This window comes from Aulonocara sp. 'chitande type north' Nkhata Bay, linkage group LG7, assembly GCF_057382095.1.
Source record: "Aulonocara sp. 'chitande type north' Nkhata Bay isolate Kocher_YH1m ecotype deep benthic linkage group LG7, A_spYH_male_GT1.1, whole genome shotgun sequence".
NCBI lineage: Eukaryota > Metazoa > Chordata > Actinopteri > Cichliformes > Cichlidae > Aulonocara > Aulonocara sp. 'chitande type north' Nkhata Bay.
The window spans coordinates 66444503-66731726 of NC_141350.1; the positions used below are offsets into that span (position 1 = coordinate 66444503).

A 287224-nucleotide genomic window follows, 5' to 3' on the forward strand; every position below is an offset into this window, starting at 1 on the left:
CATTTCAAGAATAAAGTTGAAATTTTGAGATTAAAGTCAAAAATTTATTTTGAGAAAAAAAGTTGAAATGCGTAACTGCCACGACTGCTGTGCCCTCTACAAAATACCTGGTGTGTGTGTGTGTGTGTGTGTGTGTGTGTGTGTGTGTGTGTGTGTGTGTGTGTGTGTGTGTGTGTGTGTGTGTGTCTCCAGTACTCTTAGGGGCCCTGGATGGCCTGGTTCTCCTGGAGACATCTCTTCTGCCTCTGGCTCCTGGGGGGGGGGCGGGCGCACACACACACACACATACACACACACACACACACACACACATACACACACACACACACACACACATACACACACACACGACAAGAACTTATGTGCCTGTGCATTTTCTAATTTTTGTATTCTAGGTGCTGTATGTTTGTTTTTCTTGTAGGTGCGGCAGTTGCCAAAATATTGTGCATTTCTGTTCGTACTCTATGCTTTTAATATCATCTCCTATCCCCCCCACCCCTCCCTGCCTGACCTTTCTTAGACATTTTCATACTTTATACCACAAATAATGTAATACCTAAAATAACAAATAGAATTGAATACATGAGGAGCCTATAGAGGATTTATGATCTTGGAAAAGCAAAATGTGTTTGGCACAGCAGTGAATTCAGATCATAATTCTGATTGTAAAAGCAGCCACACAGGATTAAAAAGAAAAAAAAACTTTTGTGCCACAAAGTTTGTGTGTAAACTACATGTGCCTACTCTCTTTCATTTCAACATGTATCCATGATCCTTAAAGGAGAATCACTACGAGCGATGAGATGAATGTGGATGGCAAGAAAGAATGTGGGTGCATGAGACCCTCAGTTGCAGACAGCTATACAGCCGATTGTTCCAAGTGTACTTTCAACTCCGCCTTTTTAATTAAAAAGCCCTTTATTCAGAAAAAGGTTTTCTCAAACTACTGTTCATTGCTGACAGGATACAGAGGTTTCATGAACCTTAACATATACTGTCAATACTTTATTTTAATTTTAAATCATTGCATCTACTGCGCTCATTTAAATATTGGTTTAATGCTACAGAAGAAACAGTGCCACAAGATTGTGTAATTAACAGTGCGAAAGACATGATTAGAGAAAATACAGAAAGAATCATTTTTCCCTTGAATGGAAAAAAACTGTTCCAATTGTGGAAATAATGATGGCATTGTAACCTTCGTCTGGACTGTGATGTCCACTCCGGCTGAACTCGTAGCCGTGTGCCCTTCAGACTCAGACAAACAAACTCTACGTTTTGGTCTTCGCCCACTTCTTCAAAACCCTCACACATTTACAACACACCGCTGTTGCTACAGTTACCAGCTCAAGCAGATCTTACTCAGTGGCACGTCAAACAAAAGGGCATTCTGGGAAGGGAATTCATGGTGTGGCGGCCCCCTTTCATGCTCAAGCTCATAAAACTGAGCAGAGAAGTGACTGACCTGAACAACCTTGACACTCGCACACTGTAAAACAAAACAACTCCCCCAAAAAACAGATCAGTTTTTTGCCAACTTACATCTACTGAGACTTGAAACCCAAAGCCTTGAAAAAAATTTAAAGAAGAAAAAAGGCCAGTTTTTTTTTCTTTGAGAAACGGTGTGTACATCCTCTGGTCTCCAGAAGAAATGCATGAGAAGACAGTGCTTCATTAACCTTGATTAATGTTCTCAGTAAACTGGCTCCAAATACTAAATCCTCCAAGTGCTAAAAACTGCACTTATAACTGCCACCTGAAGCTGCCTCAAAGAGTCTTTCTCTGTACACTGTGCCATTTTAAAATGCCCAGTACAAATTTTTTGAGCCTATAGTTTTCCACTTTATAACAGCTCTATGATTAATGTGCTTTAATTAGTTTTAATTCTGTTTTTCAAAGAGTCTAATTCAGTACAGGAAGCCCTGGTTTTGTAGGCTATGAGAAAAAAAAAAGCAAGATTACATCTCAATTTTTTATTTTCTTATTTTAACGATTCATCTATTTGGATTTTGTTTGTGCTTCAAGTTAAGGTGATGACTCAATTTTTTAAACTGACACTCGTGCCAACACAGGGAGTTGTGGGGTGCGTCTTTTACATCCAGTATAGTTTAAGGTCTCATTGGGTAGTTTCAAGGTTTACTGAAACCAACCTCATTGGTCCATTGTAGCCAATAAAGTTGTTACTGTAGGAGGGAAACAGGCTTCATTCATTACATTCAGTCTCTAAACAGATGAAGGTAAAATCTCAAAAGTTCATAACAGACTTCAAACAATCTGTGGCATTAGAGTGGTTACATTCATCTTTTATATATTATGTTTATTAGAACTCTGAGCGTATAATTTACATCCACAGAATGTTTTAGTCCAACTGTTGCTGTGGAACGGATTCAACACAAGAGCTTACTGGAAGAAGTGGAGCCATTAATAAACTGTGGTGAAGTGTTCGAGTGTTTCCCCATCAGTTTCAGTCAGAATTCTCTCTACAAGCATGTGAGTGTTGGACTCTGGAGTGATGTTCTGTGGTAAGAGCTGTAGATTAATTCTCCCTGCGGTGGAGCAGCATGTTGGTAGATTTCTAATCTTTCCCATTTCATTGCTGGAGAAAGAGAAAAAAAGACTTGCATGAGGCCCGAAGTGTTTCGTTTCACAGCAGGATGCCAGGGCTGAACTTTTGTGGTTTCTGTAGAACTAAATGAAGCTCATGTGGATGATTTACACAAGTGGGGACATCCAGCTGTGAGTCAGACATTTGTTCTCCACAGTAAAATAGACTTTCTCCAACAAACATTATGAGAATAGCATTCATGTGACAGTTGATTGTCACATTTATCACATCTCTCTTTGCTATTTCAATTATCCAACATTTTAAGAAGTGCTTTAAGACTGATATGCCGACTTCTGGGTGGGTCTCGATGGCAGAGGAGAATGGCCAGACTGCGTCAAGCCAATAGTAAGGGAACAGTAGCGCGAACACTCATAACAATGAAGAAGATGCAGAAGAACATCTCTGAACACACATGTTGCATGCTACAGCAGCAGAAGACAGGACCAGACCAGGTCCAGGCTACAGCGGCACAAGACCAGACAAGGTTCCACACATGTCAGGTAAGAACAGGAATCTAAGGCTAGAGTTAGAAGCTCACCAAAACTGGCTAATAGAAGACTGGAGAAAAACTCAGTGGGTTGATGACATTTCGATTTCTGCAGCAACATTCAGATGGTAGAGTCAGAATTTGGTGTAAACAACATGAAAGCATGGATGCACCCTGCCTTGTATCAACAGTTCAGACCACCGGGGGTGTGGTTTCAACCTAATAGAGCGCCTTTGGTATGTGATGGAATGGGAGATTAACATCATGGATGTGCATCAAAGTGCTATGCTATCATATCAAAATAGACCAAAATCTCTGAGGAACATTTCCAGCACCTTGCTGAATCTGTGCCACAAAGAATTAAGGCAGTTCTGAAGGAACAAGGGGTTCCGGACTAGTACTATCAAAAGGTGTGTCTAATGAACAGGCCATGGAGTGTATTTCAAGTCTGAGAACATCATCTTTGTCGTCTACACAGGGAGACCACAAAAGAAGCAAAGCAGCTCACATTTTTTTCTTTTAAACATATTTTGGAAGCTTGTATTGCAGCTTTTTAAAGGTGGATCACCTCAGGAGAGGTTGTCCATTCCTACAGTATATCTCCTATTTGATTGTTTTTCAGACACAATAAGTCCTGCAAAAATATAAATTTCAATAAAAACCGAAATCTATTTTATGATTAATATGGACTAGATTGCACATGCAAATTGGTGATATTACTTCTTGTGCATTTTTTAAAATCAGACTGATATTTACATTATTAAATTAAAATTTACCATCAGCATACCACGCTGGAAGTGTACAGCTGAATATCTTATAGATAATATTGTACAAAGCCGCTCACAGACACAGGAAGCTGTGTTTTATCGCCTCCACCTTCCTCGCTGGAGAACAAACACTTCCATCCATCAGCAGAGACACAGCCCTCTCTCTGTGTTGGTTCACTTTCAGCTCAAAGCAAACAAATCTGAGCTGTGCTGTTTTGTATTTCTGAAGGTTATCTGGTTCTGCCAGGTATCGACCTGCCATTGGTCCATTTAGATTTACACTCTAGAGGTAAAATATCTTTCAGATGTCACACCTGGATTCAGTATCAGAAGCAGTTCTCACAGCATGATTTGCAAAGGTAAACTCATGGCTTGCTGGCTTACTCTTAAGATTTTCATTATGAAAGTACTTTTACAGAAATATTTAAGGGAAAAGGACAGAAGTCATTTTTGTTGTGTTGTTCCCAAAAGGAACAAGTTTGAACATTTGAACGTCCACATTTAATGGCAACAGTGTGTCTACCCATTCTGAATTTCCACAATAAAACCTGCAATTTCTCCTGAAAATCTCCTGTAATGTGTGTACCTCTCATGTCTTGTCTAATGTTACTCGGCTTTTCTAGACGGCATATTTGTCAAAGCGAACTAGCAGCAGGCAACCAAGATACAAGCAGAGCTGTATACCCTTATCGACGTCTCTTAATTGAACATGATTGACTGAAAGCAGGGTAAATGTTTAACATTTCAAAAGCAGATGAGCAAAATAGTCATTTCTAACATAAATAATATAATACAGCTCGCTCTGCCAAAACAATTAGTTATTTTTTCAAAAAGTACTACAAATCCTGCAGATTTTTTGGGCTGTGAGATTAAAAAAAAAAAAAAATCTGCTTATTTTTACAGAAGCAGGATTAAATCCGACTGCCAACTCTCCGCTTTCTGAGAGAACTGGAGAGATGTGTTGACCCAATAGTTGCAGGGGTCGTGCCAGCTCAGGGAGTGTTAACCTGCAACCCAGAATGTGTTCCTACCTCTCTGCTATCCAGTGCCAGGGCTGCTCTCATCACCTCCCACTCAGGGCTAGGCAGCGAATCTGAGATCTCCTCACCTGACACCAAAAAAACCTATCAACCCCAGGCTCTCCTTGACAGATGAGTTTAACACGGGAATTCAATCATAAGAAATTCGAGAACAGCAATCGGGAAGCACTGGATTTCAAATAAGTGAGATGTCATATTTTTCAGGTTGTAAATTCAACATGTGAGGCCTTTTTGACTTCAGTGGGTTCAATTTTTCTTTTATTTTCCAGTTGGAGTCGAAAATTTTACAAACAAAACAATCAGCGCCGACTAAAAAAAATGTGCTGGGAGGTTTGGGTGCATAGATTTCTGGATGTTGTAGCCATCCACCCACAAACGTGGACAAGTCGCCAGTCTATCACAAGACTAACAGAGAGACAGAATCATTCACACCTACAGCAAATTTGGATCAACGATGAATCTAACAAGCATGTCTTGTTGGACTGGGAGCAGCAATGAGTTCCCTGAGAGAACCCGGAATTGATTGTTCCAGAATTAGTCTACTGATGTGACTCGACTACTGGACTCTCGTGAATAGCTACATTTCCTATGCACAAAATTTACATCGCATTGACCCACATGAATCCTTGCACAAGCTGCAGAAATAACTTGTAAATCCCCACACCCACAGCAACTCATTGTACAGCTGTGAATATCTGTCGAGGCATTGGGTTTCAGATTCTTCAGATGATTAAACCGTGGAAACAAACTGACAAGGGGAAAGATGATCCGAAAAAAAGAAAAAAAGATCTAAGGCTGAAGATGACAGAGTGAACATCTGCTTCTGGATGATACCGCCTCAGTTCTCTGAAGGGTTTGTGTGAAGGTATCACACATAAACCTGATATTAGGCCCATTTTTAAGCCCTTGAGGTGTTTTTACTCAAGAACATGATCACTTTGTTTTCTGCCTGTGGTGGTAAATAAAGACAAGTTTCCATGCCAGCAGAGATCTGCTGACACCCAGCTCATAATGAAACCTTTTTAGTCAGGATAAACTGCAGAGACTGTAGTTTTTCATTCAGCTGGGTGGCAAAGCGCCAAGGGGCATAGAAGAGATAGATCCTGAACTCTCAGCTTCGGACACTGTGGGGTTCCCTTGGCTGACATTCCTTTTCAGTTTTGCATGGTGGTCAGGGACATTGGCATGAGATTAGAACATTAGGGTAGTGAACCCAAACTTTAAAAAGAGGAACAGAGTGTTTTACAAACAGTTAAACAGTTAAGTTAGTCCATCGTAGTCATGAAGAAGCAGACCAGCTTTTTACCCTTGTTGGAATTGTGATGGGAATTTTATTCAGTCTGTGTTTTGCAGACTGGGAGAATGAATATGACAATGTTTCTTAATATTTTTTCAGAGATGTCGCAGGAGCATGTGGCGCAGGACATAACATCACTCTCTAATAATCAAAGCAAGCATGGTACATCTATACTCATCACCATGGATTATCCAATATACAGTGCCCGGGTCATTACTCATAGAAAGTAATGCACTGTTTGTTTGTTTTTAAAGGTACAGTAAGTTTTTTTTGTTTTTGTTTTTTTAGATTAAGCAGAAAAAAATAACATTGTACTATACATTGCTTAGTGTGTAATTATGTCTTCCAACAAACTGATACACACTCGCACACTTAGAAATTATATATTAAAACAAACAGAGGGCACTGAGGAGTGCTACCAACTACTCACCTGAGCTCCTATACAAGATGGTGCAGTCTACACTCTGGGCCCAGTAGCTTTACCCGCATACTGTAAGTGTGGGAGGCCTCAGCGACGAGGGCTAACTTCCTGACAGATAGAGATAAAACTAACTCCAAACAAAAACAAAGAGTAGGTTTAATAATAAAATAAAAATAAAACAGGTGAATCTTTGAAGGCATTAACCAGGATCCAGCACAATCCAAACAAAAATGGGTGTCAACACACAGGTTCACAGATCTCAACCACTCTGGGATTCCACATATAGTACAATTTGTTTGACTAACATAAAGATCAAAGCTAAAACAAAAGGCAGTGAAATAAACATGAATGTGTATAAGGTTGTTTTGGGTATGTTAAATTATGTATTTCAGCTACATACCATAAACACCAGAGAGAGAAGCCACAGGTGCCTCGCATCAGGCCCTAGTTTGAGATTTGTTTGGGAAGGAGTTAGAACTCAGGGTGCGTTCATGAAAGCGTGTTCGTGGTAATGCATTCTCCACCACAAACATCACAAACAACAAGTACTGAAAACAAGCCAGTGGGTGTGTCTGTATGGGTTTTTCTTTTCTTGGTTTTCCAAGTTGGGATATAGTCTTTTTTGAAGTCCTCATCTTAGGAATAGTTACTGGTAAATATTAGTAAGTCCAACAGAGGGGGGATGTTACTGCTTTCCATGCAGCTCAGATTCCACTTAACTCAAACTCTGGACCAATGATCATGTTCATAAATCAGTTCTGTCTGAAGAGGTAAAGTTGTGTACAAAATACTCATATAGGCTCTGATCAACTGGAAAAAAGGCTAATGGCATCATAATAGTTTTTATTCTGTTTAAAGAATGAAATCTGAAGTAACTTATTTCGAGAAATTAACCTGGGTTATTTGTCTCTTGTGTTTCAAACAGCACAAGAACTGACTGCTTTGCTGTATTAAAGAACCGTACCGACTCAGTGACATGTGGAGGTGGTAAATTTAAACCGTTTGCATTGTTTTCTGTTTTTGTTCAGTTGTGCAAGCTGCAGGCCTTTATGGGCTTTAGTCAGGATGGCTTTTACTGCACTCAGACCCCACTGAGAGCTTAACAGCATGTATGAGAGTAGTGATAGCGCATTCAGGTAGAGGAAAGCAGCCTCATTAGAGCAGCAGTAAGTAGAAACAATGCATTCCTGCAGAGTGAGGTAAAGATAAACCAAGCAAGCAATATCAAGCTTGAGAAAAAAATTAAAATACCCTCAAAGAATCGAGAAAATATATAAATGTTCTATAAAATATGAAATCAGAAATATCAGTTCAGTGAACATCTCATAAAACTAGAACATTTTGTAGCTCAGCCACTAAAAACAACATTCATGATATTTCTATGACAGAACCAAACCAAGAAGAGGACTAGAAATATCCTAAGAATGCATATACAAGCCATTCTTACCCCCAGGTGCAATAATGATGCTTTTTGCGTCAGTTATTTGATTCACCACCAGCTGTGGCGATATTTGCTCCCTGGAGAATATGGTCTTGCCTTAGAGATCTAAGAAGTCCGTGTTTGGAGGTCGGAAGGATGGTAAGTTGCTGGTTTACCTCCCAAAAGGCCATTGTTTGTGGCACGTTAGGACCAAGGTGTTTTGCAGAATTCTTTGCTTTTTTACTGCATATTATTTTTCTTTCCACCCACTTGCTTTTAGTCGCTGGTTAGGTTTACAAATGAAAACCACTTGGTTAAATATTGCATTTTTTGGTAAAAAGGCCACAGTTAAGTCATGGCAGCTGCCCAAGCATTAGCTAGATACGAAGCAACTGAGAACTAGCACGAATACTCAAGAGATATCTCATGGACTAACGTGATTAGTCAAAAAAGATGTGCATTATGGGAAATTATGAGATATTTTCAGTCAAATTTAATGGAAATAATGGGCACACAACAAACTGAAAAAATGTTCTCCAGATTCATTTATTGCTTAAGCTGTTAGTTGTGGCAGCACAGACACATGTGATCAATGTAATGACGGACCCAAGGTGTTACAGCGTGCTTCCTTACAGTTGTGTGTTCCATGCATGGCAGCACATCACCCAGCTGCATCACAAATTCCTTATATAAAAAAGAACATCTAAACTCGTCTTTATTAGCTTCAATAAGCCAGACCACAAATATCACACTGCTTGCTGTGGTCTGGACTCTCAGCAGGTATTTAGTTGGATTAGGGGTGTAATTAGTGGTGAATACCAAACTTATTTTGCAGGTAACTGGATCAGCCTTTAACAACCGAAGGATTTGTGGCATCTTGCTGATGGTGCACATTTTGTTCCAGATGTAAATCCAGAGGCAGAACATTATCTGTTATTATAATACATTTAGAAGATTGTATATTAACTGTCAGACTGTGTTCTCATGGAAAATTACATTTGTCTGAAAGGAGTCACTAGTGACGTGCGATGCCACTGATTTCCTGTCTGATCTGATACCAAGTAAAATTCCGTCTTGTATCGGCGATACTGATCCGATACAGATACTTTGTACAAAAACTCGATGTGCTTGGAAAATCTATTTTTAAAATTAGTGTATTTCAAACTCTGTCTTTATAATGAATACAAAACATTAGATTTCATCTTATTAAATATTTTGAGTTGTATTTTTATTTTTAGAGTGTACGCTGTATATTTTAAAGATACCTAGTCAATATAATGGCTTCAAATACTCTACAATTTAAACAAATACGAGTCTATATTTTTTTTAAAGCTGCGGTGAATTCCCATCATGTAAACATAGACACAAAACTCTAAGCCTGGACTAAGTCACTTTCCAAAATTCAGCAGTGTTACACTTCGCCAACAGCTCCACATTTTCTCCCTCCGTACCTGGATAGTGCCCGCCTGCAGCACCGAAGGACTCCACAAGCAACGTTTGATTCCCCCTTGCAGCACCTGTCGCTCTCCTCTTCAGTTCGCCTCATCATGAACTCATCATCATCATCATCATCATCTGTGTTATAATTTACTTTTGTTTGTGTTTGACAAGGTTTGTGTCACAAACTGCATCTTGGCTGTTTGTGGAGCTAAAGTAGGGCTACACATGACTCTGCTTACGATCGTACCAAACGTAGTGAGGAAGTAAAACTATTAACAAGATAATCGACCTCTGTTGGAGTAGTAACGGAAGAATCCATATTTTTGCAAAAAGCAAAAAAAGCCTTGTTAATGTCACAAACCATTGACAACACCCATTGACAATCTCACCGTCAAGAGATTGTTTAATGTTAGAAATCTCCTTGTCCATCCATCCAGTATTTTCAAACAGACTGATTTAGATTTTGGATGATGCCAAGATGAGTCATTACGCTGATGCTTTAAATGTTATGTCTCACCATGCTAAAAGCACAATCACTCAACAAAGTTCTACTTTGATGCCAAATCTGTACTACCCCGTTCATAATTAAATAATCACTAGATAGCAGTACCATCCACGTAAGGTGTGTTAAGGCTTAGAGTTAAGAATGTGGCTGGTTTAGGTGACGGGTAGATTTGTGCAAAAGTCCCTGTAGCTAGTCAGCATCACATGTGCCTAGAGACAAGCCAACAATCATCTGGGAATCACTGATCACCGTGGAAAATGCGTATTCCCCAACCAGCTGGCGAGTTTCACAGCGACTGCCATCATCTTCAACAACCACTAGCAGCGGGCTTGCAACCTGTGGATACCAGGAAGCCGCCAACAGGTCTCCAGATGTGTGTGATTCAGGAACTGAGCTGAACATTTTCACTGTGTTTCTTAACAGGAAGTTTATAGTCTTTAGCTTATTACAACTTTCAGCACCACTTATTAAAAGATTTATGTGTAGCCTATGCACATATTTGAGCTTGTATGTATACTTTTGAGCCAAACTTGTGAAGCCAATTTTTTCTTTTTTCTTTTTTTCATGGTTGCAGGTGGGATTACTCAGAAAGTTATGAACAGATTTGCACAAACAAAATTACCAGAGGTTCTCAGGCTGGTGGCCTGTCCTAACACGGCACTTAACCATCCAAGTCCAAGTGCATTTTTACACATTCTCTAACAAATCTAGATTTAGAAAAATCTAGTTTTTATGCATTTTGTGGCTTAGCTATGAAAGTGGTGACACACTCTCCTCTCACATATTTATCAAGAACAAAACAATTTTTACTGCAGCAGCTCTCATTGAGGAAGCATCGTAGATCCGTGCTGGGGAACACATGTGGACCGTGCCGAGTCCAGCTGAACTGCACCCGTGCCCATCTTTTCAAATAGTTCCGGGCATTGTTTGATTATCCTCGAGCAGACACAGCATGCAAAAATCACACGAGTATAACAAACTGGAGGCTCAGATGGACTGCAGAGCACCCAGTCACCCCAAAAGTTTATGTGCATCTGGAAATTTTTGAAAGGACAATAACTTAACGAAGGCATATAAAACTCAAATAGATAAAACTGGGAGGACTAATCTGGAACCAAGTCTGGTTTCATGTATGTTGAAGGAATGCTAGGCTCTTGGTAAATAGATGTGTTTAATAAAATCAGCAACCAGCAAACTTTGGGCTCAGATAGCACCAATAATAAGAAGAAGTGTACTTAGTGGAGGGGTATTAATCAGCTCAAGCATTACAGTTTTGTCCACGTGCTTCCTTACAACCTAATTTAGCTTTATTTCCTCAGTTTAAATATCCATAGTATCTACAGCCGGCATCTCTCAAAGGCAGCAGTACAGTCTGAAATCAGATAAACCTTGTTCTGTCTGCTCTGACTGACTGATTTACACCAGTTCAACAGTCTGTCACATTCACAATATTAAAAATACAAAAACATCCTTCTCCTTGCAGAAGAAAGTGGACTGCAAAACTGCTCAGTTCAGAAAAGAAATCCATCACCTTCCATCCAGTTATGACAACTAGCGTGCAGAGAGGCTGTGGGCAGCTGTGGGAGGAAAAGGAGAACTGCTGCTCTCCATCTGAAGTGAAGCCATATGGGATCCAGGACAAATGGGAGAAAGTTAATGGGGTTTTGAGCAGGCACTAAATGTAACAGTGCTCCTTGAACTTTTACGACGACCTCCGGCAGGCTGGACATAATAAACCCAAATGACTTTACAGCCTGGGTCAGTTATTAGGACCTGCTTGGGTTACAGTCATGAGGCCTGTGGCGAGACGACCTGCTGCTGAGCGATATTTCTGATTCAGCAGAGTGAGGAGATGGAAAATCACCTCAGTAGCTTTTTTTAATATGCAAGAGTGAGTGATGGCTGCAGGAAATAACGTGAACTAAATTTACTTTAAAAAGAAAAGAAAAGAAAGGTGGCAGTAACAGACACGGTGCAACAGGAAAGGAAGCAGGAATTCACACCTTCAGCAGTGTTTTCATGCAAGTGCAGTTTCATTTCAAAAATGTTCAAAGAAATCATTTAAAAAAACCTTGAAAAAAAGACTGTTACAGAGAAAGACGATTATTATGATGTTTTTATCACGTGTTCCTGGATGTTTGGGTCCCAGCATAATAAACTCATTTATGTTAATCGATTTTTATAATGTGGGAAGGTTACAAAGAGAAACATTTCAGCCTTATGTCTTGATACTGGATTAATGCTGACACCCACTTGCATTAAAATTGTATATGTCAGCACACTGCATGACCAGGTTTTCCACTCCTAGCCACGTTCTCTCATCATGCTGCCATCATCTTTTAAATAAAAATTCATGACAATAAATGTCCTTTTTCCATGTGACAGGGAGGTTTTACAAGTATGAATCCCTGTGGATTAAAAAATCAGGCCCGAAAGAATAAAACTGTTCTTTCTGCAGACTTAAGAAAAACACACCAATGTGACCTTATATTGGCGTGTTGCAATTTCCAGTGACATCGATCACATTCCCAAATCATTTAAGTTCACCCTTCAGCATCATTTTTAAACATACAAGTTAACTGTTGCATATTTTAACCCAGCAGTTTTCAAAGGTTTTGGCCCAAAGGACACAAAATATCAATATCAAAATATGAGTACACTTGTATTCATATCCATCTAAAATAGACACCACATTATCTAACATGGCTTCAGTCTGAAGGCTGTACTTCTGACAGCTAGTTTGTGGCATGATGTCTGCACTGTGAACACTACTGTACGCTGACAATTGTCTCCCTTTCTGAAATAATTGTTTCTAGAGGGGATTTTTGGTGCCTCTTTAGCTTGCTTTGCAGATTGGTGGCATTAGCTGATGATGACAGATGGATGCTGTCCAGGTAATGCCACAGGACAGGCAGCGAGCGCATGTGCAGTTTTTCCTCCTCTTTTCTTTAAGCGGTGGATTTTCTGGTGGTGAACCTCTTTTTCCTTCTGAACCTCCACATCTCCAAATTGGTACTCACAAAGTACTGATAATGAACCTTATCAAAGTTTTTTTCTGAAACCTATCTGAATCACTTCATACTTAAGTAAAACCAAAGAAGACAAATCAGAGTCTCCTGAAAAACAGGTCTGTATTCTGCTGTCCTGCCTCATTGTGCACTCAGTATTTCTACACCTAGTGTGTCACAGCACCAACAGTGAGGCGCATCCTTTGTATATATCTCAGACATCAACAGCATCTGACAAAACACCCGTATTTGATGTGACAGACTGGGAGCAGGTTGGTCATGCTGGGTGGCTACACCTTACTCAGCTCTCTTCATAGATCCACACACTCATTAAAAAGCTATTTCGAGCAGCTCAGTCTGAGACTTCTTAACCTTTTCAATCAGTCGTCACTTTTCTGATTTCCCACCCAGATTTTTTATGGCACATACTTTTTTGGGGAGTTTATGTGGACTGGCTCGCTTTTGGAGTCTGCCTCAAGTGGACATTAGAAAAACTGCAGTTTCTGGCACTTATGAACCAGCAATCTAATTTCTCTAACCTTTGGGTCCCTTTGAGTCTGTAAAGTAACTACAAAGTATCTGATGAATAAAATGGGGTTAAATGAACATCTATTCTTTCTGAAGTGCTGTAAAAATAAAACAAACCGGGAACACTCAACTAAGTTATTTCCCCCCCATGAACAAAAGCAAATAGCAGAACAGAACAAAGAAAGACATACGCACATAATGCAGGCACAGTTTTTCTCTCACATGAAAAAAGGCCGTTTGCATTGAGTCAACATTTAAAGTCTGTCTGATCTAAACGGCTGCAGAGCCCTCGCACTGTTGAGCTTCCACTCAAAGTAAAAAGCGGTGCAAACACGCCCTCTTTTGACCACGAACCTCCATCTACAGCAGCACCTCAGATTTGAGCTTTTTTTCAGCTGTGGGCAGGAACAGCATGGATTTGCTGCTCCTCAGAGACTTCAGACTTTTGGGGGGTTTCTGATTGTTGCAAGGGGGGGGGGGGGGGGGGGGGCTGTTCCATCCTCTGGATGTGTACCATTTATTGCATTGCAAAAGTCTGGGTCCTCTATATCTGAGATGTCAGTCAATGCCTCCGATGGACTCTTCATCCCATCCGTCCTGGATCATTTGTAGGGCAAGGTCCACAGGGATCCTAGCTGGCCTCATGGCAGCCATATTACTTTAGATATTAAAAATAAACATCAGAAAGGACAGTGTTTGAAATGCACAGAAAACTATAAATCATGTATGTTACTGTGTAAAAACGAATTCCTGATCCATCAGAAGTGTAAGTGGGACAGTCAGAGTTGCTAAGAATTAAAGTTTCATAGAAGATCCCATAGGAACTGCTTGGGGTCATTTCTGACCCACTTGTGGAAGAGTGGGGTAGTGATACAAAAACTGCATTTTTTTTAATTAACGAAAAAATAAATAAAAATGCAAATGGCCTCATGTTACAAACATATTTTATGAGGAATACCTGGAATATGAATATATTACAACTTTTCATTTTAAAGATGTTGAAGAAGAACAACCTGTGGGGTCATTTGACCCCACATGTCTACGGGTTAAAGAAAAGAAAGATGAACTGAAACTTCCGTTTTCATCGTCGCTAATCTTGAAGCCATGAGATAACATGTCGCCTCACTGTCCCTGTAGCCCACAAGACACAGGATGGTGTAGTTAGAGGACACCTGGTGGACAGATGGAGAACGGAAGTAAATCCAAGTAACTGCAGGGCTTCAGAGAAACGAGGGTGCTGGAAAGCTGAAATGTGGGTGAAAACAGGACGAGGCAGGAGCAACACCTCACCGAGCGCCACTGTTGTACTTTGTTTTACAGCTTCAAACGGTGTCATGAGGAGCTGCATTTATGTTTATAGTTTTTTTTTTTAAATTCCCTATCCATGTGCGTTCCACAATACAGTCACAGATACATAGCGGCAGACAGATGTCATCGGGAAAAGCAGCTGCTTGAAAGCACTCAAACTAAATTTAAAAGCAGGTGTCAGTCGCAGCCCTACAGGCTGGTGATGGAGGGAAGACGCTGCAATTTTCTTTTCTTTTTTTTTTCTTTAAGGAGTCTTATTGAAGTCAGATGATTCAAATATAACTCGTAGGCATCTCCTTCACATTCCCCATGAGTCTCAGGGGATAAAGTTAGCCCCTGAAGAAACCAAAGCCTCGAGGGCCCCGGCAGGCTGGAGGCAGAGCTCAGAGCACCATACAAGGAGTGTGAGGGCATCTGAGGGAGGGTGGGGCGTGTTTGCAACCAGTGAGATAAATCATTAAAGTCTCAATGGAGTGTTTAACTGATTGATGGCTGTGCATGACTCTTATTTTTAATCAAATTTACCCTTATTTAAATTTACTTCACTCATTTTTTATGAATTTTTTTTTAATGCAACAACAGTCATGTCAAGGCACTTTAAAATATCCTATAAAGTTAGAGAGGAAACCTGAATGATCAGACAATTTGAGATGAGGAAGGACTTTGTGTTTAATAAGAAGAGTTCTCTTAATATTTTTTAAATACACTCAAAACAGTACTGATCATTATCAAACTTTACCGTCACATAAAAACATGACAAACAAGGTATTTTGTGCTGGTACACCTAAAAACACCCATCAAATTGCTCTTACTTAATTGCAGCAAATGCTGGATGAAAATTTGAGTGGCCAAAAACTGCAATTCTTCTAATGTCCACTTGAGGCAGACTCCAAAAGCGAGCCAGTGCATTTAAACTCCCAGGTTATAACTTTACAGCAGAAATAAAAACATTGACCGTTTTATAATAAATAAATAAGTAAAATGAAATAAAGAACCTCTCCCTGAGTAATGTCAGCAAGACTTTAAATTAGAGTTTTGGCTGCTTTGATTGACAGTGTAAATGTTTATGCAAAACACTTTTTTAAATGTGTTACAGTTAAATTTCAGCATTATTAAGGATTGTTCCAAGTAGCTAGTGGGTGCTGTTGTCTGTTCAGCTGCATTAAAAGACTCTACAGAGAATGGCTCAGTTTCTCCAGGATGTACATTTCACTTCTCAGTAGTTACACATTTAATATCAAATAATGTCATATTATAAAAAGCTATCTACACAACATGCCTTCTTGTCTCAATATTGTCTGATCATTGTGGCGGCTACATCCCTTCTACATCCCTGCAACCCATAAAGCAGTTTATGTTTCCAGGTCATAAAAACATTAGAAATACTGAAAAAAACAGATACAATGTCAATAAATTAACTCACTGGTTTAATTTATTGGTTGCTTCAGAGATGGACTGCTGGGCCTTTGTGTGATGAAACAAAGATGGACTGTTGCTAGAGGAACAGTTGTTGCCATAATTTGCAGGTTGGTGGATGGGGGTCTTCCTTGGGACAACAGCTGCTCTCTAATAACACTGAGGAAGAAAGGAACTCCACCACTTACATACTGACAAGGCTCAGCTGTTAAATGGAAATAATTCCAGACTCATGCAGTTGGTTGAGATAGTGCTGCTAGTGTTTAATGCTGTCAAGAAGGTATGCTCTAGAAATCCATATTTCACACTTTTGTCTTATAAGCCTTGGTGCTGAATGCAGAAATCTAGATCTTTGATGCTGTTTTTCTTTCACTGTTTGACCCTTATGGTTATTTAAATGTAACATTTCTCCTCAATTTAGCTTCACAAAAGATTTGAATCACATCAGAAAATGAGGTGATTCAAAACGATCCAACAAATGTCTGAAGAAGTTCAAAACGTTCAAGGACAAAGACAGAAAACAAATTGCTGGTACTGATGGACCTGATGCTGGAAATCTAAACACTCAACAAATAAACTGCAGCTAATATAAACCAAAACCTCTTCCCATTATTATTTTTTTAAATAAAAAACTGTGCTCATACAATTACAGTGCACCATGAAAATATGATAGATGCATTAATGGTTCATAAATTACACAACAGAGAGCAACGGTTGCATTTAGCAGCACTGGTGAGAAATCTAAAAACCAAACTTAGGTGTCCTATTCTGACTGTACGGAATCTGATTTATTCCACAACTTATTTCATAAAAACAATAAAATACAACCTCATAGCAATTAAAACTTCATAGATTTATGAAGAAAACGCTCAAATCTTTGGTAAAAATCAGATTGTGCAGATTAGTTACCATTTGAACCAAGATTTATTTGATCATGTATAGAGTAGGCTTGTTTTAAGAATTCATTTTAATTTGAGGACATTTAGGTTGGATAACAAAGATAAGACATAAAGGTGGGAATCAGAGTTTCTTCCTGGCATCATGGTAAAAGCTTTAAAACAGATTCAGACAAAGATTTAAACTTCAGCCTCTACAGTGATCCTGTAAATATGATGATGATGAAAGTTGGGCAAAAAAAAGACAAAAACAGCATGATTGTCTCTGACACATGATTTTATTGTGTATAATGAACATTGTGTGCGATTGTTTCCCCGACTGTGTGGAGTTGAAGACTTGGTGTTGGTGTGTGAACCTTCCCCTCCCTCCAGACTACGACAAAGTGCAAAATAACAACCCTCAGGTAAATTCAACTCCCCGCCTCTCAGATTTGCTAACCTGCTCTTCAGACCTGTGTGACATAAAGCAAACGCGCTCTTCCACCAGCACAAATAGGACACATGGAGTTCATGTAAACAGAAAAACAAAGCAGAGCAGCGAAACATTTAGGAGGCCTCGAACATCTTCTTCCTGTCAGCTTTGTCCTCAATGTTCTTACGCCAGTCACCCACCGCTTCTGTAGGCTGCAGAGGACAGGAAGCAGAGAGTTAGTCCAAACAAATCGGGAATTTAGACATCTTAGTTTTATTAAAAAGAGAGGTGATTGAACTTAATCAGCTGATTTCTGCACTTTGACAGCTGACACATGGAAAACCAGCCCTTACATGCCTTACATGTGACTTTAGGTTTCTAGAAGTAGAAAAATTCTGTAATACTGTAAAGACTGACTGATGAAATAATTGACAGGAATTAAGTTTTTTTGAAAAAGCAGTCTTTATTATGCTACTCCTAATAATTAAAAAAAAAAAATATTAATTTCCTGAATGAGTTTTACTTTGCATCACAAACTGTGAGATTTATTCAAGTTTTTCAGGAAAAAAAACACACAAAAGATGCAGAAGTCTCCAAAACGTCCTCCAAAAACTTGTGGACCAAATATGATTCAGTTGTTAATTACAGATTTAAGAGAAATTAAGAAAAAAATGCTTTTTAATTTCATCTGTGAGCAAATGTGTGGGATACAAGGCTCCAGTGCTAGTTTCTGATCAGAAGTCCAAAAATGTTCTCTTCCAGATTGCCACCAAGTTTCCCTGGGTGTGCATATTATTTTTGGCTGTGTAAAAATTGATTTATGTTTGAAATCTGCAATATAATCTCAGCCTGGAATTCAAAGGCCACGGTGTATCGTCTAACCGCGTGACGCTTTAACGTCCAAGTCACCAACTATTTTTTTGTGCACGTCAGAATTATTTTGTCATGAATGCCAAAACTTTGGAGAACATTATATATAATATTCTGATAGTGTAAGGTCATCACATTGATGATAAGCTGCTTCATAGATATTAAAACAGGTTTACTGGCACCACATCAGTAAACTCAGTAATGTAAAGAAAGAATAAAAATCCATCACTGCTGGAACTAAAAGTGCAAACATGTCGATTTATCCTGACAAAACCACTCTCTGTCTGTGAACTCACCTCCTCCTTGACCTCTTTCTTGACCTGCTTCAGGTTGGCCCTCAGGTCCATGGTCACCTTGTGTTTGGAGCCCAGCAGAGCCTGCAGCATGGTGTCAGCAGACATACGCACTTTCTTCAGGGCAGGCTTCTTCACTCCTATCAGGTCCACAACTTTGATCTTCAGGTCTTCAATCTATGCACAGAAAGAAAGTGTTATATTTACCCTTCTTTACTTTTTAGAGGCCACTCTAATCCTGTTATGCTCCCAGAGGAAGATTACCTCTTTGTCAGCCTTTTGCACCTTGGCTTCGGCATCGTACCGCTCTTCATCGATCTTGTCGATGACGGCGTGAAGCTTCTTGCAGAGTTCCTGTTGATGCATAAAGAAACCCCAGAAGATGATCTTCCCACAGCTTTAGAGTTATACGGCCTTCCCTTTTTATATCAAAAGTGCTGTTAAAGTAACAAAACCAGTGAGTAAATCATTTGTTTCAAGCTCATATAAAGTTTTAAACTACTTTTGCTTCTAAAAGTACACAAGACGGGAAGAGACATGCAAGTTACCGCGTTGCTAGCCATGCCGATCAAAGCAGCTAGGTGCTAAAGGATGTACATTCCTCTGGCAGAGGAGTGCTAATATTAGCAGGTCACTCGGTGCTTCACTTAACACTTTCAGGTAATTTATGTTTATGATGAATTACAGCAGCAAAGTTCAGGCTAGCTTCTCATTTCATTAGCATCCTTTAAGTGTCCAGTTTCCATGCTGCATTATGGTGGCACTTAAATGCCAAAATAATAATAACAGTCATGTTTCTACTCAAAACAACAACATAATGAAATAAATACAGTAATAAACAGCATAAATTAATTAATTAAATGAATAGGCTATTATAGTAGCTGATTGTTTCCTGAACTACTAAAAGAAACATTTTATTCTTTTTTATTCTTTCTTTTTTCTCGGATAAACCCTGATGTCTCTCTCACCATCAGGGCGGCCTGGTCTCCGCTCATGTCTGGAGGAGAACAGTGCTCGGCCATGTAGGCCTGTTTGGCCGTCTCGGTGTCCTTTTTCTCCTGCTCGATCCAGTTCATAGCAATCTGCAGGATCAAGCTCTGCAGGACAGAAATCATCATCAACCAGTCTCGTGTTTAATGGTCTGCACTCAAACATACTCAGCAGCAGAAGAACTCAATTTTTTTTCATAATCCTTATTTACCTTGAGATGATGCCTGCGGCTGGAAGTCATCTTTTTCCTGTTTGAGAGGAAGTTGTGATCATTAATAGTTGTAAAGGTTACATTTTTCTAATTCACATCTTTTTTGGATCCAGATATTAAACATTTAAAGGGAGCATCTTTAAAAGGAGGCAGATTTCGGTGCATATATAAATGAGGTATAGTGTGCATCAATCAGACAGGATGTTCTTCGCACTTACTCAGACATCTTGGCGGTTTTTCGGGTTCACAACCTGCAGTAAGACAAACATAAAACTGAGTGACTGGAGGAAACGTTGAGGTCTTTCTGAGCCCTGCTGAACACCAGAGATGGTCAGATAATCAGTGTGAGGTTCTCTGAGATCAGCATATTCTGCTGCTGTGATGGAGATGGATAGACGGGAATATTTGTGCCGTAACGCGATCTGAGGCCACAGCTGAAGAGCAGCGACGTCAACTGAACTAAACTGGGCTGGCCGGGATCGTGTGTCACGTCTCTGCGGTTTACACGTGATCGAGTGAAGGATTAATTTGAAAAAATCTCCAGTGGAATATCATTAGCTAACATGACATCATGAACTAGCTGACAGTAGCTAACCTTTAGTAACTATCCATAGTGTCTCTGAGGCACTCTGATAGCATGTCTTCATGACCAATTAATGTCACTTTTTGATTAGAAGATTAGGTTAGACATCTTTTTTTGTTTGTTTGTTTAGGCAGGGTATATATACATATATAAGATTAATTAATGATTCAAGTGTTGTTCAGTTTTTAACTTTATACATAAACATTTTCAGGGAACCAGAAAATATTTACCAAACCAGAATCAGATTTTTGTAATTCCAGGCCTTCTGATCAGCTCATATTTCTGTTGTACGCACATCCAAAAAGTCAATGAACAATTTGAGGCAAAACAGCTGAAATCAGGTCTTTGACAAGACTGAGGCAGAGCAGCTGAACACGTCATATAAATTTAGGTTTGACAGAAAAAGGTCAAATGTCACCAACAAATGTAAAGAAGCCACTTGGATTGAGTGAGGAACAGTCAGAGCTGTAATCCTGCTTTAAATCATGTCTTTTCAAAACACAGTCGTTTTGAGACGTGGCTGCATGCAGCATCTTTTTATTCTATCTGATAAAATAGAAGATGCTGCTCTCAGAGAAGCTCAAAGATGCTGGAGATATTAGAAAAAGAAAAAAGATAAAGTAAGGAAGATTTCTCACCTATTGAGAGGAGGAAGAAGAGGACAGGACACACTTGGTGGAAGAAAAGGAGACACTGCCAAAGCCACAGACAGTGAAAAATGAAATAGGTATATATGGTGGTTTGCGATGCCTCAGCAAATTGCCCAGATCCTCTTTATGGAAATGGATTCCCAGGCAGACCAATAGGCCTGCGAGCTCCTGAAATACACCCGGCCCAGCCCTGCTCTGCAAAACGCCCTCCCTGTGAGAACCCTTCATGCCTCCATGCTGTGTTTGTGTATATGGAATAAACTTAAAGGAGAATGAACAGAACACGTTTTATGTCTTCAGAAGGCTTCGGACAGATTTAATATATGTTTTGATCTTTAACTCAAAAGGAGCATTTTAAGCCCTGCAGCATCACAACAAATGGAAATCTTCAGCTTTCCTGTAAAACCCAACGTTAAATTATTATGTGTTTCCTTCTTTACTGTTTTATGTCTTTTGTTTAATTATTTAATTTGAATTTTTCTATGAAAAGTGGCCAAAATTTCAAATAACGAGGACAGTGTATGTGTTTTAAAGTTTAGGCTGCAGATTCCTCTAAACACCCGGGTTTACAAAACAAGTGTCTATTATTGGCTCCGAATGATGTCATTAAGCTTGGCTAGCCCTAACAGGGTCATCACAAAGTTCTCCCTTTGACCAAATAAGCACCGCCCACCTGCTGATCAAAGCTTTTGTTTGAGATTCACAGCCACTCAGAAGAAAGTTCCTAAAATGAGGGGCTACACCAAGCCCAGCTTAATTTAAAGAAGGATTATTTTGAGCCACAAATTACACAAAGCTACGCTAACATAGTTTAAAAATAAAAACATGGAAATGCTTCCAACATGTGAACATTTCTGCAACATGATTTTTTACTTGCAACAGGGTAAGATGAACTTACTTTAATAATCTCAATAGTCTAAAGTTTAAACTGTTTGGAATCAGATGTTTTTTCTTTACATGTAGAAACTGTTTGAAAACTAGAAAGACGAGAAGGTTGAATCGTTGCTTCTTTGTGTGGAAAATATCTAAAAAGGATTTTTTTTTTGCTTGCTCTCTGAAAACATGATGTTTTGGGTTCAACAGCAAAAACTGCTTGAACTTTTGTAAATGTTATTGTGCATTTAGAAATGTAATTACTTTTTTAAAAGAAGTATCATTTATATAAGTTTCATTGTTTGCTCTCTTAACTATCAGTTTTATAGTTTTTATGCTGCAGACTGGAAAAGTCATGTCGGAGAATCTCTTCTCTCAGCTGAAAATGAGTTTTCCTCTTTCAGAACGAGCTCAGGTCCTCTAAATGTTTTTTTTTCTAATAAATTTGTCAAAAATCGAATTTCTTTAAGGTGTCAGTGTGAAAATGTTAAGGAATCAATTTGAAGGGCATTAAACTGTTACTAAGTGGATACAAGTAGCAACAAATTAATCCTTATTTCAAAACTTTTATTGCTAACGATTCCATGAAAAGCTGTACATTTTGAACTGACGTTTCTCTGCCAGATGTTTCAACTGCAGACGAAGTTAAATTCACTTTGTTTTGGTTCAGTCTCTCTGACGCGCAGGGGTGACAGCGTGACAAAAAACAGCCAAAAAATCATCAAGAAACTGTCTGAACTTTTGTCCCTGAGGGTCCAGACGAGACCCAGAGACACCTTCAGTCACTCAGACCTCAGTCTTAAACGCCCCCGCCGACCTCCACCATCTCCGCCGATCCAGGCGGCTTTTAGGAGCTCTCGAACATCTTCTTCCTGTCGGCCTTGTCCTCGATGTTTTTACGCCAGTCGCCAACGTCTGCAGGCTGGAAAGAATGAGGAGAACTCGTCAACACCTCAAACTGAGACCAAACATTTTATATTTTTTATATTTTATGCTTGAACCTATAACGTTTAACCTCCTTGGTTGAAGTAACTGAAAAAAAGCAAAATATGTTCAAACAATAAAAACTAAACTGATCTGGAAACTAAATGAAACTAAACTGACTTCAAAATAAAATTAAAAAACAAACAAAATAAATAAATAAAACTAATTAGAAAATCCAAAACTATAATAACAGAGCCATAACCATTTACACTTGTGCCTGAGGCTTGCCTGACTCAATGCAGTCTTCTCCCAAATGATAGCTGTGCATAGATGAAAACATGTGCAACAAATAAAAATGAAAATAAATAAATGTAGTTTAAGAGAAACACTAACTTGTACAATATTTGAATGTTTAGGCCTCTATGTTTTAATTTTCCTCTCTATAACGGTTCGCATGTCATGCCTAACTTCACTGCTGATGATCATTTTTTATGTGCATTGTAAAACTGTCGTTTTATTTATTTATTTCATTTTGTGTAGCAGAAATCTGATTTACAGTTTTAGAGAAGAGAGAGAAATCATTTAAATTTAGAGAATAATTAAATTATTTTATTCAAATAATGAGATCACTCGAGATCCACTGTATCGAGCTGCTGGGCCAAACGTGACGCGTGATAATGACGGAGAGAAGCTCTGCAAACCTGCTGAATCAGCGTTCACCTCAGATTAGTTCCTAACACGTGGCTACGCTCTGTTTCTTTCGATGAATTCGGTCCAGTGAGTTAAACTGAATCCTGAAGTTGTTGCAGTAGGACACAGTGATGATGAAACAAGCCGATTTCCTTGCTGTGAAAGCCTCGTGTCTCACCTCCTCTTTCACCTCCTTCTTGACCTGCTTCAGGTTGGCCCTCAGGTCCATGGTCACCTTGTGTTTGGAGCCCAGCAGAGCCTGCAGCATGGCGTCTGCAGACATGCGCACTTTCTTCAGGGCAGGCTTCTTCACACCGGCCAGCTCAATCACCTTCAGCTTCAGATCCTCAATCTGGAGGTCGAGAATCGTTCGTTAAAAGCTGGAAAAGCAGCCAGTCAGATCCGCAGGTACTCCGGCTTCCTCCCACACTCCAAAGACATCCAGGTTTCTAAGCTGCTGTGAACCGTTCACGTGAGTGTGAATGGTTGTGTGTCTCTCTGTGATGGCCTGCCAACCTGTCCTGGTTGTAACTATCACCTATGAAAACTGGGACAGACGTCTGCCCCCTACAGTCCTGAACTGATTTAGCAGCTAGGAATATAAAAACCATTTTAAACACATGAAACATGTTCCAGCAGCACACAGTTAACTGAGTTTCAGACTTTTATGAAAATCAAAAATGCCCTCATATCAAACCTACGCCTCCTTTTTCCTTCCAGCTCTTTCATACTTATCCAGCTGCCTCTCAACATGCATTATAATAGTTCCAATTCATACTTTTTGATTAAAAAAGACCTGCTGACTGTCGACACAGTCGTCACTCAGTAGTGTTAGAGCCTCTGATTCTGATATTTAGCACTGAAATCTACACCTACCCAGTCGAGAACGATCAAAGGAACTAGATCTGGAAATAAAGCATGCACACACGATGACATTAAGATTAAAAACATCTAAAAGTAAAGTGAGTTTTCCATAATCTCGCTCAAACTCTCACCTCTTTGTCGGCTTTCTGCACTTTGATCTCGGTGTCGTATCTCGACTCGTCGATCTTGTCAATGGCGGCGTGGAGCTTCTTGCAGGCGTCCTTTTAAAGTGCAGAACGAACGCTTTTCATTAGCAGTCAGCATGGATGTTCACTTTGGAGGTATTTATCTGAATTCCTCTATTTTATATATATTTCATGTTTATTTCTCTTTTACCTCATAGATGTGGTTTCTAGCTAAAACATGAATTTGTAAGAAATAAATGGTTGGCATCAGTACATTGCATTAAAATACTTTTATTTTGAAAATTATGAATTTCAGCTAAATGTAAAATAAGGTCACATAACTGCTTAGAAAATATTCATAGCTTTTTAATCACGGACATGTAATGGAATGTAAGATTTAACCAGCTCATAACACAAATGTTTCACCTTCCTCTGATGTCCTAAACTCAACTTTTTGCAACCTGCTCCACTACAATGAGGAAAACGCCCCGATGTTTTCTTGTGGTCATAAGAAAGTGTAAGCATATGACACAGTTTCGTTCTAACCGTAAGGGCAGCCAGGTCTCCGCTGAGGTCAGAAGGTGGGCAGTTCTCAGCCAAGTAGGCCTCCTTCGCTGCTGCGATGTCTGTCTTCTCCTGCTCGAGCCAGTTGGCGGCGATGTGCAGCATCAAACTCTGCAGGAAGACGAAAACATGCAAAGTGAAGAGAGAGCCTCCAAAAATTCAAAGGTTTTAGAAAACAAAAGGTTTAAGCCTCACCTTCAGATGATGCCTGCGGCTGGACGTCATTTTCTTTCCCCTGTGAGACAGAGATTAGAAAATTACCTTCAGAGCTGAAATGACCGACTGTAATTTTTCTGCATTTTGGTAATTCAGTTCCTTATTTTACGCAACACCTTTCTATGTCTACAAAATCTGCTTCTGCGCGAAGCTATAGATGTCATGGATCGCTGACCCAGGGTTGGGGGTTTGTTTTGAGTTTTCTTTAGCTTTTAATTGTGATCATCTTTGTCACATTATTCGGTGCTGGTTTCAGTTCCAAGTGCGAGCAGCTGACCTAGAGTTTGTCTTAGAGCTGTTTGTGTTCTGGTTTCACATGTTCTGGTGGTACTGCAGCATTTCTTGGTTTCAGACTGGTTTATTTGTCCCTCGTTTTTTCCGCTTCGCTTGTGTTTCTGTGTCAAGCTCATATGTCTTTGTCCAGGTCTCACTGTTAGGTAGTTCCTGTTTTATTTTGATAGTCCCTTGTCCTGTGTGTGTCATGTTCAGTTGGCTTGTTCCCTCGTTATCCTCTGTGTGTATTTATTGTCTCAGTCGTCCCTTCCCTTTTGTCATGTTCTCCCTTAAGCTGTGTGCCTCGTGTGTTTCGTGGCTAATTTCTGAGGTTCTGCAATAAAGCTGCTTTTGGAGTTTACATTTTGTCTGTGGAGTTCTGTGTTTTGGTCCTAAACCCGTCTGCCACACAGCAAACCTGACAATACAAATCCACCTGTCAGCACCTCTCACTCCCACTGATAAGTGCTTCATGTGCAATCATCTTAAAGAAGGTGAACCAGAAGCAGGAGTAAGAAAAGAAGAAGAAGATGGGGGAGAGACAAAAGGAGGTAAAGAAGAAGAGGAAGGAGGAGGAGGAAAAACACAGAAGAAGGCTTGGAAAAAAGGTGGAAGGCAAGCAAATAAGGAGAAAATGAAAAAAGTAAAATTGTACTCACTCAGTCATTTTGGCTGTTTGTGATCTTCACACCCTGCAGAGACAGAAAACACTCGTTAGTCAAATGCGAGGAGTGAAAAGTAACAGAACCTTGACTCTGCCTGACTCACAGCTCAGCTGGACACACCTGTTATTGATTGGGTGCCCTTTGACCTCCAGCGAGAAACACGATGTGCTTTACTATCATGGAAAATCACACTGCCACAAACCAGCTAATTTTGGACAGGAGGGGTCAGGCACCCAGGAGCGCTCGACAGTTGTCCCCTCTGAAGACATTTCTGCCTGGAATTTAAGTTGTTGGAGCGAGCCAACGATCTGAGCACTAAATGTCACCGGCAGATGAACCGAGTGTGGCAGCGAGTGCACGGTGAGAGCAGCTAACAGATTTCAACATCCTGCAGCCATGCCAGGCACCAAAGTGTGTGCCCAGGTCACCATCTGGAGAATGAGGCTTTTTTAAAAATAAAGTCTGCATCCATCATCAAAATACAAATCCTCACTTTCACAGCCCAACCTAAAAGACACAAACTGAGTCCTGTGAGCTAAGAGTCACTAATTTAGCTCAAAGATGCATAGAAAGACTCAAATCATTTAGGACTGATTATAGAAAAACACACATTCCTTAAACTTGGTCAGCAGAACGTGCAGGAAACGACTCTTCTTCACCTCTAAATAAAACCATTTTCTCAATTTTTTTCATGATGGTATGATCTATATGATTTATCTGGATTTGATGTGATCTCTAAATGATTTGAGGAATGGCAGGTCTATAATATCCAAAAACTCCAACCAACTCTGTGTGCAGATTTAAGCTAAAGTGGTAAAACAAACGCATCTTCGAACATTGCTTCAAGCCTCAAATCTTGACAGTTTCGTCAACAGCGTGCAAGCTGCAAAGCAAACATCAATAAAAGCTCTGCAACACCAAAATCCACATTTAACCCGTCTGCATGTCCAGTATCGTCCGCTGTCTGAATAGCCATCGTAAGTGTCAGCTCCAGCTAACTGCTCCTTCTCTCTCTCTCTAAACACAACATCAGAGGTCAGAGGTCACAGCTGCAGCAACATCTTTAAAAACAAAAAAATTTGTCCTTCGTGCTTAAAAAGCCTCTCCAGAATGCCCGGACCCCCCACCTCTTGAGCAGCCCTCCCTGTATTGTTCCCTGACAGTGAGTGAAGCTATAGGAGAAATTCTCACCTACTAAGCAAGACGAGGAAGAAGAACAGGGAGGGAGACACAGCTAAGTCTCAAACAGTAAAGATTAAACAGAGTATATAGGCTATAAAGTGCTGGCTCAGCAGGAAAGCCAGCCCTTTTTATGGTAGCAGAGCTACTTCAGACCAGTGGGTCATCAGGCTCCAGAAATACCACGAGGAACCTCATAAATTTCTACTGGAGGAAGTCGCCTCCCTGGATGAGAGGCTGGACGGGAGGCTGGACAGACGCTATCAGGTTCCCACCCGCAGAGGCCAGCGGAGGGACGAAGCAATTGTCACACAACAGTCAAACGGAGTGGCTGACGTAATTCAATCTCACTGATTCCCACTGAGCTCTGAGAACAGCATTTGAAGCTGTTAGACACAATCAAGTTCAGCTGTCGTTAAAATGAGGCTTCAGCACCAAGTTACTCTTCACGCACATGACATCACTGATGTCCTGTCCAGGGTTAAGGTTAAGGGTTAAGTGTAGGGGTGAGGGGGAGAGGGAGGGTGAATTAAATTCACCCCTTTTTAAAATGTTAATGCCGAAATGAAAGTACAACTGTATGTCAAAGGTAACATCCTGTAATTTCAGCAAATGTCCCTATAAACTGTGGGATTGTTGCAACAAAAAGAACCATCACCCTCGATGGGCCACCAGTGACGTGGTGAACGTTAAGAGGCTAAACACAAAATCAAACCATAAAAACTGACAGCCAGTACAACTTAAAATCAGCTCTTTGAGCAAAGGGGGCCGTGGATTTTGTTCCACACCCTTGGTAGAGTCAGTGTGCCAAATACAGAGCAATCAAAAACAGAAAAACTACAACAAAACTAAATCTGACAAAATGGCATCAAACAAAGTCTGACTTAAGAAGACAGTTTAATACTGATGAGTTTTATGTGCTTGAAGCCATAATGCTGATGGTCATTTTGAAATTTGGACATATATTTTGTAAAATTTTTAAAAAGTCATAAATAAAAATCTAATATTTAAATGAAACAAATTAACGTGTAAATGTAAGTTAAAATGTATAAATGAAGCAAAACAACTAATTTGGCATCATTTTGGCTTTTTCCTCTTTGCTTACAGACGGAAATCGAAAGAAAATTTCCTTCCTTCAGTTTTTGGTGGATTACATTACAAATAAAAAAAAGAATTATATAAGCCATATTATTATCCTAACAGTGAAATAATGTTTGATGGTTTGATATTTATGTTTACCACATATAGATGCAACACCAGTATAATACTGATGTACTACACTGTGCTACTACCTATAATAAGCACATTAATAAGCACTAATATTTCAATACGAATGTACTAAATGTTCGATTTTGTTTTGACTATCCAAATATTAGTATTTGAGGGTTTTTTTAAAATGCACATTAAGTTTGAAATTCATCACACCAGGTCGCTGCCTATGAGAGGGAATCAGGAAAGTGAAAGTAAGACAGGGAATGTAACTTGACCAATCATCGTTTTGTTTCTGCTCTTTATGTTCTGTTTCTATCACTGAATGCATTAACGATGACTTATTGTTATTATTGTTGATTTATTGTTAATAGAAGCTGAAAACAGTCTGATTGACTGCATTCTTCCTTAGAACTTTAAATCAAAAGAGAAACACTTGAAAGTTTAGAAAAAATCAATTTCTGATGTTTAACACAACCGTTGTTAGCTGTTCCCCTCTCAGCCATGACATTCACAAATGGAAAGATATCTAAACATCTAAACATACCCGATAAACTATGTTGAGAAATCCCTACTTAATTTATACGAGTTATTTAACATAAAAACTGTGAATATTGTAAGGAATGAAGACAAATTGAATGCAGTGATTAAACAAAGAGTGATGAAGGTCAAAAGAGTAACAGCACTCACCATTTGTAGAACTCTGTGTGGCTGCAGCTTTATTGGTGATCAAATATGATTTGATTACAAACAATTGATCAATAACTTCCAGGTATGACGAAAAAAAAGTTGAGTCTTGAGTCAGATAGCTGAGTCTTCTAGGACTCAAACTAAAAAGAGAAGATGTAAAAGAAGAAAACGGAGCCAGCAAATAAAGGACGAAAGGGCTCTCTACTGACATCTGGTGGTTCAACATCAGCACAACACATCTCAGTTTCTAACTGCCTATTTGGAAATGTAAGTTATGTTAAAGTCATCTTACACCTGGAAAGAAGCTTCTCCTGCTTTAGATTTCTGATTGAACCTGATTGAACTCAGGAGTAAGTGAATATACAACAGCCCGTATAAATTAGCCCAACTTAAATTAGCCGTTAAAATAAAAAAAGACCGCCTTGAAAAAAGTGCAGCTTCACAGCATTGCCTTATTCCAAAAAGAACATTTAATTGCACATCAGAGGCAACAGTGAAGAAGAGCTGTAACATCCCAGAATGAGCAAAACAAAAGTTGGATGAGAAAGTCTTTAAGAGGTCTCAAACATCTTCTTCCTGTCAGCCTTGTCCTCAATGTTCTTGCGCCAGTCGCCCACCACCTCAGCAGACTGCAGGACACAAACACAGCCCACCATCAGCAACAGTTAACTGTTTTTAGCTCTCTTAAACAATCAGCCTGCAAACACTCACCTCCTCCTTCACCTCCTTCTTGACCTGCTTCAGGTTGGCCCTGAGGTCCATGTTTACCGTGTGTTTGGAGCCCAGAAGAGCTTTAAGCATGGCGTCGGCACTCATACGCACTTTCTTCAAGGCTGGTTTCTTCACTCCGGCCAGCTCGATGACCTTCATCTTCAGTTCAGTGATCTGAAGTCAAAAGGAGAAGCTCAAAGGCTGAACAGAGCAGATAAACACAGACCCACGCAGTATACTGCAGCACACAATCTGCTAAAAGGAGGACAGATGCACACAATCCTCCACCTCTTTGTCGGCCTTTTCCACTTTGACCTGGGTGTCGTATCTCTCCTCATCAATCTTATCAATGGCCTGATGCAGCTTTTTGCAGAAGTCCTGTCGAGAATTAAAAGAAAAAAAACAGATGCAGTTGTTGTCATATAAACAGCCCATCATGTAAGAGTGAGGTTGACGTTCTTACCATCAGAGCTGCCTGGTCTCTGCTCAGGTCGAGGGCGGCACAGTTCTCTGCAAGGTAAGCTTCTTTGGTGACGATGATTTCAGCAGCTTCCTGCTCGAGCAAGTTGGCAGCGATTTGCAGCATTAAACTCTGAAAGAGGACGACAAAGAGATTCCACATTATTACTGCTGTGTGTTGTACTGTTGTTCTTGATGCTGCTTCATTTACTTTTGGGGCCACGTAGATGCAGCGCTGATAATCTTAACAGAGTCTCACCTTGAGATGATGCCTGCGGCTTGACGTCATCTTCTTTCCCCTTTAATTCATAAAGACGCGACATATTTAAAACAACATTCGAGTATTCTGATGTAAACTCTTCACAAAATGATGAATGTGATATCCTGATTGGCTCTTTCAAAGTGTTTTACACAGAATAAACATACTCACTCAGACATTGTGGCTTCCTTCAGGTTTCTGACTCTGGTAATAATCCGAAAAAATGAAGAAGAAAATGAAAGCAAAGATTTGAGACAATGTAAGTAACAAAAGATTACATTCAGTAAATTCAATTAATTTATTACCTCCACCAAAGAGGTCATGTGTTAACCATGGGCAACTGAAACGTGTGGTGTGTACCATAATATATAAAAATCTTAAATGTCACACCACATATGACCTCTAAACTCTTCTTCAAGGTCAATATACTGATCTGAAGATCAACGTGATAATAATCCAATATAGAGCTGTTTAAAACTACGTTTCCTGCTGCCTTTGTTTGTACTGACAGCATTAGGAATATAAGGAAATATGGGAATTCGAAATCTATTCCAATTATAGTTTGAATCCAAATATCACGTCACCTCTGACCTCATCTTTGCACACACATCTCGTCTTTATTTTTACTGCACTACAAACTCCATAAAGTAGATTTAAAAAGAATAAAGAGAACAAAATGAATGTGAACGAAAAACAACACTATTCCCAAAAAAGTAAACTGCCCAGAGAGTGAGCTGAGGTTTGGGTGCCTGTCAGTTACCAAAGATGGTTTTACAGGCTGAATCGTGGGATGTTTTTTCACAGGACTCTGTTATCTGGATAATGACATACAAGCCACGCTTTTATAAATTTAGATTTGCTATTAAAATGCAACTTGGTGTAGAAATATGTGTTAAAATCAATAAGTACATCACAAATACTCTTAAAGTTCAGTTTTGTTCTGCTCTTTTTTTGATGTCTCCCTCTGGAAACTTCCCCCGACAGCCTCCACAGGAGGTTTGTGCATTTTTGGTCATTTAAGAATAGAAACTTCAGGGTGAATCTTGTGCCAGCTGGGCCACTGCTAATCCTGGCTCAGTGTCAAAGGTCAACCATCACATGTCGGAGAGTAATGCAATCCAAGGGGACGACATTGAGATGTGAAAATTATCAAACTGTTAAAAAAATGATTTAATTTATATTTTCTGTCATTTGATCCCAGCTGATTAACTTTAGGACAACACCTGAATCAGACTGCTGCAGGCTTTTACACGTGTAGTTCATTCACTTTCACATTTTACTAATTATTTTACTGGCAGAGACAATCGCTCATTATCTCGGTGCAGCGACATTTTCTCTTTCCTTTTGCCTTTCAGGAGAGCTCAGGTGGATGTGCTGGAACCATCTGATTTTTCAGTTCTTTGACCCTGCAGGCTGATAACTGTTTGAGTCGATTTATTTACAGATTCTAATGCAGTTGAATAAAACTATATGTGCATTAATCACGAGTTTTAATACCATGTTAATAATTTAAAAAAATAAGAAGGAGCTTAATTGTGATGTTCAGTGTGAAAACGAGATAGAAATGTCATTTAACCAGTTTGGAAAACTCATTTTTGAAACAATAAATCAGTTTCTTGTTTATTTATAAATATGGAAATCTAGTTTGTTTTTTTAATCTTACAGTAGTTTTATGTAGATTTTATAGTTTTATGCACATAATGTAAGGGAGCAAGATGGTAAAACCATAATATATAAACAGGAAACATCCAAAAAATATGAAAACTTTACTCAGTTATGATTGAAAAATTCAGTAATTCTGTACATAATAATTTTCTTATTGAATACATTCATTCAAGATTTATATATTGAAGGTTTTTTTAACCTGTTGAGATTAATCTGCACCAGACTCACTAAATTGTATTTCCTGTGAGGATCAGCTTCACTTTAAGCATTAAGTAAAAGAGTTTCTCACCTACAAAGTGATGATGAGGAGGCCGGCAGAGACTGGCTGAAGGGCTGGGACGCAGTGAGGGAGTCACTGATTAAAAAGCTAACTCTGTGGGGTATATATGGGCTTGGACGGGGGTTTGGTTTCAACTTTTATGGCCATGAGAAGCCCTGAGACCGACCAGGCCAATCAGCTCCTGAAATGCCTTCATCCTTTGACCAGTCACCTCATAAATAGTCAATCCAAGGCGGTCAGCAGTCCTCCTTGGGACAGGTCAGGCTGACAGCTGGACATGAGGCACTATGCACAGGGAGATAAGGAAATGATGAGACTTAAATCATACTTAATATGACTTAAAGTTTGGGATAATTTCTAGTTTAGGGCATTCATAAATCAGCAAAACCAGCTGTGACAACGTCAAGAAATCAAAACCGAGGGGATGCAAAGAGAAAAAAAACATTTATTTTGGGCATCAGATTAAAGCATTAAATATTTGAAATAGAGTCTGTCTTCAACCTTCACTGTGTTTAAGCAGTTTCTTGTGATGTAAATGTTGGATAGATCAGAGATTCTGGAGGTTTTTTGCAATTATCTACAAAACGAAAGAATGCACTTAAACTGCACATACACCCTTTGTTATTAGGAGTGCGTTGCCTTAATAATTCAGAGATTTGTGCAGAAACATGCTTTAAAATACAATCAGAACTTCCGTGATCCACAGTATCTGCTGCTGTGGTATGAACTTCTGGATGCAGACATTGTTAAAATACTCACGTTACATTGGCAGCAACTGAAAAGAAAAAAGAGATAGAAATTTTAAAAACGGCAATAAATAGAAACAGTGAACATTTTCACATATAAGGCAAAGAAAGACAAATATGATAAAAACTGTGACTCACCTGAAAATGTCCATTTGAATGTGGTTTTGTAATCAACACAAAAATCCAAAATTTTTATTAAAAACAAAAACAAAAACAAAAAACGTCTTAAAAAACAGCAGGACGTTACCCATCCTGTTCAGTCAGTTAGCATCATCGTCAAAAATCAAAGCCAAACTCAAGAGTTTCAGAAGTCATGGATCAGTCCTCCCAGATCTGCTTTGATAGACTGAAAATCCTAATTTTACTTTTGAAACATTTTGACTGGATACATTTTCATGAGTTGATGGCGTTTGCAGAGGACTGCAGATAGAAAACTTTAAAGAAGTCCAGTGCAGGAAATCCTCTGCTGACCCCGTGTGGTCAGAGGTGTGTATTATCTGTTCTTCATCATGTTACTAGAGATCTGAGAAAAATCTCAATATCTATATATATATCTATATATAGATATATATATAGTAATAATTAAGAATAAACACTCTACATGAACAAGTATTTTTAAAAAGTGTAGAGATCTTTCACATGACCACATACAACTACATTCTGCTATATATATACAAAAGGGAAGCTGTATTGTAAATGCAGTATGTATATGCAGTATGTATGCAGTTCTATAGTGTAATGTTCAGATGTATAACAAAAATTATGAATTTTAATTTTTCAATTCCAGAACTCATTTCTTGTTCATTCTTGTTATGTTGTCATTTTGTCAGTTTTTGTAGACTGTAACTAAGAATGGTCACGCAGAGGTTTTATCTAATAAATGATAAGTGTAGAGCAAGTTTCCAACATAGCCAGACTGTCGTGGTTAGACCACAGTTCTACACAGTGTGAGATAGTGGTGATAGTGTATTAGGCCCAACATTGTAATTCTGAGAAGAAAGGATCTGATTTAAGGAAAAATGTCTCTGTTAAAAGAAAAAAAAACTTTACAAAAATAAAAGTTTTCTTATCAAATAACCAAACTTTGCAAAGATGCATCAGTCTTACTAGACCACAGATAGCACTGCCTGTCATTTCTTATGGCAATAAAGATGTACTTTCTTGCCATAAAAATATAAAATCATTATATTGTCACAAGCCTTCTTCAGTTTAAAGTTTGGTTAACTGGAAGTATATCACATTTACCTACTGAAGGCTGTCTGGCTTAATGGGAATCTACCCAACATCAGGAGACAACTGTCAGGTCAGTTTATCTGATTCATTGAGAAACTGCTTCTCAATCCTGGAGTTGTCTTGCTTCTGGTAAATGTTAGCTTTCCTGCTAACACAGACATTTTTGCTTTTGTACATCAGAAACTGTAGCATTCTGTTTTTAACAATGCAACTGTGGTCTGATAAAATCAATTCAGTATTGCAAAGTGTGGGATTCTAGGTTACTCCTTTGAACATAGAAGGGCCCTAATCCACCCAGCGTAGATTCACTGTCCAGCTTTATATACAGTCTATAAGGGGGAGGGGCCTGTATTTTCTAAATACTGTGAAGTGTGAATTAAAAAGGAAAAGATTACATTCACTTTTCACAGCTCCCTGAACACACTATAACCCCTTCTATATAGTGATAAATGGCTTTTCCAATTGCAAGTCGACATCACTGCTACACTAATGATGCCGTAGGAAAAACATGGATATTGTGTCTTGTCCCTCACTGACATGCACAGCACTACAAAGAGCACCTTCAAACAGAACTCGTTAACAATCAGCTGCAAGTTTTTGTTTTCAATTTTTACGCTTTTTTATGTACAACTTCACTTCAGCATGTCGTCATTGCAGAAAAAAATGTACTGTGGTTTCTGTTCCAAATCAACATTTGCTTTAATCATGGACAAAAACATAGAAAGACGAGCTCAGCACTGTAAAGTTTGAAAACAGTGCGCTGTGCACTCAGTTTGCAGTGTTGTGCATCACTGAGTCAAAGACAAAACATCCAACGACAGCAGGGGTAGGAAATTAAATACATTTATTACAAAAAGTCTAGGAGCAGGAAGGTGCTAAAAGTGAACATCAGTACAGATGGAAACAGGAAGTTACACTAATGAAAAAAGTTTAAGCAGCTTTTACCCTTTGAAATTTATAAAGTTATACAAATGTACAATAACAAAGCAGGCTGAAACTTACAAATTTAATGAGAAAAGGGGTTTTTCAATTCAATGAGCAATGCCAGAAATTCCATAAAAAGTGCTAACATCCCAGAACAGCTACAAGAGCAGCGAGCAGTTCTTTAGGAGGCCTCGAACATCTTCTTCCTGTCAGCCTTGTCCTCAATGTTCTTACGCCAGTCGCCCACCGCCTCTGCAGGCTGCAGGAAAAACAGTGACAGTCAGAGACAGTCAAGACTTTCTAGCCTCCTAAATGAATCTTAAATTAAAATATTAAATGCAAACACTCACCTCCTCTTTCACCTCCTTCTTGACCTGCTTCAGGTTGGCCCTGAGGTCCATGTTAACTGTGTGTTTGGAGCCCAGCAGAGCTTTCAGCATGGCATCGGCGGTCATGCGCACTCTCTTCAGAGCGGGCTTCTTCACTCCAGCCAGGTCGACCACTTTGATTTTCAGGTCCTCGATCTACGAGCGACCAAGCAGTTTAAAGGTGAAACCAAGTCGAAAGCAGAGCAGTGCGGACGCATTTAGAACCAGCGGCGAAACGCTGAAAACGCTTTACATTTTGCATGCACCCTACATCGGTGTTTTATCTGTAATGTGAGTTTATCACATTAGGAGTGCAGGAGGGGCTCTGCTTATGAAAACTAAACTGCTACTGCTACTCAGACAATGATATTTCTAGAATGTCTGATTTATTTATTGATTTATTTTAATTTGCTGATTACACAAATATCTCCGGCTCTGTGAAGAATTTGCAACAACTTTTGAACCTGATCAACTTGATCAGGACTCAGAAATTAAAAAAAGCTTAACATAAATTAATTATCACTAAATTTGAAAAACAGACAATTCAAAGTATTATGTATAAAATAAATAAAATTTAGATACTTAAATAAAATGTTAAGATAGAGTGAAATTAAATTCCTTGGTGTGACAATAAATGACAAAATTTGCTGGAAATTAAATATACAATATATTTTGTTGTTACTTTATTATCCATATTTAAATGTTAAAAATAAAACAGTCTAATCAATAATCATTATTAATGAGAAAAAAATTATCTCTCATGCATCTAAATTGTAGGAAATATCAAGAATAAAGAATAAAGCAGACATCATGCACAAAGAGAAAGGATTTGTGCTCATCCAGATAACTTCAGGATTTAACCTTGGTGCTCAGTATTACTTTCACTTCTTCCTGGGGAACATCACCATGGTAACTTACACTGCAGATCTAACCCGCTCTGTAGGAGGTAATGTTCTAGATTTGAGACTAATAGGTATGAAATAACCACAGATCAGTCAATTCTAAGGAAAATAACATGATTTCTGAAAGACCCTTGAAATATGGAAAGAAATGTGGATTCTCATGTGCAACAATTTATGATACTAATATGGGACATCTATTTATATTTGTTGAAATTATATCAAATTTGTATGTAGATCAAGCACAGAGTTCAATTTGTTCTTTATATGTCGTCTCTATTGACTCCCAGAACATTAAACAGCTGCAGCTGAACAGATAAAAACTAAAATTGTCTTGACTCAGCTTCAAATAGGCTTTTAATACAGTAGCCCTACTCCAATCTTACCAACCTGATTATTACAGTGAACCTTTGTACTTGATGCTTTAACTCTTGTGCAAATCTTGTGTAAGAAAGAAGGTGAAAGAACAACCTGCCTTCCTGTTTTGTTTACAACTATATCACACTGAGTGATTTCAAGGTTAACACGTTCTGTGGATGTGAAAAGCTGCCAGTCTGTTCTGCAGAGCAGGTGGAAGTGTACCTCTTTATCAGCCTTGCCCACTTTGATCTCCAGGTCGTACCTCTCTTCATCAAGTTTGTCGATGAGGGCGTGCAACTTTTTGCAGGTTTCCTGAGCGAACAGACACATCCAATGTTTTGTTACTTAGGACTCATCTTTAGTGAGGATATTATAGTTACAAATATCCTCACTAAATGAATATTATAAATAAGAGCTGACAAGAATTCGGAAATCCTCAAATAAAAGAACCATTGTCTGCATGAAATAATGATAAAGGGAATATTCAGAATGATTTCCATTCAGCAGCTTTCAGTTGAGCTTTGACTCTCACCATGAGAGTTGCCTGGTCTCCACTCAGCGCAGGAGGGGGGCAATTCTCTGCCATGTAGGTCTGCTTAGAGGCTGCAATTTCCTGTTTCTCCTTTTCAATCCAGTTCGCCGCGATCTGCAGCATCAAACTCTGCAGGACAAAAGAAAAGTCAAGAAGTCAGTAGTAATGAACCGTTGAGTGCGAAAGTGAAACCTGAATACTTTAAAATGTTCAGCAGAAACACCTTTGGCTGTATAGAGGTCTATGGGAAACTAGTCTTTGAGTCAGTTGACCTGTGACCTCAGAAAACACTTTGCTGTTGAGTTTATGGCTTATCTGTTACTTTTAACACTTGGAGTTCATTTTGTCAATTTTGTCATTTTGTCAATCGTCATTAGTATGTGGAAAGATAATAAAGTAGGGTTGGGTTCCTGATATATTGGCCTATATTTGCCAGTATGTGAGTATAATGACAGATAAATGAAAATTAAAAAATAAAATAACAAAGAGACAGGACACAAAAAACTATGCAAACAATGTTGCATAGTCTGTCCACCAGAGGGCGCTGTGTAATTAAATGTTGACAACAGGTGCTTGGAAGACCAGAAACTCCACCAGCTGATCTGAGCTGAGTTGGGGAGCGCACAAAGGACTGATCTACAGTTTGCTGTGACAATAAAGAAAGATTACTACAGCTGCATTGTCATATTATCTTACTAGCTCATAAATAACTACACATAAGCATTAGGTAACCCCATTTGCTTAATGTGGTTGACGTTACAGTATCAACATCCATCTTTTATTTACAGTCGATACAGAGAACATGCCAACTTTCTTTTTAAAGTAATAAAACCGTTCAAAGCTCAGAAAGACTGCCGACGACATACCTTCAGATGATGCCTGCGGCTTGAAGTCATCTTTTTTCTGTGAGGAGTGAACACAACAGTCTCTGTCACAACTGTAACAGCAGTAATTCAAACAGCTGTACAAACACAGCTAGAAAGAAAATGACATGAAGTTTTTAAAGTTTTCCCTCCTAATTTTCTTCTTTGCACTTTCATTTCTGATCATTTTCTTTCTTTAGTCTGTTTGACCTTTCCTCATACTTTTTCCCTGTTTTAGTAATTCCTCTAATTTTCTCCTTTATTTATTTCCTTCTTTCTGTTCTTTCCTGTATTTTCATTTTCATTTTCTCCTCATTTTGTTCTCTTTTCTGCTTTTGTTATTTCTTCTTTTTAAATTCCTCCCTTTTTCTAAATCCTCTTCTTTTTCTGTTTTTCCTTCTTTTTTGTCAATTTTTGTCTTCCTTTCCATTTTTTCCATCCTCCTTTTTCTTCTTTTGCCCTCTCCTTCCTTCTTTTCCTCTATTAACGTTTACTTCCTACGTAAGATCCATAGTAATCTTATGTTCTTAACTTTAAGTCTTAACTCAGCATTTTCATTTGATCCAGTGAAGTCCAGTAAAATACTTGCTCCACTAAAATCACTGATATATGATGAAGAGACAGCACTTACTCAGACATGTTTACGGTTTCTGTTCTTCACAATCTGTTTGGAGAAAGAAACAGAAGAAAAACTCATCAGGTTGGAAACATATGAGACACCTTATTTGTATGAAATGTGATCTATTCAGCCAGTTGATGAGCAGCTGAGTGATGACAGAGCTAACTTTGGGGTTGGGGTCAAATGTGGCCACTGACGCCTGCGATAAGCTCCTTTACAGGGGTTCATAACTAAATATCCTGGGGAGTTAACACTTCAATTCCTTTCCCAGAGAAGAATCTTTCCAACAGAATGTGCTGCGGCAGCAGCTTTGCGGCCAACACCAGCGGGTAAACACACCCCAAAAACAAGGCAGCTGGTCCCAGAGTCAAGTTTCAGAAGATATATTTAATGAGAATAACGCACAGGTTTAGTTTTCCAGCTGAAATATGACACAAAGAAGCTAATTTAAGGCAAGAAGGTTTATAGTTTTAGGCTATAAAACTTCTAAAACTGTAAAACAAAAAGAACTTTTATATTTGTGCAGTCCACAAATCAAACCATAAAACACTCAGAATCAGCTCCATGCTTTACCAATCAATATACTTAAAAAAAAAAAAAAGTAACAAACAATTACATTTTGTGATGCTTATAGCAGAGTGACTTCACAGCTTGAGAAATGTTTAACAGTGGAGCACAAATTCCCTAAACAGTCAAAAAGGAAACTAATATCCATCATAACACCTCATTTTTTTCCATGTTTTTTCCTTCCGTCCTTCAGGACATGTAAAGATCCTGATCTTTAAAACTCAGTCAACAACAAAATACAATAAAATGTACTTTGATTTTACTTTTAATGCTTCATAAATAGTTTTTACAGAGAAACATACAGAAAAAGAACAGATATTCCCAAACATAAATCTGTAAGACGCATCGCAGTAACAACTGTTCTGATTATTTTAGGAAAGAAAAGTAAACTTGTTCCATAAAATGCTTTCCAGTAATTTCAGCAACAGAAAACTCTTAAACTAACCTTGAAATCAGTAGAAATATCCCAGCTTTGTTTTTGCTTTTTTCTAAAAGAAATTAAACATCTAAAAAAATAAACCTAATGAAATAACTAAATAAAGAATGACTTCTGCAGATTGCGTTCATACATCTAAATTTTATCAAAACTTTGCAAAACTGCCAAATGTTCCCAAAATGTAGAAATCAAATGAGAGCATCGTTCAGTCTCTGCAGCGCTGCTCAAACACACAACGCTCAGATCGCCCTGGTTCATGTTTCCCTTCAGTTATTAACAAACCCCAGAGGTCAGGACTTTCATCACCTTAGCGCTTTCCCCCAAAAGATTCCACATAGCAGTGGTTTCATATCCGTTTACCAGCTCTGTACAGACATGCAGAGAGAGGAGGAGGAGGAGGAGGAAGATAGGGAAACTGGTCTCACCTACGACGAGACGGAAAGTCCAGGAGGAGGGCAGCAGTGGCCAGTGGCAGTGGGAAGAAATCATCCCAGGGGTGTATATATACGAGGTATCAGATATGGATATGGTGCTCCTGTTTATGGAAATGCAGAATCCTCAGACCAATCGGTCAGCAAGATCCTGAAATATCATCAACCCCTTCCAACTTCACCCCATAAATCAGCGTTTATTGAGGAGGAGCCTGATTTCATTTTAGGACTTTGCTGGGTGCCACCGGGATGCTATAAAAGGGAGGAAGAGAAGGATGATGATGATTCACATTTGATATGAAACTATCAGAGTGCAAATATTTCACTGGGTGATCATGGGACTGCTGGAAATAGAGGGACAGTAAAAACATTTTTGGCTTGTTATTGAACTCAAGATGCTCAAATCCAAAAAGTTGGTAAGAAGTTGTGACAAAACAAACTTTTCAGGCTGGTTTTCACTTTTGAGTCATTGATTAAAGGATGATTTTTCTCTTTTTAAAGATTTACAGGTCCAACATGATTGCTTAAATGTGTCAAACCTCTCAGGATTCAAGGAGAAAGGTCTGAAAATGCATTGAATTCATTCTTGTGAGTAATTTACATCAAAATGTAACTGTATCTATATCTATGTGATAGTCAAGAAGTCACTTTGTCTTCTGGAGTCCTAAAGTGTCAGACCTGGGTGTGCCAACATTGGAAACATGAGCATTTTATCACTAATTAGAAGGAACATTTCTCACAAAGCACACAACCTTTGAAGCTGGCATGAACTTAAATCCCAGCATCTCCATGTTGTCACCTTCATCTCCACAGCTGCCTGACTCGTCTGAACGCAGGACGGGGCTAAAGCCTGGTTTTCCCGGTAATGACAAAAAATAAACAATTCAATTTAATCCTCAATGGACCAAAATAAAGATGCAAACATTGCTAATGTGGGATGATATCTCTTGTTTGAGCTTACCTTCATGTAACTTCCGAAGATGGATCACGTGAAACCACTTCCTAAAAGCCAGAAGGGATGTGTTTTCGTCTAAAAACTAAGTTTCTAATGGATAATTTAACTTTTAAGTTGTGAAAAGCTGATCTGGGATTGTACCGGCGATCAAACTGAACGCTGCGATGAATGAAGAGCGCTGGACCAAGCGGAGGTGGCTTCCACAGCTTCAAATAATCAAACAAACAGGAAAACTTTGATATAACTTTTAAACATTGCTCCAAACAAAGTGCTTAACAAGCTCACATTTCTGCAGACTATAAATACCACATTAATGACTTGCTGGCCTGCTTACTGTTTCATATTGGACCTCTTATCTGAGCTATGGCTCTGCCTTCAGAAAGGCTTCCAGATCTTTCTCTGGCTGCAGAAGGGCCATGTTGATCAAGTTACGTGTCTTAGATTGAGATGGAGGTTGTTTTTTTCTTGGATGACATAAAATCGCATCAAAGCATTTTACCTTCGCTATTTTTGACCATTTATAAACGATGGACACAGCTGCCAGGAGGGGAAGCTTCAAGCTGAGCATTTTCACCATCACTGGAGACATTATAAAAGATGCTGGTGGGACATAGCAAACACATCATTCTTCAGTCTCAGTGCTTTGGTGCATTCTTAGAAGCTCTCTTTTTTGACCTAGAAACTTTAAGGGCACATAGCGCTCCATGCTGAGATTTGCCCATTTTTACTTGCTTCCACAGCCAGCATGCACCTCTCTTGTTTAGCCTGGTTAAATCTTAGTACTTAATCACTACTTTGTTTTGGTTTAGGAGCAGTTGGAATCATGCAGTGGTAAATGAAACTTGTACTTTACATCACATGTGCAGACACATATGTAAAGAAAAAAACAATACAGCATTCTCTGATTGTAGTTTTAGAGTTTTAATAAATATTGTAAATTAACAATATATTTAGTAACTAATGCTCAAAAATGTAGTGGAGCTGTGAGACTGACCAAATTCTACAAAGAGCCTTTTAGGAAATCAAATAAAAGCATAAAAAAAACTGGATTGCTTTGTTTGTTAAATTTTCACTGGCGATCACCTCAGGCCCACGAACGAATGTAAAAGAGTCTGCAGAGCCAAAAGCGTTCAGCAGATCAGACTATAGTCTTATAAGCTGACAGCTGAGGAGGAAGGTGCTGACGGGTCTGAGTGATGCACAGATGATGAAGAGTCATGCTGGGAATGCAGCATTAAGGGGCAACGTATGGGCTCAGGTTTACGGTCCCGTCACAGAGTCCAGTAGGTGTTTTCTATGAAAACACACGACCTACAACTCGAGCTTCAGGAACGCTCCATACCTCCGGTGTGACTTTAGAAACTCAAGTGAAGCGTGCTGCCTTTCCTCACTATGTGAAAGTATTAATAACTATATGTTTATGTTTACACGCAGTTTGATACATGCTCCTGATGCTTGTAGTAGTTTGCTCGGAGTCATCCACCATCTGTGTTCATGTGGCCTCCTGCAGGGATGGTTTGCAGTTAGATTTACTGCCTGTCATTAAGGCTTTCCCAGTGTTAAAATACCATGCATCTATCTAAAGGCATCTCGCAACCAGAGAAAACTGCTGACAGCGATAACATTTGGAAAGTGTGAACAGTTTATTGCTCTTTGTTTCTACTTCAATTTTACAAGTTAGATTTACTAAATCACTGATTGGGCAAAACAGATGTAACAATTTTTCATGCGATATATACAAAAAAAATTTTTTATTAATACACATAAGCCAACGCCAGATGCCAGGTCATCCTCTTCAGCATATAACTGCAGTGTGTTAGCTGCACACTAAAAAGCCTTGTCCCAATGGGAAGAAAAACCAAACCAAAAAATAAAAAATAAATCACTACGTTGGTGATAAAAATGCTTTTTTAAATCAGTTTCTTTCTTTAGAATAACTTTAGACTTTCAGGCTCAGGCAGGTGATGCTTGGTTTATACTTCTTGTGGCAGTGATGAGAGAGCTGGACGGGAGCGATTAATGATGCCAGCATTCTGCTCACACCCCTAGAAGGAGACAAGCCCAATGCTTAGGCTGGACCGGAAAACTCACTCAGCAGGTGTGTTTGGTCTGGTGTCATTTTCCTTCAACTCACTCACCTCCAGCCTGACCTCCTTTTAAACCCCCTTTCTGTCCCTTCAGATTGGACATGTCGGTCCGTGCTGGCTGCCGACAAGATAAAGGACCGGACACAAAGTACAGTACAAGTGCTGCCAAAAACTCGCCAACACTGGGAGGTAAAAACAACTCCACCTCACTGATAAAACCACACAATCCTAAAGGTAAATGAGCTTTCTGGGTATGCGGTCATGGGCATGTGGTCATCCAACAGTGTGCAAGATGCTCTGGTTACAACGCACCGAGGTGCATTTCTCACTTTTGACTGTAATTTAAAATTGCCACCTGATAAGTGCAACGTAACACTTTAGCACCACAGCTTGTCACAGTAATTTTTGGAGGAGCTGAAGTATGTGACATTGAGAGCAGCTGATTTCACTAATTAACACGTTTGATTCAGAGAGGAAGAGCTAATCGGTGCGATCGGCTGCTGCTGCGTTGGACTGGAACTCAAACCTGCAGGTTGGACTGCATTACGCTCCACAGATGTACCACGAGCAATGCAGATGCGTGATTAGTGCATGCAGTGTTTCAACTCAGTTTTTATTCGCCATCTAGTGGACATAGTTTATAATCTTCCCAATGCACACAGAGTGGGCCAGTCCAAAACAAGGATGACATATAGTATTTCACATTAATGACAATATCGACGCTCATTCTAAACCTGTGGAGAAACTGGCACAGGTAAAAAATAAAGGAGGGCCTTTGTTTTACTTGATTCTTATTCTCATACTTAAAAAGACACATGAAATGCCAATAAGTGCTTAAATTATATGGAAATTTGCAGAAACAGATGAATGTTGTCTTTTGCAACACTAGTGCCTCAAGAGAGGCATTTTAAAGATGGACAAAACTTACAATTCCTGCGTTTTAATCATGGATGGAACCACGGCAGGTTTCAGTCATCTTTGGGGTAGAGTTGGACTTCATGTTGGCTACATCCATCTTTTACATACAGAGTGATCACAGACTGCAGCCTCCCATAAATTAGCATTGGACACTACTGAACCTTGGTTTTTAATGACACTACAATTAATAGCTGTTATTCCCCTCTTGTTACAATATATACATGCATACAATCCATATCATCTTTGTCAGAATCCATTGGATTCTACCAACGCTGAACATGGATGACAATCTTTCATCAAGACAGTATCTGTTATGTTAAAACAAGCCCTCAGATTCTCATCCATCTCTTACCTCTAAGTCCTGAAGACACTTATTCATGTTCAGGCCTCTGAGTATGACAGAGATTATGGTTCCCTTCCTGAAGGTGAGAAGAAGGATGTACTGTGAGCAGCACTTTTCTATGGGTTACTGCAGGTCAGCATGGAGGAGACTGTAAATGCTCCTCTCCTTGTCTGTTCTCTCGTTTCTAATTCTGGCTGGTGTGAATCTAAGTGGAGAGGCAGCTGTTATCTGAGGATATGATGCAGCCGTCAGCAGAGGTCAAATATAACCTGCGGTAACACTGAGCAGTGAGATGCCAAATGCACAAGACATTGTTGTCAAGTGGAGGAGAAAAGTGGATTAATAAAATCCAATCTCCAAGTGTAACCGTGAAACAAAACGACAGGAGAAACCTACACAGTGGTGTGAAAGAGAAATTTTCCACAGGATTCTTTTTAGTCCTGTGAAAAACTAAATCCACCCTTACTCCTTCATTAGGAAATAAGAGAGTACTTATCAGCCAGGTGCTGTTAGTTAAATGCACTTGATTAACTGATCATCACCAACTATCTGCACCTCTGCAAAAGCAGAAGTTTGGCAGTTTGCAGGTGTGGAGCTTTCAGGTGTGTGTTAACACAATAACACAATCATGTCAGGAGTGGACATGCCAGCAAATTCACCCCAAGGTCAGAAACTGTGAAAAAAAAAACCCTAGAGGTCCAGCTCAGTCTCTGCAGGCCTCAGTTAACATGTTAAATGTCAAAGTTTATGGCTTGTTTGGAAAGGTTGCTGGGAGGAAGCCTCTTCTCTCGAAAAAGACTCAAGACTTCTGGAGCAAAACAGGACCAAAGTGGAGATGCTTGGTCATAAAGCACAGCAGCACATTTGGAGAAAACCAAACACAGCATATCAACTATTCACACAGAGGGGGATTTATGTTTGTCTACCTTTTTACCCTGTAAAGACCAGTGGGCCAAACTTTCCACACAATAATGTGAAAGACTGGGAATATGGCTAAAATAACAAGGAGTCCAATGCATTATTAGTTATGTCTAAATAAAAGCTTTCTGGAGGGAGTGAATCAAGCATTTTTCATTGAACTAGTGACTCTGAAGCTTTCTTTCTTTCTGTCTTTTTCCTAATTGCTCCATCGAAGGAGTAAAATTATTGCAGTTTTCATACACGGGGTCTTCTGCTCTGTGATCATACTCTAAGTATCACAGTGTTTTGCTTCCTGCTGCCAGGAGTGACAGACATGAGAGGATGGATTTAAGCTGTGAAATCTGGTAACGATTTAACAACATGCCACACATGTCTGTACAGGACTGGGACCACCTGCACCTCCAGGTTTCAGCTGAAAGTTGAAACCAGTACTCCCAGTGGCATCTGCATGACTAACCTTTTATTTGTTTATTTTACTACCATCAAACTACATGAAGACTTTAAATTTATGGATATTTTTGACTTCAGCGTACCTTTGTGGAAAAGCATGCTGTGTCACATCTAAGTGATCGAATCTGCAAAGAAAGGAAAGAAAATCAAGTGATTTGGGGGGAAAAAAGCTTAAAATCTAAAAATAGTAAAATGCGATTTAAACGCTCACCTTTTCTGCTCTGTGGAAAATAAGCCAGACTTCTTCATTTATGACAAAAACATTTAGGATTCAGGTTTTGGAAGTCAGCTAATTAAATATATGCAGTTATTACTCACCTTCTAAATATTACTATTTCAGCTTTTTCCACAAGCAAGCCAACGGCTTTAAGCATCATAATTCAATGTTGTTTCTTCCATAAATTCAAATTAGGCAACTTTTTATAAAACATCACATTACTATCATTTTTAAAGTGTACAGGTAAAAAATAGCTCAGTTAGTATCTTAGTGCAATAAAATAGTTAAATAAAATTAACCTCCAGTGTTTTACAAACTCAGGAAAACTGGGAACAAGATGAGCATGAAGCTTTTCTAGTTAATGTGACAGCAAAAAGACGGTAAAAGTACATCACATCTTGTTTTAGAAACATGAAGTGATTTAGTACTGTTACAGTTCTCCAACGTAGGAAGCACAATTATTCCTCTACACTGGCCTTGTGCCTTATTTGATCCATTATAGGCTGTCAGGCAAATGCAAGCCTTCTCAAATTAGTTATTTCCCACAGGCTCTATAAGAACTATGGATAAAGACATCGCAATGTTACAAACCAGCTCCCAAAGTCCAGTTTTTGATGGCTCGCCCTCCTATCTTTTTAAAACCAGACGTCACAACTGAGGGATGCGATTAAGAAACCATTTTTATACTGCTGTCCACTGACGGGGTCCATAACTTTCATAAAGAGCATAATGTTACTTTAAACATGAGCAACTGAGCCCCCAGTCTCATTAGCAAAGGTCTGGAGGGGGTTCGCAACCTGTTTAAGGCGCTTCACATGGAAGCTACATGTGGGGGGGGTCTTCAAATATTTGCACTTGCAGACAACAATCAACTGTTACATTCACAAAGCAACTAGGCAAAATAATAAATGGATGAAATTAATTAATAAATGAAAGTGTATTACAGGAAACATGTTGGCAGACAGAATAAGAGATGTAACTTGTGGGTCTGACAAGTTTCCAGACTAGTTTTAGGTTATAATGAATGAAACTTTAGGTCCATTTTATAAATTATCTCATTATAAGAGACAGAAAAGATAATTGTCCAGAATATGCTCATTGGCCACATCAGTGTCAGCTATCAGACTGACAACCAGCTTCCCAACAGGACTTTACAAACCACTAAGTGATGTAATGGTGTCTGTCCATCTTTTGATATTTACAGTTTATGATAACAGGTCATGTCAGAGATCTAATGGTTCTTGGACAGCTAAGTGGCACGAAACACTTGACTAGACGTTCTACAATCTACATCAAACAAGGGAGAAGTGAAGGATTGACCAAATGAATGTGTGTAAAGAGCATGTTGTAGTGTTTCATTTATTCATGCTGGGCCAGTTAGAATATGGGTCATGATTTATTTGCAAAATATGCGTCCATTGCATTTGGATTTTAACCTCAGACACTAACTAGAGTTTCAGGAAACATACATCGTAGGCACATTAGTAAAAGCAAAAGGAGAAAAAAGTAGAATTGATTTATCTGACACATACTAACTGTAACACAGTACAAATATATCACAGTACAGTTTCAATACAGGCTAAAGCATGAAGGAAGCTTAGTGACGAGTATAATTCAAAGTGAGATATCCAAAAACTACAACCATGCTTCACTGGCATCAGTGCATATCACAGATTCCCTACATTTCACTGCACCTTAACACAAGCCTTGAATTAAAGTAAAGGCCATTTATCACATACTGTACCAAAACAGAAGCTTAGTAAGCACCATAATATTCCACCAAACATATGCCTTTAGATTATGTTTACTAAGATCAGGATCTACAGATCAAGTAAAATGAATTAGAAATGCATCACTTTGGATTAAAACCCTTCAGTTAACAAAGACAGTAAACCCAATTTCTGTCCTGAAAGTCACCCTCGTATTTAGCTATCAAACATCTTCTTCCTATCAGACTTGTCTTCAATGTTCTTACGCCAGTCTCCCACATCACGCAGCTGCTTGTCCTGCAAACACAGACGATACTCTGTTAGTCCAGACTGAAATCAGATGCAAAAAGGCTGCTAATCAAGAAAAAAACTATTTGTTTTGATGGTTTTTCTGCCCTCTAGTGGCCAGAAAATGGATTGTTACAGTTTCTGAGGATTAAGTCCTCCTCAATGTTGAGAAGAAACTCTACCTCCTAAACCAGGGGTCTCAAATCTGCAGCTCCAGAGCCACATGTGGAGCTACTGTAGATGCCTCCCTGTGGACACCTTAGTATTGTAGGTCTTAGTATTGTTAATTAAGACCTGCTGTGCTGTAGAGCCCAGTGAGGAACTCTGTGATCCTGTTTCGCTGAGTGTAATTCTAATTTGACTGTGCTGGCACTCAATCCTTTAGCCTAAATGTGGGCTAATAGTCACAACAGCACGAAGGCAGCAAAAATACTAATGCTCTAGCTTCAACCAGTGGGTAAAGTAGGCACACTCCTCTTTTTTCTGTCTGTGGAGTTACTTCTCATCGCTGATAAGGACTTAGACCTCACAGGTATCTGTGATTTTATTGAGTGAGGACCAAATGAACCAGGTAGCTGCTCACCTCCTCTTTCACCTCCTTCTTGACCTGCTTCAGATTGGCCCTCAGGTCCATGTTGACAGTGTGTTTGGAGCCCAACAGAGCTTTGAGCATGGCGTCAGCAGACATGCGCACTTTCTTCAGCCGGGGTCTCTTGAACTTTCCTCTCAAATCCACAATCTTGATATTGAGGTCCCTGACCTGAAGGAGGATTCTGAGGATTACTGACCTGACAGATTAAATAATCAATCATGAAGCAAACAGCAGTGACATGCAGGGTGTTTGGTGCTGAATTCATCACCAAGTACCACTAGCTTTAAAACAGTGTTGTTGGGTAATTAAAATGCTGACAGAAAAGCTACAGGAAGGAATAAGGATGTGAAATATTTCCAGTTAATGTTGCTATACAATTCACGGCAACTGCAGACCTCACAAGAAGGTTTGTTGTGTCTTCCATCAAAGTCTCAAGAGTGTGAAGGAGAAGTCAGAAAATGGTCAGTTACTCAATGAAAGCCTGACAAGCATCAGCCTAGCAGCAAGATCAGTATCTGCTCCTTTGAGGAGTAGCGGGCAGAGGACACAGGGAGGAGCCCTAAAAGGTGACGACTGCATGTGCATGTTTCTGGCCTGTGTACACAGAGCAGTGCCACCCAGATGGACTGCAGAGCCAGCATGCATGTACAAGCAAATGTGACTGCATAATATTATATTTGAAGTAAGCAGTTTTGTAATGTACTTATTCCTTAGTGTCAGACCAAAATCCAAAAGATAGGGAAGCTTCTAACATGAAAATAACCAAACAGCAACTGAAAATGACTGAAAAGGTTAAAAAAAACTTCAGGTATGTGATACTTGTTCCAAATACTTTTTTGGTCTTTTTTTGTTTTAAGGTGATCAGGAGAAAATACAAGAATTCATTTGGTTGATATTAAAATATAGCTTCCTATGTTTGTTGCAGTTTATACAGATATACATATACAGATACAGTATCTCTACTCGGTGCAAATAAAGACAAAAGGCCAACCTGGTGCAATGAAAAGTGTCTCACCTCATTCAGCACCATGTTCAGTTTGAACTCTATGCCGTATCGCTCATCTTCACTGATGATGATCTGCTCATGAAGCTTCTGGCACAGTTCCTAAAGTCAACATAGTGATAAAAGTTTTTTCTTTTTTAGATGCTTCCAATTTCAAAAACCCACAAAAGAAATAAAATGCAATATGAAACGTGTCAAAAGCATAATTGTTTGAAACAGTGCAGTTTCTTCTCACCAACAGCTCGTCCCTGGAGTACGGCAGCTCAACAGGAGGACATTTATCTGCCAAAAACGTCTCTCTCTCTTTGGCCTTCACATTCGCTTCAGCGTCCAACAAATTACCTGCCACCACGAGCATGCAACCCTGAGGAGATTACATCATCACCCCATGTCAGGTAAGAGGAAGCACAGGCAAGCAGATGGGCATGTGTGAGGTATTTTGCTCTGTTAAGCTTATCAGTTAAAGTTAATCTTACCTTCAGGGTGTGCTTACGCCTCGCAGACAGCCTTTTCCTGCAGACGGAAACACAAATTATAATTGATGGAAGTAATGTATATTTGTGATGATCAATTTTATTGCAACCATAAAGATCGGTTTAATCCATTCCCAAAGGAAATAGTAATATATGTGGGTCACTGATGTGACATCAATATTTCATTGTCAAAGCAAAATGTCTGTTAAAATTAATTTCCTAAACGACATGTAGGTATTTTGATTTCTTTAAAAAAATCTTTAAGGTTTTATACATTTTCAGTGCATTGAAATAAGTGAGCAGCTTTATTGTGACTGTTGCAAGGTTACAAAATGCAAAGCAACAAAGTCAGTAAACAAACTCCAAAAGAGCCGGGCAATCACGAGGGAGAAGACACACGGGACTGACAGGAAACTATTATTTCTACTAGTACTATTTCTACACAAAAAGATAATCAGGGTAGACACAGGAGGGTGACAGGATGCAGTTGAAGATGACCAGTGACAAAGGGGCAGGAGGTGGAAGTAAAACTGAATACAAAACACAGAAGATTAAGGTATTAAAATACAAAATTGGACAATTGGGAAATGAAAAACAATTATAATGAAAGGAAAGGACAGACAGAGGATGTCAAGTCAGAGGGAAATAAAGCAGGGATTAATTAAAGTCTAGAAATACACAGTAACTAGAACTACACAGAGTACCAAAGATAAATGAAAATCAAAGATGAAATAAACAAAACTAAGAGCTTTTAATATTAAACAAGAATTAAAAACTTTGGAACCATCCAGGGATCGTGGAAAACATATGCATGTCTCATTAGTGACCCATAAATAATTTAATAATAAAGTAATCAGTGCAGTTATGATGAATGCAAGCTAAATGTCACACACTGAATAAAAACAAAACCAAACAGTCCTTGTGAGGGAACCGCTTGTTCCTTTGCACACTGGCTGGTTACACAAACAGGGAAAATAAACTTACATGATTTACAGAAAATAGTAAAGTTTTTACTCACTCAGTGGCCATGTTTGCTGGATGATCCCGAGGTTACCTGACAAACACATAACAAGAGTTAATGCTTTTTATTGGAATCAATTTAGATACAAATATACAAATATATACATTTTAATGTCCCTGCCAGCAAAATGGTGACAGGGACACAATCAAAAGCAAAACTAGAGAAAAACATAAGTCACAAAGGATAAGGAGAGAGCAGTGGTCTGGAGCCACCACCTGTTAAACCATCACCTGTCTGGGTGTTATCTTTCATATTTATACCACAAGGTTTAGGATTGTGTTCATGGGAATTTTTGACCATTTTCCCCAAGCACATTTCTGAGGTCAGACACTGACGCTGGCTCACACTCTGCTCTAATTCATCCCAAAGGGCTTCTGTCGGGTTGAGGTCAGGACTCTGTGCAGGCCTGTCAAGGTCTTCCACACCAAACTCTCTCATCCAATTCTTTATGGACCTTGCTTTGTGCACTGGTGAGCAGTCATGTTGAAACAAAAGCTGTTCCCACAAAGCTGGTAGCATAAAATTGTCCAAAATGTCTAAGGGATTGACCCAAACGCCTGAAAAACACTCCCACACCCTAATCCCTCCTGTACCAAACTTTACACTTGCCACAATGCAGTCAGACAAGTACTGTTGTCCTGGCAACTGCCAAATCCAGACCAGTCCATCAGATTGCCAGACAGAGAAGCATGGCTTATGGAGATCACATCTCTACTGCTCTAAAGTCCAGTGATGGCGCACTATACACCACTGCTTTCAGCACTTTGCACTAACCTTAGTCATGTAAGGCTTGGATGCAGCTGCTCGGTCATAGAAACCCATTCCATGAATCTCTCTACACACTTGAGCTAATCTGAAGACCACATAAAGTTTGGAGCTCTGTAGTGATTTAACTCTGCAGACAGTTAGGTAGATGAGTAGAAGCACCTATGGTAGAGGTTGGCAACTTGTGGCTCCCTCACGAGCCACAGGTTACAATTAGGGTGAACGGTAATCCTGTTACTATTCATACTGGATGTAGTAATACTTAATGTATCCTCTCCCAGTTACATCTGCAAATCTGTCACCTGCGTGTGCTGCTCTTTTTCTCACGTTCTTTGGTAGGAGGAGCTAAAATGGCTCTTTTGATGTTGGAGGTTATGGACACCTGACCTAAAGTATTAATTCTCACCAGGGTCTTGAGTTATCATGATCACCAATCTGAATGTCCACGGGATAACAACTATACTCCAAGCCTTTTAGACTGAGGCGTAACTTACCAAAGATAACCCAAGCAAATACAACATGAAGTTTTTAAATGATGATTTCTTTTATTAAAGGGAAAGAAAGCTATCCAAACCGCTTTTATGACATTAACATCTTCCCATTCAAGTATTATACACAAACGCTGTGTATCAGCATAAACACCTCATACCAACTTTCATTTTTCAGGGGCTGATTATTTAGAGACCTTTTAGTCACCGAGTGGACCACGAACTCCTCTTTATACTAAAGTAAAGTCGATTTAAATAAATGTGAGGTAATCTGTCCAACAGCTGAAACCTGGCCTACACTGCATCATGCAACAGGATAATAAGCAAAGATAATAAGGAAATAATCAAGGTGCTGCAAATTTGCAGCCAATTTTCAGATGTCAGTCTGATTGACAGGACATTCAGAGAGCTGTGCATGTAATGAGTGGGCCAGAATTCCTCCACAACAATGTAAGCGACTGATAAACTCATACAGAAATCTATTGTTTCCAATTATTTTTTGCTAAAAATGTACTTTTTTCACAGGACTGCAGAGAGTCCTGTGAAGACATTTTCCCTTGGGAGTAAATAAAGAAATGAACGCCCATTTTCTTTGGTATATTAACAGCATTGGCAACAGTGGCAAAGATCTAAGAATAGCACGGTTGTGTTATCTTTCCATGGAGCACTAACAAGGCAGAGTTGCAGCGTACTCGTTTTATCAAATGGACAAAGAATAAATCTTTGGAGCACTTTCAAATGTGGCCTCAGAAAAATCCATGCAGCTTTTCTGCTGACGGGTGGAGGAACGCTTCCTTTAGTCAGGCTGCCCGCAGCTGTCCACTGTTTGCTTTATAAAGAATTGAGGGTGAACAAGGAAAAGCAATAACCCACATTTTTATTTCAGTATTAAACCACATCATGTCTCCGTTCTCTGACGCTGTCCTGCACCCACATTCACCTATCTCATATTTCATGTTTGGACCGTGTGAATTCTATCTTAAGACATCATGTTAATTCCAGGAAATTTCATGGAACGGCACTTTGTAACCCAGGACGTGTTAATGCCTTAAAGGAACCATGCCGCTATTTCTAGCAGCACAGCTCAAGGGATACAGGTCCAGCACTGCGAAGGGAAACATTTCAACAACTGTGGATTGCCATGACATTTGGTTTGTTGTCTTGTGCCTGTGCTTTCAGCGCCACGAGCAGGTCAGATTTTTACTTCACTGTAGCATGCAATAAAAAATGAATTTGCATAGATTTTGGAACAGATTACTACAATGCTAAATCAATGTTATGTTAACTAACTAAAAGCCAGTGTTATAACATTGTTATAAGGGTCACAGTGTTATAAAAAGCATATAATACCAGCGCCACACCTCTAAAATAACCTGAACAGACGTGTACTTTTGGTGTGATGTTAACAGAACATGCTAATATTAGCATGATAATAAGATAATGACCTTTACAACGCCCAGCATATGATATAAAGAACATTGAGGAGTTCATGACTATCCTTCCACTTCACACACTCTCTATAAAAAGACAACTACTTTCTCCTTTGCTTCTAAAAGATTATCCCTACCAGAAGTGTATCATGTAGCATGCTTTATAACATCCACCCACGTCTTCTTCTGTTTGTCCAAAGTTGGATATCACATCTTAAGCAAGGGTATTCTAGACATCCCTCTCCCCTGCAACATTTTTGGTCCCTCCTGGGCAACCTTGAGCCATTCCCAGGATAGATGAGACATGTGATACCCCCAGCTCAGGGTCTACCCTGGGGTCTCCTCCCAGCCGGACATGTCTGTAAAACCTCCAAAGGAAGGCACCAAACCACCACATCTGACGTCATTTGGATGTCCTTTTGACACAAAGGAGCAGATGTCAAAGCAACCCAAGTTCCAGGGCTGAGCTCTTGTAGCTGTCTCATTCTTTTTCATTTGTCACTAACTAGAGCTTATAACCATGGGTGAGAGTTGGAGCACAGATCTGCCTTTAAAGCAAACGTTGATTGCTTTACAAGTCAAGCTTTTCACTATAATAAGCCTGTCAAACTCCTGCATTTCATCTAACTCCAAATGAGTCAGCCTTCCCATCAGACACTCTACATTGCCATCACTTACAAGCAAGACCTCAAGATATTAAAACATCTTAACAGCAACCCAGCCCCAGAGGGAGCAATCTGCAGTTTCAGGAGAGAACCAAGGTTTCAGACTTGGAGATGCTGACTTTAACACTTGGCTACAAGATGTCGCAGTGGGTGCTAAAGATTGGGGCCTGATAAAGCCAACAGAACACGTCAAGTGGAAAAAGCAGAGCACGATGCCATGTCTCCATACTTGACATGCTACTCACACCAAGGCCCAAACCTTTAAGCCTTTACTGTCTGAGAATACAGATAGTTGTCTGAACTGTACATTTACAAGCCACACCTAAGACACAATCTGTCAATTAAGATGCTGCATAAGCTTCACTTCTGGAAATGTACCTTCTCCCTTTATTATCATCACAGATAATGGTACATAGCTAGAAAACAGTTGCTTAGGCGTGTCTGTGGATGGCAGTATCAGTCTGTCAGCCCATATATTCAGTTATTCTGGCTTTTCTTCCAATGTGACATCCCTGCTTAGTAATCACTCATCTTATCAACAACTTCAATAACTTTGTTGAGCCTCTGAATTTTCATCTAGCCCAACCATTAGGTACTTGGAAGTTCATGACATGTAAAACTACTGACATTTCCATAGTATCAGCTGGAGTTTTTGTTTTGTTTGCAAATAGATCCAAACTCCAGGCAAACAAAATGCAAACTATCTGCAGGGTTAGATATCAGTGGACGGGTAAACCAACCCTTCAAGTACCAGCCACACGACACTTGTAGACATCCTCAGAAGTTAGACGGTCACTGCCTGAGCTGCTTGTAATGTTTAGGAGATGTGATGGAGGAGAGGATTAAGACTATTTCTGGAGCCACAGCTGTTCTTGACGTCTTCATTGTACAGGGGGAAAAAAGAGGGACAGCAGGCTCGCCTTAAAAGAAAAGACGAGTGACAAACACTGCAGGCATCCTAACGCACATAACTGACCAGGAACACATGGTCGTCATCTGTAAGCCAATAAGAAGCCGGTGAGGGGGGTATCGCCGGGTATTTTAAGACACTCAGAACTCCGAGGGCACAACAGCATGTTGCTCTAGAGATAAAATCGTATTTGTAGGGGCCTTGATTTTTAAGTGTGTGTGCGTGTGTGAGTATCATGAGCAGGATTGTCTCTGAAGGAGCAGGAGGATTCACAGTAACCCAATACTGCAGAACATCCCTCAGACAGCCAAGACACTAGAGCATATCACAAAAATAGCGTGCTGCTGCCCTCAGACACACACTGCTTCACTCTTACAAAAATAAAAACAAGAAGATACAGGATACATTTCCATCCAATGCAAAATCCTGAATTGAATCTGCTGTAATAGCATGTGTGTTAGAGAAAAGACTCAAAAGTGTTCAAAAAGCCTAAATGAAGCTTGTCTCAAACACTTGTAGAAGAGCATCAATAGATGAATGATGACTTCAACAGCGGCTAAAACAGAAAAACAGTTGGAAAGTATTTTTAAAAACGAGCCAAAACACAAACGACATGTGGAATAAAATATTTTTCTAGCTTTGTGGTCGGGCTTATTCTGCACAAACATAGTTTCAGGTACTATGTTTCCCTTTAAGTCTCATCCATGCATTTCCATTTGAGTGTCCCAAACAGCTGAAAACTCCAGATAAAGACATTGATGTGAAGCTAGCTTTGAAATGAAGTTGATAAAATGAAGTTTTGTTGTTTCTTAAAACATTTGAAGATTACATTTTCCTCAAAAAATAATATTTCTACAAAATATAGACATGGGTACAACAAAAACAATATGACTTAAAGTTATATTTAAAATACACAATCTGTTGTTCAGAGAAGTCCAGAAAAAGAACCAAAAACCAAGCCATAGTGGGCTTTAATGCTTTAACGCGTGTGGAAAAAAACAGGCTAAATTTGATAAGCAGGGATTAAACTGAAGTGTAAAATGTGAAGTCAGGTCCCTGAAGATTAGACCCAGTTTTCTTCTGCTGTCCCCCCGCTTCCCTCAGTGCTGACAGGAGGATAAACACTGGCAGATCGACTTTCAGGTTAATGCCTTGTAGTGGTGTCATCTTTCAGCATGCCACATCACCACGCCATACATCACCGTACGCCAATGCAGCAGAGCGAGCACACGTCCAGACGGAAAACTACTCTTTCAAACTTTGAAATCCTAAAAATATGTCAAGTAATTACATGTAACTCCACACAAACATTAACTACAGAGTGAGGAAATCACTCAAATTCTCCACTGTCAACATTCGATATAATGGTGACTTCCAAAAGACGTAAAACCTCCAAGAACCTTTTATGGTCACTACAAACTTATCAAACTGACACCATCTTTAAATAGTTGGCCAGGCGCCAACAACATCCTCCCATCAATGACAGCAAATATCAAATATTCTCCTCTGAGATCAAAGCTTCAACCTTCCACAGAGACATTTACGTCTGCACTCCCAAGACGAGACAAATCATCTACAGCTGCAACCAACCAAAATGTGATCAACTAAAATAAAAGAGGAAAAGAGAGAAATCTTACTTTAACCAGGCCGAGCTGTTAGAGTCACGGAGACACAGACAGAGTCGCAGGCAGACCAAGTGTTAAGAAGGTATATATTGCAATCTCCATGGCCTTCTAAATCCTGCACTTTCTCGTTATGGAAGTGGATTACTGGTCAAACCAATGAGCTGGCAAGGTCATGAAATACAGTACACTGTCATCTGCCCCCTTCCACGGCTTGCCTCATTATAAATAACCCGCCCTTTAACATTGTAATCTGTATTATCTTGAGCCATCAAGTCTCTGACAGGCAGAATTCAAGGAAGAAATGAAACCACAGAGATATTTTATGAATCCCACTTAACACTTATATAAATACTTTGCTGACAAATGATGAGTTGAGATAGAGCAGGAAAACACACACTGCTAACTTTAACTCGTTGGCTATGGAGAAGCTTTTTTTTTTCCATTTTAATATTTGAAAACAGGAGGAAGAGGAACTCACAGTGTGCTGCTGCAGAGATGAGCTTTGGAGGTGACTTGGTTAAATAAGAGAACGTTAGCATCCTATAAAACATTAATAAACCTGGGATAAAATGTGGTGATAATTTAAAAAGAACTAAAACAACTTTAGAAAAACATTTGATAAAGAACACTTACCTGTGACGTGTCCCTGAGTGAAGACAGTCGAACACCCTTTTTCTACTGATGGCCCAAAGAGTGCGACCACAATTAAAAAGTTGTCATATTTTCAAAGAAAATTCAAAATTAGTTTCAAAATTTCAAAGAAGTTTCTCAGAACTTAGATTTTTTTTTAAATACTTGCATTGCCCGTGCTCTTAAAGGTGAGAGCGGCTGTTTTAATTCCATGCAGGTAAAGAGGACTCATCAAAAAGTCTTTAAAGGATGATCGAAATACACCAAGTCTAATAAGCTCTTTGAAAAGGAGCACCAGGAAATAAGAGGAGGCAAGGGGAGAGACAAGAATATGGACACACACACAGAGGAAAGAAAACAAAGGAAGGAACGGACTCAGAAAGAAAGTCGTTACCAAAATAAAACTGGGAGCAAAAGTGAAGGAGAAGGCCACTAACAAACCGGCACAGATGACGGCAAGGAAACACAGTAGACATCAGGAAATTTTGATATTATATCAAAACCAAAATGTAAACACTAAGCAAGAAACCATGAAGCTTGTATTCTTTCATTTACTCAAAAAAGCTTCTGCCCAAAATGCTGACTTTAACATATTAGGCAGCATGAAGACTCCAGCAATACTTGAACAACAACAACAACTTTATTCGCAGACCAACACGTCTCGGCTTCATCAGGGACAGAAATGATCAGATTTAATGGATTCTGCTCAACTGAAATGTATTAATTGGTATCATTCATTTAATAACAATCCAAATTCTCAGCCGGAAAAGGGTGGAGTGCCCACTCCGGGTCGGGGATGAGTTCCTGCCCCAAGTGGAGGAGTTCAAGTATCTCGGGGTCTTGTTCGCGAGTGATGGGAGAAGGGAGCCGGAGATCGACAGACGGATTGGGGCTGCAGCTGCAGTAATGCGGACGCTGCACCGGTCCGTCGTGGTGAAGAGGGAGCTGAGTGTAAAAGCGAAGCTCTCAATTTACCGGTCGATCTACGTCCCTACCCTCACCTATGGCCACGAGCTGTGGGTAGTGACCGAAAGAACGAGATCGCGGATACAAGCGGCAGAAATGAGCTTCCTCCGAAGGGTGGCTGGCCTCTCCCTTAGAGATAGGGTGAGAAGTTCGGCCATCCGGGAGGGGCTCAGAGTAGAGCAGCTGCTGCTCCACATCGAAAGGAGCCAGCTGAGGTGGTTCGGGCATCTGACAAGGATGCCCCCTGGGCGCCTCCTGGGTGAGGTGTTCCAGGCATGTCCCACCGGGAGGAGGCCCCGGGGCAGACCCAGGACACGCTGGAGAGATTATATCTCTCGGCTGGCCTGGGAACGCCTTGGTATTCCCCCGGATAAGCTGGAGGAGGTGGCTGGGGAGAGGGAGGTCTGGGCCTCTTTGCTTAGGCTGCTGCCCCCGCGACCCGGCCCCGGACAAAGCGGATGAAGATGGATGGATGGATGGATGGACAATCCAAATTTCTTTAAAGATTATGCATTTGAATAAATAAACCTTTAATTTTATATATCATTTTACTTCCAATTGAGACTCAAATGTCTTTCTCGAGACATTTTTTTTTATTTCTGAGCATGATCCAAAACAACTTTAAATTTAATGTTCATGTGAATGATCAGCAGTTAAAATGTTCATCTCTTTAATAGTTTTTTTCTCCCGGGAATTATACTTCTGCTTTCTTATATTATACTTTTACATGAGCCCAAAAGCAAGATTTTTTTTCATAGTATATTTAAATAATAAATTTTATGAAGCTTTGTAAACCATATGGTTGTAATATTCCGAGTTAAACACGAGTATTTCAGAAACGTTGTTGACACAGAAAGAATAACAACTAAAAGACGAGCCTGGTATCAGAATGTAGGTAAAAAGCAGAACTTTCATATCATTTAGCTTCTTCTGAGAAACCAGAATCCTCCATGCTCATAGGAACCTTGAAAGTTATAGATTTGTGGAGTTATCTCCAATCGTGTTTTCAATGAGAAAACTGATCAAACATCCAGGGTACCAATATGTTATATACTGTGATACTGGTGCTCAGATTTCTTCATAGGCAAAAAACAAATAAGATAAAACTAAAGCTAAAAATAGTTCTGAGGAAAACTAAGAGTTTAGCTTTAGATTGTGACGCTTGTAGTCAGTGTAAAATTGCTGTTTGTAGCAGAGCTTAAATGTGTTTTGTAGCCTTAAAAATCACACATACAAGCTTCAGCCCATCCCTATAAATGTGTATGATTATGAAGGATGAGGATCAAACTTTGTGTGACTTCATTAAACTTCCAAATTGTAGAAATAACAATCAGCTCATCAGATGAAAACTGGGATCACAAATAAATCTTTAAAAAATGACATATTGGTTTATTGGTCTATATTTGCAATTTGTGGAACTTTTCTCACTCAGGATTCTTCGACTGAACTTTTATTGACAAAAGATCCAACCATCATTATAACTGTTGGATGGTGCAAACCACTACGAAAAGTTCTGCTGTTCCCAAAGCAAACAGGGAGGTCAAACACATACAAAGATATTCTGCTTTTTCTTAAACAGTCATCTTTTCTATCAAACTGTGAAACCTGTGGGAAAGATTCAATTCCAAGGTGATTTGTATGAAGTCTTGGTGTCACCTCTGTCTGTCACCAAAAATCAAAGAGCCATCGAAGATGAATTTAGAGTTTTAGTTAATCTGCCTGACACCATTAGATCCTTTGGGCCTCATAAAGCAAAAACAGCCACAAACACGACTCAGTCCGGAACTCTGAACCGCATTAGAGCTGCTGCTTTTTAACATTCCCGCAAGCTAAAGAGAAACCACAAAGATCTTTTTTTAAGAAAAAATAAAGGACATGTGTCGTTTCATTTTCCCTTCACTCCTATTTATTGAAAACTATCCCAACCTCCACTTCGGTATGTCAGCACAGCCATGAAATGCATATTCTTAACACCAAATAGTCAGCTAGCTGACCACAGGTTAAAGAATATTTAAGAAATGTTCTCAAAAACAATCATCGTGATGCTGAAAAGTCATTGTTCAACTATAATAATAATAATAATAATAATGCAAAGATTAAAGTATTATGTCTATGATATCATACAGAGGGAAAAGTATAAAAAACTGCGTGAAGTTAAGTGTTTCGAGCAGTCGGCAGCCTGAGAGTTTGGTTGACAGGGATTACTGAGTGTGTGCAGTGATCCCTGTCAGCCAAACGCTCATTATTACAAACTTTGGATATTTTTAATTTGGGTATCCAAATTAAAAATATCCAAATTAAAAAAAAAACAAAACTCACTGTTGTTTTGGAATAAATCACATTTTCTTCAGTTAAACACACACTATGTCCATAAGCATGAGCCATCACAGCGCAGTTATCATTTAGAGGTTATTTTTTTAGACTGTGGCTGTCTCTACTGTCATAGTTTGGTTTCTATTAGTGTAAACCAGAAATGCTTCAACCTGGTTGGCATTACCATAAGTAAAGACAGCACATCTTCTTCAGCAGGAATTGTTTGTTTATTCAGTAAAAATGTTTACAGGATCAAAAATGGTTGTGTGCTTTCTAATCGTCACATTAAGCCCGTCAGTGACAAACAGAAACTAAAAATACTCTTAAGCATTGTTTAGGCCTCAGCCTCAAACATCTTCTTCCTCCCATCCATGCCGGATTTGTCTTCAATGTTTTTGCGCCAGTCGCCGACATCACGGAGCTCTTTGTCCTAAAACACAACCAAAAAAGAGAGCCAGGTTAGGTGCTTTAATTAAACAGTGTCAGAGAATAATGAGAAGAATGAGAGTAATCTCAGCCTCATACACCAAGTTAGAGTCTAATATGACTCTAACTTAAATAGCAACGACATTAAATGTCGTTGCTATTTAATGAAATTTGATTAAATGTTGCTTAAGTGACAAAATGTTAGAAATCTAAAAAATATAGCATCAAATGATAAATGCACATTGATAAATATTACTGGCTGCTGCTTTTGAGACAACAACAAACACATTTATAAAATATGCATCCAACCAGGTCCTCACCTCGTCCTTCACCTCCTTCTTGACCTGCTTCAGGTTGGCTCTCAGGTCCAGGTTAACTGTGTGTTTGGAGCCTAGCAGAGCTTTCAGCATGGCGTCTGCAGACATGCGTACTTTTTTCAGCACGGGCTTCTTAAACTTGCCCATCAGGTCCTGGACTTTAATCTTCAGGTCATCGATCTGGAAAAGAAGATTACAGAGACCATGATGAAAGTTCTTCAGCATGGAATTTGATCCAAAGCACTGGATATTCCAGTTTTATTTAATCATCAGAACATTAAAGTGTCGGGTGAAAAAAAGTAGAAGGTTTGCCATCTGGGCAGCGATGCTGTGTTTTACATAATTTTATTCACACTCCCTAAATCTGACATGACATCCTTCTGCTGATGGAAGACTTCACCATCAACCGATACCTTAGTTTAAATGTTCAAGCAAAGCACAGCCCGAGCTTCTGATGATGGACGCACGGCAGGTTCCGCAGGGTTATATTCTACCTCTTTGTTGGCTTTGTTGACTTTCATCTCCAGGTCGTATCGCTCCTCATCGATCCCGTCGATCTTGCAGTGGATCTCCTTGCACAGATCCTGAGCACAGATGCAAAAGCCATTGTTACACATGCACTGCAACTATGAACTTTTCCAGACGTTACCCAACAGAGATGCATATTAGAACGCAAATGCTGGACATGAAATGGTCATTAACGAGCCAGGTCGCTAGTCTGTGTGACATCCTCAGCACAAGTGTTGGTGTTCTTTTGTGACGTGCCTGCAGCTCCTGCATGGTCCTGGGCATGGACACAGGAGGACAGGTCTCAGCTATGTACCTCCTCTTTGCCTCCTCTCGCTCTCTTTCTTCCTCCTCCAGTATACCTTTAGCGATGGACAGCATCAAACTCTTCAAAAAAAATAACGTACATGTCACATCGAGTGTACATGCAGATTGCAAATAGTTCCGATTGCAAAAGAGCTTTTACCTTCAGCTGATGCTTACGACTTGATGACACTTTTTTCCTAAAAGAAAATCAATCCGTTTGTCATAAGCAAACTTCAAAATTCAAAATCAGCTTAGATAAATCGTTTGTTTTTTTTACTTCAAAATGTTTAAGAACTTTTTCAGACTTGTGTAAAAACAAGACAGAAGTACTCACCCCAACATCTTGGTGTTTGTTTGGGTTCAAAACCCTGCAGAAAAACATTAGGGGGAAGGGGAAAGAATGGTTAATTATTAGGAAATAACTGTGAAGTCATGGGCTAACAGAAAGATTGGGAAGGAAGGCAGGTTAAAATGGGGTCAGACTGAGAAACAGTTCAAGAATGCTTCTATTGAAAAGAATAACTCCACTTAGGAGAAACACAACACCGAGTTGAGGATCAGCGGTACTCCTCGAGGAAAAGCCTCTAGGCTAAATTAGGATCAGGATTTTGGGTCTGTTGTCCCCCCCTGGGTTCCCTTGTCTGTCTTCTTGAAGATTATTAAGAAAAACTTGATACCTCCTGTGTTGGCGCAAACATCTCAGACATGACTAAGTCATGAAATGCCTTCTCTGAAAATAGAGACTGAGCAGAACAATCCAGATCAACAATCGCTGCACCCAGACCGAGAGGAGGGAAATAAGGACCCTGCCATTTTTAACCAAGAAGAATCAAGAATCTTCCTTAGATACTCAGTACTCAGTACTCAACTAGCAATAAATGTTTAGCGCAAATGTGGTCCACAATCTGTAGTTTCTCTGGGCCACATTCAGCCCTGATTGATGGTACAGACTAAGGGTGAGTCCAACTGGCTTAACTTAGGTGCACCTTATATGGCATAGATGGCAAGCTCGTTTGTGGCATTTGGACCACATGTGGTCCACACAATAATTGCAAAACCTTTCTTGCCCCCAGCTCTTGATTTTTGGGCTACCAACAGCACACACTACATTTGCTCTAAATAGTATCAGGCCTACATCGTGACTTTTGGTCCAGGTTGGACCAACAAGACATTCCTGCAAATGACAAAATTAACCCAGATTCAGCCCAGAATACAGAATCGTAGCATCACTTTGCATAAATCTGCAGTTTGAACCTTTCTTCTTTTTTTAATCTCATCCAAGCTTTCTAGCATTCAAAGTATTAAAACAGAATCCAATAAAAAGCTTAATATTTCTATGGAATAACACACACACACACACACATCATCATCATCATCATCAGTTAAAAGATGCGGATCTCAAGATGGTCTCAAGAAAAAGCAATAAATTTAAAGTTATTTTGATGCCTTCAAACTCCCACCATTTCTCAACAACACTCAACTTTTTAGAACTCGCAAACTCCAAACATCAGAAATTTAAACCATGAGAAGAAAAAAGTACTGATGATACAAAAGGGAGAGCACATGTTTGAAGTGACTTTAAGCTTTTCTTTTGCGATAATGACACAACGTACCACAAAACAACCACTGAAGGATCACAGAGAGTTGAAAATGTAACGCATTTCTAATTACTCGCAAGGCAGAACACCATCGGTGCACTTCTTCTGTGCAGCTGTCGCACTTTGGTTGGACTTGTGACAGCTACAGGTGCTGAAGCTCTCAGAGTGTTTACAGGTGACTCAGTCCCACTGAGTTTAGATTAGATTAGATTAGATAGAACTTTATTAATCCCTCGGGTGGGTTCCTCTGGGAAATTCGATTTCCAAAAAAGCACAGCACAGCACAGCACCGACAGAAGAGTTTTGTTCTTTCTACAAATACAAAACGGATGACATTTCACTGCGTTCAATTATGTTTTGGATGCTGATGTTTTCATGTATTGGAGCTTATCTGTATAAAACATGGAGCTGATTGAATTAGACCAGATAAATGTGACACACGACCTCTGTGATGACACGGCGAGAAACACTGGGACTATCACTTTCCAAACGCGAGAGTCCATTTGCACCAGCACACCTCATCACACTGCACTTCACACCTGGAGCGCTGACAGCGCCACCCCCAAAACAAACCATACTGGCATTAAAAAGCTTCTCATCACCATCGTCATCATCATCATCCTGCAGTGACACTTTCTAATGAGCTCATTTCCTCTCACCACATCACAAGTTTAGCTTTAGCTTTTTTTTTTAAAAAAAAGATCCCTTCAATGAACTGCAACAGAACGAGATCTGTCCAAAAGGTAGTCTAAGAGATTTCTCACCTTTTGGCTGATGAGGAAAACAGAAATGACCAACCGATTTGGGAAGCAGCCTCGTTCCTGGTGCTATAAGTTGGTATATATACTGCATTCCCAAAAGGCAAAGGGAACCCCATCTTTCTCTTTATGGAAGGCAACTTTTTCACTGACCAATGGGATCCAGCACCTGAAATATTATATCTGACCTCCCCTCCTCACCCCCTGAGAATCTCCCCGCCCTATCTCGTCATTATAAATAACCCCTTCTGCCCAGATTGCTTTGCTTATTGAATTATTCTCTTCCTACCCCCAAAAAGGAAGTCGCTCCTGTACTGAGTAGAAACGCAGAAGTTGCAAATCAAACAGCATATGGTATATTTACAGGGTCGAGGGGTTTTAGGCAGTTTTAGGCAGTTTTTCAGGAGATCACGGAGCAGGAGTGATGAAAGTTAAGGAGACAGCAGGTGGGAGGGCAGAGCAATGTTGTCAAGACCCTGGCTGAAGGATACAATTAAGAAGCTGTTAACAGAAGGTGGCCAAGCACTTTCTACATTTCAGTGCAGGAGGGGAAAAAAACAGAGCGGGAATTCCCCACTGTTTCCTGTTTTTCCTCTTAATAAGGCAATAGATGAGAAATAAAAAAAAAGGTTTATCTGAGGAGAGGTGACATGACAGTTCCATGCAATCTGCTGCTTTCATGCTCTGTTATGCTGCTGAAGCTCTACCAGTGGCTCAAAACGAGGCTTTTTTGTTAATGTGGCAGCAGAGGGAGAATAAAGACTACACTGGGAACAATTTTCATGCTCTTGTGCAGCCCTGTGCCCTCATTCAGGCGTATTACACAGAAAGTGGCGCTGCACACGAGTCTGATAATTGCTTTGCATTACATAAGTGTTTTGTATTCAGAAGCGATCGTGCAGCTGTTACAGCTGGAACTCATTTCAACATATCTGAAATCTGCTTGGTAGCTTCATCGTTTATACTATAACCTTTTATTATATTTAATGTTAAGATTTAAATCTGGAACATAATTAGTGGAGCAGAAAGTACAAAATGTGACACTGCAGGTGAGCGGGCTGTACGAGAGGAAGTGGACAGCACTGTCGCCACATGGCCGGGTTCTCTCCAAATACTCCAGCAGGAACCTGGAGATTTTGATCATTCGGATCTCATATTGTCTCGTATTCTCTGGATGTCTGTCATTTTCTTTCTCTGGCTCCACTGCAGGAAATTTCCTGATTGAAGGAACTTAGTTCTTTAGTGCATGTCAGAGGAACCAGGGCACAAACGAAGCAACAGGAGACAGTTTGACCTCCACATTGTGCTTATTCAGGGAACTTCCAGGGTGGGAGTGGCTTACAAATCAACATTTAGCAATGAGCTAATTTCTTAAATGGTAATGGGTGACATCACAGTGGTTGTGTCCATTATCAGTCTGTGCTTCTCACTAAGCGTGCACACAACACCAACTCTGAACGGCTTCAACATAACAGAGCTGTGTGTGCTCAAATCACTTCCAACACATGAGCAGCTGTTAGATACATCAGTTTCTTTAATATTTCAACAGTGCAAATTAAATCTGATTAATAAACACGACATGAGAAATACATTGCTTCACATTTCTGAATCACATCGTATTCATTGAGAACATTCTGGGATACTGAGAAATCACCTGAGAGAACGAGTTAGAAAACCTATTCAGTCTGATATGATGATTGTGATGGCGAGAGTTTACGACGACGGGGAAAAAAAGAAAGAAAAAGAATCTGTTGATGATCGTTTCCACTACACGAGCGTCAAAACATCTGTCAAATATAGAATCCGTTTCAGTCTCACCGCTACTATACACTAAAGTCTGCAAATATATCACAGCAAGGACGAGTCACACAAATGTCTTTTTTCTTCTTTTTCAAAATAAAACATCCAAAAATATTCAACATCTTACAAGATATCTAGAAGTTAAAGTCATACAAAGTGTGCAAATGTCAACGAACGCTCATGAGATGACTCCAAATGAAGGCACCATACTTTTAGATTCTACTCCATCACATGAACTGTGACCGTAGCGGCCTGTCCGATACCAAATTTGACTAAGACCCCCCCACCAAAAAAATATATATATGGAAAAAATGAAAATAAAAATGAAACTACAAGCAAAATAAAACCCAGTCAGCAGTGATGGAGTACCAGTTCTGCCTTGATGCCATTTAACAACCAGCCCACATTTTGACAGACTTCAGATAGAATCTGAGCTAAATATGGAAGTCATTGGTGAATTTCTTGTGGTAGTTCCCATGATACCCACAGCAGTGGTTTCAACATTGAAACCAGTAATTCTCACACTTTTTGCAAAGGACACTGGTCCATTTCCCCCTTACTAAAATACATGGACCATCCAATGTTACACCCCATTTAAGTGAGAATTTGGCAATGAGCTAATTTCTGTATGGCTAACACTCTGTCCTAACAATATATATATTTTTGTACAAGGGTTCAATAAATTGGCTAAAAAGGAAGAGGCTAGCAGTGATGTGGCGACCAAAGACCATCAAGACTCAATGACATTCAACTTTTTCAAGCAATGACTGGCAAAATAACCGCTCGGGGTGAGAAGTGGAAGGTTCAGCACTTTCCTCAACTTTGAGGCAAGCAAGTGCGCCGCCTACCAATGAGAGGGCAGGATAGTGCTGATTGATGAGAGCGGGTGGTAAATACATCCCCACTAGTGTTCAACCTTTGTTACCGTCTGCTCACTCACTGACATCCAAACAGTATGGCTCCTTAAAAGTCCTTCCACCTGGCTCTACCTCCTACAGTTCACAGATGATTACTACAAGCAGATGCATGTATGGAAGACCAAATTAATCAAAAATAAAAGACCTCATATATACATCTATGTTATTACACCTAAAATATCAAAATGCACATAATTTAAAAAATGACTTTTTTTATTTCCTTTACAATTAATTTAAAATTCCTTATGTTTTTTTGATTTTGTTTTGTTCATTTCAGTGGTATGTCCCAGGTCATTTGATGTGTCGCTTCCTCTCATCCTTCTTTCCTCTGTACTACACTGTCTAATCAAAGGCCTGAAAACCCCCAAATGAAACTTAAAATTGAATGAAAAGGAAAATCGAAAAACGGTAAGTTTAGGAAACAAAGATATGAATTAATGTCACAGTTTATGAAATGAAGCCTACATTTGATTTTAATATTTTTAACACTTTACTGAGTCATTATTTCATTTTTAATTTTGGCAGTTCTGGTCCTCCACAATACTTACTATTTTTGATATACACGCCTGTGTAAGCATTAAAGATATAACTAAAGTAATTACAGCAAGAAATGGTGATGCTTTCCTGGTGCAAATGTTTTTTGTGTTTAGAGGTACTTCTAAATTCATTAATTTAACACACGCAAAAAAAGGCAATTGCCAGTGCTATCCCTTTAGCCTCTTAGTAGATGTGTCTATTGTATAAACTTCAAATTCCTAGATGATTTTCAGAAAAGCTGACCTCTGACCTTCAGGTCAAGGTCACTGTGATTCAAACTTATACAAGATTTTTATTAGATACAGCTATAAAACTTGACTTCAGAAATTTGGTGTGATGACAATACACCATCAGCCTTTCACAGCTGAGGCATTAAGGCTGCTTATATATTTACTTAAAAACCAACTACACCCACAGAATGTAAAGAAGCAACTGCTTTGAATTTGTCAAACATATCTGTGTACTGTGTTGAAGCGACATCAACTGATGTTAAAACAGGCCTGTGCCGTTGTTTCGTGTAGTACCACAGGATGGCACAGCGAGTTACCCAAGAGCAGATTCCCACAGCTAACCTGGTAAAATGCAAATCGTCTAGAGGAAACGGGGCTGAGAGAAACGTTGGAAGTTTAACGAACAGCAGCACACATCTGAACATGTTTTAATACACCTGCTGTTAAAAAGCTGCTCCCTGGTGGTGACATTTGCAAATGGTAAATAAAAAGGGTACCTTTAAAGACAAAACAGTACCTCTGAAAAGGTCATTTTCACCATTTTCTGACATTTAACAAAATATTTGTAGGTTAAGAAGAATTTGACAGGTGAAAGACTCATGACTTCAAAGCCCTGACTACTATTAACACCTTCATCTGGTTACTTTTAATGAACATGGTCTCATTTTTCCCTCATTGTGAAACTCAGTCATGTTAAGTGTCTTTAAACATTCACAGGGAAACTTTAATACTCTTCTTTTTAGACAGTTCTGTAAGCAGTGGAGCGAAAAAGTAAAGAAAAAAAAAAATTACCTCTTGCCATCCATAAACCCCGAATCGCAGTTCAGCAATGATGGTGCACTAATACTGATAAGAGATGCATGTCACTCAACTTCACCGCACACCAAAGTTCAAATTCACAGAGCCACGCTCCTAAAGACATTTCAGCGAACTGTCACTAAAAACGAGGCTCAAGTCTTCCTCACAGAGGACAAGAGGGACCGTTCATCCTGTCGAGTATGACCTCAGCGGGGGGAAAAAATAAATAAAAAATAAGCACACAAAAGATAGATAACGGCACAAAAAGGTCAGAAGCAACACAAAGTGTCCATGTGCAAAAGTTCCCTTTTAAGACAGAAGAAGATGAAACTGCAACATAATCCAGGAAGCGGCTGTAGATCTAAAGATAACAAAAAGCATGCATGTCCTCCATTGGCTGGAGTACAGACGGTTTGTTTGGGTTTCAACCCAAGTCCATATTTCATCTACTATGACACTCCAAACTAAGACTTTATCAGCTATAGATCTCCAAACAAGCAATGCCTCCTCACTTTGCCCAAAAGTCTACATGAACCTGATGGCAGGTTACAGTTGGCACTAAAACTTTTTCTTAAATGGATCTCCAGCATCAGCCCAAGTCTGCAGCTCACATTAAACCTTAGACAGTAAATTTGTGAAGAGGTTCTCTGGGTAAAAACTAGGGTGGACATTTCTAAGCAAAGAGTGATGATTTCTCAAACGACTGTGTGCAGTTGTGGCTAGCTTGCGACATGTTAGCTCTACCTGGTGGACTTTGCAGTGGACTTACTTAGTAAAACAATTCTATACCATTCTCATAGAGCTGAATCACTGCCTTCCACGCCACTGCATCAATTCAATGTGTTACAGTAGAGGGTTTGCAGAAACTACATACATGGAGAGCAGAAGTATAAATCCACTGATATACATACACGTTTCTATGCAGTGCATAATTAAAGTCAATGAGCTAAAATAATTAACAGAAGACTCGTGAGCAGCTTCTGCTGAACGGTCCGACCTTTCCTACACAACATGAGCTCTGGCCGACCTTTAGTCTATTTAGTTGTTTAATGGTGACCACCAACTACGTCTTATAGCCATCTGCACATAGTAGTAACATGTTACAGTAGCTCACTAGAAAAAACAAAAATAGGGGAAAATATGTATTTGAAGATAACAGATACACTTAGAATTTAATAAGCATTCAAATATTTGAAAGCCATGGCCATTCCAAGCACAGCTGAAGGAATTTTCAACCCCTACTGGTGCAATTCCAGTTTGTTGCATCTTTAGGTTTTGTAATGTGCATATAGACAACGCAAAGTGACGCTGCGCTGGGTTAACTCGCTGAGAAACTAATGTACTAGTGGGAGAGTACTGAATCACAGGTGACCTCATTTACACACAGCAACAGTTATTTTATCAGGACATTGCTGTCTTTTTTCTATTAGTTCTACTAAACCTTTTGGGCTGTCTTTACGTAAAATGAGTCGTGTAAAAAGGGCACTAAACAGATACATTACAGCACTCGCCCAATATTCAGGCTGGTAACAGAGTCCATGTTGTAAGACGTTCCACGTGGTCGCTTGCTTCTACAGTTATTTCACATCTTAAAGCGAGAAAGAAAATCATCCTTTACAGGCTTGCATGTCTCACCAGTGGAATTACCGCCACCTGAAACACATCTGAGATGTCACACTGGATTTACACGACTAGGTTACACCTGAAAGGTCGTTTTCAACATGCAGCAGTGTTTTTGTGCATCCAGGCATACTTTGCTTTATTGAGTCGTCCATAAAAGGCAAACTCTAGGCTGAGCAATTGGGCAAACATATTTGCGATAACCCGACTCAATCTGCAATTGGTTTGATTTTTGTAGTTCAACTTTGCTCATCCAGCAAGTGCGTCCTTGCTTTTAGTTGCACTGAGCTACAGTTACGAGTTGTACCACGCTCTGGTGCTCGTCTTACTGAACCTGGGCAATAGCCCAAAATGATGCAGCCCTCCGAGATCAATTTTGCTGAATAAGTATTTTTCATCGGGAAATGTTAATCTTGATTTTAAGAAAAATAAAGAACACACAAACTATATATTTGAGTTTAAAAAGGCATTTCTGTGAGTATTAGAGACGTCACAGCACGGCTGCTACTTATACAAACATGGAAGAGCCTGTTTGGGGGTTAAACTATCAAGTTATTGTTTAGAAATGGGTGCTATCCTATCAGACATCCTTATCTGACCAATCGGGACCAATCTATTTTATGGACCAGATCGGCTTCTTAAAAGACATAAACGCGTTTTATTCAAGTTCAGAGACTTTATCATTATCCGTTCACCATTTTTCAAAGTTAAAATCAAATGTGGGCTCTTGTGGGGACATAACCATTTTAGCCTTTTGGTTCCATTAACTCTTATGCGCTCTCGTCTGATCTGCAGCAAACATCGGTGCAATGGGATTAACAGGAAGTGGAAGAGCTCCTACAGTGGCCGTGGTGCCAGCTGGATGCATAACGTGAACGTGCAACGGCTTTATAACCCTTTTGGACCTGTTGCGGACCCCTTCCCAACTCTCCGAGCTGCATTTTTGATTCCACGTGTGAACGAAGCTGCAGGATAATCTAACGACCACTGACACGGTTCTAGTATGACATCAATAATCTCCTGAGATCACCCGGTAAGAAATTCCCCTGATATAGAACAGCAACACGACGGTGTGGCACAGAACTGAAGCAGGACTATATCAACTATACAGCCAACACTATCACACTGTTATACCGAGAAGCTTTGCACACTACAGCAAAGTCTATTGCGTCTCCTATTTGGCGAGTATGAAGGAGGAAATCACGGCCAGGTCACATTTACAGGTCTGAAGAGGAAATACATCAAATTCTCACAACCACAAGTGGGGACAATAATATCCATGTGATCAGTCTACAGCTGCCCTTGGTTGTCTGTATGAAAGGATCCAATACTGTGGGAGGAGCAGAGAGGGCGTCGAGCAGCAGCTGAGCATGATGGGAAACAAAATCAGGTCCACGCCACTTTGCGTGAGATGGCCTGTTTGAAGCACTCAGGGTCAATGTTTCCGCCGGGCCGCAGCGCCCTCTCCAGGCTCACAAGGACGTTTTGGTGGCACTCTCTGATGTTGACAGGGTACTTGGCCCTCAGCAGCTCATAGGCAGCGATCAGCCTCATGTTCTGCTTCACCATCAGGTACTGGATGATGCATGTGGGCGCCAGAGAGTAGCCGTCCCGACAGTGGACCAGGACGCGCTTCCGCTTCTCCGTGGAGGCGTTGATGCACTCGTTGATGTCCTCGAAACAGCGCTGCTTCAGCGACGGGCCATCGCCCAGAGCGTCCGGCACATCTCCGATGTCCACTTTGAGGCGGGACCAGCTGTGGCGAGCGCCACGAGAGCAGGTGCAGGGTATGAGGCTAAGGGAGGGGGCCGATTCTCCTGGAGCACTGCTCATGTCGATGATGCTATCGATGTTGTTGCGGCACAGCGTACGGCCATTGTACGCTGCGTTTAGGTTGCCGACATAGATGTAATCGGTCACCTTGGAGATGACGGGCTCCGAGTATTGGAAGTGTTCGGGACCACTGGGTTTGGGCTCTGGCGTATCAGGGCCCCTCGCTCCGGCCGGCCCCGTGGCGGCTCTCCGGCTGTAGTTGCGGAGCTTCTTAGAGCCGGAGCGGGACGGCGGGTTGGAGTCGGACTCTGAGCTGCTGTTCCAGGGCGGCGAGAAGAGAGAGAAGCGGCTGGAGGACTTGCTCTTGTTGAGTATCTCCACAGGGCTGGACAGGCCGGAGCAGGACACTGTGGTAGAAGCAGAGGCGCAGAACAGGGACGCTCGTTCCAGAGAACCCGTGCTGCTGGCTGCTCCTGCACTGTGAGCCTTCTCCATCTGCAACACAGACACAAATGAAACATGGATAACAACTCTCACAGTAGGTTGTCACACCAACCAGACCTGAGAAGTCCATAGCAGTGCCTGCTCCCCCCTTCATAAAAAAGCCAGGAAACACAGATTCCTCAGTGCTTCCAACATATGATATGGACCCATTTGAAATCCTTTCTCTACACCCTTCCACGCTGCGAGGAGTTAAACTCCACATGGAGTTTCATTTGGATCTACTGAAGTAGAAATACAGCCGCAAGCTTTAAGAACCCTGTCACCTTTCTGCTAGAAAAAGAGGAAACTAATCAGCATCTTCTGTGACCTACCCTGCTATCAGATTGATTTATTAAGACAACATCCATCACCCAGACGCATCTGTTCTACTTTCAGTTTATTCAAATATTTTCAGCAAGATTTCCAAAATGTTCCTACTTCTTTTCATTATTTTCTTGTTGTTCTTTAATTGATTAATATAGTATTTAGTTATAGAAATAAAAGCATAGATGTGCCTATTTTTGTATGTGAACACTAGTCCACAGTTGCAAACTCATTCTTTTAGAAACGCCGTTTTTTTTTTAATATGAAGATGTTTCAGGATCCAGATGTACCTCAACTCCTGCTGAGGACATAGCAGCAGATGTTTGTGTACCTGAGCTTTGAGGTTGTTCTTCCACTCCTGCGTCTCCAGAGCCTTGAAGCGTCCGCTGCTGTCGGAGGACACCGACACACAGAGAGGCCGGTGGGCTCTGGCAGGGAGCTGGGGGGTGAGGGCCACGGGCACGGGCCTTGCATCGGCATGCTCGCTCCTACTCATCATTAGATTCGGACAGGAACCTGAAACACCCAGGAGGCCGCATGTGAGATCAAAAGGCAAACAACAGAACTTCTCCTCTCCGGTATTTGTGGAGACGACATGAAAAGAATTCTCATTCACAGACAACAGTTTAAAATTGTGTGTTACGTAGGGCTGCACGATTTTGCATAAAATGAGAATCACGATTTTTTGGCTTAGAACTGAGATCACGATTTTCTTTTCCAATATAAATATTTATTGCACTTATTAACTGCACATCAACTTCGTAACAGTTGAGACTGAACACAAAAACAACAAATGTCTCACGTTTTGTCGTTGCCGCAAAATGTTGTACTGCTTGAAATTCCGTCTCCACCGTTGCTCGACGCTGCGTGTATAGAGCAGGTAGTGCAACAATAGAAAAATTGTTGCGGGACGGCACTGTGTAGCGTTTGTCTAGGGTGTTGATCATTTTCCTAAATCCCTCGTTTTGCACAGTGTTGATGGGAGCCATATCTTTGGTCAGGTGATAAGTGATAGCCTCCGTAATTTCTTTGTGCCTGCGGGAGTTCGACGGGTATAGAGAAGCGCTGTAGGTTCCCGTTATTGATGTTTGGGTGGTTGACCGGGACGGATTTTCTCCTGTCACTTTCTTGGCCTTTACAGCTTCCTCATCTCTCAGGTGCTCTCCGTTGTTTTTTTCCCCTGCCAGCTGACTTCTGTATTGTGGTATAAGGCTCCGCCCTTGTCATTTGTTGAGCAGGAAGAGTGAGCGCTTGTTTTCATGCAGCTTATGTCCAGGATCAAAATGCAGTACAATCGTCATCTTTTACTTTTTTTTTCTTTTAAAAATCATTGTCACTTGGAAATGAGATCGCACATAAGTATGAATTGAGATCGTGATTTTCTAACGATTAATTGTGCAGCCCTAGTGTTACGGTACCATTTTCCCCAAATCTGCAAACACTCCAAAGGTTTAAAGTCAAGTTGAGGAATGAAGGATGAAACACTTCTCCAAAACTACGCTGTAGTTCATACTAGTTTTACACAGACAGTTTGTGAACTGAAGATTTGAAATCAATTATATTATTAGATTCATATTTAATTTAATCTACCTCTTTGCAGTTTCCTGCCTAAAACCGAGAGACAACAGAAGAAGGTGTTTCTATCTGTAATAGTTTCAGTTTTAAATTGGAACTTCACTGTTTGCAAAGATACTATTCTATCTGTGCTAATGCACATGTATTCTCCCGGGCGTGTGCTTCTGTCACTCTGTGTGGGGAGAGTGGACGTCACTGCCAGCAAAGATGTTACTGCCAAGCGCACAGGAGGTCAACAGGACAGTTGGACAATGAAGGAGGGAAACCGGGTTCATAGCTCGATTTTTGGGTTTAGTACATACTTCAATTTCTTTAGAACAGATAAATACTTTGACTTTCACCATTTATGTTTATTAGAACTTTATATATTTAAAAAAAAAAATAACTATAAAGCCCGTCTGAGCTCAAACTGGACTTATGCTGCATATAAATTGACTTTGCCACCCCAGCTGCAGACCATGAGATTCTGCACAACTTTTACAGGTTTGTATCTTACTTACATCCATCAGAAAAAATGTGGAACGTTATTCAAGCCCAGGACTTGTTCCTTCTGTTTGTCCACAAGTTTGAAATCAGGAAAAAGAAGGCTGGGATTTGCTGCTCCCTCCTTTTAAAATCTGCTAATCAACTAAATCTTAATCAGCTGGTTTTTAATGACCTGGAAGTACCGTTAATGACACCTTGTGAATAAGGGAACTTCTGCCCATGCAGGATTTGACCTACCAGCACATTCTGAGCGGGTGATGGACTGAATCTGCAGTGTGTTCTGGGTTTTCAGCAGGCGGTGGAGAGTTCTCAAAGTACCTGCGCACAGACAGAGAGGTCACCTTACACAGAACTTAACAAAACACAGAGGAGATATTTAAAAAAAAAAAAAAGGACAGCGGCACCAGTCTTACCGATCCTTCCGTTCTGCCTGCAGGGCACCATTGGATCCAAAACTTTGTGTGCACTCCGCTCTTCCTCTGCATCCATGTTCCGCCTCCTGCAGGGAGAGGCGCATCATAACCCCGGCCCTTCATCTTTTGGCAAGCCGAGCAACACATCAGCTACATCGGGCAGACATGGCTTCAGATAGTTGGCGGTACCGACACCCGAACGGCTGCTAGCATCACCGCCTAGGTTAGCAGCTAACGAAAGAGCTAGCCATCCAGCCAGCTGGTCGGCTCACTGTGTGTGAGTCATATCGTGGAGCTGGTGGAGGCTCTGACCGTCAGGTAATCCTAGTGGGGAAGCGAAGCTGCAGCAAACCAGGGCTCGCTCACGACAGCTTGACGACTAGAGCCATTAACCACAGTAAACCTTAAAAATCCCCGGAGCGTTAGCGAGCTAACCGTAGACTGCACAAGTATCCGTTGCTCACGGCTCGTACACGGGTGGCACAGCTCCATCACACGAAACGACAACAAGAACATGCACACGATATTATGCGTCCATCTGCCGCCACACAACGCGGGTTAACGTGGATGTTAAACGCCGTAAATGTGACCATTTATCCGGAGCTTCAGTGATTAGCTGCCTGGCTAACCAGCAGCAGCATCAGCACCGTGAGCGCGCCGGCTTCAGTCCATGGGAATTGTTGTCCTGGGATTGGCCTTGCAGGATTTACCCCGCTTAATGACAACCTTTAACCTTTAAACAAATACGAATGCGTATTATCTGAGTAAATTATACGGTGTATTTGCAAAACTAGATTAACAGCAAGCAATTATACGCAATAGAAATTCCCTGCGAGACAAAACCCGGGGACTAAGGAACGCAAATTTTGTAGGCTTTCATTAAATTGTGACTCCAGTGAGTCCCAGGGCAGTGGGAAAAGCAACAACAAAAAACCCAAAATAACCTCATAATCTTTTCCAATTCACTTTCTAAAAAAAAAACCTTAATGGAAAACATGAGCGGGAGAACTGCCAAAATCCTCACGTGAGCTGACTTCAAAATGCGCATCCTACTTCACTTCAGTATTCCCCCCCCCCCCGTGGCCCTCATCCTCTTCTGTAGCTTTGCTACCGAAAGGCGTGCTTATGGGTATTTTTCACAAAATCTTGGGAGACATATTTAAATAATTCACGCAATTCTGATTCACTTTGCGGCATGCCACAAAAGCATGTCTGATTCTGCTTTGGCTTTGTCCTGCAGCTCTTCACTCAGCCCTCACACTGAGTCTTCGGAGCTGAGCATAATTCTGCATCTGTAGTAATAAAACTCACCGAAACAGAGCAGAACTGAGCTGGAATATTTTCTCAGCAATGCGCACGCGCTGATGGACTCATCATATTGAATCTGTTTTGAACCAAAGTGAAATGTCTGTCAAAACGCACTAACGCGACTGCTGGAAACCGATACGTGAAAAGAGCGATGCGCGCATTTACGCGTGTGGCACAGTAACATTCCTTTCATCAACACACTTATTTACAATATTATGCGAAATATTATTTACAGTTGTTCTGCACGTCACACGGGTCAGCTGTTACACTTAGATTTCGGTGGAATAGTTTCTAATAGCAGCTCCTAATAGAAGAGTTATCCCTCCCTTGTATCAAAATCACACCTGAAAGGACTTGCTGTTTTCAGGGAGATCTGCGCTTATAATATTATTCGGTTAGTGTATTACACACTTTCATCCCGTCTACTGGTTTTTGAACCGCTAATTTTCCTCGCTCTTTGTAGAATCATTGGATCATTTATCACTGAAAATAAACTAGTTGAGCCGTCTTTGTCACCGTTGTCTGTCTCATAGCATATATAATTAAGTAAATCATTTTTTAAAATATTGTTCTTGCTGTTGAGTGATCCATTGTAACTATTTTGTTCTTCCATGCGTACTATTTCAATGAAACGCGCAGATATTTTGTTTAAAGGCTTAGTTGTAAATGTCGTTAACCCTGAACAGGTTACCAGTGAACTAGTCTTTGTTAGGTGCTTAATCTACCAGTAGCTCATTGTACCATAGCTTTCCTTAAGATCTATTAGATCTATTTGACTATTTCGTTCTATTTTTTATGTAATCCAGAGTATATTTTGTGGTTGTGTCTAGTTAAACAAAGACAAAACCTTACAAAAGAATTAAGGATTAAAGATGGAAACATTCGTTTAAAGTTCCAAATATTTCACTAAATAAATATAAATTCACATTTATGGCAGAAATGGTCAGATGACGTCTAAAGTGAAGTCTGTAGCATAAGTTTATTGGATCTACTCACCGTGTGTGTGTGTGAGAGAGAGAGAGAGACGCAGGCTGCAGCTGTTTCTCAGACTCAATGACTGAAGCAGTTTCGTCTGAAAGCAGAGTTGATCCTGTTCTTCTTCTTCGTATGCTTTAATTGGATGGTCTGGGCTTCTCTTCAGGTAACCTGGTAACCCACCGATCTGCTGATGTCACTGCTCTCCATAATGAAGTGTGAGTGTATCCAGCCGCCTTTGTCAATAAGCAGGAGGGTAAATTCACAGGAGATAAGCCGGACAATGAAGGCCATGGCTGGTTTAAGCTGATCAGGAGACACTGAATTTCTCGCAAACAGGTGATTCCAGTTTATTCTCCAGTTTACTTTTGCACCTTTATTAACAATTCATCGACTTCAAACACAGATAACACTGATATTTTTTTATTATAGAATGAATTGTTATTCAAAATAATAATTAAAATGTGTGGTATTTTGGGTACATTTTAATTATTACTGAAAAGGGATGGGATTCATCACCAGTTAGTGATTTTAATAAGCACGAATGTCCACCACTGGAACAGAATATTGACACAAAATAAGAAAAAGATTGTTTTTGACTCGAGGCCCCTTAGCAAAATTCTGAGAGCTACATTAGTTTAATTGTTACGTTATAGGTGAGTCTGAAGCAGATTAGGAACCCTTTAATGGATCATTTTCATATTTAAGGCCTTTGTTAAGGAGGTAAAATATAAAAGCTGTCCCATTTTGACTCCTGTGGATCAGAATTTTTGTTTGTTTAACTTCATTTATTTATTACCTTTATTGGATAGGAAAGTGTAGTGAGACAGTGCAGGAGAATGACACAGAGGAAGCAGCCCGGCAGACACTCAAACCCAGGTATCTAGCCTTCTGTACTTCAGCACATGGGTCACCTGCTCAACCAGGTGAGAGAAAGTGAAACAGAGAGCAAATTCACACCAAGTACAAACACAACAAATGGCATGATGGAGATAAAGCAAGGAAAGTAAATACACAGAAGCCACTGTAATTAAAAAGGAATAAATGACAAAATACTGCATGATGTTACATTAAGGTATAGAGAGAGAGTTCTTGCATTAGTGGCTTAGTGTAAAGCAGGGGTCCCCAGTCCCAGTCCAGGAGGGCCGGTGTCCTGCAGGTTTTAGATGTGTCCTTGATCCATGACAGCTGATTTAAATGGATAAATGACCTGCTCAACGTGTCTTGAAGTTCTCCAAAGGCCTGGCAATGAGCTAATCATGTGATTCAGGTGTGTTGACCCAGGATGAAATCTAAAACCTGCAGGGACACCAGCCCTCGTTGACCGGGATTGGGGACCCCTGGTGTAAAGGTTTGCAAATCCGTCTAACAAGTCAAAGATCGCTGCTCGGAGAAGACACAAATCCCCCATTTTAGGTGGAGTGAGTAAGATTTTTGTTGTAATTGCAGCAGAGTTGAAGGAGGATGCTGCTGAACACACTTTGCTGTTTGACCGGTAGGTCCTTTAGGGGATGTGAGGTGTTGTCCAGTATGTTCAGCAACAATCTTTGCCCAGGAAACACCTGTAGGGGCTCCAGAGACCCCAGAGCCAGGCCAATCCTAATCAGCTTCATCAGCTGGCTCTGTTGCTGCTGATGCCCTAACAGAAAATTGCACTAGTAATGACAGGTTAGTTTGAAAAATGTGCGGCAATATTTTTTTCCGACTTGTATTCCTTCAACTGATGTTCCCGTTATTCATTAACGTTTATTTTTAATGAGACAGAATAAAATCACTAATGCTCAGACTACAAATGTGTCCTTCCATTGTCATCTCAGTGTCATCTGCAGGTGACAGAAAGTGGAGAGAAGATCTTGTGTGTCCTTAAGTGGGTGGGACATTTACACTTCAAAGAGAGCTTCCAAGCTTCTTGGCTCGTCCCTATCAGGTCTGTTGAGCCTTCACTGGCCTCCTGTAAATCACCCTCTGAGGTAGCAGCAATATAATGTTGACCAGTAAAATACAAGCCCGTAGATCATTTGTTATTGAAGCTTATTGTGATGGTACACTCTAGCGGCTGTGGTAATTATGACAAGAGCAAAGGAGAAAGTAAGTGGCGATTGTAGGGGGATGGATGGATGAACGAAAGAAATTAATCAGTCAATCTAGGGTGACTTTCTTGAGCTCGTTCCCACTCTGATAAGGATTGTTCTTCCTTTGCCCTGTGAACCTACAAGCTCTTGCTTCCTGAAGTTCTCCAAAAAATACTACTGAGTTCTCCGAAGGCCCTCTGGGCTTTTCACACAACCGGAGAACATTAAGGCAGGTCCTTTGACGATGTGACAACATAACAATTGGGATTAAAGGGTTGTAGAAGTTCAACAGAAGGTCCTCCAGGTGCTCTGCCCCATAGTGCACCTTTAAAAGGGACTGTTGAGATTAGGGTCCTCGTAAGGTCTTGGGAGCTTTGCAGAATAACCTTCAGAAAGGTCCCCTGAAGGTGCTCTGAAGGTTTCCCGAAATAACTTTCAGGGAACGTTTTCTGAAGTTCCCTTGAAAGTTCTGAAAAAAGAAATCCTCTTAAAATAATTATTTGTATTCAGCATTGTAAGCAATAAGCTAAACTCCATCGATTGTAGTTAAGGTTTGAAACGCTGCGAGATGATGGCGTCTTTTTTTGTCTTGAACCACAGAGCAGCCCGAATCCATTTTAGACCCATCGTCTTACATCATGAAGCCATATCGCTTCAGCTGATCCTGGAGAAACATTAAATATCCAACAAACAAACAATCTGTAGCTGAAGCGTCTATATCACTCAAAGCCAGTATCTTCTAATGTTTTCAAACTTTATTAGAGGTAGGGTCATTTTTGCTTATGAAATCAAAGTTTCAAGTCAACAGAGGCTCGTCGTAGTTGATGTTTTAACATCAGATGCTGACAGAGTGAAAATCTCCCGTTTTGTGAATGCACTGAGCTGTGCATTCACAGAGCATTTAATGAGGACGGTCTCTGGAGGCCTGAGCCAGCAGGAGAAGGCACCTGCTGAACTCGGCTTGATTGAGCTCAGTTTTTGTTTGAGTCGTCGTCTGTCAGGGGAGACGAGTGAGAGTCTCAGACTTGTTTGTCCATAAACGATTGTTTCTAGCTTTTAGATCATATTCCAACTGTGTAGAAAGTTAACAAGATCTTTTCTTAATAAAAACATTTTTTGTGTTTTGTAGACTAAAATACATTTCACTTTCAGTGTGTTTACATAAGAAATAATGATATGCATTTCCAGGTCCATTAGTATTTAGAAACCGGCACAACAACTGCAATTTTGCCTTTGCCTACAGGGGATTTGAAATCAAACAGTGAAGATGTGGTTGAAGTGGAGAAGTTCAGCTTTAATCCAACGGCTTTAACAAAAATATTGCATTAAGTGTTTAGGAATTACACCCAAGCTGCTCTGCTGAATCGAGCTCGGGTAACTGACTTGGCGAATTGAAGAATATCCCCATTTCTTTGCTTTGACAAACTCGTGGGTCGCTTCTTTTGCAGTCAGCCTTGGGTCATCATCCTTTTGCACTGTAAAATGTAGTCCGATCGGTTTTGTAGCATTTTGTCAGAGTCTGATCACAGAGGGTGGCCTTGAGTGCCACCCAGTGCTTTGCAGCGTGTCCTAAACTTTCTGTATTTCCATTCAGTAAGACATCTTTGGTTTGTAGACCTTGACAGAGATACTCCTGCCTCCTTAAGAGTGGTCCTGGCTTGGTAAGCTGTTGTAAAGCTGTTGTTTTTAACCATAGAAAGAATTCCACAACCATCAGTTGTCTTGCATGGTGTTCACAGTGCTGCTGAGCTGTTGACATTTTTGTACCTTTGTTCATACGGTACGAAGAAATATAGTACTGCCCCAGACTGCATGCATGAACAAATGATGAAGCTCTGGTTATATTACAAAACACAAGAAAAACACACCTTTATACTGATTAGTACTAAGAATTGCAATTCTACTACTAGTAGTAATAATCTTATTAAAAAAATGACTTATTTATGTCAGCCTTTCTCCTGCTTTCCTCCTCTTCCCTCTTTTACAGCAGCATCACTCCCCGTTTCACTTTGAGATAAACTTGTTTCCTTATATAGAGAAATAAGTGTGATGGTATGCAGATTGCAGACAGCCAGCACAAACGATGCCGGTGCCCACTCGTCATGAATCTGGCAGAAGTTTCACGTGCGAGCTCGTGTCTTTCGCAGGGTAAAAACATTTACTGAATGAGGCTCATTCAGAAGTTCAAGACTTGGAATCAACTCTTTTATCCACTTCATTTGTCTTGGAATAATGAGTGAACATATTGACTGTTTGATTTAAAATCCACCATGTTGTTGTTGTACTGAGGGAAAGTGTGTACTGAAGCTATGGACCTAACTGTATTACTCAGTACAGCTATCTTACAGAGGCTAAACTGTGTTTATAAAGCAAAAATAAATGTTAGAAAATATATTTTAGCATGTTTTGATTTGATACCAAAAATAATAATTACAAATCTTAATATACAGTATAATACAAAGTAATCTTATTCAATAATTTCCATATCAGAAGAACAAAGGGAGAAATGGTTATCAAAAATATTTGAATCTCTCTTTTTTTTTTTTTTTAAATGGTTTCATTTAGGGTACCACTGCTGAGCGCTTTCCTTCATTTTGCTGGGGATGGGGATTTTCTTTTTCAGGGTTAGAGTGGAGTTGACCTGCTCGGCCGACAGCAGGCTGTGCCACTGAGCCACCGGCCGTCGCGGGTTGGACAACATGTCGGCCCAGTGCCTTAGTTGGTTCCCTGTGGCATCACAGCCCAGGTAGATCTTCCCTATCGGATCATTCCTGGTCACGGCGTCATGGTCCCACACCGAGACCACCAGATTCACCCTCTGAGGAAAGAGATTCAGATTTAAAGTCGCCTCACTATCAGCGCAGCATTAAAGTGGTAGTCTTTAATATGGGAGACAGACAGTATCTCTACTTTTAAGATTAGGCTTCAAACTTTCCTTTTTACTAAAGCATATAGTTAGGGCTGGACCAGGTGACCCTGAATCCTCCCTTAGTTATGCTGCAATAGGTGTAGGCTGCTGGGGGATTCCCATGATGCACTGAGTGTTTCTTCTTCACCTACTTTGTATTTATACACCTCTCTGCATGTAATTAATAGTTATTATTAACCTCTGGCTCAGCATGTCTTTTATGCTGTCTTTCTCCCCTCCAACCAATCACAGCAGATGGCCCCGCCCCTCCCTGAGCCTGGTTCTGCCGGAGGTTTCTTCCTGTTAAAAGGGAGTTTTTCCTCCCCGCTGTCGCCAAAGTGCTGCTCATAGGGTCACAGGATTGGGTTTTTTTTCTCTTATGTATTATTGTAGGGTCTACTTTACAACATATATAGCGCTGAGGCGACTGTTGTTGGGATTTGGTGCTGTATAAATAAAACTGAAAAGAAGTGAAGTAAATTTTTCCACAGGGATGCACCAATCCATTTTTTTTAGTTTGATGTGATACCTCAAGTGTGACTGTGTGCTTATAATAAGTGTCAGTCTTATAACAGTGTTAAACTAAAAAGCTGCCTCCCTCACTGCATACAGCTGAGGATCATCCCTTTATGTGTTAGGCTGCATTAGGCTCTTCTTTGAGAAAGGAGCTGAATCCCTACACCAGAGGTAGAAAACCTTAAAGCCTTCAGTGTGTGATGGTTTACAAAAGTGTGTGCGCCATGTTCATCAGAAAATCACAGCCACTCAGAACAACAGTAAAAGAGTAATTATCAAACATGTGAAAGTGGCAGGAGTCTGTTTCCCTTCTCAACAATGCGGCATGTATTATGTAACCACTTAGACCAGGACTGGAAAAATAGCAGGTTGAATTTTATTTTTATTGACACAGTGTATGCGTCAGCCAGTGCAGAAGTATAAATGTCAGGAGAGAGGAAAACATTCTCAAGTTAGTTCAATCCAGGATCTATGCTGATATATATTCTTTATATTCTAAACCATCATCACAAAATGTCTCCAGAATTACTGTTAAAATGTTTTGTGTTTATGTAAAATTAATATCGATGACCAGTCTATTGTTTCAGATCGTCTCAAATATTGTTAAAGATCTGCTTCAGCCAGGATGTCGTGACACTCACCTGGATTTGATCCAGTGACACGTCAAAGACGAACGATTCGTTGAAATAAGGGTTCAGCGTCTTCTTTTTGATAGACGTCTTTTTTTTCTTCCACTTCCTTTTGTCCAGAGCTAGCTGCATCTTCACATAAGGATCTACGAACACAGCATGGAGGAAAGTCACTCGGAGCACCTATAAACTGTATTTCTTCATGCAGATGCATGATGCCTCCATAAAATACCTGAGAAGAATTAATGGGGTAAAATAATAAGGTAAGCAGGAATCAAGAAACATGAATATTGTAACAGCTGTAACAGTATTGATGCAATCATGTCTGAATTGCATCAATAAAGAAATTTTAGATAATCATCCTTTTAGTTAAGATAATCCGTTATGACTTTCTTTAAATAAATATACAGCTAGATGTTTAAATTAAACATGGTCAGCACTTAAGCATTACTGCTCAAACCTGTTTAAGAAGACAGTTTGTTTAAAGGGGGAGGAGCTAAAAATATTATGATAAGATGCATTAGACCCCAGTGTAAGATAAACGAAGCTGCTGTAGTCGAGTACAGCTCCCACAATATGAAGATGGAAATGACTAAACTTCTCCAATCTTCACTGTTTCTGTAGTTACTGCTGTCAACCACTGTGAGGCAGTGTTGTCTTCTGTTACACCTCCAGTGATCACCCGTTGGTTTAATGGAGAGCAAATGTGTTCTTGGATTTGCTGTAAATTAGCACGCTGGAGCGTTTTTGAAAAGTTACATTTTTGATTAAGATCCCGTTTCAGTCTGACCTGAGGATCCTCCAACATCCATGCTCTTCAGGTTTTTGGCCTCCAGGATTACCACAGTCAGCTTGCTGGCAGAGGGAACATAGCGCAGGGAGAAGCAGATCTCTCCTAGATTTTCTTCCTGTAGCACAAACGTCATACAGAAATCTGTAGTTCTGACAAACTGAATCAGCTCTGATATATTTCAGTAAACTGAAATGAATAAAAATGCAAATAAAAGGAGGAAGCTGAAGGAGAAAGTGACCATCTACCCATTATGAGAGCCTTGTGCTAGTGACAGTACAAAATGATTTAAATAATATTCACATTCCTCTTGGATAACCTGCAAAACCTATAATGTTACTAACAAGTATAAAAATAAGAATAATACGTTTTATCTTAAGTGCCTTTCAAAATATTCAAGGTTAGAAGAGTTTAAAAAAATGTAAAAAGCCAAGAAAAATGTCAAAGTGAATTAAACAAATATGCAGTATATAAAAATCATTAAGAACAGAGGATGCATGTGACAGGTGGAAGATGGTCAGAAAGAGTAAGTCACTTTAGAGAAATGTGTTGGGATTTGAAAGTGGAGAGAGTCAGGCAGGAGATGTCAGGTAGGAGAAAGCATCTGATGACTCTAACCTGAGAGGAGGGGGGAACCGAGAAAGGAGAACCTTTTATAACCTGGATTTGGTGCCAATGAGGGGGACCTCAGTTTTAACACTATTCAATCTGATAAAGTTCCTGGAGACCCAGGATTTGATTTCCTTGAGGCAACGAAAGAGAGAGGTGGGTGGGAGGTTTGGTGCACAGGTAAAGCTGGGTGTCATCAGCATAAAAATTGAAATTAATATCAAATTTACAAAAGAGAAGAGACCAAGTGGAAGTAGATTATTAATAGGAGAGGTCCCGGGACAGATCCTTCAGGAAGTGTCAATCGGTTGTTTTGAGATTTTTGAGTTGAATGAAATTAGTTTCAGGATGCATCAGTGATTCCGCTACAGGCTAGTGTCTCAAGAAAATGTATTGGGGTATAGTATAGAAAACCAGAATAGATTTTGACAGTATGAAGAGAAGAGTAAACAAACCAAGCTTGAAAAACTGTTAATCCTGCCATTAATCCAACTATTGGTCCCAGGAAGCAACATGACTGCTTTTTCTTTTTGAATGACACAAGAGGTTTGGATTAGGAAACTGAATCCTTAAAGAATATGGAAATACATTCGACAAAAATTGATTAAATCCTTCCTAGATGCCACCACTTGGACCATGAAGAATAAGGAAATGTGTGAAAGCAAACCTCAAATTTGGCGGGTGCTTCCAGCTCCTGCCACTCCTCGATGATGTGATTCCAATCAACATTGCAGAGCTGCACCCGGATCTCGCCGATGATTTCGTGTTTGGAAAACCGGTTAAAGTCAAACACTTTCATCACAGCTGTCGACTTCGTGAGGGTAGACTTTGGTAGCTGGGGGCATATAACTAAGGTTGGAAGCTCTTTCTTTTTTGAGGATTTGCAACATTGATGTTCAACTTCAATAATTCACCACATACACAACAATTTTTAATTATAACTGTTTTTTAAGCAAATGCAACTAAACAGGGCAAGTCACCAGGTCCTACCTGGAAGGTGAACTGCTCGTTGAAGACAGGGTTCAGCGTGCTCCTGAACACTTTGGTTTCATAGGTTTTGCTCTTTTCGGGGAGGATGTAGACTCTGACATATGGGTCTGAGGTTCCTCCGAGGTCCATGGCCATCAGGCTGCTGGCTTGTTTGATCCCCAGTTTGAGCTGTAAAGGTCGACAGGAAACAGATGGATATTGACTCATACCACAGCTGAAAACTAAAGAGGAGCTGAACAAATTTCACACATTCAAATGTTTAAAATAAGAATGCAACATTATAGAAGTGCAACGCTGCATGAAAGGTAAACAATTAGACATTCATTTAATCACCTCAGACAGAGGCCCATCATATTCCAGAGAGTAGAGCAGCTTTCCTCTCTGCTTTTTGGTTGAGCCATAATCAACATCTGCCACATCTGGCTGAACCTGTCAGACGAGCACAGGAAGCACATTAGCTGTCCAAGCCTTTTCAGGGGGTAAAGCCATGTTAAACTTTTAAACTAAAACTGTTGTATACTTTTAATTAAAAAAATAAAATTATGTCACACCCAGAACCAAATAAATCCAGAGTAACGACACAACATAGAACATCAAGTCTGTTCTTTGAGTCTGAAAAATAAAGTCATGTGGTGTCCTAGTGTGCATTACATCTAAAGGACAGCAGGGGTCACTGGAACTATGCTAAAATTACTCTACTGCTCTACTTGATCAATAACTTAAGTGAACATTTTCCTGATGAGTTTATGGCATTAATTGTTAGTGTCAGGTCTTATTTAACATAGTCTCATGTTGACTCAACGGTTTCTCTAAAGTGCCAACTGCATGTTCCCAGTGACGTAAAAATACAGGTTGTGCGTGCCAGTTCCTAACACCTTGATTGTAGTTTGTTGTGGACATGGACAACTGGAGACCCAACAACGAGTAGTCATTCCTGTGGCACATGCACAGCTGTAAAGTAAATTCTCCACAGACGAGTCAGTGGCATCGACCCTCGCAGTTACCAAAACGTTATTTCACTGAGCGCTTTCAAACCTATCAAAAGTAAAATCGAGTCAAAGGTTCTGACCAGTTGTTTCTTGACCCAAAAAGTAACTAAACTGTTCAGCAACTAATATCTGTCCAGTTTACAAGGAGCCTGTCATTAACCAAGGTCTTTTCACAGGAATTCTTGAGGGTTGGCAAAGCCCAGGAATACCTTAGCATGCTGAAAAGTAACACGTGAGACATTCCAATGGTTATTTCCATCTTTTATGTGTAGTCTGTAGTGTGTAGTTATAATCAGTTCAGTGGAAATAAAAAACAATAGAATACATTATGTTTTTGTGTTGTGTATCAGTCAAATTTATATCAGATACTCTGGCCTCTGCCACTCACCAGGGCTGTGGTTGTTTTTCCATTCACCGCCTTCAGATCGATCTGCTCGTTCTTCTTCTTTTTCTTCTTTCCTTTGCAGCAGCACTTGATGCAGACACACAGGCAGCAGAGCAGAATCAGCAGACCGCCAGCTGCAAAGATGGTGTAGATCGCCCATCGAGGCACTGTGGAGATAAGACGAGTCCACATTATCTCACCAACAAAGACTGATTCTGTAAACAAAATGTCCATTTTATTCTCATTGAAAATCTATGAAAATATTTGTTCCTTTGATTAAAAGTTGAACATATGAGCTTTATGGTAGAGTTAGATATAATGGTAAACTGATTACACATTCAGTTCACATTAAAATTATTTCTTTGTATTTGCAGTGACAAATCGTGCCAGTGATTAAATCCTTTGATGTCCCAGTGCTAAAAGATGGACAAAACATAATTCATCAGAAGATAAATATAAATAATTTCTTTGGACATAATATTAATTGATTGAGTATGTTGAGAATGTAGTTTAAAGAGAATAATTTAAGACCGGAGATAAAACACTCTGGAAGCAGCTACGTCTCTAAATCGTACAACTCTATGCAGATGACACACTTTTGTGTGTGACTAACTTTAAGCCTCTGAGATCAAAGTCATCATTAGTGATAACTTTGACTCTAGATTTTGAAGAATGGCTAAACGGACGTTTTTGAAAATAAGAATAGGTTTTGATGCATTTCCAAATATTTATTTTCTTGGCCTCCTGATTACCGAGTCTTCAGAGACCAATTAAAAGAAAAAAGAAAAAATGACATATTCAGATTGCAGAGGGTTCAGATTGAGGACATCAACAACGATGACATAAGAGACTAGCTTGGTTGTGCAATGAGCCTATGCACAACTTTGCAGAGCATCGTATACATGTAATAACTTTGTGCTATCATTAAAAAATACGTGCAACAATAAGTTTGTGTGCTGCTCTTGTTTGTGTTGTTGTTGGTCCTTTAGGCAGTAGAAACTACAACATCTAAGTTTTAGTGAAATTTCAAGACACGTTCCAAATAACAGCTAAACCCAGGCATCTTATATTACAAGACACAGCATACAGCAGAACCAGGCTCAGGGAGGGGCAGCCATCTGTTTTGACTGGTTGGGGAGAAGGGGAAAGAAGCTATTATTGAGACCCTTCTCATCATTGTGTCTTTCATCAGCAGCAGGGGGAGATCACTAGCATTTGTATCTAACTTATTTGCTCACCTGACAAGATCAAAACACATATTTAACTCTAGTTATCCTTTGGCTACTTGGGAAATAATTCATTACTCACAGGGTATCCGGTCGAGCAGGCCATTGATGAAGGCAACAGCTGGGTCGGCAGTGGTGTTAGTATATGTGGAGATGAGGGTGGTGGGGTGATCTGTGACTGTGAAGCTTTTTGCCTTTGATAACAAGTTAGATTTCACATGGGAAGAATGTTGTGGTGGAAGGATTTTAGACATGATGAAGAGGATGAAGATTTCTGGAAGCAAGAGATGACAAATGTTTACATGTGTTAACAAAAAAGTCTCTCAGCCTTTGTGCTTAATGAAAAGTGGAGGGAATGGCTTCCCTCAAATTACCACAGGCTTGATAGATATGAGTCAAAGTGACCGCATGATGCACGTGCAGTCACTTTAAAAACACACACACACACACACACACACACACACACACACACACACACACAGTCCAACAAAGAGACGGTGGGTGGAACCTAAAATCTCAAATTTGGACTCATCAGACCAAAGCACAGATTTCCACTGGTCTATTGTCCATTCCTTTTCTTTCTTGGCCCAAACAAATCTCTTCTGCTTGTTGCTTTCACTTAGTCGTGGATTCTTAGCAGCTATTTGACCATAAAGACCTGATTTCCGCATTCTTATTACATTATATTGTATGGTAAAGACCCTACAATATTAAAAAGCCATCTGCTGCAATTGATTGGGTGTGACAGGCAACAGCTCATTGGTTCCTGAGGTGAAAAGTCGCCTGCTATCGTCCAAGAAAGCACCTAGTTAACAGAAATCCTGACCTTTTATTTATACACTGAGTTGATTTTGTTCTTAAATATATTCAAAACTCGCCACTGCACTATAATCTTATAAAAGTGATTTGTAACTATACCACTGGTGATACCCTGTGGTCAGATTACAGAGAGACCATGGTTTTACAACCTGGTCAAAATATCACCTTTTAACCCATAAAACTTTTCAGTGTTGAGATATTTTTGGACTTTAAAGGAAGTTTCCCAGCAACAGTGACGTAAAACAAATTTCAACAAACATCAGAGCCATCAAACTCTGCTGATACGACTGAGTGGAATTCCAACTACGGCCCTCCACCATGAACAAACAGCAGCAGCACATTAAACCACGGTCTGAGTCATGCTCCGATAACAGCACTCCACACAATGCTTCAGTACTGTTTCTCTTTGTAGAAATACCCAAAAGCCAGGCATACATACTGAATTTACTTCTGCTGCCCAACTCCTCATCCTGATGTTAGTCCTTCACAGTCTGTGATCTAATTTTCACCCTAAAATTAAGCCTGGAAACCAACTTTTTTAAACATGTTGCTTAAAACGCTGGGTAGCGTACATGCAAATAGTTTTAATGGCGATCCATTAAAACTATTTGCATGGACGCTACCCAGCGTTTTAAGAACTGTTTTAGCAAGTGTTTTAGTGTTTTAGACCATCGCAGGGTTTCTGCAGCTTAAGGCAATTTAATTTAAGACTTTAAAAACAATAACAAACCTTTTTTTGCCACTCAGAATGAAAATTATGAACAAATTAAACAACAACTCAACTTGAAGGAAAAGAAAGATAAATTCCTCTGAGTTAGAGATACAACTTAATATTTTTGAAATGTTTGAAAGATTGAGTTAAAACATTTAATATTAACTCAGGCCTTATTTTAACAGAACAAATTCAGTGCTTAGAAATAAATTTTAAGCACCAGCAGGATCCTTGCTAATCATCAAAGTTAAACAATGACAAACAAACAAAAAAGAAAGATTTCTGCTCTCTATTATGGGTCAAGCACTTAAAAATTGGATTCTCTATATCCTGTCATACAAATGATCACATCTCTTGTGAAATCACTAAGAATAACGATTTGAAAAAGGCAAAAAAAAAATTAGGATAAAAGAAGTATTTTACTTACTTATGATGAATTTAACAAAAATTTTGACATCCCTGCTCAGTCCATACAGGCGACTGGCGAAGGCTGATAGTTTTCCGTGCTTTACCACTCAGATTAAAAAAAGTTCGGTTGAAGAATAACTGAAGAGGAAGGACGGACTCTCTAACAAAGGGACTTTTCCTAAAAACAATCTTTAAACTGCTGATTAAAGAGAGGAAACTTCTCCTCCCTCCAGCTACATCCACTCTGTTTTCCCCGTAATCAGAAGGGGAAACACAACAAAAGCTTCAAAACCAGGATTTACCAGGGGACAGGCCTTCTTCTAATCTATATACTTAAACTGTGGAAGTGCTTAGTGGCAAAAAGTCCACTTACTGTACGACTGAAGCTGAAAAACTAAAAGAGCTGTACTGACAGATCCCTTTATAAACAACGATAGACCTCCTTTGGCGAAACAAAACTCGTAGCTCCAGCTCCAGGGAGTCTATCGTTGTTTATAAAGGGATCTGACAGTACAGCTCTTTTAGTTTGATAAGCACACATGCAGGTCAAATTACATGATAATAAATAAAATTCTTGTTGAAGAGACATAACAGACTACATGGCCGTCTGTCAGCAATTAAAGTTTGCCGTCTTTCATGATTATTGTGACATCACTGAAAGGAGAATATACTGAAGCCTTAAAAACTGCTGTTCCTCTAGCAGACACGAGGCCAGGGCTGCCACCAAGGTGGGGCCAGAGGGGCTCCGGCCACCCCCCAAAATTTGCTGGAGGTGTCCCTGCACGAGGCTGGTGACAAATGTTACCGAATTTAAAAAGCATGTTCACAGCCTGTTACATTTTTTTTTTAAACAGACTTTGGATAGTTTCCCACTTCATAAAAACAGTGCTGATGATTTTTTTAAACATCACTGAGTGAGTTATTGGGCTATTTTGAGACACAGTTGTTCAGATGAAGGCAAATTTGGAGCTTCAGGCTCCAACAAAGACCATGGTGATGACTAAAACACAAATATTCAAGCTTTGAAATGAACAGTCCAAAACCACGGAGTGGCATCATGGAGGCTACTGAAAGTGAGGACAATAAATGAAACTAAATTAAATCTTGCCCAGTTATAGTCAGAGTGACCAAAGTCTCTGAAAGCTAAAACACTGCCTTTTCTCTCGCTCCTTCAAAGATCAGTCTGAGAGTTAAGATTTGATCTCAGGGTTAAAGTTGGAATTAGGTTTATGTTTGGGTCAAAGTCTGGCCCTAAGTTTCAAGGGTTAAAATGAGATGTAAGAGTTCCAGGAATTCATTAATGTAAATGAATGATGAACATGCCTGTGTCTGGGGAAGGCAGAAGTCTCTCTAACAGTTAAAAAAGGTTAGCCAGAGTATGAGAACCACTCATCCAGACAGGCTCAAATTTAACAATGCACTTATTCAGGACTCACAAGTTTCTAGCAGATAGGATGAACAGCGGTGTCCTAATAATCTGAAAGATTACTTAGATTAGTACAAGAAGATTACCTTTTTACAAGATAACTAGTGTCTGATGTTGTTCTGCTATTATTGAAAGGGAAGTATTTCTAAATATTCTATAATATGTCTCAAAGCGATCTTTGAAAAGTTGAATAAGGAGTGTGACAAAATGTGAAGATTTAGAGACGTGCAAGAAACGAAGACAAAAAAAAAAGTACAAAAAAGGAAAAGCAAAGGAAGAAAGGACATGGACAGGGAAAGTTTATGACATTGGGAGGGTTACATGGAGAAGAAGAAGAAGAGAAAAGAACAAATAGAAGAAAGAAAAGGGAGACAGAGAAGAGTGTGAGTGGTGAAATAAAGAAAAAACTAACACAATTACAAGAGCAGGGTAGAAAAGAGCAAAGGAAACAGGAGGAGAGAAATGAAATGGGTCGAGCTTTCAAGATGAAAGTTTAAGAGACAAAATCAGAGAAGAAAATAATTTATGGGTAAACTAAGAATGTAGACATAAAGCACATCCCAGATTCTCCGATGAGATCCCAGAACAAAAAAGTAAAGAAGGCGATCACAGAAACAAGAGAGAAGAAATGAAAGAAAGATGGGCGAATCCAGCTAACAGTGAGTGTGTCTGTTATTTTCTGCAACTGATACAAACGTAATTGGACTTTATCAAACACTGACATTTCCCCTGAGACTCAAACAGTCACATAACACAAAATTTAAAAAAAAGAAGAAGAGAAGAATAGAAGCAGCAACAATACCCCAGTGTAACGAGGACTTTTCTCTTCTTTTACTTCATTTCTTCTCCAGTTGTTTACGGGGCTGTTAAACAGCTCGAGCCTGCAGAGTCTACGACTCCTCAAGCGTGGCTAATTCAACCTGGAGCAGCCGCCACACCTGCTGAACACACACAGAAACAGTAGTCAGAGTTTAAACAGAGGTGGAGTTAGTGAAATGCTGCTTACTTAAATAAAACATGCGTCATCCAGCAGCAGAAACAGCTACATGTTACTGAAACAGCAAAATGTGTTCAGTGAGCTGCAGTTCAGCTGTTAAGATGCTCTGATGATTTTACCACTAGAGCCGCTGGATGTTTATTTGTATGCTGCTGAAGAAAGACAAGGATTCCATTCTTCCTGAAACATTCATTCTAAAAGAGTAGCTTTGCATAATCCAGAGTTCATAATAATCCTCTGAGCCAAGCTCCCCTCAGTTCGTCCTGTGTCTGAAGCCCTTCGTCCTTTAAAGCCAGCTCTGATTGGCTGCCCCACGGAATCAGAAGATCTAAACTAAAAGTAGGTGGGGCTGCATACCAAGACAACTATAAACAATAACTTATTAACCTTGCTGTTGTCACCTGGACAAATACGATCGATCAGTTATTAGAAGATGAGTATGAATCAGTGTTATTATCATCGCACTTTCATGATCTTTGACATTTCAACTTTAACCATAATAACCACTCTTGCTACAGTACATACAGTCTATGTCTTGAGTTTTAAATGTTAACAGGAGGCTATTTAGAGTCATCACACTTTCTGCTCGTCACACGATCCACTTATCAGCTGCACCTGTGTCAGAATTATTACTTTACCTTTAATTTTACATTTTTGAGTTGCTGTTCAATATAATGTAGATGATGTCAGTGAACCATAGACAAAGAAACGCTTGTCGAACATGGACAAATGAAGAAGACTGAAGAAGACTGAGATCTTACCTTCCTAAAACTCTTTTTTAACATAACCGTGCCGCAGGCTTGAGCCACGCTTCCTTTCTGTGTACAGTTCCAATGAGCTTGAAAGTCAATACCTTTATCCTTCAGTACAACCTGAACTCTCTTAGGCGGCTTTCTGTTCAGGAATATTTCTCCAGGCTTGTTGAAAGATGTTGGCTGTATTTGGTTGTCTGTCAGGATGATTCCCCACTGCTTTAATAATGTTGGGCTCTGAGGAGGCCGATCCATGCCTGATAGTGTCCCACTGTGTTTTTCTATCCAGGGGTGGGAAACTCCAGGCCTCAAGGGCCGGTGTCCTGCAGGTTTGAGATGTGTCCTTGATCCAACACAGCTGATTTAAATGGCTAAATGACCTCCTCAACATGTCTTGAGGTTTCCAGAGGCCTGGTAATGAACTAATCATTTCATTCAGCATGTTACCCAGGGTGATTTGGGTGGGTACTTTTACTGCTTTTAATGCTGTTTGGGATCATTGTCATGCTGAAAAATGATGGGATTCCATGGTCTATCAAAATTTGATGGTACTTTTCTGGGTGCATAATTCAATAAATTTTAAAAAGATCTCCAACATTTGGGGTGGCTGTAGCTCAGGAGGTAGAGCCAGTCACCTGATCTGAAGGTGAGCAGGCTCCTCCAGTCTACATGCCAAGAATCCTTGGGCAATATAATAATCCCAAGTTGCATCCATGGGAGTATGAATATAGTTAGGAAGCACTCAGTTTATAAGAAAATGATTGGGTGAATGTAGCATAGAGCGCTTTGAGTACTCTGGGAGAGTAGAAAAGTGCTATATCAGAATCAGTCCATTTATGTCACTGGCTGAAATGCTGTCCCAAATCACAACAGCACCTTGATCTTTTACACATGGCTGTAGACTCTGTCCTCCAGTGATTTGGATCCATCACTCATCAGATCTTCTGCCACTGATTTTCAGTCTGGTTCATGTGTACTTTGGCAGACCTCAGCCTGTGCACCCCGTCACACTTCTTTAAAAACGCCTTGACAGCCACTGATGTCATTTCTGATGAGGCTAGATGCATCAGCTGAAGGGCCAGATGCATCTCTCAGTTTAACTTCATGGTCCTGTTGCAGATCAGTTTCCAAATGCACTACATAAAGTTTAAATTTTATCCCCCCCCAATTTAGTTTCACACTGCCCATCTACATCATCCAGTGTAAGAGCTGCTATCTGCACTGAAAGTTACTTCAAAAATAATGTCGGCACATGAAGCTACACAGCAGTGTCTGATTTAACTGCCTTTATTGGTTGAGATGGTGAGATACAGGCCAGAACGAATCACAGCAGAGTAATTCGAGTAGGAAACAGTCACCCGGCAACTATCAACAGCTCCCCTCCAAATGTGAGCTGATGTTGACCTAAGAGTCCTTCAGTACTTTAGTTACACAGGAAGCAGCAGCTGAGCCACATTCATTCTTAGCACACATCTGTTTCTGCACAAATCTGTGACATCAGTCGGAGTGAACATGAAAGAAATATAAACTTAACCACCACCACACCGGCTATGAAGTCACCGATTTGAGATGAGCCAGAAATCCATCTTAAAATTGAAAACATGCAGATGTGAATCTTCGAGCAGCTCCAGTTTCCTGCTCTGATTACCCATCAGATGTGTTAAATTCCTCCATGCTGTAAAACAACAGACATCCCCGTCTCCTTGCACAAACAAAACAGCCAAAATAATATTCATATCTCTCTCTGACCTGCAAATGAGTGCATAATGCTCTGCTGAGAGCTTTTAAACTACGTGTGGAAAACAAAAAGCCTGACAGCAGTCAGTGTTTATTTACCCACCAAACCACCTGTTTATGATTTTATTGAACATTTAAATAACGTTAGAGCTAAACTGGTACAGTCTGGATGAACACCGAGGATCCCAGGTGGGTCAAAGTCAGAAGGTTTTTGAAGCAGACACGCAGCTTTTCTGTTTCTCCGCTGTCATGTCCGCTGAAGGTGCGACAGCGGCTGGCGGCTCAGAAGTTGATGGCTTTGCCGAAGGAGGCGGCCAAGTTGGCTTCTCTGAACGCCTCGGACACAGTCTGCAGGAGAAGGACGAAGAGGAAGGCGTTTGAAAGAACTCACGGTGCAACAGGACTTATCATTTGTCATGTCATTTCTCATATCTTTACTACAAGATAAACTAAGAACTGTGCATGTGCACTATGCTGTGTCGTGTGTGATAAAGAGAACGCACCGGATGGGCGTGGCAGACTCTGGCGACGTCCTCGCAGGAGGCGCCGTACTCCATGGCCAAAGCAGCTTCGTTGATCATCTCTCCTGCGCCCTGCAGAGAAACACACAGCAGCGTCTGGTTTAGCAGGTCTGTAAACAGCAACAGCTTCACATGGTCTGTTACAACAATTAACTTTCCAGCAAGCAATTTTACTTGTCAGGTAATTACAATCAAATGCGCAGCAAGACAAACACAGTAGCAAACTTGGCCACTTAATTCAGGCACTTATCCCTGTGATGGAAAGGTAATGACTGCCTGAGAAAAAAAACAGTCCCTTGATCGGGATCATGTCCATTTTTTTATTTTATTTTTTTTACACATGGGTTCACTGCACCAATCTTCTGTCTAAGACTGTCCAGCAAATTTAAGGGGGGAGTTTGAGACGCATTCAGAAACATAAAACAAAAACGTAATTGTGCATGTAACTGAGAGCTTTAAGGAAAGCTGTGTTCCACTAAGACGTTTCTGGTCTCATAAAGCAGCGGTCCCCAACCTTTTTTGCGCCACGGACCGGTTTATGCCCGACAATATTTTCACGGACCGGCCTTTAAGGTGTCGCGGATAAATACAACAAAATAAAACTAGTACCGGTACCGAAAAAAAGAAAATTTATTCATAACACACGTGAAAAGACCCAGGAAAACCGAGTTAACGATAAAAATGATAACAAAATAACGCTGAAAACCGATAAAAACCCTGAAAACCAGACATTTCACACCTGAGCCTCAACTCTCGCGGCCCGGTACCAAACGACTCACGGACCGGTACCGGTCCCAGGCCCGGGGGTTGGGGACCGCTGTCATAAAGGACCGACAGAGATGTTAACAGAGATCCGGACACTCCATGGAACAGGGTCACCATGAATGTCAGTCAGTCCACCTGCACTCCTCGGATCTTTGCACTGACAAATATCTGCTTTATTGTCGCCTCAGAGTTACTGTAAGTCTAATCTGAGCGGTACAAACATGGATGTCTCATCCTTGACACAGTTAAAGGTCATTAACGGGGAAGTGTGTTCATCGAGAGCCAGCCTGATGGTTTTACAGCACTCGCATGTGTCTGTCTGGGATTAGTGTTTATTAGGACAGATGCAGTAATGAGACAGACACACAAACCGTTAACTTCCATTTTCATAGGAGGCTGATATTCTACATAAACACTCCAAAGCTGTAAACACTCGATTCCCATCATCATCATCCTCCCACGTGCTCAATGTCTATTTGATTGGGTAGATGATCCTCTACAAAGACAGTCTGAGCCCATTAACACCCAGTCCACCCACACAGATGTTTTTACATTTAAGGCTAACGCGGGTCCAAAGGAGGCTGATGAACTCTTACAGATCCGAGGATGTGAGCTCCCAGCATCCTGTCGGTCTCCTTGTGGCTGAGGATCTTCACCAGGCCGTCGGTGTCGGCGTTGGTTTTGGCTCGGCTGTTGGCTGCAAAGGGGAATTTGCCCACTTTAAACGGGACACCCTGTAGAGGAGAAGAGAGGAGGACTCAGACTGAAGTGAAATGACACAGAAATATTAGTTTTAAATGTTGCACTTTTCACACATTTTTCCCAAGTTATGGGACGCTTCATGGCTGTCACGTTTGTGTTTGTCACTTGTACAATATAAATAAGCACAAACAATCAGGATGAAACCCTTCTTTTGGCTTGGATCTGGATTGAAATGTTGGGAAATATCACCACCAGGTGGCCGATGTCAATGTCTGAAGCAGCTTAGTTTTAACAGAGACGCATATTTACATTTAAAGCACTTTAAGCTGCATGGCTACTTTGTGCATGATCTCTGCTACAATGATTTAGTGACATTTCCTTCAGTTGCCCTAGAAGAACAACGCTGCACCCAGAGAGCTGGCTATCCATCGTGCTGGAAGCAAACACCTTCCCAACTTTCACCTCCTCTTTGAGCTGCTCCTCGCTCTTGCCCACCCAGGCCACCTCGGGGTGCGTGTAGATGACTGAAGGGACGCAGTTATAGTCGATGTGCACAGCGCCGCCCGCCATGCCCTCCACGCAGATGATGCCCTCGTCCTCGGCCTTGTGGGCCAACATCGGCCCGGCAACCACGTCACCGATTGCATAAACGCTAAAAGAGGAGAGGAAGAAGCAAAGAGGGAACAAATGTCACTGAGCCGTGTTTTGCAAGGAGTGATACATATAATTTATTTTTTTGGTCTGGGTCATTTACTGACCCAGGAATTCAGCAGCTACATAAATACATAGAGGTTCTCTTACAGAGCAACAGAGCATCCCAGTGACGCGATCAAAGGCCTTTTCGTAACAGACTTGTTACTTTATTTCTCCTGTTACACTAATCTATTTGTGCTTACTATTTTTAGAGATTTTGATATTTTTAAACTTGGACAAAATTTTAGCAGGGGTAAACTGGTGAGGATGCACCAAATTGGTAAGTCTGCTTTCAGAGATTCAATCACTTCATTTTAGCTTAATTTTGGCAGCATGAGCTCGGTGGTACCTGGGGACTTTGGTCTGGAAGCGGTTGTTGACGGGGATGCGACCCCTGTTGTCCAGCTCGATGCCGACAGTGTCTAGGCCCAGGTTCTGGGTGAAAGGTCGTCTGCCGATGCAGACCAGCAGCACGTCACATGTCAGAGTCTCGCTCTTCCCTCCAGCTGCCGCCTCCACCCTGAAACACACATAATACCCACGTGGTTACATGACAAAGCTCCCCAGCCATATTTCAAATTTCATGAGTTTAGATAGCACATGGGTGTAAAACAGCCCAAAAGAAAATGCATCAAAGAGAGTCCTGAAAGTCTGAGTCTGGTTTTTCCACTCACGCCACATCGATCTTGCCATCGGGCCTCTTGGTTGCTCCCATGACTTTGGTGCCGAGCTTGAACTTGAGGCCCTGCTTCTGCAGGATGCGCTGGAAGTTCTTGGAGATCTCCATGTCGATGCCCATACCACCCACGTGGCCCAGGAACTCCACCGCTGTGACCTTGGCACCCAGACGCTGCCACACTGACCCCTGCAGGATGGCAGGACAAACACACGTCTGACAAGTGCAACTCTCCTTTCTAAAGAAACAGAGCTGAGGCAGGAAATGTTGCCGATGTAGTCGACATAATCATGTGTTTGTGGGTGAATCAGTCTGTAGTGATGCTGACCAGCTCCACCCCGATGACTCCAGCTCCGATCACAATCAGCTCCTCTGGTACTTTCTTCAGGGAAAGAGCTCCTGTCGATGACACGATGGTCTCCTCATCAATCTAAAGAAACATATTTGAACACACTTCTTTTAAAAATCAACCCAGAATTATCTTTTAAAAATCAAGTGCATGTGAGTTCTTATGGAGTGGTGAAAGGAGGGTGACATGTGTGAGATATGATAAGGCTCTTGAGACGAGGACGCCTTTTGTTAGACACCTGCAGCACTGACTCCTCTCTTCATGTCCCTTCCTCGCCTCCTCCACCCCCTTTGGTAAATACAACAAGCAAAAAACCTGCAACTAGTGAAATGAAGTATGAACAGGTCACAAATTCTCATACCTGGATGCCTGGAAAGGGCGTGACCTCTGAGCCTGTGGCGATGAGGATGTTCTTGGTGTTGATGACCTGCTCTGTACCATCAGCTGTTGTGGCGGTCACTTGGTTCTTCCCGGTTAACCTTCCAAAACCATTAACGTGAGTAACCTGTGGGGAGTGATGTCACACCACAGACACTGTTAAAAGTGGTTCAGATGTAGCATCTGTGTAAACCAGCACTAATGCAGAGAGGGAAGACTGACTTTGTTCTGTTTGAATAAATGTGCGATTCCTCCAGTCAACGCTTTGACCGCCCCACTCTTCTGAGCCATCATCTTCTCCAGGTTCAACGAGATGCCTGAAACTGAAAGACAAAGACTTTATTGTCAATGGGGTCACAAATGTCAAACTAAGAAACCGATGGAAAAACAAGTTATATTCAATTAAAGCATATTGTCGAAAACACACATTCTGTGCCATCAGTATCCAGTACTAAGGAATACAGACACAAGTGTTATAATAACGTATATGCTTATATTAAATATGGCTAATGCTGCAAATAATGACCTTCAGTGTAATCTTGGCTATAAAAAAAATCTACTTGAAAGGTTTAAAGACAATGGATTTCTCTACTGTAGTCATTTCAGGCACACAGAGCATGTACTGCTGGTCAAACCAATCATAAGAGGGTTGGTTGGCTTAAAGCGAGGGGAGCTAACACAGCTTGTTTCTGACAGGATTAACTGAGGGGCAGCACAAAAACCTCTATGACATAAAGAAGGATTATTTTGAACTTTGAATCATGCAAAGCTCTACTAGAGCTCAAAATTACAACACATAACTGGAAATGACCCCCCTTTAAGGATCAGTGAACTACACAAAATGTACAAAACGTCTCTTTAAAGCCTGATGGTGATTCTTACTTTCGATGCCTCTGCTTTCAAAGTCCTTCCCATGAGCCAAGTGGTACAAGTAGGAGTTGTTCAGCAGAGCCTGCAGAAACAAAACAGCAGCTTATTCAGCTGGAGGAATGACTTTATACACGTTTGCATCATTTTACGGATTCAATATAGTTTAATCAATCTTACGTTCAGTGCTCATCACCAAACTGAAAAGTTATTTTTAGGTGAAGTTTGTTCTGCTTTCCTCTCTCTGTGAAATTTAGTCCTTATTATGAAGTGGAAAATGTTTTTCCCACTCTGCTTGGATAAATCCAAAAGTATTGGCTTATTTTTGAATTCATCAAGACAATAAAAAGATGCTACCGGTATGTGCTGCTATTCTTTCTGGCAAAGTTTTTGGCTCTACTACTCAAATGTGCTCCATGGAAGCATTTGCCCTTTATAATAGATCTATGGATAGAAAACCATCACTGGATTACTTTTATACGAAAGGTGTACAAGTTCTGAAAGAGAAACCAAACCCAAGATAAAAACATCCTTGGTATCTCCTTCCTGTAAAATGATCATACTGATCAAACCTCTTACAAACAAACCTGTGAATTTGTGGTGATTAAAAGCAGTTTGTTACCTTCGAGGGGATGCAGCCGACATTGAGACAAGTCCCGCCGAGTGTGAGATTTTTCTCGACACACACTGTCTGTCCAAAAATAACAAATGTAGAGACGGGGGATACATTATTCACCAAAAACTTCCACTTGTGACCATCTGTGGGATTTAGACAGCAGGATATCTGTCGAGCAGGTGGGTTACCTTAAAGCCGAGCTGTGCAGCTTTGATTGCAGCGACATAGCCTCCTGGACCGGAGCCCACCACTGTGACGTCTGCATCAACTGCAGAGAGGCAACACAGCAGCTTTTAGCATGACTTTACACCACCAGAGAAAACTACATGATTAAGGTCTGGTGTATGTAAATGAACATTTTAATGCAAGCTCTCTACCACCCCTCTTTACATAGCCCATGAAGTCCTATCCCCACCCAAATCCAGCACCCGAGACTCTCTGCAAGTCTGAATTATGAGACTGCTTTGATACAAACATCAGAGATCAAACCGCACAAACATGTGGCTAAAGTTCAGTAAACACTGTGCCACAAATAAAGTCCTATGATAAGATTTACAGCACAATCGTACTTGCTGCTTTGTCAGCGTAGGTACGAACAGACAGCGCTGCAGCTCCGTGCACTTTGCAGGGCAGGTGGTGGCTCCGCTGTGAAGCAAACGAAATGCACAGTTAGAAAATACGCATGCACAATACAACTAGGCAATGCAACACAAAACAATGTTATAGTGCATCACAAGCCAACTTTGCAAACTAAAAGCATCTGTCTTCAGTGGCTTCTCTCACTTCCGTAATCTGCTGCTTAATAATTTCTATTTACGTCACTACTATTTCCTTTTAAAGCTGCATACTAAGATACTGAAGCCTAGTGAGTCACGAAGGAGCAAACTCAACTACTAAACTAACATTTGAATTTTCATATTTAGTTTAATATTTAGACTCATGCACTTGTTTTCATGGAATTGTACCACATTCAGCTGGTTTGCTGTTGCAGTGCCAGCTCTCAGCAAGGACACCCTCAGCCTGTCCACCAGCAACTCTGAAACTTTCCCCTCTAGCAGACTACCAAGTTAGCAAATAACTACAATTTAAGTGTCAAAGAGTCACAAAGCTTCTAAAAGCCCCGAAACAATTCGGAATAATTTGATGCTCGCCGTGAAGCTGTGAGACAACAGCTGAGCTTACGACATAAATTATGAGTTAGGCAACCGCTGCTAAACAGCTAAGCGAGCTAACACGACACCAGAGTGGGAAATGTCAACTGTAAAGTCATAGAACCTAGATCCTTTTCTTCTAGCTTTGTGTGATTTAAGCCCCTTTAATATTAGCAGAATACAAATATCACGCTTCTTTTCATTGCAGGTTTTACTTCAAAATACTGCGACAATATTTAACCAGAAAAGTCGTGATTTAGTTTAAATGTGGGGAAGGTTGTTAGTCTAACTCATGCCGAATTAAAATGAAAAAGGTATATGAATAGGAAAAACATCAACTGAAAACCAAGCAACGTGTTTAGACATCGATAACCACAACAACTCCAAATTGCATGTCTTTTCCAGTGCAGTCTGGTTCGCCTTCTGCTGTTAGCCGAGTAGCTAGCCAGGTGCGGGCCGCAGGTCTAAAATTTCCCCTATCCTCTAGATCTGCAGCACGCAGGACAGTTTACGACACATCCGGATTTCGCATACTGGTTATCGCGAAAATAATATGACTGCTTACTGTGGCCAGGGAGCGGTATAACTGTGTCCAGCTCTGCATTCTGTCGGTGCACTCTCACTGGATCCGTAACCTACAGCAGGCCGAGCAGCCAAGGACTCCTATCATTGCGCAAGCGCAGTATGGGTCCAAACCGAAAACTCCTCCGGGTCGCATCTATTACGCATCACGTCAAAATTTGCGACGGGTAAACAAATGTTATTTTTAAAAGCAAAATGTTTTTTTAAACAAATCATATATATATATATATATATATATACATACACACATATATATACATACTTCCTCTACCCCCCCCCCCCAATGTTTTTGCACATGTCGAGGAGCGTGTCAGGCTACATTTCACTGTGTGTTATACTTGTATAACTATGCATGTGACAAATAAAGAACCTTGAACTTGAACCTTGAACTTGGTGAACTTTATTAGTAACAAATGAGGTAAAAAAAAAACAACCCCAAAACATACAAAACACAGAAAGAGGCTCTCAGTATTCATTAATAATTAGAAAGAAACATTCTGGTCGTGGATTTTTACAGTCTTAGTTCCGCTCGCTGTCATCATTATAATCATCATGATCAATGGCGAGGTCCTGAGGTGGGCGGGGCTGTCTCTGGTGATGTCACCATGAAGGAACAGCATCTGGCACGTGTTGGTGAAACATCCCAGTACGCTGGTGTAGTTTCCTCTCCAGCTGTTTGACATGTGACACTTGAACATTAAGGGGAAGAAGAAGAAACAGTGTTAGGTCAGGTGACCACATGGTTTCTAAAGTAACTGACAGGAAGTAACCAGGCCGTCAGAAATGGATGGCATGTGTTTAGAGTTACTGGAGTTGGGTAACTGTACTTACCAAAAGCAGAAGCACACAGATGAAGGATCAGATGCTGAATGTTGCAGAAACATGCTCATGTGTGGTGGTCATTCAGTGCTGCTCCAGCAGGTTAGACAGTCCAAGACTGATATGCTGCCCATCTGAGAGTTTGAAAACACACATGCAAAGATTTATTTTGTGTTACAGTCAAAGTTGGATGTTCATTTTTGTCCTTTAAAAATGTTTGTGTATTTGAAAGCACTAACATTTAAGGATGACTTGGATCGTCTCCTTTAAAGGGGAGACAAGTGTATCCACTGATCCACGTCACTTTACCTGGATGATGACTCCTCTCCCCCTCACTCAGAAACACTCCTAATATAACCAAGCAAATAAATAATATTGAAGATTTACTTACATCATTACTAAAACATCAAAAACATCTCCCTTTGATTCTATTTCTTCATTCCTGCTGAACATCAGGCAACAAATATCTCAATAAATCACAGTAAAATGTAAAGCACATGTTTTCTCTGCTTTGTCTAACCTCTGCAGAGCCTCTGTCAAGAAAAACACATCTGTAAGCATAAAACAAATATACATTCATAACACGTCACTGGACAAACCTCGGTCAGTTGATTTCCTCTGTGCAGTGCAGATGAGCATCAGTCAGCGAGTGACTCTGCTGGTTCTTCTGAGGAAACACCACCATCTCTCCACACCGTCACCATCTGTGAGCACAAACTGCTGCTCTGCTCTGCCAGCATGTAGGAATCACATATCACACACAGGGGTGAAGAAACATCAGAGCTCAACTTTGGATACTTTAGATCTAAACAGATCAAAGTAGCTCTTAGTTTCAGCAATCAGACAAACAATGATACCAAACTGATTCTGTATGAATACAATATGGTATTTTCAATACAGGTGTCAAATTAATTTATTAAAACTAATACAGATATATGTATATATTTTTTGATAAATTAGTTTGCTAAATTATAAGGATATATTTTTTTTTTCATTTAACAATTGCAACTAAAAGAAATTAAATATTGAACAAAAATATATTGTCACATTCTTTGCATGCTCAGCACGCTGACAGACTTGAAGTTGCTACAGATTTTAAGAAGTGATAATTATAGGGAAGAAACTTCTCTTTTTCATCCGTTTAATCAAACATTTGATGCCTCAGCTGTCTCAGTCCTATAGGGTTCTGCAACTACAACTAACCTGAGGCTTGGATTTGGCTGCAGGTGCCCCTGTACATCCTTCTCAGCAGCACACATGTGGGTACCATTTAATCCCACTTCTTCCTGAGCTTTGCTTCATCACAAGACCAAAGGTGGCATCCCGTGTCACAGTCTTATCATCATCCAGAAGAAACATTTGAAGAAACATCATGGAGAAGAAACATTTATGCGCCTCCTGGTTTTGTTTTCTGATCCTGCGAAAAGACTGAGGGCAACAAAGCCCAGAGAACACGAGATACACAACATCCAACATTCAGACTCAACAGCCTCCATAAATGAAGAGCACCAGGTTGGTTCAGTTATAGTAGATATAAGCATACTTCACATTACTGGGTATGAATAATAATGAGGAGGCAAACTTTGACGATGCAGAGCATGATGTCCCATCATCAGACTGTAAACAAACATCCACCAGGCTTCTTTGTTGCCAAAATTGATGATTCTCCCATCAGGGATCAGTAACAGTATTAACCTGTGGTATAAGCAGCAGTCACTGAAATATTACTGTTTCAGATAAGAAATCTAGCACATAAAAACCAGGGTGGGAGGGATCTCTGCAAACTGACTTAGGTCTGCAAGTGTGAAGCTCAACAAAAATCTGACTCTCCAGTCACAGACAAACAAAAACTCCAGCTGGGAGATAGAAAACGCTGTCTGGGTCCTGCTGGATGTTGCTGGTCAGAGTCCACACATTAGCAGAGTGCTTCTTGGTCCCACTGACCCATGTGGACAGCGACTGTGGAGAACTGTTCTGGAAAACAGAGAAGAGAATTAAAATAACAAAAAGTAGCAGCAGTTCAGATCTGATTTAATTTAATTTCCTTCACACAGCACATTCGTCCAGGCTGACAGGTAAACATAGAATTAATCTCAGGTAACATGACTCATAGTAGAGATTCAGTAAGAAAGATTGCAGGCTCTAATATTATTACCACACAATCCAAGGACACACCAACAGCTCCGATTTGTAGAACTATTTAAAGAAATGTCTTCTGAATATTCAATTCAGGTTCACAGTGGGAGGGTGGGAGGTGTCGTGGAATTTTTTAAATAAAGTCTGCAACACAGAAAGAGCTGTGATCAAGCTATTTATTACTGCGCCAACACACATCAAACATCACAGTTCAGTCATGTCAGCGCTGCCACAGAAGTGGTGCTCCTACTCCTTTATGCATTCCAAGGAAGAGGGAGGAAGTTACAAACGGATCGTACCACACTTCAACGGATCAATGGTTATGCTGTTTTGTGGCCTTATCAGCACCTGTAAAGGGAGTTGTTTTCTCAAACTGCTGACGCTGAAGTAAGTTCATCTAGTTTTAGAAACTTTCACTGAACAGTAACAGTGTCACAACTAAGCATATGCATAAGCACTTAAATACTTTAAATGAGAATAACAGAAAATTTCTATTACAGAGGCTAGAGCCTGTCCCAGTAGTCATAGGTAGAGCACACCTGGACAGGTCACCAGTCTGTCAGAGGACTAACACAGAGACAGACACGAGAGTAACAAATCTATTTAAAATTAATGTAAGTTTGCTGCAGCTGTATGTATGAACATGTGTTTCTGTGCTCACAGTCCACCACTCAGGAACCTGCAGTTCACTTTAGTCAACTTTAAACAGACCTCACAAAAGGCTGATGTGGCTGGATCAGTAGTCTGATTTAAGTACGATACCTTTGGCCAGGGATTAATCTGGTGCATCGCTTCACTGCAGTCTTACGTATTTTCCCCACACCTGAATAAAAAATACTGATATATACAAATAACAGCTTCAGCTGATGCAGCCTGACTCAATCCTAAATGTTCAGCACACAGAGACACAGAGGTGCCGTTTAAAGTTTAGTGTTAACCTGAGTCACTGATCATTCGCAGTATTACAGAGTCTGGCAGTCTTTGCATGATGTCCACGTCACTGTAAGTTTCTAGCTGACTCTCAGGTGTGACAGGTGTGCCAGCAGGAAAGAGTAATAATAACCTGCATCCTGAGGTTTGTCATGCAGGACTAAAGAAGCCAGGCTTTGTTCACACAGCTAGGATTGTATTTTACACTGACCCTGGGTCAGTATAAGTATCATACAGTTTAAACGAAGCACTGAAACTTGCACATATTTATTACAGATGCACTGAAGCTAATCGAGATATTTGCTGTCAACCTGTGGCTGCGATTAATCACTTTACTGAAAACTTTATTAACTAGTAACTTCATCAGTCATGACAGAAGCTAATATTTCTGTGCTAACATCGTTTAACCAGTAACAGCTTTACTCCAATATAAGCTAACGTTTACACCGTAACTTTAAGCTAGCACCATAAAGACTGTAAAACACGTAATAACATCTACAAATGCATCTTAAAGCTGTTATATTAGCACTCGGTGTATTACTAACATAACCACATTAACATTACTGACACTCGCTGACTTTTAATAGTCATTCTATAAATGCTGTCCGTGTAAATGGTCTTACCTGTACACACTGCATATCCACCGGATTCCAGCCAGAGTGGATTCTGGAGTCTTCCACACTCCTGTTAGTGATCCTCCATCTGGATGGATGAGAACAACCTTCTGAACAATCTAGCAGGAGATGGCCCATATCTATGGGACTGATTTGTGCTAATAACGCCCATTGTATGGACTGATAACAGCCGAAGCGGGTGAATAAAGTCACCCAGTAGCTAGCTGTGCCATTACCCAGCATACACCACTCCCTCCATAAATGCAATAAACGATACAAAAGTATTGTTCTACCTGTTTTTCAGGTAGTTGTGTTCTGTATACGTCACTACAATGTGATTTGGAAAATGTCTAAATATACAGACAACAGGCACTTCCGCGGCAATCTCTTCAATCGGAGGACCCTTCACGTCAATTCCCGACGCGAGGGGTACCCTGCGCGTCCATAAGTGAAGCAGAGGGAGCCTGACCATGCGTCACACGTTTGACGAGTTGGGAGTGAGAACGTGTTGTCACTTCAGTCTTCAGCACTTCCTCAAAACATGAAGAAATCCTTTCTCCTTACAAATATGTCTGCCTCAAGGTTTTATGACAACATGATTCTTTGATGAAAATTCATTGTTTACGTTTATTGGTAAATATTGACCCTTGAACCACATCTTCACACTTCAACAACACTGATACACACTGTGAATGTGTATGCCAGTGTTGGTGGTCATCTCAAGTTCACTGTACAGATAAATCCTGTGAGTCTTTGGCACACCTTTGCGTTCATTGAACGTCTTCTTCCTTTTGATCAACTGATGGTCAAGTGTGTGGTGTTCCTGTGGATAACCAATCCTCCTGACATCACCACCGCGTTGCTTTTATAGGAAAATATGTGAAAGGAAAAATGACACAACAGCAACAAAGACAAAACAATGTTTACAATTAAATACATGAAATACTTTTAGGTTCATGGTCATTCAGCTGGCCAAAGAACCCATCTACTTATACAAAATGATAAGGCTGTACGGTGAGTGATGGCTCAGATTTTAGTATAAAAATGTGAATTCTGTTTATTTGCCAAACAGTTTTCTTCTTTTAAACAGTTTTTTTTTTGGCCGATTTAAAAACACTTGGTCTGATAAAGTTCCTCAGCACTGTACATAATCAAAACTAACAGTCAAATAAAACTATCATGACTTTTATAAAATTTTAATTGTACACATTTTCAGAAAAACACAAACTTGTCATAAAAACCATTTTAAAGCACTAAAATCTTTGGAACAAAGTTTCTGACAGTTTGCTTTTCCTTTAGTGTTTGTAATGTGCCAGTTCAGAGGATGCTGTGGATGCTGGTAAATGTTATTTCTGTTCTGGTTTGTAGCTTAACCATTTTTGTGCTTCCAGTTCCATTTCTTGATCGCCACTGAATTTATTTATCTGTGATGGCTGGAACAGAAGTGCTGCAAACAGACTTCCTTACAACTTCTTCCCTTGCAAAAGGACATTTTATTTGCAGTTATTGAGTACAAGAAACTTCATCAAGAGTTGCTGAAACAAAGCAATTCTTTTTATTTGCTTCTCCCAGATCACAAACCTCAACATATACATGAACAGGACGGGACAATTAAGTAAATAATAAACTAAGAACCAAACAGAACATAGAATAATAATCAAAGATTCAGATTCTACAGAAATTCAAAACTCTGGCTTCGATTATTTACACACACAAACACACACACACACACACACACACACACACACACACACACAAAGAATCCATATTTTTTCCACATTTCCCTTTTCTGTGATGTTTAAACAGTTTTAACTTCCTAGGATCTGGTGTCTACATATGTGGACATCACATTTTGGGTCGTCTAGGGTCAGGTGGCGCCAGTGTCCGGCAGCCTCGCCTCTGTCAGTGCGCCCCAGGGCAGCTGTGGCTACAATGTAGCTGCCATCACCAGTGTGTGAATGTGTGTGTGAATGGGTGGATGACTGAATGTGTAAAGCGCTTTGGGGTCCTTAGGGACTAAGTAAAGTGCCTTGAGGCGACTTTTGTTGTGATTTGGCGCTATATAAATAAAACTGAACTGAATTGAATTATACAAATACAGGCCATTTACCATTTACCATTCAAAATACCTTATTTTGCTCTACAAGGGCCAGATGTCCACTTACGAGGCCGTGATACTGCAACTGTTCTATCGAAATTTAAATGTCCTCATATGTGGATCTCATTTTCCTCAAAAACAAAAATCAGGCTAAAAGAAAAAATCACGTATTTCTTTATTTTACATTCATCAGGTCCCAATCACCCTAAATAGCAAAGGGTCAAAGGAGCTTGCAAAGAAAAGCGTCTGGACTTCTTTAAGTTGCTTGAAGACGTCCCATCTGGGACTCTCCACCATTTGACCTTAGAACTGAAGAAGCTTCTCGGATGAGAGGTGAAACGTCTTCAAGCAACTTAAAGAAGTCCAGACGCTTTTCTTTGCAAGCTCCTTTGACTACGATGACCTGGATGACTGAGAACCTTCACAGACCTAAATAGCAAAGAGAAATTCAAAATTAATGCCATGATGGAGTTTGGGTCTTAGGAGCTTAAAGGAACTGCTTGTACATCATAAAAAAAGATTATGACACAAAATCTTGAAAAAGTTGATAAATATGAAAAAGGTGTGCACATCATTATCATTCTGGTTATTGTATTACGCAGCCGAACCCACCAGTGTGGATGTTATTACCATCATTGGAACAGGGACTGAAGAACAGGTAGAGCTTCTCAGTGAAGGAGCAGTCAGAGAAGGAGTAGATAAGAGCTGCAGTGCTGACGTCATAAAAGCAGACCAGACCCTCGTCGTAGTGGACGTACACGCCCACCTTCACAGGCTTCGACCTCAGGGACAGGTGGACTGCCGGCTCCGTGGAAACTACATACCCATCAGAGCACAAACATAAAGTCCAGAAACCGTTGCTAGAACTCAGCTGGACTTGTCCTTTCACATTATCCTTCCTGGTCACTCCTAAAGTCCATGTAGACCACTTGTCAACCTTGACCTCAAAATAAAATCTTCCAGAAGAGTAACCCAGATTTGATAACACACATCTACAATCATTCCCTTTATACTGGGGGGGTCTGGGGTGAACCGTATCAGGATCAAGCATGGCATAACATCTGTACCACTGGACTCTCTTCAGCTCGTCCTCAAACAGACTCTTCATCTGGTCATTTAGCTTCTTCTCCACCTGACTCACAGCTCTCACCACCATCCCTTCATATGAAGGTGGATGGATACTGGTGTTGGTCCAGTCTTTAGTGGGTGGAACAGCTTTCACAGAAGAGAAGTTGTGGATGAACTGGAGGTGGTCTTCTGAGCTTGAGAGTTGCTCCATCTCAGAGCTTCTCTTCGTCAGCTCAAAGATTTCCTGCTCGAGCTCCTTGATGACGTCTGCAGCCTGTTTCTCTGCTGTTCTCTGCTTCTCTTTGACCGCCTCTGTCAGCTCATTCAGACCTCTCTCTATAGACTCCATCAAATCAACAAAGAACTGAACACCCCCCTCCAGCTCTCTGTCTGCCTCTTCCTTACTGAGCTGCACAGAGCGTTTAACCTCTTGAATCTTCTCCAGTCTCTTCAGGATCATTCCTTGAAGTTCAGCCTGTGTCTTCACCAGCCCTGCCTTCTTCACTTTGTATTCCTCTTTCAGAGGAACAACATCATGGCACTTGTGGTCTGAAACAGAGCACACAACACAGACACACATCTGATCGGTCTTGCAGAACATCTCCAGCGGTTTATCATGTTTTGAACATATCCTTCGTTCCAGGCTCTTAACAGGGTCGATCAGCTGATGTCTCTTTAGGCCTGAAACAGTCTGATGAGGCTGCAGGTGAGTCTCACAGTAGGAGGTCAGACACACCAGACAGGACTTCAGAGCCTTCAGTTTGGTCCCAGTACAAACATCACAGAGAACTTCTCCTGGTTTAGCAGACTGTTGCTCTGATCTCCTCGTGCTGCTGCTGCTGCTGCTGCTGGCTTCCTGCTGAGCTGACAGCTTGAACTGAGCAGCCATCTCAGAGATGAAAGTATTGACATGGAGCTCGGGTCTTGTGTAGTACTTCCTTTTACAGATGGGGCACTCACACAGAGGACTGCTGTTCCAGTGCTGAGTGATGCAGTTCTTGCAGAAGTTGTGTCCACATGGTGTACTGACTGGATCTGTGAACACTTCCAGACAAATGCAGCACAGAAACTGGTCCTCAGACAGCAGACAGCTGGCAGCAGACATGTCCACACTGGGGGGATAAATGGAGAGAAAGGAAAAACTGTAACTGCATTATCGTTCAATAATTCAGCTCACAAAAGTCAGACAATGTGTGGAGGCTATAATTTACTTGATTTCTTTGTTATGTTTTCTTCCTCCTATTCACCTCTAATTTTGGAAGTAGAAGTACAAATACTACTGTTAAAAAAAAGTAATCTAGTAAAAGTTTAAGTACTGTTGTCAGAGTCCAGGAGGCCATTTATACGAACAGGGAACGACCATCTCTAAATCGAGGAGGGGCCTAAGGGTACATCTGTCATGATCTTACAATGCTGTGATTGCAGCCGTTCCCCAACTCTCTGTGAATGGGACTCATGGCCATTGACCAGTGGTTGTTGACTAATAGTCACGAGAATTTGCATTTTAACGATCATCATAATAATGATGAAGGAACTGACCTCCCAGCCCATTGTTCCTTCAGTGGGCTGGTTTCAGTCACTTGGATGAGTGACGAAACGTTTCTCCCACTGAAAACGTCCAGATGAACAGAATCAACTTTTGGGGAGTCTCACGCTGTGAGGTGTGGTTCCTAGGGGAGGAACCACACCTCACAGCTGGCCTGGGCTGCGGTGTCGCTGCACCCCCTTTCAACTGACGGTGCTGATGCACAGGATGGGGGAAGGGGACAATCCCCAGGTCTTCCTGGAGACCTTCCAGGCCACTGCAGAGGCATGACAGTGGCCTCTGGCGGAGTGGGCGCCACCACTACTACCAATACTGGCGGGAGAGGCTCAGACTGCGGGACCGAGTCTGCCGCCGACGTCGCGGGGGAACTGTCTGCTGGGCCATGCTGGACCTACTGGGCCGGGGTGGGCCTTTCGAGTGAGGTCCCATCATCTCTGGAAATTCCCACCATGGGAGATTTCCCACTGGAGCAGTCTCGTGATGACACCCTACGCTCAGCCTTCGACCAAGTGGTAGACATTGATGGTCATGTGGTGTGCCCTGAAGCCGTGTGGACCTACCTGCGCTTCGTATTGTGGAAAGATAGGTTATATCGAGTGAGTTGTGAAACACACCCAGTTGTTGGTGTCACAAAGCCGCCAAGAAATTATTTTCCAGGCGGCTCACTATACACCATGGCAGAGCATACGGGATATGACAAGACTCTGGAGTGAATAATGACCCGATTTTATTGGCTTGGAATCCAAGCAGATGTGCGCTGCTGGTGCGCATCCTGTCCAGAATGTTAACTTGTTAACCAGCCGGCCATACCAAAAGCACCTTTGCACCCACTCCCATTAATGGAGATCCCATTTTAGCGCATCGGCATGGACCTCATCGGGCCATTTTCTCAGAATGCACACGCCTATCGCTTTGTATTAGTTCTGGTGGATTGTGCAATGCAATACCCTGGAGCAGTGCCACTGCAATTTCTGCAAAGAGTGTGGTGCAGGCACTGTTTCAGGTCATCTCCCGAGTCGGTATTCCGAAAGAAATATTGACTGACCAGGGCGCGTTGTTAAAGTCTTGCACACTGAAGGATCTGTGCGAGTTATTGAGCAATAAATTGACTGGGCCCAACGTCTACCACCCTCAAACTGACGGGCTGGTGGAGCAGCTGAATAATAATCATTTTGAGATGCAGCCTGGCATGTTCATGGCCCTATAGGCTTCCTGAACATAAAAGGCAAAGGGAATTGGTTGAAATGCTAAGAATGGGAATAATAAAAGAGTCACACAGCGCCTGGTGTAACCCCATCGTTCTTGTGGTGAAGAACGATGGGTCTACACGGTTCTGTGTAGACTATTGCAAAGTAAATGAAGTGTCACGCTGTGATGCATATCCCATGCCACGGGTCAATGAACTCCTTGACCAGTTGGACACTGGATTTAACCAAGGGCTACTGGCAGGTTCCCTTGTCTGCAGAGTCCAAGGAAAAACGGCATTCTCCACTCTGTACCAGTTCAATACAATTCCATTCGGCTTGTTCAGATCCTCGGCCACATTCCAGCGCCTCATGCACTGGGCGCTGTGGCTGCATGCTGCATATGCTGCTGCCTACTTGGATGATGGGATCATCTATAGCAGGGGTCCCCAATCCCAGTCCACGAGGGCCAGTGTCCCTGCAGGTTTTAGATCTCACCCTGGGTCAACACACCTGAATCACATGATTAGTTCAATACCAGGCCTCTGGAGAACTTCAAGACATGTTGAACAGGTCATTTATCCATTTAAATCAGCTGTGATGGATCAAGGACACATCTAAAACCTGCAGGACACCGGCCCTCGTGGACTGGAATTGGGGACCCCTGATCTATAGTGACACCTTGGTGGAGCATGTGCAGCAGATGGCCGCAAACAAACCTATTTATCATGACTTGACACAATATCTGATTTAAAAAATGGGAAGATACATGTAAGCTTTTAATTTCCAGTTAATCAAACCTCACTGAGCAGTCCTTCCCTTTAAATCTACCTCTCTTCTTCTTTCTCCATCTCTGAAAGAAGTTAGTTCTATTTCTTTTCTCTCCCTGTGAAATACAGCAGCTGGACCTGTAGGGGCCATTTTTTTGTGTTGTTACCTTATGTGTACAAATAGGGGTCACCTTTTGTATTTTACAGTTTGGTGTGTTTCTGGGAATGTATTTAAGGTAGATACAATTAGCGCCAGGTGTTGCTGTTCGGAAAAACCACACAGTTTGTGACCACTGTTGTGATAAAAGACGTTGGATAAAGAGAGCTGTGCAAGAACAATTATAACTGATGGGATACAATACAAATGTTAAACAGACTAATTAAACATGAGCAGCTACAATACTAAATAATCTGAATCAAACAACAGAAGTGTCTTATTGAAAATCATTCCCACAGAGGAGAGCTGACCTCACCTCACACACCCACTACCTTTTTAAAGCTCCTCTGCCAATCACACAACAGAAGGCAGCAAACTGCCAGGTGACACTTCTTACAATAGAAACGTTGTATTTGAAATTACCTGCCACTTAAAAAGAAAGTAATTCCCTCATGTGCACTCTTCTTCAGTAGGGCTAGCTCGATGCTGAAATACCGTAACTTATGGACACATGCAGTTGTTCCGGTGTTTGCGTCAACAGAAAAACAAACAAACAAAAAACACTGTCCCACTTTGAACCCCTGACTATGGCACGCATCAAAAAACACTCAAGTCAAGTACAGATACCTGAAAATTGTACAAAATTCTAATTTTTTATAATTTTCCCACCTTTGCTTTTGACAGCAACTGAGAGTTTAATTTGACAAGACACAGCACAGAATAATAAACTTGAATTTTGCATCATTGCTGAATTTTCAATCCTTAAATTGAATCTGCTGCACTCACCGCTGTTCTGTAGAGGCTTTGCTGAGAAAGTCTCTCTGACTGACAGAGACACTTGTCTGCAGCCACCTGTTGGTCTGATAAACCCTCAGTTTCATTTCAGGAACATGACGTTGAAGCTCTTCTCCTCTTACAGCCGATTAATCCAGCTCTGTGCAGGGACAGATCTAGAGAAATTTTCTTAGGCTGGCATGGAAAAAGTATTTTGGAAACTAACTGCACCACATGCAGCACTATTATTTCTCTCAGTCTCAGAGCAGCATTTCTAATTTTGATTGAAAGTGTCAGAGAAAACGGCAGCCTCGAGCGAGCCGGGATACTAGTTTACAGAGGCTGTTAGAATTATATGTCTAACGTTAAAATGTTGGTGACACAATAATTTCATCCTAATGGTACTGACATATTCATAGGGTTCATTTTTGAGACAATATATCATGAGGTAGTTATGATTTTGCAAATATTCCACCTTGGAGTGCAGTTTGCACAAATTGTTTTAAAAATGCACTCAGCCTACAAACATTACTGATGAGTCAAGATCTGCACAAAGTGACAGAAACACTGAAGCAGCTCCACATTTTATTCTTATTGTCATGTATGTCCTATTTGTCAGGTGACAGAAGAACCAACACAAAGCTCAGAGAGTAATGGTGACACAAGATCACAGGTGGAATTGGAGGATGACTTGATGTTCATGACTGTATTTGAAGCACATGTGTGACTGCATGTATGTGGAATGTCTCACTGTTATTCATCAGGTGACAGAGGCAGCTCTGCCATGTTGTAGCTCAGAAAGCTCTGAAAGAAGCTTCAGTGCTCTCAGAAGACTAAAAACATGGCTAAGGTCAACAATGACTCAAATTTAAACAATGCTGTGTGTCCACCAGGAGACACTGATGTAAAACCAATATGCCAGCAGTTTATCTCAGTTAACGAGAGGAGCAGGCATGTGTTTGGCTCCTTCACATAGTGGACATTGAGTTGTTGTGGGACACCAGTAGTCCGTGTCTGTTGCTGTAACAGTAGTTCATGTTGAGAATAAAAAATCCCAGCTCACTGAGTTGATCGGGGCAATAGTGACTAAAATGTTGCATAATTTTGCTGAGAGATCTTTTACTTTGTGGTAATCTTAGACGAGTAGTTTTATGGACAAAAACCAGCAGGTCACTCAGTGTTTCCTTAGTGCTAATGTGTCAGAGATGTTGGTGTAATGTAATTGAAGTAATGTTGTTAAGTCCTTCAAGTCATATTCTTTTATTGTCATGACTGTATTCGAAGCTATTTTTATTTTTGTATGATACCTGATTTATATGGAATATGGTTGAAGTAAACTAAAGCCTGAAATACTTAGTCAGTCATTTGTTTAACAGTAATTTAACATTATATAATTCACATATAAAACTATGAATTGTAATTTTAAATGCCTTAAAAGCATGTAGAATAGCATGTGTAGGCAAGTATAATTCTCCTTTTTTTTAATCAAGAAGCAAAGACAAAAAGGAAAAAAAAAGAAACGGGGCAGGTTCGGTGCTTGAATCATCCGTCCCCACCAACGCCAAAACCAAATCTACACCCTTGCCAGGAAGTATAAAATCCAGAAAGCTGCACAACGTGTGGTGGCTGTCAGGAACAAAAATGTAAACGTAATGTTTGATGAGTTGTTGGGTTAACCCTGTGAGGTCTAAAATATAATTGGCCATTCTAAATTTAATCTTACATTTGTATTTCATCTTCAGATGGTTTTATTTTATTTCATTTCATCGTATTTTTTTTAACCTTGCCTTGTTTGGTATCATTCTTTTCAGCTCAACCTCACATGTCTGAATTTACAGTTATTTTTTCACTGTGTTGACACAAGTGATCCGAAATCACACGAAAAAACATAAACTCTTAGTCGTTATATATTGTTTTACTGTAAAAACTTATATTTAATTTTAATTGTTGCTGAGCTCAAAGTGTTAATGCCACCTTATTTTAATTTAATAATTTTAGGGTAGATCTGCCCTCGAGGCCACAGACCTGCACACGTCCATTTTTGCTAACATGAGTCCACCTGCACTGGCTGTGAAATCTTGATCTTTTGCTTCCACTCAGGGCTCTGTGGTGCAATGGAGAGCGCATTGGACTTTTAGAAGAGCAAAGAGGAAGTAAGTCAAAGGTTGTGGGTTCGAGTCCCACTTGAGTCAATTTCTATTAATTAGCACTTCATTGGTTCAGTGATGTGAAAGTGCCTTACCAATACTGTCTAACTCACCCTCTTTAGATCTGCCTGCAGCCTTGTGAACAGCCAATCATGTTATACATGTGACTCATGTAGCTGTTTCACTTGGCACTGCTGAAGATATGTGGTACAGTCACTGAGCTTCCTTTTTAATTTCAATTAGTCAGCTTAGTTAACCACTAACAGTAAATATGTATTTTACATGTAAATCAGGAGTTGTGTTTTAAAACCTTTACACATTTTCAGAAAAACATATGACTGCATCTACTTTTAGATCATCCAGGGACCCCTTATGATTTGTTTCTATGTCCAGTTTATATGTGGAGAATCTAATGCATCAGCAGGGGTGTTGACTATCTTAATCTCAGTTATCTAATGAATTCATCATATTGACTCATCTCTAACACAGAGTAAAACTCTACAAAAAGTTTTTCTCAAAGTTTCCCAAGCAAGCATTTTGAATCAAAAACACACGTTCCAGTTTCATGTCATTTTTGTACTCCATTTATGCATGAAAAGGAAAAACATGAGCCGCAGTCATTTACACTGGAGCAGAGCATCATGGAGGACAGCCATCTGTGAACATCACACTCTGATGCTGGAGAACTTGAGATGTATATTTAAGGTTTAAAAACAAGTTCAACTGTGCTTCACTGTCAGATTCTATCATGCCCTTCTGTGGCTGCAGGCTGCTGTTTGGGATCATCTCCACTAGAGGGTGTCTTGAGCGAGCAGCTGCTTCTCACCTGCTCACACACAGTTACACACAACAAACATAACATTAAAAAACCCCAAACATTAACATTATGTTGGTGCTGGATTTTTTAAAAAAGAGATTTGAAAACATAAGGACGGGCCTTATGTTTCAAATATGAATTTTCAACCCGTACCTGCTCGGCCATTCATACCTCAAAGTAATCAATCAATAGATAAACAATAAAATGACAAACTGAGCTTCAAAGGGCTCTGTGGCGCAATGGATAGCGCGTTGGACTTCTAGCAAAGAACAGAGGAAGGAATTCAAAGGTTGTGGGTTCGAGTCCCACCAGAGTCAATGCCTGTAATTTAAGTTCTATTAATAAGCACTTCAATTGATCAGTATTGGAAAACAGCTTTATTAAGGTGGTCAGGTCAAACACAGACCCATCACTCACATAAACAAAATCATTGACAGATTCTATCACGCCCTACTATGGCTTCAGGCTGCTTTTTGTGATACCCTCCACTAGAGGGCATCTTCTTAGTGGGCAGAATTACTCTGCTTTATATACAAATACTATATTTTATGTGAAATTAACAAACTGTTAAACAGAACCTGCAAAGTAGAACCTTTGTGATTTACACAAACAACTACTAAAGCTGCCCCTAAAAGTTGAAGAAATGCAATCACACCAAAGAGAGAAATACAGCCACACTTCTCATCAGTGTCTCTCAGAACTTTTTTTTATTTCCCATGCATAGTTTGGATGAGTGTAGTGGAACTGAAATGAAAACATGGACATAAAAGTGTTGACATTCATTGTGATTTTCTCCGTTACAGACATCAAAGAAATCATTAAAAAAAAGGTTTACAATTAAACAAAGAAAGGTTTTATTCAAGGTTTAAAATCTTTCAGAAACGTCCTTCAAGGTAGAGCTAGGATGCATTCTGGACGGGAAAAAGTGCCGTAAAACATAAATACGTTACCAAAAAAAAAAAAAAAAAGCAGCTAAAACTAAAACATTCAGCACGTTTTTATACAACAGTGCAACGAAAAGGCGGCAAGATCTAAGGGTGGTTTCTCAGCACTCAGTTCCTCCATTTGTAACTAGGTGACATGACTGCAGCTACCAAAAACCTTTAGTGCCAGGAACGTCTTTCAAGGAACTAAAAGGTCCATTAGATCATTGGGTTTCTGCATTTCCACTGTGGTGTGAGGACCTGTGACGATTAAGAAAGTCAGGCCTCTGCATGGACGCAAGGAAGCTTTTACACGTCATTCCCCAAGCTGCAGATTATACAACAATGCAGACGACAATGGCATGTAATGTGAGGGACAGGGGACTGCATAACAGCAGTCAGCGTTGAAGAGATTCAACGCTGACTGCTGTTGCTCGTGATTTACAACTTTGCAAACAGTCACTGAAGGCATGAGCCGAGAAATGCTCGACCAAAATGAAAGCAAAATGATTTTAAAAGCTTTTGCAGATGCTGACATAGACTAGCTTAAAATGTTAGGAATAGTTGACCAATCATAAAAGTTCAGAAAGCAACTACCCAACCCCCAAAAAAGCTCAGGAATTTTTTGGGGTGGGGCTACCTCCTGAACAGGGACTTTCAGAGTTTAAAAAAACAAACAAAACCCCTAGAACTTAGACCCTAGTCCCAACAGTGAAAACACCCTGAGCTCCTCCAAAGGTTCCTGCAAAGTTCCTGCATGTTCTTCTCTCTACTTCGGGGTGGCTGTAGCTCAGGTGGCAGAGCAGGTCAGCCACTAATCAGAAGGTCGGTGGTTTGATCCCAGGCTGTCTCCTGGCTGCATGCCAAATATCCTTGGGCAAGATACTAACCCCATGTTTGCCTACTGGTGGTGGTCAGAGGGCCCGGTGGCGCCAGTGTCCGGCAGCCTCGCCTCTGTCAGTGCGCCCCAGGGTGGCTGTGGCTACAATGTAGCCGTTGCCTGTGTGTGAATGCGCTATACAAATGCAGGCCATTTACTTTTAAGACCACAGCAGTGTGATGAGTCTGGTGCACTGGTGCTCCAAGCTAAACAGGAACAGGTAATGTCTCCTAAATTTAAAAAGAACTGGAATTATGAAAAATTTATCTATATGATATAATCTTAAGTATGGAAACCACCGAGTCGGTATACGTATCCTTTAAAACTGCGCTGGTCGATCATTTTGTTCTACACTGTGTTATGTTACTGTTTTGGTCCAGTGTCTCTGAAACAACATCTTTAAAAAAACAGAGACCAACTACAAAAATGTGGATATTTAGAGGCAAAAAAAGTTTCTGAGGAGATTCTGAAGAAGAACACAGCATAAAAAAGGGTTCTGCTTTTAGTTTTCTAATCTTGCTGTGACTGCAGGATGTAAATAACTGCTTTGCCTTGTTTCTTACATCTTTAAAGGTTACTTATGAGAATTTTCCAGTGACCTCTGACCCCCAATATGATGCTCCTTTAGCCCCTTTACACCCCCAGGGTGTGGTTAGGTGCACGTTTTCCCCCTGAATTTGTAAACAGCTGAAGATTCTTAAAACCAGGTGATCCACTGCTTCCCTGCAGAAAAACCCCTTCAGTGTGGACGGACGCACAAAAAGCTTTCTTGGTGATATTACACCTGTTCCATTAACATCTTTGCAGCTCCCGGGACACCAATCAATCGGACCAGGTCCAAATTCTACTACTGCTTTAGTTCCACATACGTGGACTTGTGTCTGCGTTAAATGCAAAAACACAATCCAAGTGCTGTTAAGAGCATGCCAAACCAACAAGTTGGCAAAATAACCACAAGCTTAAAGTCGTGAAGAAAACCATGTAAACACGGGGGATCGTGATATTAAATGGCTCCTGAATTTCTGAATGAGGCCCATTTTCAGTCATCTGGAACCGTCTGCGAGGGGCCGAAAGCTGCATCTTAAAAAAATACTTAATGCGTGGACGAGACCTCAAACCAGTCGCGTCAGGATCACAAGACAGACTGTATATAAAGATGGACAACTCACACTGTCAAAAAAGTAAAGTGAAATTTGGCTGAATATTTAAGGAGTCTGTGAAAACCAGGGATGATTTTAGCTCTATTACTTTACATTTAGATTTGTTTCTTGAAGACCTGGCGGTGGGGTTTGTTAACAGTCTGCTATTTAAAACTGTACTTTTAGTGTCGCTTGAAAGTCTGAGTCGGTTTTAATGGCTCACAATGAAAAGAGCTAAAATCCTGAGAGAAGCTGGGGGGGGGAAATAAACGCTGTGATGTAGATGCAGATTTTTACCCCTCGGCATCTACAGGTTAGTTTGCATCAAAGTCGGAAAAATAAAAAGTAATTCACAGTTCTAGGTAACACTGTATTGCAACTGCAACAGCAGCACGGGAACATCTGGTGTGTCTGTGTACAAATGAGACAGACACACACACACACACACACACACACACCACAGCCACAACATATGGTTATATGTGCTTACTTTTCTTTTGTGAGGTCTTACACCAACATGTGACTGTTCACTGTTTTGCCTTCATTGCCGGAGAGAAGTACAATCGTAATAATAAATATGCCTTAGTATGAGAGTGAAGTTTGCAACAAATAATGTAAAGCTGTGTGTGTGTGTGTGTATCTGAAGACAAACGTCTTACTGAAAATGTGGATTTTCGTGTAACCTAAAAATGTGGAAAGCTTCGTCACTCTCACCAAAGTGTGAACGCAGCAGCGTCCAACGAGCTCCCTTCAATGTTCGGACGTGACGGTCTGGAAACAAACAGCTGTTCTGCACGAATCGTGGGGTTAAAAACAGAAAGACAAAAAAAGAAAAGCTGTGCTGGTTTTCAGACGGCATCGATTACAGCCCACATTAACAGAACGAGAAATACTAACATGATAAAGTTCAGTGTGATCCCAGTGATTACTGTGAAAAGATATTACATATCTACACTTAGAAAATTCACTTCAACACACCCAGATCCAAACAGTTCTTTCCACCAGTATGAAAAATATACAAATAAAAAATACAAATACTCTCGGACACTAAGTAGGTAGTTTTCTGTTGACATGAAATCAGTGATGACTAAAAGATAAATATTTCACATCTTTTTTCTTCTTCCTTGCATTTTTTTTACAGAGAAAATAAAAATTTGTGTGTATGAAAGGAAAAAAAAGTCCCATTTTGAAATATTATCCTTCAGTAATAAGTAACATCATGATAGCACATATCTGTGTGTCAGCTAAAATGCCTCAGCTTCTCTAGTAAGCAGAAAAGAGCCAGTGTTGAACCCAAAAGCATAGAATTCTTTTCTTTTCAGACATCATACACTATGCACAGATAATAAAAACATCAACAATGATCAAGTCTTTTTTTTTCCACACAAGAGAAATGATTCCTCCGTTTAGGTCTGGGAACGTAAAAGAGCTCAGGGGGCAGGGAAACACTGGAGATGCACTATCATCATCATCATCATCATCATCATCAGTCAGAATGGAATTACTGCCATGAAAAGCTCAGTTCAGAGACAGAAAAAAGGTTTTGCTGACATACATCTATTTAGCGTCCCATAATAACACTACTGTGAGGCGAGGGTGTGGTAAGTGTTGAATCAGCGACTGGTGTACAAAGAGTGATCTTCGGGACGAGGGCACACCAGTGTGCAGGTAGCATGTGTCTCAGCTCTTAGTGTACTACACACTTTGACCCAAAGGAGGAATTTCAGTTTCTGTATGTGAGTAACACCACCTGGGAATTCTGCTCTGGAGGAGCCAGGCATCGGGCCTTGCCAGGTGAGTAACAGTCATTCACTGTCATTCGTGGTGATGCCAGCCGAGCACCGTTTTGGCACCTATGTGGGACACTGGCGGGGGAGGAGGAGGACCCTCTGAGCCATTTAAAACTTAGTGAAGGAAAACTTCCGCTCAGAAAGATGAAAGGGAAGGGAAAGATCAAAAGTGTCTTAGCTCACTTAACATGTTCGGCACTGTGGGAAGAGCAGTAGTATTTCTTGTGAGCTATGAACGTGGAGAGGCTGCTGAACTTGATGTTGCACAGCCGACAGAAGCGCGAGTTACCGTTCTGCACAGGGGAGATGACTGGGGTGGTTTTAGGACTGACGCTGGGTACAGGGATGTGGGAGGCCACGGTCTGGGCGGCCTTGTCCGGAACGTGTGACGATCCCAGCTTCTCCCTCAGGACCTCAGGCACAGGTGACAAAGTCAGAGACGGAGCCCTTGGGGGAGACACAGGCAGAGGAGAACTGGCTAACGGTGATCCGCCCCCGGCGGAGGGGCTGCCGTTCACCAGGGGCGAAACAGGGGAAGCGGTACCACTCCTACCCTGCCCGTTGATGCTGTCTCTGTGAACTCGAGAGACAAGTCTGGCCTGGTTGGTTGGAGTAGCTGAAGTCGCTGCAGCGGCTCCATCCCTGGGACTCAGGCTCGGGCTGCGGCTCGCTGTTCTGCCCAGATGGGGCAGAGTCTCCTGGGGTGGCTGAATGGTTACGACCAGCCCGTGGGTAGTCTTGAAATGGTCCATCAAGTCACCAGCGATGGGCCTGTTGGGACAGTATGGGCAGACCAGCTGAGCAGAAGCCGTGACCACGCTTTTGGCTCCAGCTCCTGGAGAGGCTGCAAGTGTGGTATTTGTATGCGAAGGAGATGCAGCATCCGAGGCGGGTAAGGCAGAGGTGTGAGGACTGGATGACGTGCCCTGAGCCTGGGCCACCCACTCAGCTGGGTGAGCTTTATTCTCCACAGGGTGCAGGAGATCCGAACGCTCCTGCTGAGGCCTGCTTTTTGGAGAGGTGGAGGCTGATCTCTTGAGCCTGTGAAGCTGCTCCAAAGTGTGGGGTTGGAGGGTGGTGGCAGGGCAGTAGTATGTTTTATGAGCCAGGTAGTTCTCAATACTGTTGAAACTGATGCTGCAGGCTGTGCACTTGTGGTAGTCGGTGAGAGGCAGGGCTGGGAGAATGCTGCTGCCGCCGCCGCTGCTGCTGCCGCTGTGCCGTGGAGCCTCTCTGAGACGGGGCCTCTTGCTCAGGTCGATTGGGCCATCTCCTTCGGGACTTGAGCCACCTGCACCACTGGGAGAGACTTCCTGCTTTACTACCAAGCCCAGAACCGAGGGGGATGGAGCAGAGGCGGCGGCAGTGGCTGCCGCTGCTGCTGCTGCAGCGGCAGCGTTAGCTAACGCCTCGGTTCTTGCCATGTGAATCTCATACATCTTCTTTCTTTTGCGTGTTCGGATGGGCTGCGGAATGAAGGCGGCTGTGTTGGTGGTCTTGGCCATGTGTACGGCTCTCTGGTTGGACGGGTCGTGGCGCGACGCACAGTAGAAACGTTTGTGGACAGTGTAGTTGTCGTGACGGCTGAAACGGATGTTGCAGGCTTCGCAGAAGGTTCTGTTGGGATCGTCGTCAAGGTCCTCTGTGGAACCGCTAGCAGGACTCTGGCTGCCTTCACTTGCTCGTCCTCCTCCGCCTCCTCCGCCTCCTACACTCATACCAGCACCTTCCCCTTCAGAAGAGGACGGGACTCCCTCTGTCCCCGCTGGAGGTTCAGTCTTCACCTCCAGCACCCTCCTGGATTCTGCTGCTCCACTTCCTGCAGGAGGCTCGGAGTCAGACGGCGAGGCAGAGGCGGCCCTACTTGATGCTCCGCCCTGAGGAGATGCAGATGAGCCGCGTGTGCCAGCAGAAGGCGCGGCGGCCGAGGCTGTGTCTCTAGTCAATGCGGGGCCCGAGGCTGAGGATGCACCTTCGCCTTGATGCCTGCTTGAGCAATAAAGCCTCTTGTGTGCATAGAAATTGTTGATGTTATTGAAGGTGATATCGCACTCGAAGCAGGTAGCTCCTTTGTGAGGTGGAGTGGCTGTTGCCGTGGGTGCAGTCGGTCCAGAAGGAAAGAAGGCTGCGGCGTTGTTCTGGGCGACCGTCTGGCCCTGCTTTAGGCGACTGTGGACCATCTCTGACATTTTAGCCAGGATCTCCGAGGCCTGAGGCAAGATGGCTGCCTCGGGGTTAAACATGTACTGAGGCAGGAACAGCGCTCCTCCTGGAACAACTGAGCCTGCACCTTCCATATGGGCGGGGCTAGAACCAGGGGTGGGACTAGTGGGTTCTGCCTTCACTGTTGTTGTAGCTGGACTCTTCGGCGAGTTCGATGTTTGGCTGGAGGAGGTCGTTTGCGCCTCTTTTATGTTCCTTCCTGCCTCTTGATCTACCTCCTCTCCACCCATCTCCTCCTCCTCCTCTCCATCCTCCTTAATCTCCATTTTCTGCTCTTCTGTGTCTGAATCTGAATGAGGCTCCTCTTTGATCTTTAACTCCATGATCTGGTCATCAGCAGGACTGCAGTCTCGAGGCGTGGCTGAGCCTCCGTTTGTGCCTGGACTGGATGAAGCTAGGGGTTCCTTCTCCTGGGGAGACGGTTGGGGGTGGTCGACCGACGATGGGGTACTCTGACGAGGAGTAGGGCTTCTTTCAGCTGGGACCCTGACTTCCAGGTGAGTTCGTACATGTTGCTGGAGCTGAGCAGGTGAGTCAGCGTTGTGGCCACAAACTTGACACTTCAGCACAACACCAGAGTCTCCTGGACTCAGACCTTAACAGGAGAGTCAAGGTTAGTAAATTAAAACAGTCGCTTACATTTGAATAGATTATTCAAATTTTATTCAAAATCTCAGATTACTCAGATTAAACATGTCCAAAATTTCCAACAATCTCAGGAGGGTTAAAGGACAAAAAAGGGCCAACGTGCCGGCTTTCCAGCAGTGAACCTTTTAAAGTTACTGCTACGTAATCCAAGTATAAAAAATAACAGAATATGACGGAATGACTTACCGATGGACAGGGGTAGCTTAGGGAGACCTGGCCCCGGAGAGTACACCTCACTGCGAGATCCAGGCTGGCAAACCATGTGGCTGGTGACCAGATGGCTGTAGAGGATGTCCCTCGTGGTGGAGACGAAGCCGCAGCCGTGACACACCCCGTTCAGGGTGTCCGTATGGACCTTAAGGTGCCGCTCACAGTTCGCTTTAGTGGTGAATGCTGACAGACAGATGAGACAGACAAATGGACGCTCGCCTGTGGAAGGATGGAGAAGGATAACAGTCAGGCCCAGATGCTCTGACCCTTTGTCTTTTATGCATAGATATAAATACTGCTCTCACCACTGTGTGTGCGCATGTGAATCTCGAGTGAGCTGGCACTGGGGCAGCTCTTGTTGCACTGTGGGAAGGGGCAGATGCGTTCATTGGGGTACGACTCCTTGGGTTTGTCTTGTGGAGGGGAGGAAGCTGCAGCTGGCTGCTTCTGACGGCTGGCACAATAGTACATAAGATGGGCCTGCAGGTTCCTCTCACTACGGTACCAGATCCCACAGTCCTTACATGGGAAAATGTCCTCTGTTCAGCAAAAACAAGTACACACCAGCTAGTCAGTCAAACACAGACACAAATATTGGTTCAAGAACCTGAAAAGCGCTGGTTTAATTAGCAAAAGTAAGGATGAGGTTAAGTTTGCCTGCTACAGTTATACAAAGTTTTAATTGTAGTCTAATTGTAATCTCACAGACTTGTGGTTTACAGTTTTGAGATATGTATACATTTTCAATTACTATAGACTATTTCCAAATTTACTCACTTCATTATTTAAACCAGTTCAACTGCTCGTCAACACACCAATATCTAGTCGGCCAATCACATGGCAGAAACCTCATGGATTTAGGCATGTAGCCATGGTTACATCAACCTACCGAAGTTCAAGTATCAGAACCTCTGATTTAGTGGGATTTTCCCACAAAAACATCTGTAGTTTAAAGGGAATCCAGCACATTGTTGCACACATGTCTGAAGGAAAAAGGAGGTCCAACCCGGTACTACCCAGGTGTACCTAATACAGTGGCAGGTGTGTGTGCACACCACAGAAGCCTTCAGAAGTCTCCTGCCACAGAGGCACCAGATCTACCGGTGTGTGATGATTGTGAATTATCTGACCATCAGTCAGACGTCACCACAGAAGCAACGGGAAACTTTAAAGTGGAAGGCACAAACTAATCAGCTGGTTTTAAAAGCGCTACAGTGCCATCTTGTGACTGAAGAGAACATTACATTTATATAACAAAGTACATTTCAGTAAATCACAACAGCTGCAGGTACCAGTTTGAAGTTCTCCAGAGGCCTGGTAATAAACGAATTGATTCAGGTGTGTTGACCCAGGGTGAGATCTAAAACCTGCAGGACACTGAGCCTTGAGGTCTCGAGTTCTAACATGGCATATATCTGATACATTTTTGCCTCATTTGAAATTAATTGAAAATATGTATTGTTCTGCAAATAGCCGGCTGAACTTTTAACTACTTAAAATGCTCTTTTCGTGAATACGATTTGAATACAACACTCACTATTGACAACAGCAGTAGCCAAGATTGCTGCCATGCCAGCTTGCTGCGGGAGGAGCTGGATCTCTGAGTGCAGCGCCGCCGGGTACGACGGCTCCTCCTTCACCACAGGTTGTTTGTGGGCGACAAGGCTCAGTGGAGGAGAGCCTTGGGCCACCGGAGAGGAGGAGCCCAGTGGAACAGGAGACACGAACGCCACGAGCCTTTCACCGGCCGTAAGCTCTTTCATTACCTTACAGAACAAGTCCTCGCCTGAAAACAAACAGGAGGGAGTAACAAATGGAAATCTGGCAGCATAAAATGCACAGTTGTGTTTGATCTCAGCTTTCTGCTGTTTGATACACAGATTCTGATTTTGAAGGCAGCTAGAAAATAAATATCCTATTGTCGTGCATTAGAAAAAAGTCACCTTGGCTGTAGATAGAGCAGTTTGCTGCAGAGGCATCGGAGGTCAGAGGGAGGCGACTAATCCAACAATCTGGATCTTCACACACGACGGTCATCCGAATGTTCTGCACACACAAAGAACAGTTTTCATTGATCAGACTGATCACAGCCAAGGTTTTTATTCTTGCCTGTCAACCAACACACAACAAACACACACAAAGGGTTCTTGTTATTACTCATTTTGCATCATAGCAGATCCACAAGGCTGCAACTGACAACACACAAGTCGGTGCACCCCTACCGCTGGTCCAGAACGCGTAAATCAAACGTGAAGCATCAAGAATATTTTAGGAAGTTAAACAAAGTAACCAAATGGGTTCATCACAAGTCCCAAGATGCTGTGTTTATGAGTCACTTTTGTTTTTAAGATAAAACTGTTAATTTTCTCTCAGTCGGTCATCGGATCATTTCGGTTTTAGAGACCTGCTCAGTTTCTGCTCAGTTTCTGGGTGAGTTGTGGAAAATGTTCTGAAGCGGAGGCTAAATTCTCATAATTCTTTCTTTTAAAAAATTTATTCCATCTATTACGGTATCATTGTATATATGTATATGGACTCCTGACCGATTAACAGATCAATGTCTGTTTTGTTAATTGGAAGAATTTATATTTTCAAAATAAAAGTTAATTTATTGTTCTAAGCACTACGATAGATTTTTTCCTCCATAATGAGCTCTTTTATTCATGTATTTTGATTGTGGGGGATAAAATATCCAAACTTATGACTATATAATAGTAAAAGGAAAATCCTACTATTATATTTATCATCAGCTGGAATCACAAAGAACCTCTCTCTTCCTCTGGATTTATTCTTAGTGTAAAAAAACACTGCAAAATCAGACTATCAATCAGATCATGAAGCATAAAATTAAAATCTGACATTAAATGAGAAAATAAATAAATAAATTTTTATTTATATAGCACCTTTCAAGACAGAATCACAAAGTGCTGCACATAAGATTACAAGTCATAAAAACAACCAAAGTGTTTGTATAAGTGTAGCCCAATTTGGACTGATTCTCATATAGCGCCTTTCTACTCTCCCACAGTACTCAAAGCGCTGTATACAACACGCCTCATTCACCCATGCACTTCTAAACACAAGTGCAAACTACTCTACATTCACACTCCGATGAACACATCAGAGGGCAACTTGGGGTTAGCATCTTGCCCAACGATATTTGACATGCAGACTGGGGAAGTCAATGATCAAACCACCAACCTTCCAATCAGCAGCTGACTTGCTCTACCACCTGAGCCACAGCCACCCAGCCATAACTAGCTTTTGCTCCATGATGCTACATTTAAATTCTGGGCTTCCACAAAGCTTGAAAATGATCATCCAAACTCTGGTGTCATCACGTGATGATGCGTGGTTTACTCATTGTGACCCCCCCTCCCAGATTAGATATCTAATTTGTTTCATGATAAACATGAATAAACATGTTACTGGGGAAAACCCCTTTAAAGCATGCCCAAGCTCAAATTCAACCTGTCGCCTAAACATCACCGCCAAATCAAGTAAAACATCTGCTATTGTCTTCTTCAAGTATTACCGCTCTTCTTTTAACTACCAGCAGATAATCACCAAAATCAAAGCATTAATTGTAGCCAGCTGGGACGACACAGCCACACGTGAGTATCCAGTGTGCGGCCAGCGGTAAACACCGGTTTATGAAAAGGCCGTCAGTGAGCAGAGGATGATTACAGCCCCAGAAGGAAATGAGGGAGCACAAGCGGAACAAAGCAACCCCGAAAATGAAGAAAAAAGAGGAATAAAAGAGGAAGAGGGACCTCAGGAGAAAGGAGAGAAGAAAAGGAAGAGGAAAAAAGATCTGATGAAGTCGACAGGCAGCTATTCAAAGGGCAGCCATAATAAGATCCACGGTGGATACACTGGACAAAGAGTGTAGAGTCAACATCCACTGTCTGTATGTGTGGAGGTATGACACACACACACACACACACACACACACACGAGTCCTGAGTACAATCCTGTCTTTGTTTATATGTGGCTGTGGGAGCACTCCCACCACATGTGTGTGTCCCATCACTGATAACTCTCAGCGAGGCCTTTCTTCTGTACTTCTGCACCAGCACATTATTCCTCAAACACCACCAACACCACCTTTCCTCCATCAGAGTTTCTGTTTAAGTATCATACTCCAGACATCACCACGAATATTCAAAATATAATCTTTCTACAACCAACAGAGATAAATAATAATAAAGGTGGATTTGACTGGGTTGTGACAGCTGCAGCGACTCCACGGGGAAGAGAAGAAATCTCTGATGCAGTGACCGACTGTCCTCACTGTGTGAGAGCTGCACAGCGATGCAGTACCGTTCACTCTCCACCAAGAGGAAGCATTCCCTCAGCACAGGACGTGACGGACCTCACTGAGCAGTTACAGTCGATGAGAGAAGCACAGAGAAGCTTCCTGCTTTATTTTCCCTGTCACGTTCAACGCTGGCGTCTTCCATGACTTTTGGTGTTTTTAAGTCTGATTTTCCTCCAAACACGCTGTAGATTTGTCTCAATGTTTCAGTAAGTTTCCTTTTTAAAAATATTTTCTGTTTGCAAAAAAATTCCAGATATGACCCGACCACTGGGCACCTTCTGAAAGGGTTCCCCTTTTTATCAAATTAAAAGTGGCATTAAATTTGAAACTGAAGAATTATTCATTTTATATTATTATAAAATGAATAATTAATTTATATAATTATTTATTATTTATACAGAATTATTCATTATTCATATACAGACTTATTCAGAATTATTCATTCTGGGAGGAAAAAAAGGAGGAAATTCATGGAAAGCCAGTGACGGGCTCTGCTGACACACTGCATGCACTTGGCCAAAGAAAAGATGAGTGAGGCTGATTCTCACTGCTCGTGTATCTGACCTTCACCATCTGTAACAAACCCGTCACATAAAAAAGTCCTTAAAATGATCTTTAGAGAGAACTACACTGACCACAGACAGCACACACGATCATCTATAATTGTTCTATTAGTGGAAAATGTTCAGTGTGATATACTACATTAGTCTCAATTCATCAATATAATTAGTCATAAACTGCTGATAAACAAACACGTCAAATCACCAGTTTGGACCAGTGAGAGGAAAAAAGTTGTTTCTCCTCGTCTGCAGCAGGTCTGTGACATCACAGGATTATTGGGATTTTTAATCCTGCAACCAGTGAATAAATACCTGAAAATACTTTTTCATTGCGGCTCGATGTTAATGTTCAGGTTTCATAACTGCTGTAATTACTTATTTTATTGATTTATTTTTTAGTTTTCTGTAAAAAATTCCAAACACTTTGAATACAAATAAAATCCTCCTTACAAAAGCAGCGCTGTGATGTTCACCATCAGGTATGATGCAGGTTTTAGGAGTTAATACAAAGTTATCTTGCAGATATTAAAGAACTAATTAAACATTGATCAAGTAATGCAATTGAAAAAGTAGCGATTTCCTAATTATACAGCATTTAAAATGTGTGCATCTTTGATTGAAGTTATTTGTTGCTGGTTACATAAAGTATGATTATTACTCAACCAGTTCACAAATCTATTTATTATATTATGTATGTAATTCAGTTTAGTCTCATTATTCTGCTTGTTTAAGTTTATTTTTGTAACTGTGGACAGGTGTAGTATTTATCACCACAGCAGTTTGTATTACTGTGTTAAAAAAATGAATAACCTGTACTGTAGTTTTATATTTTATGTTTGTTTTATAATCATCTCATTTTATTTTTATACTGAAATCTTGTTTTTAATCCAGTGAACTAAAATGTCATTAATAATAATAAAATTAATGGAGAAACATATGAGTAGGAATAGCAAACGGCTTTGTTACTGATTAGTGAAGAAGATAATGACACATTCAGAGGAAACATTTCTCATGGAGAAATGCAAATAGCAGAAAACAAACTGAGATTCTTGAGAAAGCCTGCGTGTGCAGATCAAACCATCACTTTAAAACCTGTGTGTTTTTAACAAGTTTGATTTGATGTTCACTTTTATTCTTGTGTAATTTGTGACACTGACCTGTTAGCATATTCAGTACTTTGTTAATGGTCTTATATTATTCATGTTTTAAGCTGCTGTTTTATTGTGAAGCACCGTTGGTTTTTAAATGTGCTATATAAATAAAGTTGTATTGTATCGCATAAACACTGATGCTCTGGTGAGAAGACACCGTGCAGTGGCTTTTTCACCTTAACTTTGTGTGTTAAAGATGTTATATATGTCTCACCACAACTGAACCGCAGAGGACAAATATGAGGTAAAAATCAGGAACCACTTACGTGAGGTTTCAACTGTTTTAACTAAACTCTAAAAGCAGAAAATTCAGAATTTAAACTTTTAACTACAAAAGGAAAAAGAGAGCGCTGCTTCTTTAGAATTACAGGCTTGTTTTAGGAATTACTTTCAGATGTTACGCATTCATGTGAAGGCCTTCCCAAAAATATTTCAGAGCTGCTCTCCTCTTATCATCAACCTCAGTGCAGCTTAGCGTGAGCTCCTCCAACAGCTGCTGCCTGTTCATTGTTCAGAGGACATTTTAGACCAGGCTTAACTACGCTCTAATATCAGTTTGACTGCACTGCAAAAATAAAAGACTTGGGTTAAAATTACACAAGGTTAGACTGCTGTTAACTAAGCTTGGGAAAAATCAATGGCTCGTGCACACAGGCAGCTGGCTTTGTTTGTCCGTGTGAGTGAATCTATTCTCAGAAGCTCGTATACACAAAGAAGCCAAAAGATTTCAGCTCTGCTGTATGTATTGAGACGTTACGCCACAGAAGCGTTCAACACTCTTTGCTTATCTCTATTTTTGTGTCTGCTGGGGTAAACACTGCTGAGCAGGTATTATGTAAACCAGTTGGCCATTTTTGTTCTTTAAAAGCCTCCATTTACCCAGAATTCTTTGTCCCACTTAACATAGTCAATGACTAAATTTAGACATGTGCCAAACTTGTAATCATTTGGTTTGCCTCAGCCACAGTCGAGGTCTGTATTGGTGAAACTGGCCCCTGGTGAAACCTGAAAGAGTGGTGAATCGCTCCCTGCCTCTCAGGGACGTTGGTTTTATACCTAATCGTGTTTCTCATTAACCTTATTAGTTATGAGGTGCTGCAGCTAATTTTTTAAGCACTGCAACATTTTTCCGTTCTTTTGTTGCTCTTTTCACAACTTTTTACAGCAATTTATCTCAGTTTTCAAATAAACACATTTGCAATTTCATTTTGCACAGTGTTTTTTCCCCTTATCTCTCTCTTTACATAAAGCAGCTATAACACTGGTTTGGTCAATAATACCTAACGTGAAGTCTTGCCACTGTTAGCTGAAGACATCGGGCAGTGTGTTATGATCAGACAGCTCATTGGAATATCTGAAGAAGATGGATGTTGGAAAGACAGTGAGAAGAGAGAGGGAAAGGACAGAAGGAAGGAAGCCTCTCAGTCTGTTGCACGTTAAAGATTGAGGCAGAGCGTATTGTATTTCATGGGGGACTAGCGCTGATGTGGAGATACGGCTGCTTTTGTTTTAATTTGTAACCCAATGCTGGAGCCGTCTGAGCTGTAAGTACTGCTAATTTGCTTCAGACTAATTCATCACGGCCACGGCTTTGGAATTCACCATGATAGGGCAATGGGGAGAGCTCACTAGCGCGCAAGTGGAAATAACACACACACACACACACACACACACACGCATATTTTATACATATAAATGCACAAATAGCAAAAGAAAATGGAAAACACACACACACACACACATGCTCATCCTTTAAAGATCTAAAATAAATATTAAATAATTGAAGAGCGTGATGCACTCCCTTCTCTTCTTATTTCAGAACTAATAACACTTCAGCCTCTCCCCGATGGAGTTTCCTCTCCGACCACAACGACGTCAACAAGCTAGCACAAAAGAAACATGATAATAGAATATTTGTTTTTGGAGTTATTGATTGAACGTTAACGTCATAGATGTTGTGAAATGTCACATGCAATTTCCATTTATTTTCATATCTGATGTCTGACCAGATAAATCATCCCAGTGAGACGTGGCAGCTTTTCCACCCTCATGATGACTCACACTAGGGGCAATTCTCAAAACTATTCTCTACCATACTTCTTTGTAATCCTGTCAGCATGTAAGCCAGCTGCATGGAGGACACTGTAGACCCGAAGAGCCGAAGACTAACCAAGGCTCGATTGTTTGATGTGGGTCATTAATACCATCCCAGGAGGGCATGTGGGGGCAGTTCCAGGTTTGCAGTAGCAAAGCTAGCAGATGTGAAGCAGGTTCAGTTATGATTAGTTGTGCTGTGTTTTTGGTTTTGTTAAGTTATGTCATAGTGTAAAAACAGGTCAACTGGCCAGCCTCCAGATGTGAACACAGGAAACCTGAAGGAGTGAAGAAAAATATTTGTATTTAGGAGCACATCCCACATCTGTGGTCTCATTGGAATTCAGGAAACACTGCGGGAGCTACAGTAGCATGCAAACGCCTGCACGGGCTGTGTTAAAACTCCAAGATTACTTAGAAATCTATCAGTCATTCGGCCTGCTTGTCCTTGGTATGCCCACAGCTGAATCTAAAGGAGATAGAGATCAATTGTTGTCCTGCAGATGCTGCTAGTTTTTGCTTGGACAAAGCTAAAGTAGATGATTCGGCTCATGGAAGTAAATCACAACGTCACCTAATACCACCAACGCTAACAGATAATCTGCTGTGTCAAACTGCAACAAGGAGAACACGCTACTTTACACACTTTACAGTCACACACACACACACAGTTTCACATGAGATAATGAGAGTCAGCGAGGCAGAGGGCCAGATCACACTTTGTGTGTGTGTGTGTGTGTGTGTGTGTGTGTAATTAACCAGGCCAGTAGAGAATGCAGATGCCAGAGATGTGCGAGTGAGTTAAGGAGAAGGGAGAGGCCACCGGATGTTATCAAAGCCCTTTTCACTTCTCTTGGGCTGAAGCCGATCACAATGACTCAAACGGCCAACGTTCGCCTCTGGAACGTCTGGACCAACAAAGAGTCAACCTTCTCAAGTTTTCAGAGCAGCCAAACACTATTATCTAAAGGTGGATAATGAAAATAGCACAAACATAAGAATCTTAGAAACAGCCATTGTTTCATGGCCGCATCACCTCCCTGCTTTTACTTGGTTAGCAAAGCAAGGGCCTTCAGACGGGTAAGTTTGAATGCTGAAACATTGGCATTGACACCACCTTGCAGCTAACTGAGACACAGTCCGTATGTAGCATAGAACATGGAAATGTACTATGAGTGTTTCCTATTTACAGAAAGAGCCCAGAATAGAAGGTGAGGGTTTTCAGATAATGATACGTGCAAATGTGCTGGTATGAACAGTGTCTGTAAAGGAAAACGAAAAAAGAAGAGAACTCAGAGACGAGCCATTGTTTCATGAAAGCAGCACGATCAAATGAAGATCAGGAGATCCACACGGATGTCGGTGTATCGAGTGCAAAAACTCCTCGCCGTCTTTCTTCTTTCTTTCCCGTCACCTAAACTATCCACGCAGCCCTCCATCTATCAGTGGGATGTCAGGCCTCCGCGGCAGAGCTCCATCTTGGTTGAGAGCGCTGCCTTAAGCCCCATCAGCCGGAGGAGAGTCTTTGAGCTGCAGTCTAAGCCCCTCGCCCGGACCCTGGTCCCTTCATGAATATTAACCAGCCCCGAGCCCGGCTTTAATCTGCCTGATTCCCGCACTGCTGCCGCCGCGACGATAGCGAATCTAATTATTTGGTCTGATATTAACCCCCCACCCCCCCGCGCACACCATTCCCACCCCCAATACTGTGTCTCCACTACAGCTTCTGTAACATTCATGTGTGTCAGTGCAAGCACACACTGACTGAGCTCTCCAACCACTTTTTTTTTCTGCCAAAGTCATTGCACATATAACATCCATTCACACACCTCTCTCTCTCTCTCTCTCTCTCTCTCTCACCCCCCCTCCCCTGCCCGCCACCTCCAGCGCAGCCTGCGACGCCCTCTTCTTATCAGGTCCAAAAACGCCCTCCTCCTATGCTGATAAAACTTGAATGCAAATGATGCTGGGCTGATTTCATTTCTTCATTTTCTTCCTCCACTCCCTCATTCAGTATCAGAATGGCTCCTTGCTCAACCTCTCTCTCTCTCTCTCTCTGCAGACCCAAACACCACCGACGATGATGATGATCATCATCATCATCATGGTAACAGCAACTTTCCCAGAACTATCCCCAACACCTGACCCCATGTCACATCGCCTCGTGGTCTATGTGGATGTCAATTAAAGCAGAAGAAAAAGACTAAGAGCCGCCCTCATCTCAGCACCTCCACCAGCAGCCTGTAGATGAGCAGATTAAGATTTCTCTGCGCAGCTGTCAACTGCCACAGTTTTACTACTACCACTGGGGAATAAGTATGTTTGTATATGCAAATAACCTCTGGTACATCAAGCACATCTATGTCTCAATGCTGGATACTGTTTCACGTCGTCTAATATAGTTTACATTGCTGTAAAACAGACGGAACGTGACCGCGGGATGGTTATTAAATGTAAAACAAGTCAATAATGATAGACACAGATCCGTGTTCTTAACAGAACCCAGATTACCCAGATTATTCCACACTAAAACGGCTTCTTTAGATAAAAGATGGGAAAATGTCTTTGTTTTATTGAGCGTGGAAAACAAAACATAACAAAAATGGACCTTTTCTAGTATTTATGACAGTCTGTAAATGAGGAAGAGAGAAAATTCATGATTCCAGGCCAGGAAACATGCACCAATTTTCTTGCTGTACTTAATGCAAACAGAACAAAGTTTTCTAATAGTTTCAACTCAGGAAAAGAAAACCTGAGTTTAGAGATGGAAGTGATGCTTGAGTCACACTAAGGTAAAAAAGAGACAAGAACAAAAGACTTGTAACTGCCCGGTGACTGCATGGACTTTTTCCACTTACACCGACTCGATTGCAAGTCGTCGCGACAACCAACTGGTCGCCCAGAGTCAAGTCAAGTGGCTTTTTTGTCATTTCAACCATGTGCAGTGGTACAGTACACAGTGAAATATGAGAACGTTCCTCCAAGACCCTGGTGCTACAAATGACATATAACAGACAATCAACACAGGACTACAGAAAGTGCAAGTGTGCAAAAACTGCACAAAATGCAAAAAAACTAAACAACACAAAGACAGAGCAGAACGATACAGACACAACAGTGCAATAGAAAAGTGCAACAAGGACAGAAGGTTGTGCAAAAGACTGAGCTTTGTGCAAAAAGTAACTTGATGTATATGAAGGTTTGTGTGTGTGTGTGTGTGTGTGTGTGTGTGTGTGTGTGTGTGTGTGTGTGTGTGTGCGTATGAGATTGTGCAGGTAAGTGCTATATAACAGGGTTATACTACCGTTATAATGCACAGATCACTCAGTGGTGGGAAACCTCTCCCCAAGCAATCACAGGACGACTCAGACTAACCGCAAACACTCAGACCGACTGGAAGATTCATATAAACACACTGTTTCACTTCTACGGGGTTCTGGCTGCGCTCATAATGTAAGTAGCTAATTGGAATTTCTGTTGAATGTAGATAGCAACAGATCTGCTACCTGATAGCATTAGATTTGTATTTTCACCAATTTATTTTTGGTGCATGTAGTCACCAGCTTGACTTCATTCAACTGCAAACTGATAGCAGAGTCCATATTACTGCTGTTTTACCACTGTCTGGACACACCAAACTCACCACCTTCAAAGCAACACACCAAAGGCGACAGGACTGCAAGTTTATTCCACATGGTTCCAATAAATTTGTTATGTTTTTCCCTTGTGCAACTTTGGTTTTTGACATAGAAGGTATGTCAAACAGCTATGTTATATAGAAATTAGTAATAGCAGTTATTTTATGGAAACCAGTGCTGTGAAATACACTTCCTGTTGTATTTATTTGCCCCTTAAAGCCAATCAGAAGAACCTGGCTAAAGGAGAGGGTGGCATTAAAGGGGGAGGAGCTAAAACAGCTTGTTTAACAAACAGAATGAACTGAGCGGTTACAAAAAGCTCCACTGAAGTGTGAATCATGCAAAAGTCCTATAATAGAGCTCAAGAATAAAGGACATGGGCCTGGGAATGAGCAGAAATGATCCTGTGTAATCGTCGGCACTAGGCTTCTCACATGTGCACAATAACTCCTTTTCAGGCCCTAGATATCACTGTAAAGTATGAATTTCTTTGGGTTTTGGACTGTTGAAGTGTAATGGGCATATTAGAGGCCTTTGAGCAGATCACAACATACTCAAAAAAAGCTGCAAAATCCTCTCCTACATTAAATGCTTCAAACAGTTTGTGGGAATTTAATAAGCTGCTCTGCTCCTTTCCTGACCTTTTCAACCATGGCCGTTCATTCACTCCCCTCACAGAATCATTCATTCAATCATCCCAATTCACTCTCTTCCTCCCTTCTCCACTTTCACTGTCTCTCCTGCACCGCCTCCTTCCTTTTATGCACCTCTTTCTTTCTTAATCTCCGATTCTTTTTCCTCTCCTCTCCTCTCTCATTCCTACACTTCCGTCCGTCCGTCCATCTGCCTGCCCCTCCTTCCACCGTCCTATCTCTCCCTCTTTTCTCAGTCCGTCTCTCGTTCTATCTCTCGGCCACAGGAAATAGTTTCTTTTGCAATCCAGAGAGTTGGAGGGGTGTACTCACTGTCCCAAACAAAGAGGTCACTGTGTGAATCCTCCAAAAATACAAAGAAGAAAAGGAAGGCAGATAAAATCAGAAACCTACTCTCATCCGCCTCTCGCATACAAACACACATGCACACACTTTACCTCCGCTGTACTCGAGCAAAGCATTTCCCTAACATTCAACAGAGACACAAGATACTTTTTTCTTTTTAATGCTGTGTATTCTGCACACACAGGATAAATGCTGTCAGTACAGTATACAGCCAAGGCTAGGTGGCAGCTAGTGAAAGCTTATTCCCTTTAGCAGGGGTGCTCCTACACAGCCGCATGTATCGCCGCACACCTCAGAGAAGAGAAGGAATGAGGAAAAAATAGAGGGAGTCTGGTTTGATGAGCTGCATGCAAATGACATGTAAAAATATAAAACTGCGATACTTAAAACGGGGGCTGAGATAAGAGATTTGAAAATGAGGCACTCTTGGAAAGCGGGCTCCTGAACTGCAGGAGATGAGGCTCAGAGATAGACAGGATAGAGGTTTTCCCTCTCCTCTTCTCTCCTCTCCTACGCCACCACCACCTCCTCCTCCTCCTTTTTCCATCCTCCTCCACCCTGCAAAAGCCGGTGCAGATGACAGCGAGATGCAGATACCAGCCAGTCACTGCCACTGAGTGATGAACACATCCTCCCTCCTTCTTGTTTAACCCTCGTCTTCCACGGTTTTCTCACCTCTCTTCCACTTCTCTCATATTTCTCTTTGTTCCTAATGTTTTGTTTCCCTCCTTTCTGTTCGGCCATCCTTTGTTCCTTCTCTCTGGGCCAACTCTATCAGTATCGGTCTATTTTATCTTTTTTGAGGGAGTTTTTTCCTCTCTCCTGGGGTGATAGACTCTTCTGTCAGAGCCAGACTGACAATCAGACAGCTACTGTCACGATGTGGGGAAATCATATGACAGGTGAGGGTAAATGTAGCCAATACTGAGCACGCTGATTCAGTCAGATGGATGCTGGTTCCCCTTAATGCCATGATGGTCAACATTTTCAGCCATAACGTCTATCACTCAAGGGTTTTACCCCCCCTTAAAAGCTCTAGTTGTTGACATATTTAAAGCTACAGTATAATGTCAGCTCAGTCAGGACCACTGTAGTCAGAAGAGCAGGAATTTATATCTAGAGTTGTGAAACCTTCTCATCCTTTCACACATTATTCACAACAGATGACAATAATTAAGATGCAACATTAAAAGGTGGGAGGTGGGTTGCAGAGTGGCTTGCAGCAACTTAAATAAAAATATGATAGTATATGATACATGAGAATTGGCAATTGGATGTGTAGAAGAATATCAACTGATCTGCAGGAATTACAGCTGAGCTTAACTTTGTCGCCTGGCTGAACTGATGCTATGCTCGACTTAGAGCATGCTTAGCCGTTTGTGCTGCGATGCATTTTCGAGTGGAAGGATTATTTCTAGAGGGACTCAGTCAGACGTGACAGAATCAATTAGGGAATAGGGAATATCTAGGCAACCACACTGATCTCAAGCAGGGATTAGCACTACCTTTGAGAAGGCAACGATATGTGTGTTGTTAAGTTTGTTGTGTTTTCCGTTTGACGTGCAGTTACTACTTGCAGTCCTTACCAAAATGAAATTAGCTGAATACAAAGCTAAGCAAGAGCCAGTTTAACTTGTGATAGAAGGTATGACAGCCTGAAAGTAGCAGCTACCGCTAGCTAAAAGTTTTTTTGGGTCGATAAGGTCCGCCAGTGATATTCGATATTTGAAATGGTTGTTTGTGGGAAAGCTAACATAACGTGGACAAAGCCAGCAGCAAAGGGTCACCATGCCAGCAGCTTTTCTTTGTATGATTGCAATAGCTTTTGATTACACTGGCCAAGATACCAGTCAGAGGTCCCATGGCAACCTATGGTCACTAGTGACTGCTTAGTGAGTTGTTACTGTAGGTTGTTGGCTGTTACTGGGTAAAAGTGCTTGCAAAGATAGTGCTCCAAAAAAACCTTCTTGTAATTGCTTTGGTTGCTAAAACTTCTGCGACTTATCTGTTAGCGACCAAAGCAATCGTAAAGAGGTTTTGGATTTAGCACCGTATTCTGCCAACAAAGTGCAGCAAATAGTCGGGGAAAACACATCCAGCCATTTAAGCTTGTGTGACCAGCTGCTGCTGTTGTTGGTTCATTAAACCGCAAAGAGAGTGCAGTGCAATACTTTAAAATCCAACAAAACAACACCAAGGTGATGCGATTCGGCCATGACCACTACTGGCGATCTTTGGGCTCTGCCATTGTGGAATCCGCCCACACCTCCTTCAACGGTGTCCTTGAGCTGGAGTTGGAGGATGAAGGAGAAATAAATGAAATGGTAACCATGCACTTTTAGCAATGTAAACAAGGGTTTTGCCAAATGATATTCAAACACAGACTTCCCATCCATGATATTTCTCAGCTAGCTACTACAAGCCACGAGCCAACAAAGATAAGCATGGCTTCATATCACATTTGACTTCATTTTTGTGTATGCCTCAGGGTGCGGGATGAGTTATCTCAAATATTTAAACATTTTACTGCAAGATAGCACAGGGATTCGATATATGAATACTTTAAAATGCAGGTAAAGGGAGACGTTTAAAAAACATTTTTTCCTGTGTCTTTAATGCTAAATATTATTGTTGTTGCACTCTGCCTCTGTTTTAGGAACGCCACTTATGTCTCACGTTCTTCTGGGGGGCATCACAGAAGGTGTCTCAACACTCACCGTAATCATCGATTTGTCATCTTCTGAAGGAGCACCATTTTAATTAACATTCTAATTTGATGGGCGGAGGAGAGAAAGAAACACAGAGGCTGAGAAACACTGTTGATGAGTCCAGATAAACTGCAAAAGATCAGAATCAGGATGTAAACAAACCGATTCAGAGTCAACACACATACACAAAAAAAAGAAAAAGGAAAAACGAGGAGAAAACTGCTTGAGAGACAGTAAGGAGGAGACGGTGATCACCTTCACTCGTCCTTCTCGGGGAGTGAGGGAAAGAGGAAGTGGAGAGTAGATGAGGTAGAGGGGAAGAGAGATAGAGAGTGAGAAGAGACTACCCAAAAAGTGTTTGAAAAGCCGTGGGTGGCGCGCCTTATCGCCCCAGTTCTCCTGGAGAGATTATTGGGGGATTAGTGCGAACGCTTGTTTCTAAAACATGATGAAAAGACGTTTGGCGCGTGATAACGCTTTGAACTCCCCTACTCTACTCCTTCTAGGATCGTGCCTTGGGGCTGCCTTTCCACGAAAGACAAGATTGGGGTGGGGTGAGCTGTTGGGTGCTGTTGAAGGGGGGGGAACAATAGGAACGATGTAAGCGGAGTTTCTCCTGTGGTGCAGACTTCTTCTAGGACATCTGTCCTTTTGGAAGATGCAACAGATGCAGCAAACTCTGCTCCCTCTTTAGCATCATCACTTCATCCTTCATTTGAGCTAAAATTTCACAAGTCCTACAACTTCTATCCAATCGCACGCAACCGCACTATCAGTTAATTAAAGCAGGATCCAATCAGAAGAAGCGGAGATATAATATCAGATCTGTTATGTGCGATCCAATCAGAAAAGCAGCAGTGGCGTGCTCGCTCCTGGGTTGCCATGGGAGGCTCGCCGAGGAGGACCTGGTTGTTCACTCAACCAAAAACTGTGAGGAATCAGCAGCCAGCTGATCAGTTGATCAGTAAACATTATTATACCCTGTTCTAAAGTCCAACAGCCATATCAGCCAGAATATATTTAAATAGATAAATGGTTTTACGCCTCTTTCTCAAGAGATGCAAATGGCAGAATTTCCATATGACACAGGCCAGTTAACACGCTGCTAATCTAATGAAGGAGATCTGTTGGAGGGAGAACGAGAACTGGATCTCATCTGCCTCTCTCCCTCGCTCTCTCTGCCCCACCCTGATTTCTCAGAACTCACACCCATGCATAAAACAACACACAGCTAAGGAACCATCAAAGGCGCAGTTCGACAAAGAAAAATATCTCTGATGTTTCTGTACGTGTTTCTGCACATCCAAACACAGTGTTGTTGAGTCACTGGGTAGACCTGGTATTGAAATCTTATGGGCCCAAGTTAGTTGAGGGAGGTTAATTGAGAAAGAGTGAAGAAGGCCAATACTGCAAGGGGTGGGGCTGAGAATGGGCCGTGCCAATCTTACCAAGAAATGAAGTGAAAGCATGTCCAAATGCCAGTACAGTGCAGTGGGGAGGGTTGTGTCAGGAAACGCCTCGATATCTGAGCCAAACAAAAGGCAGATCAGCCAAAAGAAGAAGAAAGAGTACCTTCCTCAGGTCTGATTCAATAAGGTGTGGCACCAGAGCAAACTGGGTTTGAAAATGTCAGTATTTACAACGAGAGCGTGGTGAGCAGACTCAGTTGCAATATGAGTTTCTGTCTCACACACAAAATATGAGGAAAAGTATATTTAGTCTTACAAACTGACTTACTAATGTTTGCGACACACAACTTCCATGAACTGCGCTGAAAAAAAAGAAAAGCATGTCCTATGTTTTAGTTATTTATTTTTGTATTTGATACTGAAACAAACTGACTGCCCCTGAGTTTAGGAAACAGCACGACATTTGTAAATTGCCCTGAAGAGGGGAACTCACACACGTCATTTTGACCCGTTTATTTAATCCGGAAGAATGAAAAGTGAAAGTTTTACTTTTGTTTGGTATTTTATCATAAAAATATTATTTTATTCTTATACAGAAACCACCAGGACGCATTAGAGAATGGAGGAATTGTGGAAAACTTTGGTCCCTTTCTATTATCTGGGAATAAATTACACCGAAAGTCAAAGGCCTACTGTAAGAATAAGACAACACAATATTAAACAGTTTTCACATTTTCTGTTAATCACTTTTTTGGGGGGGGGGGGGTTAGTTAGAAGTTCAAACAATATCCAATAAACCTGTGACACATCCAATGTGATCTCCGTTATTGATGAAGCGTCCTTGTTTGTTTTGTAACAAAAATACTTCATCTATAGCAACAGCGATGATAACGTGACGATTAGTTGAAGCTAATGAGGAAATACTTCAAAAGCTGACATTTGAGATGATTTGGAGGTGGATTAGTGCACATGACACAGGGAACTAGTTTATCTTGGAAGGAAGCTTTAACATCAAACACTGAAGTTATGTGAGTGGTATACAGTGCAACCCACATAACCTTTATGAGGGAACGCACTATTTAAGGAACAATATTTGTCTTTCAAAACTGACATTTTGCTCTCAAAATACTCAAAATATCTCAAAACACTGATATATATCCTGCTAGAGATTCCAACTGTTTTACATAGATTTGACAGAGACATCCTAACAACTAAGAGGCTGTAGGCTAACCCAGATTCATTATTAGTTAGTATGCACTTTCAGACCCAAACTCACATCTAAAACCCTGATGTTGGCCAGCAGATCGGGGTGAAAAGATACATTTAAATGATAAAAGCCATGAAAACTGTGCATTTTTTTAATTCATAAATTCAAATAAAAGCTATGTGAAATGAGTTTATCATTAGCATTGAAAGTGTTTTAGGCTCACACTTTGGCAGAGCAGAAGAAGATGAGCAGATTTCTCCTCCCCAACAGACTAAGGAGGATAGCCCTGACCCCTGCTGACCCAGGAGGGAGGGAGGCGGGGAAGGATTGAGGGTTGGATAGAGGGCGGGGGTGGAGGGGGGAATGGAGTGACAGGGGGAGAAACACAGGAGGAATGTGAGATTACGGCCACTATCTCCAGCAGATACCGAAGGTCCGTCTCCTCACTCCTTTAGTCCGCAGATAGGAAGGGGGGAGAGGGGAGGAGTGGGGACAGAAAATGAGGAAGAAGAGGGAGAAAATGAGTTTTTAAGAGTCAGGACGAGATGCTTTCCATATGAATGCCAAGACCTCAGAAGAACAGAAAAAGACTATACAGTTTAGAGGAGGAATAGGACAGTATGGGCAGCGGAAGGGGAGGGGAGGAACAAAAGGTGATGGGTGAGCGTGTATGTGTGTGTATGTGAGAGTGTTAGAGCGCGCGCGCGCACACACACACACAAACATCTATCTGTACACTCAGAACCACACTGATAATAAACGAAATCTTAGAAATGAGAGCCTATCAAGCGGGAATCAATCACTGGGGTTTGTTGTCCAGGAGGATGGCGCCATGTGGAGATAAAAGACAGGCGGACGTCTGGGGAGGGCAGGGAGGAGAAGAGGGGAGAGGATGGAAGAGGATAGGACTCTGATGGAGAAAGGCCAGGATGTGTGGTATAAACTCCATCTAAATTTGAACGGGAGTCTTTTTGTGGACTGATGAGAAACTGGTTTGGATGCAGATGCGCACAAAATGGGCTAACCTGACGCCTTTAAAAGCTGAGAAAAAACTGAAGATCAAGCCACAAAAATCAATCAATCAGTACAAGAATTTTGGGCAGGGAATGGCTGTGTGCGTACAACCCTGTGTGTGTGTGAGGCTTAGTGTTCGTATAAGAGTGCGTTCCATGCCAGGAAGCCTCTCCCAGCATCAGTATCATATGATTAAGATGGACTTGCGCATGATGCACAAACCCATCCTCTGATAGGGCTCCATCCGGTCCCACACACTGTTCCCAAGGAACACACACACACATAAATACATTGCACACATTTCCAACCACTGTCTCACACATGATAAGATTTGTACTCATTGTCTGCAACCATCTGACCTCTGACCTGACCAGTGGAAATCCCTTCAGTCAGGTTTCTCTGTAGTGTTTCACTTCACCCTGGTTTGCCCTCAGCTCTGTGTTACAGTGCAGAGGTGGTATAGATCAGCATGCTGAAACTCTAACTTTAAACTTTAAATCCAATAATCACTTAGGCTTAGATGGTTTCAGAGTTCTATAACAACATATTGCAACCAAAAGGCAAATTATTTCTATTAATTTAAAAGAAAATTAGATTTGAGCTTTGGCTGAGAAATAATGTTTATTTATTTGGACAGCTCAACTTTTAAAAAGAAAGATTTATTACAGCAGCTGAATACAGTTTGATGCCCAAGCTGGTGGTGGTTGCAGTTTAAATAAGCCGCCAAAGTGGGAAGCTGTGAACACGACATGAGGAAAGGGAAGCCTGACTGATGTAGCTTGCAGGCTTGGCTCCATTATTAACATTGGTACACTGCAGAAAACAGACAACTGGAATAATGAGCCTATAAAACATCAACTCTGCTGCATGACATCAGCAAAAGTGGCACTGAAAGAGAATAAGGCTAGGCTGCTTGCTGCCACCACAGATGTCCCGGGACCAGCAACACAATCACAAACTAGTTGACTAAGACCGCTTTCACTAAGGTTAACTATATGAGGACAGCCCACATTAATCGTAGTGTTACTGTAGCCACAATAAAGAGCCTTCAGGAACCCTGAGAAGCTCAGGACTGGACGAGGACTTTTTTCATTTATCTCACTGGACAAAAATCCTAGTAGCTGACAGCGTATGAGGTCTTCACACTACTGGATAAAATACTCCAATACTGGACCTGTTCCTGCGTAACCTGCCTGATGATCTCCTACTTCAGTGTCCAACGATGCTAAAAACAAAGCTCCATGTAATAAACTAGATGGTAGGCTGTGGTAGCAACCATCTGAGAAATTCAACCTGCTTAATGTGAGTTCTCACATCAACTTGAAAGTTGCTTTAGAGCCACAAAAATTCAATATTCATTATTTTAGCAGGAAAACATAGTCTGGTAGATTTATTGTATCCAAATCCAAACATAACAAAGTCATAAAGAATATCACGTCTAGCGTTTAAACTTTTAAATGATCAATCCTCTGTTGGTCTCTGAGCCGTCCATGCTACACAAAGTTTACTCGTGCTTTCATGTTGCAGAGACGGCGGTTAAGCCAACACTTTGCTAAGCAGTGCAAACACAGTAAAATACACAGGAATCGTTACCATAGACATAATTCTATATTTAAATCTTAAACAGCTCCATGCTGGAAATTCAGCACAGTGCCAGAGAACTTTAAGCCGTGGTAACCACACTGGACGAGCTCTTACCTCGGTCTCCTGCTCATCGGTGCTGCTCTGTGATTGGACGATTCCTGGGTAGGGGCCCCATACTGTGTCTGGAGAGAGGTCTCTTACTGTCAGCACACTGCTGTCGCCACCTTCATCACTTAGCTCCAGGTCATCTGGGAAGCAGGTGGGAAACAGAGGAGGAAATAACATTAAATAAGCCCAGAGTGGTTTAAATATTCATGTGCCGAAGAGATCATGAAGAGGTCTCTTCATCGGGAGCATGATGTAAAAACCTTGAACGCACCATTCATCAGAAAAGCTTTGAGGGTCAGTGCCACAGTGCAGGCCGTATCGGTGGCTCAAAAGACAAAAAACTCAATCAGCATGTGGCTTGAACTTGACCTGAACCCTCAGAGGAGCTCAGCCCAAACAGAAAATACTGTCAGCAGCTCAACAGCAGGGGGAGTTTGATACAAGCACAGTGCTTTCTGTCCTGGCCGGTTCAAACAGGGGAAACTTCTTGTGCACTTCCTCAAAGTGAAAAGATAAGTGCAGAAGGATGGCAGTGACAGCTGTGGTCTGAGCCCGCTGCAGCCCAGATAGAGGCAGATAGCAGGCACGGAGGACTGAACCATCTATTTAAAAACTTAGAGACAGCTCGGACTGTGAGAGTCTCTCGTTTAGAGGAGTCTCTGAACATCTGAGGATAAATGAACGAGACTGCAAGTGAGTGCTGTAACGGGAACTCTGACTAGATGGGATTAACAGCAGCAGTTACACAAGCAGCCCTGCGGTCTGCTTATTGAGGAGTTCTCTTGTTATAACCGTCCACCTACTTCTCTGATCAAAATACATACAAAATCTGCCTGCCCTCCTCTCCAGCTCCCCCTCAGCTCAACCAAGAGCTGTTTCGGGGGGGGGGGGGGGGGGGGGGGGGGGGTCGGTCTAAAGTGGCGGGCCTGATAAGAGTGTTTGTCTAACACTCTCCATGTCAAAACACTCATCTATCTTCTCTGTATCTATCCCCACCAGAGAACAACGGACAGACGCTGATAAAATGGCTTTCCCACAGCCGGTTGGGGGTGGGTGAGTGGGTGAAGGAGGTGATGTTGGTGGGTTTGGGGTTATGGAGGGGGAGGAAAAAAAGCAGGAAGAAGTGCGGTTTGGAGAAAGAAAAAAAAGTAGACGTTAATTCAATGAAATGAGTCCTTACAAGCCAAGGAGCGGTTGGAGATATTGTTTTTGCTGTGAAAGAGAGTTTTGTGGCAAAGGCGCACAGGAAGTGGTGTTTTTCTCTTAACTCAGAGCTCAGAGTTGCAATTAGACTCAGCCCAGTATGACGAATAACACACAGGTGCTATACTGAGAACATTCAATAGTAACTGATGGTATCAGTTTTATCAACCTCAGGTTGTGCACTCAGAAAACACACCACAACCAGCCGTGCTTTCTCGTTCTTCTGCCCCTGTGAACAGAAGAGTGTGATACTGATGCCTGATGCCAGACGCAACAGGAGCTGGCCCGACCTGCTGTGCTTGGGTCAGGTTGGGCTGAATTTTTTATTGTGTGACTCGGGTTCTTTTTTTAATCTCTTAACATCCACCAGGTTACCAGTGACCTGCTTAGGTTCAGATTCAGGGTCACACCTACCCCTTTATATAGAATTTGTTCATATTTTGGCATCCAGACAACATTCTGAAAAAAAAAACGCATATTCAACATGTGACTAAACTGCAGCTTAACTCTAGTTCTAACTGATTCACTGCGAGTTAAATAGTGCTTAAAATTTGGGCTACATGCACCAAACTAGAGCTGGGTATCGTCACTGATTTCTAGAATCGATTCAATTCCGATTCACAAGGTCCCGAATCGATTCGATCCACGATTCGATTTACTTCGATTTAATTCGATTCGATTCGATTTAAATCTGGGAAATTTTGACAGTCAGAAATATTATAATTCAGATCAGTACATTTACATATTTTTGTATCAATAAAAAGGAAGCTGACACTCGCAAGACTTTATCAAAGGTGTGAGCGTCACAGCAGATGCCTTTGTGTCAAAGTAGCTGAAGATAAAACACAGAAAAACATGAAGGTGACTTTCCTGGCCTAGATTTTATAAAAATATTCTGCAGTACATCAAAAACGAAAGAAAACCATTAATCAACATATGAACATTACCTCTGAAGTTACAGCGGTTTTATTAGAGACACGGTTAAGCGTTTTGCATTTTGAATAATTTTAAAACGTTTAAATTTGTTCAGTATTGAACAGCAGAAATTAGGTTTTCTTTTCGGAAGAATGTAAAAGGGAAAAAAACAGCGGCTGACAGAGCTGTAAACAACAGTAGACTTGTGTAACAAGCAAGCGAATAATGCAGAAAGGGAAACTGTTCTTGAAGTACAGAGAGAGAGAGAGAGAGAGAGAGAGCTGTGCATGGCAGTGGAAGCAAAACAGTAAAAGTCAGAGTGAATTCATGACGATGTTTATGTGAAGCGTTTGGATCTTCTTCTGCTGCTGGTTCGGTCAATATTGTTTGGAGAGAGATCAAACTAACAGCTTTAGAATCTGCTCATAAAGGGCGTGAACACAAAGCGTGGACCCGCCGAAACATCAGAATCAGCGAGCTGTCGGCTTTCAGCCCCGACCGTGAGAAAGGCGACATCTCACTGATTCTGATCCGCGGGTCGCGCTGTGTGTTTAAGTCTATGTGCAGAATCCGTGTACCTGCTCTCATTTACTGTCTTAACTGTTTGGTGGTTCTTGAAATTTTGTGAGATGTCACCAGAGATTCTGGCATTTCGGGCAAAATAAATTTATATTAAAAAAATCGATTCAGGATTTTAATGAATCGATTTTACATTATCCAAGCCAGAATCGATTTTAATCGATGAATCGATTATAAAAACCCACCCCTACACCAAACCCTGGTTCGGGGCATTGTTGGAGGCAGAGTGGGTCAACGTCAGGAGGGGACTTTCACAAATATCCCACAGTGCCGCTGCAGATCAAATTTAAGGACAAAATGGTTAAACAACTAACGGCTGCAGTTAGCCGACGCCTAACAATCTGTCCCTTAATTCTGGGGACAGATTGGCCGAGGTTTAATAACCTTTAGAGCAGTGCGTAGGGATGTGCTCACGACCTTTAGCGGCGTGTGGTGCCTGCGCTGCACGCGATGACGCAGGGTTGTTTGATACTGTCTCTGGGGACAAGGAGACGGCAGGGACTTCTTGTAAGCCCCTTCTGGCTCCAGTGGTTCACTCCACAGGAGACCCCACTAGAGCGGGATGACACCCTAGGAAGAGGGACGACCCAGTTGTTGATGCCTGAAAGTCGCCAGGAAATTATTTTCCAGGCGGCTCATTACAGCCCCATGGCAGGGCTTGTGGGACACGAAAACCTCTGGATCGATTCATGGCCCGATTTTATGGAGTGTCAGCTGGTTAACCAGTCGCTGATTCCAAAAAATCTTTTGCACCTGTTACCATTAATGAAGGTCACGTTTGAGCGCATTGGCATGGACCTCATTGGGCCACTTGGATTGAGTACACTTGGATTGTATTAGTTCTGGTGGATAATGTAACACAATATCCCGAAGCAATGCCGCTGCATATCATTTCTGCAAAGAGTGTGGCGTAGGCAGTATTTCTGGTCATCTCCTAAGTTGACATCCCAAAAGAAATACTGACTGACCAGGCCACATAGTTTATGTCTCACACACTAAAAAGAGCTGTACAAATTACTGGGCATTAACTCTGTTTGGACCATCGTCTACCATCCTCAGACTGACGGGCTGGTGGAAGTTCAGAAGTTCATTCATGAGGATGAACTCAACTGGGATCGCTGGTTAGACCCTCTGTTGTTTGCAGTGTGGGAGGTGCCCCAGGCCACTTTCCAGCACCTCAGTTGTTGCGTCCACAACCTGCAAATGCTGCTGCCCACTTGGATGATATTATCATCGACACTAACACTTGGGCGGAGCATATGCAGCAGGTGGCCGTGGTCCTGGAGTCCCTGAGGTAGGCTGGGCTCACGACCAACCCAAAGAAGTGTGCAGTTGGACAGAGGAAGGTACAATATTTGGGGTACCACTTGGGAGGTAGGCAGGTGCACCCACAGGTTGGGAAAACAACAGCCATCATTTCTTTCCCACACCCCAATACAAAAAGGGAAGTGGTGGGTGTGGCTGATTACTACCGCTGGTTTGTGCCTGGTTTTGCAGAGCTGACCAGCGCCTTGAGTGATCTCAGCTGAAAGGGTGCCCCAGATCGGGTCCAGTGGACAGAACAGTGCCAGGTGACGTGAAGTAGGATCTCTGTGGGGAGCTGCTGCACCACACCTAACTTTTCCCTCCGTTTTATCTTGCAGACGGATGCCTTGAACAAAGGGCTTGGGGCGGTTTTGTCCCAGCAGTTAAGGGGGCTGACCGCCCTGTTGTGTAAATCAGCCGGAAGCTGTCAGAGAGACCAGATACAGCACGGTGGAGAAGGAGTGTCTGGCCATCAATTCGGCGGTTGACTCTCTTCGCTATTACCTCTTGGGCTTGGCCGCATGGCTCTCCAGCCTCAGGTGGGTGGTGGAGGTATGTGGCAGAGGTGTGGTCTGCAGGTCCACTGCAGAGGAGGGGTGGTGCAGTGGGCTTGAGGGGGAGGCTGGCATTGCAGCTGGGAGCAATTCAGTAATTACACTCTTCTATTTCAGTGATGCTGAGACCTGGAGGAAGGGAGGACAGGTGGAGACAGCTGGAAAGCTGTCAGGACGATGGACTTAGTGACTGAGAAAAGCACATTTAAATAAAACACTGTCACAAGCACGCTGGGTGTCTCGAGTCTTTACTGGGGTCACGCACATAGAGTCTGAAGCTACAAAGTATAGCTGGTCTGGACTTGAGACACAAGACAGGTGTCAGATTCTCTTTGGACATGAGATTTCCCGTTTTGAAATCTGATGCTGAGCCAAAAATGAGTCCTCAGTCTGTCCTCCTGGCAGCAGAGTCTGAAGTCCAGTAATCTCCTATCACCCAGTGGGGCCTCAGTTTGGTCACTTTGACCTCTTCCTTATCTCACCACTCCATCAATGTCCAGCCACTCTTTGAGCCATTGGCCAATCCCAACCACATGGAACGCTTATCAGGCTGACCAGCTCTGCTGACCCTAATTGTGAAACGTCATGAGCATTTGACCTTAGTAAGCCAATGCAGATATTAACTTATAAACAAGGCCAACACAAGCATCACGTTGTCAGGTATTCAGCCTCAACATGTTCCAACATTTCCTTTCATGTTAGCTTTTGATGTTGTGACGGGGTCGAGGTTAAACTAACTGTCTAAATGGTTTATAGGATCTGCATGATTGATGTGCAGAGATAAATCAAATACACTGCCTCACAAGTAGCAGACAAAAAAGGGCAAAAAGTCCCATTAAATATGACACTTTTTTTAATGCTTTGGCTTACTGTGAAGTCACGCTGATTACACGATTAGGGGACCCCGCTGCCATGTTCATTGTTAAATTATGTGATTCTGCCTGCCACCGGGTGCATGCTCTTCAAAGAAAATGAAAGCTCAGTTACACAACCAAAAGAGGAAGAGGGTGAGACTTTAGTTTTCTGCAGCAACTGTCAGTAGGTACCCCCGGGTAACTGAAAGAGTGGATGGTGGAGAAAATGGAGAAACTGTGGAAACTCCACCCAACAAAAGAAAAGGAGCATTGTTTTAAAGATCTAAAGGAGTGAGAGCTGGGGTCTACTGAGCCAACAGCAAGCTAGCCAACTGTTGTTCTGTTTGCTATCAAACATTAAGATCAATGACATAATGGCATGATCAGAAATGGTGGACAAAGGTGAGGCTTACATAAGATAAAAAGGAAAAAAAAGAACTTACTCCTCTCACAAAAAGTGCAGTATGGCCAAGTAGGAAAAAGGGAGGCAGAACTCAAAATGCCAAGCTCACCAAACCTGCAGAGCTTATCGCCAAATGGAGGTTAATATAACGGACTGGGAGTTTGTTCACAGGAAGGATAGCTCGCTGGTCAGTCAGTAAAAAGTGTTATTTATTCAATTCTTGGAAAATGTGGGTGTGTACCCTTATATGTGCATGGACATGCTTTTATGTGCATGGACATGCATGAGCCCATGCTACTGCCAAAAATAAACCTCAGTTCTATATGAAATAGTGGAAAGAAATCTGTGTTTGGCTTTTTTAAATAAGAGTGAGGGTGTATTGATTGTGGCTGGCGTAAATCTTTGACTTTGCATAGTTCTCATGTTTGTTACATTATCATCTAAACTCACAGCATTTTGCTGTTTAATGGCAGCAAAAGGTGCAAAAGGCTTGTTGGTCCATTACTGGCACATGCTAGTTGTAGTAGCACATTAAATCTTGCCAGCCAGTGGTAATTACAGCTTTTTAAAATTGATGTAAAAGATTTCCTTCTAGGAAATCTTCACACTGGGTATCTTTCACAGGTAAAAGCCTCGATTCTGTGTTTTTACCAATATACAACATTAATGGAAACCAAGTGAATGTAACTTGTTAACTATAGTTAGCATCAGTGATGATTCTGTTTAAAAAAAACACTGCCTTTTCATTTGAGAGAAAGTCCTATCGGTTCACTCCACTAATGAGTGCTTCTCACTAATCCCAACAGGTTAGCTGTCTTCACTGGGGTAACATGAGGCCTCCTACAATCCTAATCCCTGTTAATTACACTTCCTGCCCACCACAGACCTGCATAATAACCCACCGCTCCTTATCAATATGGCGGTACTCGCTGCTATTACACTTTCTGCTCCACATGATACTACCCCACATTGTAGTCCACACACACACACACACACACACACACACACACACACACACACACTTATTTTGTTGGATGACCCATTCCAAAAAAACACAGGCCTGGAAGGGCTCGTTATCAATATCAACCAGCTTCTCAGTATCCATGCTGCCCCACTCATTTAGCTGACACACACACACACGCTCGCTTTTTCTTCCACACACACACACATACACACAGGATACACACAGGTACACACATCCAGCATGCACACACCAATACAGCCCCTGTCACCAGCTACCCACACAAAAGCTTATCAATACGGACGCTTCAGCAACCACTGGGGCGTCCAGACCTCTTTGACGAGCCAACACAATAAAACAATCAGTCCGTCATTAATGAAATGACTAACGCAATTAACCGATGAGTGAGGGGAGGGAGAGGACGCACAGAATAATGGTGAGACAGCGAGCCGAGCTGAAGGTGGCAGGCAGCCGTTAGAAGAGAGCAGGACAGTTTTGATTATGTCGTTACAGGATTTATGGATCAGTGCTGCTTTTCTTGTCGTCCCGACAGTTTAATCAGCGTGTTGTCGATGGAAATTACACAAATCAGCGTTATTACAGTTTACAGATTTGCTAATGAGTTTGATATTGATGTATGTACAATATAAAGATGATTAAAACCATAAAAGACGGCACCATCTATTGTTGACTTCATTGATGACTGAAAGGTGAAAAAGCCTGTTGGTCAATAAATGAGAGGATTCCCCCCATCCTCATCACTCTCACAGAAGGCATGTATGTGTTAAAAAGACAGAAGCATTCAAAGATTTCAGTCCCGGGCCATAATGCCCGAGGCAGCAGCTGAGATTGTTTAGCACATATCGTTAAAGATTTAGCGGTGATTAATTTGGGAGGGGTGGAAGGTTTATGGCTGCCTTGATGAAGTTATTGGTTAGACATGCTTTAGTCCGCAAAGGTCAGTGAATGTAACACTGACTCATGGCTTTATATTGAGCTCATCTTTCATGTTTTAAAGAGATAAAGCTTAAAACGGTGCCACATACCTCACAAACACTAAACATTTGAAGGAAAAAAAACCAAACAAATCTGAAGTGATTGTGAATCCATCAAGTCTTTAATGTTGCTCGTTCATTTTATTACTTTTTTTTGTAAGATTCATTTGCTGGGAAAAAAGTACGAGGAACAAACGTGTTCTTCTATGCTCAGCTGGTTAGATTAATTGTTGATACATCTTCAGGTATATTCAGCTTGGAAGGAAAATTAATTAAACCTGCAGGTGGGCTGTTATCTTAAATGATATGTCATATTATTATTAAATGCTTACTTAGTGGAAACTGTCCACAACTTTGGGAAGGATCCAAAACAGAACTCTCGCCCAGAGATGGGGAAGCAGATTTTGCTGGCTCCAAGGCATCAGAGTTTAATAAGATACTTCAGAAGTTTCCAGTCCGTTCATTTCTTTCCTGTTTTGGAAACAATAACTTGAGGGGTGGCTTTTAGTTGTATTGGAGGCCCAAACTGAAGAAATGCTGGTTTCACAATGAGTTTTTATACCATTGAATCTTTACAATGTCACCGACGGGGGGGGGGGGGGGGGGGGGGGGGGTGTCCTTATATGGTAATAGCTATGGCTGTTTAAATTCTCTGATGATGATGAGGGGTGCCAATCAGAAGAAAGTGTTCTTAAATGGCTAAGAGCTAAAACAGGTTTTTTGGGACAGCAGAGAGAGCGAGGGGCTGAATTGGCCCTAGGATAATACAAAGAGGAATCATTTTGAACTGTTAATCATGCAAAGCTACCAAGGAAAAAAATTACAGTGCTAGAAATTATATAAGGTCTAATTTAAAATGATCTGCTACATTTTGATACACATGGATCAGGCTTAACATTATGACCACCTGTCTAATACCAAACCAATCCTGAACTGTCTTTGTTCCATTTCAGGGAATCACATTATTCCCGTGCGTGTACACCTGCAACAATGCTTAGTTAGGTGATACATGTCAGAAGGTTGGCTAAAGCATCACAGGACCCGCTTGCCTTTTTCCCATAGTTGAGCCTGATGCCAGGTGTTCCCCAGTCAAAGGAAATGGGATTCATCAGACCAGGCCACCTTCTTCCGTTACTCTGTGGCCTAGTTGTGATGCTCCCGTGCCCACTGTTGGTACAGGGGATGGGCACCCTGACTGGTCTGCAGATATGCAGCTCTATGTGCAGCAAACTGCGATGCTCTGAAACCGTTCTATCAGAACCAGCATTAACTTAGCATCAAGCTCATCTGTGTGATTCTCTTCCCACATGCATCAATGAGACCTGACACGTGACCCTTTAGCTGCTTCACACCGTTCCCACACTCACATACTGACCGCTGAAGATCGGGAACACCCCACAAAGCTCAAGCTTTGGCGATATTCTGACCCAAACATCACAACTTGGCTCTCACCAAATTTACTCAAGTACTTACGCCTATTTTTCCTGCTTCTAACATTAACTTTGAGGAAATTTTTTCACTTTCACTGCATAATATATCCCACCCACTTACAATTGCCCTGATGAAGAGATAATCAGTGTAATTCTCTTCACCTGCCAGTGGTTATAATATTATGCCTGATCATTATAATTACTGCATGACTGTGAATGACTAGATTTTCTACTGAGCCCTGTCCCCTTAAATTTAGATTCCCAACAGCTAAAAATTACTCTGGTTCAAGGGAAGCCTTTCTTTCACACAAACAAGTTGTTAAACAGAATATCTTTCTAGTTTATTCTGTGACTTTCATATATTATCATTTTACATAATGGGAAATGATCAAAAAAAGAAAAAGCAAAGCCACATGAGAGCACTGTACCTGCTCATCCGAGGGACCGAGTATCCTCAACAAACAGCCTGCCCTTACTGGATATCAGTGAAGAATAAGTGGTGAAAAGAGAAAGGTGTAACCCTACACTGATGTTCTTCTCTATCCGGCCTAATTGATTTTTAAAAAGACTATTGTTGATATCAAATGAGCACATCGCACCAGAGCCATTGATTTTTTGACACCATACAACAGGAAATCTTTATCTGCGTGCTGCTCCGACCCCGCACTAATAGGTGGGGTTTAACCTCTGCTGAATGACAAATCCCAACACCTCCCCTTCCTTACACTGTTCTCGCTTCGGCCCTTATGGGAAACACACAGCAAATACTTCAGTTTGGTTAGTATTAGAAAAACGAATGGGGCCTGTGCTCTGTGTTTACACAAAGTGTTAAATCATTACTTTGTCTGCCAAGTCTGCAGGTTGAAAACAATACAGAATGCATTTCAAGTCCCCAGAGAGCCATGTGCTGGACCACCAACCTGAGGAACTGAGTGCAGACTGCAGAAAGAAATACATACTGAACACAGAGACAGCTGACAATCAACTATTATACAGCACTAAACCTGAGTACAATCTAAACATAAATGTTTAAAAAGCACCATGTTAGTTCAAGCAGGCTCAGCTGATTCTACTCTACATACCCAGTTGGCAAATCTCAAAGGAAGCTTTATTTAAGCTACTTGAGCCTGCCTCCAACCGTACGTCACTGCAAGCCACTTTGCACCCCGGCTCCTCCTTTCATGCTGTGTCAGTCCTAAACAATGTCATATCTGTATATCATAGTCATATCAGTCTTGCCTTTATCTACGTAAATGGGTGGAGAAGCCAGAGAACACAAATGAACCACCAAATATAAATTATTAGCTGACAGAAACGACAATCTTTGTTTGACTGAAGCTTTTTCTTTGTAAAAGGTTATGTATGTATGCAAGGGAAACGTGGTATCCCCCCTCACCAAATAGTCTGTATTGATTATGAAACAGTGGTGAAAAATTACCTCTATGGCTACGTTCACACTGCAGGTCTTAATGCTCAATTCCGATTTTTTGATCAAATCAGATTTTTTTGTCTGCTCGTTCACACTACAAATAAAATGCGACAGCAAACGCGCTCTAGTGTGAACGCTCAAAGCGGCCCGCATGCGCAAAAGAAGATGTCACACACAACGCGCTCTGTTTAGACCCAGAGCAACAGTATTGTTTGACTGATGGCCCTTAATATAAAGACTTCGGTCTTCACGTTTCCCAATTTTTGCTTTAAGTTATTTTGTTATTTACATAATAATGTAGATAACCTAATAATGAGGAGCGGTGCTTCAAAGGATAGCTGTAGATTTCTGTCAGAATCTGCAGATTAAACAGTACAAATAAAATGTTTACGTTGTCTTCCCAACAGTTTCACTGACATCTACACTGGATGGCCAGGAAGCGTTCGCGATGTCTTCTCTGGCGCTGATAATTGGCTTCAGTCTTGTGTCGGTGACGTAAAAGGCGGATTTAATGCGACTTGACCGTTCAAACAGCAGTCGCTTTCTAAAACATCGGATATGTATCGGATTCAGTACCACATACGAAAGTGACCCAGATCGGATTTGAAAATATCGGATTTGCGCCGTTCACACTGTCATAGCATGATCGGATATGGGTCGCATAGGGTCAAAAAATCGGATTTGATGCGCTTTCGCCTGCAGTGTGAACGTAGCCTATATGACACAATACAATATGTTAGGCTACGTTCACACTGCAGGCGAAAGCGCATCAAATCCGATTTTTTGACCCTATGCGACCCATATCCGATCATGCTATGACAGTGTGAACGGCGCAAATCCGATATTTTCAAATCCGATCTGGGTCACTTTCGTATGTGGTACTGAATCCGATACATATCCGATGTTTTAGAAAGCGACTGCTGTTTGAACGGTCAAGTCGCATTAAATCCGCCTTTTACGTCACCGACACAAGACTGAAGCCAATTATCAGCGCCCGAGAAGACATCGCGAACGCTTCCTAGCCATCCAGTGTAGATGTCAGTGAAACTGTTGGGAAGACAACGTAAACATTTTATTTGTACTGTATAATCTGCAGATTCTGACAGAAATCTGCAGCTATCCTTTGAAGCACCGCTCCTCTCTTAAACAGCAATAAGGATCATTATTAGGTTATCTACATTATTATGTAAATAACAAAATAACTTAAAGCAAAAATTGGGAAACGTAAAGTCCGAAGTCTTTATATTAAGGGCCATCAGTCAAACAATACTGTTTGTTCTTGGTCTAAACAGAGCGCGTTGTGTGTGACATCTTCTTTTGCGCATGCGGGCCGCTTTGAGCGTTCACACTAGAGCGCGTTTGCTGTCGCATTTTATTTGTAGTGTGAACGAGCAGACAAAAAAATCGGATTTGATCAAAAAATCGGAATTGAGCATTAAGACCTGCAGTGTGAACATAGCCTTAGTGGTGTTTTTCAGATATAAGCCAGTTAGATGCAGGTGAGTGCTGGGATCTTCCATGATTGCATCTTCTACAAAGAGTAGGCCGTCCTGAATGAATGACGTCAGTATGCATCAAATCACATCCTACATATGGCACCACATTAGACGTTTACATGAATGAAAAATACATATTGATTGAGTCACCTTTATGTGGTGAGCGTTTTTCTCAAAAATTCAATTTCAGTTCAATGAATTCTCTCCAGCTTTTCTCATTAATGGCCACTCCTGTCATTTATAAAGCTGGCTGATAAAAGACCTCAATCTTACAAGAAGCATGACCTGATTGCGCGTCCTTTTCTCTTTCTCTCCATGATCTTCCACGCTGCACCCCTGGGTCCCTGGAGTCCAGCAGGCTCAGCTCAGCAGCAGATAGACATTTCTGGGATAGGCATCTACTGCTCAGGACCACGCAATCATTTCCATTTTACCCTCTGTTGCACAGGCAAGATAAGACACCTGCGTAGTCTCGCTAATCAGATGAGCTTCAACAGAACTTTATCATTGACATTTACCACTGTTTACCCAACTAATTTCTCTTAACTGCACTGCTGAACTTTTATCTACAAAATACATACACCACCAGAAAAGAGCAAGAAGCAAACATGCAAATTCACAAATATGCGAAGAAAGATAAACTGTGTGTGTGTGTGTGTGTGTGTGTGTGTGTGTGTGTGTGTGTGTGTGTGTGTGTGTGTGTATGTGGAAGGGGGGGGAATAAAGCAGTTTTCTGTTCAGAGGACGAAGGGGGTGACAGGACTACTGCTGATGAGATGAGTCCTCCACACCGTCCACCTCAGTGGAGACAAATGAATGCAAAGAATACCGACATTCACATGCAACGACTTGATTTTGGAATTCAGTCTCCTGACTGTTGGGAAGTTTTATTGCTGATAAACCATCTCTGTGCGCCAGTCTGAGAGAAGAGCAGCAGCATCATCCAACCGGTCACAAGATCGCCCACCGACAGCGTGGGAATCACCGTAAACCATCACAATATGTTGCAACAATATCACTATACAATGATTCTGAAATACCAGCTGCAGGATGATCTTCTTCTGCGTGTGCTTATGCAAGTAGCTAAAAATAAGCAACCTCAAATAGTGAGATAAGTGTGTAACTCTAAAATCAGCAGCTTTACCTTTAGGTGAAGCTTGTCACACTTACGATCTGGTGTGTGAATATGGTGGGTAAAGCTCTACTTTCCCACACCTTGAGTATTTTTATGCTTAATCTACAAACAGAAGCCGGGTGGGACTTTTGAGTTGTGTGGCTGACATCCCAGTATCAGCATTATCTACTCTGTGACATCATACAGTTGCAAGAGTAGAAAAAAACTGTCTGAAACAAAGTGTTTGGAGCCTGAGCTTTTGCCTCGTGAGGTTTCGTTTTATATATGTTGAACTCGTTATCTGACATTTTGACCGGGACCTGAGGAATCTGTGTTTCATTTATATTGTGTCGATGGTGGAAGGACAGTAAAGCTGAGTCTGATTTAGTACGAGCAAAAGAACACAGAACTAGAACAGAGAAGGAGAGAACAGGTTCCCTTTAAGATTCTGAAATGATAACAAACTTTATTCAAATGTCACCCTGAGGTCGAAAGTTGCTTTGACACACATGATATCTTGATGATATGGTACACCCATTTTATGTTTATGAACTCATGCATGGCTGTTAGTGTGGTTAACCACAGGGGTCCCCAGTGGCCCGGTGAACTGCTGGGAAAACACTGGCCCTCTCTTTTTACCCACGACTCTCTGTGTCGATCATGCAGGGCTCTTTCTAATGAGCACCGCTCATTTTAAATGGAGAGTCAAAGCATATGGAGGCGTTCGCTGCAGCCTGGCTGGCCCGTTCCTGTTATCGAAGCTAAATCCACCATTTTTCAAAGGCTGCTGAGCGCTGCGAGACGCCGCCTGTTAAGTGTGATTAAAACAAATGAAGCATCAATACGGCTCATAATTTATTGTTTTGATTTAGAGAAATGAAATCTAAAAAAGCCTGTTCGTTTGTCCGTATCGTCTGCACGGCAGGTTCGCATCTTGGATATGTGATGTGCATTTTAAAAGGTCAGGTACTGTTTAGCCTTCAATGACATGTTTTAAGCCCTCGATGTGTAGACACACAGATAGAGCGCTCGATGCTGCTGCTAGTCTGCTACTGCTCACAGTAGAGTAAGCAGAGTCTCCATCCATAGAGTCATCATCTTCAGTTCTATTTCTGTCTCTTTTTTTAAATAAAATGTGTGCACCGCTCGTAGAGAGTCAGTGTAACATATGTTTTTGGGGTTATTTGCAGAATGGGCAGACTGGGTTGCAATTTTCTCAAAGAAAAAGAAAAAGGTATGAAATATAATAAAAGATTTCACATCCAAACACAACACGAGTGAGTGACTGAAGCTCTTTGCTCAGGAAACTGAAGTCAAAAGAAACAAAATTAAAGCCGCTGTGGACGACAGCTGCTGGCTCATAGAGGCTGCAGAGCAGAACAGGGATGACTGTCATTGGATTTCCAAGACCGTCACGTTAGAGTTCAAAAGTAGGTGATTATTTGATCGGCTACTTTTCACCAAGTACTTATCAAATAAAATATGTGCGGATTTATTACAGAGTCATTTAATATTTCAATTAAGAATGGCTTGTGCCACTGAAAGGAGCCACATAGGTATGTGCACGTCTCTCCTCTGAATCTGAAACTGTCAGAAATGCAGTTTAACGTCACTGTGGAAGAAACGCAGGGGACATTTTTTAACCAGTATATATGAGATAACTAACCTCAAACTGATAAGTTGGATTGTATGAATGGCATCAGCTAAAATCAGGTGGAAAGACAGAGAGAGATTTCTCAAATTACTAGTTAGATGGTTCAATTTGCTCCACAGCAAAACACCGACTGGAGAGTCATGACTCGATGAGAAAGACTGACATCTTGGAAGTAATTTTAAAGCAGAACCGTAATGTGGAGGAAAAAACCCTCAACTCTAAGTGTGTGTGTGTGTGTGTGTGTGTGTGTGTGTGTGTGTGTGTGTGTGTGTGTGTGTGAGGGCACATACTTCACAAGTATAGCCTGTCCCTTATTCACTCCCACCTCATTCTCTCCCAGCCATCTCCCTCTCTCTGTTGCAGCCTGTCACAAATTGAAAGTGGAGACCTTCCAGAAACTACCCCTGATAATCACACATAAATTAATTAGAAAATGTTTCTTGACATTCTCTATGCACAGATGGGGAGAGGAGAAAAGACTGAGGCAAAGCCACAAAATTAATTGTACGGTATGTGACTCCGATAATTAATTCAATCATTAATTCATGTCTGCTTTAACAACTCCTTCTGGCTCCTGCAAAAAAGGACATTTCAATCAGGCCGGTATCGGCAGCGCGGGCGCGCAGAGAAGACGAGTAAAAGTTAAAGAGTGATAGACCAGCTCGACGCACTCGGGGTCATTTAGAGGTTTGCCAATTAAACGGAGCAGGAGAGCAGCTGAGTGAAGTGAACAAACAGAGGGAACATGAGGAGGGATGTAAAACACTGATTCACTGAGTACACAAATACTGTTTGCCACAGCATCTTCCTGCAATATATGTGTTTAATGGCTGAAAAGGAAGCCTGGACACAGAGAGTGAGAAGACTTTATGATTCGTTTATTTTTGGCCTGACCTACATAATCTTGACTTTATATTCCTGCTGCTTCAAGAAAACCACGTCACTTTAAAGCAATAAAAGGTAGCCGAGACAGAAAGCTGTTTTTTTCCTTTACAGAATTCTTCCTGCTCTGCTGCTGTAATCCAACATGTTTTAGCTGTACAATATTTGTTTTACTTTCATTTTAAAAAGTAATTATAGCCAGTATGCGGCACTGAATGGCCCATTAAGAATCAAAGCTGTAGGGTAGATGGGGTGGGGCAAATTCCCCGTGCTATTAAATGTTGAAAATATACGAAGTTATATACGTAAATTCTTCCGTATTGTTAGCTTCTGTTGTTGCAGTGGTCGCCCTAAACCGCTTGCTTGGGAAAACAAGTGATTGTTGTCTAATAAAGGAAGGAAACTGGTGAGCAAGAGATACTGCAGAGGAGACAGAGAGAGAGAGAGAGACAGGACATGATAAGAGAGAGATATTGCAAGGATGGGGAAAATGAGCAGAAGGCAGAGGACGAGTGTGTCGGGGATTTTCCTCTCCATGCTTCTTTTTTACATCATGCTACAGCCTCAGTGGAGCAGAACAAAAAAAAGTGAGGGGAAAAACCCTCACAAGCCTTGACATTTGTTTTTGTTTTTACTAGTATGATGGATCGATCTGGCATGGTTCCTATGAAGTATTAGTGAATAATGTTTGAGCATCAGCCCATTTTTGGGCTTTAATTCTTGTTCAGGATCTCGACCCGACCCCTCGGTTCATCCTATGCCTGAAAGAAGATCTGCAGCAATGCTTAAATGTGAAATACATGACATGAGGGCTGGTGTGTAGTACGTTATGAATGAAATTATTAAAGAACAACTCCTAAGTTATTCTATGAATTTGGATAGATTTCTGTAGTTTGCATTGCATGAAAATATCATTTAAAAGCCATCTTATAATATTTATTAGTCAGCCATCAGTATTGCATTTATACATCCCATTTATTGCAGTTTTAATATCTCTTGTGATAACATATGTTCTCTTATATCTGTTTATCTGTTTATTACGGGCACTGAGCAGCGTACCCAGACGCTCCACAGATAGCACAAAAAGCTGGCAGAATATTCATAAAGCGACGGCAGGTGAACGTGCAGTTACGGCGTTATCAGCCTTTATGTCCACTTTACTACAGTGACACAGTTTGGAAGTCTTGAACTTTACTCCGAGTTCCAACTGTATCCACCGGAGGTTGAAGCAGTGTAGCTGTCCCCGTTCTAAATGGGCATGGATGGAGGCAATTGAGCGGCCTGGTGCGTTAAACACAATCATGTGCCTGAGTGTATTTTTGTGCGAGAGGAAGGTATGCAGATTGTAGTGTGGTGGTTGCAGAAGAGGCCAAGCATCTGATAGGCAGGCAATCAAGCGTGCCAACATCCTGTCCCAGCCACCAGCACCAGGCAGGCCTGCAGTGGGCTCACACATTGGGTGCACGGAGAACTGCTGGGCTGATAGCAAGCCGGACAGCACAGAGAAATGTTCCTCTAGATTAGGGCCTCGTGCCTATCAATCATCAGGAATGGAGGAGGGGAGAGACACATCGCAGGCAGGCTGGAGAAAGGAGATGGGAGAGGAGAGTGTGACAGAGTGTGTGTGTCAGTTAGAATATGTGGTGTAGATCAGGAGTGGGTGATTGAAACGAGGGCAGAGCCTGCTGCTGGCTCACGAGCGTCGACTCCCAAGTTTACGAAATACAACTTCTCACTGCAAACGAGTTTTCCTGTTGAGTTTTGACCTGGCAAACGTAAGAGTGGGAACTACTTTGTGTTACAGTAGCCTAAAAGTCACCAAACTGGACGGATTCATGAGACAGAATGAGACACCTTCTCCAACAGTGCAGAGTGCAGCATTTCAGCGTGTCAGAATGGGGAAATCATTGTCTATTTCTTTAATCATTAAAACAGAGCTACAATCGGTGGCATTACAGAGAACTGAGGGCTTTTTAAAATTGTACATTAACCAGACCCAACTCAAGGCAGGAGTAGAGAGTTTAAATTTGAGTGTTTATTTTTTCTCTTTTCTAAGATAATGAGTAAAATTTACGACATTTCAAACTCAAATCAGTTCTTGGTTATCCTAAAACCCCCAAACAGCTGGACTAAACAAACAAGTAACAGGATGAAGTGATTTTCAGCTACATTGAACTCTCGTTTGGCCTTTATTTAACCGTTTAATATCCCAGGTATGCTCTCCCTGTGTCCGTGTCCCAAAATCCAAAAACATGCAGTTAGTCTTTGGAAGAGGATGGATGGATGGAAGAGTCTTGACTTGAAAGATAACATCTACTAGTTTCAGAAGCTGCACTCGTTTAGCATGTAGCAAAAATCCACCCGAACCATAAACCTACCAGTAACCTGGTAGATGTAAAAAGGTTAACGTAAAAATATTCCTTGAAATATTTGCTTGTTTTATGTTTGTTTTATTGGGTTTGTACAAAACAAGCTTCCACCAGGCTCCTTTCTGAACTCTGAGGGGAATCAAACTCGCTGACAAGACATGCCCGGTGGACACATGACAACCAAATCATCACTCTAAAGCATTGTGACTGACAGGTGAAATTGACAGTGAGCTTGCAGGGACACCCTCCTCCTGAGAGACATGGGAGTCTGCTGGCTGCAGATATGGAGGAAGGTTAGGGAGCAGACGGAGTGAGAGTACAGTACGTATCAAGTGAGGGACAAATGGGCACAGGTCAGCCCCGTTTTACCTGCACCCGCAACGGATTGGTGAACAATACTCTGTAATTCAATGGCTGAAAATGAGGCACCAGTCGTGGCATCCCAACTGTAACATTTAGCTTCTAACTCAGACTGTCCAAAACAAGCAATGAGGTTTTGCCTTGTGTTACTCACATAAAGAGAGTCGCTGGAGTCTTTCACGACCATTATGCAAACCACAAATATCTTCCCCCTAGCAGCCAATGGGAGAACTAGGCTACTTCCTTAAAGTTTAGAAATCCTAAAAGTGTGGTGACTGAAGCTGATGAAGCTTTGATTTTACAGGAACATCAGGGGCATCAGACTTGGCCGCAATCCATCAGACCAGGGGTGGGCAACTCCAGGCCTTGAGGGCCGGTGTCCCTGCAGGTTTTAGATGTGTCCTTGAACCAACACAGCTGATTTAAATGGCTAAATTAGCTCCTGCAGTTCTCCAGAGGCCTGGTAACGAACTAATCATGTGATTCAGGTGTGTTGACCAAAGGTGAGATCTAAAACCTGCAGGACACCGGCCCTCGGGGCCTGGAATTGCCCACCCCTGCATCAGACGCTGGTTAAAGGAGACTTGCTGTGCTCATTTTCAGCTTCGTATTTTAATTCAAAGCAGCTTTGGATGATTTATGTTTAATGTAATCCTTACTTATCTTATAATGGATCTCGGTGAAGCTCCTGAGTTCATGCAAGCTGTTTTAGCTCCACCCCCTTTAAAGCCATGCTTCCTTTTAGCCAGCTTTCTTCTGATTGGCTGCCTCTTGCAAACAGAGGGTTCGATCAGCAGATGGACGGGGTTTGTGTTTTTCACAGCCATAAATCGAAGAGCTGGAGATGTTAAATATGCGCAGGATATATAACAGAAAATGTAGCCACAATGCCGACAAAGTCTGACTCTTCATGGAGCTCGAGGAAAGCTAGAGTCGGAGGGCATGAATAAATTAGCAACCCATCAAACAGCTGTTGAGATATTTCAAAATGGCAGACTTACTCCACCACAGGCAGGTCATCCCTAAAGCCAAGCCTCTAGCATGGCTACAAACTGTATTTTAACCCAGAGCCAATGGCTGACTGTCATTTCTTCATATTATCTCTCTGTCATCCCTCTATCTCTTAACCTCACTCGCTTTCCTGTTCCTCAATTCTAATTTCACTATCTGAATTTTACCTCTTAAAATCTCTCGCCCCCCCCCCATCTCTCGCTCTCATTGATCCTTAAACCTTAACCCCTCTTTCACCCTTCATTAGTTATCTCTGCACTCTAAACTGAATAATGTACTTCTATATTCTAACCCACTCCGTCTTAAACCTCCCTCCCTCTCTTTCTACTCACCTGTCCCCATATTAATTCTTTCCTTTCTTCACGCCGCCCTATTTCCTTCTTTCTTGAGCCTATTCTAACCCTTCATCCCTCCATCCCTTTCACCCCTCTTAACCTCGACGATGGAGATGATATCTCGTCTTTGACACTGGGAGTTAACCGTCTACGCTCCTGGTTGACCAGATAACAGATAGCACACAGGGAAATGCACACATTCACACATTTAAGCCCGAACATAGAGCGCGTGCAGCAAAACACACTGTACCAAAATGTGAGGAGTGTCTTAGAATCAAAGTTTTACCTACACAGATATTTGATAAGGAAACTACTGAAAAGAAATTCAAAATAATTTGAACTCGAATAATTTCACATTCCTTTAAATGCACCGAAAAGGGATTAAAAAAATACAGCTGGAAGACAAGATGAGACGAGATATGAACTGCAACTTCACTGCTTGGTTGAGGCAATTCTGAAATTCTGTTAATGACTTAAGCTGCACACTGGAGCAAGTTTCCCTGTTAAATTACAGTAAAGTGCTGGCAGCTACATACGCCGGTGTTATTTTACGGTGTAGCTACTGTAAAAACATGAATGTAAGCTTTGGGGAATCAGCTGGACAGCTGTGTGTTTTGTTTTTTTGGTGTTTTTACTCTTATCACCATAAACAGGTTTTTAATGTGACGAGTGTGAAATATCATTTAATTGTGACAGAAGCTCAGGATATGTTTCCATTTTAAATTATTAATGTACTGGTTACCAGATGTATTTATTTAATTACATATTCAGCTGTATATTATTTCTGCTTTGCACTTGCCTTACATTGTATTTATTGCTGTATACATATTTCTCTGTATATGGCACGATTCAGAAGGAGAACAATGCAGACAGACTAGATAAATAAATATTAGTACACAATATCTGAAGTGCAAGTATGAAGATAAATATATGCATGAGCAAATTAATTCATTTAATTCGTGTCTAAATTCAGTTTCAACAAGATTTTGTGCATGAAGAATTAATTATTAAATCATTGATTTATGTATTTCTGGTGATTTTAATTCTGAAATAATAATGTGGACTGAACACTGCAGGCTGCTGCACTGCATTCCTGATGACAGTCTATAGATATCAGACTCTGAGGTCCAGGATTTGTATAAATAGCTCCACAAAGAGACGGGCGAACCTGTAGCAGAGCAGAAAAGTGGAAGCTTTTACACAAACATCTTATCCTGCAGTTGCTGCATTCAGCCATCCATGACTAGATGGATCAAACTGAGAAACAAAGGTCTTATCACATGTGGACAAAGTGATGAGGGAGCACCTTGTGCTGCGGTGATTTTCAGGAGGGGTGGGCCTGTGGGGGTGGGGGTGCTGCCATGCTCAGTATGCAAATGTGACACCACCAACATCTCCCGTTTCTCAGCCCAAATAAATTAGACTCTCAGCAGTGATAATATGCATATAGTGCGACTTCATGCTCCATTATAATTAACTACTGCTTGATAACCCAACACCCATCCACATTACACGCACAGACACACGCATGCAGCCACACACAGTGCCTGGTAAATAATAATAACCATTATTACGCCTGCCATTATAATGCTTTATTGGAGGTAATTTACATAACTCTGCAGAGAAGGATAAGGACCGAGGAGTGCTGGGCAAGCAGGAAAGCACTCGCCTCGCTCAGCTGGCTTCTCGGGGCCTCTGGAGTAGACAAGATGTCAGAGGGTGAGGGGACCTTCTTTGTAATCTGTGCTGCAAACTTTAAGCGGCTCGGAAGCAACACAGAAAATGCAATTTGCTACACGCTTTTCAAATTGAACTGAAAAGCTTAGAATTTGATGAAACATAAGTAAATAACTCGTGACTGTGCTTTTATTTACAAGACCTCACTGTGGAGGTCAATTATCTTCTCTGTCCCAGAGGTCTCCGTACAAGGGCCAGTTTTTTCCCCTGATATTAAAACACAGTCCATTTTTAATCTATGGCACATTCATCAGTGAGAGTGGGGCTGGTACTTCACTAAGAGTCACGGACTCGTCACAACCAGCCTCTCATCCAGTCTTGAGAGCGTTGATTGGATGAGGAAACATTTTACTTTTGGCTGGAAGTTTTCAGATCACGTCACGGCTCGTGACGGAGATTTAAAATGTTTATTAAATTTCTCTGACTCATGTGGTTAAGGGTTGTTTTGGCCTTACAGCTGCGTAACTGTAAAACTGATCGTTATGGTGGAAACAGCCTCTACTATAACAAAATAAATACTGACGATGAGCTACTGCACCATCTCACAGCTGTCTTTGTCGGCAAGATGTACATAAACCTGAGTGCTGTGATTGTTACTTCAGTTAGACCTCGCCTGCTGTGGTGACGTGGTTTGTTAAATTGTTTAGCCAGCATGAGGACTGAGAGTCTTGCACCTGCCAATCACCTGTGACGAGCACTCATCTTTATGGTGATCGTGAAAACATGGCAGCATTCCCGTAAATGTGCGGCGCAGGTATTAAAGGACTTACAGCAAAGGTTGAAAGAAATGGGAAGCAGGTAAGCAGGTAAGCACTTGCCTGACTTGTCATGGAGGTGAAGATGAAAAGTGAACTACCTTCATGGTGAAACCCGCATAAGGAAAGGTGGATTTATGGTATAAATCTACAGTAATCAACAGGAGATTAAAGTAGGAGTAGCAGAATAATGCTAACCAAACACCTGGCAGGGTTTATCTTTTCTTTACGACGAGTAATTCAACATTTCTTACTGCAGAAGCTGCTGGTGCAGCTTTTTGCAGGTACACTATAACAGTGCACGCTGGCAAATGTAGCTACCAGTACTTTACTGTACGTTAAAGTTATAATTTGCATCATGTCTTGCTCTGCTTTGTGATATCATTGGATATAAAATGTCATTACTGGATCCTGTTAACTTTTTAGACCTTTTAGGTGTAAATGCACACGATTCAAGGTACTGGAGGTACAGTCAAAGTGACCTTTGAGCACCAGATCTAATCACTTCATCCTTGAGCCTAAATGAACACATTTAGGAGAAAAAATAATCAGAGACATTCCTGAGCTACTGTGCTCACATGAACGGGGTGGGACAGTGTAAAGCCCAACAACATAAAGCCGTCTTAAGTGACAGTGAACCTTTGTGGTTGGGGGCAGGGTTACGTACTAACTTCATCATACGCCGAGTTGTAATTTTCTTACATTTCCAAGTATTTTGGAGCCTTGTTAAACTATGACTCACATTTTCTGGCCTTTTACAGATGAAGCATTTAATTCAGAAAACAATCAAAGCAATGAGCTGATTGTTTGCTGCAGCTGAAGACCGATGGCAACCTGACCGTAGGGAGAAAACGCTTCAAGATACAAAAATGTATTTTCTAATTTATTATTCTGCCATTTAGCCAGTTAGGTGTTTTTTTAATAAACTCAACTAAAACAATGAGTTGACTTTCACAATAGCTGAAATGAGTTTTCTCTCAATAATTGATTTGTTAATTAACTTTGTATTAGGAAGACTCAGCTCAGTCACTCGGTTTATTGGGCACCAGCGGGTACACGGAGGATCCTGGCATGATGTTTCTATGACAGGAAAGACATTTAAAGTTCATTTATTTCGTCCATCATCACGGATATATAGCACATCAAACTTTTGCAATATGCTCCCCTTGCCCAGTGACAATGGGTTTATATACAGCATGGCATGTGGGGAACACCAGCCAGCCAGCGAATGACAAGGGATTACTGTGACATCCATTTGCATATCAAGAATTTTAAGCAGTGAGGGAGAAAATATCAAACCCTCCAGCCTGCAAGGTCACTCAAATGATAGTTTTTTCTTCTCTTCATAATTTATTTTGCATATCATGCAGTTTGGACACACTGTAGATTAAAAAGGCGGCTTTAGCATATCATACCATCCCTGATAGGAAGCAGCTCCCACCTAGACTTCTCCTAGACACCATGCCACCACCACCCTCATCAAAATGGTTGAGGACACACACACACACACACACACACACACACACACACACACACACACACACACACACACACACACACACACACAGAGACATCATCTTGATTGTTTTAAGACGAAAAGAAATGGCAAATTGCTGAAGCCTCTAATCCATTCCCAGTTATCATCTCTTTAATTTTTTTTTCTTCATATCAATAGAAGCCACAAAGCCAACGGTTTGATAGCCGCTGTTGGCAAAAACAGCTAAAAATGAAAAGAGCGAAACACAAAAAGAAGCGGCTCGACTATCATCTATGACTAAGGAATTTATTCAGATTGACATATAAACAAGTCATTACACACCGAGAAGACTGTGTCAAATATGTGGAGTGAAAAATGTTGTGTCCAGTAATGAACTGTATTATCTCTAAGCAGGCACGGAGGATGAATGGAAATCTTCTGTTGTTGTTTTCTCTGTTTTTTATGTTAATATCGGTCTGTGGGAACAATAGTAATGACCACAACAAAGACTGATTTGAATAAAATGTTTGAATAAATTAAGAGATTATTATCCCAAGGTTTAGTTCACAGAATGTGTGCGAAAAGGGAAATTAAAAATTTCATATCTAGGAATTACTGTATTTCAGACAAGAAGAATTCATCTTTTTTTAGCTTCCAAATATAATTAGCAGATTAATATTCAATGAAATTAAACACAAGACTGCATAGAGCTTACACGTAACAGACTGGCACTGATATATAACTTACTGTTATGGATTTCTGCGGTGTATGTGCAGGGCGCTATAGGTGGAGCTATAAGGACGAGGCCCACTCTGAACTGAGATAAGAGCAGGATCACAATGTTGTGGGACAAAAAAGGACATAAAGAAAAACTGGAAGGGGTCAGAGGTCAGCTGACAGGAAGGACAAATGACAGAACAGAAAAGTTTCTGTGTGCGTGTTTACATATCTTTGTGGAGACCAAAAATTGGAAGTTTACTATGCTTGTGGGGACCAACAGCCCTTATGGGGGCAAAATCCCAGTCCCCACAAAATGTGGTTTTAGTGTCAGGGTTACAATTAGGTTATGGTTAGGATTAGGGTTAGGATTAGGCATTCATTTTTAATGGTTAGGGTAAGGGAAAAGCATTATGTCAAAGTGTGTGTGTGTGTGTGTGTGTGTGTGTGTCTGTTTTAAAGGGTACAGCCCTCTTTCCAGGTCCTGTAATGTGATTTGATGTGTAAAATGAGTGTTTGGCACAATATGTTTTACAAAACAGTCGATAATCCAGTCTCACAAATGATTTGGAGATTAGGCGTGATAAAAACATTTGCAACTGCCTAAATTTCTGAGTAACAATCATACATTTCTTAGCTCTGCCTTCAGAATGCCAACGACTGATCGATGCTGTTGATTGTTTCTAGATGAACTTTTAGAAAAGTAAGAAAATGGTTACAAGTTTGTAAGTTCCCAAAGTGTAAAGTGTAAGATAGCATGTTACTCAATGCTAACAGGTGTTCTTATCCACAGAGAGAAGGTTTAAAGACTTCACAGCTCTGCTGAAGAATCATCACAGCGCTGCAAACCAAACGTCTTTAGGATCGACTTCACAGGTCTGTGCCAAATACCTCATATTTGCAAAAGTGACTCATTTTTTTATTTGCATTACGACATGAGCCAATTTAAAATTTCATAAATACCCATTTTATGTAGAAATAATCTTATGCTCAGCGACACAACCGGACCAACGGCCTAAAGCAGCTAAAGTGTCAGATTAAAAGCTTCCGGTTCCAGGAATGTCTAAAAGGTAAAACTGGGAGGAACAAGTGGAATGCCCAAACCCCTGTTGATTTCCATGCACACATCTCTTCTCAGCATCCCATGTCCCATACATGACGAATGTTTCATACGAACAGGAGCGGTGCTTGACAGCGACTCCAGTCCGGCCGTGACATGCAAGACAAAGAAGAAGAAGAAACAATGAAAAGATGGAGGGAAAAGAGTGAGAGATGCACGCTCCCCAGGAGGTGGAGAATGGAGAGGAGGGAGGGACTAGTGGTGATGGAGAGACCATAGGAAGGGAAGGTGGATGGATGGAGGGAGGGAGGAAGGGGAGGTGGAGAGGAGGAGGAGGAGGAAGGGGGAGGGGAGGGGGGCTTGACGATAAGAGAAAAATTCAGACCGGTCAAAGTTTCCTTTTTGCCAATCGTGCTCCTGATAAAGACAGCGCCTGCTCCGGAGCTGATAGAGGGGCTATCTCTCTCCCTTACTCTCTCACCCAACCCCTCCTCCTCACCCCCTCCCTCCCCCGTCTTACTCACCCGGCAGTTAGTTTGTGAGGAGGAGAGGAAGAGAGAAAAAAAGAAGAAAGAAAGAAAGAAGGGCCGTATCAGTGCAGCATCATGGTGCTACCATCAACCAGCCACCACGCTGCAATTAATATCGCTCCAATTACTGTTAAAGGGACAAGGCTGGGACAGGACGATAATGAACACATCCTCTCTTCCCCAGCAGAGGAATTAAAACGCACACACAAACACACCCGTAAACACACACTCGGCACTACATGCACAAACGTACATAAAACGTGTGCAGCTTGAAAAGGAAATAATGCGAGATAGTGTGGTAATCTTCTTGCATTGTTTAACTCATTGAAGACAACGGACAGAGAGAAATAAATAACCAAACAAACCTCGATAAGAGGGGAAATAAATAATAAAATTATGGCGATTTACTTGTTATCTTCTCTTAGCCGTGTGTGTGTGTTTTTGCTACGACTTGAATAAATTTTCCCCCAGCCTGTCACATCCACATCTCCCCTGCAGAACAACACAATGGACCCTGAAAGAGCCTTGCGACAAGTGACTAAAGAACGTCTGAACGCATACAGAGTTTGGCCGATCCACTCATGAACACGTGAAGAGCTCAAATGATGGTTAGTTGGTTGGAGTTTCTCAGTATGACGTTGGAGGTCACTGGGACTGGCCAATCAAAGCAGCCGTGCTTTTAAAGCCAACTTTAATCTTTATTAAAATCCAAGCTGGTGAGTAAGAAAAGAATTCACCGACTGCACAGCTGGTATTAAGGAGGAAATGTCCATAAAGACCAAACCAGAGTGTTTTTGCACCACGCTGTAATATCTTACTATAATATCTGCCCACAAACTCCTCCTGCACGATCAGGAGCAGCCAAACTGGGCTCACAGGTACAGATATTATGACATCATCATGTTGTCCACCTACCAACAGGCAAAAACGACCACACCTCTATGTGCCCTGCCCTATTAGAAAGCCATCGAATTACATTCATTTTGATCTCTATGAAACTGTTTCTGACTGACTATGAACCAATGCCATCGTAAATGACCATAAAATAAATTCAAGAGCAGTGACGATCACTTCATCTGTCTAACCTTACAAGCACTGACAAACATACAGCTTCCAGAAGTGAGTTAGCGGGGACGCTTGTGGTGTTGCAGCTTTTCAAAAAAGTCCACAACAACTTTGGATTTCCTCACTTTAGTGTTGCAGACGTGATGTCACTGTCAATCGATGGAATAAAAAGCACCCCAGACTAATTTTGAACCAACTACAGACACAGTATCTGTAGGTGTGAGACTGACACCTCCGGTCACTGTTGGCCTGTTCTGATCTTTCTATGTGTTATTTTGAAACAAAGAATTGTTCCTGTTTCTGAAAAGTCTTTAAGGTCCGTGTTAGTCAGCTGTAACTCAGCAGGATTACAGATGTTCGGGGTCACATCTGTCCAACTGTGGTTTCAGATAACTTACTACTCATTGGGAAAGTTTTGCTGTATATTAACACACACACACACTCGTGACAGACAGAATGACAGAAACTAGTGTGAGTAAAATGGACTCACACATATGCTAACCTTCTTTATTGTGTTTAATATGTAAAAGACAGTTGGGGGAATCAGCTAACATTACTGCGATAACAGGCCAGCTGATTACCAGCTGAGCTCTGAGGAATATGTTGATTATACTGGTTTATTTTTCTCCCTATAAAGCTTTGTTAGCACTGGCCGGTCTCTGGTGTCAGGTGGGTTTTCCTCCAAATTGAATTAATGATTCATAATGTTACTGTCATCGTAGGAAACAGCAGCCATTGCTGTGCACCACCGAATCCTGTTACATATCAAAACGCTTTCTGTGAAAAAGGCTCGTTTAATTTATTGCACATTAGCGTGACTGAATTTGAAAGCGAAGAATAACTGTGAAAAGCCCGTTCCCGACAGCCTTTTTGCACGAGCAGTTACTGTCATTTCTGAAGCAAATAAGATTTTTTTTGAGCGATATGATTTGTTGAAACCTCCCGCGATGTTTATCTAACTGAAGAAAAACAACGGGACTCGTCAGACCAAGAGTTCACAGCTCTGTTGCAACTCAGTGATGGAAATCTTGCATGTGTACTGACCTGGACCCCTCCAATGTAAAACCTCCTGCTCTTCCTCCCTTTCCTCTTCCTCCTCTGCTCCGCTGTGCGTCGATGCAGGCTCCTCCCCTTCCACGTCTTTATCATCCGGGCCTCCTCCCGAGTCCTGCGTTCTGGGCTCTAGATACACAACAGAAAAACTAGCGATTAAAACAAACACCCTGACTGAAACCTGTGTGTGTGTACGTATGTGAGTGTGTGTCTGGAAGCCGTCGTTCCCGTCTGCTGATCAAAGGCCTCCCTCGCCGTGTAACACAACCCCTCGCCATGCAGAGATGGACCCTTTGATTTTCATTACAACTCAGGAGAATCAAAGACTCAACATCTTCACCTTCATCGCTGCTACTTTTCTCGCTCTCCCAAATCTTCTCCCAGCAGCTTTCCATTTCCTCCTCATCCACCCTTCCCTCCACTTCTCTTTCACTGAATGTAGGTGGGTCTCCGTCTTATGTACTCCTCTTTTCCTCCTCTATCTTTCCATCTCCTCCCGCAGGCCTGTCACCCTCAGCAGAGACTGAGGCTGGCTGTGTTCCTGTAATCACTGCTGATATCCCTGCCATTGATCAAGCTGATTACACAGCCTCCTGCTCACTGATCAAAGATGTGCGCTTCTGCAGGTGGTGTGTGTGTGTGCATGCTTCAATATGAGTATCTGCATGTGTGTGTGTTTATCCAGAGATATGTGAACCCTGAACTTTGCCTGTGCAGCCAGTATCGGGCAGTTCATCGGGCCGCTCTGTCCCTTCTTCTTAACGGGACTCATGATTAGTTAGATTAGATTAATAGTTACATCACAGCTCTTCAGACTATCTGACCTGAAGATCTTTCTCTTCTTGCTCTCTGCTCTTACACCATCATCAGGCCAAGGGTTAGAGTGACTCAAAAGCTGACTGCATGGAACCAGATCGCAAACATCTCAATATTCAGTTCAGTTTAAATTCATTGCAAAGCACCTGTTCGCTTTTTTGTGACATATGATATGAAGGAGAGAGCCCCGCTCATTCACGATGATATGCAAAGTGATTGAAGCTGGCCAGTCTTTCTAGAACATGAAAGAAACGAATGATTCTGAATTTGTAAAACTAAAATATTCTCACGAAGAGATTATGCATCGATTAGTCATAAGTGTAGATTATTTACATTTATTAACGCATGTTCAGGGAAATTGGTTTGATAATAGTTCCAAAGTGACCGAGCCCACTGAGTAATCCTGCTTGTGGCAAACCCCCCACTCTGGGTTTTTTCTTACTGGTCTGGTTTCTGTATGACTTGTGAACAAGTGGGTACTGGAACACACCTCACCAAGTGGCTCTTACTTCTATTTTTAATGCTGAAATAAACTTAGAGTATTTTGAACACTTTACAATTTTAAAAATGTATTTGATTCTGCGTGTGCATGAATTTACAAACCATAAGCAGGGACGGGGGAGAAAAAGGTCAGTGTACCATGAATGAGTCTCTCTTTTTATTTCAAAGACATTTTCTGATCAGCTTTGGTTAACAAACACAAAATCCTCCCAAGTTCTGCTTTTGCTTTAGTTCAACTTCTCCCAGCGTGAATTAACTGGAAGAGCACAAAGCTTTAATGAAGCTTCCCCACGACTGCACGTTTTGAATCGTCGTCCTCACAGCTCCTTTTCTCTTCCTCATTCTGTCCTCTCCTTTCCTATCTCTTTCCCCTTCCCCAAATCCCGCCCCGTCTTCACCCTCCACCCCGATAACGCCTCAGCTGTCTGCACAAAGGCCGTGTTTACCCTTGCATTCCCGCTCCGATAAACAGCGATAGCACCCGATCGATACCAGCCATAAACGCCTCGTGACCACGTGATGCCCTCACACACCGCCATTATTAATGTAACAGTTGAGAGGCTGGGTGGATGTGCACCGTCAAATAAATCCACACACACACAGGATGCACATCCAGTTTCACGTCACGTCCACCTTTCAACCATATCCACACGCAAACACTCAGCCAAGACATACTGTACACACACACACACACGCCGCGTCCCCCTCCCCCACTCACACCCCCGCCTAAACAGTGCCATTATTTTCAGCTATAAATCACATTGAATGGCACATTGATTTTATCCTGCAGGGGCTGAAGCGAGGGAGGGGAGCTGGAGACACAGTTATTGCGTTTAATATTATCAATATTATCTCCCATATCATCTCAGACAGGGAGGCAGGTATCAGGAGGAGTCGACAGACACTTTTCTGCCAACCCCCCCCCCCTCTCTCTTCCCCTCACCCCCCCTACCTCCCCTCCCACCTCTCTCCCCCCCAACAGCGAGACAGTCTCCATCAATCTGATAAGCTGAACTTCCTCTGTCACACCTGCAGGGCAAAGTCACCCAACAATGCCTCGCCTCCTAACTTCTACAGTCTTCTGTCTCGCTTCTGCCTGATAGTTACAACAGCCATAATTATAATGGTGTCGCCTGTTTATTGACACATCCTCCCCTCGTGTTTAAGGTCCAACTAATGCACTCAGACAGTCTCCGTGTTGGTGGAAGGAATGAAAGTGTCCTGAGAAAGCAGCAGCTGCAGCCGTCCGTCACTGAACACACTGGATCCACAGAGCTGCTGCACGCCAGCACTCCTCCGAAGACGATCGATAATGCACGTACAGAGACAAAAATAGGAAGTTCCCACATAAAGAGCAACTTATTTACACATGCTTCAAGCTGAAGCTAATCTCCTACAGACAGCATTACAGTTTTTTCTGATTGCTTAAGCACATTTTTTGTAACTATTGGCTAATTTTGCAAAACTCTTCACACAAATAAGAAAACCTGTCACCCAATCATCAAAACATTGTAGTTCTCTTGCAAAAGCAAACACAGCTAGATTAACTCTTCACACCTTCGTAAAAATGGTGTTTCCGTATCAAACAGTACACACAAGCCATCATCTACTAAGCACACAATGCGCCAACTGCACACTGATGGTATGAATACAAAACACATCTGGCTTTTGCTTTCTCTGTGCACAAGGTAGGCTATGTCAGTTTGAGCTCATACTTCTGTCATAGATCCATAAGCATAGAGGGATCCAAACTTCAAGTACTGGTGTTTATTCAAACACATCAAAACAAACACAAGTGTTTATTTCCAAGTATAGGATTATTTGCAATCGCCATAATGACTATATGGGTTACTTGGTCTGCAGTGAACATGCTTCCTCTGCCCCAGCATCTGGTCATCTAGCAATTCTGTAAAGTAACAATTTCAGTATTTTTACATCAATGGTATTGGTGTGTTTCTCATTGGCATACGGCAGTGCTACAAATCTTAGTGCGAAGTGACTGTACTAACCGATTCTCATTTCAAGATGTCCTTATGGTGCTTGCTACAGTGTAGCGGCTCGAGTTAGGCTGGACCCGTTGGCCAGCTACCCTCAGGGTCATTCCACGGTTGATGACATGGTCCACTATTGTAGCTCTGATGTCATCAGCAATTCTATTTCTTACTCTTCCTACCCTTCCTCTCCCCCCTCCTCATCTTCCTCTCCCCCCTCCTCGTCTTCCTCTTGCTCCTCCTTGTCCTTGTCGTCCTCTTCATCCTACTTCTTCACCTCCACGTCCTCTTCCTCGGCCTCCTCTACTTCTCACTCTTTCTGCTCCCTCCATTGTACTCCGCACACACAGCTTACCTGTATTATAGTGCTTAGGCTGATTGCAAAGTGAACTAATTATCTAAAAAAGTTTTCACATGTGAAAGTGTGCCAGACAGTTGGCAAATTAGTGTTAATGATAGCCATACATGTGTATACTTTTGCTAGGAGTGTGTTGGAAATTTGGTAATTGAGTGTTGTGCAGTTTTTGTGCTTTTAGTTTTGCAAACTCAGTGAGTGGTTTTGCTATAAGTCTGAATAGTTTTAGAGATTGTGCTACAGGAATCACAGTTAGGGTTTAAGCATTCAGAAAAAACTGTAAGGTTGCAGCAGGGGATACCTAAAAAACGGTCCACACCAGGGGGCAGTGTCAAAGACATGCACCGCAGATGGTAACGTGGGCTACTCTTGAAAGTGTGTTGTTGTTCCTCGAGCTTAGATTAAATTTTCTCAATCCTTCTAAACAGTGTTAATATCTTTGATCAAAACTATTTGTCATCATTTTTGTCAGCGACTTTTTCCCCCCTCAACAAAAACAAGACAATAACTAAATAAAAACCAATGTGAATGAAAATATGATGAAAGATGAAAATATTCTGGAGAGACAAGTTGTGTAGAAAGGTGGGAGGAGTTTGGACGTGATCCAATCAGAAGTAATCTAGACTAAATTTGTCCGTCAGAACATTTTAAATCAATTCAAATGTTTATGATACATTAAAAATAAATAGATAAAAGTCCTGGAGTGGAAGCACAATGCATGAAGCAGTGTGTTAAAAGCTAAGTGCTATCAGCGGTCCTCTCATGTCTTTTCAACTAAACGTAAACACTGTAGTCATCCACGTCCATCCATCCACAGGGAGGTGAAGCTGGGAAGCAGCACATCCTCATGATGTAAAGATTTGTGTGTCAAAACAGAAACACTGCTAAAAACTCAGTAATCCAGAAAAACTCCCAAAGCTGCTTCAAACGGAAGCGGAAATACAAGCGTAACGAAAAAAACAATAAACAAAACAGGTGAGACGATCAGGAAAGAAGGAGAAAAAAGACAACAGCAGGAAGTGCAGAACTTCCCTTCAAAATAAAACAAGAAAGGAAAGGAGGAAGTATGTGAAAACACAAAAAGTGACAATTACATGCTTGTTTCCTTTCTGTCTGTTTGACATGCATCAATCAACTTTATCTTTATGTTAAAATATTTTTAATCCTTTGAAAGTTAGTTTTTGTCAACGCCCCGAGCCGTTCCTTGAAATGAAACCAGCGGAGAGCGCCGCCTCAGTTACGTCCGTTTATGCATCACACACACTTTTCTCTATCACCGCTAATCAGATTCTGATGAAAAGAAGAGAAGAAAAAAACAGTTTACAAAAATCCTTCTGATTGGCTCAAATGAGGGCATGACAATTAGAGGTCAAAAGGAGGTAACATTACTTCCTTATCAGCCCAGAAGTGGATGTTATCGGGCTTCCTGTGATGTATAAAAATGATTGCCTTGTTATGAAAAAAGGAACTTTGCTCGTTTCTGTGGGTCGCTGCAACTGTAGAGCAATTCTGAGAAGAGAGAGGAGGGAAAGGGAAAAAAAATATCACCACAACAGAGAGAAATGTACCAAACAGATGCTCAAGTGTGTGTCTGTGTGCAGCACTTCTTTGTATCAGCATTAATATTACTGGCTCTGGCTGTCAGGTTGAAAAGACGGGGTGTTATGGAGAGAACAGAGTGCTCGGTCCTGTTACTGCTAGAATGTGTTTTTCTTGCTAAAGTTATCAGGGCGGTTATCGCCAGTGTGTGTGTGTGTGTGTCTCTCTCGCTCTCTCTTCCAGATGGTGGATAAGAGGCCCTGCCTTTATTAGCCAGCGCTGGCCAGATAACGACCTGGTATTGATCCCAGGTTGAAAGAGCAGGTTCGTCAAACATGGCTGATTTACAGAGAACTGATAATGGCAGCGCTGGGCAACTGAGGAACCCCAGAGAAGAGAGAGAGGAGTAAATCAACAGTGTGATGGAGAGGGAAGGTGTGTGTGTGTGTGCAAGCAGGGGTTAAAAAACACACAAAAAAACTGAGAAACAAGTACACAAAGCAAGGTTGCCATGGACAGACAAACTTCCTCACATGTGCAGTATGCCTGACTTCCCTCATCTTCGTCTTATACAATCTATTACACACATAACCCACCCCTCAACTCAAACACACACACACACAGTCTTGGAGCTAATCTCTAATCTCGTCTCGATTAGCACCTGACAGAATTTCCATGGGTTTATCAAACCGAGCCAACCAGCAGACGCTTATCACTCGCAGCCCCCAAAATTTCACAAGAGCAGGAATTTTTGAGATTAAAAAAACACAGCTGGTGAAATCTCGAATAAGTCAAAAGAATATGACTGAAAAACTCTGCTATCACACGGCGGGGGTGGGGGGTAGGCTCGGGATAAGAGGTGCACGACAGGGGCGGACTCACTGAAGCCAACAGAATTCTTCTTCTTCTTCTTTTTTATCTGTTATCCATATTAGAGATAAAAGAGTGACACGTGTGTGGAAAGCTGCAACCTCCAAATGGTGCCGCAGAGTTTTTGCATTGTCTCTGGGTGACGTCTGCAGACAGATAACAGGTAGACGTCAGTCGATTAAAGAACGGCTTGATGAAGAGATTAATCTGCTAATAACCACTAATAACTGCCAGTAAACTGCATATCTGGATTATTTTACTTCAAGAGGTGCTCACTGTTGACGGATGTTGTAAGTGTGCCACTGATATTGCGGAAAATGTGATATAAATATTTTAAAAATGAGTGAGAACACAGATTTTTTTACAGCCTTTGCTAAGGCCGATGACGTGTTTTGTGTGCAGAGCTGATCTGCTGGCAGAAAGTTCTACAGCAGATTATCTTTGTACCATCTGTGGAAAAACCCTGTGTGTACGACAGACAAATCTCTTGAATAATACACTTCTACGTTTTGCAGTCATGTCCAGGGCAGGATTTTTTGTAACAGTACTACCTATTGGAGTCTTTGCCAGGCCGATGCTGACCCCAGGGCCTCATGTTTGACACCCCTGTGTTAATGCATGAAGGTCTTTGGCTAACTAAGGGAACATTTTTAAAGCTAGACACATATTTATGGTACAGACATGTGGTTAGAATCAAAATATAGAAAGTAGATCTTAAGTTTTTAATATCTCTTTAATACAATGTATCAAATGAAAATTGGGATTCAGCAGCTTTTTTTAATGTTATACTGAAAAAAGATATAATTACTCCATCATGTGAACAACCTGCAGAAACAACAGATGCGTGTGAGTCAGTGCTGAGAACGAATGTCTTCAAACGCCATCTTTATGCACGTAAAACAAGTCCACGTGAACCACAGCCTGCAGCTCTGCATGGCTCTCCAAATATAATTCATGTACATTTGTAGGTTACCTGTCACGAAACAGACTTTTGTAACACATTAGCTGTCCTAATGGCTTAACTGCATTTGCAGCGATGCTAGTTTGTCACTTGTCCTGAGCTCTTTGTTTCACTGGGCATGAACATCTGCTGGTTTTAAAGAGAGATCACTTAAAAATCAAACGTTTCAGACTAATTGCTGCTGCTCGTTTTTCTTTTTCACATTTTAAATGAAGGAAACTGGAAATTAGACCTTGCAAAAAAGGGAAAACCAACTGAAAAGTGCATGGTTACTAGGGCTGGGCGATATGACCCAAAATTCATATCTCGATATTTTTTAGCTGGATGGCGATATAAGATATATATCTCGATTTTTTTTTTAAAAGCCATAAGTTAAGAACAAAAAGAGAGTTCCTAGTCACACTGTGTCCCAGATGTCACACGGGCACTTTTATTTACATACAGCGTAGATGTACATGAAGAAATTACTCAAAAATAAATTATCAGCATTTATTAAATAATCATGGTCCATAAATAAAAGAAAACAATGTTGTTTTTGTGCATAACAAAAAGCTCACAATTGTGCAGTCAAAATGTAAACTAATAGACGCTGAGCATAATAACAAAGAGACAGATTTCACAGCTGCACCACGTCTCTGAACAGGTCCTTATACACACACAGTACGTATCACTCCGCGAGGCTCCTCCTCGGTAGCCGTAATCCTCCGACAATCCATCAAGTGGTGCAGCTCCGTAGCTTAGCAAAGTCATATTAAAACATTTTTTGACAGATTGCTGAGCGCTGTGTACCACATAAAATCGGTTCGCGGTCAGTAAGCACAACCAGAATTCATACATAAGGCGCACTGTCGATTTTTGAGAAAATGAAAGGATTTTAGGCCGTGCAGCCCCTCCTGGCTGCATGTCGTTAGCGCGGTTAGCTCGCTAGCGCGGTTAGCTCGCTAACACGTTGACGCCGTCCAGCCCCACGCACGGTAACTCGCTAACGGAGATATTCCGCTTTCATCTTGTCATTGCCTGCAGGTGAAGCTAAGGGGGAGGGGGGAGTTGTGTTCAGTGAAGGAGAGGTGAGGCCGAGTAACGTTGCGTAGAGACAAAAGTGGACGAAAGAGAGGTATACCTGCGGCTCCACAAGTATAATTATAACGTAACATAGACTATATCGATATAAACGATATTGTCACATCTTATATCTCGTATGAAAATATATCGATATTTTTAAAAAACTCGATATATCGCCCAGCCCTAATGGTTACCACACTAAATACAAGTGTATGCAGCCCGTCTTCATGACTGTATATTATACATACAGAGAACACAGTCGTTCTCTCAGGAAGTCTGAGACTGACCTTCTTTTTTATTACAAACCAATGTCGGTACTACTATCCTCTGTTAGAGCTCAATGTTTCGCTCTTCTTCTCACCTTCGTTGTACAATGGTGTGTACGGAGGCGGACTGGAGCTGTCGCCTTCTGCAGAATCGTCCGGGTCGGAGGCTCCGCCCTCCTCTCCTGATAGGCTCAGGTTGTCCGGTGTGTTTTCCTCGCCGCCATCGAGATCCCCAAGAGAACCTGTGGGGAAGAGGAGAGGGCTAATCAACAACTGAATGTGTCCATAGAGTGTAAGGGTAGCAGTCTAATGTGAGTCTAATCTACAACATCTGCTTAAATATGCTGGTTGGACTCAAATAAGATGAATAAAAGTAATAGAAACTAATTAACTGGCGCTGAGCTCTGCAGCCAATTAAAAGACTGAAACAGTGCCACATTAAAGTGGGAGGAGCTAAAGCAACGAGTATCAGACAGACGAGTTACTCAGTACAAAATATGGTCTAAAAGTCAAAAATATGGTACTGGACATGAGCAGAATAGACAAAAATTATTTCCAGGAACGCTTTTCTTACTCTGCAGAACAAAATGGGTCGATTTTTCAGTGGAACTCCTTCAGACTGGATCTGTGACCCCCTACCTCGCTGGCCAAAGCGTGACAGAAGCCCTGAAGTGTGTCTGTAAAATACACCACTCAGGAGAGTGTCTGCAGTCACACAATAACACCACCCCGAGGCTTTCATCGCCTTCCCGAGGGCCTCGAGAGTGGCAGGAGAAGTGGAAATTAAAATGAGGTTTAACAGGCTCCGTACGGTTGTATGGATGTATGTAGACAGGAAGGAAGAAAATACCCTAAACACAGAGATATGCCCCCCCAGCCCCACTTACTGGACTCATTGAAAAACGGTTTCAAGAATTGGACACGCTGAACGGTCTAATCCAGAAGATTAATAGCCAAGAAGCCAAGGGGGACCTTAAAGCCAAATTACAGTATACCTAAAATTGCAGCTAAAAGAGTGATTAGTGCAGGGCTGATCTGTATCAATTACAGTTTCATAATCCCTGCTGACCACAGTAATTATACAGTACTTTTGATCTATTTTAGCCCGTTTGAAGATTACATCCAAAAATGAAGTGAGTTAATATGGATTTAATGTGACTTTTTTTTTAAATTGCTTCATTAATAATATTCTGACTATAAGATGAACGATTGAACGGCACGTTAAGAGCTCCAAACCCCGAAATATGCTCACATTCAACCGTGAGTGTCAGAAATGCTCGTCTGCATCCGATGACACGCTTCATTCTCAGTCCCCGAGAGGTAGCCACGACAGAATTATTAACTGGGGGTGAGCGTTTCTTTTAAGAGGATTATGAGCGGCAGAGTGAGGCAGAAATGGTTAAGATGCCGCCGAACGCCAGGGGAGAAAACAGCTCGCGTGCATAACGACGATGTCCTGGAAAGTCAAGGAGGGTGGGCACATTGGTTCTGAATAACTAAATCAGCCTGACATTAATACCAAGAGAAAAAAATCCAGGATTTTTTTCCCCCCGCTTTCATTTCTCCCTCAATCCAGACAGGTTGTAAATTAATTTTCATTAGGTTGTGTCGAACGAGCAAGAGGGATTGTTTCGGAGCTAAAGCCGTGACTGGGGGCGTATATATTTACAATACTGTAACAAAAGGAGTCTATAATCTATACAAAGCACACAACAATACCCGTGAATAAAGAAGCTTGTAGAAAAAGGGAGAGGCAATTTTTCTAATTCTGTTAATTTCACTCACCAAAGCAATTAAAAGCAGGCAGAGATAATGCTGGGAAACAATCGCCGGCTGACAAAGTGTTTCTGTCTTTGTAAATGAAACATCTTTAGGCTAATTTCAACTTCCACGCCTGCATGGTTCACTCTAATTTCAGATAAAATTAACACAGCTAGATTTGGACCTTCATAAAAAATGTTTTTAAAAAAAAGAGGAGAAAGACAAGGGGAAAAAAAGCGATCGATCCTGTACACAATATTTTTAGAATTAGGTCCGTGTCGCTGGAGCTTTGCTAGATCTAATTTTCAGTATCTATAAGGACATTTTCATACAATTAATTTTCCTTTAATCATAATTGTACAAAGGGACTCCTCTGTATAAAATTCCAATTATATTTCCTGTTTAAAATGTAAGTTTGAATTATGATTTCTTTCCTCATTACGGCTCTGGTTTAATGAATCAATCGCTGCATCACTGCTTTCAGACATCAAATGGTGCGGAAAAAGTTTCAGCTCCACTTTCTCCCCGCTTTTATCCAAGGAGAAATATTCGCCCTGTCCCCTTCTCTTCCTGTCTCGGATAGTTGGCAGAAAGGATAGCGGGGCGTCTTGTGATAAGTGCACCACATTCTACTTCATTTGCCAGTTTTAAAGTTAAAGCCTTTAATTGTTACGGCGTGATATCCAAGAAAATTGGACTGAACTCATTCACGAGATGAAGAAATAATAAAAAGACATAACCCAAATGTGTATCTCTGTAGGAGAGACATCAATTAAGCTGAGACTTATCCAGCAGCGCCACATCATTTTTCTGGGCTGTGAGCTAAAGAAGGACCAAAAAAAAAGAAAAAAAAAACCCCTGAAGCTTGCATTTGTTCACATTTTTAAACTTGAGGCTCTCCGGCCAGTAAAACTCGAAACTTTCCCCGAAATGTTGAAAGTGCTTTTTGATGAATTCCTCAGTGTGTGTCTGACTGGAAGTTGTTCCTCGTACACCAGCCTCCCCTGACAAACCCCAACAGCTCTGGATTAAATGATCAGTGTTATGAGTTTTGGTTCAACACTTGGCAAAGACTGATGAATACCCTTGTTTCTAAAACTTGTAGCAGTTGTGTACGGAGCAGGCAGAAATGAATGAAACCACGAGTGCAACCGAGGTCAGAGGCGTTCATAAGAAACCACTGAAGAGCCAGCCAGCTCAACCTAATCTCCCTCTATGCCTCGCTACATTACACCTGCAAAACCTTTGTAAACCCTACACCGTGATCTATGGCGTAAACTGACATGCACGTCACTAGAAATGTGGGATGGTTGCAGCATAAAAGTACTGTGATTGGCCCGTTCAGTTCCACCAAGTTGTCTGGTGCGTTTTCACTGCACTTTTTGAAATGAATGAATCATAGCATCAACACAAGGAGTCCCAACTTTCAGCAAATTTCTGAACAGAGACTGCTGAAACTGAGTGACTGCAGCTGGCATGATATCAGATTGTTAATGATTGTCATGGTCAAACACATACCAGGTAACAATATTATCACAGAAATACTGGAAATAATAATAAAACTTTACTATTAATACATTATCAGTATTTGAATTCCAAAGGATATCATCAAACTTTGTATCGACAAATCTATCAATAATCAGCAGTCAAACTATGATTTGTGCAGGTAAGAGACAAAAAACTGGGACTTATTTACAGCGTATTGTATGAACAGAACCATAGAAGTTAGCTAATTATTTCTAGGAATATGTATCTTTTCCACAAAAAAGAAACTATCAGCAGACTATGACAAACCTCTCGATGCCTTGGTGTCTGAGTCTTAACAAAAAGTAAAAAAGAAAAGTCAGAGATTAGATTAGGGACTATCTGATCACATGATAACTGAGCAAGCTGATAAATAGTTTTGCTAGATGCTATGGTCACATTTCACTCAGCACTCACAGGTATTTATGCAATAAATGATTAACAGCACTCTATAAAGAGAAATCGTTCAGGTTGCTTTCAACCACAAACTTCTGCTTTTCTACTGTGAGAAATTTTTTGTTTGGACATATTTCAAAAGATGAACCAAGCTTCATATTGGGACGGCACTGCAAAGGTCCCGAATTACAGTAACAACCCCAATTTGACAGAGGAGCGATCCAATCGCCCATCGAGATGGGACCGGCACTGACGCGGCGCTACAGGACTACTTAAGCTCCCTCACGGAGACCGCAGCTGTCTGTCTCGGAGGCGCGAGGAGAGGCAGAACAAAGTGCTGCAGCTGATGAAGGCGCCAAAGATACTGCTTTATTAACTCTCCGTCCACATCAAACCTGCAGCGAGCAGCTCGCTGATTAAACACAGAGACAACACACATCAAACCTGCATGCTCAACAAGCTGATTAAACAGACGAAAGCCTCGCCGCTCTCACGCTAATAACCCGCCGCACAAAAAATACATTAGAGCTGAAAGCAAGAGAAGGAGAGGGAGAGAGGCGCGCTTGTATCACAAAATCACAGACTTGTGAAGAGAAACATTAAAAGAGGATATTTAGAGAAAGAAAAGGAGGAGAGAATGGGAAGGAGGATGTGTGAGCTCCCTCTTCAGAGAGAGAGGGAGAACCTGAGGTACCTGACACAGAGTCGCGCACTGGAGAGGAGCCACTTATTGATCAGGGCAAAGAGAATTACCCACCACAGAGGAAATACTTTTAATCAACTTTGCACTTTAAACACTCTCCTCGACGCTGCGTGGGCTCTTATCGCTCCTCCAAGGCCACCGTCCCCGCCATCAGTGCTCGCGCCGCGGGAGGAAGTGTCCGCGCAGGCCGCCGTTTCGATCCGTCGTGTTCAGCTTCAATAAAAATCAGCTCGTACTCCTCAGCTTTTAGCATCAGAGCTGAGCAGCACTGTCTGTTGATGTGCCCGCTTACGACAAACTCAAGCAAAGCAATAGAAACTGAAACTCTGGTGACTTATTGATCATCTCCACACTTAAAGGCATGTGGGAGGGGGGGTATAAAAGACCACAGCGGTGCATGGGCTGACAGTCCTGCAGGTCTGCAGAGCCCCCGTGTCCTAAATGCTCTGAAACGAGTTGGTATTTCTGTTTTCAGTGAGACCTGCATGATGAGTCAGAACAGTCAGTTTCAAAATGTGACTGATAGAAACCTTCTCACAAATCAAACAGTTAATCAATGCTCAGTATGTTTCATCATAGTGCTGCTTTATATCTTTATCATAACCATTTGACTCGGCAGGTTGAGCACGCTCACAGTTATGGTTTATGAATCTGAGTTGTGTATTGACCGTCTGAGACTTCAGCACACACTGACTTTCACTCCTTTGCTGAGATTTTAATTTCCAAATCTTCTTTCATTGCATTTAGCTTAAAACATGAACAGGATGGAAGAGAAACTCTGACGCGATGCCGTGTCCTCAACAGTCCATTATCAGTAACACTGCAACAGCAGTTTGTGGAAGTTTAAGTTCATTCTTTACATTTTCTGCAAATATCACCAAAGTATCAACTCATGTAAGGCTCAAGTTTATTGTAGAACCATAGATGAAATTATAAAGAAAAGAAAAGAAAAGAAAGGTAGGAAACGCCCATCGCGGCCATCAGTCAGGCACACGGTGTACTGGAAGGCTGATGATGACGCTGCAGTGGCGGTGAGGTGAACCCGGCACGATAGCGAACATCAAAGGCCTAAACACTCATGAAGAAACATGCTACAGTGTGAAAAAAGGGTTTTTTCTGAGAGCCTGTTTCCTCAGCCTCTCTGTGAAACTCAAATTCTCTCCATCTCTTCTCTCATCACTCATCTCAACCTGCAGTCTCTCCTTTATATTCTCACTTCCTCTTCTCTTTCTGTCATTATCTCTCATCCCCGCCACCCCCACCGCCGCCGCCGCCACCTCTCTTTCTTCTTCTCCGTCCCCTTTCGATATCACTTGCGCTCTCTCCATTCCTTGCACTCCATCACCTTCCCTCTGTCTCTCTCTCCCTCCCCTCCACCCCCTTTCCTTTTTTTTTCTTCCTTCCCGGTGAAAAAGCGGAGTGACTGGGAGCGTCACTCTGTGCGGATAGCTGGGAGCCGTTGGCGGTTATCGGCTCCTGCAGACTCTCTCTGCCGGTCTGATCTGTCTCCTCTTCATTAAGCAAATACGCCGACGTGGAAATGAAAACATAATAGCTATTTGATTTCCAGCGAGATATTTTGCATATTGGTTCGGAGCTGATAGCGGAATTTCATCAAGTCGTTTTTTTTCCCTCTCTCCTTCTCTCTTCCCTCACTCTCCCGCCACCGCAACCACCCCCCTCCACCACCTCCTCCATCCTCATGCTTTAAAAACTGAATTACTGAGCTGGGCCGGCTTTCAGCAAAGATTTCTTTACATTGGTGGGAAGAGGAGGGGGACAGGAGGGAGAGAGAGAAATCTAGTTCCCGAGGAAGACTACTTAAACGATTAAATATCCCCCATTCCCATCTTTTTTTTTCTCTCCCTCTCCCTTTTTTGATAACAAGGAAGAAAATTTAAAGAATTCACAGTGCTTTAGGTTGACTATACTAATCAGAGATAGGAGGGAGAAAATTAACTCCTTAATGAGCAAAGCCGTCTCCCCGATAAAGGTCCTGGGGAGATGGCGGGGTGGGACACCGTCTGAACCATGGTGCAGAGACAGAGAAGACAGAAAGCAGTGGACAGACTGATGGAGTGTAATGGAAACGGACTGAGAGGCTCGACACCAAGCCGGGGCCAACAATTAGTTTTCCTCCTCTGAGGAGGAGATACTTGCTTTGGCCACGATGTGGGCAGGTGGAGAGATAGCACACAACACCGCCCCCACAGTGGCACAGACAGCCACAGCGACTCGCGGCCTTGATGGATGGCCCGGCGGCGGGGTATTCTTCATGCCCCCCAGAGAGAAAAACTAGCCCTGGAGGAGGAGATCAGTAGCCCCTTCACAGCAGGCCTATCTGATAGTCCGGAGCCTCTCAGGAGGACTATTCAGTGGGCCGAGCTCGCTGAAATAAATCTCCCTGCTGCTGCGTTACATGTTGGAACACCGTGTTGCTTCAGACCTGATAGCAGCCCCGCCGTGTTACTGCTACTGTACACGCTCACACATACAGTGGAGTAGACACACACCTTTATCACAGGGCTCTGAGGCAAGGAGAGCAGCCTCGCTAAGGATCTGTTAACCGAACGGGTCAGATGCTGCTCTCATCAGCGTCCCTATACTCCCTGCCATGCCTGCACTGTCTGTGTCCATCAGCTCAAACCCGGAGACAACACAATTCTGGAAAGTTTCATTTTTCACACTCATCGGGAACTACAGAGAGCGGAACAGAGCCAGAGCTGATCTGGGAGAGCCGTCCCCTTTTCCTATTAATCCCATTGTTGAGAAACTGGCTTCAGTTCAGCAGGGGGCGCAGCAGAACTGAGTCAGTCCTCTATGAACAGAAGCTAAAAGAATGATTTACAGCTAAATTATTATTTACACCTGCTTGGAGACAAAAAAGCTAAGCTGATGTGGCCCATTAGGGTTCTGTTAATGCTTGCCGATTGGTTCTCAGAGGATTCAGGGCAGAACGCGGTCCCTTCATGGTATCCAAAAAGCAGCAGACGTTAAAAGTGTAGTTAGACCACAACAGAAACTTCCACGTGTGTTGAACAAGCAGCTGGTTGTGGTGGCTGAGGGTGGCTGCCACTAGATATTCTCTCCTGGTGATGGAGTCATGCCTGAAATCAAAAATGGTGGGATTTCTGTCTGAGGAGGTGCAAATAATTATTTTAGCCCAGCTAGTGAGGAAGCATCCTGTGAACACCTCTCCTGTGTCCCCGACTGAAGTGCAGAGCAAAGGGCAGCAGCAGTTTGTGCACTTTCACTAATTAAAAGTGTGAGAACTTTGTAACACTTGTTCGAGGCTAGACCGGACTTCTATTTATACAAGAGAGCCAAAATGTCCATTTCAGTGGTCAACAGGTCAAAAACTTCATGTTTAAACCAGAGAAATGAAATAAAATCAGCGACTTGTCCCAAAAATTACCCTCCAACAAGCTTTTCTCTATGTTGCACTCCTGCTATAACTACTTTTATGCAACACTAACATGCTTGCATCAGGGATTTCTCCCTGCACATTTCTGCTCTTTAATTATATCTTCTTTTTGACCATCTGCAGCAGGTCACAGTAACAATTATGGCCAATTAATTCACACTTTGCTTTCTTTGCTGTGTGTGAATTGTGAGTACAACTGCACCCCTATAGGAGAGAATAAATGTTTGATCCTGGGTCAGTTTAAGAAAAACAAAACAGCGTCAGTTAATCCCAGCAGGTCGCTGCACCATCGAGGAACGAAGCAGCACACAGCGTTTCAACAGCAGCGAGTTAAAACTGAACTACATGACTGAGATTGTGCGATAACATTTTGGAGATGTTGCATTTCAGCAGATTTCATCACCTTTGACAGAAAGATCCTATCAGGCTGGTGTGACTAATACAAAGTCACCTCTCGCCTTCTCTGAACAGCGCGCCTGCCTCGTTGTTGCTTTTGCTCAGCTTGCTGCCATTTTGGCTGCATTTTGCACACACTTTAACGTGGGGAGGTATGTTCCCCAAAACGCCGTATTTTGGAGTGAAGACTGCACGCCGCGCAGCAGGCAGATCTGTCTCAGTGAGCTAAAAGTTTTATAAGCTTGTTTTTTGCAGCCGTACGCCAGAGACGCTTCGTACACCACACGTGCTGTTGAGACACCGCATGATGTGTTGGATCAAGTCCTCCCTTTGGCATTCTGTTTCACAACCGTTTCTTCTCTGGCAGCACTTCAGACGCACTCACCCTGACAGACTGTTTCATTTTCCTCAAGGACGCCTCACTCCCACATGCATCGCACAGGAACCTCAGTCTGCAGCTTAAATGCAGCCAAAGCAAGCGGTGCATTCCTTTTAAAAGTTAATGAAAAGTGAGCGTGTGTACCAACTGGTTGAACCATGCTCCACATGTTAGCTGAGGAAACAACAGCACCAGGCAACAGCTATCAGCCTAATGAGCTAATGAAACATTTCACTCTGAGGACAAAATAGGGTTCACTTTTTCATCTGCTAGTCCCCGTGAGACTTGGATCTTTAGTCCACGACCATAAAAAGTAAAAAAAAAAAAAAATTACAAAAATGCTTTCAGATGACTGCCACAAACCTGCCAACTCGACGCATCACTGAAATCATGTAAACGCTTAAACAGGCTTCTGTTTGCAGAATAATTGCAGCTCTGCTTCATGTTGAGTCAGACTAAGATTCACTTCACTGTGAGCGGTGACCCCCAAACCACAAAGAGTAACAAAAACCACAAGTGTCTTAAAACCAGACAGCGACTAGCTTTTATGGATTAGCTGATATTTTTAGGCAGCAAATAATCAAAACAAAATGCCAGGAAGGATTACTTTCATTACTTTCCAAAGATTTTACTTATAGAAATATATTTTTTCTAGTCTGCTATCAGGGAACGGGGCTGAAGAGTTACTATGTAACAAATCCCATCCATGCACAGGGATGTGAGTGAAAAAGAGAGATGTTTGTTTTACTTAAACAGGGCCTAAAGCAGAAAAATGGTGTCATTACATATTTTGTCCAGCAGAGCGGCTCCAAACCGCTGTTTCTGACTCCCTCTGTGCTGTCTGCAGCACGTGTAGCATCAGGGATTTGTTTCCTTCAGCCAAAATGGCTGAACAGACACACACTCAACACACGAGTGGAGAGTTAACAAACAGTGCCCTCATCATTTTCCCTTTTAATTCACAACTGATAGTAAGAATATCAGCAGGTGTGGGTGTCTGAAGATTTACTCTCAAAAATCTGCATTGGTATACATGAGTTACATGTATATACATATATTCTTTGTCTTTTCATGCTCTGATGATAAAATGTAGAGAGGAAAAAGGGAGTAAAAACAGGTGGCATTTCAAAAAGGAGGAGTCTGAAGAAAAGGAGTTAGAAAGCAGTTACCATGAAGCCGGAGCTGAGACCCTGGACTATTGAAGCCAGGCATGCAGACGAGAAAGCCAGCCGATAAGCCTGGCTGATAAAAGATAGAAAATAGCAGCAGATTTGAACTTTCCCACCGTCCTACGATCCACAGGGGGAGGAGGGGTTGATTCAACTACTTATTGAATCCCCTCCTATCTACAACCAACACCCCCTCCCTCCTCCTTTACCTCCCCAAACCCAACAGCCAGGCAAGGCCAGCGAGTGGAGCGGGAACACAAGGCTGATACATTCAAAGGCACTCGTGCACTTTCCTCACCCGAAAAAAAGAGTTACAGAGCGGCCAGAAGGTTTCTCAGAGTGGACAACCGAAGGTCAGGAAGTGCTAACTGGTTTCTCTAGACGCGTACACACAAACACACACGTGCCTACACAAGGTCATACAGTATGTGAAGTCTATCATCGCTCTATCCTCAAATCATATCAGAGACAGTGTTTCTTTCCATATCTCTGCTCCTCTCCGCTGATATAAAGACACTTGGCCTTGAGTAAACGCGTGAGAATTTTCACCCACACATCTACACACACACAGTTTTTTCAGTGAAAGGTCATCCATGTACTCATCGTGGTAGTGAGACGCATACGTGGATGCACTGTGGAGAATTACAGACGGGACTCATTCATATACTCCTGTAATCCACAGACAAGCAGGACTCAAACAGCACGGTACAGGCGCGATACGCCTCTGTCTCGTATCCAAAAACACTCCGAAGACGGAGCAGGGCAGGCTGAAAAGCTGCCTTTCTTTTCTGATTAAATAAGGGACACAATTTAATCTCTCTGGTCAGTGACAGTGACATTGTCAGTGACTTATCTAGGGCTGGGGTTAATGTCCAGCTCTTTTTTAAACATTGTCTTTGACCCTTTGTGAACATCCAAATGGAAATGCATTTAAGAGAAAACAGCAAAATGTTAGGCACTTTTAGTTTCTGAAAGTTGTGTATCTATGTGTAAGTATGTAAAACAAGGCGAAAAGGTCGAGTTTTCAGTACACATGTAACAGAAACCACAGAGCTCATGCAATAAGGGCGGCTGATCCAAAGATTAGATGCTACATCCTAGCTCTGCTGCCTGTGGACAGAACAGTGAAAAGATCACGTGCTTTTATCGCCGGTCCGACATACAAGAACTGGTCATCTTGGGCTTTGCAGGAAATAATATCTGAAAATGAATTCTACATTTCCATGAGGATGTGAGTCTTTTCCTGTCTTTAAATTACATCCAGAAACCTGAAAAGCTTCACTTTTGCCAATTTTTTAAAGAAATTGCCCACTCAGTTCCTGGTGTCTGCCTATTCGTGCAAAGTGCGGTTAGAGCTGGCTAACGGCAGGAGCTGAAAACTGCAGGAGACATCAGAAGCAGGTTCATGCACAGCCTCAACAGCAAAGTGTGCGCATGTGAGAAAAGCAGTGATCGTGATTTAACTTTTAGAGTGATTAGTGGTCAGTTTCACTGCCAATGTGTGTGCGTGTTTGTGTGACTGCTTGTGTGTCCACATGACATCTCGATCTCAACTGGAGATGGGAGGCAGATTCGAGATTATAATGGTATGCAGGAGGAAAGAGACCGATGTGGTCCTCCCTCGCTCGCCCTTCCAGTCTGAGTGACCCCAAACGCCGCGTCGTCTTCTGACATGAACCAGCTCTGCACACCATGTTGTTAACATTGTAAGAGACAGCGGTTTATTATTAAAACGCTTAAAGACGCCTCGATTTTCTTCACTCTTCTATTCGCCTTTTCGTCATCGGAGTCTTCGTCGAGCTTTGACTCTAACCCCGAATATCACTGCACGCTTCACTGGAGGAACAGTTGCACAGAAGGACTGAACACAAGAGACACACACAGATGTTTCTGTTAATATGAGACTAAACACACTCTGGGAGGGAGGGAAAACAGCGACACAACAGAGACAAAAACATGACAGAGTGCAATGAAAACTGCTCAGGGGAGGCTTTGTGTCTGTGTGGAAATGATGTCATTTATAAATGATGCATTTAGGTGAAACTACTCTCAAGACATCTGCAGGCATGACCTTCAACTATTACAGCAACTTCCAGCACACAGTTGAAGTGTCTTCTTCTAATCTACATGGGCTTTCAATGCTTTTCCTGAATGAGTCAAACTGGTTTCAAATATTTCGGGACCTTAAAAGTTGTCAGATTTATGTGTGACCCATAACTCGGCATTATTTTGGTGTTTTCTGAAGATAGAGGGCAGAAGAAGCAAAGTGAGTCAAAAGTATTTAATTAAAATAGAGACAAAGCAGCAACCTTTCCTGCTGAAGAATTAAGCTGATGTAGAAATGAAAAAACTGTAGGTTAGCTCCACAAACTCCACAGCTAGTTAAAAAACAGCCTGTACCCCTTCATAACAACTCTGTGGTGGGCGATTTTTTTCATTTTTATTGTTACATTTGAAATCAGGGGTGGGGAACTCCAGGCCTCGAGGGCCGGTGTCCTGCAGGTTTTAGATGTGTCCTTGATCCATCACAGCTGATTTAAATGGCTAAACGACCTCCTTAACATGTCTTGAAGTTCTCCAGAGGCCTGGTAATGAACTAATCATTTGATTCAGGTGTGTTGACCCAGGGTGAGATCTAAAACCTGCAGGACACCGGCCCTCCCTCGAGGCCTGGAGTTCCCCACCCCTGCTTTAAAAGTCTTAAAGTGTCTGCTTTGATTGGCAGAGCTAGGCTAGGCTTCACCTCTGCTAACTGGACTCACTGAACAACTGACGTAACGGTAACTACAATCATCAGGCTTTTATCATTTAAACATATTTTAGAAAAAATGAGGTTTTGAGGTCTGTTTGCACATGTGCAGAGGTAAACAGTACTTGGACAGGCAGTGAAATTTAATATTTTCCCTCCTTTTTTGTGCAAAGACAACAACTGTGCTTTGATTTATATGATTTAGACTATTCTTACCGGTAAAATGAAACCCAAGAAGACATTTTACACATAGACTGAACTTTTATAGCACTTACCATGGTAGGGTTGCATGTGTAATGCGTGGACATTAGCCATTTTTTAATCCCGAGTATAAACTCTGTGTGACATCAGATTGTAGCAAATAGAGGGTAAAAGTCTGGTTTTTATCCCAAGTGTTGGCAGTCTGGGGTTAGAGTTGTCACCGATGAAGACTTGATGAACCCGAGTCATCGGTAACCCATCTACAAACACGGTTCTGTTAACCCCTGAAGTTTGAGACGGCTCATGGTCTCTGAAAATGTTCCTAGAACAAACCCGAGCTCAATCATAGACGATTACTGGTGACGTGGTGGGTGTTCAGAGATTTAATCTTTAGCTGTGATCAGTAAAATTGAAAGTTTACTTCGTAAAAGTAACGCTTATCAGATGCTTCTTTTTGCCAAATAAGAGAAGAGTTACCTCAGTGATCTGATCATTTCTCTTGCCTTGGTTCTTATCTGCAGTTTGCCCTGAGACATGACTCTCTTATTATCCTATAAGCAAAGGAAACACTTCTAAATGCTCTTTTTCTCACACATTTCTTCTATAATTACCATCGGGGTGTTGATTTTTTTCCCCCCAAGTTAATTAAAGGATGTAAATCATCTTAATGGTCTGATCCGTCTAACAACTATACTCTTTTCTCCTCCCAACACAGCTGATTGCTCCCAGATTGGATTTCAGGAGCTTCTGTGCTGTCACCGGTTTAAAAATGTTTCCTAACCTGCACTTTTTCTCAACACTGACGATTTCTCGTGTGAGATATATGCTGCTTTTCTCTAGCAACCTGTTTGTTTTTGCTGAATTAAAAGCACGTCATGAAACCGTGAGTGGCCTACTTGGATTAGTCTGTCACAGAGGCGAAGATCAGCTATGATTTTTAGGTTTCTAAACATACAGAAAGCTTCTGTCCAAACGTTGCTCTTTTTTAACCTGAATTGACAGTAAATCTACACGTGCCTGTTGTAACCGAGGGTCAAGTGTGACGAGGATGTGCACAGTAAATAGTCACCAAACAAGGCATTAAAAGAATTCAATATGCCACTGTTCCACATGAGAGAATCCCACGGTGTCGTACATCTGTGTGATCTCCGGCTGCCTACTGTAAATCTGCCTCTCCGCTGCCAACAAGAGGAAGCTTCTAGCAGGAAACCCTCTCTGAGAAGTCAAGAGAAATACCACGAGAGAGAGCGAGAGGAGGGGTGGGAGGCGAGATAAAAGGCCAGAGAAATGATAAAGATAAAGACTCAGACAAGCAAAGTAAAAGAAAAACAAGAGGAAGGAGAGATGGAAAGATGAGGGGGCAGTCTTTTTGTTGAAGAGAGCAGAAATAGAGAAGGAGAAAGGGGGGTACGCCACTCACAACTTGGCTTTGCATCTGTTATCTCCGCCTCCTGTCACAAGGCTTAAAATAAAAATAAAAATAAAGTGAGATGGTGGCAGCAGTGTTGTTGCGATAGCCCTGTGGAGCATGAAGAGGGGATGTAAAGGAGATAACTGGTTAAATATAACCCGCTGCATGGCTGGCAGCAGCAAAGAAAGGGGGTATTTTCAAGAGGCAGGGCATCAGTGGAGCCCTCACTACCCAGATAACATCCATGTTAAGTGTGTGTGTGTTCTTGCAAAAGACATATCCATAATTACTCTATGGATCGAACGCATGTGCCCACACGCACACACAGACAGAGGACCAGAGCCAAGAAAAGATGCGCTCGCTCACATCTATGTATCTCTCTGCCTCACCAAAGGAAGTATCAGCAACCCCCTCCCCACACCCCCCACCCATCTCACACACACACACACACACACACACACACCCCTCCAACGCAAAAAGTCACAACGGGATTTCTGATGGGAAAAATGTGCTTTCCTCAGATGATGGTCAGATAGACGGGGAGTACAGCCAAATGTCAGAGATGATAAATGGAAGGGTGCTGAGACAAGATCACACACACACACACACACACACACACAGCAATACTCTCTTCTTCACTTGTACAGCCACATGCAGATACACACACAAACAACTGTTTCTTCCACAGCTGAGGGATGCATCACCGTACAAGATGAAATTAGGCAAACTTTCCTCTGACAAACTGAGCCGCGTTTGTTTGGCAGGTGTTTAATTGTTCGGCAGACCTTCATCTACAACATCTACAGAGTGCGCTGAGCTGCATCATCTGCTGCAGCTGATGACTGTTCTCACGAATTCACCGGTTAACCCACGACAAATGAGGCAAAATTAGATATTCACAAATTTTCCAGCGCACTGCAGCGGCGTCATTCGATGAGAAAAAATCTTCCAGAGCTATTTTTTCTCTCCTCTGCTGTTTGAATGATTACCTTAACTCTAATTTTTAAAACTCAACATTTCTGTCACAGAAACGCGGCCATAGAGTCAAAGAAAACACAAAAATATGTTCTTTCTGAACTGCTACACACATTAAAAGTGCAGACAAGACCAACTCGCTGCACTCTGGAAATAAAGTTGAAGGTGCTTAATATTCATATTTTTGGTTTCAAAATGCCTCACACGTTCTTAAATGACACCTAAACTTCTTTATAATGGAGATGTGATGCTGTAATACAGGAAGAATGTGGTTTGGCATTATCTTGCTGAAATAAGTAATTACATATCATCAGATCTGCTGGTTAGTCATGCCAAACACCCGTGCACTCACAGACACTCACTTTTAAAACTAATAATAAGCCAGAAGGTAAATAAACTGGTATTTATGTATCGCGTTCCTGCTCTGGCACAATCACCCATTCATGCTGTGTTTATGTAGGGTTGGATAACTTGGCAAGCAAGTAATCAAACTACTGATCTTCCTATTAGTACAAGTCTCGCTCTACCTTGGCTACAGGTGATGATTTATGCACGACTTACAAAGAGAACTTGAAATTTTGAGGGCTCGGACCGCAGGACGGTTTCCCAATTTGCCTCCGACTTTGACACGACTGACGCCAGTTCTCAGATGCACTCCACAGAATCATGTCACGTTTTCAATGCATCATTAATTTGGAATTCAGCCAGAAGCACAGCTCAGTATTTTATCACGGTGTATGGAGGGCCAGTCGTGCAGTAAGAATTCTTCAGTGCTGAACTAAAAGGACCATTTCTGTTTGTTTATTGCTCAGTGTGAAGTCTGCACTGCTTGGATCTGTAACTGCAGCAATCTTGCATACAAACACACAAAAATAAATGTGGCGAATGTGTTCGGCATCGAGCTCTTAATCATTCCCAATGGCAGCAGGATTCAGAGGTGATATGATAAAAGGCAACAGCGTGCTTCCATGTAACATTTCCAGAAATTAGAAAATCGTTTCCATGGTTTCCTTGATAAAAAAATATGTCGCTCACTCTTAGAACAGATGCTTAGTAGGACTTTTTACAGACGCTTAAACATCACACTTTACATACAAACAGGTTTCCATAGGCTACCTCTTTTATTTTATATTAGAAGCTAACAATGTGAACCGAAAGCAAACTTCAAACTGTGCTGAACACTTTGCTTCAGTGTGTTTGTGCTTTTGTGGGATAGCCCTCATATAACCATCTCAGGCCTGTTTGTGAGCACATCAGCCCGCCCACACACAAACTCTACTTTTTGTTTAGAAGCTAATACTGACTGCTTCAGACAGAGGATGAATAGAGGGGCTGCATCGAAGCCCACTATAAGCCAAAGAAGTGTTGTTTTGAAATCTGAGTCATTCAAAGAATCTGTAGTAGAGTCCACAAATTAAAAAAACAGCCTGTGAATGATCACAAGATGTTCCCCTTTGCAGTGCCTTTGTGTGTAGAGATGTGTAGAGAGCTAGGGTTTCGTGATTAATCAGCCTGCAATTCATTATTTCCATACATAGACCATACAATTTTCCAAACAGTCAAAGTCTTCAGATTGCTTTCAATGCACAAAACACAGAAAAGGTATAAATCCTCACATTTATCCACTACTCACCAGTCCTGTTATTGACACTCTTTAAAGCCACAAAAAGGGGAGAAAGCTATAACCCAGCCATGACACGTTTTTCTTACTGGTTTTTAAATAAACCTTTAATATGACTCAGTGGGAGTGTAATGTTAAGTTGATTAAGGAAAAAAGCAGGGAGAAGTTTTCTCTCTGCTGTCGTGCAAAACAAAGTGGTGAAAGACACCGGAGCTGGCTGCAGGGCTCAGAGTCTTGCTTAAAGGCACTTCTGCTCACTGTAGGCTGCGAGCCCGTGGTAGCAGCAGAGGGAGGACGCTCTCTCCTCCATTAAAGCATATTATTAGGTTATTAGGTGGTGACATCCATGATAGCATGTCTTGTCTTCCTTGGCCTTGCCTTGCCTCGTCTGGTCTGGTGTCTTATAGGGATTTAGTCTCCTGATGCCTAGCCTAGTAGAGGTCTGTGTGTGTGCATGTGTATGTGTGAGCGTGTGTGTGTGTGTGTGTGTGTGTGTGTGTGTGTGTGTGTGTGTGTGTGTACGCGGATGACTTCAGAGATAATTTTAATATCAGGCCGGTGTGGATTGCTGATAGTGTTTTAAGGCAGGGCCCGGTGGACCGAGCGCTGGTCGTACCTATCTGTAATTAGTAACCATTCCCTATCACTGATAAGATAAACCACGCCTGACCTTTTCCATTCAGTCACCATAGCAACCTGAAACCCCCACCCCAGCACCGCCACCCTCCCCTCCATATTATTTTAGTGATTAAACAGCAAATAGTGCTGAAGATGTGAGGAGCTGATAAGGGCATGATTAATAATAGTCCTCCACATGGTCCTCTGAGGTGTGTGTGTGTGTGTGTGTGTGTGTGTGTGTGTGTGTGTGTGTGTGTGTGTGTGCTGAGGAGGGGCCCATCAGTGTCAAACAGTCACTGTGAAAAGCCTCGGTTTGGCTTTTTGTGGTGAATAATGGAAATTTAAGACGAGCTGAAAGTGAAATAAAAGCAGCGGGATGAGGACGATAGATGTCTCTCTCTCTCTCTGAGACGCTCTCTGAGGATAGGGAATATTAGCGTTACCCACACCCACTCAGCTTTTACCCACCGTGGCCCTTACATTCTGAGGGGCCGCCACGCTGGTGGAAGCGCTATCTGTCGATGAATAATGAATGCGGGACTCCAGGATTACCTCGTCCCCACTTTAAAACGCTGCGCTGTGGTTTTAGAGAGAGGTAACCTCTTGATCAGAGAAGCTTGAAGTGCAGCTCGCATTTGTGACAAACGTCAAACGTCCCCTTCAGTGGAAAAATCACTCACTCATTGTGGAGATGGTGTGAGATACATTCAGGTGTGAATATGACGAAACACTTCCTTAAAAAATATCAGTTTCTAGAAATGCTGAACCTCCACCACATTACATTTAGCCATTTCACACACAGTGTTTGGCCACACTGTGCATGCAATCTATATTATTTAATCATTTGAGAAGGAGGTACAGACCAGTATCTGGTACTTTTATCTTCTTATAGCCTCTTGAAGCCCGTCAGCCTCTCCGCCACCAGCTTTGAAAAAGGCTTTGTAAGTGTTGTAATTATTTTTAGGTGACTAATGCTGTCATGCAAAGACTAAAACATGTATACATAGTTTTTAAGACCTGAACCTAACATGCTGGTATTTTATTCCTTTTCATAAATGCATTTCCAAAATTTTATTAGCTGATTTTGTCATAGAGGGAAAAAAATTAACACCAGATAAAAATTGCTGCTAAAAGCTAACTAGCATAGCTGTGCAAAAACATTTCAGGGAGAATCTGAAAAAAGGAAATATAGTTTATTTTAAATAAACCAAAAATTATGGCCTGACACAGCTACCTGCTGTTAGACACGCTTTTAATTAAAACTGATGCCACAGGGCAATTGTAAAAGTTTAAATGTATAAAACAGAAATGGGCCAAAAAGAAAAATGCCCTGCAAAAAAAACACGTTTTAGCACGACCACTCATACAGAAACTGCCTCTGCGGTTCCCCTCAGCCTTTCACCCTCTTGTTCAATCGTTTGGTTGGTCTGAACTGCAGCAACAGCAACCAAACGCAGATTAATAAATAATATAATAAGAAGTGTACACAAACAGCAAAATCTGCCCAACAGTGAAGAAGCAAAAAGCTTGTAATTATCGATAAAAACAAGGTAGGATTCAATTTCCTTCCATTCTGGCTCTGCACAGGTTCAGTGAACAAGCATGTGTCTCTGTAGTGCAGTGGAGTGCATTACAAAACACATGTGGCGTAAAAACCCTCCAAATCCAACAACTGAAAGTAAATTCTGAATTTACTAGTTCCTGCAGTACTCATGAATGTATTACTGGCAGGGGGAAACTGAAGGAGCAATCTGATCATGACCCATGCACCTTACACATACATGACGATTAATACACCCAAATCTACACGCCAAACTTCCCAGCCCAGTTAATGATTACTTTAAAACGGTGGGCCACCCAACGGCTCTCAGTACTGCGCTCACTCCTAGGAACTGCAGCTCTATATCTCCCTGCATTTGCATGCCACCGAAACGGTGAGTAGGTATGCAAAGCGGCGCGAGTTGACTGAAAGGTCAGTGTGGGTTTGTTAAGGCCACGAAGCCCAAAAAGCTAAGCAGAACCTGGCCGGCTGTTATCAGTCAGGTCCCTGAACTGATACGGGCAAAGGGGGAGGGTCGGGGATTCTCCTTCCTTATACTCAAAAGGGAAGTCTCCCTTTTACCTCTGCTGGTGAATTACAGCAGTACAGGATGTCCCGATGCACTGCAGGTCCACAACAAAAAACTGGAGACATCAGCAGAGAAGCAGAAGGTGATAAACCAACCAAATAAACCAGCGTATTTCTCCCACAGGTCTCTGCCAACATCTCTGTCCAGGTGATGTACAGTGTCGTTTCAGGATAAAGGAGATTTCTCACCAACTTGAAGACATTTCGAACTCTGTCATAGATTCTGAAATTACAAAAAATCCTATAAAAATAAGCGAATGACCAGAACCGTCACCCTAACCCTAGACGGGTCACCAACGACCTTCTGGATGTTACAGGTTTGTTTTTATTTGAGCAAACTGACCTTTTAATTCTTGGGCGCCATATAGATTTTTTTGTTTGTTTAGTGCACCCTATCAAATATCATTTCCACATTATGTCTTTCTGGAGATGACCGGATTAATACGGCCACTATTCTGATATTGTTTCTCACACAGGGCTAAGCTCCACAATAAGGACCGGTCTCCTGACATTACAGTCGATGGGGTTGTTTGGGGGGGGGGGGGGTCAGTGGAATGTGCTTGCTCCAGCGGATTTAGCCAATCAGATGAGTGTCAGCCATCCAGAGATATTTTAGAGATAATAAGCATTCTGCGATATCTCTGGAAAATTCCTGCCCCTTACAGTGGAGCAGATAATGAATGCCATACAGTGCTGAGTGATGTGGACGGAGGCAGGATCAGATTTACACAAGCAACATACACCACACACACACACATAAGTTTATATACACTACTGCTGCTGCTATAAGCACTTCCCAGCAGCACTTTGAAGGCTGTGGTACTTTCACTCACACAGACACACACAGAGACACGGCATGTCCGCATGATTGCTTGAGTAAGCGAATTAGCCTCAGCGATGGCTGAGGAGGCAATAAGTTGGCAGAAAAGAGGGATAATCTTTTATCTTTCACCCTCCCAAATGATTTCTTAAAGTCTGTATCACTTCCCTGACAGTTGACGCTCCACTTTTTCCTCTTTCATTATTTATTTATCTATTTTTGCTTTGTGTGAATTCAGCTAAAATACTTCTAAAGCGCTTAATGGCCCTATCGCTCGCTCAGATCTGCTGCCACATGCTGCCTTTTCCCCCCGCTTCCCCACATTTTCGGAGATATTCTCCGGCCCGGCCCCCGAAGAGCCGGCGCTTTATCAAACCGTCTTGACGAGAATGACACGGCCAATTATTGACAAATTATTCCTTCACAGAATGACAGTAAGACAAGGAGAGGAGTGAGCGAGAGCGGGGAGGGGGGGGAGACTACAGGCTTGGTGAGTGGAAGCCACCCCATCGCCCCCCTAACAGGCCTGAGGAGACAGGCGTCTATCAGATTCTATTAAGAGCTCGGCACTTTGGCGAACAAAGCTGCCCGCGCCCCGCCACGCATTAACTGCTATTATACGCTCATGAACTTTGTCACAATCACAATTGTTCCCCCCATTCTCTCTTTTGCACATTTTTAGTCTCCTTTTGTGCGCTTAAGAACTGAGAACCGCTTTCCTTTCTGTGTGTCTCTGTGTGTACGTGTGTCAAAGACAGGATGTAGGCGACGATGATGTAAATACATAAAAGGGGAGAGTGAGCGAGCTCCGATTTATCCTGGAAATTTCACAACTTCAGTGCGTCTTATTGCACGATCGCACAGAGTAATTGTTACGAAAAGTGCACAAAAGCCAAAAATGTCGGCGATTCTTAAAAGTAGCATTTTCTGGTTTTGATGACATTTATCGTGTCTGCCGAGTGAAGCGGACAGTCGGTATGTAAGTGGAAAAATGTGGGATCATTGTTAGTTAGAGGAGCTCTGCACAGCTTGTTAACCGTGTAACCAGTAAGTCTGCGTAAGACTACTTGCAGCTCTACTTAAACCACTATTACCCTGCACTATTGGTATGTACTGTATGCACTGTTGTAACTTGTTCAGCAACCAAAAGGCCACAATACATACCCAAACTGTAGGTCGTTGTAAATTTAGACACGACAAATCACTCGGAGACACATTTTACAGCTACAGCCAGTTTGCTTTACTATAAAAAGCACAGAGTAGGACAGCAGATAAAGTAAAAGCTCTCGTGTCCATTGTAACACGTTATGTGCCTGTACCTGTAAAAAAAAAGACTTGCACAGGCAGAGAGCTCCATCCTGTATGACCACTCTTCTTCTTGTGCAGTCAGAAATTATCTAAAGATGGGAAAACCTGAATCAAGGACAAATTTTCCCTGAGACTATTTCAAGTGCTCAATATTAGCAGCTCGGCATTTTCCAATTTTTCCACGTGGCAGGCTTCCCTAAAAGTCATAAATACATTCAGACTGGCAGCTGTCCAGCTCGTGTTTCGTAAGCCAACAGCTCTTTCCTCAGATGCGCACCACCTTCCAATAAACATCCCCCACGCACTTCAAAATAGAATGAGCACAACAGATATGGCGAGTTTGAACTGGGCCACTAATCATTAGTCAACTAACTACCTAAAGCTTTATCAGTTATTTATTCCGCCTCTCTTATCACCTCCATCAGGGGGACTTTGAGGCCTGGCAGTTTGATGGCGAGATAGAAGCAGTTTGTTCAAGGGGATGAACTTTGACACTGACGTGACCAGCAGGTGAATAAAATGGTAACGTAATCACATTAAAAATAAAAAATGAAATCGTCCCTTTCTTATGATGCAAACAGCAGCAGCACAACCAGTCACTTTTAAAAATGTCATGAATGATCACATCACAAGAATCGCATTAATGAATGCAGCTGCTGGTGCATACGGTCCTTCCCTCCCTCAGCCTCTTTTAAGCGACCCATCGAACTTTCACACTAAGGGGAAAAGCCAAAATGGTGTGCAGTATAAAGCCAACATTGTGAACCCCGAGGTCCAGCTCTGGTCCAGAATCGTAACCCTAAGCTGTGTTTTAGACACTCCTGTGGAGCCAAAAATGCAAAAGGAGACATCTGTGAAAGACCAAAAAACCCTTTATGTTACATTAGCCAGCTTTGCAAAACAGTTGTTAGCATTTATGAATTAGTGTCTTCTAAAAAACTTGTGTTAATATTGTTGTGTTATATTTGTTGCATAATTTCTGCTGCCCTCTTGGTCAGGTGTCTCCTTTAAAAAGAGGATTTTTAATGTCAGTGAGACAGACAGGATATACTATACTGCACAGGTAAAGGACCTGGTGTTTGTGGACAAGCAGCAGCAGCAGCCCACCGGGGCCCGACCCCCCTCCCCGTCCCACGGCCCACGACTGATGCCAAGCAGACCTGTTTTCCCTCTCCAACTGCCGCCACCCTCCTCTTTTTCCCTTTTTCTCCACTTTCAACCTCCTGCTGCCCCTCCCTATCGCTGAGCTTTGCCAAGTCCACATCGTTGGTAACGAGGGTGTAGTTTCTTAACATTCATCATCGCTGAACTCTGAAACTTTATCAGCTCCGGAGAGCGGCGCCACAGCCCCGGCCCCGGCTTTCTCAGCTCTCAGATAGGGCCGATAACGCACTGATAGATTACAGCAGATTGTTTTACTTCAGGGGACACTGCTGCTGCAGCTAATACTAATACACAGACAAGAAGACTCGCCGGTGATAGGAGGGGTGGAGGTGGAGGGTAGGGGGCAAAGAGGCACAAAGAGGTAAGGGCAACGAAACCGCGATGGGGTGGAGGAAATTACAGCCGATGTCCCATATGTCCTTATCCTGCAGTGAAAATACGAGTTTGCAAATCTGGAAACTCGCTAATGTTCTGTGAGCTGATAATACAGACTAAGAGTGGCCGCTTTAAATATTGATGCGAATGAATGAAATGTAGATTTTTAAGCCCTTTCTAAAGCGTATGCATGCATGAGAGAGTGGTTAGACACACACTTACAGGGGTAACCTGAGCTTGCAGGGAGGAGTGGTGGTGGTGGGGGGGGGGCAGAGGGTAGCTCGCCAGGTGACCTCCGGTTAAAAACAGGGTCAAGTGTGAAACACAAGGACCACTTTCTCCCTTTTCCTGCCTCTCCAGCACTCTCTTTTCTCTTAGCCCAGACTCACAGTTTACCACCTAATAAAAGCCACAGTTCTTAAAAAGATCTTAATCTCAGCTGGAATAACCTAATAAAATCTAACCTCAGAAACTAAGAAATATAACCTCATAAAATATCTTCTCAAAGACATTGAATTAACGGTTTATCGCTCTTTTATTTCATTATTCTTCCCACAGTATTTTCTCATTCCAGTTATGGATTTTTCCAGCCTATTTCTACAGGTGTACTCCATCATGATAAAAAAGGGCGATCCATTATTGTATTAAATTACTACAAGTACCACTCATGCAGATGAGCATTAACTTTTAGGAGTTAAAGCCTCAGCGGGCGGGCTCCCAGCGCAGCGATACATAACTGTTTAGTCCATCATTTGAGGAATATTTACCGCCTTGCCAAGAGTAAATAGACTGCATTTATTTGGAACATTTCTAGTCTTATCGACCATTCAGAGCGCTTTACACACACACACACACACACACACACACATTCACACAGTGCCTTTTCTATCACATCGCTAATACACTGGGGGTAATTCTGGGGCTTCAGAAGCTTGTCCAAGCATACTCCCTTCAACACTCAGGCTGGAGGAGCTGGGGATCAAGCTGCCAGGCTTCCTATTAGTGAACAACCAGCTTTACATACACAATTACGGACCAGGACTGACTGCAGATCAGAACGTTATAGGCTACCTCTGTAACTTCAGCCTGTTGCTACTGTAGAAAGTCCTCAGAAATACTGTTTTTGGTCATTTAGACATACTGACTCGTGATATTTTGGTCCATAATGCCACGCCCTCCTATGGGCAGACACTCACTTAGAGGGAACATCACTACAACAAACACAAGGACCCACACAAAGCTGTTCCAGATTTCCAGTATTGCAGTACAACATGAAATTCCCTCGGTTGGGTATGGCCAAAGAGCCAAACCGCTCGGCAAATCAAAAATACTTTTGTAGTAAAATATAACAGGAACTTCTTGGTACACACAGCCCCACCACCCCAAAGAAACAGTCTGCTGAGCATCACAGTGGCAACTCATCCTTTGTCCTTCAAGATGGAGCACATGGGGTTGTTTCTTTTGTTGTCACATTTTGATGGCGCAAAAAAACAATCAGCCAGTTAAATGATTGGCTGTTTGCATGTCACATGTAGCATTCTTCACTGTCAGATGATCTGATAGGCCCTTAATGAGCAAAGAAGCGAGCTCTTCCATAGAGTCATTGCATCAGAGTCATTTTATGGCCCAGGACTATTTCTATGTAAAGTTAGTGGCAAGCATTAATAAGCTAAATTAGTCCATGAGAAGACAAGTGATGGATGAGCACACACACACACTCAGTGTGTGAGATGGGAATTCAGAGCTATTGTGTGAAGCACAGGAGCAATTAGGGATTGAGATGTAAAGTGGGGTCAAGCTGCTGGCCTTGCACGTCTTTCACGTCTTCTGTCGGGACGCCAGCGGACAGCTAGGTGCCGCAAAGCGGCCGATTCCTGCCGCTGTTGCCATTGTGGAAACTCAAACCTGTCCGCCGCTGGTTTCTGCCTCCTTATTAGCGACAGATTGAGAACTGAGCTTATCTGGGCCCACCAGAATGTGTGTGTGTGTAATGAATTGGTGTCAGGGAGGGCATTAAATGAGGTCTAATCTGCTAATAGCAACAGCAAGAAATTATCAACGCACAGCTTGCGCACAATGCAAAAACCTTTATACACATATTTTTAAAATAACAACAACACACAAATAACATTAAGATAAACACGCACAAAAAAGAGCCTCCATGTATTTGGTCTTAATTTCGGCATCAACATTTTATCAGCCAACCCCCATGAATAATCCGCACGGTAATTTCTTTCTTTCTCCTCTTTTTGTTCCTGGCATTTTGGTGGAGCAAGATAAGGGCTAAAAAAACAACAGAAGGGCTCACAGAGTGAAAAAAGACAGATAGATAACATTGATATCAACTCCTACACAACACAGTCATTCTCTTATCTGGGCTTTTTATCAGTTTCATTTTTTCCCTCTATTTTCTTTCATTCTTTCTTTCTCAGGCCTGTTCTTTGTGGACTTGCCGAAGAAAAAAGAGAAAAAAGAAGCCCTGGCCTTAAAAAGTAAAGTCAGGTTTTGGTATCAAATTAACCTTTATGGCGATTTTCTGCATCCTCCTCATGGTTAATGTGTACAAGGCGGCGTGCGTGCCGTTGGAACAGATAGAACTGGCCACATATAAGCAAAGCAGACTGTGGGCTGGGAAAGAAAATATATTTAGATAAGTGATCTCGTGAGGTGGGAGGGGAGTTGCTTATTAGCAGACACAGACAGGAAGATTGGTTGGTAGAGGCAGACTGACACACACACGCATGAGCACGCACACACACAATCACATGCACATAATCTTGTCCTAGCCTACACTGCAGCCATATTTCTGAGAAGAGGAAAAACTATTTCGCACACAGACTTATCACTGCTGTGTGTCAGACAGAAAAGCCTCTCTGGGTCTAATCTATCAAGGTCAGCGAGTGTGGCCCGGGCAAGCAGCATGTTGTTCCATCCCGCTGCTTCCTGCTGGAGAACACAACATCTGACTGGCTCGCTGGAGAGATGACTGAGCTATGACTGTGCGACAAGCTGACCAGACCTCTCATGCACTCACAGTGAACAAAAAAAAATGCTGCTGTCTAATGATGAAGCGATGCGAGGTTGCTTTAAACGGAAGTGAAAGCTGTACCTGCCGTGGTTTTAATGGATTAAACTTTGAGTCTGTGTTTCATCAGGGATGCACGGCTGTTAAATTACCCTCATTAACACGAGTAGACCTGCTGTAACTTTTGGGTAGCATATAAAAAGATCAAATCAATCAATCAATTCGGTCTGTGGGCAGATTATTCCATTTTATATGGATCATTACAAATATGGGGTGTAGTTATACACTGATGACGTAGTGTGGTTGGTGTATATACAGATGTTGTCTGTACCCACCCAGGTAATGCAAATGGAAACTACAACTGACATTTGTTACAGGGCATTTTTGCTTTCATTACATCAACATACTGTCATATTTTTCAACGCTGTCTATGTAAAGATAGACAGAGTTACCATTGATATAACCCCGTGGTATGAGCACGCGTTTTGCCTATGGCCATGTTGTTGTTAGGTGCTAAAAGTGAACATATTTGGACGAATGTTACAGTAACAGCTAATATTTGGTTAGAAAACTGTATCCATAAACTACGGGTGCACCCGATATCTGTTAATTAGTGATAAGTAACAGACCAATAATAATAATAATAATAATAATAATAATAATAATAATAATAATAATAATAATATACACAATTTAATGAACAAACTGAAGCCCACTGTACCCCACAGCAGGTCATATTCTTTCAGATCATTTTATTATAAAGCTACTGACAGCACAAACATGCTAAACAGGTGCAGTTTGGTGGATTAGTGGAGGTTAGATGGAAAAAGCATCGACTGGTCATGTGGTGGAGGCGGAGTATGTCATCTGCTAATCAGAAAGTTGGTGGTTTGGTTCCTGGCTACTCGGGGAAGAGATCCTAAACTCAGAGTTGCTGTGTTCATCCAACCGTGAATGTAAGATAGAAAGCACTTAGATATAGTGTAAAGCACATATCTAATAACCAGTTCAATTAATAATCCACTCAGACACCAACTATGCATGCTTGCCCCAGGCGTAACAAAAGACTGTAGCTGCTGATGTCCTAACTCGGGTTCACAACATATGCAAAAATATTATTCTTTTAAATGCATTTATTTTGAAACAGTGGTTTAGTGCATCCTGATGACTTTGCATTAAAGCTCTCGTGGCTGCATACAGATACTTCTGGGACTCTTCAACTCTGGCCCAGATATGTTTGGATTTATTGCAACTTCACATGGAGGCCAGTCGATTCATACAGCGTGAGATTTCAAAGCTCCTCCTCCAGGAGGCGAGTATGCTGTAGGACCATCAGAGGTGAGGAGGAATGAGGATGGTGCAGATGGGGGATTTCTCCTCATGGAAAGAAGGGAGGAAGAGGTGAGGAGGAGGAGGGACAGAAGTTCAGTTGGACAGACAGAGAGCTGGAGAGCTGAAGATAAGAGAGGGGAGGGAGATAGAGGTTGTGTGTGCGTGTTCGGGGGGTGGGGGGTGGGATAAAAAGCAAATTGGTTAGAGGATTTGGATGCAGGGAGCATATCCATCAGGGATCTTTCCTGGTATCAAACTGGAGCGATCAGCGATAAAAACTCAACCTGGAAACGGCTGTAGCTGCAGTGGGAGTTCACTGGGCTGCAAATAGGCCTGTCTGCCCCTAATCTCTCTCCATCTCTATGTCCCCCACCGCCACCACCCGCCTCCTCCAGCCACTCTTGTTGGCTTTATAATGACTCGAAAAGCCAGTAATACAAGTTCTCTTTATAGTCGGCCTGGTACAGATGGCCGCTCTGCACTGATCTCTGTGCCCAAGCCTTTACTGTCCACACGATCTGCAAATTTTATACAGTCGCTTCAGTCATATGACCACTCCTCTCTGCACTACGTCTCCCTCACTCACTAAAAAAAAAATCTTCACAAAAGAAAAAGAGAAATGAAAGAAGAAGCGGGTTTTTCTTCTTTCTGCTGTGCCCCACCCTTTTCTAGATAGAGAGAGAGGGAGAGGAGGAGAAGAAGAAGAAGAAAAAAAACATAATTTATCTGTGTATTATCAAGAAAGGCAGACACTTTAATCAGTCAGCTATGAAGTCAGTATTTCCATTCTTATCTGTCGCAGGAGTGGAAATGGAGAGGAGATAGCGTTCTGGGAGCCCATCGGTGGGCAGGAATGATAATGGGGGGTGGGGGTGGAGGGTTTAGGGGGTGAGGAAGGCGGGGAAGGGGGGGGGGGCAGGGCTAGGCTATTGGACCGCTGTGTCAGCGCTATCTGCACCCATTATCAACAGGCTTATCGGGCCTACCATCAGCCTCGCTGTAATGGGGCCAGTTCAACTTTCCACATTATCATACCGCCAAGACCTGGTTCGCCAAGGCTAGGGGTCTGGCTGGAGACACAGAGAGAGAGAGAATGAAAGAAGGGGCGATAGAGAAGTGAAGGTGGAAGGCTGGAGATACAGGGAGTGAAGTTGAGAGAAATAGTGGTTGGTAGAGAGGAATTTAAAAAGGAGAAAAATGAGAGAACTGATGGACGAGCTGGAGCTGGACCGAAGAGTGAGAGCGTCAGAGTGATGGGAAGGTCCCGAAAAGCCATAATAAACTTAAGAAGAAAAAAAGCATTCAGGCTTTGTTATTTACGCAGATATGCCAGTGACATTGTGTTGCGCTCCGTTGTTGCGTCTACACTCAGGAGGACTGTTTACGGTCTGACTTCCTGCCTCTGTGAGCTGTTAAGTTATATTAGATCACACGCCCACAATAAATGATGTTACAGTGGGGATTCATTAATCTGGAAGATTACATGAAGTTAGTTTTTATAGCTCACTCGAATCTTTATCTGCGTCTTTATCATGGGAAGATGAAACAATGTGTCAGGATTTTGCACAAATGTCTTTTTCCCAACAGTCTTCACCATAACGTATAAAGACAGAATGGAAAAGCTGCTGCGTGCTGATGCCATTTGCTCATCACTGTTGCGGCCAATATCGACTCTTTATAACTTTTAACATCTGAGCCTTCAAATTAATGTTTCCAGCAGGGTTGTTTTTCTTATGACGTTGGACGAGATTCTGTATCAAGCTGAGGGTCACATTTTGAGCCATACTGCACAATTTTCTGTACAAAGTCTCAAAAACTAGATTTCCTTCACTGCAGCCAACACAATATTTTTATTAGAGCTCATCTTAGAGGTGTTCAAGCTGACCCTGAAATTGGTTTTGTCCTCCAAAGTCAAAGTTACATTCAATGAGCTTCAGAATGAGGAACAAAGGTGATTTAAGCAATTTTGAACACAGCGTGGTTGTTGGTGCAAGACCGGCTTGTCTGACTATTTCAGAAACAAAAGCAGCAGTTCTCTGGGTGAAAATACATTGTTGCCTTGAGATGGCAACAGTAACTCAAAAAAAACAAACATTTGTTACAACCATGGTACGCAGAAGAGCGTCTTTGAATGCACAGCATGTTGAACCTTAAAGCAGATGGGCTGCAGCAGCAGAAGACCACACTGGGTACCATCCCTGTCAGCTGGACAGGAAACTGAAGTTACCCTCATACTCACAGACACTAAAAGAATCGGCAGGTGTGTCTAAACCGCACGGATGATTTCCGTTAAGATGACTATACAGATGATGTGATATCCTACATCAGCGTCAAGTTTTAGAGTGAATTCCAACAACAGCAATCCCTGGTTCATAGCTCAGAAGGCGGTTTAGCGAGACGGTGAGAGAGAGGCTAAACAGCAGCCCTGGAAGAATCTACGTCCACACTAGCCGGGATAGATTTGAAAACGGCGTCTTCGTCTGAAAACGATCTGCATCCACACTAGCGTTTTCAGTCATTTTCAAATTTGCTCGTCCACACTAAGACGGACGAAAACGCTGACGTTGCAGTTCCGCGCATGCGTGAAACGCAAGACGACTCGACCTGCGTCATTTCCCTCTGCGTTTATTTATATTCCGGCTCTTTGAAACGTGGCGGTGAAATGGCAAGACAACGAGTCACCAACGAGTACAAGGTTTCCAAAGCAAGCGAGAACATCGACCGGGAGATAGGGCAAACAAAATTGTGAGCAAACAAATCAACTGCTGTCCGATGCCGTCCACCATCTTGGTTTAAGTGGTCACATGACTGCATCATATGACCAACATGCGACATCGTTTTTGAAAGTCTGAGTTTTCGAGTGTCCACACTGCAGACTTTACACAACTATTATAACATTCAGAGTACTCCACATGACTGGTACACTGACCTTTCTGTGCAAAATGTCAGAGTAAGACTGCTCCTTTACTCAAGTGTTTAAGTATCTATGAGTGGTTCTGAATCTATTATATCTATACATCAATATGAAACTACTCTCAGTTTCAAACTAACTAAAAAAAAACATAAATAGGTGGTGACTACAAGTGATTCCAGGCTCGTTGCCTACTGACAAGGAAAGTATTTTTTAAACAGAAACAAATACTTCTTTAGTTTAAGTTACTAAGTTATAATCGTGTATCCAAAACGGTCATCGTCGCACTAGTAGGTCAGTGTCCTCTTCAGTAAGAAGCAGTGGTTTGACTTGAAAACGAGTAGTATTATAAAATAAAAAAAGGACAGGCATGAATCATTCATTCTCCTAAGCTCTTAGTAATCATGGGATAGGCTCTCACCCTTTCCAGTGGATCTCACAGGCTGTCTGAATGTTACAGTCTGCACCGGCACATTTCAGGAATTAATTAAGACAGTAATCTCAATCTTCCCAACCCAACAGCTCCAATATACATACAGTCTATGACCAAACTGTAAAGGCCAGGCACGCGCGCGCACATGCACACAAACACACACATGCAGGCAGTTGATTGGCAGCTCACTTATCAGCCAGGGAGCCAGAGCACCATGGTTTACACAAGCACAAAGCAATTCAGAGGCCCGGATCACTGCAACACTACTGGCTCACATGACTCATAATGTACACAGTGAGTGTGTGTGTGTGTGTGAGTAAATGAAAGTACATCTAAACATGCTGTCCCTGCTTAAAACATGTATAGATTCTAGAAAAATTTATAACAGTGCGCATATTTTTAGTTCAATACACCGCCTCCACCCATATCTGGAAAACAATTTTGTGCAATTCGGGCTCCACGTTACTGGTTTATATCGGCAGCAGTTGGATCATGATTGGCCCTGAAATAGCAGAGATGTTGCTGCAGGTTCAAGCTCTCAGTTCTTTTCTCTTTCTGGTCAAATAGACTTCTGCAGATCAACCACAATATATTTTTTGAGGGAAAAAGGATTTTAAATGGAAAAACATTTTCTTTGTGACTTTTATCATCCTCTGTTGGCAGCCAGAGGGAACTGCAACAACATCTGGAATAGTTTGCGATGGTCCACATTTCCAAAAGACTCTCATTTCCACAGCAGAGGAGTAAAAATGGCACAGAGCACGTTTCGAAAGCCCGAAATCAGCCGTACGAAGGTAAATGCATATGATCCAAGGTGATGATGCTGTTTTTATGTAAGCAGATAGTTTGTGTGTCTGTAGGCAGACAGCGAGAGGAGCCGCCGGTCTAGACCTCCTCTGTTAAAGAGGCTCCCACGAGGATCCTCCAGCATCTCCTCTTTCTATTCGCATTGTCTCGGATGCCGAGGCGCCCTTATCACCTCCTCGCCTCCCGTCCTTCCCGTTTCTTCCTCATTCCCTCATTGTGTCCATCTTCTTCCTCTTCCCCTCCTCATTACTGGACATTAGGTGGCTGTTCTTGTGTTTCTTCCTCATTTCCCAAACTCTACCTTCCCCTTTATTCTTTAATGTTATAACCAGCATCAGTCCCTTAATCACCCAAGCACTTTTTTACATGAAATCACATAATGCAATCCAGTGCGCAAGTACATAAAAGAATAAATATGTACCGAAGAAGATATAAAAAACTGCACTCACTATGAAGCAGGCTGAGCCGGTCACTGCCTGCATTATTAAACTGACCTCACAGCTGGCTGCAACAAAATAAGAAACTCATTTTTATAAATTATTTTAAAAGTAGAAAAGTCAATCACCTTGGTCTGATCTGCCTGCAGCTGCTCTCTCATCCCCTGCTCACACTCCCCCTCCTCAGTATCAGGCCTGAAGCCCATCTGATTCCCCGCTCCAGATTAGCAGATTATATTATCATTATTATTACTATCATTATTAGAGCATCGATAGTTTGACAACCCCCACAGTCCACTACCGCAAACATTTTGCTGAAGTCTCTCAATCACAAAACTTTAGAGTTTCTCTAATTTAATTTCAAAAAGAAGAAAGAGTCACTGGTTCAAAGTGCTAAAGTTTAAGGATTTGATGTGTTTGCAGGGCCAAATTTCCTCAATTTTATATGTTTCATTAGACAAATGATTAATCTGGCTACCCAGAAAAATGCTGCAGATTAGTTGATAATAAAAAAGGTCAACAGGAAATTATTTTTTTGTCATGGTAATGTGACTCTCACCATGTAGCATTAAATAAAGGAATTCTATTAATGCTCTAAAATGCAGATGGATACATTTAAATTGATTAAAAAACTGTAATTACAAATTTTCGTTTTTGCTTTAATCCATGGATAACAACTCTTTATAACTAGCTAGCTGCACTCCTGGTTTGCATACTGGCAGCAGGACCAGGTCCTCATCATTCAGCTGCCTTTCCAGAGACAACCGGCCCATGTGCCGCTAATTCATTTACGAAAGCACGGGTACGCACATACAGGCGTGCACACACAGCTTACAGTCAGGTATCCCAATAAGCAATAACAGAGTGACCCTGAAGTAGCAGGAGGTGCATCAGGAGTGAGAAACTGAGGCAGCTATATTCAGCTATCATCTATTTCATTCTTTACACCTGTGCTTTACTGAGACATGTCAAAATGTCTCGTGTGCAAGATAGGAGGCCTAGCCCTCTACTGCTTACCCACAAAGTATGAATAGAAGGAGCACGTTTACGTGCATTCTCTCTAAGGATGCAAGTCTGCACATTACCGAGTATGTGCCGTGTGAACAGCTGTGCAACCTGCAACACTGGATAAATGCTAATCAGACTTGCATATAGATCGCCATCCCGCACATACCTATTAGCTCCTACGGAATGACCGCAGACTTTTGGAGAGCTGAGAATGGGAGTCAGGTTCATTCCTGTGTGTTATGCCAATAAAGTTTATCTTGAATTTGATTATAACATTTCTCAAGTAATTAAATGTAAGCTGCTCATAAAACAGTTTATGGACTCAGTGTATTCATTGCAGACTGAAGTGACAGAGAAGAGAGAAAATACCAGAGAAGTGGGCACCGATTGTATCACTTACCAACACAATGATAAAAAAATTTCCTGTCTGATTAGCTTGAAAACAAAATGTGAGCAATAGTTTATTCTGGCTCTGTATGTGAGGAAACTGCTTTTTCTTCAACGGTAGTTTGCCCCATCATAATTTATCATTACAAATTTGATCATTGTTTTACTACAAAAAAAAAAAATCACAGAAGATGCTCAATATGTTTCTTACATCTTTAATATTTTACCCAATACATCAGGGGTCGGCAACCTTTCTGATGGCAAGTGCCATTTAAAATTTCCTCAGAAGTCAGTGTGACATATGATTGCATTAGCAATAAATTTAATAACGCTACACAATATATAGAACCACTTTACAGAGCTATATTTGTTTGCAGATGTTGGCAGCTGTCAGCAAATAGTTATCAGCTATTTTGAAACAAAAAAAAACACCTTTTATCCATAACAAGAACTCATAACAGCAAATGAACTGGCCTCCTCACAACAATGATAAGAAAAATAAACTGGGCCAATATGGCATGTTTGTTAATACAGAGACAAACATGTTAATGTGATCTCTGGTCTCCCACTCAGAGACACAGGTCTCCGAGTGTCCAGCATTCAGACGGCTACTTGAGGACACTCATGTGAGAGAAAGTCTGCTCACACAGATATGTAGAGCCAAATCCTGTCAATAAGGCCTCTGCAACGTTCTGAAGACAGTTAAACTTGTCAGGTAGTGATGTCCAGCAGGTGAAAAGGTAGCTCCATGAACACGCACAGCTGTGGATTCCAGCTGCTTTGATGTTGCATTAACTGGTATTAACTCAGCCAGTTAATGGGAGACAAATCCAGCTGCTCATTAAAGATTTCTGGTTTGTTCAGAAAATAAAACATTGGTCCAAACACCTGAAAGTCCCAAAAACGCCTTGTGTCTCGAGTCTACGGATGTATCCGTGTATCTCCGTGGTGCTGATGCTGCGCTGAGCGGAAAGCTGCTGAAGCTTTTGAGGTGTCAGAATGTGGAAAGCTAACAACGTCCCTCTCACCAGTAGGCTAAGTTATTTTTAACCAATTACAAGTTGAATCTGGTAGTTGGGGTTGTTAGTTAAGATACCGTCATTAAGAAGCAGCACAACTAATGTGTCTATGCGAGCTGATTTGCGATGTGCACCGCTGGTGTGGCCTTTTATTTTTTTGATGCACCTTCTCAGATTAATTCACTGCGTGTCGTGCCCAGAGCTGGACTGGGACAAAAAATACAGCCCGAGCATTTTAACTAGAGACCGGCCCCCCAGGTATTAAAGCCATAAAGCCTTTGAATGAAAACAAACGCTGTTGTTACAGTGATGTTCAGTCTTGTTGGTATTTAAGTATGATTTCTATACATTTTACATCAGATAAAAACTTTGGTTGTAAGATTCAGATAATTATTTAATAACAGCCAGACATTTTAAATGAAAATAAGAAAGTATTTCTTTGTGCCCCCTCTCCCTGTTAATGCCCTACCTGCCCCACTGGCAACACTTTGCTAGACCCGCCCCTGCACAGTTACCAGCTGTCAGCTACTTAGAAAAGGATCCTGGTGTTATTTGTCTCTCAGAAACAGTTCATAACTTCAACTCATTCATGTGACCTAAAAGGTAAACCTGTTTCTCCATCACCTGTTCAGCTCTGATGATTCAGTAAGGACATCTCCTGGTTTCATCTTCATGTTTCCCTCTCACCACATATCCAAACCCACATCATGACCAGCAGCTTTACAGCTGTGGCTCCAGCAAACATCAGCTGATACTAGAAATTAATATTAAATACATTCTAACAACAGCTGATCAAGCTTAAACATGCTGCTGTTGTTTAGCGCGACATCCGCTGGTTTCCTGTTTCTGACACAAAGTGGGCGATAAACAAACAACAGAGACGATCAGCTGATCATTGATCAGTTTCATGATTAAAGTAGCAACAGGAGAGAGAGGGGGGAGAGAATGAGAGAAGAAGAGGCAGCTGTGCAGCGTAACGACAGAATAACTCCAGCTTTGTGTCTTTTTCCATCCTAGAAAAACTGCGTCCCTTCTCAGCTCAACACGAAACGCGTAATGCTTTCTCTGAATGCGGGACGATTCCATCTTTTTACGGGACAGTTGGCAACTCTAGTAAATAATCTTATGAATAAAATAAAGTTCACTATCAGTAACATCATAGCACCCACCCAGCTGTATAAACTCCGTCATGCTAGCTAGTACGCAGTACGAGTTATTGTAACTGACTGTGAAAAGTCAGCACAACGAAAATAAACTCCACCTAAACTTGGTTTATATCTGACCCAGAGAGACTGCAGGTCATAACTTCTGACCTGAAGTTCAGTTCACCTCGGGTCTCTGCTCCTCCTGCCTCCCCTTTCCCTCATCCACCTGCTGGCCTCCACCACTTGTTAATGTTACTGAATCTGTAGAAGCTCCGCCATAGCCACCACCAAACAACTGAGTTATTTTTACACACCGGCCAGCATCTGGCCAATCCACCACCTTTCATTGTTTATACCGTTACAAAAAAAAAAAAAATCATCGACCCATCGAGCAAATGCCCGGTATGCCCGATGGCCAGCCCAGCTATGGCCGTGCCATCAGTTAACCCTTCGCGTGCCTTGGGTTGCCGACCCCTGCTGTACACTACAGATTACTTCATGCATAATGCCGTGACATGAATATGGAGCTTTGTTTTAAAACTGCCTGCATCAGGGAGCGTCACATTATACATGAATAATGGAGTTAAATAAATGTTATATTAATAATACACAAATACAAACGTTGGTGTGTTTTTGTGTTTTTCTGTGGTAACAGGAACTCGTGGTTTTGCATATTTACCCCCAAAAAAGCACTAAAACAAAGAGAAAAATGATTTTTTAATTTCTATTGTTATTTTACTAGTGTGTGTGTGTGTGTGTGTGTGTGTGTGTGTGTGTGTGTGTGTGTGTGTGTGTGTGTGTGCGTGCGTGTGGTCGTTTTTCACTCAATATCAGACTGCACTGGAAGCAGGTGCACACAGGGTCAAAGGTCGTTGTGAATGAGTCTGTGTGTGTACGCTAAGCGCTTCATGTTCTGTCGGGGGACAGTGTTTTATCTGGTCGGGCTTCTGTGACCTTTGAACCTGGCACTGTTCACCGTTTGGTTTCATATCGGCGATCTGGGAATTCAAGCTTGCCAGCTTCAAAATACACTTTCATTTATTGTTGTTCAGGAGAAGAACAGTGTGTGTGTGTGTGTGTGTGTGTGTGTGTGTGTGTGTGTGTGTGTGTGTGTGTGGCTGTAAAAGCAGGTCAGGCGGTGTTGTTTGCCCAGGTTGCCTTAACACCCCGGAACAGAGTGCTCAGCACAGTAGGCGCAAATGGTCTGTCTTATCACTGCTGCTGGGGGGGGGCTTGTCATAACACTGGTTATGACTCTCCTTTACACACACATACGCACGCACGCACGCACGCACGCACGCACGCGCGCACACACACACACAAATCTGCACAAATACACTGTACTTTGAGTGTCAAGAATCGTTCTGACCACAGATTGGAGCCACGTGGCCCTCAGGTACCTCACACACACACAAACGTCTGCTTTGCACTGCAATAACTGACCTCCATGTGATCTTTTTGATGAAGCGGCACAGCTGCTTGAGGAGAAGGTGTTTGGCTCCCCGGGTTGTAGAGACCACAAGTCCTCCCAAAGCTCTGTGGACCGAGCTATCAGACCTGTAATTACTGCCAGAGCAAACAGCCGGTACGCTGATTACGCTACTGTGCGTAATACTTTCTCTCCTCCCTCGAGCGCAGAGGCGTCGGCACCGAGGTCAGGGGTGAAACCGTTTACAACCGCGCTGGGCTGGCGGGGTCATAATTCACCACAAGGCTGTCCCCGCGGGTAAATAGCAGGAAAGGGTAATAACTCATCCACGCATTCAACACAAACGGTGTTTCCTCTGTAACCTCGCCAACTTCCTCCTTTGGTATATCTGACCATACACACACACTGTCATCATTGCTCAGTTAGCCACAATGCATACCTACATACTCATGAAAAGAGCAAATGCATATAAGGAGAGCAGAGAGCGCTCTAATCCATCAGGCATCTTCACCAAAAACACTCAAAACTGCTGCTTTCATCAGATCACTATCGCTGGATTTCAAACGTCTAAGAAGAAGAGAACAAATCAAGTAGAGAAAGTCCCAAAACCACGATCTAACTCCAAATAAAAGCATTTTTTAACCTTCCAGAGCCGGAAGCCGATCGAATCTGCTTCAACTGCCAGCTAAGAACGGGATTATTTCAATGTTTTCAAAGTGTTCACAGTATTTTATCCACACTCAGCTCGGGCACCGTGCACATGTGGGCATGACTGACTGCAGTCACATGCGGCTCTCACGCTGAGCTATCTGATTGTCAGCATGAGAATCTTTGCCAGTTGATACCCAATCAGTCACCATCTAGCTGCTTTAATATCAGTAGAATCAAGCGAGTCATCCTGCTGACGCTGTGCCTTTCCTCTTTTTCTTCATCTGCCGCCGCTTACTGTACGCACCCAAAAGTTTCTCGCCTTTAACAAAGGAGAATATGTTTAAAACACAAACAGATAGTCATCAAATAAAATTTCCCAACATGTCTGTGCTATCACACGCACAATCTGGAAAGAGTAATACGTGCTATTAATTTGAATTAAATTAATCGATGAGGACGCTTGTTAGGGAGGAGAGAGAGTGCGAAGAGATTGAGGGAGAATAGAAATGCATTCACACCTATCATCTAATTATACAACAACATTAATCCCATTAGGGCTGGAACTGATTGCCAGGGTCTGGACCCCGGCTGCTCCTGCCTGGGCCTGTTGTTATTGCAGCCGAGCCTCTGCTCCTGCCTGCTCCGGCCTGATAACAACTCTAATCATGCTTGGCAATCTCTATCTGCGCCGGAGATCGGGCCCCCGCGGCTTATCTAAAGTTCACATCAAGCTAAAAGCAGAACAAAGGAGGAGTTAAAAAAAAAAAGCACACTGAAAGAGAAAAAAAACAAAAGGCAAAGCCACCAAGGCGCAGCGTGACTCTCCTGGCTGTGTGTGGAATTTAGACAAGCTTGTGTGTTTTAGTTTCGTCACTCACAAACAATGAATTAATCCCTCAATGTGCGACTGTATGGAAATCACGTGAGCCGCACCCACGCATTCCTGTTACACAATTTTAGTTTTTTAAAACTAGCGTTCAAAGTTTCAAAACAACTTTGAGCAGAAAGAGAACAAGAGAGAAAGAAGACGAAGACTAAGAGGAGGAGGAGGAGGTCAGCCCGGTGATTTCCTTGTCTGGCCTCTGCAGGCGTCCTGGTTTGCTTTCAGCTGTGGGAGGCAGCGCATTATTCATGCTGACCTCTGAGCTCTAGCGCTGATGTCATAGGAACCAGGCGTTCTCTCACTCTCACACACACACACACACACACACACACACACACACACACACACACACACACACGCAATCAGCAGAGTGGATCTGCAGGTTGTTATCTATCTACCATCTGCAGGCCTCCTTATCAGCCCCAAACATCTTTCTCGGTAGAGGGTGGGGGAGCGGCAGAGCAGGCTGGCTGGGCTGCCATTAAAAAACACACCACAACACATTCATCTAGCAGCACACTTTTTCACTATTTTTCTATCTCTTTCTTCCCACTATCTACCTCCACTCCCTCTCCAAACCCCCTCCCCTTATCACAGCACTTTTTTCCCAACCGCTCTTCCCTTTTCGCTTTTCTCTCTCCTTCTTTTAATTATCTAGACATCCAGCCCTAGCCGATCGCAAACAAAAAACCACCAACAGCAACGGCGGCGCTGGTAAAAATGGCACACAACGTCCACATGTAATTACAATGCGCCCTCCGTCCTCCATCTCTCCTTCCATCTGCCCAACCTCCCCTTCCTCCTCCCCCCCCCTCTCTTTTGCTTTCTGCGATATCAGCAGCAGCGATCGCTGCCAAGTTTTATCGCGTCTCCCATCTCAACCGCCAAAATATAAGCCCAGGGATCCAGCCTCAGTGGGCTGCCTGCCTGCCTCCTATCGCCCCATCAAGAAGAGCAGCCATATCAGGCTGAAAGATCACAAACCGTTGGGGAGGATGACGCACAAAGAGACACAGACAAATATCTATCTGCTACACAAACACCCCCTTCTCCTCCTCTACTAAGGGCCTCCAGAAAGCTCTGGACTTGGACTGCTGTTTGGCAAAAAAAAATAAAAATCCAAACCTAAAAGAGACATCCACGCTACACTGTCCTAATGGAGCACTCCGGTGTGTGTGTTTGTGCGTGTGTGTGTGTGGGTGGGTGCTGCCAGGTTTCAATTGTTGCTTTTCAAACCACACCTGAGTCTGCACAGTATTAGCTACTGTAGCTATGGGGGCTTTTCCAGGATTCTTGATTTCCTAAATGGAACGGGTACGGGTGGGTGGAGAGGCAACCAAACATGAACGGGGAGGCAGGGGGGGGGGGGCTACAAATAAAATTTATTACTAAAATAAATAGTTGAAACACAAGATTCAGCCATGAGGTAATACAGCTAATAACAGTGTTTCCAGTTTTATTAACTGTAATAAATTATGTTTGCAGTGGTTCATGTAGGTTTAACACTACTTTTCTTTGTTTCAAACACAAAAGTTGATGTTGATACAAAGAAACAAAGAAAAGGACAACAAAAAGATGTCATCTCCATCGATTACGACACATTAATGCCGATATTTACAGGAAAAGTGAAGTAGTCTTAACATAAACATCTTCAGTGTGGTACGAAAGGCAGGAATACTCAGTCACTTGGCTTCATGGATGATTCTAGACCACCTGAGGTTTGCTTTACTGTAACTGCACCACTAATGAGTTGGATTATAATCTGCACACATACGAAACCACCTCGCTCATTCAAAGTATCCCCACTGATTCATTTAGTGCATTTTTCACACACACTCTGCAGCCCTGAACCTTTTAAAGCATTACCTATTGGAGGTTTATGCAAGAACTCAAACATCCAACTCAGCTGGACCAGGTTTCACCTGCCAGCTCACCTGTAATGTTCGTTAACTGAAGAGTCGATGTACTGACGACATTTCTTTCATGATCAGTACAATAGTTCATCATACTATGAAACTGAGGGCCAGGGCCAAGAACATCTATATATCTTGCATTTTTTCCAGACATCTTCAACCAATAAAATAAATAAAAAAGTTACCGCTTGTGAAGTCTTTCAGCTCTTCATCACACTGCGTTTAAACATTTAGCCATTAGCCAAATTGATGCAGTTACACTAACATCACACACGAGCGCTCCTCTTTCCATCACACAAATGTAAGCCTTCCAAAATGCAAATGGCTAAATCCACAACGTGAGAAACTATAACACACAAACTTCAGGAGACGTCAGGAGAATTCGGCCATTAGCTGCACTCAGATGACTGGAAATACACCAACTGTAAATCAGCAATTTCCTTTTAAATATCTTAAACACGTCAAGCTCTCACGTCTCCGTCTGTTGAAAGCTTTAACTGGACACCAAATAACTTTTACAATAACAGGAAGAGCTGTATTGAGAGCAGGTCACAAGCTTATTTGTAGCTCCAAATGCAACGTTAAAAAACGAGTGGTTTACCTTCAGCTGGATGAGTAACTAAATGACTTATCGAAGGTGTGAATCAATTTAGGAAACAAAGTCGGTTTCAACAATGAAACGGCACCCAACACCACTGTGACCTGGCTGGAATTTGTCATATCACTATCAGCAAGCAGCATGCTCAAAACAACATGGTGGTTCAACAGTAACAGTAGTGGTAGCAGCTCCTACCTCATGAACCCCCCCCCCCAAACACACACACACACCCCAGCTGAACAAAGTCCTTATCACTCCTCACTCTTTCCTATCAAAATGTCTGCCAAATCACAAGAGAGTCACGGGGCTGAGAGCCTGGCCGGCCTCGACCACAGCCGGGGCCTGGTGCACAGGGAAGCACGGTGGACCAGAAGCACTGATAAAGATGGCCATGACACCCCTGAGACGCGCACATATACACGCTGTCTCATACACACCGGGTCTAGCCTGAGTTTATCAGCCTTGGGGTCTGGAATACATCTCCAGGCCTCGCTGCTGGCCTTACTGGAGGTGCCTGCTGGGAGCTCACTGCCTCTCTATGGGAACCGATGTAGGAGGGGTAGGGTTAGGCATCATCGAGAGAAATTCCTGATGGAAATCCATGACCAAGACGGATGCCGTGGATGAATTAGAACACAAACAGCTACCACCAACTGTATTCTCCAGGTACTGAAGACATCATCATCATCATCTGCCTTCATTAGTCCAGGTTAATCAACAAACGGTTTGTTGAAGGGATGATTTAAATATCTACTTACAGCATTTCTGGATCCAAAATGAAAAAGAGAAACTTTACTCCAAGTGTGCCGCACCATTTTGGACTAGATGCTTGAATCCAACTGAACAGAGTCTAAGCACAGCAACAAAATCTGAATCTGGAACTTGATGTACCCAAGATAAATTAGAGACATGGCACTCAAAGAGGTAGAAATCGGAGGAGGAATTCCACAGGAGCAAACACTTAATGAAACCTTATTTTCACAAAAAGCCAGCAAACTTTAAGCATTTATTAAAGATCAGATTTATTTTTAAGTCCTCGCAACGAATGAAGTTAAGGTAGATGCAGCTTCAAAATGAGTGTGTGTGTGTTCGTGTGTGTGTGTGTGTGTGCGTGGGGTGTCAAGACTTGCTTCCAGGACTTTGGACAGAACAAAGCAAATCTGTCTGCTAATAAAACTAATACTAATAATATTACACATGATAATAGTAATAACAATAAAAATACAGCCGACATGTGGCGTTACTAATGTTTACAAATGGACAAACTGTAATGACAGCACTGACTCTGGTAAGTCCAATGTACCTGCAAGCTGGAATAAAATATCAATATGTGTCATTACTGTGTCGATTATACATCACAAGAGGAAGAAGTGTGATGAAGTTGCCATGTTAATAATTTCCTTTGGCTTCGTTCACATGGATTTTAAGGAGAGACACGTCAGACCGTCTCCAGGTCTATTAATGACTATCTGCAGACAGTAAAATCAGTTTACAAGGATGTTGTAGTTTGGCAAAGAAGTCCTTGCATGCATGGCTGGTTAGCATTTGAACTTTCTAATAACCGGCCTCTCTGTGGTTGCTATGTTTGGTTTCTGCACAAGAACAACTGTTTGATTCATTTAAAAAGATCCACAGGTTTTGGGGAGGTTTTAGGTTAAATAGGACACCGTGACACAATCAGTGACGACGCTGCCAAACAAACTTATGTCACGGTTTCCAGCTGCTGCTTCCAAATATTTGTTCTTCTCCAGCAGAACCACATTAACACTGAGAGTCCCCACCATCCCCTCGGTGTGCAACAGGCAGGAGCAGAGGTTAATCACAACATCATTAATATGCTCTTATATCAACTCTGAACGTCAGTTAGCAGCGATAAACCCTCACACGTTTTATAAACAGGAAGAGCTCGTCAAGCACGGAGACCAGCCAAGCGCCAGACCAAGAAAAGGGCCTTTCAAGCGGCCCCGAGATGCATTATTGAGTTAAAAGGATAGATGAAAAAACAGATCCAATTGTAAGCAGCTATCAGCGGGAGAGATCGGCCATGCGGCCTATCTCACGCCCCATCTCTAGGAAGGAGAAGTGAAAAGCCAGGAGGGGGGATGCAGCGGCGGCCTTGGCGCTGCCTCAGACAGAAAACAAATAAAAAAGATCCAATTTTAATCTTTATCTGCGCTCACATCGGATCGCTGCTTTATCTCAGCTCACATCGGCTTTTTGCCGAGAACACTGACGTTTCCACAACAGAATTAAACAGGAAGCCCCGGCCACACTTTCAGCTGCCAATGCACAAAAACATTCCGCACAGGGTAATAAAGAAAAACTTTTTGATATTCCTGCACAGCCTTACAGCGCGGAGGCAGCTGCCGAGGAGCCCCTTTAATAAAGGCTGAGGAGGACAGGAGGGGCTGGAGGGGAGGCGACATCCTCCGGTTATCCCGAGACAACGAGCTGCATCTGAAACTTAAAGTCTTCAGAGTCAGCTGTGCTTTCTAATTTACGCACCGATGAGGGGGGTCCGGGCAGGGACGCGCGTGCGGCGCATCGACACACGAACACTCAGAAGAAGAAGAAGAAGAAGAGGGGAAACTTGTGTCATGCTTACGCTTTATCTGCCGGGGTTTGCTCTGCTTCCTCCGGGACATGCTGCCTCTGCTCTCGGGCTGAGCGGCAGAGAAGTGGTCAGGCTCTTCCTCTGGTTTCTGCCTCCTCTTCTTCTTCTTCTTCTTCGTTCACAGCTGCGACGCGGCGCTCCGAGCAGCGACCGGAGAAATCCTCATGACCCGCGTGCGCTTTCACAGCTATCTTGTGCCACGACAGCTCCCGCGAGGCTACCTGTAGCTGAGTCCCCACCTGTGACCGAGGCTCTTCTTCTCAACTACAAATATCTGCCTCCGCCTCACCTCTCGCTTTCCTGCAAACGTTACTCCGTTACCGGGCGCGCCTCCGCTGTGTCCGCTGGCACGTCACTCAGCGACACGCAGTAAATGTGTGTCCCGTGGAAGCTCGCGCTGATAAAAGTGTCAGCTGTGGAGGTCAGCGGCGCGGCTGCTGTTTTCTCTGTCAAGTTTTCCTCCGGCTGGTCCGCCCCCTTGTCTGCCCGCACCGCGTCTAAGCCAGGGAGCCACTTTCAATGGAGCTCGAGCGCTACAGTCAACTCCGCTACTACACCGGAGCGGACGCGCCTCTGACACGCCCCTTGCGTCTGACGTAGAGCGCCGCACTCGTCCCCGATTGGCTCCCGTCTACCCCGTTGTAAAGCGCAATAAAACAGAAAGTATGCCTTATAATTCCACCGCGTGATCGACTTCACAATACAAATATCAGCAGTGTATATAAATCCTCAACTCTAATTAAGTAATGATATAATATTGCTTTATACTGTAATTATAGATGGATAATTAAAACGATACTAACCGTGATCACTGTGTCCTTTAAAAAGTCTGTAAAGTTTAGTTTCTTAACTTTTTTCTTGCTGTTTTGTGGTTCTTTTCACTTCTTTCAGCAGCACAGTGGAGTGTAATGCTGATGTACACGCATGACAAATATGTCCCGTGCTCTCCATCCATCCTACGGCTATAAATAAGGGCTATGCTGTTTTTGTTTACTTGTTCATTTAGTAGGTGTAGTTTTTGCATCAACATCTGTAATCTATCATGGGAGCCAAACAGTGGTGACTGTCAGATCTTGGTGTCTAATGTTAGTAATGTTAGTAGACTGCATAAAATTTCAAACATAGTGTGATGCAGAGAGTTAATTTTCGTAAATAGGGGACAAATAGCAGCAAAACAAACAAACATCTGCTGTTTTCCATATGAAAAATTATGGAAAAATGTAAAAGCTTTAAGCAAACGTAGAAATTAATACTAATTAATTTATTCATATTATTAAAAATTAATACTTTTTCCAATAAAACGGAATAAATGATAAATGAAATTGCCCAAATAAGTAGAAACAGATTAAAGTAATACATTTTTTTCTATTTTATGAGCTTTGATTTTTATTTAAGTGATTTTGTAGACTGCTCATTGATTGACCACAAATGAAGGAAGTCCAATTATAGAAAACGTATATAAAATGTTGACTTTACTCAAAAGATAAATGTGTCACTGCCCTGCAGCAGACCCCACCTCTCACCTTACGACCGCTGGGATACTCTTAAGCACTCCACCCGTTTTCTTATAAGCGGTGGGTAAATTATTCAAATTTGTTTTCTTTTGTGTTACCTGCGTGTGTATAGTCTTCTGTGTGGCATTGCTTTCATTGTCGTGCACTTTGTTTCTTGTTCAAATGTGATACAGACATGAGATTAGCCAGGATTTCCTTTTGGTCTGACGACAGGCTGCTTCGGTTTCCTGCATGAATGACTCACGTTGAAATGTTTACCTTATAAGAATACCTACAAAGTGTAACAGCAGTGTTAGGCTGTGACATAATGAGGCTTTCATGACACATGAAAAATGAATATTAATAACATTAACACTATAAGAGCAGACTGAAAAATGAAGAGAAATGCAGAGTGCACTCTTCTTTCCTTTTAATATTCTGTCTTTTTAGATATTTAGCTTATTTTAATAACTTAAAATAAAAGAGTCTAAAGATTGTTTTAGGTCGGTATAGCTTCATCACTTTTGAAAAATAATAACCCTAAGAGTGCATAACTGAAAGCCTCCTTTGACTTTGGATAGGAGCATTCAGTGGCTCAGTTATAGAGTGTTATTCTATCCAGGGATTTCAGCCAGCAACCTCTAGGTTACACACGTGCTTCTCCAAAAATGCATGCTGCCCTCAACAAGAAGATGGAAGAGGATCGAGATTAGTTTCTTCCCAGCGAAATTCACTGGTGCCATCTAGTGGGCACTTTTCGAATAACCACTGATTCCTCGCAGGGGAGCAGCTCGCCCCTCTCCTTTCCTTTATCAGTCCTCGATTCCTTTACTTGGCTCTTCTGTTAGCGTCCAAGTCTCCATGTCTCCTCTGCCCTGCATGCCTCAATGTCCCCTTAATTCAAAAGTGACTCCATCCTCATAAACTTCCAAGTTAAAAGCCCAAGAGAATATGCTTTAAAACACATTTACAGCCTGAAATAAAAATAAAAATAAATAGCCTCTAGTTGTATAGATAGTTTCACCTTCATAAAAATAGTGTAAAATGTTTTGGATACTGGCTGCTGGCCATCTGTCAGGCCTTATATCCACTAATTGGACTCACAGAACTGGATCTTGTCACCGTGTTTGTGCTGTAGGTTTATTTTTGGTTTATTTTTAATTGATGTATCTGACAAATAATTGGCTTTCTGGATGATATTGCCCATCAATAGTTTCAGGTTTGGTGATAAAAATTCTAGCATTTATAGGACTGTTTCTTCGAGCTATCTTAGCGCATATTTGTGTCCGTACACTTTATGCTTGTGCCTGGAATACCAAGCTTGGGACTTGCCACCAATTGCACTTAGAACTGAAGAAGCTTCACAGATTAGAGGTGAAACATCTTCAAGAAACTTAATTAAGTCCAGACGCTTTTCTTTCCAAGCTTCTTAGACTACGATGATCTGGATGACTGAGAACCTTCACAGACAACACTGCACTTTCTTGTCTAGATATGAAAATTATGTTGCCAAAATCAAAACATGGCATGAGGTAAATTCAGAAATATGTCAGGTGCATTACATTGGCTACATCTATCTTCATATCTAAAATGAAAAACTACGGATTAAAACTTTAATTCATCTAAGAACTATCAGCAATGACTTCACACCTCTGACTCTCAAAAGCCACAGACACACTATTCTTTGATTTTTTACTATTTCAAAACTCATTTGTGGAACCAACCAAAAGTCACTTTCTCAGATACACTTAGTTTTTGTTGCATCTGCTAAGTTTTGTTATTGGTTTTAGAGAATGACATCATATCACCACAGTGCTGGTTTCCTGTGTGTTCATCAAGTGGGCTACATTTAACATCTTGCTGTTGGAGGGCCAGGTTTAGTGCTCAGGCCATTATTTGCGTCACTGTTGTGGTTTTTGTAGTTGCCTTGATTTGATCACAAGCAGGGTTTAGGGTAGTGTTAATGCATGGCTCAGTGTCTGCAACCAGCTGCAGTGTCATAGTCATTGTCTTACTCAGAGTGTAAGCTCAGTTTCTGTGAGCTCGGCATCTTCTGAGGAGGCTGACTTAAACTGACCTAGAGTGCTGCTGCAGCAGATGCACACATACCTGGAAGCATTAATTACAGACAGCAGGGGTTATGCATTTCCAGGACTTGTGTCATACTTACTGCCATCAACTGTGCAATATTTCCTTGTCTTGTCATTATTTTGCAGCTTGTTGCAGGAAAGCAGGTTGAGGTTGAATTTCTGTAAGCCCTTCATGCTCCCAGAACAAGTTATCAGAACTTGGCATGTTTGCTTGGCCTCTTGAAACTCTGTTTTTCTGCTGATTGTAAAAAGGTAAACACACTGTTGCCTAACTTGACCTTTGGGGTGGAAGACTGCACTGACACGCTGCTCACTGTTTACTCAGACAAACCTTGTAACTTCTGAATTCTGTTTGTAACATCTGCCAGTCTCTTGTTATCTTTATTTTTGTCATGCTCACATACTCCATTTGTTTTATTGCTCAAAGCATGTTCTGCTTTTTTGCACCATACTGTAAACATCTGAGGTGTTTAGGCAGCAGGTCTGGTAATTTGGAAGCAGGAACAGAGGATAAAACTGGCTTATTCTCATTCCCAGGGAGTGAAACAAAGTTAAAGTACCAGGTGTCCTTGGGTGGAGCTGTGCAACCAAACGGGCTATGTCATCGGCGAGATAGGTATCCATGCTGGATTTTATTGTTCTAAAGGAAGGAGTTTCACCCTAACCAAAAATAGTGACGTGAAAACAAACATAAAAACACATAAAAACTAAACAGACCAGTGAGTTAACTGGAGACACAAACCAGGAACTCCACCTGTCCCGCCTCCTATTGAAGACTGTGTGTGTGAAGTTATATTCTACAAAAGAGAACACACTGAATAAGATTTTAATCTGAATCTATGAGCAATCTGCTTCCTATTATGGTCACATATACAATCAGCCACATTACAAAATGGTTTCAGGTGTTTCAGGGAAGAATTTGTCCTTATAGGTGATCAAGAGGATGCAGATGGGGGAGGATTACCTAATCAGAAAAAAAAAATCAGAGTGATGAGTGAACTAAGTCTACAACCTGTGTTCCCATGAGGGATGGAAAGTCTTAGGTTCAAGCTGTGCAACCACAGTGTACACTTTTGAAATGTGGTAGAGTGGTTGACAAACTGCTTGGCTGAAGAATGTGCAGTAATCATATTATCATATTATCTCTTGGACAAAAAATTTCTAATGTTTTATCAAAAACCAGGGCTTTATAAGACCAGTGGTTGGCTAGGTAGCGTCCCAGGACACATATATGGTTTAGGGACTTTAGATCTACATCCATGCAATCCTGTCAGTGTGGCATTTATTTGTCTCTTTGTTTTTCTTTCTTAACATGAGAGAAAAAAATCTTAAATCCTGAGCTGTTAAACATGGGGACTCAACAAGAGCCGAATGCCATGTGGCATGTAGAGGAGTTTGGGATCTTTTGAAAGTTGTCAAATGAACTGAGCACACTAATATCCACCAACACCGCTGGGATGTCAACATGCCAATTCTAAATGTACTATATAAACTTCAACAGATCGGAGATTTACCAAAGTATTCAGTTGAAGCATGGGGAGCCTCACAGCACGAAGGTTCTGCGTTGGAACTCGGTGGCCAGTTGGGGACCTTTCGGTGTGGAGTTTCTGTGTCTGCACGTGCTCTGACTCCTCCCACAGTTCAAAGACATGAATGTTAGAGGTACTGGTGATTCTACATTGGCTCTAGGTCTCTTAGGCTACGTTCACTTCGCATCAAATCATCGGATTTGATGCGCTTTCGCCTGCAGTGTGAACGTAGCTACGATTTTTTTGACCCTATGCAACCCATATCCGATCATGGTGTGACAGTGTGAACGGCACAAATCCGATATTTTCAAATCCGATCTGGGTCACTTTCGAGACCAAGGAAGACCAACAGAGGGGCAGCCGCGCCACTGTCCCAGAAAGAGCTGAGGAGAGTCCCAGATGAGGGCTCACTCAGCAGCCGCGGAGCAGAAGCCAGGGGGAGTTGCAGTGACGCGCCCGTGAGCTCCGCCGGCCGCCAGCTGTGCCTGAGTGACCGAGCCCCAGGCCGAGAGGCCCTCAGCCCTCAGCTGTGAAAATATTATGGCTCACCTTTAAGTGACTTTTACAAGCACACGAGGAACACAAGTGATGCAAGAACCCACAGCAGCTTTGCTCCAAGGATTTCTTTCCCCTTTTTAGTGCGTTCACTGCGATCATTCACTGAAGGGCCGCGGCAGAATGTGCACATTTCACAGTTATTTGGGTTTGTTTGTTGCATTTCACCTCATGTACCTCCTCTCAGTCTGACAGCAGTCTGTCCTAGAAACAGAGAACAGTTTGCATTTACCCTACTGTTAGGAGTATACTAGTGAGATCTGAGCGGGGTCAAAGAGCAGCATTTCCTCATTTTTGACTCTGCGGTCAGAGTCGTGCGTGGAGTTTAAATCAATAGACGACTACAATATTTATGCTGAGTGTTACGTCCCTCTGCAGCCCCTAATCTCCTCAATGTTTTCAGCTGATGCTAATTGGCCACACCTAGTCAGGTGTGGATAAAAGCATACCTGAGGCAAGCTTCCAGGGAGCTCACTTGTCTTTGCCTTGGTGGCTCCAGCAATTTTAGCCGACCTGGTATTCCAGTTTAAGAAAAATCCTCTTCTCACTAACACTCTGGTGTTCATCTTTTTTTTAATGTTGCGACTTTTGAGCCGGGTCGTAGCACTGAGGCTATCGCATATTGAGTGGGTGTGAAAGAGGTTAAAAGTCTGTGTACTGGCTCTATGTTTTGAATGCTTGTGTGTTTGTGAGTGTATGGGAGGTGCTAAAGGAGGGCAGGATAGGGGAGGGGGGAGTCGAAGGCTATTTCTCTGAGACTGCTGTAATTCAGTCCGTCTTTTCTCTGAGCCTGGCCAGGATGAGAACAGCGCTGTTTATTGTTTATGTTCTACCTGTGCTGATTGTGGTAGCACAGGCAACACCAGGTGAGACAACGCTTCATTTGAGCTCTTTTCTGGGAGGCACATGGTAATGTCTGCAGACAGATGGCTGATTCATGGGTTCACCACAGAATATTATAGTATGTTAGCAGAGCAGAAAAGAAGGATTGTGTCAGATAAAGTATAATCATGCTGATGTTTTTGATGTTTGCTCCATGTACGCCTTCATCATTTTGCCCACCCCCTTGAAAGTTGGCAGGTGTGTTGGGGAGGATTTCAGTGCCAGGTCTGAGGTTTTTCTTTTGGATTAGTTAAGCTATTCTGGCTGAAAGTAGTTCAGTGTTTCCATGACAGTGAATGGTGTCTGCTTCAATCTCTGTGCAGGAAGAAAACCACACACACACACACACACACACACACACACACACACACACACACACACACACACACACACACACACACGCATGCTTGTGGGGCTATTTTTCTGTGCACATTTCTTAATGCGTTCCTAAACCAGTTATCCCAAACGTTAACTACCACCCGAAGAAATAATGTGGGGTTCAGTTTCCATGAAAAGGCACTGGACTAGTAAAACCAAAACCATGTTAAATCATCGTGCTTCACTACATGCATGCTTCACACAGTTCACTGTTACAGGAAATATTCAGACAGCAGATGGCAGTAAGTGGCAATCAGACAGTAAAAATACACAGTAAAGGCCCACTAATGGAAAGCATTCTGTTAACTAGTTAAACCTACCTATTTGTTACAAAGAATCAATCTGCCACTGGGCTGGGGAAATCCACCTGATGAGTTTCTTCAAGGTAGGCTAAACATTTTAAAGCTACACAGATTATGTAACTCAAAGCTGATACAAAACACTTGGATTGAGACAATTAAGCTACACAGAAGCAATGATTGGACACAAAGAACAGCTTCACACATTTGGCATCTGTGAGCTGCTGCTCCACAGTCAGGAGGCCCGGGACAGGGCGGCATGTGGAAGTGCCAGAGGTCAAACCCTCTTTGCACAAAGCATACTGATTATGATTTATCACTAGTTTGTTTTGTTTTTTTAATATAAACCCTAATTCCAAAACATTGGGCTGTGAAATGTAAATAAAAACAGAATGCAGCTATTTTGCAAATCTCATAAACCCAAATTTTATTCACAGCAGAACACAAACATGTAAACAGTTTGAACTGAGAAAATGTGCAGTTTTAAACATGAAGGTCATTTTGAGCTTCACGCAACACGTGTAACGTCCCCTCTTTTTTTTTTTTTTTTCAACAGACTGTAAATGTCTGGGAACTGAGAGCCACTGGAATTTTGTCCCCTTGTCGTCTCATAGAAGATTCTAGCTGCTGGATAGTCCTGAGTCATATGTTTTCAGGTGGTGAAAGGTCAGCACTGCAGGCAGGCCAGTTCAGCATTTGGACGCTACTACTCTGAAGTCATGGGGCTGAAAAAGTGGTTTAGGATTATCTTGTAAGACCTTCTGCATGGCACGTCGCTCTAAACCCGCTGTAAACCATTCAGCACTGATGGTGCCTTTACAGTGCAAGCTGTCAATTACAGGGGCACTGAGAACTTCAAATATTCAACAGTCTTCACTTTGTCTCAGTCCATTTTAAATGAGCTTTGGCCCAGAGAAGACGGCGGTGTTTGTGGATCATGTTCACATGCTTCTCTGCAATGATGGAGCTTTAATCTGCATCTGTGGACAGAGAATAGTGTTCACTGACCGAGATGTCTGGTAGTGTACCTGAGATCAGGCACTGATTTCCATCACCGAATTATCCCTGCTTTAACGCAATGTTGCCCAAGGCACTGTCCATCCAATAAAGACATTGAGCCTGGACCCTTGGGCACAGAGATTTCACCACATTCTCTGAATCTCATAATGATGTTATGTACCGTACAGTCTTCTGCCTCTCTAAGATCCTTTTTTTACCCACTCACGTCACTGACCTGTAACCAGTTACCCTGGTTAGTTGTGAAATATTCTTATGGTTGTTTCTTTTAGTCACGATCCTGGGTCTTTGACCCTCTTTTGGAGTTGTGCTGTTTTGTTCAGAGATGGGCAGTAACGCGTTACTTCCCAGATTAAAGTAATCAGTAATCAGATTACAGTAACGCGTTACTGTAATCTGATTACTTTTTTCAAGTAACGAGTAAAGGGATTACTATTGCAAAAACGGTAATTAGATTACCGTTACTTTCCCGTAGGAGTGCTGCGTTACTGCGTTACTAAAACCGTGATTTTTTTGCGAGAATGTCTCACGACAGCGACGTAAGCGAGTGCCCCGTTCGTGACAACAGCTGTGTGCAGATCAACAGTGGATCACATATCGATTGTGGGAGAGAGTATGAGCGTGCAGCGTTTAAAGCGTGGAAGTACTGACCTTACTTTGAGTTTGATTCCATAAAAAGTGACAAAAACATTAGCGTCCGTTGTGCGTGGGAAGAAAACTTCTTTTTACAGCGAAAAAACCCCTAAACCTCCGAGCAAGTACCGAGTAGCTACGACGTGATGGGAAACTCACAGAGAAACTCGCGGATTCTTCCACTGACCGCGGCACACCTGCACCAGGGTAAACCTCCGCCTACCCCACTCCTGCTTTACAGGTGAAAATAGAGCAACAGGACCGCTGAGTCTTTGACTTTATTTATTTTCTGCTGTGTTTCACTTGCATGTATTTGAAAGAGTGAGTGTAAACACACAAAATATTTTATTTTATGTGCTGGAATGTGCAGAAAATAGGTTTCAATGTTAAACTAATTTATTCAAGTCAGAGAATGTTGCAGATAATTAAATTTTTGCTTGATGCATAAAATTAAAAGATTAAAACTAATAAAACAAGTTTTAAAAAGAGACTTTTCCATTTGATTACATTTTGTATGATGGATTATGCAGAAAAAGTAGAATTGGGCTGAAAGATCTATCGCTTTATCACCTCTTCAGGTTGTAAATCGTGTTTTTAAAAAGTAACTAAGTCATTAATTACTTTTGAAAATAAGTAATCAGTAAAGTAACGGGATTACTTTTTTGGGGAAGTAATCAGTAATTAGTTACTGATTACTTTTTTCAAGTAACTTGACCAACACTGGTTTTGTTTGGTGTTGGAGATTTTCATATTCCAGCTATGTATTGGTTCTCTGTCTTTAGTTCCTAATGCCTCTGAGTTTTCATTCTTTACATTTCTAATTCTGTGGTTCTTGTTGCGCCTGTTTGGTCCAGTCTCACCTGTGTTTTGTTCTTCCTTCTGTCCCCTCCCCTACCTGTGCTGTCTCCATGGCACCGTGACACTGTTGTAGTCCTGTTCCTGTGTTCTCCCTTCATGTTGCTTTGTTCATTTCTGTGTTCGTCTCCATGTCTGTTTCTTGCCCAGTCCTTTTGTGCTCCCACTCGTGGTTCAGCCTCTCGTTATCCTGTGTGTGTATTTAAGTTCTCAGTTTCACTTTGTCCCTTGTAGTGTTGTCCCTGAATGCTCCGTGTTTCCCTCTTTTACTCTTAGTTAAGGCTTGGTTTTCTCCTGGCCTGAGTTTTTGTATGCTTGTGTCAGTGAGTTTAAGAGTATCGTGTTACAGGTAATAACGGCGTCTTCTTTAGTTCACTCGTTTTGTTTCCGAGTCCTGCGTTTGGGTCTGACCTCTGCCGTCCACACAGGACTACGTCATACTTTTTAGTCAAACTTACAAAGCGTCGCTGCGCTCGTTTTAATCATTTGACATATTTGACTATTTTCTGTTGTGAACTAAATATGAGTTTGAGATTCGTATATCATTGCATTCTGCTTTTATTTGTATTTTACACACTATCCAAAATGTTGCCTTTAAGTAATTTCAGTTTTCCATGTCAGTGTGTCATGTAAGTGCAACGTAAAATGTTAATTTTAAGAAAATAAAGTGTACTTGTTTGACATACATTCAGTTTATACGGAGCATATTTTTTTTACTTAATAATTAATTATGCTCTTGTGTTTTGGCAATGTATAAATAAAACTGCATTAAACTGAATGAATAATGATACTTTTCAGTCATGTGACCTGCAGATATAAATCTGCTTCTTACACCTTGAACTTCTACAAACAGAGAAACTAAAAGCTGTTAAGCGGTTAAGTTAAAAGACTTCTTCAGACTTAGATGCACAGCCCATTAACGGCACACTTCTTTCTTCAGCAGGGAGAAGTGACCTCGTGGTCTCGGCGAAAAATGGTCAAATCAGAGGAGAATATGTTAGTGTGAAAGGCACGGAGAGGAGGGCAAAGTGCTACCTGGGGATACCCTTCGCACAGCCGCCCGTGGGAGACCGCCGCTTCTCTGCTCCGCGGCCTGAGGAACCCTGGGAAGGTGTGAGAGACGGCACACAAGAGCCATCTATGTAAGTCACCAAAGAGCAGAACATTTTAACAGCACTCTCATTCTGAATCACACACTCTCCCTCATCTGTCTCCTTTTCAGGTGTATCCAGGATCCTGAACTAGTTGTGAATGTTTCAAAAACCATGTCGCTCGAATTCATCCCACCAGCAATTTCAGAGGACTGTCTGTATCTGAATGTCTACACTCCAGCTGAAGCAACTAAGGGGAACAAGCTTCCAGTGAGTAAAAGTGGCAGGGTGCAGGGATACAGAGTATCATAGTCTAATATTTTATATAGTATAATACAGCACTGATGCCATTTTCTGCACTAGATGAGTTTGGTGTCCTGGGCTCTTTTCCATTACAACCCTACTCCCTCCAGGTCAACAAATATTTACCACCTTAACTGAAGCCTCACAGACAGCAACACAAAGCTCACCCCAGACCTCCTGTTGCATCGTCCAAGCGACGCCTTCTTAATATGTGGGGTTCATGTTGCTCCTGAGTGGCTAACACTTCTAACAAAGCCTTTCTCCCATGGCTACACATTTTAGTAAAACATGCTCAATAGAGGAAGCATAGCAGAATGTTGTGCATTGTTTTCAGGCATCTAAATCCAGACTAAGGAGGTATCTCGCTCAGAGTCCTGCTATCTCCAAATATGCCTTATATGTTCTTGCAACAGTAAAGGTTAAGCAGTCACATACAGATCTTTATGGACACATCTTAGTGAGAGTCCCCTGATCCCCACTGACACGGCCACTGCAGGGACGACAGAGCCCGGACACGAGGTGTACGACTCGCCCATCAGTCACTGAGGTCACCAAGGTTTTTAAAAAAACTGAACTGAGGAGAGTCTGTTTGATAGTGAATATCAGATTCAGGTAGAACAAAGTCCTGCAGAGTGTGCTTCAGGATCATGGGATATCAGGGCCATTGCTATGGGCCAACTGTACAATTAAAGTGAGAGCTTGGTTTGCATTTCCAGGCATAATGTTCCTAGTGGGTGTTGGACTCCAGCAGGGGTGTCCTTTGCCACTGAGTCTGTTTCAAACTTTTATGGGTAGAATGTCTGGTTACAGCCGAGGGACAGAGGGTGCCATGACCGGTGGTTTCAGGATCTCATCTCTGCTTTGATGATGCGGCACTGCTGGCTTCAGTGAGTGATGATTGCCAGTGTGAAGTGGAGATTAAACTCTGAGTCGTGATTTTTATCTGAAAGAGGGTGGAGTGCCCACTCTGGCTTAAAAAAAAATAAGTTGATGGCCAGAGTGAAGGAGACCTGAAGGGTTCCCAAGTACCTGTGGATCCATCTCAGCCCTTAAGCAAAGCAGAAAGGGCTGAGATGAGAGCCGAGTCATTTGTGGCGGTTCAGTAATCAGATTTGGTTATGTCTCCTAGATTAGAAGGATTTAGGCTTCGGGGATTGTGAACTTGGAGGATACCCTGGTGTGGGTCCAGAAATGCTGGTGATATTATCTCTCTTGGCTTGCTCGGGAAAGCAAAAGAACGCTGAAGAAGTCGAGTTGGCTGTCGAGAAGGAAGTCTGGGCATCTCTGTTTTGACTGATGACATGGATAAGCAGCTTTCCATTTGACCGTGTGCTTCTACTACTTTAACTACCAGCGTTACCTTTTTCTTTTCCTCCAATCGGCATCGGTCAGGTGTGACATGCAGGTTCTTTGGCTGTGTTTCAGGTGATGGTGTGGATCCATGGAGGAGGTCTGGCTATGGGTGCAGCTTCACAGTATGATGGGGCTCCACTAGCTGTTTATGAAAACATAGTGATGGTTATTATTCAGTATCGACTCGGCATTCTGGGTTTCCTGAGGTAAGGAGTTGTTTTCCTTAACCTTTCAACATCCACCTGATCACATTAATTAAATTATTTCTAACAAAAGGTTGAGCTAACTCACAATCTACTGCCAATAATAACTCCAGCTGGTTCATCAGTCATGTGGTGGATATTATGAAGTTAAAGCAATCCAAATAAATTGTATCAACTCTTCTTCTTCCGAAGCACTGGAGATGAACACGCCCAGGGCAACTGGGGTTTCTTGGATCAGCTGGCAGCCCTGAGATGGGTGCAGGAAAATATTGAAGCCTTTGGTGGCGATCCGCAGACGGTCACAGTGGCTGGAGAATCTGCTGGAGGAATCAGTGCATCCATACTGGTAAGGAAGAAATCAGCATGTCAAATCAACCTGCTAAACATTTGTTTAAGCTCAAATATGAGCACCTCAAAGTTAATACTGAGTAATTCAAGTGTTTGAGTATTTCATAAGTGAATTTTACATGCATACTGTATGTCTCTTTTTGAACAGACTCTTTCTCCACAAGCAAAAGGACTGTTTCAGAGGGCAATCTTTCAAAGTGGAGTAGCAACACTTGGAACCTACACTACAAATCATCCTTTGTCTCAAGCGCAGGTGCTGAAATTTGAATGCGAGGAATTTGAAGTAGCTCACAGTGACTGCTCCATCAGCAGATCAACATATCTGCTTTGTAGCTCCTTTGAAGTAGCATCTAAATCTGGCCAAGAATGAACAGTTAATACTTCAGTGCTAATAAAGTCTTCACCACTATCTGAACAGACATGCATATAGATGCATTGTCCATGTTCAATTAAAAAAGAAATCCCGAGATGGTAACAGTGAAATTGCTCAGTTTAACCCTTTCATGGATGAATGATGACAATCACAAGTATTTTTATTCATCTTTACTCATGAAAAAAAGATTTTTGAACTCCTTTTTTCAAACATGTACTTTTCAAAGAGTTTTTTACATGTCCACTTAGGTGGACAACACTGGCTGACCAGTGGGTGGCAGGGTATGGAGTCACACATCAGTGTCCAATGTAGTGTTTTATGTGCAAGTATACCATCAACACTGACACAAATACAAGGAAACAGCCTTTGAATAGCTGTCCACTATGCGTGAAAGGGTTAAAGCTACACTAACTTCACTAAAGTTGGGTGAAGTTAGTGTAGTTGGGGCAGCAAGAGATTGTGTTGTTTGTGATTGTCATTCATGTCCCCCACATACCCAGATTGTTGCAAACCATATTGGATGTAACCACAGCAGCACAGAGGAACTGATCCGTTGTATGAAGGGGAAGAGTCAAGATGAATTAGTAGCCGCAACAAAGCAGGTAAATGATTGTGTTAACACGTGCAAGCAGATGTACTCTGAATTCACTGAGTGAAAAACAGACAATGAATCTGATGTTGTTCAAGCCAATTGTGTGAAAACCTGCTGGATTAGAGATTAATATCACGTGCAAGAATAATACTTAATTAAGGCCACTAGATGGAAGCATTTAAACACTCTCAGCTGGCAAACTCCAGCTTCCTGTATCCATTTGACCTCTGTTGGAAGTCATCAACAGTCACTTCTGTGCAGATGAAAATTTTCCTCGGGGCCGTGGTGGACGGCGAATTTCTGACTGACTTGGCAGAGGCTCTTCTTCAGAAACACGAAGTGCTGAAGGTTCCGGTACTGATGGGAATCACAAACCATGAATTTGGCTGGATCTTACCTCAGGTCGCACAGATACCTCTACACCACAGTCTCTGTGGCTGATTCCACTCTCCTAATGTGTTTCCTGTTTAAAGTCTTGATCTAAATTGTGTTTTTGTGGATTGCAGAGCTTCGCTGCTCCTGGGTGGGAGAATGGCATGAACAGAGAGACCGTGCTGGCAGTGGTGAACATGTTTAATCCTCCAGGGGTGAGCACAGCAACAGCTAGGCAGCTTTTCTTTATATCATTGATTCAATGATTTGATTGAAGTTGTGGTGAAGTTTTTTTTGAGCTCAGGTTAAAATTAGGACTAGGCGCTATAATAAAACTCACCTGATCTAATAGTTTCAAAACCTGTTTCTCTGTTCCAGGCCTCCTTTGTTAACAACCTCATTGTAGATGAATACCTGCAAGATGCTAAAACTCCAGAGGAGATCAGAGACAGATTCACTGAAATCATAGGAGACCTGCTGATGACACTGCCTGTTGTCCGAGTGGCCGGGTACCACTCAGGTTAGAGAACGGGCTAACTCATCCAGCATGCCTTTATATTTAAATATTAGAGCAGGTGGACTTCCAAGGACTCCCAAAACCACACATATAAGTGCCAGAAATGAAACACTGTCATTCAGTCAGTCTCGGGCCTCTCTATCAGAGACATTATGTGAAATGGGACTCAGCAAATCCTGAGCAGAAATCCAAACAAAACCAAAAAAACCAAACTGCTATCCTGGCCTTGCTTCCATACATCCGAGGCCAGGTCGCATCCCTATCCCCAGCCACCTCCTCCGGCTTATCAAGGGAACACCAAGGCATTTCCAGGCCAGATGAGGGGTGTAATCTATTCAGCATGTCCTTGGTCTGTCTCGGGGTTCTTCCTGGTGGAACATGCCCAGAACACCTCACCCAGGAGTCACCTGGGAGGCATCCTTGTCAGATGCCCGAACCAACTAGACCCTTCCGGCTAGTCAGAGCCACTCTCGACAGAACGCCTTATCCTATCTCCAAGAGAGAGGCCAGCCACGCTTTATAGAAAGCTAATTTCCACCACTTGGATCCACAACCTGAGGCTAGGGATGTAGATTGACGGCTTTGCTTTTGCACTCAGCTCTTTCTTCACCACGACAGACCGATACAGCATCTGCATCACAGCAGCTATGGATGAATATAAAAAAGGTGACGATTCTACAATATATATATGTCTCTATTTAATATAATATATTAAATAGAGACTCCCAGGAATCAGATGATCTCCAGATGATCTCCAGTGAGCAGCACTTGGCGACAGCAGGAACTAACAGTCTCTCTGCTGAAACAGACTCAGGGAATAGAAAAGAGATGACACAAGCACAGGAGCTTAGAGACCATCCATGGTTTTTCAGTGGCTGGTTGGTTAAAGTTTGTGGTTTTGGTTAAAATAAACGCTTTTATCTTGTTAAAATCAATTCACAATGCGGCTAGCTTCTCTTTATTTCTGCGGTTATCAGTGTACCTATTTGTCAGCTTAGTTTTTGCTCCTTTAATCCAACTATAACTGATGCAAGGAAAGAAGCTCCTCAAAGCTTTGTGCCAGTAGTGAATAGTGAGGGAAAAAGATCACTTTGTTCTGTTTAAGCCCAGCATAACCATGCTCCTCTCATCTTTTGTCTCCTTGGCTGTTCAGACGTGGGCGTTCCAGTTTACATGTATGAGTTTGCATACCAGGCTGAGATATACAAACATAACAGGCCCAGCTTTGTGAAAGCAGATCATGCAGATGATGTCGGCTTGATGTTTGGTGGATGTTTCTGGAATGGAAATATAAAAATCTTAGGTAAGTGTGTGTAGTATATGCCCTATAATACATTTTTATTGTATCACTGATGGGGGAAAGTTGTGGCTAACAAATGGCTACAAAATGTTGTTTAAAAGGGACCTATTCTGCTTTCCCTTCTTTTCTGTCACATGTGCATGACTTAATAAATCAAATAAAATTCCCAAAGTTCTAAATACTGAGGTCAGCACATGTACAGTAATCACTACGAGCCAAAAGGTGTAAGACAGCTCCTTTTCAGATAGTTTTTTCTATTCTTGCATCTATATGATGTCACAGAGAATGGATGTCCCTAATATGGGCATGTCGGGCACATAGCTCTGGCTGGGAGCACAGAAGCTCCACCCACATGCGGTTTCAACTCTGTTTATGTCAGTCAAAGGGGGAAGAGTTAGTCCAGCTTGTTTCAGACAGAAGATCCAGATTATCAGAGTCCAAGAATAAAACTTTTGAGCTGAAAATGGGCAGAATACATCAGCTTTAACCTTAGAAGACTGAAAGTCAGAGGGCAGCTTTGTGACTGACCTTCCACTGTCCCATCTTCAGGCAACATCACCAAAGAGGATGAGAGATTTTGCAGGACGATGATGTCATACTGGGCTAATTTTGTCCGAGATGGGTGAGTAAAAACGGCTGCAAACCGCAAAACTACAGACCCTGTACTGTTGACTTCCTTCATGACATGCTGACTATCAACTGGTAGCAACTGATACAGGGCTGATGATGTACGGTATAGTAGAAACAGAAAAGATAACTCTTGACTGGCCTCAACAGATCTGCTTGCTGTTACTAACAACCTGTCTGGGTTTATGAGTCAGGTTCAGGTTGGCGTCTGATCCAAATACAACACCTAATGGTTGCACGTTTGTCAGGGGAAATAGGTCACAGGTCAAGTCTATAACAGCACTAATGAGGCCCCGGGTTTGATCTCTGTTACCACCATGACGTTATCGAGGTTTTTCTTTTGGGATATAAGAAACATATCTTATCTCAGCTTTTCTCCTTCCAGCACATCAGCTTCCAGAACCAAATGCTTGACAGGAATTATTGCAATAAGTAATCAGTTTAATTAATATCAGCTGTGAGTGGCTGACAGGTGACTGCAGTAAATTTGCTGGTTGGAGTAGGAAATATTTAAAGGATGCAACCCACAAGGGCACACATGAGTGCAGTTGCCGTATACAAATGAAATGATGATATTTCTGCAGAATGAAATCGCAGGGAACATATACTGATGATCTTCTCTGCACTGACATCCCCAGCTCTCCCAATGGTCCTGGGCTGGTCAGCTGGCCTCAGTACAACAGGCAGAACCAGGAGTACATGGAGCTGGGCCCGACTCAGACCGTGAAACAGAAATTGAGGAAGGATAGGGTCCACTTCGCTACTGTCACCCTGCCTCTGAAGCTCAGAGAGTTGGAAGCAGCAGCCAAACTGGTGCCTGGAAACTGATGACTGATAAAGTTTTACAGCCCAAACTCTTTTTTTCTTTGTTTAAGAATAGATTAACTGAGTGTCTTTCACAACTCTTGTAATTCTAAGTGATTTGTAACAAAACTGTAATTAAAAAAAAATGTAATTTAATTTTTTTAAATAGGCATTGTTGATATAAGATAATGCTTAATGAACTTTGAAATGAATTTTGAAAGCAAAAAGAGAATTATCAGGTCTTTTAGGTTATGTACTTGATTTGCTGATTGATTACTTTCCTAAAATAATAAATTAATAAAATGTGCCACTTATAATTTAAAATGCAATCATATTAAAAGGCAAAGGAACAATCTTCACATCAAGAGTTTTGACTATTCCATTGCATAACTAATTCTTACATATCTAGAATGAAGGAATATATCTTATTATCATGTATTTAGTCCTGCCCACACTCGGTGAACTCTCTGAGGACTTTAAAAGGACACTAAAATAAAGTTGAGTAATTCTGTCTGACACTTGAATTACTGAAGGTCTTACTGGGCAAAGGTCAGAGCCCCAGTTTTATGTTACAGGTAACACTGTATTTCTTCTATGAAAAATCAGACAGAAGACACAAAATACCAACAGCAAGGTTTGAAATGACTGGAAAACATAAAATGATTAAATGAGACATAAAACCAAAATGAGAAACTGAAACTAACCAAGAAAATGTCAAAATAAAATCAACTCAAAAAATAATAAGTAAAAATAATTAAAGTAACTGCAAATGATGCAAGACACCCTCAAAGACACAAATAAAAAAGTGACTTAGTAACATCAAGGGTGTCAAGTTCAGTTTGTAAGCACAGAGTCACTCCGCTCAGTCTGAGCTGCCAGAATATAAAACTCCAAAGACAAACCTGCACTACATGAAGCCTGTCACGGTTCAGCGGCTGCAACAAGTTTTTAGTCCAGCACAGACCCCTGTCCTTTATACCCCATATTCATACGGGACACTGTTAGGATGGCCTGTAGTGGCTGGGTTCAAATAGGAGGCTTGAGGCAGAGATGAGGTGTGTTTATTCACCTATATTAAAATTCCAAAAACATAACATGAAATAAAACAATGTAGCCCAGGGGTGGGACATGGATCCAGCAACGGCCTCTGATGTTATCTGGCACCCCTTTATAGACTGCTGCTAATTGGCCCTCAAGCCATACCATTATCTGGGGTTCCATACTAAACTACACACACCTTTCTTACCTCATAACCTTTATTAATATCACACCAATGCTGTGTACATAATAACCATAATTACAATCATTAAATAAATATATCCCACTTGGCCTACCGACTACAATCTACAGTAAAGGAATATGGCTATCCAATCCTCACTTTAATCACCTGGTACCACCAGGAAACATTAAAAAGGCACTCAAGACACCTGGGAACTCTTTTGGCTGCCACACCTTCAAGTGAAGCTGGAAGACTGCCCACAAAGAAACCCTACAGTCAAATAATCAATAAAAACATAAACTTTTTAATGAGTGACCTTTCCTTTAATATAAATTTTTAAATCACTCATATGTGTTTTATATGGACAAGTAATAAATACAGACAGCTTGTATAGATCTGGGTAGAATGAATGTGAAAGAGGCAGAAAACCTCCAGAGGATACCAGCTGACCTGCAGATACTATGGATGTGGGCATACAGATGGGGAAAATGTCTGAAGTAGCAGCCGTGACTGCCACGATTGACTGAACTGGATGGATCTCTTGAAGCAGGAGCTGAAGGCCGGTTAAGTTTGATTAATCAACAATGAGATTTCCACATAGGATTGGTCAAACCCCATTAACAACAGCCGCTTCCAGTGCTGCTGACCAGTAGGGTTCTGACAGACTGCGAGACAGACAAAGAGGAAAGTGGGAAGCATCTTCAGAAGCAGCAAGCATGAAGAAAAGGTGGGAGTGCAGAGTCTGGACTTTAAATACAAACACCGACAGGAAGAGAGCTGGCTGGTGTGGTTTAGAGAAGAAAGGCAGATCCTGTGTGTGTGCGGGGGGGGAGTGGAGTCCAGGTGGAAGGGAAGTGAGGACAGGAGGTGGTGATTGTAACAGGCAACAGTTTAGGTGCAGGTGAAGGCAACAGAGATGATAATAAGATAAGATAAGATAAGATAACTCTTTATTGTCATTGCACAGTCATACATAGTACAGTAGTACAATGAAATTGGAAAAACTGTCCTACGTCGGCACTACATATAACACAACACGACACGATATGACACATCACAACGTAACAAACAACACAACACAGTATATTAACTTAGTATAAAAAAGAAGAATAAGTGTATGTGTATTGCACACTGTTATTATTGCACATTAATTATTATTGCACCTTGTTATAAATATAAATATTATTGTTATCGTTTTAAACATTGTTACCTCCCCCTAAAAAGTCCAGGGAGGTATCCAGTCAGGTCAGCTATTTACATTGATCAGGGCTATTGCCCTGTTGTAAAAGCTGTCCTTGAGTCTATTTGTTCGGGACCTCAGCAGCCTGAACCTCCTGCCAGACGGCAGCAGCTTAAACACCCGGTGTCCTGGGTGTGTGCAGTCCCGTAGGATGCTGCGTGCCCTCTTGAGACAGCGAGTGCTGTACAGGTCCTTCAGGGAGGGAAGAGGATGTCCAATGATTTTTTGGGCCATGTTGATGACCCTCTGGAGTGCCTTTCTGTGTGCTGTGGTGCAGCTGGAGAACCACACACCGATGCAATATGTCAGCACACTTTCAATGGAGCAGCGGTAGAAGACGGTCAGCAGCTCCTTCTTCAGGTCCATTTTTCTGAGGATTCTCAGAAAGTGGAGACGCTGTTGGGCCTTCTTTAAGACCGCAGAGGTGTTAGAGCTCCATTGGAGGTCTGTGTCTATGTGCACACCCAGAAACTTGAAACTGGAGACCCTTTCCACGCACTCCCCGTTGATGCTGACAGGCTGCAGCTCGGACTTCCTCCTTCTGAAGTCAACTACCAGTTCTTTTGTTTTGGTGGTATTGAGGTCCAGGTTGTTGTCTGCACACCAATCTGACAGCCTCTGAACTTCAGCTCTGTATGCAGTCTCATCTCCCCCTGAGATGAGCCCCACCACAGTGGTATCATCTGCAAACTTGATGACTGTGTTGTCTGGGTGGGAACTAACACAGTCATGTGTGTACAGAGTGTACAGTAGGGGACTCAGTACACAGCCTTGTGGAGAGCCGGTGTTGAGGCTGAGGGCTGAGGAAAGATGAGGCCCCACTCTAACTCTCTGTACACGGTCTGAGAGGAAGTCTCAGATGTTGCATAGATATGGTGTTAAGGAGAAAAATGAACGATAACAGTGGGTTTTGTGAAAAGGATACAAACGGCTGTGGTGAACACATATCTCAACAATAGTGAGAAACCTAGTGTAACATATAAAGTACACAGAGGTGGACTACAGAAGAAGGCCCATTCTGACAGTGAGAGGAGACTAAGGTGGTGTCAGGGGAAGATGTTTCTGTATCTCGTGGCAGTTCGTAGGATGACTCCGAAAATCAAGAACAGGAAACTGGTGAAGGCAGAGGCATAAATTAAGTGGTTTGGAAGCTGAAGAGAGAAGAATGTTGCTCATGGTTCAGGGAGGACACGGGCTCTGGGTGGAAAGGAAAAATGACCAGATGACTGGGAAAGTACAGCTGAAATGGTGAGGGGACATTGCAATGAAGGTATTTGGTGTATCAACTTGAGCAAAAACAGAGGAGGAACAGGAAGTATTCAAAGAAAGAAACGCAGGATAGTCGGGGAGAAGAAGAAAGTACAGGAGTGCTGGGAGGTGATAAGGACTAGGCTAGGCAGAGAAATGGAGCTGCAAAGGATATTACCAATTAATAATTAATATTCAAAACAACAGTGTATATGCATTTATGTGCTTTTATGCAGCATGCTTACGTAAACTCATTGAAATCTGTGTTTTTATGTTTAAATGATATAAAACTGCTTTTCTCTTTTCTTTTGTACATGTTTGGTGCTTTTAAAGGTCAAATATTGACTCAGTCACCAAATGACCTATTTTCTCATGTTTTTTAGCGCTGTGTTGCATTTTACTGATATATTTTCATGATCTTTGTTTTTTTTTATAACCATTTGATAATATCTCTGTCACAGACTGCCAGCGCAGACCGCGTGGAGTGAGTAGAGGACCCAAGAGCAGACGGAGGCAAGGGGACAAAACTGGACTTAAGAAAAGGCGAGCCTTTATTTAGGGCTGAAAAGTCACAGAAAAAAACAAAGAATCTGAGGGAAAACCTGAACATAGACCGGGAAACTATGACTCTTACTGTGATTTTATACTATAACTAAACAACATAAACTATGACTTACTAGGACTTGACTGGGAAACCGTGACAAGGAGTAGGGGAGATAACACAGACGACATGACACTGAACACAGCAAGACTGAGGACTACATACACACATGAGGTGATCAGAGGAAGTGGAGACACGTGAGGACACAGCTGACTAGAATGAAACATAATGACAACACAGGAGAGAGTAAAACTAAATGCAGTGAAAAAAGAACACCAGACTCTTTCAAAATAAAACAGGAAACACAGTGACATAGACATGAAACAAACTTGACAACAAGAGCCACACAGACATGACACATGACAGGTAGCAGCAGACAGCCCATCCTGATGCTTTTCTCATCCTGGCTGGGGATTTCAATCATGCAGACTTAAAGTGCGTGTTTCCAAAAATACAACAACACATTGACTTTCCAACAAGGGGAAATAACACACTGGACTTTGTTTACACCACCGAGAGAGGAGCTTACAAAGCTTTTCCCCTCCCCCACCTCGGCGCCTCAGACCATATCACTGTCATGCTAATGCCTGCCTACAGACCGCTCGTTAAAGTCACCAAACCGGTTCGTAAGCAGATAAAAGTGTGGCCAGAAGGGTCTTCAGAGGCTTTACAGGACTGCTTCAACACCACAGACTGGAACATGTTTAAGCAGGCTGCCACCTATAACAACACCACTGACCTCCAGGAGTACGCAGAGACTGTTACTGCCTACATCAACAAGTGTATTGAGGATGTAACAGTCACGAAAACCATAACTGTCCGGGCCAATCAAAAACCATGGATGACAGGAGAGGTCTACAGGCTGCTGAAAGCTCGGAATGTTGCCTTCAGAGATGGAGACGAGGCGAGCCTGAGGACAGCTAGGGCCAACCTTTCCCGTGGCATCAGAGAGGCTAAGAGACAGTACTCCAGGAAAATATCGCATCACTTCAAAGACAGCAGAGACTCACGGAGCCTGTGGCGGGGCATTCAGACCATCACAGATTACAAGCCCCCACCACAGACCTGTGATAGCACTATCCCCCTGCTGAACGAGCTGAACACTTTCTTTGCTCGCTTTGAAGTCCGAAACAGCACCACTGCACAGAAGACCCCACCCCCTCCTGGTGACCAGGTGATGACTCTGTCCCCGGACAGCGTGAGGAGATCCCTCAGCAGGATCAATGCACGTAAAGCTCCGGGTCCTGACAACATTCCTGGTCGTGTACTGAGAGACTGTGCAGTGGAACTCACTGATGTCTTCACAGACATCTTCAACATATCACTCATCCAGGCTGTCGTCCCCACATGTTTTAAAGCCACCACAATCATTCCGGTTCCAAAAAAGTCATCTCCCTCCTGCTTTAATGACTACCGTCCTGTTGCACTTACTCCCATCCTGATGAAGTGCTTCGAACGACTAGTCATGCAACACATCAAGACTGTCCTGCCCCCCTCCCTGGATCCCTTCCAGTTTGCGTATCGGCCCAACCGCTCAACCGATGATGCCATCTCCACTCCACTCAGCACTCACACACCTGGACAAAAAAGACTCATATGTTCGAATGCTGTTCATAGATTTCAGTTCAGCATTCAACACTATAATCCCCCAACAGCTCACTCAAAAACTGGTCCAGCTGGGGCTCAACACCTCACTGTGCAACTGGCTGTTGGATTTCCTCACCGGAAGACCTCAAACAGTACGGGTCGGCAGTAACACATCCAGCACCATCATTTTAAACACGGGGGCCCCGCAGGGATGCGTGCTGAGCCCCCTCCTCTTCACTCTGCTGACCCATGACTGCACTCCATCATACAGCTCCAACCTCTTCATCAAGTTTGCGGACGACACAACGGTGGTGGGTCTCATTAGCAACAGGGATGAGACCGACTACAGAAGTGAGGTGAGACGCCTGGCCACGTGGTGTGCTGACAACAATCTCTCTCTGAATGTGGAGAAGACGAAGGAGATTGTTGTGGACTTCAGGAGAATGCACACCCAACATGCTCCTCTGACCATTGACGGAGCGTCTGTGGAGAGAGTGAGCAGCACCAAGTTCTTGGGTGTGCACATCACAGAGGATCTCTCCTGGACGTACAACACCACAGCACTGGCCAAGAAATCACAGCAGCGTCTCTTCTTTCTCCGCAAACTAAGAAGAGCAGGAGCACCAGCCCCCATCATGTACACTTTCTACAGAGGCACCATCGAGAGCATCCTGTCGAGCTGCATCACTGTGTGGTTTGGAGCCTGCAATGCGTCCTGTCACAGAACCCTCCAACGCATAGTGAGAGCTGCAGAGAGGATCATTGGTGTCTCTCTCCCCTCCCTCCAGGACATTTACAGCACCCGTCTCACTAAAAAAGCCCTTTGCATAGCGGCTGATCCCACGCACCCAATGCAAAGCTTCTTCAAGCTGCTGCCGTCGGGGAGGAGACTGCGGAGTCTCCAGGCCAGGACCAGCAGGCTGAAGGACAGCTTCATCCATCAGGCTGTCAGGAAGCTTAACTCCCTCCCGATTCTGCCCCCTCTCCCCTCTCTCCTCCACGGTCTCACTGAACTCTGTCACACACACTCACACACACACACTCTCTGACTCACTCACTGGCCTGCACCAGTTACCAGTCACTTTGTGGAGCATTGGACTGCCATTACCTCATAAGACTTTGTGTTACACTATCTCATATCGTACATTACCAAATCTCCATTTGCACTATTTGCCCATTTGCACTACTCTGCCTGGTTTGCACTCAATGTCATTTACCCTTATATTGTATATTGTATAGCTTTCTTGTTATATGTAAAATTGTATTATATTATTTAATTTTTTTTACTTTAAAATATTTTACTTGCATTTTTAATCACTCTTATATTTAAATGTTCATTTTCTATTTTATCTAGGGATTGAGAGTAACGAAGTTTCTATTCTCTGTATGTCCTGTACATGTGGCAGAATTGACAATAAAGTTGACTTTGACTTTGACTTTGAGGTAGGCGCACGAACCAGGGAGACTGAGTACAGGGGGAGATGACAAAAGGAATTTAAAAAACAAAGGACTAAACAGCAACCTGGAAATTAACTAGACGAGCCAAACCGAAACTAGAACATCAATGAATACAAAATGATACATTAAAAACCCACATACTAGGTCACACAACCCAGTACCATGACAATCTCTGGAGTAGGTTGATTGATTGATTGAATCTTTATTTTGAACATGTTGAAAAAGTATATAAAAAAAAATAGAATTAAAAGAGACAAATGAACAAAGCAAACAAAAGGAAAACGAGCAACCACAACTCCAAATAACGTCCATGTTCAAAAAGGAGCAGGAAGAAGCATAAGCTTATTTAATCCCACCCCTTTTCCACTATCTAGTATCAATAGACTACAGAAATACCTCCTTGTAATTACATTATATGTTATGTGTAATTTTTTTTTTTTTTTTTTTTTTTTAATATATACACATATATGTTTCTATCTATCCATACCTACGTATATACACACATACGCACATATACACATTTTCAATAACCCCATTAACACCTGAAGGATACACAACCTACAATTTTATATATATTTAAAAAAAATAAATAAATAAATATATATATATATATATATATATATATATATATAGCGCAGCTGGATAGCGTAGTGGTTAAACTACACGCCTTTGGAACAGAGGATCGCAAGTTCGATTCCTGCCTGGGGCGTCTGTATCCAGTAAGGGTCCTAAGGCTAGACCCCCTATGCTAAGCAAGCCTACCGCAGACATGAGCGAGACAGATAAATATGAAGGCATGCCGGCTCGGACGTCGCCCGGATCAACAAGGTCCGCGTCAGGTGTTGAGGAACCAGGGCACCCTGACGAAAAGTGGGCTACTGGAACAAGAAGGCATCGGTGGGCAAGGGACGAAAACAGGGCGTTGTTGGAATGCTACTACGCAAGTAACCCCGGCGGAAGGGGCTACATGAATAGGATGAGGGACCTATGGATTCTTCGATACCCAACATCCACAATGACGGCGAAACAACTAGTAGCTCAGTGTTCCAACATTCGAAAGAAGGGACTGCTCTCACAGCTAGAGATTGACGAGGTACAACACAAATGCTACGGCAAGGAGGAGTCAGGACGCCAGGTCAGGGGGGAGATATCATCACCCCCACCCGAGATTGGGTACATAGCCCCAAGTGCGATAGGAGAAGGATCGTTGAGTGCGAGAGGAACTGACCTGAAAAATAGGATCATGGCCAAGCTTGAAACCTGGATCCCCCGTAGCCGGTTACCAAGATTACGTGAAGTACCCTCAGAAGGTCTGCTAGATGATGTTAATGCAGCACTACGGACAATACCTACAACCACGGTTACCGACACTAACAAGCTGATCTACAATACGGCAGCAGTGATCAGTGAGATGCTTGGCTACAAGTTGAACAGCCACAAGGGGCAGTACCCTCCATGGAGAAGGAGGCTAGAGGGCAAGATCAAAGTAGCACGGAGGGAGGTTAGCCAACTAACGGAGTTGCAGAAAGGTGCGACAAATAAGGTGCATAAGAAATACAGCAAGCTGTCCATACCTGAGGCCTTGGAAACTGCCAAGCAAAGACTCACAGCCTTGGCCAGCCGCTTGAGGAGGTACACCAGAGAGATAGAAGGCAGGAGAATAAACCAGCTGTTCTCCACAGAACCAGCAAAGGTGTACTCTCAGTGGCACAGTGAGACGGAGACGGAGCAATACTGGAAGAGCATATGGGAGAAGGATGCAACCCATAACGGCAATGCTCAGTGGCTAGTGGATCTGAGGGCAGACCACAGCAACCTCCCTGAACAGGGTCCAGTAACCATCACAGTGGCAGATATCCAAGAAAGGGTCTCCAGTATGAAGAGTTGGACAGCACCAGGGCCCGACATGGTTCACGCCTACTGGCTGAAGAAGCTGACTGCACTCCACGAGCGTCTGGCAGCACAAATGAACCAGCTGCTAGTTAACGAGAGACACCCGGAATGGCTAACCGAAGGTCGGACGGTCCTGATCCCCAAGGACCCCAAGAAGGGACCGGTCCCCTCCAACTACCGACCAATAACCTGCCTCAGTACTACATGGAAGCTCCTGTCAGGCATCATATCGGCTAAGATGAACAGGCACATGGGTCAATACATGAGCGGGACACAGAAAGGAATTGGCAAGAATACCAGAGGCGCAAAACACCAGCTACTGGTAGACAGAACAATCAGCCGAGACTGCAAGACCAGACTGACCAACCTGTGCACTGCCTGGATTGATTACAAGAAGGCCTATGACTCAATGCCCCACAGCTGGATACTGGAATGCCTAGAATTGTACAAGATCAATGGGACCCTAAGAGCCTTCATCAGGAACTCAATGGGGATGTGGCGTACAACACTAGAGGCCAACTCCAGGAAGAAGGAACACTCTTGGCATATATATATATATACATATATATATATATATATACATACATATACATAAATATACATATACATATACACATATATATATATACATACATACATACATACATACATACATATACACATACATATATACCCATACCAACAAACCCGTGCATGCGCACACACATGAAAATATTAGACAAGAACACCCTATCAAATCTCTACCTTTTCCCTGTACCCTGTAAAAACCATATCCTTAAACCGCTTTTTAAACTGCGCCATGCTTGGACATTGCTTCATATCTTTACTTAGTCTGTTCCACAGCTTCACTCAAGGGGATAATTTTCTTTGGAAGAAGAGTCATATCAGCGATCTATGAAACGCCCCTTTGTAATTGGTCAGATGCTGGCAGTTCCTTCCCTTTCATGTGAACGTGCTGAGAAAACCCTGAAATGACTTCATGATAACCGTTTAGGGTAAATTCAGCATATGGGTATGCTGAAATTGCTTCCTGGATTAGGGCCTTGGTCAAGTCGTTGTTAGAGTACAAATGAACCAAACTTTAACTAAAGAACTCAAAGAGCACAGCTTGTCCCAAAGTGAAAGGGCTATACTAAAACGTTGATGTTTTATGATGTTTTTATCACAGTATGCTGACGCCAGTCTGCTTTGATAACAACAGCTGATTAGGTTTTGAATTAATATTTGATTATTTTTCCACTGAGGTGAGGACTTTGTAATTGTTCTGTTTGCTTGTTTGTGTGTTTGAAATATAGCACTCACAGCTTTCAAGACAGTGTGTTGAAATTTAGAGTGATGGTATATACCAATAACAGCTCAAGCTGATTTCATTTTGTTTAAATCTGTGAAAACTTCTTCATGGATTTTCTTCAAACTTCGCAACAACAAACTAGGCCTTGGAGGACTTTGACCTTAATTGTTTGGTCAAAGTTGACTTTAGAAATTTATTTTTTCATGAAACCAGATTATAAAAGGGCATGGAGAGAGCTGCACAACACACTTGCCGATGGCGCGATATGGCAGCCTCGCTTCTGTCAGTCTGCCCCAGGACAGCCGTGGCTACAACTGTAGCCTCCACCAGTGTGTGAATGTGAATGAATAGTGGAATTGTAAAGCGCTTTGGGCGCCTAGAAAAGCGCTATATAAATGCAATCCACTATTAACTATTTTTAGAAACAAAGCACTCAGATATCACAATGATATCATAATGTTTGGCATGAATCATACATTGCATGAATAAAAATGAACTTTTACAGCTTATAGAAGCCGAAGATTTCAGCCAATAAGATGTCATAGCATATCATATCAAATGTACAGTGGGGCAAAAAAGTATTTAGTCAGCCACCGATTGTGCAAGTTCCCCCACTTAAAATGATGACAGAGGTCAGTAATTTGCACCAGAGGTACACTTCAACTGTGAGAGACAGAACGTGAAAAAAAATAAATCCATGAATCCACATGGTAGGATTTGTAAAGAATTTATTCGTAAATCAGGGTGGAAAATAAGTATTTGGTCAATAACAAAAATACAACTCAATACTTTGTAACATAACCTTTGTTGGCAATAACAGAGCTCAAACGTTTACTATAGGTCTTTACCAGGTTTGCACACACAGTAGCTGGTATTTTGGCCCATTCCTCCATGCAGATCTTCTCGAGAGCAGTGATGTTTTGGGGCTGTCGCCGAGCAACACGGACTTTCAACTCCCGCCACAGATTTTCTATGGGGTTGAGGTCTGGAGACTGGCTAGGCCACTCCAGGACTTTCAAATGCTTCTTACGGAGCCACTCCTTTGTTGCCCGGGCGGTGTGTTTTGGATCATTGTCATGTTGGAAGACCCAGCCTCGTTTCATCTTCAAAGTTCTCACTGATGGAAGGAGGTTTTGGCTCAAAATCTCACGATACATGGCCCCATTCATTCTGTCCTTAACATGGATCAGTCGTCCTGTCCCCTTGGCAGAAAAACAGCCCCATAGCATGATGTTTCCACCCCCATGCTTCACAGTAGGTATGGTGTTCTTGGGATGCAACTCAGTATTCTTCTTCCTCCAAACACGACGAGTTGAGTTTATACCAAAAAGTTCTACTTTGGTTTCATCTGACCACATGACATTCTCCCAATCCTCTGCTGTATCATCCATGTGCTCTCTGGCAAACTTCAGACGGGCCTGGACATGCACTGGCTTCAGCAGCGGAACACGTCTGGCACTGCGGGATTTGATTCCCTGCCGTTGTAGTGTGTTACTGATGGTGACCTTTGTTACTTTGGTCCCAGCTCTCTGCAGGTCATTCACCAGGTCCCCCCGTGTGGTTCTGGGATCTTTGCTCACCGTTCTCATGATCATTTTGACCCCACGGGATGAGATCTTGCGTGGAGCCCCAGATCGAGGGAGATTATCAGTGGTCTTGTATGTCTTCCATTTTCTGATGATTGCTCCCACAGTTGATTTTTTTCACACCAAGCTGCTTGCCTATTGTAGATTCACTCTTCCCAGTCTGGTGCAGGTCTACAATACTTTTCCTGGTGTCCTTCGAAAGCTCTTTGGTCTTGGCCATGGCGGAGTTTGGAGTCTGACTGTTTGAGGCTGTGGACAGGTGTCTTTTATACAGATGATGAGTTCAAACAGGTGCCATTCATACAGGTAACGAGTGGGGGACAGAAAAGCTTCTTACAGAAGACGTTACAGGTCTGTGAGAGCCAGAGATTTTCCTTGTTTGAGGTGACCAAATACTTATTTTCCACCCTAATTTACGAATAAATTCTTTACAAATCCTACCATGTGGATTCATGGATTTTTTTTCACATTCTGTCTCTCACAGTTGAAGTGTACCTCTGGTGCAAATTACTGACCTCTGTCATCATTTTAGGTGGGGGAACTTGCACAATCGGTGGCTGACTAAATACTTTTTTGCCCCACTGTGTTTGTATACACATTTCAAGACCAAAGTATACCAAAGTGCTTTCCAGTAAAACCGTGATACAGACAAAATCACAATATAAAATATAAATTAGAGATATAAAATAATTACATAATATAAATGCAGAGCCAGATAAAAATCACACTAATTAGCCTCAAATGCCAGGCTAAACAAGATGTTTTTAGACGTGATTTAATAGGTTGAATAGAATCTTATGCACAAATGTCAAGAGGAAGATTATTCCTTAATTTGGGTGCGGCAATGGCAAAGGCACGGTCTCCTCTGATCTTCAGCCGAGACCTAGGTTGCACTAAGAGAAGTTGACCCGATGATCTTAGTGCTCTCCTATACAGACAGATGAAATCTGCTAAGAAATCAGGTGCCATATTATTTAGGATTTTATAAGTAGACAATGAGATTTAAAATCGATTTGATATTTGATAGGAAGCCAATGTAAGTTGGCTAAAACAGGAGTGATGGAATCATACCTTCTAGTGCCGGTTAAGAAATGTGCTGCAGCATCTTGGACCAACTGGAATCGCTGAAGGAGGGAAGATTGGAGGCCCAAATAAAGAGAGTTACATTAATCTAGTCTTGAAGTGATGAATGCATGAATAAGTTTCTCCAGATCTTTGCGTGGTATATAAGGTTTAGCCTTAGAAATTTGGCGTAGTTGATGGAAGCTAGTTTTTACCACAGTAGACACCTGTTTATCCAGTTTGAAGGAACTATCCATAAAAACTCCAAGATTCCTAACAGCATCAGTGAGGTGAACAGAAACAGGCCCGAGTGTGCCAGTCAGTTGTCCCAGAAAATATTTCTATCAAAAACAATAATTTCCGTCTTCTTTTCATTTAGAGTAAGAGAGTTATACGATAACGAGTCTTTGAAATCCCTCCAACAATTAAACAGAGGATGTAGTGAAGATGAAACATCCCCAGTCAAGTGGAGGTAGATTTGAATATCATCAGCACAGCAATGAAAAGAGACATTATGGACCTTTATGGCAAACATGCACCCTCGTAGCAGCATTGTAGACAGACCCACATGGACCACAGTGCTCTGTACTGCTTCACAAAAAACAGTGAGTGATGTCATGATGTCCATCTTTCACAAACAGTCTCTGGTTTCAGTGTTAATGTTCAACAGGTTCAGGTGACTATAGACAGATTTATCGTGAAATTTATAGTGAGGAGGAGAGGCTCCACTTCCTGATTACAATGAACACACAGTAAAATAAACACACACACACACACTGCTTTTTAAAAAAAACAAAAAAAAAACAACAACAGCTGGAGATGAATCATAAACAGTTGGTGGCATAAATCAATGTTTAAACTAAGATTAACACTGCTACTTTTACAGAGGTTACTGTGTTCAATCATTCTATGAGAGCTTCAGATTCTCCCCTCATTGAGAAAAAAACAGAAAAGTTAATCATATCCATCTTGGCACTTCACAGAAGATATTCTTAATCTTAAGAGTTCCACTTCTTGGCCAAAATATTTAAAGTTTTAGAGAGAAACAAACATTCAATAAAAAATTACAGCCATCATACTTGACTTCTAAATAAAACTTAAATATAAATCTCTATGCATAATTGAAATTCTGTTTCAGGTTCCCCAGAATCCCTCCAAATTGAAAAATGACCTGATTGTGGTTGCATGAACTCCATGGATTTTATTCCAGACTGCAACTCAACAACAGAGCAAGATCTCATCTTCTGAAGTTCTGATGAGGTTGAGAGTCGATGAGCAGTCTCATTAAGCAAATCAAGATCCCCCTTGATCCTTTACCCTGCAGATGAACTGCTTTCACTGGATGTGTTTAACAGAAGAATTCTGTTTCCTGGACAGTTTGCTGGGACTTTTTTTTATTATCATGTAATGATTTCCTGAAATATTTCCAGGGTATCTGAAAATTTCAAGCTATGATAATTAATTTATTCATAACTTCTGCTAATTTTCTCCACTATTATAACCCGAACATTTGATGCCACTTGACCCAGATTGCCACTGCGATCAAGTACCTGGATTCTCACCCAGTTGCTGCAGGGAGCAACCAACTTGTCTCAAACCCCAACACCACAGTGACAGGTTTGCCATTGACACCACACGGACCTCGAATCATTAATGAACAGCCCGTGTCATTTTATTTCTTCTATTGTTCATATTTCCTGTAACTGTCACGGTACTGGGTCATGTGACCCAGTGTTTGAGTTTTAGGTATTTTTGTATTCATTTTCGATCTAGTTAATTTCTAGGTTGCTGTTTAGTCAGCTGACAGGTATCGACAGGCCAAGCGGAATGCGGCTCGGGCAGTGGCTGAAGCAAAAACTCGGGTGTGGGAGGAGTTCGGAGAGGCCATGAAAAAGACTTTCAGACTGCCTCGAAGAGATTCTGGCAAACCGTCAGACGTCTCAGGAGGGGAAAGCGGTGCTCTACCTGCACTGTGTATAGTGCTGGCGGAGCGCTGCTGACGTCGACTGAGAAAATTGTCAGGCGGTGGAGGGAATACTTCGAGGACCTCCTTAATCCCACTGACACGTCTTCCGAGGAGGAAGCAGAGTCTGGGGATGAGGGGAATGACCCGCCAATTTCCGGGGGCGAGGTCACTGAGGCAGTTAAACAACTCCTTGGTTAGAGCCCCTGGTGTTGATGAGGTCCGCCCCGAGTTCCTGAAGGCTCTGGACGTTGTAGGGCTGTCCTGGTTGACACGCCTCTGCAATGTTGCGTGGAGATCAGGGGCAGTACCTGTGGACTGGCAGACCGGGGTGGTGGTCCCCATCTTTAAGAAAGGGGACCGGAGGGTGTGTTCCAACTACAGGGGGATCACACTCCTCAGCCTCCCTGGGAAAGTCTATGCCAGGGTGCTGGAAAGGAGAGTTCGTCCGTTAGTCGAACCTCGGATACAGGAGGAACAATGCGGTTTTCGTCCTGGTCGCGGAACACTGGACCAGCTCTTTATCCTCTCCAGGATACTTGAGGGTGCATGGGAGTTTGCCCAACCAGTCTACATGTGTTTTGTGGACTTGGAGAAGGCATTCGACCGTGTCCCTCGGGGTGTCCTGTGGGAGGTGTTGCGGGAATATGGGGTGTCTGGCCCATTGCTACGGGCCATTCGATCCCTATACAACCGTTGCAAGAGCTTGGTTCGCATTGCCGGCAATAAGTCGGACTCGTTCCTGGTGGGTGATGGGCTCCGCCAGGGCTGCCCTTTGTCTCCGGTTCTGTTCATAATTTTTATGGACAGGATTTCTAGGCGCAGCCAAGTGGCGGAGGGCTTTCGCTTTGGTGGCCTCAGAATCTCATCTCTGATTTTTGCAGATGATGTGGTTCTGTTGGCTTCATCGGGTGAGTGTCATGAATCGCTGTGCGGCAGGCAGGAGAAGGACCCAGGATGCAGACTCACAGACACGGGGATAAACTTAAAGAACACAGCTTTAATGCTGGCACGGCAGAATACAGGAAATACAGAACTAACTGGGAAAAAGTAAACTAACATTCGCAGGAAGGCACAGGAAGATCCACACAACATGAGGGACGACGTCACGCTGAACAGAGGGAGACGCAGACAGAAATACACAGAGGGTTAACGAGGAAAGTGGGAACACACGGGGAACACAGGTGACACTGATAATCATAACGAGACAGGGCGGGGTGAACTGAACATGACATGTACGGGCGTGAGAGTCACAAAGTAAACAGGAAGTGCACAGAGGTTCAGACAGGAGGAGAGAGAGCACGGGGAAAACACAGACATAACGGGCTGGGAAAACATGAAACAACCACAAAGGGAGACGAGGGCTCATAAATACATAGAGGGCGCACAGGGGGGAAGAGAGAGCACGGGGAGAACTTAGACATAATGGGCAGGGGAAACATGGAATAAAACATAAGGAGAGACGAGGGCTCACAGATACACAGAGGGGCACACAGGGGGTAAAAGCCATGAAGGGAAAACACTTAGGGAACAACACAACAGGGCAAATCAGAAAACATGGCCTAAGCAAGGAACAAAATACAAACATACAAGAAAACTAAGAACACTGGGCCAACATGGCCCAGGACCATGACAGTACCCCCCCCCTCAAGGGCTGGCTCCAGACAGCCCAAACACAGAAAAACAAAACCAAACAGAAAACAACCCAGGGCGGGCGGCGGGGGCCCAGGACGGAGGGCTCGGAACAGAAAACAAAAGAAGAGCACAGCAAACACCGGAGCCCAAGAAACAACCCAAACACAGAGCAGTTCAGGGGGCCGACCATGCGGAAGGCAACGGCGGAGACGTGGAAACAGTTCAGGAGGCCGGCCGTGCGCAAGGCAACGGCGGCGACGTGGAAACAGTTCAGGAGGCCGGCCGTGCGCAAGGCAACGGCGGCGGCGAAGGAGACGACGGAGCAGTACAGGGGGCCGACCGCGCGGAAGGCAGCGGCGGCCCTCCAGTCCCAGGTGTGCTGGCCATGGCCTGGTGGGCACAGGACCAGTCGAGGCAGGCGACGACGAGGCGGTCGCAGGTGGCGGCTGGACAGGCTCCTCGGGCCCTCCAGCTGATGCGGCGTGAGGCTGAACGGGCCCCTCGGACCCTCCAGCGGATGCGGCGTGAGGCTGAACGGGCCCCTCGGACCCTCCAGCGGAGACAGGAGGCTGAACGGGCCCCTCGGACCCTCCAGCGGAGACAGGAGGCTGAACGGGCCCCTCGGACCCTCCAGCTGACGAGGCGTGAGGCTGGACAGGCCCCTCGGACCCTCCAGCGGAGACAGGAGGCTGAACGGGCCCCTCGGACCCTCCAGCGGAGGCAGGAGGCTGAACGGGCTCCTCGGGCCCCCCAGCTGACGAGGCAGATGGCTGGACGGGCTCCTCGGGCCCCCCAGCTGACGAGGCAGATGGCTGGACGGGCTCCTCGGGCCCCCCAGCTGACGAGGCAGAAGGCTGGACGGGCTCCTCGGGCCCCCCAGCTGACGAGGCAGATGGCTGGACGGGCTCCTCGGGCCCCCCAGCTGACGAGGCAGAAGGCTGGACGGGCTCCTCGGGCCCCCCAGCAAAAACAGTCTCAGAACCAGTGGGCACTAAAGCCCCTGGCACACACAGGACAGAACCAGCAGGTGCGGAGACTTCTGGCAGGAACGCAACAGAACCAGCAGGTGCGGAGACCTCTGGCAGGAACGCAACAGAACCAGCAGGCGCGGAGACCTCTGGCAGGAACGCAACAGGACCAGCAGGCACACGGGCCTCTGGCAGGGACAGAACAGGACCAGCAGGCACACGGGCCTCTGGCAGGGACAGAACAGGACCAGCAGGCACACGGGCCTCTGGCAAACACATGGCAGACTGCAGCTGCACAGAGCATTGAGTCTGCTCAGGCAGCAACGGCCGGGTGCGGTCCTCAGCTGGCTTCTTAACCGCCAGGGGTCCAGAGTCTGCTGGGGGCTGAAACCCAGCCTCTGGGGAGGCCCTGGAGTGAATCTCAGTCTCAGAACTGGCCAGCTTTTGAGGACTGATAACAATATTGTTTGGTTTGTCTCTCTGATTAGGATTCAAGGTTGTGAAACAGTTCTGTAAGGGTTGGATAGACATAGCTTGCTGTACCGGAGGTGTAGGTGAAGATGATGGCTGTATAGGTGGCTGAGCTGAGGGCAACTGAAGAAAAGGTCGGGAAAATGATGGTTGTGAAGTTGGAAACCGAGCTGACGATAAGGCTGATGATTCCTCTACCAACTGAGCTATTGACTGGGCTAAGGATTGAAATAAGGTTTGTAGTAAGTCAGGCTGTGGATGTGACTGTGCTATGGGAAGCGAGACTGAATGTGGTGGAGGTGGCGACTGAGCTTCGGGCCGGGCGGCTAACAGAGATTCATGGCGAGTCACTCCTGGCAACTCTGTAGGCCTTAAGCTGTCCATGTTAGGAGTAGCAGTCTCTAAAACAGTCATAGCACAGGAAGATCCAGGTTTAGCAGAGTCAGAGTCAGTAATACCGAGCACAAAGGGATCCGTTGCGGACACAGGAGCATTCACACAAACGGTTTCTAAATATATAGGTTGGAGAGCAGCATAGTCCAGGAGTGAAGAAACACCATTCACAGTCTTATACTCAGCAGGTACAGGGACCTCAGAACTGTTAACTTCACGGTGTTGTTCATGAGTATGCAGCTCAACAATAGTCTTTTGCTTCTCTAAGGTGAGATTATCAGTCTGTGTGTTAATTGCTGCTGACCTGGGAGGAGCACAGGAAAAATAGTCACTCTGAAACATGGGCGTGAGGGTAGGTAATGCAGGTTCAGGATTAACCGACCCAGAATTACCAGACACGGAGTTAATGGCCTCTGGGATGACGCGCATGGAGCTTACAGTGCCAGGATTCTTTAATTCAGCATGAACAGCAGTCTCTGGGGGGGTAATGAACTCAGTCTCGTGCTTAAAAGGTGCGGAGGTGAACTTAGAAACATTATGAGCCCTGGAAACACAGTCATATTCAAACTCACTATTCATTTCTGATGTGTTACGGACCTGAAAAACAGCGGACTCAGGAGCAGAATATTGTCCGAGTCGGTCCGACTTGGACGTGGCATGGAAAAAACTGTCAGAGTCACTCACCAACGGAGTTTGCTCAGTAACTTTAGGGTGGCGACGGCGTGAGCGCCGTTTATTCCTGGGAACTGTGCCGTGAGTTCCCGAGGCAGTGGGCGCAGGCACTTCGGTGATGTCGGCTGGCTGAGCCGATGACGAACCGGGCTGCGCCGGAGAGACGGGGAGCTTGTGCAGCTCCGAGCGTGGAAGTCCCAGGAAGAGCGCAAAGGACTGCAGCGGAGATAGGCTGCTTGTCGGAGGCACGAAATCTCTCCTCGGCCGCCGAGTAACCCTCTTCTTTGCGCAGGACGTGGGCGGCGACTGGGGAGGTGAACCGGAAGTTGAGAAGGCCGGAGGAGTTGTGGCAGGCTGAATCCTCCAACTCTTATCACCGTGGGACGATGTGGGGAAAAGGCAGCAGCGTTTGCAGTTTGGAGGCTGCGCGGCCCACCTAGAGCCAATCGAGTCCCATAGAAGGCAGACTCGCGCTCCCGGGCATGCCGAGCCTCCTGCCTTCTCTCGTTAGGGAAGGCGGAGTCTGCACGCTGCCGGTTCCGTACGGAGTTTGCTGGGTCCATTACTGGTGACGTCGTACTGTCATGAATCGCTGTGCGGCAGGCAGGAGAAGGACCCAGGATGCAGACTCACAGACACGGGGATAAACTTAAAGAACACAGCTTTAATGCTGGCACGGCAGAATACAGGAAATACAGAACTAACTGGGAAAAAGTAAACTAACATTCGCAGGAAGGCACAGGAAGATCCACACAACATGAGGGACGACGTCACGCTGAACAGAGGGAGACGCAGACAGAAATACACAGAGGGTTAACGAGGAAAGTGGGAACACACGGGGAACACAGGTGACACTGATAATCATAACGAGACAGGGCGGGGTGAACTGAACATGACATGTACGGGCGTGAGAGTCACAAAGTAAACAGGAAGTGCACAGAGGTTCAGACAGGAGGAGAGAGAGCACGGGGAAAACACAGACATAACGGGCTGGGAAAACATGAAACAACCACAAAGGGAGACGAGGGCTCATAAATACATAGAGGGCGCACAGGGGGGAAGAGAGAGCACGGGGAGAACTTAGACATAATGGGCAGGGGAAACATGGAATAAAACATAAGGAGAGACGAGGGCTCACAGATACACAGAGGGGCACACAGGGGGTAAAAGCCATGAAGGGAAAACACTTAGGGAACAACACAACAGGGCAACTCAGAAAACATGGCCTAAGCAAGGAACAAAATACAAACATACAAGAAAACTAAGAACACTGGGCCAACATGGCCCAGGACCATGACAGTGAGGGCCTCCAGCTCGCACTGGAACGGTTCGCAGCCGAGTGTGAAGCAGCGGGAATGAGGATCAGCACCTCCAAATCTGAGGCCATGGTTCTCAGCCGGAAAAGGGTGCAGTGCCCACTCCGGGTCGGGGATGAGTTCCTGCCCCAAGTGGAGGAGTTCAAGTATCTCGGGGTCTTGTTCGCGAGTGATGGGAGAAGGGAGCCGGAGATCGACAGACGGATTGGGGCTGCAGCTGCAGTAATGCGGACGCTGCACCGGTCCGTCGTGGTGAAGAGGGAGCTGAGTGTAAAAGCGAAGCTCTCAATTTACCGGTCGATCTACGTCCCTACCCTCACCTATGGCCACGAGCTGTGGGTAGTGACCGAAAGAACGAGATCGCGGATACAAGCGGCAGAAATGAGCTTCCTCCGAAGGGTGGCTGGCCTCTCCCTTAGAGATAGGGTGAGAAGTTCGGCCATCCGGGAGGGGCTCAGAGTAGAGCAGCTGCTGCTCCACATCGAAAGGAGCCAGCTGAGGTGGTTCGGGCATCTGACAAGGATGCCCCCCTGGGCGCCTCCTGGGTGAGGTGTTCCAGGCATGTCCCACCGGGAGGAGGCCCCGGGGCAGACCCAGGACCCAGAGATTATATCTCTCGGCTGGCCTGGGAACACCTTGGTATTCCCCCGGATAAGCTGGAGGAGGTGGCTGGGGAGAGGGAGGTCTGGGCCTCTTTGCTTAGGCTGCTGCCCCCGCGACCCGGCCCCGGACAAAGCGGATGAAGATGGATGGATGTTTAGTCCTTATTTTTTAGTTGTTTCTGTCATCTCCCCCTGTACTCAGTCTCCCTGGTTCCTATGTGTCATGTTTCTTGTCTATGCGGTTAAGTTCATGTCATGTTTTATCTCCATGTCTATGTCTCCGTGTTTCCTGTTTTATTTTGGAAGAGTCTGGTGTTCTTTGTTCATTGTAGCTAGTGTTACTCTCCTCTGTATTGTCATTATGTTTCATTCTAGTCAGCTGTGTTCTTATGTGTCTCCACTTCACCTGATCACCTCATGTGTATGTTTAAGTCCTCAGTCTTCCTTTGTTCATTGTCGCGTCGTCTGTGTACTTCCCCTCTAGTCAAGTTAAGTGTTTTTCAGGATTCTGTGCAGTTCATGTTTGTCATTTGGTTTATGTTGTTTTTCATGCAGCCGCACGATGAGGTTCCGTGCAGGTCATGTTCATGTCTGTTTTCGTCACGCCATTTGGTTCACAGTTTCCATGCATCTGCACAGCATTCTGTTCACGGTAATCATAGTTATTCCTTTCAGTCAGGTTAGTGTTTTTCCAGTTTAGGTTTTTGGTTAGTTGCAGTCTCTGTCCCTGTTATGTTTTGTCTACTCCCTCCTGCATCAGCCCAAATAAAGGCTCGCTTTCAGTTTAAGTTCACTCCCGTCTCCTCGCCTGTGTTCGCGCCTGGGTCAACCACACACACTCTCCACACGGTCTGCCCCCGCTGGCTGTGACAGTACGACGTGACCAGTATGGACCCAGCGGACAGTACGGATGGGATTGGGGAGGAGCTGCAGCGGATCAGCCGGATCATGACACGCATCTGCGGGTGCGCGGACCCTAAAGTGGTGTCCACTGGATTGGCGACCATAGACGCCATCCTCCGGAAAGAGCCGCAGCTCCACCAGTTTCCTCAGCTTATTGAGATGTTTGACTCTCTGGGCCCCCTTAAGGGAGGAGCTTCGGGCTCGTGCGCTGGCCCAGAGGGTATTGAATGCAGACTCAGCACCCATGACCCCACCCAATGAGCGGGAGTCGTCATTCCTGCCTCGTGAACCGGAGGCGGTCAGAGTCGGAATGCTGAGTCTCACCACCGACCCGCCATCGGCTCACGTTTCACCAGCTTCCGCGTCTTTGCCACAGTCTAGCCGCACAGCGCGGCGCACAGAGATGACGGAAGCCATAGACTTCGGTGAGGAGGAGCGGCAGCAGGTGTTACGGGCTTATCGGGAGGAAGAGCTCTGATGGAAGCCCTGGCTCCTTCTCGACGAGGAGCTCCCACCCATCGCCCCGCCTCGGACCAGCCGCTCACCTTCACCCCCCTCGTGAGGACTTCTCTTCTCCGGCCGCTTGCCCGGCGAGGAGGTGGGCGGAGGAGGAAGAGTCGGTCCCCGCCGTTAATACCGTCGCACTCATGGCCGCTCCTAGGAAGAAGCGGCGTCTGCGGCGTCGTCGCTCCATGCAGCCGCCACAGCCTCTCCAGAACGAGGCAATACAGAGACAGAGTTTCAACCAGGAGGCTCCCTTTCCACCAGAGATTGGCTGTAGGTGAGTGCTCAGACAACAATGAGTTTATTTATCCAATTTGTGACTGCAAGGAAAATGTATGTGAGTCAGCTATAGCCAGCTCTGGTGGGGTTATAAACGTCCCGGAAACTAGTCCTGGACATGTAAATCATGCTTCCATAGACAATCTTGTCATTAATGTAGCTCATGTGGCCGAGTGGGCTGCTTGTGAATCTGAAACCTCATCACAGGCCGAGACTGAAGAGACAGTGTGTTACCTACCTGTGACAGAAGAAACCAACTGTATCCAGAGGCCAGGGAGTTTTGAAACCAGTACTGCTTTAACCATTAACACACTCTCTGGGGACTCTGAGACTATTAAGGATAATTCTGAGTCTCGAAATCCTGTTCTAACAGGTTTGAGCCTGCCGTTATTCCTGCGTCCTCTGAGGGAGAGTCTTATCTGTCCGGCCCACAAGCTGGCTGGAGACCCACAGGTGTGTTCTGCTGTATACGTGAACCAAGACACTGCAACTGGTTCCGGGGCCTGTAATGAAGTAAGTTCTGCCTATGTTGCCAAGACACAGCAAGGAAATACTGAGTATACTTGTATACTTCTACAACTGTGCCATCAGCAGCGTTCTGACGTATGGATTTCTAGTGCGGTTCCCCAGCTGCACCAAGGCCAATCAGCAAGCACTCCAGCGGGTGGTGAAAGAAGCTGGCAGAATTATTGGAACAAGTCTGCCAGAGATTAGTAATATCTTCCCCACTCGCTGTCTGAGGAGGGTGCACAGTATCCTGCGGGACCAACATCACCCTGCGCGCCACCTTTTCCACCTGCTGCCCTCAGGGAGAAGGTACAGGTCTATACAGGCCAGAACATCCAGACTGGCCAACAGCCTGTATCCACAGGCTGTGAGGCTCCTGAACTCTCTGCCCCCCTCTCACGGACAATAACCATATCCAACTTCTTAATAGCACTGAACTGGTCTGCATTGGTGCATCATATCTTTATTCTCTTTCCCCCTCCTGCCCCCCCCCCTCTTTCTTAAATAGATAACTATCATATCTGACATCATATCTCACAGTACAATAATGTTGAATGGGTTGCATTGTTGTACTTTGTCATGTTTCTCAGGTCTTTGTCTGAATTTCTTATGAACATTACTTGTCATGTTCTCATGTTGTTGCTAAGGATTGTCTTATTGCACTGGAGTCACACTGGGTTAAATATTTACACTTGGGTTTTAAGTATTTATTATTTTCTTCATTATTTTATTTACGGGTTGTACGGAAGCCCCAAACGCAATTTCATTGCTCTTTGACAATGACAATAAATACTTAATAATAATATAAGACTGCCAGTTTACAGTTATGTTCTTAATATTTGTAAGAGCCCTGAGCAAGAAGAAGCTGTCTTTTACAACAAAATTTATTTGTTTCTCAAATGAAAACTGCTATCAAAGAACATCCATCCATCCATCTTCTTCCAGTAATCCGGGGCCGGGTCGCGGGGGCAGCAGCCCAAGCAAAGAAACCCAGACCTCCCTCTCCCCAGCCATCCTCCAGCTTGTCCGGGGGAACACCAAGGCGTTCCCAGGCAAACCGAGAGATATAATTTCTGCTGCGTGTCCTAGGTCTGCCCCGGCATCCTTGTGAGATGTCCGAACCAGCTCGACTGGCTTCGATGTGAAGGAGCACCGACTCTACTCTGAGCCCATCCTGGATGGCCAAACTTCTCACCCTATCTCTAAGGGAGAGGCCAGCCACCCTTCAGAGGGAGCCAATTTCCGCCACTTGTATGCGCGATCTCGTCCTTACGGTCACTACCAACAGCTCATGACCATAGTTGAGGGTAGGAATGTAGATCGACCGGTAAATTGAGATCTTCGCTTTTACACTCAGCTCTCTCTGAGACCGGTACAGCGTCCACCTCACTGCAGCCGCAGCACCAATCCGTCTGTCGAGCTCCCGCTCCCTTCTCTTGTTAACCGTGAACAAGACGCAGAGATACTTAAAATCTTCCACTTGGGGCAAGAACTCATAGGCACTCCACCGTTTTCTGGCTGAGGACCATGGCCAAAGTTTTGGAGGTGCTGATTCTCATTCCCACCACTTCACACTCTGCTGCGAACCATTCCAAGGTAAACTGGAGGCAATCACCCGATGAAGCCAACAGAACCGCATCATCCACGAAAGCAGAGATGAGATTCTGATACCACCCACGTAAAAGGCTTCCGCCACTTGGAGCCCCCAAAGATTGGTGGGTCATCCCCTTGGTCCCAGACTCTGCTTCCTCCACAGAAGACATGCTAGTGGGATTAAGGAGGTCCTCGAAATATTCCTTCCACCGCCCGACAGTTTTCTCAGTCGAAGTTGGCAGCACTCCACCCACTCTACCTGCACTATACACAGTGCAGGTAGAGCACTGCTTTCCCCTCCGGAGTCGCCCGACGGTTTGCCAGAATCTCTTCGAGGCAGTCTGAAAGTCTTCTTCCATGGCATCCATGAACTCCTCCCACACTTTTAGAGAGTCTGTAGAATTCATTTTAAGAGGAAAGTAGATTTGAGAATCATTGGCATAACAGTGAAATGAGATTCCATGTTTCCTGAAAATAGAGCCTAATGGGAGCATGTAAAGGGAAAAGGGTACTAGGCCCAGGTTAGATCCTTGAGGGACCCCACATGTAAGGGGGGTGGATGTGGTGATGAAGAGCCACCAAACCTGACAGAATTATTGCACGCTGTCAATTGATATGGAGTCCGTAATTTGTCAATATCTGACAAGCACGCCAACCACAGGGACAACAGCAGCCATGGGAGCAGGGGACATGCAGCTGATTGACCCAGAATTTATACAGGTCGTTAAGTCTGACATCACTAGCCGTGTCTGGGCCTAAACTCCGCTGCAGGTCCATATATCAAACGATCACTATGGCATTACTGAGAGTTGAAAAACTGTCTAAAGCCTTTCATCTTTAATAAAATGATCAGCGTTCTGCTCTACCAGGTGTAACAATTGAGTTTAACATCCAGGCATCCATGAAAACGGAATTTATGACATTTAACGGAGTTAGAAGTTAGCAGGAAGTTAGCTCGCTAGCTTCTATCTAAATACAATATAGCATGTCCTGACTGCGGGGTTTTGGAAACAAATTAAAACGTACAGCTCTGTTATCACTTCCAACATAAATGAAGACAGAAAACTAAACGGCAGTGACGTTTGTAGGGTTACTGAAGTTGGGCTAGCTGGTATATAATGATGTGCTACGTGACCGCTAGCGACACAGCTATGTTAGCATAATATAAACAAGCTAACTTTTTTTTCCACTCAATAAAAGTTAACGTGAGTGTTCTCGGTGGTCAGAAACAAATGTAATCGCATGGCAGGATGCTGTAAACGGACCAAACTTCAGTCAGGAGAACAACTGAGATAATCCATCCACAATACGAGGTTAGTCATTCATATACTGCTGCATGGGCTGGGCTGTAGTTACATCCTAAGGTTTTAAAAACTGAGCTTAAATAAATGATTAGCGGTAATAAAAGCCGAGGGAGGTCAACAGTGATCACTGACTGTTTTAGGAGCTTTTTGAGATTAAATAGAAGAAAATACAAAACATTAAACATGTTAACAACACAAAAGCCATATTAAACGCAGACTACTTTAGGCCCGGAAGTAGGATTCGTCACGTCATCACTTAACGACCGGATAAAGGGATTCGCGGAAGTGGGGTCAGATGTTACCTTGGTTACACTTATATTCGAACATGGTGTTCGTTATGGCCAAAATGTGGTTTGCACAGAAGTTCAACAACGAAACACTGCTCGGGTTCAGATCCCAGAGGCCGTTCCTCCCAATCATACCCCCTCCAAGTCTCACTATCATTGCCCACATGAGCGTTGAAGTCTCCCAGTAGGACAACAGAGTCCCCAGATGGAGCACCCTCCAGCATCCCACCCAGGGACTCCAAGAAGGCTGGGAACTATAAACCGCCACTGATCCCGCAGACAACAGCACAGGCCCTTGCTGGGCACAGGTTGGCCTGACTCCAGGGTGGGGCCCCAGTAACCCTATCCTGGGCAGGGTGAACTGTTCCCTTGGTGTTCTACTTATAGTGTCCTTCTGAATTGCTCTTGTCTGGTCCCTCACCCAGGACAAATTTTCCACGGGAGACACTACCAACGGGCAGAAGCCCCCAGACAACATAGCCCCTGGGATCCCTAGTAAATGGTAAATGGTCTGTATTTTTGTATTGCGCTTTACTTGGTCCTAAGGACCCCAAAGCGCACAAACGCCTCCACCACGATAAGGTAGCAATTTGCAGAGGGGAGAAACAGGAACAAATGGGTTTTTTTTGTTTGTTTTATTTGTGACAGGGTATGTGTAAGAAAGTACTTAAATATAGAATTTAAATTTGTTGTTTTGCTAAGTTATCTGTTATGTGTAGACACAACACTGATTCGTTCCTTGAGTTTGGTGTCTTTTCTATGGTTGAATGATTCATAGGTCAGTGTTGATTGACTTAACAAACAAAAGCAAACATTTCTCTGAAAATTGTAAGCTACAAGGACTGGACTGAAAGAGCTCTTTAAAAAACTAAAGTCTGGCTCCTTGGAAGCAAAATATAAAGAAATCAGGAGTGACTCAAAGAGATTACACAGTACTGTAAAACTCTTATCTGTTAATCCCTTAATAACATTTTCTTGATTAAAGTCTAACTCATAAATTTAAGAGGTTTGGATGCTGTCAGCTCGGTGCACATTCCATCTGGAAAGTTTGTTTGTGAAAGTATTTTCATGAATTTGGTTTAGTCATTAGTTGTGGGTCAAAGGCAACAGGCTATAAACTCAGCTAAACTTTAATGGAGCTCTGGGGTTTTCAACATGTGTCTTATTACTTCTGACTATTCAACATGTAATCACATAACAGTCCTTATCATGTTTTTTAATCTAGTGATGATTTTAAATGATGCAGGCCGGCATTCTAGCAAATAAATATTGTGTTTAAAATATTTTACAACAAGATCAAACAAAAAATAAACCCTTAAAAATCAGGATCCGAAACAAGTACAGAAACAGTATCATATTGCCCACTAGAAGCAACTTATTAAGTCTGTATATGTATACTTGCTATACATACTTTAATAAAAATGATTCTTGATAAGAAACTTTGCATCCTTTATGTTTTGGTTCTTATGTCAGAGTCTGTGACAAAGTCAAAAGGAAGATTAAGAAATTTTAGCATTAATAACACACAATGGAGTACACACCACCGATACATATAAATGTTTTGTGAATCGGTATACTTCCATTAGGTGTGAAAAAAGCATTTGTAGTTCCAGCGAAACTACTGACATTGACCCTTTCAAGCACCACACTTGAAATAAATGAAAAGCCTTGTCACATTAACATCTGACCTTTGTCTTAGTGGAGAGATAACCAACAGTTACTAATGAGCTTTTGTATCTTGCTCAAGAAAACTGATAAGGAAATGTAAAATGAAGCTTCCAGTAGTTGGAGGACTTCCCCAAACTGGTTTCCAGCCTCTCAGTCTTGGTCAATTATTACCCTCTCTAACATATCACAGCCAAATAACTGCGGGGTCACAGTAGGAACCAGCAGGAGAGAAGAAAACAATGTACGACCGAAGGATGCTGACGAAGCTGAGCGAAGCACTGTGGAACTATCACAGCCTTCTCCTGATCATCCTCACGCCGCTGCTGCTGCTCCCTCTTCCTCTGGTCATCGGAACAAAGGTGCGTGCACAAATATGACGGGAACTGTATCCCCTCCATAACGGTTTAATTTAACTGAAATTGCACTGATCAGTGTTTTTAAGCAGCTCCTATCATTATTTGCATATTGTGAAATATGTTGCCACTGCTAGTTTTAATTGTATAGCACATAAACTTTATGATATGATCTCAGTAGGTTGTAGCTATTGTAGAGTTTTTGTGATGATCTGAACAGTCTCTGTGCTTTATTAAGTTTACGTTGGCTCTTTATTTGCTTTCCTATCAGCCAGTCATGGATTTGTACTTATACACCTTTTTCAACTCTAAGCACTACGAGATCTTTTACACTTTTTCCCGTCACTATAAATACGGCTAACAGACCCTTGTACTTAGTGCCATCTGACCCTTGATCCTTTTCAAAAACTTTCTGCATATAAAACTTTATATACTCATAAAATGAAAACACATAAAATGAAACCTCATGGTTAGTTTTTACAATTTCAGTTAACAAATGATTTGTCTGGGATTGCAAATAAAGCTCAATATCCGATTACAGAAAGTTTGACCTACATTGAAAATAGGTCAAAGGAAAGCCTTTGCAGTGCAAAAACAAAGCTTGCCAGTGGGATTTTGTTTTTCAGGCTATAATAAGATTTGATATATTTAGTTGGATTTAGTTAGTGGTCTCGAGACCACTTTTACGTGGTCTTGGTCTCGAATCCCTCAGTCTTGTCTTGGTCTCGCTGTCTCGGTCTTGCTGTCTCAGATCGACATAGTGGTCAGGAGATTTGGAGTCAACAGTATCCATGACACACAACGTAACATTCGATAATGTGTTATGCGCAAAAGCATCAGCTCTAAGAGCCGTGCTTAGAGAGTGCTTTGTGGTGAATCAGAAGAGTCGACTCCCATTGAGCGAGAGCCGCTCCTCAATGTCCTTTCGCTGCTCAGCTCTCACACAGTGGCTCAGCTATGCTCCAATCCCTCCATATTGTGGCCAATCATGTGCGAGGATATAGGATAATATCATTATGTGAAAAACAGAGAGGGTGAGAGACGTGACAGTCAAGTGGAGCGTGCGTCTGTCCTCTCAGTAAGTGAGTGAGACAGTAGACAGCGGTGAGGAGGGCTGTGCGAGTGCATCGCAAAAACACATAAATATGCCTGAGACCCGTAAACAAAGCAGCATCTGGCTGCAGTTTAAAGACTTTTTTGTCTCGGTCTCGTCTCGACTTTGTCTTGGTCTTCGTCTTGTATTGGTCTCGATACCCTCTGGTCTTGGTATTGTCTTGGTTTAGGCGGTCTTGACTACAAGTCTAATATTTAGTACAGATCAGAACAAGATTGTTTCAGGAGAACCTAGAATTCCATGAAAGTCCATGAAGCAGCAAATCAAGTGCACAGCATAAACTGACACAGAGCACATGAGAGAATAGCTGAGACAAAGCACAAGGGGGAGACGGCACTATTTTTTTAAAAATGGGGAGCATTCAGGTCGACACATCAGTGAGGAAAAGAGACATGTCTGCATGAGATCGATGCAATTATGGGTGAGGAAGTAACAATAAATATTAGACACAAACAACCACTAAAAACCAAACAAGGAAACTCCAACAGAAACGTAAACTCTGCATAAGGAAAGGACTCAAAGGAAAAGAATGTGAAGTGAAGGGAACTAATAACTTCCGATATGCAAAGTAACTGCAAGAATTCAAGACTGACAAGATCAACAGACAAGCTAATAATAATAAAAACGGGAAACATTATTGCACTATCAAGCAGAACTTGATAGTGTGACACCCAAAATGCTGGGCCCTGATTGTGAAGCCTGGTGGTGGAAATGTTCATGCAGATCCACAACTGGATGGTTCAAAAAAAGAAAAGAAAAAAGTAAAGATAATAGAAAGATAACCGCTGGAATGGAGGTTAAATTAGACAATGGTTCAGTCCAAATAACTAGCTAAAGGTGTTTGAAGGTAGCTGCTGAGTGACGAGAGAGACTCTGGCTTAGTGGACAAGCTGCTGCGTCTAATCTTTGCATTACATTTATATAAAAATGACCTTTAGCTATAATTACAGTCATCGATGTGTTTGTGTGTGTGTAATCGTTTTTTCCCTGTAGGAGGCAGAATGTGGCTTTGTGTTGCTGCTGATGGCAATATACTGGATAACAGAGGTGATTCCACTGTCCATGACCGCCATGCTCCCCGCCATCCTCTTCCCCCTGTGTGGTATCATGTCGTCCTCCAATGTGAGTCAATCAGAGTTACAGAGGACAAAATGTTCTTCGTCTTAAGGATTGTTATTCTTTATGAATGCACAGCAGCAGATGTGCTACTTGTGTCCCTGCATGTGGAAAAAGAAGCACTGACTTCAACATGAAATTTTTCTTTTTTTTCTTGACAAATAATAAAGAGCCCTGTTTTCCTAATTTCTTGCTCTGTATGATTTACAGCTCAGAACAATTGTTGGTACTGATCCAATTATTTAATATTTTCCAGTGCATCTGTGTGTTTTTTAAAGCTGTATTTTTAATTGGTTTATCTGTTACTTGTTAACTCCCTGTATAACATTTTCTTTGGCCACAAACTCAAATTTGAAAATGGGCTTAAATTTTAACTCCTCTTCCTCAATTACCCTGTAGATGCACTCTCTGTTCTAAAATCACCTTTCTCCTCTAGGTGGCAAAGGAGTATTTTAATAACTTCCACTTCCTGCTTGTGGGTGTTATCTGCCTCGCCACGTCCATCGAGAAGTGGGGCCTCCACCGCAGAGTCGCCCTGAGGCTCGTCACCTTGGTGGGGGTCAACCCTGCTTGGTGAGCATCTTCGTTCTCTGCTGTTGGATTCAAATTTTGTATTTCTTCGAGATTTAAGTGTGAAGGCTCCATTGTTGCTTTTTGAACACACCACTGTCTCCTTCAGGTTGTTGCTTGGCTTCATGTCCGGCTGTGCCTTCCTCTCAATGTGGGTCCAAAACACATCAGCTGTTACCATGGTGATGCCCATCGTAGATGCTGTTCTCAAACAGATTCTAAAGGCGAATGAAGAGGGATACTCTGGTGAAGACAACCCTACCCTGGAGCTGGACGGTACCTGCACAAACAGTATACTTTACTTTATAAAAGCACAAAATATAGTTAAAAGTGTGAGATAGCTGTGTGTCTTTGAGCTTACAGTAGGATGGAACTTGTGGCCCTGACTATAATCTGTCATTTTTTCAGAAATCAACAACTGTACTGCAAAAAATAAAGAAGCTCTGAGGTATGTAAAGCATGGGGATTCACTGCTGCCCTCTGGGTTCAGGGTGTTCTAAGTTTTTGTTTCTGATGTGCTTGAAGAGCAGTTGAATCCCTTATTCCTCTCTCAGTGACAGCACAGAGCCAGATGTCCCCACAGAAACCTTCACTTCTGTTCAAATACCAGCAGAGTCGCAGCCTGCAGCAGACGAGGTGCAAAAAAGCACCAAATAAACACAGAATAAAATTATTCTTTGATATTTTTCCAGTTCTGCATGTTCTGCTACTTCCGCTAAATCTGCTTCTCTCTGCATTTTGTCTTACAGGCTGCAGAAAACGTACCCACGGCCTCCCACAGGGACACAGGATGTCAACGGGGTCGGATGCTATGCAAAGCCATGTGCATCGGCATTGCCTACTCCTCCAACATCGGCGGCATCACCACGCTGCCCGGAACCTCTCCTAACCTCATATTCGCTGAGCACCTCAACCGGTGAGTGTCTTGTAAGTAGAATCTATCAATTCTCATTGGCTGCACTTTGAGAGTCACCATGGCAAGTCAGGACATCAAAGACATTACATTCATGCAAATGAATTGCAAGCTGTGTGGTCAAATGTTTGCTTATGCTGGAGGTACATCCCCTCTCTGTTGTAATGAAGTTTTACTCAGGATCATTATTCCAAAAAAGTAATGTTTTACTCTTATTACACAGAACACAGCTAAAATTAATCCAGTATGTTACTTAATTACTCCACAGAGAAAGTAACTTGTTTTCTCTACTCATTACTTTCAAGTTTCTCTGTAAAATTACTCTGAACATATTGTCTCATAATTACCATTTAACATCAGAAACCTCCAATTACAGCCCTACACACCAACACAAACCCTACCTAATGAAAACACACATACGATCTTTCTTTTAGTCTTCAGGAACATAAAGTCGATAAAAACCAGCCCAAAGAGACTTTAAAGTGATTCTACTTTAGAAACATGAACAGGCACAAATGAAGGCTTGCCGTTCATGTTTGGTTAATTCAGTCTGCTGCACAGCTAGAATGAACTAAATGATTGAAAGACTGCTGTAAAAAAAAAAAAAACAATGTTCTCCAAACACTGTCTTTACATTCAGCGTTTACCCAGACTGCAACAGCATCAACTTTGCCAACTGGCTCCTGTTGTGCCTGCCCATCAGTGTTATCATGCTGCTGATGACATGGTTGTGGCTGTATTGGATCTTCATTGGCTCAGAGTGAGTGTCAGCATACCATCTGCAGAGCCAATCACCTGCTATCAGTGCTATTCTATTCTGACTACTCTTTGTGCACACTCCATTATTTTTTCTCTTTTATCAGTTTCATCATCCTATTCTGATTTCTTTGCATTGATTAATTAGTGAAAGTATCATCACATCACATTTATGTCTTTATTGTTGTGAATATTTATTAGAGTTTTGACGATGATGAACCATTTGTTTTCATATTTATGCTTTTGTGCTTTGTTAATAATGCCATCAACAGAGACTACATAAAACAGTGTCATTCAACACGGCTGGTTTGCTCTCGAACTTTAAGTTCTTTAAAAAGGAACTAAAGAACATAAATGCTGTTTGACAGTTTTGTGGGCCTATTTAAAGCAACTTAAATGTGCAAGTTTTTTATTCTGAAGGTTTACTGTTAGCCAGTCCACCGCACACCTACAGGTAGCCATTGAAGCGGCTGGAAGATCAGCTAAGCTGTTAACTGCACTTTTAAAATACAGTGCATATACTGTAGTACCCTTTAAACAGAGCCAAAAACCACCCCCATAAAAACACTCGAAACCATCAATCCATGCATCCATCCATGCATCCACCCATCTTCTTCCAGTAATCCGGGGCGGGGTTGTGGGGGCAGCAACCTAAGCAGAGAAGCCCAGAATTCCCTCTGCCTGGCCACCAGCCCATCCATCACTCGTATCAGCAATCTCGTCCTTTCGGTCACAATCAACAGCTCGTGACCATAGGTGAGGGTAGAGACGTCGATCGACTGGTAAAATGAGAGCTTCGCTTTTAAACTCAGCTCTCTTCACCACGACAGACCGGTACAGCGTCCACATCACTGCAACCGCAGCACCAATCCATCTGTCGATCTTCCGCTTCCTTCTCTTGTCTCTTGTAAACGAGATCCAGAGATGTTTTCAGTCGAAGTCAGTAGCGTTCAATCCGCAATATACACAGTGCAGGTAGGCCACCGCTTTCCCCTCCTGAGTCACCTGACGGTGTGCTAGAATCTCTTTTTAGTCTTTTTCCATGGCCTCTCCAAACTCCTACCACACCTGACTTTTTGCTTCAGCCCCTGCCCAAGCCATGTTTCGCTTGGTCTGTCGGTACATATCAACTGCCTCCAAAGTCCCACAAGCTAAACAAGCCAGATTGGCCTCCTTCTTCAGCTTTGTGGATCCCTTCACCTCTGGTGCCCAACATTTGGTTTGGCAATGGAGGTGCTGAACATGGTCCAGTCAGCCTCAATGTCACCATTCTCCCTCGGAATGCCCTTGAAGCTCTGCCGGAGGTATGCGTAGACGATCTCACAAGCCTATGGCCTCTGCCAGGTGTTCCCAGCACAAATTCACTATACGTTTGGGTGCGCCAGGTCTGTCCAGCGTCCTCCCCCGCCACCTGATCCAACTCACCACCCGGTGGTGATCAGTTGACAGCTCAGCCCCTCTCTTTACCCAAGTGTCCAGAACAAATGGCCGCAGGTCTGGTGATACGATTGTAAAATCGATCACTGACTTGCAGACTAGGGTGTCCATGCATGTATGGACACTCTTATGTTCAAACAGGTCTCATTAACGTTGCCCACATGAGCGTTGAAGTCTCCCAGTAGGACAACGGAGTTCCCAGGTGGAGCACCTTCAAGCACCCCACCCAGGGACTCCAAGAAGGCTGGGTAGTCTGAACCGTCAGTCGGCACATAAGAGCAGACAACAGTCAGGACCTGTTCACTCACCCGAAGGCGCAGGGAAGAAACCCGCTCGTCTGCTGGGAGAAACCCCAAAGTACAGGCAGCAAGCCGAGGGGATCCTAGGATACCCACCGCAGCATGCACACCATGGGAGACCCTACCAGGGGAAAAGGTATCGATTTGCAGAGGGGACACTCCAAACTATCCTCCAAAAGTCTGCAATATTTTCCCAAAATGTGTTATTTGCATGTGGACTGTGGACTGGCAGACTGGGGTGGTGGTCCCCATCTTTAAGAAGGGGGACCGGAGGGTGTGTTCCAACTACAGGGGGATCACACTCCTCAGCCTCCCTGGGAAAGTCTATGCCAGGGTGCTGGAAAGGAGAGTTCGTCCGTTAGTCGAACCTCGGATACAGGAGGAACAATGTGGTTTTCGTCCTGGTCGCGGAACACTGGACCAGCTCTTTATCCTCTCCAGGATACTTGAGGGTGCATGGGAGTTTGCCCAACCAGTCTACATGTGTTTTGTGGACTTGGAGAAGGCATTCGACCGTGTCCCTCGGGGTGTCCTGTGGGAGGTGTTGCGGGAATATGGGGTGTCTGGCCCATTGCTACAGGCCATTCGATCCCTATACAACCGACAGGATTTCTAGGCGCAGCCAGGTGGCGGAGGGCTTTCGCTTTGGTGGCCTCAGAATCTCATCTCTGATTTTTGCAGATGATGTGGTTCTGATGGCTTCATCGGGTGAAGGCCTCCAGCTCGCACTGGAACGGTTCGCAGCCGAGTGTGAAGCAGCGGGAATGAGGATCAGCACCTCCAAATCTGAGGCCATGGTTCTCAGCCGGAAAAGGGTGGAGTGCCCACTCCGGGTCGGGGATGAGTTCCTGCCCCAAGTGGAGGAGTTCAAGTATCTCGGGGTCTTGTTCGCGAGTGATGGGAGAAGGGAGCCGGAGATCGACAGACGGATTGGGGCTGCAGCTGCAGTAATGCGGACGCTGCACCGGTCCGTCGTGGTGAAGAGGGAGCTGAGTGTAAAAGTGAAGCTCTCAATTTACCGGTCGATCTACGTCCCTACCCTCACCTATGGCCACGAGCTGTGGGTAGTGACCGAAAGAACGAGATCGCGGATACAAGCAGCGGAAATGAGCTTCCTCCGAAGGGTGGCTGGCCTCTCCCTTAGAGATAGGGTGAGAAGTTCGGCCATCCGGGAGGGGCTCAGAGTAGAGCAGCTGCTGCTCCACATCGAAAGGAGCCAGCTGAGGTGGTTCGGGCATCTGACAAGGATGCCCCCTGGGCGCCTCCTGGGTGAGGTGTTCCAGGCATGTCCCACCGGGAGGAGGCCCCGGGGCAGACCCAGGACACGCTGGAGAGATTATATCTCTCGGCTGGCCTGGGAACGCCTTGGTATTCCCCCGGATAAGCTGGAGGAGGTGGCTGGGGAGAGGGAGGTCTGGGCCTCTTTGCTTAGGCTGCTGCCCCCGCGACCCGGCCCCGGATAAAGCGGATGAAGATGGATGGATGGATGGTGTTATTTGCATTTGCAGTCATTGATATTTAAGAAATAAGGCAGTAGTCGGACTTCAGGAAATAACAGAGCAGATGACAGCAGGAAGAACAGAAAAAGGAAGAGCAGGGATGGAGGTGAATTTTAAAGCACTCTGCAGTTCTGTAGCAACTGTGGGTGTGGGGGGGGGGGGGGGGGGGGGGGAGTATCTTTAATAGTTCACTATATTAGATGTGGTCAAAGGTTGAACCATCAGCTGATGTTTGCTGCCAGTGAGATGAGATTGTAATATAATGTAAACATCAGAGGGTCCCAATGTGCAGGTCGTCCTTCTTCAGTAAACATTTGGAGATGGTGGGGAGGAACCTCCAATAAAACCAGGCCCGGCGAGGGGGCTTTTATTGTGACTGGTTAGGAGGGAGTAAGAGAGGAGAAGACAAAAATGGAGAATATGGACAGACAAACTCAAATACAAACTGCAGTACTCAGTGCATTGTGGGATGTTCCCCAGCAGCCTGAGCATAGAGCAACGTCATTTTAGGGTCACCTCTTTCCCAGTATCCGCTTACCTTTGCCAACAAATCATTGCTTGTAAATATATAGATCTAACAGAGCTGATTTTTCCACTACTCAACCAGCCTACTCCACCCAGGTTGATCAACAGCCGCGACAGCCCCATCGTCATGTGCTCACAGGGGGCGTTGCTTGACCTCTAAACCCATCTCAGCTTGCTACTCATCAAAGGTCTCCAACGTCAGGCTCCCATTGCAACCCCATGCCGTTTGCCCCTAACTTCTTTATCACTGCATTTCCATGCTCCGGCTGAAGTACAGTGACTACTTACTGGCCTGCACACTATGTTGCTGCTTGCCTTCTTCAGGTTTCTACGCTGTTCAGAATTGACCTCCTTATCGACAAAATTCCATCCGGATCTTTATCCCTGCTTAAGCAACCGCCGCCCAGTCTCCAAAAACTGCTTCATCTTCTTCTTCAGACAAAGCAAAACCAACCAATTGCGCAGCCGCTTTTTGATATTTTACTTTAAAATAAACTCACCTTTAAGCCCCTTTGAATTGCTGACCCATTACCTCTACCTCAGAAAATCCCAGCATAACTTACATTCAGACCTTCAGCTCATCATCGAATCCAGCCACATCCCAACCAGATCATAGTTTCTTTCACATTTTTGGCAAGTTTTATGGTGTCCAGGATTTCTCCTAATCTCTTCTTTGGCCATTCCTTCCACATTGGTACAGCAACTTATGCCTCCCGCAAAGGAATTACGGACCACTTAATCAAGCTCACGGTCCGATGGTCATCACAAGACTACCAGTTATACATTCGCAACAATCTCCAAGACCTTCACAATGTCCAATCTTCGCTTCTGCTTGGGGATGCCTTCTTTGGGGATCTGCCCCACCCAGGAGCTGCTGCCAGTCCCCTCCGAGGCCTTCCCCAAATCGCAGCATCAGTCCACGGTCTCTCATCCATCATCATTCATCGTAACTGAAGATGTGGTCCCAGCTAGTGAAAGTAAAATTCAGACCCACTAAGTATTTGAATAACTTGGTTATAATTTATATATTTTCATCCATCCATCCGCTTCCGCTTATCCTTTTCAGGGTCGCGGGGGGTGCTGGAGCCTATCCCAACTGTCATAGGGCGAGAGGCGGGGCACACCCTGGACAGGTCGCCAGTCTGTCGCAGGGCTAACACACAGAGACAGACAACCATTCGCACTCACATTCACTCCCGCATTCATACCTATGGGCAGTTTTTGCCTATCCCCACAAACTGCCCACGCAAACGCCCACACAGAAAGACCCCGGCCTGATGGTGGAATTAAACTCAGGACCTTCTTGCTGTGCGGCAATAGCGCTAACCACGCGCCACTGTGCTGACTATATAGTTTCACAACTATGTAAATATATAATTATTTTTTCATTGTCTATCTGTGCTTTTAACCAAACACAGTCAGTCATTAAATTCAGTGTGGGCACTTCCTCTTTCTCTCTCTCTCTCTCTCTCTCTCTCTCTCTCTCTCTTACGCAGCTTCAAGTTCCTGTGGCAGTGTCGGGGAGAGCAGTCTGAGAGAGAGAGGGCGGTGAAAAAGGTGCTGGAAGACGAGTACAAGAAGCTGGGAGCCATTCGGTGATCTCTCATTCGTTCATTTACACACTTGTTTATTCTTCAAAGTAATCAGCTTGATCATTTATTCATTCATGCGTGATCATTACTGCTGTCAGGCATTAATATGTCCATTTATCTATTCATCCATTCACTGACCTCAAATATTAGAAACAGGCAAATGAATGGTCATTCATTTTTGTATTCGGTGTTTTGAATAAAAAACAAACAAACATAAAAATTGAACTATATATGTATCGTCTAAAACACCTATATTAATACACATGGTAAAAATAATCAGAATATAAATGTTTACCCCATTTTTTAACCCCTTATTTGGAATTTTATTGGGACAACCTGCCTAATCCAGAATGACTAAGGGTCTCCAGAAGGTTGCCTGAAGCGTTCTTCTGTAGAAAAACCTTCACAGTTTTTGTTTGCTTTGTTGTGCAGACAGGTCATGATTTCTACAAAGAGACATTGCTTCTGCATTTTTCAGTCTTTTTCTTTTCGTTTTTGGGATTCATTCAGAATAAATGTATTTATTTATTTACTTGTTTTTTGGGTGCACTTTGAACATAACAAGGCAAGGGCCACCTGGTTTTATATTCATGAGAGGGAGACATTTATCTCACAAACTGACCAACTCAGGCCAAATGAGATGGATAAAGACATCTATAGCCTGGAGGTTTGGTGAACTCTCTCTCTGTCAGCACATATATAACTTACAATATAACTCTTTTAAAGAGCTATATTTTCATTCAGGAATTTATTTAATAATACAGAGGGTTTTACATTACCTTAGATTGCCATCATTCATTTACTTGTTGATCAGTTATTGACAGAAAGACATTCCTATGATAATTTATGCATTCACACATTCATTCGTTCCCTCTCTCCAGTTCTCAGGAGATCTTCACCGGGGTGGTTTTTGTGGTCATGGTTTTGTTGTGGTTGACCAGATCTCCAGGTTTTATACCCGGCTGGGCTTCCCTCTTCCCTCAGTGAGTCACAACCTTCTTTTATTTTCTTGGAAATTATTCAAACTTATTCCCAAGTACAAGGTGTGATCTTAAAGCCCTCGATTTTTTTCCCCATTAAAGCAACAACAACAACAAACCCATAGTTTAATTTTGTCCAGTGTCCTTCTACAGCGCTCCTGCTATAGATCGTTCTGTAGAGGTCACAATCTTACTATTTGTTCTGGATCTCTGCCACTGTGTCAACTCAAACTTGATCTTGAAATGGAGATATGGAAACTATAATGCCTGCAGGCAATAATATGCACCCTGAAAGTTTCCGCTGAATGTTCTCTTCAGGTGTTTCTGGAGAGTCGAGCTCCCCTCCAGGAGTCTGATGCTTGAAAATTAGTGCACAACCCCATGAATATCAAGAAAAAAAATCGTGGTTCACATGCACATTCGTGTATCTGAATGTGCTGCAGGCTCTCTCCTAAAACTGCTGTCTGTTCAACAGCCAGAACAGATTTCTCGGGAAGAAATAAACAGTAGTGCTGAAGCATCCAGAGAGGCATGTGGAGACAACCTTGAAGCAAATACTCTTAAATGTAGTATCATTTTGAAAAATTCCACCTCTTCCAAGAGCAACATGAGAAGTCGTACACTGTTAAAAATATGTATTGTTTCCTCTTTGTAATGCAAAGAACCAGAGTTACCAGCGGTTTCACGAAAGAACTTTTCTAATACAGAGAAGTTCATCTGGGAGTCACTTTCAGTAGAAACCAACAGACTTATTGTTGGTTTTGACCTTTCCAGGCAGTTTCTTGATAGAATGACAAATATCAGACCAGATTCTTTGGGAAACACATATATTTATGATTTTTCACAGCAGCATTGAACCATGACCCAGCTGATCACTTTTTCTGTTTTTCAGTAAATCCAACTACATCACAGATGCCACTGTGGCTCTGGTGCTGGGCGTCCTCCTCTTCATCGTACCTGCTCACGGACCCTCCAGAAAATATGGTAAATGTATGGAACGTGGCTTGTTGTTTACTCAGACGTTGAAGGCTAACACAAGTACTCAAAGAGCCCCAGAGCAGGAAATTAGCATAATTGGTTGAGTTTAAGTAGTGTAGATTTACTACTGTAGATAACTTTTGTTTTTCTTAATTCTTCTTAATACAGTTTTCCTACAATACATTATTCTCACTTCTTTGGTTATTGTGTCCTATGTATATCAAGCTTTTACATAAAAAAAATAAACTTTAAGCTGCACAGAAATGTGTGAATACCTAAAATCAGTAAAGTATTAACACTCATTTAAATCTCAGAGGTTCTGAACAGCTTGTCTGTTTTTCAGCATCTGTGCCATCAGTCCCAGTAAATGTTTTTCTCTCTCCATTCAGAGTCAATGATTTCCTGGAAAGAGTTTCAGGCCTCCATGCCGTGGCAAGTTGCCCTGATGGTCAGTGGAGGCTTTGCCCTCGCTAAAGGTGCAGAGGTATGCTGACATACAAATTACACTTCATTCAGAACAGTTTCCTCATACCGAACAAGAAGAAATTTGATGCAAACATTGTAAAGTTTTCACAGCTAACACAGAAAAACCTCAGGTCCAGATAAAAAACAGCTCTCTGGTGCAGATCATTGGGGATTACAACAACTTTAACCGGACTACTCCCCTGATTGTGTCAACATTGTTTTCAGTCAGTGCTCACGATCAGAAAGATTATAGTAAAACTTACTGAAAAGCATGAAATAAAAAAAGGATCAAGATTGTTTAGCTTAAAGTTAAACCATAAGTACACTCAAATAACATAGTTTTGAGTGCACTTCAATTATATCTCTGTCTATCTCTGTCTCTAGAGATAAACAGCGACAGATATAGAGATAGATAAAGATATAGGCCAACCGACTGTGGTTGTAAAAAGACTTCAGGACCTACAGAGGTCAGTGCAAACACCTTCTCTTTGAATTGCCCTCTGTATGCACTTTGCTGCTCAGTTTATGGGCTCAGTCACTCATTTAGACTCAAGCTGAACAAAAAAGTCTTTTTTGTGAATTTTGCCATGGTATGGCTAACTGTGCATTGTCCACTGACAATTTCTCTACAATTGAAATCATTAATTAACGAACAAATGGCTTCACAGTCAGACCAGCCTGTCCTCATTGCATCTGGTCATATGTCCACAAATGTCATGTCAAATCTTCAAAATGGGCCTTCAGAAACCAGTGGTTGATATAATGGCACCTAAAGCTGGTATAAAATCTGCTGTACACTTAACATGTGTGTTTGTTTGTGTGTG

General features: G+C 42.5%; 13 protein-coding genes, 2 long non-coding RNA genes and 1 other non-coding gene across 27 annotated transcripts in view; 4 read left to right on the forward strand and 12 right to left on the reverse strand.

Moving 5' to 3' along the window:
• Positions 1-17397: 17397 nt before the first annotated feature.
• On the reverse strand, positions 17398-21240 carry LOC147326716 (troponin I, fast skeletal muscle-like). Its single transcript, XM_086302066.1, has 7 exons — positions 21136-21240; positions 20133-20165; positions 19915-19951; positions 19682-19810; positions 18978-19067; positions 18717-18890; positions 17398-17762 (listed from the first exon to the last, which is right to left on the reverse strand). The coding sequence occupies exons 2-7, from the start codon at positions 20138-20140 to the stop codon at positions 17685-17687; spliced, it is 516 nt and encodes a 171-aa protein (XP_086158192.1). The 5' UTR covers positions 20141-20165; positions 21136-21240; the 3' UTR covers positions 17398-17684.
• A 149-nt stretch (positions 21241-21389) lies between these two features.
• Positions 21390-46555, reverse strand: LOC147326717 (troponin I, fast skeletal muscle-like). Of its 3 annotated transcripts, XM_086302070.1 has the most exons (8): positions 46529-46555; positions 45084-45150; positions 26336-26368; positions 25383-25422; positions 25170-25298; positions 24630-24719; positions 23813-23986; positions 21390-22942 (listed from the first exon to the last, which is right to left on the reverse strand). In XM_086302070.1, exons 3-8 carry the CDS (start codon positions 26341-26343, stop codon positions 22868-22870), a joined length of 516 nt encoding a protein of 171 aa, XP_086158196.1. In that variant the 5' UTR covers positions 26344-26368; positions 45084-45150; positions 46529-46555; the 3' UTR covers positions 21390-22867. The 3 variants fall into 3 exon arrangements, with proteins under 3 accessions (XP_086158196.1, XP_086158194.1, XP_086158197.1); XM_086302068.1 differs by lacking the exons at positions 45084-45150; positions 46529-46555 and adding an exon at positions 27533-27631; XM_086302071.1 differs by lacking the exons at positions 45084-45150; positions 46529-46555 and adding an exon at positions 26462-26547.
• Positions 29499-35630, reverse strand: LOC147326718 (troponin I, fast skeletal muscle-like). The gene is made up of 7 exons (XM_086302065.1): positions 32803-35630; positions 31020-31052; positions 30849-30888; positions 30594-30722; positions 30419-30508; positions 30131-30304; positions 29499-30048 (listed from the first exon to the last, which is right to left on the reverse strand). Exons 2-7 carry the CDS (start codon positions 31025-31027, stop codon positions 29971-29973), a joined length of 519 nt encoding a protein of 172 aa, XP_086158191.1. The 5' UTR covers positions 31028-31052; positions 32803-35630; the 3' UTR covers positions 29499-29970.
• Positions 35765-40831, reverse strand: LOC147326719 (troponin I, fast skeletal muscle-like). Its single transcript, XM_086302067.1, has 7 exons — positions 40766-40831; positions 39350-39382; positions 38722-38758; positions 37856-37984; positions 37546-37635; positions 36047-36220; positions 35765-35955 (listed from the first exon to the last, which is right to left on the reverse strand). Exons 2-7 carry the CDS (start codon positions 39355-39357, stop codon positions 35878-35880), a joined length of 516 nt encoding a protein of 171 aa, XP_086158193.1. The 5' UTR covers positions 39358-39382; positions 40766-40831; the 3' UTR covers positions 35765-35877.
• Positions 39350-57724, reverse strand: LOC147326720 (troponin I, fast skeletal muscle-like). Of its 4 annotated transcripts, XM_086302064.1 has the most exons (12): positions 57644-57724; positions 51746-51781; positions 50731-50767; positions 50490-50618; positions 50267-50356; positions 49243-49419; positions 46529-48668; positions 45084-45150; positions 41733-41932; positions 41524-41621; positions 40766-41023; positions 39350-39382 (listed from the first exon to the last, which is right to left on the reverse strand). In XM_086302064.1, exons 2-7 carry the CDS (start codon positions 51754-51756, stop codon positions 48588-48590), a joined length of 525 nt encoding a protein of 174 aa, XP_086158190.1. In that variant the 5' UTR covers positions 51757-51781; positions 57644-57724; the 3' UTR covers positions 39350-39382; positions 40766-41023; positions 41524-41621; positions 41733-41932; positions 45084-45150; positions 46529-48587. The 4 variants fall into 4 exon arrangements, with proteins under 4 accessions (XP_086158190.1, XP_086158188.1, XP_086158189.1 ...); XM_086302062.1 differs by having other exon boundaries at positions 41733-45150; XM_086302063.1 differs by having other exon boundaries at positions 45084-48668.
• Positions 57725-61718: 3994 nt separating this feature from the next.
• Positions 61719-65549, reverse strand: LOC147326721 (troponin I, fast skeletal muscle-like). The gene is made up of 7 exons (XM_086302059.1): positions 65459-65549; positions 63431-63464; positions 63257-63293; positions 63049-63177; positions 62778-62867; positions 62287-62463; positions 61719-61970 (listed from the first exon to the last, which is right to left on the reverse strand). Exons 2-7 carry the CDS (start codon positions 63436-63438, stop codon positions 61875-61877), a joined length of 537 nt encoding a protein of 178 aa, XP_086158185.1. The 5' UTR covers positions 63439-63464; positions 65459-65549; the 3' UTR covers positions 61719-61874.
• Positions 65550-66966: 1417 nt separating this feature from the next.
• LOC147326722 (uncharacterized) lies at positions 66967-77471 on the reverse strand. Its single transcript, XM_086302058.1, has 4 exons — positions 76409-77471; positions 76233-76313; positions 74266-74450; positions 66967-73622 (listed from the first exon to the last, which is right to left on the reverse strand). The coding sequence occupies exons 1-4, from the start codon at positions 76482-76484 to the stop codon at positions 72741-72743; spliced, it is 1224 nt and encodes a 407-aa protein (XP_086158184.1). The 5' UTR covers positions 76485-77471; the 3' UTR covers positions 66967-72740.
• On the forward strand, positions 76260-89492 carry LOC147326723 (uncharacterized). 3 transcript variants are annotated; one of them, XR_015130496.1, is made up of 7 exons: positions 76260-76726; positions 78858-79030; positions 79504-79570; positions 80191-80359; positions 80509-80618; positions 84937-85079; positions 86835-89492. It is a non-coding gene; the product is annotated as an uncharacterized LOC147326723 (long non-coding RNA). The 3 variants fall into 3 exon arrangements; XR_015130495.1 differs by having other exon boundaries at positions 79504-80107; positions 84937-89492; XR_015130494.1 differs by having other exon boundaries at positions 84937-89492.
• Positions 81490-95237, reverse strand: syt8 (synaptotagmin VIII). 2 transcript variants are annotated; one of them, XM_086302057.1, is made up of 10 exons: positions 94929-95237; positions 93973-94108; positions 89888-90079; positions 88583-88746; positions 87539-87634; positions 87206-87373; positions 86883-87050; positions 85607-85724; positions 84829-84962; positions 81490-83581 (listed from the first exon to the last, which is right to left on the reverse strand). In XM_086302057.1, the coding sequence occupies exons 3-10, from the start codon at positions 90057-90059 to the stop codon at positions 83321-83323; spliced, it is 1281 nt and encodes a 426-aa protein (XP_086158183.1). In that variant the 5' UTR covers positions 90060-90079; positions 93973-94108; positions 94929-95237; the 3' UTR covers positions 81490-83320. The 2 variants fall into 2 exon arrangements, with proteins under 2 accessions (XP_086158183.1, XP_086158182.1); XM_086302056.1 differs by having other exon boundaries at positions 93973-94111.
• A 953-nt stretch (positions 95238-96190) lies between these two features.
• dld (deltaD) lies at positions 96191-104080 on the reverse strand. The gene is made up of 14 exons (XM_086302072.1): positions 103940-104080; positions 102793-102868; positions 102412-102491; positions 102230-102298; positions 101623-101692; positions 100963-101063; positions 100724-100867; positions 100342-100443; positions 100012-100202; positions 99687-99857; positions 99107-99296; positions 98539-98676; positions 97160-97249; positions 96191-97004 (listed from the first exon to the last, which is right to left on the reverse strand). The coding sequence occupies exons 1-14, from the start codon at positions 103976-103978 to the stop codon at positions 96939-96941; spliced, it is 1527 nt and encodes a 508-aa protein (XP_086158198.1). The 5' UTR covers positions 103979-104080; the 3' UTR covers positions 96191-96938.
• A 259-nt stretch (positions 104081-104339) lies between these two features.
• On the reverse strand, positions 104340-107558 carry LOC147326726 (uncharacterized). 4 transcript variants are annotated; one of them, XR_015130498.1, is made up of 5 exons: positions 105979-107558; positions 105375-105500; positions 105015-105123; positions 104788-104909; positions 104340-104645 (listed from the first exon to the last, which is right to left on the reverse strand). It is a non-coding gene; the product is annotated as an uncharacterized LOC147326726 (long non-coding RNA). The 4 variants fall into 4 exon arrangements; XR_015130497.1 differs by having other exon boundaries at positions 105375-105505; XR_015130499.1 differs by having other exon boundaries at positions 105375-105495; positions 105979-107557.
• Positions 107559-110028: 2470 nt separating this feature from the next.
• Positions 110029-116159, reverse strand: LOC147326727 (E3 ubiquitin-protein ligase TRIM39-like). Its single transcript, XM_086302661.1, has 2 exons — positions 116065-116159; positions 110029-112733 (listed from the first exon to the last, which is right to left on the reverse strand). The coding sequence occupies exons 1-2, from the start codon at positions 116157-116159 to the stop codon at positions 111140-111142; spliced, it is 1689 nt and encodes a 562-aa protein (XP_086158787.1). The 3' UTR covers positions 110029-111139.
• A 3082-nt stretch (positions 116160-119241) lies between these two features.
• trnar-ucu (transfer RNA arginine (anticodon UCU)) lies at positions 119242-119333 on the forward strand. Its single transcript is given in 2 exon segments — positions 119242-119278; positions 119298-119333. It is a non-coding gene; the product is annotated as a tRNA-Arg (tRNA).
• Positions 119334-119694: 361 nt separating this feature from the next.
• zfpm1 (zinc finger protein, FOG family member 1) lies at positions 119695-228458 on the reverse strand. The gene is made up of 9 exons (XM_086302073.1): positions 227931-228458; positions 184321-184467; positions 175856-175993; positions 147628-147761; positions 128773-128875; positions 128367-128615; positions 127135-127368; positions 126806-127048; positions 119695-126566 (listed from the first exon to the last, which is right to left on the reverse strand). The coding sequence occupies exons 1-9, from the start codon at positions 227968-227970 to the stop codon at positions 123928-123930; spliced, it is 3927 nt and encodes a 1308-aa protein (XP_086158199.1). The 5' UTR covers positions 227971-228458; the 3' UTR covers positions 119695-123927.
• Positions 228459-234317: 5859 nt separating this feature from the next.
• ces3 (carboxylesterase 3) lies at positions 234318-245912 on the forward strand. The gene is made up of 13 exons (XM_086302074.1): positions 234318-234472; positions 238611-238812; positions 238893-239031; positions 240490-240623; positions 240813-240966; positions 241117-241221; positions 241842-241943; positions 242195-242335; positions 242440-242520; positions 242684-242825; positions 243976-244125; positions 244672-244744; positions 245388-245912. The coding sequence occupies exons 1-13, from the start codon at positions 234406-234408 to the stop codon at positions 245575-245577; spliced, it is 1680 nt and encodes a 559-aa protein (XP_086158200.1). The 5' UTR covers positions 234318-234405; the 3' UTR covers positions 245578-245912.
• Positions 245913-276223: 30311 nt separating this feature from the next.
• LOC147326731 (solute carrier family 13 member 1-like) overlaps positions 276224-287224 on the forward strand; it is a 15869-nt gene continuing 4868 nt past the window's right edge. The window contains exons 1-11 of the mRNA XM_086302663.1: positions 276224-276392; positions 276823-276959; positions 277066-277232; positions 277365-277404; positions 277511-277592; positions 277706-277872; positions 278510-278629; positions 283882-283980; positions 284859-284960; positions 285850-285941; positions 286325-286419. Of these exons, the coding sequence (XP_086158789.1) occupies positions 276294-276392; positions 276823-276959; positions 277066-277232; positions 277365-277404; positions 277511-277592; positions 277706-277872; positions 278510-278629; positions 283882-283980; positions 284859-284960; positions 285850-285941; positions 286325-286419 (1200 nt within the window). The 5' untranslated portion in view covers positions 276224-276293. The remainder of the gene's footprint in view (positions 276393-276822; positions 276960-277065; positions 277233-277364; positions 277405-277510; positions 277593-277705; positions 277873-278509; positions 278630-283881; positions 283981-284858; positions 284961-285849; positions 285942-286324; positions 286420-287224) is intronic.

Coding starts and splice junctions, on each gene's coding strand:
- LOC147326717 (XM_086302070.1), bottom strand. Junction 24,720..25,169: donor GAGACCTGGCTGCCCTTACG/GTTAGAACGAAA, acceptor GCACTTTAAAAG/GACGCCTGCAAGAAGCTCCA. Junction 23,987..24,629: donor TGCAGAAAGCCGACAAAGAG/GTGAGAGTTTGA, acceptor CTCGACCTCCAG/ATTGAGGATCTGAAGCTGAA.
- zfpm1 (XM_086302073.1), bottom strand. CDS start 227,970: ATGTCCCGGAGGAAGCAGAGCAAACCCCGGCAGATAAAGC. Junction 184,468..227,930: donor CAAACCCCGGCAGATAAAGC/GTAAGCATGACA, acceptor TCTTCCCCACAG/GTTCTCTTGGGGATCTCGAT. Junction 128,876..147,627: donor CCGATGAGCAGGAGACCGAG/GTAAGAGCTCGT, acceptor TTGTGTGTGCAG/AACATTCGGATGACCGTCGT.
- syt8 (XM_086302057.1), bottom strand. CDS start 90,059: ATGTCTAAAATCCTTCCACCACAACATTCTTCCCATGTGAAATCTAAC. Junction 85,725..86,882: donor AAGCACCCGCCAAATTTGAG/GTTTGCTTTCAC, acceptor TTTGTGCTACAG/GAAGAAAATCTAGGAGAGAT. Junction 83,582..84,828: donor TGTCACTGGATCAAATCCAG/GTGAGTGTCACG, acceptor CTCTTTCCTCAG/AGGGTGAATCTGGTGGTCTC.
- LOC147326716 (XM_086302066.1), bottom strand. Junction 19,811..19,914: donor GCCGCAGGCATCATCTCAAG/GTAAATAAGGAT, acceptor TCTGTCCTGCAG/AGCTTGATCCTGCAGATTGC. Junction 19,068..19,681: donor GAGACCAGGCCGCCCTGATG/GTGAGAGAGACA, acceptor ATGCATCAACAG/GAACTCTGCAAGAAGCTTCA.
- LOC147326722 (XM_086302058.1), bottom strand. CDS start 76,484: ATGGATGCAGAGGAAGAGCGGAGTGCACACAAAGTTTTGGATCCAATG. Junction 74,451..76,232: donor CACCCGCTCAGAATGTGCTG/GTAGGTCAAATC, acceptor TGGGTGTTTCAG/GTTCCTGTCCGAATCTAATG. Junction 73,623..74,265: donor AGAACAACCTCAAAGCTCAG/GTACACAAACAT, acceptor TCTGTGTTGCAG/ATGGAGAAGGCTCACAGTGC.
- LOC147326720 (XM_086302064.1), bottom strand. Junction 50,619..50,730: donor GGCGTAAGCACACCCTGAAG/GTAAGATTAACT, acceptor TAATCTCCTCAG/GGTTGCATGCTCGTGGTGGC. Junction 48,669..49,242: donor AGAAGGAGGTGAAAGAGGAG/GTGAGCAGCTAC, acceptor CTGTGTTTGCAG/GACAAGCAGCTGCGTGATGT.
- dld (XM_086302072.1), bottom strand. CDS start 103,978: ATGCAGAGCTGGACACAGTTATACCGCTCCCTGGCCACA. Junction 101,693..102,229: donor TCGGCTGCATCCCCTCGAAG/GTAACAAACTGC, acceptor TTGTTTCTGCAG/GCTCTGCTGAACAACTCCTA. Junction 100,444..100,723: donor CGCCCTTTCCAGGCATCCAG/GTATGAGAATTT, acceptor ATGTTTCTTTAG/ATTGATGAGGAGACCATCGT.
- LOC147326727 (XM_086302661.1), bottom strand. CDS start 116,159: ATGAAACTGAGGGTTTATCAGACCAACAGGTGGCTGCAGACAAGTGTC. Junction 112,734..116,064: donor AAAGCCTCTACAGAACAGCG/GTGAGTGCAGCA, acceptor TTATCCCCCCAG/TGTGGACATGTCTGCTGCCA.
- LOC147326719 (XM_086302067.1), bottom strand. Junction 37,985..38,721: donor GCCGCAGGCATCATCTGAAG/GTATGTCGTCGG, acceptor TTTGTCCTGCAG/AGTTTGATGCTGCAGATCGC. Junction 35,956..36,046: donor AGAAGGAGGTGAAAGAGGAG/GTGAGTGTTTGC, acceptor TTTTTCCTGCAG/CCTGCAGAGGCGGTGGGCGA.
- LOC147326718 (XM_086302065.1), bottom strand. Junction 30,723..30,848: donor GCCGCAGGCATCATCTCAAG/GTGAGACTCTGT, acceptor GTCCTCTTTCAG/AGTTTAATGCTGCAAATCGC. Junction 30,049..30,130: donor AGAAGGAGGTGAAGGAGGAG/GTGAGTGTTTGC, acceptor TGTGTCCTGCAG/TCTGCTGAGGTGGTGGGCGA.
- LOC147326721 (XM_086302059.1), bottom strand. Junction 63,178..63,256: donor GTCGTAAGCATCAGCTGAAG/GTAAAAGCTCTT, acceptor TTTTTTTTGAAG/AGTTTGATGCTGTCCATCGC. Junction 61,971..62,286: donor AGAAGGAGGTGAAGGACGAG/GTGAGGACCTGG, acceptor GTTGTGTTTTAG/GACAAAGAGCTCCGTGATGT.
- ces3 (XM_086302074.1), top strand. CDS start 234,406: ATGAGAACAGCGCTGTTTATTGTTTATGTTCTACCTGTGCTGATTGTG. Junction 238,813..238,892: donor GGCACACAAGAGCCATCTAT/GTAAGTCACCAA, acceptor TCTCCTTTTCAG/GTGTATCCAGGATCCTGAAC. Junction 241,944..242,194: donor TAGTAGCCGCAACAAAGCAG/GTAAATGATTGT, acceptor ACTTCTGTGCAG/ATGAAAATTTTCCTCGGGGC.